Here is a 228,276-nt window from a genome sequence, read left to right as displayed (position 1 = left end):
GGGCCCTTAGCAAGATTGACAAAAAAGAAGAAGAGAGAGGATGCAAATAAATAAGATCAGAAATGGAAGAGGAGACATAACCACTGACCCCACAGAAATAAAGGAGGTAATAACAGGATACTATGAACAACTTTATGCTAATAAATACAACAATGTAGATGAAATGGACAACTTCCTAGAAAGGAATGAACAACCAACTTTGACTCGAGAAGAAACAGATGACCTCAACAAACCAATCACAGGTAAAGAAATTGAATCAGTCATTAAAAAGCTTCCCAAAAAGAAAAGTCCAGGACCAGATGGCTTCACATGTGAATTCTACCAAATATTCCAGAAAGAATTAGCACCAATCCTGCTCAAACTCTTCAAAAAAATTGAAGAGGAGGGAAAGCTACCTAACTCATTCTACGAAGCCAACATCAACCTCATACCAAAACCAGACAAAGACATTACAAAAAAAGAAAACTACAGACCAATCTCTCTAATGAATATAGATGCAAAAATCCTCAACAAAACTCTAGCAGATCGAATCCAGCAACATATTAAAAGAATTATACATCATGACCAAGTAGGATTCATCCCAAGTATGCAAGGATGGTTCAACATAAGAAAATCAATTAATGTAATACACCATATCAACAAATCAAAGCAGAAAAATCACATGATCATCTCAATTGATGCAGAGAAGGCATTTGACAAGATTCAACATCCTTTCCTGTTGAAAACACTTCAAAGGATAGGAATACAAGGGAACTTCCTTAAAATGATAAAGGGAATATATGAAAAACCCACAGCTAATATCATCCTCAATGGGGAAAAACTGAAAAATTTCCCCCTAAGATCAGAAACATGCCAAGGATGTCCACTATCACCACTGTTATTCAACATTGTGTTGGAAGTTCTAGCCAGAGCAATTAGACAAGAAAAAGAAATACAAGGCATCAAAATTGGAAAGGAAGAAGTAAAACTCCCACTGTTTGCAGATGATATGATACTATACATCAAAAACCCTGAAAAATCCACAGCAAAACTACTAGAGCTAATAAACAAGTACAGCAAAGTGGCAGGTTACAAGATCAACATTCAAAAATCTGTAGTGTTTCTATACACTAGTAATGAAAAATCTGAGGGGGAAATCAAGAAACGAATTCCATTTACAATTGCAACTAGAAGAATAAAATACTTAGGAATAAATTTAACTAAAGAGACAGATAACCTATACAAAGAAAACTACAAGAAATTGTTTAAAAAAATCACAGAAGACCTAAATAGATGGAAGGGCATACCATGTTCATGGATTGGAAGATTAAATATAGTTAAGATGTCCATTCTACCTAAATCGATTTACAGATTCAATGCAATACCAATCAAAATCCCAACATCTTACTTTTCAGAAATAGAAAAACCAATAAGCAAATTTCTCTGGAAAGGCAGGGTGCCCCGAATTGCTAAAAGTATCTTGAGGGAAAAAAACGAAGCTGGAGGTTCCACACTGTCTGACTTTAAGGCATATTATGAAGTCACAGTGGTCAAAACAGCATGGTACTGGCATAAAGATAGATATATTGACCAATGGAATCTAATAGAGTGTTTAGATATATGCCCTCTCATCTATGGACATTTGGTCTTTGATAAAGCCATCAAGTCACTCACCTGGGACAGAACAGTCTCTTCAATAAATGGTGCCTAGAGAACTGGATATCCATATGCAGGGGAATGAAAGAGGACCCGTATCTCGCACCCTATACAAAAGCTAACTCAAAATGGATCAAAGATCTAAACACTAGGTCTAAGACCATAAAACAGTTGGAGGAAAATGTAGGGAAATATCTTATAAATCTTATAGTTGGAGGTGGTTTTATAGACTTTACACCCAAAGCAAGAGAATTGAAGAAAGAAAGAAAGAAATGGGAACCACTCAAAATTAAACACTTTTGCACATCAAAGAACTTCATCAAGAAAGTAAAAAGACAGCCTACACAATGGGAGACAATATTTGGAAATGACATGTCAGATAAAGATCTGGTACCCAGAATTTATGGAGAGATTGTTCAACTCAACAACGGGGGACAGCCAATCCAATTGCAAAATGGGAAAAGGACTTGAGCAGACACTTCTCAGAAGAGGAAATACAGATGGCCAAGGGGCACATGAAGAGATGCTCAATGTCCCTGGCTATTAGAGAAATGCAAATCAAAACCACAATGATATGTCATCTCACACCCACCAGAATGGCCATTATCAATAAAACAGAGAATGATGTGCTGGAGAGGATGTGGAGAGAGGCACACTTGTTCACTGTTGGTGGGAATGTCTAGTGGTGCAGCCGCTGTGGAGGGCAGTTTGGCGGTTCCTCAAAAAGTTGAATATAGAATTGCCATATGACTCAGCAATGCCCTGCTAGGTGTCTACTCAGAGGACATGGGGGCAAAGACACAAACAGACATTTGCACACCAATGTTTATAGCAGCGTTATTTACAGTTGCAGAGAGATGGAGGCAGCCAAAATACCCATCAACAGACGAGTGGCTAAACAAACTGTGGTATACACATACGATGGAATATTATGCAGCTTTAGGACAGAATGGAGTTGTGAAGTATGTAACAACATGGATGGACCTTGAGAACATTGTGCTGAGTGAGACTAGCCAAAAACAAGGGGACAGGTAGTGTATGTTCTCACTGATATGAACTAACATTAGTGAATAAGCTTGGAATATTTCGTTGGCAACAGAGACCATCAGGAGATAGACATAGGGTAAGATATTGGGTGGTTGGAGCTGGGGGGATACAGACTGTGCAACAGGACTGAATACAAAAACTCAGAAATGGACGGCACGGTACTGTCTAACTGTGGTACAGTTATGTTAGAACACTGAATGAAGCTGCATGTGAGAGTGGTGGAGGGAGGAGGGCTGGGGACATAAATGAAATCAGAAGGAAAGATAGATGTTAAGGATTGGGATGGTGTGATCTAGGAATGCCTAGTGTGTATAATAGTGGTGACTAAATGTACCAATTCTAAAAATGTTTTTGCATGAGGAAGAACAAAGGAATGTCATTATTGCAGGGTGCTGAAAATAGATGGTAATTAATATTTTAGAATTTCAACTTATGTGTGAGATTAAAGCAAAAAAGGTTTATTTGTTACAAAGTTTGTATTTTGACTGGTGCATTTCCTAATATAACTTATGTAGATAGTTTGATTGAACACCATAAGTACTTGGAATCTCAGGTAGGACATGAGATTTTGTTGGTTTGTCCAGAGTGATGCCCCAATGAATCCCAGAGTGATTCAATCAGTGAGTGGAAAAGTATTTGCAAAGCCCCATTCAGGGAATGGTGAGAACGGGGAGAAATTCAACTTCCCCAAGTTGAATTCTTGATATTCTCACAAGCAGTGTGGACAACCAAAGCTATAGGCTGAGCCCCTAGTCTTGGAGTTTGTTCATATGAAACTTAACCCCACAGAGGATAGGTCAAGTCTACTTAAAATTTAGGCCTAGGAGTCACCCCCAAGAGAGCCTCTTTTGTTGCTCAGATGTGGCCTCTCTCTCCAGCCAACGCAGCAAGCAGTCTCACCGCCCTCCCCGTCTGCGTGGGACATGACTCCCAGGGATGTGGCCCTTCCTGGCAGCATGGGACGGAAATCCTAGAATGAGCTGAGGCTCAGCACCAAGGGATTGAGAAAAACCCTAGAATGAGCTGGGACTCAGCATCAAGGGATTGAGGAAGGCTTCTCAACCGGGGGTTGGGTAGGGGGGGAGAGTGAAATGAGACAGGGTGTCAGTGGTTGAGAGATTCCAAACAGAGTCGAGAGGCTATCCTGGAGGTTATTCTTATGCATTAAGTAGATATCATCTTGTTATTCAAGATGTAATGGAGAGGCTGGAGGAAACTGCCTGAAAATGTACCAGCTGTGTTCCAGTAGCCATGTTTTTTGAGGATGATTGAATAATGATATAGCTTTCACAGTGTGACTGTGTGATTGTGAAAACCTTGTGTCTGATGCTCCTTTTATCTACCTTGTCAACAGATGAGTAGAACATATGGAATAAAAATAAATAATAGGGGGAACAAATGCTAAAATAAATTTAGTTTGAAATGCTAGTGATAAATGAAAGTGAGGGGTAAGGGGTATGGTAGGTATAATCTTTTTTTTTCTTTTCTGTGTTTGTTTTATTTCTTTTTATATTGTCTTTTTATTTCTTTTTCTGAATTAATGCAAATGTTCTAAGAAATGATGAATATGCAACTAAGTGATGATATTGTGAATTACTGATTATATATGTTGATGTTTTATTTGGTTTGTTAATTTTTTTAATTAATAAATAAATTCAAAAAAAAATCTAAACTCCCTGACATATGTAAACCAGTGATTTTCAAAGTGCAGTCCCTGGACCAGGAGCAATATCACCTGGAAATGTCTTTAGAAGGCAAATTCTCAGGCCTCACTCCAGACCTACCAAACCATCTAAACTCTGGGGTAGTCCAACAATGTGTTTTAACAAGCGCTTGCGTGATTCTAATACACTCAAGTTAGAACCACTGCTGTAGAGCTATAATCTGAAGGGTCAGAGAAGTGGGCATGTTGCAAATGCAACTTGCTCAGCCACCCCTAAGCACAATGCCTAGAAAGGCCTAGATGACATGCCATTCTCTTTCCCAAACATTCAGAAATGCATTGGCAAAGGAAGTATCAGCAACATTGAAGAGCTCTGGGGGATGGCAGTACAAGTGTTGCAGTGGATTTGCATTCTCTGATAAGCTAGGGAGGAGCTGGAGGCACTAATGGACCCCTGCCTGGTAAAGGCCAGGTGTCAGTACTCAACCTTCAGAACCAAGGTAGGCACAATTGCCAAATTAAGCCACAGGGATAAAATGGTCAACTACAGTGCTTTGACCTGCAGAGAGTTATGGTAATACCTAATAGCACATAGGTCCCTAGACAGAGACCCTGAAATAAGAAAAAGGCTGGCCTCTTTTGAGGAAGGAGCCTGCAGTATGGCCACAGATACATACCATGAAACCCCCCAAGCCTTCCCTGGAGAGACCACAGCTATATCAAGGTGTTGTACAGTAAGAAAGAGAAAACTCAGACTTTCCAGGAGGTTTTAGATCAGGCTTGCACTGATCCATTGAGAACCACAAAGCCATTGTGGACCCACTCATCAGTGTGAGCTTGTGGGAGTGAGTGTCCACCCAAAAGGTAGGGTTGTCAGATTTGGCAAACAAAAATATAGAAAGCCCAGTTAAATTTGAATTTCATATAAATGATAATGTTTTAGTGTAAGTATATCCCATGAAATACTTAGAACATACTTATACTAAAAATATCATTCATTATTTATCTGAAATTCAAATTTAATTGGGCATCTTGTATTTTATCTGACAGTCCTATGAACAGTGAGCATAGTAAACTGGTTCTGTGGTGTTTACTCAGTTCCAGAATGTATGGAGGGAATAGACATACTTGCTAACTGCCAGAATTCCGAGAGGGGTTCCTTGACCCATGGAATAGGGCTATTAGGATAGAAAGAGGCAAGAGGAAGCCCCCTGAACTGCCTTCCCCTCACCTCTACCAAGAAGGAACCAGAAGCAATCCTGTTCTCCTGAAGAAATTGCAGAGATTGGTAACACCAACTTCACACCCATTTTACTCACCCATTTGACAGATGGAAACGCCAGACATGCCATGGAGTTCATTGATAGATTATCACAATGGGAAGCAATGCCAATGCCATTATTTTTTAATGCTAGGTCTCTTGACTAAGCTTTGATCTCTTGACCAAGTCATAGCTCATGCTATGCAGAGAGTTATTTACCCCAGAAAAAAACATATTCTTAATCTTAATCCATTTCCATGTGTATGAACCTATTATAAATAGGACCTTTGGATGACATTCTTTTAGGTAAGGCATGGCAAACTGAATCAAGATTGGTCTTAATCCTTTCACTGAAGGTCTTTAAAGAAGGTGCATGGAAAAGGCCACAGGGGGAGAAGCTGGAAGGCAACAGAACCCAGAGAAAGGAGAAGATATCACCAGGTGACGGAAATCCAGGGTCCAAAGATTGCTTGCAGCCAGCCACAGTACACCACATCTTCAGGCAGAAAGTATTGCCTTGCTGATGCCTGCATTTTGGACTTCCCCCAACCTCAAAACCAAGAGCCAAAAAGTTCCTGTTGTTAAGCCAACCCACAGTATGTTTTAGTAGCCAGTAAACTAAAATGGCTCCTTTTCAGGCAGCTTCCTCCAGATGCTGATGCTAGCCCTGCTTCTTTGCGGTTCCCCCACACCCTCGTCAATAGCCCCTCTGTAAATGTGGTAGATTGAATCATGTGCCCCACAAAAGGTATGTTCAAGCCCTAAACCCCAGTTCTGAGGGTGTAAACCCAGTTGCAAATAAGAACTTTGAAGATGTATTATTAATTAAGGTGTGGACTCATTTGTGAATAAAATCTTGGAAGATCCTATTCAGATGAGGCCAAACTGAACGAGGGTGGGCCTTGCTCCAGCATGGCTAAAATCCTTATGAGCAGAGGAAGCTGGGACACATTTAGTCAGTAGAAACCAGAAGTCAGCAGAAACCAGAGGAGACACAGAGAGAAAGAGATCGCCGTGGGACAGAGGACTGCCAGAACACTGTGGGTTCTGGGAGAAAGTAAGCCCCGCCATCACCTTGATTTGGGACTTGTAGCCTCCAAATCCGAGGCAATAAATTCCTGTTGTTTAAGTCAACCGGTTCATGGTATTCGCCCTGGCAAACTGAGACTATAAAAAACCCCTCCTGAAATCTCCTACTTGGCATGAGTCCTCTGTTTCCTACTGGGGCTCTGACCAATATGCTGCTTGTGCCATCTCCCAGCCCACCTCCTTTAACCTTTTCCCCCCGAAATTCTCACCCAGCAGACCCCCAGCATCACGGAGAAATACTGTCCCCAAATAACACAATGTTTTCAGAAAAGCTGGCCTCCCGGAGGATTGACACTTCCAAAGTTACATGTTCTGGAGAATTTGTTTTTCTTTTAATGAATTAATTCTTTGTAAACTACAGCAGCACGATGTGAATTGGCAGTCTGGGTTAAAACAGTAGGCAGAAAGATGAGATTTTACCCAGGATTGCATCTTACCTGTGGCCTAAGTGGAAACCAGCTGCAATCGCTGATAGACAAAGCATTCCGTTAATGCCTCTCTGTTCAAGGTGCTGTGCCTTGGAAGAGAGCCCACAAAGGGGCATAAACTAGAACCTCAGTAGGGGGCCTTCTGGGTTGTGTTTTTTTCTAATTAATTATTATTTTTTTAATACTAAAAAGGGGGGGTAATTATTGCCAAAATTCTCTAAACTTCGTTAACTTTTTAAAGGAATACACCTTTTGCTTTGCTTGGCTTCAAGTATAGCAGGTGCAGCTACTGTCAGGTAGCAATTACATGTTAAGTGCTTAGGATATGATAAATGCTGAGACCTAAAAATGAGACGAAAAAGCACAAACCCATGAGCAAGTTGTGCCAGGTGAAATTACAATGTGCTGCCCAGCTGCTGGTGCCACAGCAGCCTTTGGACAGGAACACTTCCCTTTGCCAAGGAACGTTTTCCCCTTGCTAAATGGCTAAGTCACAGGTGGGGCTGCACATTAAGACTATGATTTCCCTTTGGTGTCTGACAACCTGCCTCCCAAAGGTTTTATCGCTGGATTTCGACTTCTTGGCCATGCTGCGAGAAAAGAATTCAAGGGCACAGCGCAGCATAGAGTAAGCAGGTAGAAAATTTAGTAGGTACACATGTGAAAGGAAATGCAGTCACTCTGACAAAGACAGAGGTGAGGGAGACAAGATGCCCAGCCATGCGGGAGCATTTGCTTTCACAGATTACCTTTATTTCCTCCCCCTCCCCCTCACCTGTTTGGGACTCTTCCTCCTACCCTCCCTTCTTTGCAGGGTGGTGCCATTCTGGTGGTAGACAGTCCATTTGGGTAGGTGGGTTGGCTCCACCCTTCTCCTTAGATGACTCACTAAGGTGGGGGTCATTTGGCCCCCAGGTGCTGTTTGTTGCTGTTCTTCTCAGAGATATTTTTCTCCTAAAGAACTTACCGCTTTTTGGAGTTTGCCCTTATCTTAGCTAGGCGCCATCCTAATTCTAACCTGCATCAGTTTGGGCACCCATTAGTAATTGGTCCTCAGTCATTGCTTTAGAGGTTATTATTATCATCATCATTATTATCAATATGGCTTAGGGGGCTATTAATGGTTAATGGTCTAAATTGGTTATGTTAATGGTCTAAATTGGTTATGACATATTTTTAGCATCTACACATTGCACAAAGGAACAATAAAACCATAAGAAAACATGAGAAAGACAAGTGTTTTATGCACGTTTCCACAAAGTGGGACACATTTAAAAGTACTCCAGGGTCATTTGAATACAGGACGCCCTTTACACTAGAGCAGTTTAATCCACTTCTGGTAACCTGAGTTTTGCATCCCTGCCTCCTTCTTTTCATTTTACATTTAATCCATTTCAAAACCATTAAGAGCTGGGAAGAACGCCCAAATATAATCAAACACAAAATCCACATAAAAAGCACTTTTAGATGAGATTATCCAGGTCTCATGAAAACCAAGTGGGACCTTAGTTTGCCTTCCTGCATCAGCATCTGGGAGTCTGTCCATTCATTTGTCTGCTGAGACTGACTGGCCAGCAGGAAGTGCCTACACCCTCCCTGAAAGGCAAGCTCACCCAGAACGAGGCGAGAATGGATTTCAGACAAAGGTTTTATTTCAGGAAGAAATAGAACTGCCCCAGCTGTGCTCAGGAGGGGTGGGGGAGACAGATTTTTTATGGCTTGGGTGCAGGGAGTTGGTGCAAAGAAAAACTTGGCGGGGTAAATTCCAATTCTGCTCTGTGAAATTGTTTTCAGGGCAGGCTGACCGTGTATCGTCACGGAGGGTGGTCTTAGAGCTACGGGTTTCAAGTTCACATTGTTTTCAGGGCAGGCTGACCGTGTATCGTCACGGAGGGTGGTCTTAGAGCTACAGGTTTCAAGTTCACATTGTTTTCAGGGCAGGCTGACCGTTTGTGGTGCAGGGGTGGACCTAGGTACGAAGGGTTTTGATCCTGCTGGGTGACATGGCCTCGGAGAAGTGGGGAAGATTTTTCGGTCTTCCACGCCTAACACTCCCATCGGCAATTTATTGATAACACTAGAATGGCATAGATTACAGGGCTTGTTTCACTTGGGGAGAGTAAGGGAGCGGGAACAGGACCTCTGCCTCCCTCATTGTACTCGGCACAGAATAGCTGATCGGTAAATATTTGTTGAGTTTGATCAGAAAGAGAAAAACTGGGACACAAAATAATTCTAAGTCATCGCTGTGTCTAAAAGTCTAAAATCAGACTTATCTTAACCCAACATGGTTTCCAGTAAATGCAACACAATTATCTTGTCTTGTGTATGGTGAGCAAGGTCGACTAAGTCACCCAGAATTCAATGAATGATCGCTTAAATGCCTGTCTTCCTTTGTTGTTGGGGACAGGTATAATTCTTTGTTGTATTTCCAGGCTCGGGCTTGAGGAAGTTGTTTACCTGGGTTTTCATTGTCCATGCTCCACCCTTCCCTCAATTTAGAAAACAGGACCCAGAGTGAACATGTCTATCTGCCAGATAGAGAAGATTTAGTCAAAAGGAAACCAGCACGGGTCAGACAATGCACTTGAGGTTGGGGGAGCAGAGATTTCCAGAAGATTTCTGGATTTCCTGGTCCAGGGAATGGGAACAGGGAAAAGGTTGTTGAAAAGCAAGAAAGCAAGCAGTTTACAATGGAGCATTGTCAGGGTAAAGTAAACTCGGCGGGCAGTGGGAGCAAAGGTGAGCGCTCTCAGCATATCCGGAGGCAACAAGAGACAATGGGGTCAGGAAGGGCTGCCCAGAGCAAAAGATGGGGCTGAGTCTCATAGAAGCCATTCAAAGATCCCCACCAAGTAACTGCTGATGAGGAGGGCATCAAAGTTCCTATAGCAGTTGATCATAGAAAAAGAAATACAAATAAACACAGGAATCAATGCAAATCCAAACAATAAAGAGATACCATTTTTCACAGATGGAATCAGCAAACATTAAAATGCTTGTTGCAGCCTGAGCTGTCAGGGACTTGCAGACAGGCTATCGACCTAAGGAGGGGGAGGGGGTGTGCTTGTGCAGCCTTCTTGAAGACTAATTTGGCAACAACCCCCCTTTAACCAAGTACTAGAAATTTACTGGATACATCCTCAGGAGTTCATCCAAATATATCTACAAAGGAGTTCAAGGCAGAACAGAAACACGCCTGGTGCCCACTCATTGATAAAATAATTTATGGAATATCTGTTTAGGAAGAATTACGATATACCCCCACAAAAAGTGGAAACAGAAGGTGTCTTTCACACACTGGGGATCACAAGTAAGCACAGTGAGTTAGAGAAACAGCCAGGCAAATACTTCCTGTTAGCATAAGTATAAGCAAAGAAGGTACCCCCACCCTGACCCTCTTTCATGTAATCACGGATCAAGTGGGGTGCAGGGGGAAAGGCCCAGACCTAAGTAGGGAAGCCTCCTCCTCCACCTCGAGGGTCCTCTCATAAACCCTTTTTGGTCTTTGTGCACCTCTGCCTGAGGGTGCGGTTTTTCGTTTGTTTTGGATGGGCGGGCACTGGGAATCGAACCCGGAACCGGATCTCTGGGATGACATGGATGGCAAGCAAGAGCTCTGCCACTGAGCCACCATGGCCTCCCCAAGGGTGTAGATTTTGAGAGCAGGAATCTAATCTTTAACTCCTACGCAGAGACCTGTGACTAAGAGAGAATAGGTTTCCAGATGCTATCTCTGTTAGTTCACCAGTAAAAACATACAGCCATTAACTTGTTAATGAATGGGCCCGGCACACTGCAGTGGGTAACAGCTCAGCAAGGGATGAGAGAAGCCCCACCATTCCCCTCCAGAGGGTACAGCAGTCTGCCACACTCACCCAGCTATTGGCCTGCTAGACTGCTTGGGGAACACTTCTTAAGGTGTCTCAGAATCCTAAGATAAAAATATGCTTCTATCTTAAAACCTTGTGCTGCAGAAAACGATTATTTATTTAATTAACTCCTTGGCCAAGGTTTAATTCTCTAGGTTTCCAACAATTGAAACACGGTTACATTGACTCCTTACACCTAAGATCTATCCCATTCTCCAAATTTGTTTTCTTCTTTGAATTTTAGACAGCCTCTGGAAGTCTGTCCTTCGATTACAATGCTTTTGCTCCTACTAATTTTTGTTGACTGATTACTTGGATGGTTTTAAGTCAAATGCTTATTTGTGTTGTGATTATTAAGCACACAATTCTGTCCCCCATGGCCCAGTTTTCAATAGACAATAGTGCAAAGAGCAGCATGGAAGGGTACCACCGAAGCCGAGAGGTGAACTAATGGGTGAACCCCCATTTCCATAGCCCAGGGATGGAAGTAGATGCCCCGAGGTTGGGTTCTGCCACAGATCTGCCTGACCCCGTAACAATTTTAAAAAGAAAAATTTTAAATCCCCAATGGAATCAGTTGTTTCTTCCTTAAAATGGGCCTATAATGCCGACCCTACATATCTATTTAGCACATTGAATTGTGATGCAAAAAGTGCCATGGAAATGCACGATACTGTCTTTGAGCTTTCTTCTTGCAGCTGGGGGGGGTCGTAGGCTAACCTTCAGCCCCCGGGGCTCTCCCCCACTTCCGGGATCCTAGAGCTTCACCTCAAGTTTCCCAGAACTGGAAGAATCTTGAAGAAACTGAAAAGCCACACAAGCAGTTGTTTCGCAGGAGGAATTAAATAGCTGATTACTGCCCAGTTGGAAATGCTGGTTATAGACAAAAGGGCTGCATCCCACGTTTGCTCGGATGATGCCCTATTCCCCAATAAAAATAAGTTTTAATGGAATTCTCTCGAGACGCAATGTAAAAGGAAATAACGGCTCTAGGCAGCACCCGTGAGCCCTTCGCACTCGCAGGCACTGAAGCTGAGTGGCCTGGCATCTGCCACCGCAGACACCCAGCAAACTGAGACCGGTGAACACTGACACGAAAGCTTCAGATTCGTGGGCCTAGCAATATGGGTAAATTTGAGGCTTTTACTTTAAAATTAGAATTACATGAGATTTCTCAACTTTTCATGCCTTTGGACGTATTTACCAACGCCCTGAATAACCTGGAGGATTGAGACATCAGGTGACAGGATTTCGCCTCTGGTCTCGGGCTTCACGCGGAAACAAGTGACGTGGCTAACTCTGGGGGTCATTCCCAGTGCCTGGGCGTGGGGGGTGCGGCGGGAGGGACGGCAGAGTCTGAAATAAAGACGAAGCAGAGTCCAGTGGCAAGGCTGAAGTGGCCTCCCGGCGGGATTGCAGTTAACAAAAGTCTTCCCTGGTGCACAGGTTGGAGATTACAGGCGGCCTCCCCCGCTCCCCGCTGCAGACCCCCGGCGGTCGCGCCCCCACCCCCAGCCTCCCCGCACCTTCGCCGCTCCGGCTCGGCCAGTCCTCGGCGCGTGCACCCGGCGCCCGCTGCCGCCGGCTTCCAGCCTTGGCATGCAGCTCAGGTCCGCCTGGAACTGACGCACTCCCACGAGGTCTGCAACCCCGGGGGCGCCCCTGAACTTCGCGACCCAGCGCCGCCCAGGCTGCAGCTCCATTGCAAGCTTCCTGGTCTTTCTCTCCACGAACCTAATTTCCCGCTTACCTTTCTTGGCTACCTGGGTACCCCCAGGACCAAGCGTAGGGCCCGACACACTTTTCTTGGAAAAACAAAGAGGAAAGCAAATTTCAAGAAATGAAACCTGGAAATAAAATACCAAACGCCCCGAGAGACCCATCTTTCCACCACTTTCTCTAACTTGGTAGAGTAAATTGATTTCCCTTTTCTGCAAAGACTAAATCAGATTTTTAACCATCAAATATCGATAGAGACACTCGGGACTAGTTAACCACAGTTTTGCAAGGCTCGGCCTTTTCCTTATCTGGCATTCTTTCAGCCGTTTGGCCGCCGCTCACCTCGGGCCCTGGGGCGTTTGGGCTTTGTCCTGGGCGCCGGCCTGGCCCCACCCACACCTGAGAGTTTTCCCCGCCGCCCTGGAGGTTTGTTGTTGAGGAAAGAGATTCCCCGGAAAGACCAAATTCCGGGCTTAAGGTCAAAGCATTCATTACGGCTGAAGAGTGTTTTGAAGCCCGGCTTCTTGCCCATCCGAATTCCGGCTTCTCCTAATTCCTTCTGGGAAAAGCGCATTTTTTATTCGGAATATTTCTCTTTTAAAATTCCCGTTTCACTTCGGGAAAGTAGTGTTTTTCTTTGAGGGTTTTGGCGATGCCCCGGGTCCGTTAAAGCCATGCTATCATTTTTTCCCTTAAATTGAGAGCTGTGGACGGCAGGAAGATGGAGTGCTTTTTTTCCAGGTAAGAACCAATCTTGAATATTTGGTGATTAGAGGCTGCTAGGTTAGGAATTAATGTTCTGCGGCAGTCTTTTGTTTGATTTTGTCTTGCTTAGACCTCTAAAGAGCTAGTGGTGCAGCTGTTTTTCTTGGCAGACAGGGAAGCTCACACTTAAAGTTACATCTAACTTTACTATTTATTGGCTCTGAACATTGTTAATCCCGTTTCTGGCTTTGCCTATGAAATGGTTGGCGTTTTCCTGCGCTTTGTGTGTGAAACGGCCAATCTCGCAACCAAATTAAAACTTTCTGAAAAGGTTAAAAGTAGAGATAGAGTCAATATCTGCGAAACCATTCAGTTTAATAGAAAAAAAATTTAACCTTCAACCTTTTAAACAACTGATTCAAGTGAAAAAGTTTGTAAAAAGTGATTCATCGATAAGGTGAAACATGCAGCCATTTTAAAATTCTTATGAGAAAAGTGTGTTATGTGAAATAGAAGATAAAGGATTTATGTCTACTTAGAATAATATGAACACAGGGCTACGTAATAATGCATCGGGAAAAGAGTTGGATTTTTTTCTTTATGTGGTTGCATGAATTAGTCAACCATTAAAATAAGAAAGGGAAAAGAAAATGAAAGAGGTGGAGCTTACAAAAATCCCCTTTGTCTTCTGTGGTCCTGGTGTTAGAGTGGACCCAGGTGTTAAACTGCAAGGGTTTGCTTTGCTTTGTTTTGCTAACAGATGTCTGATTTCCTCCTCCTAGTGTGATTTTTATCATGGCCATTTCCAAAGTATTTGAGCTGGGATTAGTTGCTGGTGAGAGACTTTTATTTTTCTTCTGATCACTAACAATTTTTAGGTGGCCTGAAACACAGACTGCATGGGTTGATTTTGTCTTTAAGCATTGGGCCACGGTGAACTTGCACGTCCATCACAGGGAGACCCGGACTTAAGAGGTGGCGACGCTCGGTCCCAGGAGAAGCCTGCAACTCATGATCAGTATCTCCAGTTGGTGCCATTCCCGGGAATCCAGAAGAGTAAGTTGTACCTGCCTTAAATCTATGGCGTGAGATCTTGGTTACCGTCCTTCATTTGACTCTTGAGTTCTTCTTTGACTTTTTCCCTAAGAGTGACTCATTTCACCTGATTCTGGTGAGCTGGGCAGGGGGTTGGACTGGTTTGGGTTGTGGAGATGAGACTGGGATTTTGTAGTTCACCTCGGTGGAACTCTGTCTCCCTCTTCTGATTCCACTTCTGCCCCTTGGGATTCGGGCACCCACCACTGGGCCTGCAAATGGGCATAGGTATAAAAGGCATAGTCTTACTGTGAGGATCACACTTTGGGGACATCTGTAAACACTTTGGGGAAGATTAAGTCCTAAACCAATTAGCCTTTGCTCACAGGAATTGCCCTCCGGGCTTTTCAATCCCTTCACCCTTTCCAACTCTGCTCACATTTCAGCTCAAGAACTCAACAAAACCTGCTGTCTGAATGGGGGAACCTGCATGCTGGGGTCCTTTTGTGCCTGCACCCCGTACTTCTATGGACGGAACTGTGAGCATGACAGGCGCAGGAAGTAAGCCATTTAAGGGGAGAAGGGGAGAGAATGGAGAGTAATGGAAAGGAGCAGTTGGAATTTAAAATGTATATGTATTGCCTTGTCTGTTCATTCTCAGGAACTGTGACTCTGTGAGCCATGGCACCTGGCTCCCCAGGAAGTGTTCCCTGTGCAAATGCTGGGAAGGCTGGCTTCACTGCTTCTCCCAGACATTTCTACCTGGTTGTGGTGAGTAGGTGTGCCTCTCTTATGCCCTCTCAGGTTAGTTGCCTGTTGGCACTGAGTTAACAGGGTATCCCTTCATACCTCATGGCTCCCTAGACCCTCCTGTCAGAAAAGACCAAAGTTCTGTTTGTAAAAGCATCAGTGAAACTCCAGAGAAGATAATCACATCGGCAACCTTGGTGTTTGCTCCCTCAGACATGTAGCTGGTCTTGTTACCTTTCGGATAGAGAGCCGTTTCCAGTCTATTTGACATCCTTTTATATTCTTTGAGCCTTTGCTGAAGAAATAAACAAGCACTTAGTCTGTTATAACACTAAGAGGTGCTCTCTGATGTTACTTTTCTTTGGGGAGGAGACCCCAAATTATTTCCAGGATGGACCACTCAATTGGTAGCTGTTTTGGTTTGCTGAAGCTGCTAGAATGCAATGTACTAGAAATGGGTTGGCTTTTTCAAAGAGGATTTATTACATTACAGATGTACTGTCCTCAGGCCATGAAAATGTCTGAATTAAGGCATCCAAAGAAAGATACTTTGACTCTGAAGAAAGGCATGGGAAGGCACATGGTGATAACTGCTGTCCTCTACCAGCTTCTGGTTTCAAACAGCTCTCTCAGCTCCTGTTTCCAGTGGCTTTCTTTCTAAGTGTCTGTGGGTCCTCACTTAGCTTCTCAGGGGCAGACTTTGGGTTTCATCTCTTAGCATCTCCAAACATCTATGTCTGGTTTCATCTCTCTGCTCTCTATGTCAGCTCTGAGCTCTCTCTGTTTTCTGCTTTGTAGTCTCTTCATAGAGGACTCTAGTAAAAGGATTAAGCCCTCCTTGAGTGGGTGGGTCTCATCTCCATGAAAGCCGCCTAATCTCACCCATAAGATTGGATTAGAAGAACATGGCTTTTCTGGGGTTCATAATAGTTTCAAACCAGCACAGCAGTGAACAGCAGTGTCAGGGCACCGAAATCCAATGAGCACCCCTAAATTTGCACCAAAGGCTTGACCCCACTTTCATCCTTTAGGAACTTCTTCCTACATGGCCCCTTTAGTAATTGGTCTCAGAACACTTTCACCTTTTTGGTTCACATTAGTTTGAGAAAAGCAATGAAAAGAAAGGCAGGGTCCGGGAGGACACAAGATAGGGTCTTCTTCCCACCCCAACTGGGCCAGACTTCTAGGACCAGTCCAGTTCGGATGCCCTTCATGGTCCTGACCCAGAAAGGACTTCGATGGGACCTTCAACCCAGACAAGGATTATGTCTTTTCCATGCATTCCCCAGTGTCAGGCACAAGGAAGGCAGGTTTAACAGACCGTTGGGTACCATGTTTTCTTCCTGGAATTGGAGGCCCAAAGCATGCCATCCCCTTATCAGAGCCTAACTAAATTCTGTCCCGCCCCTGCAATTAAAGGTATCACCCTTGGGGGCAGGTTACAAAGCATGAAAGCATGTGTCCAGGGAAGAGTGAGCCAACAATAGGCCCATGGCAACTTTTGTTGAAAGTCTTTTTCTGGGAAGTCTTTTACCTGTACTGTTGATCCCCTGCTTAGGGGGTCACTGTACTCAAACTGTTGGACTCCAGAGTTTTTGGCTTGCATAGATAGGCCATGTGTGTGGGCAGCAGGATAAATTGCTGGAGAGATTTTCTTCAATGACCAAGTATCCCTACCTTCCAGACGGCCATGTGATGGACGAGCCCCTCATGGCTTCCAGGACTCCAAAATTGGCACCATCTGCATGTACCACTCTACTGCTGGCTGGCTTCTACCTTTCTACCCAAAGTTATTAATCAACGTTTGCCTTTCTCTGGAATGAGATTAGATGCTGTGAAAATTTCATGGCAGCCTCTGAAGTTGCCACTCTAATATCATAACTGAAAGATGATCGTTTGTTAATTACCTTGAAATAATGAGTATAGTTCCATGATAGTCCCTAATACTTCCTTAAAGTACTAGTACTACTTTCACAACTCCACCCCCAGCCCTCTCTCCACACACACAATAAAAAGACTTTAAAAAAAAAAAAAGCCGGTCATATCTATATTGTGCCCTTATCCTGTGTTTCTCAAATCATTAGTGCTAACTAATAATAATGAGTTAATATTTTCTTTCAAGCAATTCAGTTCTGTCTCCAGGTTACTAAAGTCTAATCCTAATGTGGAACAGAAGATAAAGTTTTGAGTAGAGTCGATTAAAATCTAAGACAGTATCTTTAAAAGAAATGGAAGGATGCCTTTGTACCAGAGAGCCAGGGAAGAAAAGAGGAAGCAAACGGAGAGAGAGTGGAGAAGAGAAAATTAATTATTTGCTGTTTAGATTGATGTAGAGAAGCAAGTTAGAAAACTAAATTGAAGAGCAATTTTCTCTCACCTCTGGGAAGTCACATAAGACAAGAATGCCCCCTTTTCCCAAGGCATTGTAAGGAGGAGAAAGTCTCCTGGAGAAAAAATTATATCTGAATTTCTCCCAGTAAGATTGGTTAATAAATTGTTTTCTTTCAGGCTATACAATTATTTTAACTGTTGTAGATGACAAGGGAAAACGTTTACAATATGTTTAGTTAAAAACCAGCTGATCAAACTAGATATTGTAAATCCCATTTTTTAAATATGTGGTGTGTTTTTGTATGCACAAAAAAATGGGGACTATATTAGCCAAAAAGTAAACAAGTTATTTCTAGGTGTTAAAGTGAACATGCTGTGTGGTGGTGGGTTTTTTCCTTGATGCACTTTTGTAGTTTCCATGGCGAGGATATATTGTGTTTGTTTTCATAGGGAACATGAAGACTACATCTGCCTTAAAAATAAGAGACCATAAAAACCAAGAGCTTAGGGTAGTTGCCCAGTTTTGTTTTTTAAAAGCAGTTTTATTGAGATATATTCACATACCATGCAATCCAAAGTATACAATCAGTAGCTTTTAGTGTAATCACAGTTGTACATGCTTCACCACAATCAATATTAGAACATTTTTATTTCTTCAAAAAGAAAACCCCATCCCCCTTAGCAGTTACCTCTCATTCCTTCTATGGTTCACCAGCCCTACAAAAGCACTGATCTAATTCAATCTCTATAGATGTGTTTATATTTACATTTTATGTAAAACTTTGTATCTGGTTGCTTTCACTTAGCATAATGGTTTTTTGTGTGTGGCTGTTAATTAGCTTTTTTAAAATAGAAATTTTAGGTCTGCAGAAAAGTCATGTAAAAAATGCAATGTTCCCATATGCCCTGCTATTGACACTTTGCATTAGTATGGTACTTTGTTCTTTTGAGGGAAGTATTAAAATATTACTGTTAACCATAGTCCATAGTTTACATTAGGTGTATTTTTCCCATATTCCACCTTATTATGAACATCTTGTAATAGTGTTATACATTTGTTATAATTCGTAAAAGAACATTCTTGTACTTGTACCCACAGTGCATTGTCCACAACAGGGCTCACTGTGGCACAGCCCAGTGTCTTCTGACTTTCCTTCTAATAACATGCATGACCTAAAACTTCCCTTTCAATCACATTCACAAACATAATACTGTTAATTACATTCATGGTAATGTGCTACCATCACTACTATCCATTTCCAAACATGTACAATCAACCTAAATAGAAATTCTGTACAAATTCTCCCCATTCTATCTCCTGGTAATCGATTTTCTAGACACTAATATTATAAATTTGCTTATTATATTAGTTCATATCAGTGACATCATACAGTATTTTCCCTTTTGTGTCTGACTTATTTCGGTCAACATAATGTCCTCAAGGTTCATCCATCTAGTCACATGCTTCAGGACTTCATTCCTTCATACTGCTGAATAATAATCCGTCATACATAGATCCGCTCATTGGTCGTTGATCTTTGGGTGGCTTCCTTTATTTGGCAATTGTGAGTAATGCTGCTTTGACCCTCAATGTGCAAATGTCTGGTTCTAGCCCTGCTTTCACTACTTCTGGGAATATACCTAGCAGCAGGATTGATAGATCATATGGTAATTCTATACTTAGTTTCCTAAGGAACCACCAAGTCCTTCCAAAGTGGGTGCACCTTCTTACATTTGCATAAGCCAATCTCTGATTGGTTTATTGAGGTCTTCTAGTCTAGAGTCAGTGTAGGTTGTTCGTGTGCTTCTAGGAACTTAAACATTTCATCTACGTTGTCTAGTTTGTTGGCATACAGTTGATCATAGTATCCTCTTATGACCATGGACCTGCTCTCTCATTTCTGATTTTATTTATCAGAATAAATTTATCTTCTCTCCTTTCGTCTTTATCAATCTAGCTAAGGGGTTGTGAATTTCGTTGATCTTCTCAAAGAACCAACTTTTGGTTTTATTGCTTCTCTTAATTATTTTTGTTCTGAATTTTATTTATTTATGCTCTAATCTCTGTTATTTCTTTCCTTCTGCTTGCTTTGGGATTAGTTGCTGTTCTTTTTTTCTAGTTCTTCGAGATGTGCAGTTAGGTCTTTAATTTTAGCTCTTCCTTTTTAATGTAGGTGTTTAGGGCTATAAATTTCCCTCTCAGCACTTCCTTTGCTGAATCCCATAGGTTTTGATATGTGTGCTCTCATTTTCATTCATCTTGAGATATTGACTGATTTCCTCTGAAATTTCTTCTTTGACCCACTGATTAATAGTGTGTTGTTTAACCTCCATCTGTTTGTGAGTTTTCCAGTTCTCTGCCTGTTACTGATTTCTAGCTTCATTCCATTATGTTAAGAGAATGGGCTTTGTATAATTTCAATCTTTATAAATGTATTGAGATCTGTTTTGGGACTCAGCCTTGGAGTGCAGTGTTCTGTATATGTTTGTTAGGTCTGGTTCATTCATCATATTATTCACATTCTTTTTGTCCATATTGATTCTTGGTCTAGAGAGTCCTACCCCATACTTTCTCTGCAGGACCTGACACACATAGGTGTCAGCTCATGTCCAGTCCCTTCCCTCTGCTGGGTGGTAATCAGGGCAGCAGGAACGTGGCCATGATCAGCCTCTACAAAGGCTGCCAGCCTATGGAGTCTAGTGGAGGCTTTCGAGATTCCTTGTATGAGCAAGAAGGAAGAATGCAGTTAGAGTGTGAACTCACTGTTTTGACTTTGAGCTGCTTTTTTTTTAAAGCTCATTAAAAAAATAATAATTCCAAAGTCCACAAGATCATTTGACTGTACATTATTTGTACCAGCGTCAAGAGTACTCAGCTTGGTAAACTAGGTACCTACACTCCTTTGATAAGAAAACCAAAAACAATGAAAGAAGTAGACTAAATTGCAGTAAAGAAGGTGGCAGGAAATACAGAGGGAGGCCAGCACTGGGATGCAGTGCTAAGGACTCGGACAAGGTCACCCCTAACAAGCATCAGAGGAGCAGGTGGAAGAAGAAGGCACAACCCATGGAGAGAACGTAAAGGTAGAGGGAATTCCCAGAAGTGTACTGACCACAGTAAATGTGCAGAGAAGTCAGAAAGGAAACTGATTTCAACCCTGTTTTAGATTCCTAATGCTGCCAAAATGTGTTATTAGTATAATAATGGGTTGGCTTTTATGAAGGGGATTTATTAAGTTACAAGATCACAGTTCTAAGGCCATAAAAATGACCAAACTAAGGCATCCAGGGAAAGATACCTTGACTCAAGAAAGGCCGATGGCATCTGGAACACCTGTCAGCCAGGAAGGCATGTGGCTGGCATCTGCTGGTCCTTTGGCTTTTGGTTTCAAACAGCTTCCCTGGTGCCTAGAGTGTACAGTGATAGTGACTAAATGTACAAATTAAAAAGGGTTTTTACATGAGGAAGAACAAAGGAATGTCAAAATTGCAGGGTCTTGAAAATAGATGGTCATTCATATTTTAAAACTTCAACTTCTGTGTGAGACTAAAGCAAGAAATACTTGGTATGAAATTTATTCTTTGACTAGTGCATTTCCTAATTTAACTTATATGGACAGTTTAATTGAACACCTTAAATACATGGAACCTCATGGAACCATGAGACTTAGTAGGTTTGTCCAGGTTAGTGTGATGTCCCAATAAATCCCAGAGTGATTTGAACAGTGAATAAAGAAGTATTTGCAAAGCCCCCTTGGGGGAATGGTGAGAAAGGGGGAAAAATTCAACTTCCGCATTTGGAGAATTCATGATATTCTTGTCAGCAGAGGGACAACCAAATCAACAGGCCAAGCCCTCAATCCTGGGGTTTGTCCCTATGAAACTTATCCCCACAAAGGATAGGCTAAGCCTACTTACAATTAGGCCTAAGAGTCACACCCAGAGAATCTCTTCTGTTGCTCAGATGTGGCCTGTCTCTCTCAACCAACATGGCAAGCAAACTCGCTGCTCTCCCCTACTCTACGTGGGGCATGACTCCCAGGGGTGTGGACCTTCCTGGCAGTGTGGGACAGAAATCCTAGAATGAGCTGGGACTTGGCATCAAGGGATTGAGAAAACCTCAACTGAAAGGGGGAAAAGAGAAATGAGACAAAATAAACTGTCATTGGCTGAGAGATATCAAACTGAATCAAGAGGTTATCCTGACGCTTGTTCTTACACATTATACAGATACCCCTTTTTAGTTATGGTGTATTAGAGTGGCTAGAGGGAATTACCTAAAACTGTAGAGCTGTGTTCTAGTAGCCATATTTCTTGAAGATAATTGTATAATGATGTAGCTTTCACAATGTGACTGTGTGATTGTGAAAACCTTGTGTCTGATGTTCCTTTTATCTACGGTATGGACAGATGAGTAAAAAATATGGATAAGAAATAAAGAATGGGGGAACCAAGGTTAAAATAAATTGAGTAGATTGAAATACTGGTGATCAATGAGAGGGAATGGTAAAGGGTATGGCATGTATGATTTTTTCTTTCTTTTGCTGAAGAGATGCAAATGTTCAAAAAAAATGAACATGGCGATGAATATACAACTATGTGATATTGTGAGCCATTGATTGTAACCATGTCAAGAATGTTTGTATGTCAAGACTGCATCTTTGTTCGTTGTTTATAATAAACATTTTTTTTTAATTAAAAAAAAAACAGCTTCCTTGGGTGTGTTTTCTTTCTACATCTCCAAATATCTCTCTGCGTGGGCTCTGAAGCTTTTTCCGAAATGGTTCCCTCTTAAAAGACCCCAGGAAGGGACCAAACCTGAATGGGTGGAGATGCATTTCTAGGGAAACAACCTAATCAAAAGGTTTCATCCAAAATTGGGTGGATCACACCTCCATGGAAACAACTTCATCAAAAAGTTCTCACCCACTTCCTCAAGTTGAATTCTTGATATTCTCACAAGCAGTGTGGGCAACCAAAGCTATAGGCTGAGCCCCAAGTCTTGGGGTTTGTTCATATGAAACTTAACCCCATGAAGGATAGGTCAAGCCTACTTAAAATTAGGCCTAAGAGTCACCCCCAAGAGAACCTCTTTTGTTGCTCAGATGTGGCCTCTCTCCAGCCAACACAACAAGCAAACTCACTGCCCTCTCCCTGTCTACATGGGACATGACTCCCAGGGGTGTGGACCTTCCTGGCAACGTAGGACAGAAATCCTGGAATGAGCTGGGACTCAGCATCAAGGGATTGAGAAAATCTTGACCAAAAGGGGGAAGACCAAAATGAGACAAAATAAAGTGTCAGTGGCTGAAGAGGTTCCAAACAGAGTAGAGAGGTTATCCTGGAGGTTATTTGTACGCATTAAATAGATATCACCATGTTACTCAAGATGTAATGGAGAGGCTGGAGGGAACTGCCTGAAAATGTGGAGCGTGTTCCAGTAGCCATGTTTCTTGAAAATGATTTAATAATGATAGCAGCTTTCACAATGTGAATGTGTGATTGTGAAAACCTTGTGTCTGATGCTCCTTTTACCTACCTTATCAACAGACAAGTAAAGCATATGGAATAAAAATAAATAATAGGGGAAACAAATGTTAAAATAAATTTAGATTGAAATGCTAGTGATTGATGAAAGGGAGGGGTAAGGGGTATGGTATGTATGAATTTTTTTCTGTTGTCTTATTTCTTTTTCTGAATTGATGCAAATGTTCTAAGAAATGATCACGATGATGAATATGCAACTATGTGATGATATTGTGAATTGCTTGTTATATATGTAGAACGAAATGATTAAAAGTTAAAAAACAAAAAGTTCTCACCCAACAATATTGAACCAGGATTAAAGAACATGGTTTTTCTGGGTACACACAGTAGCTTCAAACCAGAACAAACCCCAGGGACATGCACCCCAGGCCCTGCTGACCACACACTGGCCACCCCAGGAGCCTGACCTCACAAGCTGGTCCAGGAGCACAGCAAGGACAAACACCAAATTTTAAAAGCTGGCAGAGCTTTCTGTGGGCCTTAAGAAGGGGTTATGAATTTTTCCAATATGAATATGCAGAAGGTTTTAATTGTTAACAGCATTATGAAAATTGGCTGCAAAAAATTACAAAAGATTAAAGGCTGGTTTGTCAAATTAATAAATTTAGAGTTGCTTTTCAATTTATACAATAGCCCTTTGAATTTGATGTTAACAATGAGATGATGCAAGAGTTGGTGAATTAACTTGGACAGATGTAGTTTTGAAACTAATATGCTTTTGCTTCAAAGTCAAATAAATTCTTCTAAAATAGCTGAAGCAGTTTTGTAAATATGGATGCGAATATTAAAGTAAAGTGAGTGATGTTTTTGGTATTTGATGCAGTTATTGGAAAACTATAAAGTATGCTTGGAATAACAAGTATGTGAACCTACTTCTTCACCTGTGAATTTTATGACGTCTAAATACTGATCAAGTATTCCTGATGAAAATTTAAGCATCCAAACTGAGCTAGTCTATAAGAGTAAAAGACATACTAGATTTCAAAGATATAGTACAAAATATCTCATTAATAATTTTTATATTGATAACACATTGAGAAGGAAATATTTTGGTCATATTGGGTTCAGTAAAATATAGTATTAAAATTTTTGAATGCATCCATACTAAAGAGCTTTACCCATTATTCAAGAATACATACAAACTGGGCAGGCCACGGTGGCTCAGCAGGCAAGAATGCTTGCCTGCCATACCAGAGGACCCGGGTTCATTTCCCGGTGCCTGCCCATGTAAAAAATAAAAAAAGAAAAAGAAAAGAAAATAATACATACTAACAAAAAATATACATTTGAAATATACATATATATATATATATATATATATAAAGGGGTTATGAGCCTTAAACTGCAATGTTCTTAATATTTTCTATTTGCAAGGTAACTTTCAGCAAATATCTCTGAGCTGTCACTCATCATCACAGAGCCAAGATTTGGCGGCTGCAGCTTTCATTTGGCAAAACACATAGAGAAATAAAAGAGTCACAGGATCAGAAAACGAGTTTGAGATTTAGTCTGCTAAAGCCAAGATCTGGGGGTGGGGGGTTGGGCACTGGGGTGGTGACCCAAGACCAACACCCTGACTGCATGAGGTGGTCACACACATGTCAGGGTAGGGGTGGCCAGCCATGTTTGTCTGGGGAGGGTCAAGAACGTTATTATAATCATCAAGTTGCACAAAACTCTCACCCCCAAACATGACCTCATGATGCAAAGCCCCCTCCTGCCAGGGCAACCACCAAAATCAGGCTGAGCCTCAGGTTAGCCAGCCTCAGGCTTCTGTTGCCTACTGGATATCATTGCTCTTAGGCAAAATAAGCCAGGAACAAAAGAGCAAATATTGTATGATCTCATTTAGAAAATAATAAGAAAACAGGCCTAGATTGTAAACTCTTATACAGTCACATCTAGTCTGGAGGGGTAATTGTTCTCTCTGGATTTTGACAGGCTGTTTTGTATATGTATAAAACATACATATTACAGATAAGGAAGCCAATCAAGTTGGGATTAAGGTAATTCAGTATTTCAGTTTGCTAGCTGCCGGAATGTAATATGCCAGAAATGGAATGGCTTTTAAAAAGCAGAATTTAATAAGTTGCTAATTTACAGTTTTAAGGCTGAGAAATGGTCCCAATTGAAACAAGTCCATAGAAATGTCCAATTTAAGGCATCCAGAGACAAGATACCTTAGTTCAAGAAGGCCAATGAAGTTCAATGTTTCTCTCTCAGCGGGAAAGGCACTTGGCAAATTTAGCAGTGTCTTCTGGCTTTCTCGTGGCTCTACAAAAGGAACTCTCTCCAAAATGTTTCCTCTTTTAAAGGATTCCAGGAAGCAACTCCACCTTCAGTGGGTGAAGACACACCTCCATGGAAATCATCTAATCAAAAGTTACTACCCACAATTGGGCGGGTCACATCTCCATGGGAACATCAATATGCTCCCACCCAGCAATATTGAATGAGGATTAAAGGACATGGCTTTTCTGGGGTCCACCACAGATTCAAACCAGCACATTCAGAATACAGGGGTAAGGAAGACATTGTCTGTATTTTAGAACCTCATCTATTCTTTGAGACCAAAGGAAGAAAGGTTTATTTTGTCCAGGATCTAAATTTTCTGTAGCACATAATCTAACTCAACCTGTCTGGATAGATCATTTAAATAATCCAAACGCACAAAGCCCAGAGTAAGAATGGGGGTCTTTAATCCTGTATAGCTTAATGTAATGCCTGGATACATCCCAGCGTATATTAAGCAGATAGTCAAAAAGTATTGGCAAAGTCCCTTGAGGTATGGGAGAAGAAAAAATGAAACTATTAAAAGTTACCACCAGGGAAACCCCTAGTGCTTTTTCAAACATTAGGGACACCCAAATCAATAGACCAAGCCCTTGATCTTGTGAAGGTTTGTGAAGCTTATGCAATGAAGAAGCTTGGCCTCCCTATAGGTATGCCTAAGAGTTACTTCTAGAGAACCTCTTTTGTTGCTCTGATGTGGCCTCTCTCTCTTTAAGACCAACTCTGCAAGTGAAATCATTGCCCTCCCCTCTATGTGGAACATGACAACCAGGGGTGAAAGTCTCCCTGGCGATGTGGGAGATGACTCCCAGGGACAAGACTGACCCTGGCACTGTGCAATCAACAATGCCATCCTTATCAAAAGGGAGGAAAGAAGTGTAACAAATAAGGTATCAGTGGCTGAGACAGTTCAGATAGAGTCAGGAGGCTACTCTGAAGGTCACTCTTATGCAACTTCAGTTAGATATTGCTACCTATCATAACTTGCCAAACCCAACCAAAATCATTCCTGCCAATCCTAAAGAACACCTAGGACATTATATAAGATTCTACAAAGATTCCATGCACTAGGGTAACTTTCCAAAAGCCTAAAACCTCCAGATGGGTCCTGGACCAGGTAAGTCCTGAAACACAGAGGGGCTAGATTCTTCAGAACATCAGCTAGTTCCATCCCCCATCCCATATTATCGACAGCCCCTTCCAACAGGAAAAAGTTCGAGTGGGCACAGCCCAAATGCCCCTAAAGAGTGGAAGAAAGATCAAAGGTGATGGTGGAGTTAAATAGAGAAGGTAGGGTTTAACAAATGAGTGTGATTGCTGAATCATATATTGATATTTCTCTAACTCTCCAGTATCTTAGAGCAGCTAGAAGTAAAAACCTAGAATTATGGAGTTGGAACCCATGCCAAACTCTGAAATCTGTTCTACAACTAACTGTTGCAATGTGCTTTCAAATTTATTGTTTTTTTTCTGTATATGCTATTTTTAACAAAAAATGAAAAGTCTATTGTAATGATGAATGCAGTTATATGATGATGTGAATCATTGATAGTTCACTTTGGATGTTTACATGAACTGTGAATAGAAAATATGTATCAATAAAATAAATAAATTTTTAAAAAGAGATCAAAGGAGAAGGTAGGGTTATAAAAGGGGAGATAGGATTTAACAAATGAGTATGATTCCTGAATCATCGTATTGATCTTTCTTTTAGTCTCCAGTGTCTTGGAGCAGCCAGAAGGAAAAACCTAAAATTGAGGAACTGTAACCCATACTAAACTCTGAAATCTGTTCTATAGGTAATTGTTGAGGTGTGCTTTGAAATGTATTGCTTTTTTGTATATATGTTATTTTTCAAAATAAAATAAAATAATAAATAACAATGAGTTTGGGACATGACTCCCAGGGGTATAATTCTTCCTGGTAAACTGGGAGAGGACTCCCGTGATAAGCTGAGACCCAGTAAGTAGGGATTGAGAAAGCCTTCTCGACCAAAAGGGGAAAGAGATAAATGAGCAAATAAAGTTTCAGTGGCTAAGAGATCTCAAACAGAGTTGAGAGGTTATCCTTGGAGGTTATTCTTATGCACTATATAGATACACCTTTTTAGTTTATGGTGTACTGGAGTGGCTGGAGGGAAGTTGAGCTGTGTTCTAGTAGCCTTGATTCTTTTTTTTAAATTTTTTTAAATTAATTTTTAAATTAAAAAATACATATGAGAAGAAAGAAACACAAACATTCTTAACATACGATCATTCCGTTCTACATATATAATCAGTAATTCAAATATCATCACATAGTTGCATATTCATTATCATGATCATTTCTTAGAACATTTGCATCTATTCAGAAAAAGACAACAGAGAAAGAAATAAAACAAAAACAGAAAAAAAAAATTATACATACCATACCCCTTACCCCTCCCTTTCATTGATCACTAGCATTTCAATCTAAATTTATTTTAACATTTGTTCCCCCATTATTCATTTTTATTCCATATGTTCAACTCATCTGTTGACAAGGTAGATAAAAGGAGCATCAGACACAAGGTTTTCACAATCACACAGTCACATTGTGAAAGCTTTATCATTATACAATCATCATCAAGAAACATGGCTACTGGAACACAGCTCCACGTTTTCAGGCAGTTCCCTCCAGCCTCTCCATTACATCTTGAATAACAAGGTGATATCTATTTAATGCGTAAGAATAACCTCCAGGATAACCTCTCGACTCTGTTTGGAATCTCTCAGCCATTGGCATTTTGTCTCATTTCACTCTTCCCCCTTTTGGTCCAGAAGGTTTTCTCAATCCCTTGATGCTGAGTCTCAGCTCATTCTAAGTAGCCTTGATTCTTGAAGACAATTGTATAAAGCTATAACTTTTACAATGTGACTGTGATTGTGGAAACCTTGTGTCTGATGCTCCTTTTATCCAGGGTGTGGACAGATGAGTGAAAAAATATGGATAAAAAATAAATAAATAATAAGGGGGATAAGGGGTAAAAACAAATCGGGTAGATGGAAATACTGATAGTCAATGAGAGGGGGGTAAGGGGTATGGGATGTGTGAGTTTTTTCTTTTGATTTCTTTTTCTGGAGTGATACAAATGTTCTAAAAAATTGATCATGGTGAAGAATATACAACTATGTGATGATATTGTGAGCTATTGATTGTACACCATGTATGGGCTGTATGTGTGTGAAGATTTGTCAATAAAAATATTTTCTAAAAAATGAGTTCACTTGGATCTGATTTTAACCCAAACCACATGGTTACTTCTAACCTCCCTCTTTCCATTTGTAACTTTTCCAACAGAGAGTTGGAAGCCTCTGGCTCTCATTTTCAAAATATTTATTCATTTGCTCAAACCAAGAATTCATGGCAGTGGTTTCAGATTAGCTATCCCATATAACCACAAAAGACGAACCTACCAACTAGAGTTTCATATTCATTTAAATATTTGGAGTTGGAATTTACATACAGTAAACTGCACAGCTCTTAAGGATATAATGTTAATGACTTTTATCAAATGTGTACACCCATGAAACCCACACTACTATCAAAATATAGAAATTGTCCATCTCGGAAGGTTCTTTGTGTCCCTGCCAGAGGCGATCATTCTAACGCTTTTCACCATGTATCAGCTTTGCCTGTTCCTGAACTTCATATAAATGAAATTTTAAAATCATATACTCTCTTGCATCTGGCATCTTTCCTTCAGCACAGTGTTCATGAGATAAACCATGGTTCTGTGTGTTACAGTAGTTTGTTCCTTTCTATTGCTGAGTATTACATTTATGGCTCTATTATAATTTGTTTACCCATTCCCCTATTGATGGGCCCTTTTTTATGTTTTTTTTTTTTTTTTTTACAGTTTGGGGCTATCATGAATGAAATGAACAATCATCTTTTTCTTTTTGTCCCAGCTGACTGCCACACTCTGAACTTGCAACAGTGACTCAGCGTATCGACACTATCAAACACGGCAGATCAAGCGTGAAGGAGGCAGTTAGGTACGTATGAAGTGATATTTTCCTGAAACTCAGTTCAATAGAAATCAACTCACCAAGGAGTGTCTTTCAAAATGGTGAGGTTTTGCAGGTGTGTTTGTGGGTAGCCCAGAAAGATGTCTTCCAAGGCCAGGCAGGTAATGGGACAGCAGGAGGTAGCCAGGCTGCCACTGAAGGCATCACAGCCAATCTGTCAGGGTTTTTTTCTGCAGGGCAACCCAGCTGTGCCTGTGCTCCTGATTTTCCCTGGGGGATGCTGGTTTGTGACCCGTGGGTCCTCTCTGAACCACCCAGGAGCCCCCAGGGACTGCCCCCCCTTCCCCTCTGATGCTATTTAACTAAGTATCTTGGCAGAAAGGAAAGGTGCTGCGTGGGCTCTGAAAACAGACTTTTCAGAATGTCTATGCCTTTGGCAGTTGTGTGTATTCTGAGCCTTCCTCAGCTTGAATTTGCTGTTTTCCATTTTGATTTTCTGCTGAGATCAACAGTCCCAGACTTTTTTGACCACTCATCCCATTGGGAGATGCTGCTGTAGCATATAATACCCCAATGTATATTCTACATATGTATTACTTGCTAATATAATACATACACTATAAAAATATGCAAGACCAAAAAAATCAGCAATCAGGGCACATCAGTAAACATGACATTATTAATGACATTAATAATTCCAGAGCAAAGCCTACTGTGGCCCCAGGGACAGCTGGCCCCGTATAATGCAAGCACCTTGCATCCAGGAGAGTGAAACACAACCTGGGCTCCCTTCACCCCACCACCCCTCTGGTGGGGAAAGCACCTCTCCTTTGAGCTGCCACTGAATCTCTTCCCACACCTCTTAGAGATTCCATAACACTTTATCACACTGATTTGTTTTCACATCTGCCCCCCTCCAGGGGTCTGGAAGCATCCTCAGCACCTGTGTGCCAGATGCCTGGGACCCAGGAGATTTTTCAGTCATGCTTGATAGATGGAAGAAAGAAGGAATAAAAGGAGGAGAAGGGAGAGAAGAGAAGGGGAGGGAGGCAGAGAGACTGACAAGAGGCCCGTTGCCTTATCTTCTCCTTTTTCATTATCAGCAAACTTTCTTTCTTTTTTTCACAATTAGCACTTCTTGAGATTGTTACACCCCTACCAAGAGGGAAGATGATAAAGGAGATTGCATTTTTAGGGCAGTGTGGCACCCCTTCTAAGGAGTGAGTTCTCTCTACACCCCCAGGGGTGGTCATCCAACAGCTAGGGAGCAAAGCACCCTCCAGGGTCCCTGTGCAGAATCAGCCCTTCTCCCCGCCCCAGCCCCTGTCCCCCTGTCTGCACAGAGGGTTCAACCCTGACCAGGAAAAAAAAAAAAAAAGGAGAGGAGATGAACGTACAGGGAGCTCCTGGTACTTCTAAACTGCACAATTATTTCTTGTGCTGAATATATGATATAAATTCATTCTTCACAGATAAGCCACAGTTTAGTAGAGGAAGAAATCCACGTCAGATTCCAACGTGAGAAAGCAAAAGAAAAGTGGGAAATTATATAATCCCAAATCTCTCAGAGTGTGTTTTTATTGGAAAACTAAAAGACTAAGGACTAGGTAAATCAGCCCATAATGTCAATCTGAAATATTAATGCTGGTTATTGTAGGATTCAATCTTCAAAAAAGTCAACGCAGTTTAGTTTTACCAGACCGAGCCCATCAAATAAAAAAACACATGCTATGAAAAGAACACAGCATCTCATACAGTGCTGTGAAAAGCAAGAGGTCGCTTTTTCTGCAGTAACTGAAGATACTTGAATAATAGGTGTTTCCCTCAGAAGGGCGTCCATAAATAAACAACCGGGTGTGTGCATGCATCAGTCAAAACGTACAAATGTCGAAAGTCCCATCAGACAAAGAATTCGCTCAGGGGATCCTTTGCATAAGACCCTCCCTTGAAGCTTAAAGGCTCTCTCCATTCAGAGCTCTTGATTGGAACACGCCCTACTGCTTGACTTGGCTCCCACTGGGCAGATTCGGCCAAGTAGCTCCAAGTCCAAGAAAACTCTGTGGTCAGAGGAAGGAGGAGGGAAGGTCACAGAGGGAAATAATGAGCAGTTGCTTCGCACCTCCAGAGCCATTAAAAAAACAGAGAGAGAACCATTAGGTGAGAACAACTGGTAATACGCCCTTCTGTTCCTTTCAGCTCAGTCTTCCTGGAAACACAGGGAAGCCCAGCCTCTTCTGAGCTGGAGTCTCAGAGAGCAGCTCTTTGGAGCTGGTTCTCAATTGAACTATCCCCTCTTCTTGCTTATTAGAAGAGGGGACAGCAGCCTGGTGTGCATTGGTCTCCTGAGCCAGCAAACCACCCAGGGCGCAGATTTGGAAAGATTTATTCACACACACCCCAAAATATCCACGTCCCACCCACACCCCCACTGCCCCGAAAACTGCTGGGTATGTAAAGCTGGTGTTCTCTGAAATGCATATGGTTTCTGTTAATCATTGGGGAAGATGCTCTCACTAGGACATGAGTTGTCTTAACTGCCCATTTTACAAATGGCCAAAAGAAGGCCCAGAGCCATAAATCAAGAGATAAATGGATGCGTACACACAAACGTACACACATGCAGACGGCAGTGGAAAATCGTATATCATCGTAGGCGATTTCTGCCTCTTTATCAACCCACCAGTTTCCCCCTTTGAACCTGAGAAAGAAAGTCAAAAGAACCCTTCCCAGGCACTCAGGGAAAGAAACCTTCCTTCTCAGGTTGCCCTCCTCTGGGAAGAGGTGTGGTGAGAAAGAAACACCTTTAAAGAGGATATGGGAGAGCAGGGGACCACAGAAATACTTCTCAAGCTGTCAAGAGCTGGTCCCATCCAAACCTTGGTCTCCCTTCCAGCAGAGAGATTTGGACTTGACAGCCTACGAGCCAAGCTCAGCTCCATTAAGTTCTAGAAAGTAGTTAAACCGCTCCTGAGCAAAACAAGGGCTAGTCCAGGCCTGGCAGATAAACAACACCCAACAAATGTTTTGAAAACAAATGGAAGGAAGATCCTATGGTTGGATTTCCAGTAATTGCTAGCTCTTCCTGTAAGTCTCTTCCAACCGTTTTCCAGCTGTGCAGCCATAATCTAGAGCATCTGTGCTAAACACCCCTAACCAAACCACCCGACAGAGATGAGCATGGAGCAGCCTGGTTCAGTGGTTTCTGAAAATATAAAAATTTCATTTTAATTGGCTTACCAAGGGGGCTGTGTTGTTTTCCTTTTCTCCTTCCCTTTGTGCATTTAATCTTTCACAGTTGTTTTTGCAGAACGCTTTGTAGTTGGCCACACGCACACACCCTCAGTGTTCAGTGTTCAGTAAGTTGCGGTCAGCCTTCCTGAGTGGGACCATGGCCTGGCTGGAGAGGGCCAGCCCCGGGCTCATCCCTGCCCAGCCTCCATCTCAGGAGCTACATCGACTAAAACCCAAAAGATGATTTCTCTGAATATACTTTGCTGATTTTTTTCTGAAAACAATGTTTCCACCGGCCCAGGCCCCCAGACCCACATGCAAGTGGGTTTGTTCTTCCCCAGACGGGGGGTGACTGAGTGGTTTGTGCAGAGCAGGCTCCCACTGGCCGGGTTAGTCTCCAGGGGCTCCTATGGGTCTCTTCGCACTGCTGGAGCGAGGCAGAATGGCCCACCTTGTCCCGAGTCCCACCAGCCTCCCCGGACCTGCCAGCAGAGCAGCCCCGCGTCCTGGAGGCAGAAAGCACAGATGCTCCTTCCCCTGACTGTGGGCTCTGCCCACTGGGTATTTGGGGCTCCCCCCAGAAGGGCTCTTCCTCATCATTTGATGCACCCCCGACGTGTCACCTTTTCAGGGACCCCTGGCTGCTCTCAGATCACCCCTCCCAGGCAGCTGCCATCACAAGATCTCGTTTTCCTTCGTATCATCACTCACCAGGTGAAATTGTCTCTCTTGTTTATTGTCATCGTATTCCTCCACCAGGATTTTTTTTTATTAATTAAAAAAATTTTTTTAAATACTAAAAAACACCAAACAAATGCAAACATTCGTAATTTTTGATCATTCTGTTCTACATATATAACCAGTAATTCACAATATCATTACATAGTTGCATATTCATCATCATGATAATTTCTTGGAACATTTGCATCTATTCAGAAAAAGAAATAAAAGAAAACAGAAAAAAAATCATACATACCATACCGATCACCAGCATTTTACTCTAAATTTATTTTAACATTTGTTCCCCCTATTATTCACCTTCATTCCATATATTTTACTCATCTGTTGATAAGGTAGATAAAAGGAGCATCAGACAAAAGCTTTTCACAATCACACAGTCACATTGTGAAAGCTGTATCATTATTCAATCATCTTCAAGAAACATGGCTACTGGAACACAGCTCCACATTTTCAGGCAGTTCCCTCCAGCCTCTCCATTACATCTTGACTAACAAGGTGATATCTATTTAATGCACAAGAATAACCGCTGGGATAACCTCTGGACTCTATTTGGAATCTCTCAGCCATTGATACTTTATTTTGTCTTATTTTTATTCTTCCCCCTTTCAGTGGAGAAGGTTTTCTCAGGAGGAAGGGCCAAGATGGCGGCTTAGCAATGTGCGTGTTTTAGTTCGTCCTCCAGAACAACTACTAAATAACCAGAAACAGTACAGAACAGCTCCCGGAGCCACGTCAGTGACCAGACACACAGCGTACCCCAGTCTGGACCAGCTGGACCAGCTGCAAGCCTCCCCAGAACCGTGAGTTCCCCAAGTCGTGGCAGCCGGTGGCCGGTGTCCCTCCTCCACAGGCGGCTTCCCAGAGGGAAAGGAAAGAGACTCTAAACCTGGTCAAGACTGAGGTTGCTCATTGGGCTAACGGAAAAAGAGGAAAGGGGAGGAAACGGAGGTTTTAGTGGTTGTGTTTCTATGGAGACTTGGCAGACTCTGGATTCAGTGGCGGGACTTCTCGGCTGCAACTGCCCCAGGCATAGGCAGAAACGGGCTGCTTTCAGGGCTGTCTCCCACCTGTGCCTTCCCCATGGGAGGGGCGAAGCCCAGCTCAGGTGGAATCCCTCCCTCAAGGAATTCAGACACCAGGGCTTGGCAATTTGAAGCCATTAAAACCAGTCTACAACCTCTCCTCTGTCTCCACCAAGCCCCCAGCAGGGAGAGTCTTCCAAAGTTAAAGGAGCCTTAACATCTTTTGCTTGTATGACCCACAGACAGACAAGCGCCACATACTGGGCAGGATAAGAAAAACAGAGCCCAGAGACTTCACAGGAAAGTCTTTTAACTTGCTGGGTCTCACCCTCAGCGAAAACTAATGCAGGTGACTCCTTTGCCCTGATAGGAGGCCAATTTAGTCTGGGAAAACATGGCTGGAGTCTATAATACCTAAGTAGACCCTCCTAAGGGTGGGGAGGGAAAAGGCACCATACAAGCAGGGCAAGAAACAAGAAAACAAGAACTGAAAAATTCTCCTCTGTTAAACAAAACCTAAGCTAGAGGTCCAGAAAAAGCTGAACTGAAGGTCAAAGAACAGATAAACAACAAACTCATCTAGCAAGAAAACCCTAGGTAAGAGAAGTGAAAGAATCTCCAGAATAAACTAATTAAAGTAATTAAATGTCTAGATGCCAGCAAAAAATAACAAATCACACCAGGAAAATTGAAGATATGGCCCAGTCAAAGGAACAAACCAACAATTCAAATGACATACAGGAACTGAAACAATTAATTCAGAATATACGAACAGACATGGAAAACCTCATCAAAAACCAAATCAATGAATTGAGGGAGGATATGAAGAAGGCAAGGAATGAACAAAAAGAAAAAATGGAAAGTCTGAAAAAACAAATCACAGAACTTATGGGAATGAAAGACACAGTAGAAGAGATAAAAAAAAACAATGGAAACCTACAATGGTAGATTTCAGGAGACAGAGGTTAGGATTAGTGAACTGGAGGATGGAACATCTGAAATCCAAAAAGAAATAGAAACTATAGGGAAAAAAATGGAAAAATATGAGCAGGGACTCAGGGAACTGAATGATAATATGAAGCGCACAAATATACGTGTTGTGGGTGTCCCAGAAGGAGAAGAGAAGGGAAAAGGAGGAGAAAAACTAATGAAAGAAATTATCACTGAAAATTTCCCAACTCTTATGAAAGACCTAACATTACAGATCCAAGAAGTACAGCACACCCCAAAGAGAATAGATCCAAATAGACGTTCTCTAAGACACTTACTAGTCAGAATGTCAGAAGTCAAAGAGAAAGAGAGGATCTTGAAAGCAGCAAGAGAAAAGCAATCCATCACATACAAGGGAAACCCAATAAGACTATGTGTAAATTTCTCAGCAGAAACCATGGAGGTGAGAAGACAGTGGGATGATATATTTAAATTACTAAAAGAGAAAAACTGCCAACCAAGTATTCTATACCCAGCAAAATTGTCCTTCAAAAATGAGGGAGAAATTAAAACATTTTCAGACAAAAAAATCACTGAGAGAATTTGTGACCAAGAGACCAGCTCTGCAAGAAATACTAAAGGGAGCACTAGAGAAAGATACGAAAAGACAGAAGAGAGAGGTGTGGAGAAGGGTGTAGAAAGAAGGGAAATTAGATATGACATATAAAATACAAAAGGCAAAATAGTAAAAGAAAGTACTACCCAAACAGTAATAACACTAAATGTTAATGGATTGAACTCCCCAATCAAAAGACATAGACTGGCAGAATGGATTAAAAAACAGGATCCTTCTATATGCTGTCTACAGGAAACACCTCTTAGACCCAAAGATAAACATAGGTTGAAAGTGAAAGGTTGGGAAAAGATATTTCATGCAAATAACAACCAGAAAAGAGCAGGAATAGCTATACTAATATTCAACAAATTAGACTTCAAATGTAAAACAGTTAAAAGAGACAAAGAAGGATACCATGTACTAATAAAAGGAACAATTCAACATGAAGACATAACAATCATAAATATTTATGCACCGAACCAGAATGCCCCAAACACTGCAAACACTGAAAAGGGAAATAGATACATCTACCATAATAATTGGAGACTTCAATTCCCCACTCTCATCAATGGACAGAACATCTAGACAGAGGATCAATAAAGAAACAGAGAATTTGAATAATACAATAAATGAGCTAGACTTAACAGACATTTATAGGACATTACACCCCACAACAGCAGGATACATCTTTTTCTCAAGTGCTGATGGATCATTCTCAAAGATAGACCATATGCTGGGTCACAAAGCAAGACTCAACAAATTTAAAAAGATTGAAATCATACAAAACACTTTCACAGATCATAAAGGAATGAAGTTGGAAATCAATAATAGGCAGAGTGCCAGAAAATTCACAAATATGTGGAGGCTCAACAACACACTCTTAAACAACCAGTGGGTGAAGGAAGAAATTACAAGAGAAATCAGTAAATATCTCGGGGCAAATGAAAATGAAAGCACAACATATCAAAACTTATGGGATGCTCCAAAGGCAGTGTTAAGAGGGAAGTTTATTGCCCTAAATGCCTATATCAAAAAAGAAGAAAGGGCAAAGATACAGGAATTAACTGTCCACTTGGAAGAACTGAAGAAAGAACAGCAAACTAACCCCAAAGCAAGCAAAAGGAAAGAAATAACAAGGATCAGAGTAGAAATAAATGAAATTGAGAACATGAAAACAATTGAGAAAAATCAATAAAACCAGAAGTTGCTTCTATGAGAAAATCAATAAGATTGATGGGCCCTGTCATGGTTAGGGACAGGTGTCAACTTGGCCAAGTTGTGGTACCTGTTCATCTGATTGGGCAAGCGCTGGCCTGTCTGTTGCAATGAGGACATTTCATAGGATTAGGTCATGATCACGTCAGCTACATCCACAGCTGATTCCATTTATAATCAGCCAAAGGGGAGTGTCTTCTGCAATTAGTGATGCTAAATCCAATCATGGGAAGCCTTTTAAGGAGGACTCAGAGGAGACAGGTTGCATTCCTGCTTTGGCTGGTGAGCTTCTCCTGTGGAGTTCATCCAGGCCATCCATTGGAGTCATCAGCTTTGCAGCCTGCCCTGTGGATTTTTTTTTTTATTAATTAAAAAAAGAATTAACAAAACAATTAGAAATCATTCCAATCTACATGTACAATCAGTAATTCTTAATAACATCACATAGTTGCATATTCATCATTTCTTAGTACATTTGCATCGATTTAGAAAAAGAAATAAAAAGACAACAGAATAAGAATTAAAACAATAATAGAAAGAAAAAAAAAAACAAAAACAAAAACAAAAAACCTATACCTCACATGCAGCTTCATTCAGTGTTTTAACATAATTGCATTACAATTGGGTAGTATTGTGCTGTCCATTTCTGAGTTTTTATATCCAGTCCCGTTGTACAGTCTGTATCCCTTCAGCTCCAATTATCCCTTCTCTTTTTTTTTTTTTTAATTAACGGAAAAAAAGAAATTAACCCAACATTTAGAGATCATAGCTTTCTACATATGCAATCATTAATTCTTTTTTTTTTAATTTTTTTTTTATTAATTAAAAAAAGAATTAACAAAACAATTAGAAATCATTCCAATCTACATGTACAATCAGTAATTCTTAATAACATCACATAGTTGCATATTCATCATTTCTTAGTACATTTGCATCAATTTAGAAAAAGAAATAAAAAGACAACAGAATAAGAATTAAAACAATAATAGAAAGAAAAAAAAAACAAAAAAAAACAAAAACAAAAAACCTATACCTCACATGCAGCTTCATTCAGTGTTTTAACATAATTGCATTACAATTGGGTAGTATTGTGCTGTCCATTTCTGAGTTTTTATATCCAGTCCCGTTGTACAGTCTGTATCCCTTCATCTCCAATTATCCCTTCTCTCTTTTTTTTTTTTAATTAACGGAAAAAAAGAAATTAACCCAACATTTAGAGATCATACCATTCTACACATGCAATCATTAATTCTTAACATCATCACATAGATGCATGATCATCATTTCTTAGTACATATGCATTGGTTTAGAAGAACTAGCAACATAACCGAAAAAGATATAGAATGTTAATATAGAGAAAAAAATAAAAGTAATAATAGTAAAATCAAAACAAAACAAAACAAAAACCTATAGCTCATATGCAGCTTCATTCAGTGTTTTAACATGATTACTTTACAATTAGGTATTATTGTGCTGTCCATTTTTGAGTTTTTGTATCTAGTCCTGTTACACCGTCTGTATCCCTTCAACTCCAATTGGCCATTATCTTACCCTGTTTCTACCTCCTGCTGGACTCTGTTATCAAGGACATATTCCAAATTTATTCTCGAATGTCTGTTCACATCAGTGGGACCATACAGTATTTGTCCTTTAGTTTTTGGCTAGACTCACTCAGCATAATGTTCTCTAGGTCCATCCATGTTATTACATGCTTCATAAGTTTATCCTGTCTTAAAGCTGCATAGTATTCCATCGTATGTATATACCACAGTTTGTTTAGCCACTCTTCTGTTGATGGAGATTTCGGCTGTTTCCATCTCTTTGCAATTGTAAATAACGCTGCTATAAACATTGGTGTGCAAATGTCCGTTTGTGTCTTTGCCCTTAAGTCCTTTGAGTATATTCCCAGCAATGGTATTGCTGGGTCGTATGGCAATTCTATATTCAGCTTTTTGAGGAACTGCCAAACTGCCTTCCACAGTGGTTGCACCATTTGACATTTCCACCAACAGTGGATAAGTGTGCCTCTTTCTCCGCATCCTCTCCAGCACTTGTCATTTTCTGTTTTGTTGATAATGGCCATTCTGGTGGGTGTGAGATGATATCTCATTGTGGTTTTGATTTGCATTTCTCTAATGGCCAGGGACATTGAGCATCTCTTCATGTGCCTTTTGGCCATTTGTATTTCCTCTTCTGATAGGTGTCTGTTCAAGTCTTTTTCCCATTTTGTAATTGGGTTGGCTGTCTTTTTGTTGTTGAGATGAACAATCTCTTTATAAATTCTGGATACTAGGCCTTTATCTGATATATCATTTCCAAATATTATCTCCCATTGTGAAGGCTGTCTTTCTACTTTCTTGATGAAGTTCTTTGATGCACAAAAGTGTTTAATTTTGAGGAGTTCCCATTTATTTATTTCCTTCTTCAGTGCTCTTGCTTTAGGTTTAAGGTCCATAAAACCGCCTCCAGTTGTAAGATCCATAAGATATTTCCCAACATTTTCCTCTAACTGTTTTATGGTCTTAGACCTAATGTTTAGATCTTTGATCCATTTTGAGTTAACTTTTGTATAGGGTGTGAGATACGGGTCCTCTTTCATTCTTTTGCATATGGATATCCAGTTCTCTAGGCACCATTTATTGAAGAGACTGCTCTGTCCCAGGTGAGTTGGCTTGACTGCCTTATCAAAGATCAAATGTCCATAGATGAGAGGGTCTATATCTGAGCACTCTATTCGATTCCATTGGTCGATATATCTATCTTTATGCCAATACCATGCTGTTTTGACCACTGTGGCTTCATAATATGCCTTAAAGTCAGGCAGCGCGAGACCTCCAGCTTCGTTTTTTTCCCTCAAGATGTTTTTAGCAATTCGGGGCACCCTGCCCTTCCAGATAAATTTGCTTATTGGTTTTTCTATTTCTGAAAAATAAGTTGTTTGGATTTTGATTGGTATTGCATTGAATCTGTAAATCAATTTAGGTAGGATTGACATCTTAACTATATTTAGTCTTCCAATCCATGAACACGGTATGCCCTTCCATCTATTTAGGTCTTCTGTGATTTCTTTTAGCAGTTTTTTGTAGTTTTCTTTATATAGGTTTTTTGTCTCTTTAGTTAAATTTATTCCTAGGTATTTTATTCTTTTAGTTGCAATTGTAAATGGGATTCATTTCTTGATTTCCCCCTCAGCTTGTTCATTACTAGTGTATAGAAATGCTACAGATTTTTGAATGTTGATCTTGTAACCTGCTACTTTGCTGTACTCATTTATTAGCTCTAGTAGTTTTGTTGTGGATTTTTCCGGGTTTTTGACGTATAGTATCATATCGTCTGCAAACAGTGATAGTTTTACTTCTTCCTTTCCAATTTTGATACCTTGTATTTCTTTTTCTTGTCTAATTGCTCTGGCTAGAACCTCCAACACAATGTTGAATAATAGTGGTGATAGTGGCCATCCTTGTCTTGTTCCTGATCGTAGGGGGAAAGTTTTCAATTTTTCCCCATTGAGGATGATATTAGCTGTGGGTTTTTCATATATTCCCTGTATCATTTTAAGGAAGTTCCCTTGTATTCCTATCTTTTGAAGTGTTTTCCACAGGAAAGGATGCCCTGTGGATTTTGGACTCTGCATTCCTACGGTCACATGGACTCTGCGTTCCTACGGTCACGTGAGACACTTTCATAAATTTTATATTTGCAAGTGTTCCCTGTTGATTCTGTTTCTCTAGAGAACCCTAACTAATACATCTTGGTACCAGGAGTGGTTCTTAAGGAACAGAATCTTAAAAATGGGTTTTTATGAATGGTTTTCTACTCTGACTGGGCTCAGAGGCACTAAGGACTCTGATTCCCGTAATCAGAATGACACTCCCAATCCATGGACTGAATTGGCAAAGGAGATAGTCAAAATATCATCATTCGATTCTCCTAATGTTTCGCTTGTACGAAGCCAGACTCTGGGGGATAATGTTTTTGACACCTTTACAGAGTTTTGTAGAAATAAGAGTTTTAGAGATGTTGGTTGGTTGTTGTTAGATACACTGTCTACATTAAAGGGTGAAAGGGATGGGCTTAAGGCTTCAAACAAGAAGCTTAAGTGCCGTCTGAAAGATGTAGAGGTTTCTATGAGTATCCTGAAGGAAAATTTTATTTCCTGTAGCCGTAGACTTGAGATCTCTGAAAATCAGACTCAGAATCTTATTGTTAGAGTAGCAACTTTACAATGTAAACTGAAATCTCAGTCTTGCACGGTGTCTGCCGTTAAAGTGAGGGCATTGATTGGAAAGGAGTGGGACCCTGAAAAATGGGATGGTGACATATGAATTGATAATGATGTTGGGGGTGAGGTTGAAACCCTAGACCATGCTGAGCCTTCTTTAGATAACCCTGTAATAGTCTGCCCTGAGGACATAGCCGCCCCACCTCCAGCCTGCCTTGAGGAATTGGCCACCCAACCTCCTCCTGAAGGGATTAGCCCTAGAGTTATTAATCCTGTTTCACCAGATGAAACTGCAAATGAAAGCCCTGAAGCAAATGGCTTGGAAGATATTTCTAATTCTTTTCATGACCCACCCCCACCACCCCTCATTTCTTCTAGACCTATAACTAGACTAAAGTCCCAACAGGCCCCTAAAGGTGAGGTACAAAGTATCACACATGAGGAGGTACATTATACTCTCCTCATAAGAAAAAAAAGAACTGTGTGAGTTTTCCAATTTATATAGACAGAAATCAGGGGAATATGTGTGGCAATGGATTTTAAGAGTGTGGGATAATGGTGGGAGGAATATAAGGCTGGATCAGGCTGAATTTATTGATATGGGCCCACTAAGCAGAGATTCTGCATTCAATGTTATAGCTAGAGCAGTTAGAAAAGGTGTTAACAGCTTGTTTGGGTGGTTGGTTGAAACATGGATCAAAAGGTGGCCAACATTACCTGAGGTTGAAATGCCAGAACTGCCCTGGTATAATGTAGATGAGGGGATCCAGAGGCTTAGAGAGATTGGGATGTTAGAGTGGATTTATCATGCAAAGCCTGCTCTTACACCCCAGGAATGTCCAGAGGATGCACCTTTTACCAGAACAGTGAGAAATAAATTTGTGAGACTAGCACCATCATCCCTGAAGAGCTCTGTGGTTGCACTTCTCTGTAGGTCAGATATTACTGTAGGAACTGCTGTCACTGAGCTGGAATCCTTAAACACAATGGGGATGACAGGATCCCGAGTTGGCAGAAGCCAGGTGGCAGCACTTAATCACCAAAGACAGGGTAGACGTGGGTATTATAATAGACAACAAACTCAAAGGAGGCATCAAAATTATATGACATGCAGAGATTTGTGGCATTGGCTAGTAAATCATGGGGTGCCTAGAAATACAATAGAAGGGCAGCCTACTAAATTCTTGTTGGAGCTGTATAAACAAAAGAGTTCTAGGTCAAGGGAACAGAAGTCTAACCTGAATTACAAAAACACAGAGTCACGGTCCCTTAACCAATTTCCAGACTTGAAACAGTTTACAGACCCTGAGCCCCTTGAATGAAGGGGAGGCCAGGTCCCTATGGGGAAGAAACCTGTTACACTGCCACAAATTTATACTGTTAACCTTCCTCTAAGTCTTCCCTAAGGAGACCGACGGCCTTTTACCAGGGTAACTGTGCATTGGGGAAAAGGAAATGATCAGATATTTCGGGGATTATTAGACACTGGTTCAGAAGTGACATTAATTCCAGGGGACCCAAAACATCACTCTGGACCACCAGTCAGAGTGGGGGCTTATGGAGGCCAGGTGATCAATGGAGTTTTAGCTCAGGTCCGTCTCACAGTGGGCCCAGTGGGCTCCCGGACCCATCCTGTAGTTATTTCCCCAGTTCTGGAATGTATAATTGGCATAGACATACTGAGCAACTGGCAGAATTCCCACGTTGGTTCTCTGACTCATGCAGTGAGGGCTATTATGGTGGGAAAGGCCAAGTGGAAGCCACTAGAACTGCCCCTACCAAGCAAAATAGTAAATCAAAAGCAATACCATATTCCTGGAGGGATTGCAGAGATTACTGCCACTCTGAAGGACTTGAAAGATGCAGGGGTGGTGATTCCCACCACATCCCCATTCAACTCTCCTATTTGGCCTGTGCAGAAAACAGATGGGTCTTGGAGAATGACAGTGGATTATCGTAAACTCAACCAGGTGGTAACTCCAATTGCAGCTGCTGTTCCAGATGTAGTATCATTGCTTGAGCAAATCAATACATCCCCTGGTACCTGGTATGCAGCTATTGATCTGGCAAATGCTTTTTTCTCAATAGCTATTAGTAAGGACCACCAGAAACAGTTTGCTTTCAGCTGGCAAGGTCAGCAATATACTTTCACTGTCCTACCTCAGGGGTATATCAACTCTCCAGCCTTATGTCATAATCTTGTTCGCAGAGACCTTGATCGTTTCTCCCTCCCACAAGACATCACACTGGTCCATTATATTGATGATATCATGTTGATTGGACCTAGTGAGCAAGAAGTAGCAACTACTCTAGATTTACTGGTAAGGCATTTGCGTGTCAGAGGATGGGAGATAAATCCAACAAAAATACAGGGGCCTTCCACCTCAGTAAAATTTCTAGGTGTCCAGTGGTGTGGGGCATGTCGAGATATCCCTTCTAAGGTGAAAGATAAATTGCTGCATCTGGCCCCTCCCACAACCAAAAAAGAGGCACAACGCCTAGTGGGTCTTTTTGGATTTTGGCGACAACATATTCCTCATTTGGGTGTGCTACTCCGGCCCATTTATCGAGTGACCAGAAAAGCTGCTAATTTTGAGTGGGGACCTGAACAAGAGGAGGCTCTGCGACAGGTCCAGGCTGCTGTGCAAGCTGCTCTGCCACTTGGGCCATATGATCCAGCAGATCCAATGGTGCTGGAAGTGTCAGTGGCAAATAGAGATGCTGTCTGGAGCCTTTGGCAGGCCCCTGTAGGAGAATCACAGCGCAGACCCTTAGGATTTTGGAGCAAAGCCTTACCATCTGCTGCGGATAACTACTCTCCTTTTGAGAAACAGCTTTTGGCCTGCTACTGGGCCTTAGTAGAGACTGAACGCTTAACCATGGGCCACCAAGTTACCATGAGACCTGAGTTGCCTATCATGAGTTGGGTGTTGTCTGACCCACCAAGCCATAAAGTTGGGCGTGCACAGCAGCACTCTATTGTAAAGTGGAAATGGTATATACGAGATAGAGCCAGAGCAGGTCCTGAAGGCACAAGTAAGTTACATGAAGAAGTGGCACAAATGCCCATGGTTTCCGCTCCTGCTGCCACATTACCTTCTCTTTCCCAGACCAGAGCTATGGCCTCTTGGGGAGTTCCTTACAGTGAATTGACTGAGGAAGAGAAAACTCGGGCCTGGTTTACAGATGGTTCAGCACGATATGCAGGTACCACCCGGAAGTGGACAGCTGCAGCATTACAACCCCTTTCTGGGGTGTCCTTGAAGGACAGTGGTGAGGGGAAATCCTCCCAGTGGGCAGAACTTCGAGCAGTGCACCTGGTTGTTCATTTTGCTTGGAAGGAAAACTGGCCAGAGGTGCATTTGTATACTGACTCATGGGCTGTTGCTAATGGTTTGGCTGGATGGTCAGGGACTTGGAAAGACCATAATTGGAAAATTGGTGACAAAGAAGTCTGGGGAAGAAGTATGTGGATAGACCTTTCTGAGTGGGCTAAAAACATGAAGATATTTGTGTCCCATGTGAATGCACACCAGAAGGTGACTTCAGCAGAGGAAGATTTTAATAATCAAGTGGATAAGATGACCCGTTCTATGGATACCAGTCAGCCTGTTTCCCCAGCAACTCCTGTTATTGCCCAATGGGCTCGTGAACAAAGTGGTCATTGTGGTAGGGATGGAGGTTATGCATGGGCTCAGCAACATGGACTTCCACTCACCAAGGCTGACCTGGCTACAGCCACTGCTGAGTGCCCAATCTGCCAGCAGCAGAGACCCACACTCAGCCCCCGATATGGCACCATTCCCCGAGGTGACCAGCCAGCTACATGGTGGCAGGTTGATTACATTGGACCACTCCCTTCATGGAAGGGGCAGCGATTTGTTCTAACTGGAATAGACACATACTCTGGATATGGGTTTGCTTTCCCTGCACGCAATGCTTCTGCCAAAACTACTATCCGTGGGCTTACAGAATGCCTTATCCATCGTCATGGTATTCCACATAGCATTGCTTCGGATCAAGGAACACACTTCACAGCAAATGAAGTGCGGGAATGGGCACATGCTCATGGAATTCTCTGGTCTTACCATGTTCCCCATCATCCAGAAGCTGCTGGATTGATAGAACGGTGGAATGGCCTTTTGAAAACTCAATTATGGTGCCAACTAGGTGGCAAAAACTTGAAACGCTGGGGTAATGTTCTCCAGGAAGCTGTGTATGCTCTGAATCAGCGTCCACTGTATGGTGCTGTTTCTCCCATAGCCAGGATCCTTGGGTCCAGGAACCAAGGGGTGGAAATGGGTGTGGTGCCATTCACTATTACTCCTAGTGATCCACTAGGAAAATTTTTGCTTCCTGTCCCTGCTACCCTGAGTTCTGCTGGTCTACAGGTTTTAGTTCCAAAACGGGGTATGCTTTCTCCAGGAGGAACAACAGTGATACCACTGAACTGGAAGTTAAGATTGCCACCTGGCCACTTTGGGCTACTTATGCCTCTGGATCAACACACCAAGAAGGGGATTACATTATTGTCTGGGGTAATTGACCCTGACTATCAGAAGGAAGTAGGACTGCAACTACATAATGGAGGTAAAGAAGAGTTTTCTTGGAATATAGGAGATCCCCTGGGGCGTCTATTAGTACTACCATGCCCTGTGATTAAAATCAATGGAAAACTGCAACAACACAATCCAGGCAAGACCACTAATGGCTCTGAGACTTCAGGAATGAAGGTTTGGGTCACCCCACCAGGCAAAGAACCATGGCCAGCTGAAGTGCTTGCTGAGGGGAAAGGGAACATGGAATGGGTAGTGGAAGAAGGTAGTGATAAATATGAACTTCGACCACGTGATCAGTTACAGAAACGAGGACTGTAATGCTGTTTTGTTTGTGTTATACTATTTAAGTTGTAAGATATCAAGTTTAAGAATGAATGTTGCCCAAGGATTTACATGCTATTCTGGAGAGATTTAATGTGTTTCCAGTTATATGCAGGACAGTTGAGTATTGTCAGGTAAAAGAAAAAATGTGTGCTTATTTGTTTTCATTTGGAAATTAAGTATGGTCTAAGGTGATATATATATATATATATATATATATGTGCCAAGTTGACAAGGGGTGGACTGTCATGGTTAGGGACAGGTGTCAACTTGGCCAAGTTGTGGTACCTGTTCATCTGATTGGGCAAGCGCTGGCCTGTCTGTTGCAATGAGGACATTTCATAGGATTAGGTCATGATCACGTCAGCTACATCCACAGCTGATTCCATTTATAATCAGCCAAAGGGGAGTGTCTTCTGCAATTAGTGATGCTAAATCCAATCATGGGAAGCCTTTTAAGGAGGACTCAGAGGAGACAGGTTGCATTCCTGCTTTGGCTGGTGAGCCTCTCCTGTGGAGTTCATCCAGGCCATCCATTGGAGTCATCGGCTTCGCAGCCTGCCCTGTGGATTTTGGACTCTGCATTCCTACGGTCACGTGGACTCTGCATTCCTACGGTCACGTGAGACACTTTCATAAATTTTATATTTGCAAGTGTTCCCTGTTGATTCTGTTTCTCTAGAGAACCCTAACTAATACAGGCCCTTAGCAAGATTGACAAAAAGAAGAAAGAGGATGCAAATAAATAAGATCAGAAATGGAAGAGGAGACATAACCACTGACCCCACAGAAATAAAGGAGGTAATAACAGGATACTATGAACAACTTTATGCTAATAAATACAACAATGTAGATGAAATGGACAACTTCCTAGAAAGGCATGAGAAGGTTTTCTCAATCCCTTGATACTGAGTCCCAGCTCATTCCAGGATTTCTGTTCCACGTTGCCAGGAAGGTCCACACCCCTGGGAGTCATGTTCCACGTAGACGTAGACGGGAGAGGGTGGTGAATTTGCTTGTTGTGTTGGCTGGAGAGAGAAGCCACATCTGAGTAACAAAAGAGGTTCTCTTTGGGGTGACTCTTAGGCCTAATTTTAAGTAGGCTTAGCCTATCTTTTGTGGGGTTAAGTTTCATATGAACAAACCCCAAGATTAGGGACTTAGCCTATAGCTTTGATTATCTGCACTGCTTGCCTCTACCAGGATTTAAGCTTCGTGAGGGCCAAGATATTTGTGCCTTGTTCACTGTGGCATCTAGAAAAATGCCTAGCACACAGTAGGTGATCAACAAAAGTTGTTACAAGAATAAGGGAAACCTTGTAAAGGTTTCATGTTTATAGCTCCTACCTCTTCAATGGGCCTTTCAGCAGAAGGTGGTTTATACATCTAAAGTATCAAACAGTGTTAGAGCTGTTGACCCCACTGGACCCCTAAGGGCGCTGAAGGAGATAAGCAGGTGGCCTACGGTCACACATAGGGTCACCACGTTATATGTCTTAATTGTCACCTTTACAACTGTACAGCCTCACAGAGCGTCCACCAAGTGCAGTTGTGCCCAGGCCCAGGAGAGGCCTCGAGTCCAGGCAAGTGATAAAGTCCACTCAGGCCCTGAGCTGTTCCTGGAGAGCAGCATGGGGAGGTCTGGCTCATCTCTGAGCCCGGCACACAGCAAGGGACAGCCACAGGAGACTGCCAGGGTGTTGTTTCACTGGGGCCACGTCAGGCCCTGCAAGATAGCGCCCCCCCAACGGCCCCGCCGTGGAACTCTGCACAGTTATTCTGACCTTCTGGCCACCTGTGAGATAAGGAACATAATGCTTCTTTCCTTGTCAGAGCACGCACAGGGCTGGCACACATGGTGTGAGGCACGGGCCACACTCTGCAATGTCCACACTCTTTTCTTTAGACCTTGAAAGGCTTGGGGAGTGGGGTGGGGAGGTGGGAAGCCCTCATTTGAAATGAGAAAACATTTCATTTTTTTCCTCTCTTTGTGTCCCCTCTTTGTCCCTCCCTGGCCATGAGGCTCCGGGCACGGCACGTCACGTCCCTTCTTGGTTTCTTATCGATGAGTCAAGAATAGCCAACGGGTTCCAAAGTCTCTGTGACACCGACTTTTCTCAAAACATTTGGAACCAAAGGCAAGATGGTTTCTGGGCTCCAGAGCCCAAGACCACAAAGCAGAGACTTATCCTTGAGTGACTACAGCCAACTTTTCTCCCTTTTCACCCAAATGGTGTTTTCCTCGAGTCTCACGGCTTTCTTTTCTCACTATTTCCATCTCCGCTTCTTAGGCTGTTAGCTGTTTCTACTTGATCTGCTTTTAGCAGACTCTGGTGGGATTATCTTCATGGCCCCAAATTCCCTCTCAGTGGAATTTTTCATTCATTTCACAGGTTTTCTTCCTCTTTGTTTAGAGTGAGTTCAAGATGGTGTAGTTCTCACCCTCAAAACACCGCATCTCTGTGTGTCCCCACCCCCACCCCACTGCCGCCCACTCAAAGCAGCTGGCATTTCAACAGTTTCCACCCACCTTCTAGGCTCATTTGGTTCCATGATGACTCCTTCCAAATGTATTGTGGACTAGAAGGGGGTCTCCTTGCAAGCAGGTTTTAAGAGTTTTTTTGTTTTTTTTTTTTTGCATGGGCAGGCACCAGGAATTGAACCCAGGTCTCCAGCATGACAGGTGAGAATTCTGCCACTGAGCCACCATCGCACTGCCCTGCACGTGGGTTTCAAGGTTTCTTCTTCCTTCCGTGGTCTGTAGTTCTCCCAGTCACATTTCTGCGTCCCGGGTCTTTGTTGCCCCTTTAGCTCCTTTCCATAGAGTGAGCAGGCAGCAAAAACCCAAAATGGTTGTCCACACCTGCGCCACAACTCAGTCACCCCCAAATCCTCCCCCGGGCTGCCTCTTTTACCCCTAGGGTGGGCTAGCCCTCCCACTCCTTGAACACCTATCATTTTTCCTCTTTCAAAAGATCATATAAGTGGAATCGTACAGTGTGTGTGGTCTTTGGAGTCTGATTGTTTTCACTTACATAATTATTCTGAGGTCCCTCCATGTGGCTGCTTGTGTCAACAGTCTGTTCCATTTTCCTATCCTGTATCATTCCACTGTCTGCCTGGCCCACAGTTTATCTGTTCCCTGACTGAAGGATATCTAGGTTGTTTCCAGTTTTTAGCAATTATGAGTAAAATTGCTGTAAATATATGTTATAGCAAGCTTTTGTGTGAACATAAGTTTTTGTTTCTTTTGGGTCGTGGGGTTGCTGGGTCACATAGCAGGTGCATGTTTGACTTCATAAGCAACTGGCTACGTTCTTCCAAAATGGATGCAACATTTTGCTTCCCCACCAGCAATGTGTGAGGGCCCCATGTCCTCACCGGCATTGGTCATACTGGTTATCTTTTGGCTTTGTTTTTGGTTTTGTTCAGCCATTCGATTGGTGTAGTGATATCTTGTGGTGTTTTTACCTTGTATTTCCCTCACGTGGGTCTCACGCCCTGGTAAGGAGAATAGACACTAAACAAGGACACTTGGTGATGAACAGGCTACCTCAGGAGAGCGACCAGCGCAGGGACAGCAAGCGAACAGAAATGTGCCATTCAAGGCAGGAGCTCTGAGCACAGGGAAGCCCTCTCTGAGGAGGGACATTTACTGAGATCTGGATGATAGAGAGGAGTAAGTTTTCAGAGGAGCTGCAGACAGCGTTCCAAGCAGCGAGGTGAAAAACATGGAGCTGGAAGGAGCTTGGCCCAGGAACAGGGAAGTCAGATCTGCGGAGCCTTGTAGGCTGTAGTAAAGGGAGTGTGGTTTACCCCCAGGGTTGTCAGCAGCCTGGTGACGGGTCTGGTATGGGTCAGGACTTGGCAGACTGACTGGTCCGGACCTGCGAGGGAGAGAGAGGAGGCAAGGATGCCCCAAGATAGTGGTATGGACCTGGGTTGGGTCTTGCAAGAAGAAAACTGGTTGGGACTGAGATGAACTGGTGACGTGGTACCTTTGGACTGGTGCACCTGAACGGAGCCTTATAAGCAAGCTGTCAGTCTTGGTGAGTGAGTGATGGTCCAGGCGCAGACATTTCCTGTGGCAATCAGCGAAATTATTTTTGTTTCGTCTCACCATTGTTTAAGGCAGGAACACTACCTTTAAGGCTAGGACTAAGCATTTTCCCCCCCAGGAACTTCAAGATCATTTTACTCAATCCCATCCCTCCCCCCAAATTAATAATCTATTTGGATTATAATTGGGATTGCATTTTATGTTGATTTAGGTTGGGTTGTAACTAAAGCAAATACCATGCAATGGGTTGGCTTAGACAGGAGGAATTTTTTGGCTCACGAGTTTGAGGCTAATTCATTTCCAAAATCAAGGTGTCAACAAGGCAATGCTTTCTTCCAGAAGACTGTGGTGTCCTGGGGCTGGCTGCTGGCAATCCTTGTCCCTGGCTTTTCTATCACCTGGTAATATACATGATGGCCTCCCCTGGCTTCTCCTTTTTCTCCTGGGTTCTGCTGCTGTTCAATCTCTGGCTGCTGCCTCTGTGGCTTTCCCTCTCTGTGATTGTCCCTAAAAAACCTTCAATAATAGGGTTAAGACCCATCTGCATTCTGTCGGGCCACACTTTAACTGTAGTAACCCCAGCCAAAGGCCCTATTTACGATGGGTTCACACCCACAGGAATGGGTTAAGTTTAAGAACATGTCTTTTGGGGTACATATAGCTCCTGGCCACCATAGTTTGTATGCATACTTTTATTCTTTAAAATCATTCCTTCCAGGCTTTGCTATGCCTCTCCTTTATGTCCTTCTGGAAAGAGCTACGGTTTTCTCACATAGGCCCTACACCTTTCTTTTTTTCTTAATTAGAGAAATGGTAGGTTTACAGAAAAATCATGTATAAAATACAGAGTTCCCATATACCACCCTATTATTAATACCTTGTATTCATGTGCCTGTACCTTTCTTAAATTCATTCCTGAGTATTTTAGAGTGTGTCTTGCTGTTTCGAATGGAATTTATTTTACCATTTCTGTTTCTATTTTCATTTTTAATTTAATATTACTGGTACAGAAAAAAAAGTTACTGGGTGGTTTTTTAAAATAATGAGAAATCTTCACACATATACAATCTGTCCACAGTATACAAAATCACTGGCTCACAGTATCATCACATAGTTGTGTGTTCATCATTATGATCATTTTTAGAACATTTGCATCACTCCAGAAAGAAAATAAAAAGGAAAACACAAACTCATACATTCCATACCCCTTGCCCCTCCCTCTCATTGACCACTAGTATTTCAATCTACCCAATTTTTTTATGCCTTACCTCACCTATTATTTATGTGTTTATTATTCCCTATTTCTTTACTCATCTGTCCATTCCCTGGGTAAAAGGAGCATCAGACAAGGTTTTCACAATCACACAGTCACATTGTAAAAGCTATATAGTTATACAATCGTCTTCAAGAATCAGGGCTACGGGAACACAGCTCAACAGTTTCAGGTCCTTCTCTCCAGCCACTGCAATGCGCCATAAACTGCAAAGGGATATCTATATAGTGCATAAGAATAACCTCCAGGATAACCTAACACCTCTGTTTGAAATCTCTCAGCCACTGAAACTTTATTTTGTACTGACTTGTTTTTATTTTTGTTTTATCTTGAATTCATAACCTTACTAACATCTCTTATTAGTTCTAATAGTTTGGGCTGAGGTGCTTAGGTTTTCTAGTTATATAGTCAGGTGATCAATATGCCCATTTTTCCCAAAAGTTTTGCTTAATATTTCATTTTTGCTTTCACTCCGTTAGCTGGAAGCTCTGAAACAGGTTGAACAATCATGGAAGCAGAAGGTATCACTGTCTCCTTCTAGCTTACACTGTTCAAATAGAGAGAGGCAACCCTACTTGTCGGTGCTATGTATGAAAATTCTTATAAGCAAAAACTAAACTATACAGTTTGGTATTTACAATAAAGTGTATTTATATGTGTAACTAACATCCTTCTAATTCTAGTTACTTGGAATTTTTTAACTAATAGTAAGTGCTGGATATTATTAAAAGATATTTTAGCACTATTGAGTCTCCTTTAAATGGCATACTTACATATATTTTTGCATATTTTCTGACTTGCCTTGCATTCTTGGAATTAACCTGATTTGGTCACAGGATATCTATTAGGGTCCCAACAGAAAGCAGCTACCTCTCTCAAAGTAGGGCTTATTTACAAAAGGTCTCTTTGCAGAGATGTTGGTTTGGAGCAGAGCTGCACAGCCCCCAACCCCGCCCCCCGCAGGACGACCCAGCCATCGGAACCCCAAAGGTGGCAGAGACCTTGTGAGGACAGCACAGGTCAGGAGAACCCACAAGAGGCGCCGAGCCAGGGAATAAGTGCCTTATTCTCCTACTTCCTGCAAGCCCGTTGCTGGGGCTCCTCGTTGGTCAAATCCACGCCAGCGGGGGGCCAGGACCCCATGGTGGGAAACCACACAGCTCGGCTCCCAGGGCCTCAGCTGGCCAAGATGGACAGCGGAGGGGAAAACGAAAGCCACATGACACAATAGTATTCTATGAATGTGCTGCTGGATTTAATTTGCCACTTTTCGTTTGAAATTTTTTCATTCCCCTTCTTGTTTAAAATTATAAAAATAATATGTACCTGCCCAAACTATTTGAGCTCTACAGGAATGTATGAGGCAGCACGTAAGCCAGAGGGCTGGGAGTGTTCCTAAGCTGCGCAGCCTTTTTCCTGGTGGATTTGGGGAGATTTTCACCCAAATTAACCTGTTACAGATGTCATCGCAGTAAAGCCCTAGGAAGGGCAGTAGAGCTAGGACAAGCAGTTCTCGTGCAGAGGGAATCAGAAATTTACTTTGTTCCTACATTGCAGGAGCCCTTTGCAGGACTGCAGATTCACAGTTTCCCAGGCCTGAGCCCATCCTACCCGGCAGGAGCTGTGCAAGGCTGAGGGCTGGCGTGGAATGCACATTGGAGCACCCCTGCCTCCATCTCATTACGGAGGGTGCTCGGCGTGCTTAGGGAGGGCAGAGGCATAAAGGCAGCTGGGATTCCAGGAGGTTGAGCACACCTGAGAGTAACAGGTGTGGGCTTTAACATCTTCTCAGGACCCTGAGACTCTTCTGACACATGGACTCATCCTCACCTGCACACAGTTCGAGACTCCAGGAATTCTCACCCAGTTATCTTTTGCTGGATGCATGGTCAGTTTTCAGCTCTTCGTTGTCTCTGCAATGATCATCCCTATTTATCTGTCCCTTTGTCCACCTGGGGGATTGTTTCAGTGTGATGGTAAAATTTTGATACAAATTAACAGATTGTGTTCAAAAATCTTTTTCTTTTTTTAATTATAAAAGCAGATTTTCATGTAAATTCCTGGTAAGAAGGCAAGTTTCTAGAGCCTTCGTCAGGACCACCATGGGATTGTCACGTTAAACATATTAGACATTGAACCTACCTCACCAAAAGAACTGCACCTGTGCATAAAGAAGTCCATATGTCAGTGACATAACTCCTAAGGGCAAAATTCCTGAGAACAACCTAAATGTTTATGTTCAGGTTTGAAGCTGTGATGTACCCCAGAAAAGCCATGTCATTTTCCCTGATCCAATCTTGTGGGGGCAGTCATGTTTCTTTTAATCCTGATTCAATATTGTAGGGTGGAAACCCTTTGATTGGACTGTTTCCATGGAGATGTGACACACCCAATTGTGGAGTGACCTTTTGATTAGATGGAGATGTGAAAGTTTACTGGGTTCCTTTAAAAGGGGAAACATTTGGGAAAAAAAACTCAGATGAAGATACAATCACAGATCTTTGGAAATGCAGAAACCCCAGGAGATGTCAGGAGCCCAGAGAGCCAACATTTGCCTCAGAGCTGACAGAGGCACAGACATTTGGAGATGCTTGGAGTGCTGACAGAGACAGCAGATACTAAGTCACTGACATTTGGAGATGCAGAGCCCAGCAGACATCATGGTGTCCCTTCCCATGAGATGGTAAGCAAGCCAGAATGCAGAGTTGTGTCCCAGAGAACTAAGTGAAGTCCCGTAGGTGCTTAGAAAGGAAACCACTGGAATCAGAAGCTGGAAGCAATGGAACCAGGCACAAGGACCAGCAGACACCAGCCACATGCCTTCGCATGTGATAGACCTCAGTCTTTCTTGAGTCAAGGTATCTGTCTCTAGATGCCTTAATTTGGACATTTTATGGCCCCAACTGTAAACTTATAACTTAATAAATTCCGTTTTTAGAAGCTGTTCATTTCTGTTATATTGCATTCTGGCAGCATTTAGCAAACCAAAACAGCTTATAAGTAAAGCAATGGTTAAACAAAGTATGGGATATCCCTACTGTGGAAACTATACAAATATTTAAAAGGAGAACAAAACCTATATGCACAAAACATGGAAAGAATTTGAAGTTGAAGCATGTGTTTACTTCATTTATATTTAAAAAGTCACATATCTTGTTTCTTCCTATATTTGTGCATATGCCTAGAAAAAGGACTAGGACTCACTCCAAACTTGGGAGTGGTTGCACCCAAAAAAGTAAATGGGATTAGGTTGGGTGAGATGATACAGCAATGAAGGCAAGCATTGTTTCTAATTCTGTGTATCTCTGTGTTCTTTGAACCTTTTACACCAAGTAAAAGCATTCACCTATTATTATAAAAATAAAACAACTCAATACCTCAAATAAATTAGCATAATAGTACATGTTTTAAAAATTTACATTCCCACCAAAAGACTCTGAGAGTGCCTGTTTTCCTGCACCATCTCAATATTGGTTATTAGCCCGTTTTTAATCTTCAGCAAACGTGTCAACCTAATATTTCATTGTTATTTTCATTAGTATTTTTTGAAATAGAGCATCTTTTCATTTGCTTATTAACCAGAATAGCCTCAAATCCGGCTGCAGGGATAACCCGTTCTACAGCAGCAGCCCTGGCTGGGAGCACTGGTCACCCACAGATGCCCAGCCATGGGGTGCAACCCTCACCACCTCCACCTCATATTGCTCACCCTCCCAAGTCCCCCTTATTGTCACCTCAGTCCCCACCCCATCTCCATGGAGCTGCCCTCAAGGGCTGCCCTGAGAGCAGCTCTGTGTGGGCAGCCCAGCCCTTCCCCAGCTATATCCCTGGAAGCCTAAGGACGTGCCTGGCCAGACACCACTGGACTCAGCAGCCTTGGTCTCAGTGTGTCTGGAAGGACCCCAAAAAGTCCCCTGCCCGAAAGCATCTTCCCCTTTGGCACCACCAGAGAATCTCCCTGTTCTCATTTTTCTTCAGAGAATGACAGGGAAGACTCCAGTGAAAATGCCCATGTAATCCAGGGTGGCTGATAAACTAGAATCCACCTTAACAGCCAGGCAGGGACTGCTTACCAGAAGGTAATGGAACATGGATCAGATTCATAACGTGGTTGCAAAAGTCAGGCTAAGAAAGATACAAACTCAAACACTGCCAATTTCTCAACTCTTATCTTTTACAATGCATGATTTTAAATGAGATACCCGAAGATAAATGGTCAATGGGAAAGACTTCCAACTCACTTCAGATTTGTGCATCACAAGTTGGTCCTGTCTTCCAGGCTCACTGGAAGCCTCTGGGAGACGCAGGGAGGCTTCAGTCAGAGTTTGCAGGGGATGCTTCTTGGAGAAACTCCAGATCTAGGTGCTGAGGCAAGCCAGGGACTGGGCCACTTGAGAAGAGGGATTAGTGGGTGAGCCCATGCAGCCAGGCACCCGCAGGCCCACTCACCTACAGACTCCACTCCCTGCAGCAGGGAGCATGTTTCAGGGAACTTTCCACACTTGTCTTATGACTTGTGTTATACTGATTACACTTAACACTTTCCTTATCCTTGTTGATAGCTCATTAAATTCAATAATGTAATTAAAAGTGCTTCCTAAACTAAGAGTATCCTACAAAATCAGTATTGAATTTTAGCTTTGCAGGATCAGAGTGGTCACTCAGGCCCTTGACTTCTCCGTTGGTCAAGAGGAGGCTGGAAGGGGTGGGCCGCGGTGGCTCAGCGGGCAAAGTGCTTGCCTGCTATGCCGGAGGACCTCGGTTCGATTCCCGGCCCCAGCCCATGTAACAAAAAACGGAAAAACAAAATACAATAAAACAAGAAAATGTTTAAAGATGTTTCCCTTTCTTCCTTCCTTCTATCCTTCCTTCCTTCTATCTGTCTATGTTTCCCTTTCTTCCTTCCTTCCTTCCTTCTCTCTGTCTTTCCTTTAAAAAAAAAAAAAAAAAAGAGGAGGCTGGAAGTAAGGAATCAAGGTAAAGGAACTGCTGAGAGGGGACAGGGGAAACAGTGATGCTCAACTGCTGCCTGTTTGACAGTCTCTGGTGGGCCCTAGTAAAGAAGCGCAGGTTTTGAAATCTCTAAATTATAATTCAGCTGCCTTGATTGCTCATAATGATTGTATAGCCATTACCTTCTGCTCTTGCGATTGTAAAGTCCTTGTGACTAACCTTCATTGGTATCCAGTTTTTCAACTTTGGAGTCTTGTAATCACTAAAGACAGCCCCTAATGTTTATTAATGAAGTGCCTTGGGTCAGCCCAGAACTAACCCACCCCAAATCTAAAGTTATCTTCAGGATCAAGACTGGATCTAACCAAACTGGGCCTGCTGACATGTACCATAGCTTAGACTTTAACCTACAAGTCATTTGTACCTCTCCCCCATTTTCTTACACACATCATGTAACTAAGCACGGAATCAATCTGCACATGCTCAATAATTAAATCACCTCTAATTACATCATCTGGGGCTACTGTGCTCATTATCCTAAATCCTGCTCATCTTTTTCTCTGATAAAACTATCAGAATTACTAGAGTCCAAGGAGACAGATTTTGGGCCGCTAGGCCATCTGCTCTCTTACTACACGCCTAGTAATAAACTCTTCCGCTCTGAAAAAAAAAAAAAAGTGCAGGTTTGCCCAAGGTTGAATCCACCCAGAGATACAGCAGGCTACTGATCCACTTGAGACTTCCTCTCAGGTTTCTCCCAGCCACCCAGAGCCCTCCTTACTTGCAACGGCCATAATTTACAAATCAAAGAGATAACACACTCTTCAAGCTCTGGTGGGGTTCAGGGATCATAGGTAGAAATGTTTGAAGTCTGGACTGTCCTCGAAACTCGGGGTGGACTGGTTACTGTCTGAGCAATCTCGACCACATGCACCTTTTAACTGTCTGCCTTGGTGACACAGTCCTTTTGGGCTGCACGTTCATGAGTGTTTCTTGCTTTCCATTCAATGGTTGGCCATGTCACAACAGAGGGGAAAGCCCAGGCCGTGCGTGGAGTGAGTTGGATTTCAGACCCTGCCTCCTTAGACTCCACCCCAACTGTCATCCTCACTTTCAAAAGGTCAAACCATTCATTTATTTTGGTCATTCATTTTGGTCATTTATTTTATCTATTTTTTTCCCTTTTTTCATCTGTTTTTTAATTTACTGCACATGCTAGTAGCTGTTTGCTATTTAAGCATTGAATTTTTGACTTTGAATTCCCTTACCTCTTCCCAATTAAAATGATGAAATGTTGACATATTTTAGAGTCGTGTGACTCAAATTAAACAACGGAAGCCTTGCTTTATATGGACATTTGCAATTTATATTTAATGCACCTAAATAAACGGGCCAGTTTCAACTGGACATAAGCACACCAGCTCCAAGAGCAGTCACTTGCTTCCAGGTCAGACAGACATAGGTTGGAATTCCAGCTCTGCCATTTACACTCATGGGAGCTCAAGCACGTTATTCAGTCTTTCTCGGTGTCAGTTTTCATGTCCATCAAACAGGGATGATGACGGCTTGTGAGGGCTTCAGTGAAGATCCATAGCATAGCGTAAAACACAATGTAACCTACATAAATATTTGTTTCATCTTCCCCATTCTTTCTCCTTCTCTCAGGAAATTATGCTTAAATGTTAGCATCCCCTCTTTTTGTTATTTTTGCACTCCTGACTATGAAAAAATGAGATACTAATATGTCATATGTAAAGCACTGCAAGGCCCTGGAGGGAATGGGTCTTGCCCCAGTGAGGCTCTAGAAGGAAGGCCATCACTCTGCTCACAGAAAGGCTTGGGGCTAGCAAACTAGAACAATCTGTAAGAGCTGGGACCAGCTAAAGAAATGGATGGTCCTAATTGGCTCCCTGATTTTTGCTTTGTTTACCTTGAACTTGCCTATGAAAGGCTGAAGCACTGTTGAGAGGCAGTACTTGCATCTCAAGGGTGAATGAAAGCATCTCCCTCCGACAAGGGCTTCCAGGAGCCTTGTCATAAAGGCAGGACCACAGCACAGACATGGCCCTTTCCCGGGGGCTCTGCCAAGTCCACCGACTCAGCTCAATCTCGTTTCCTGCCAGCTCTCTTCTGACCAGTGACTCTGGTTTCAGAATTTCTGCTTCCACTCAGCCCCCAAACTCCATAAGTAGCCCCACTTCCTTAGGAATGGTATGTCTTCCAAATATTTGAATTTGCTTGTTAGACTGGCTTGCTATTTACCTGGAGCTGAATCATCTCTCAATGGTTAGGATTCATGGTTTGCAGGCTGGTCTCACTGGCTGGGTTTTTCTTCTCCATCTGGCTGAGGATTTTTTTTAAAAAGGAGGCCAAAAATCTCTGGAATCAAGATAAATCATATTTTCATGCAACATTTTAAAACACAAAGTCAATGCAAAAATCCATGACAGACAAAATATCTATATATCTATATCTATATCTATAAATATAGATATAGATATAGATAGATAGATATATTTTTTGCTTGGGCAGGCACCAGGAACTACCAATATTTTAAATGAAGACAGACTCTTACCCTGCCCTTGCAAAGCTCACCTCACTTGCCCCCACCCCGCCCCAACTTGACTGACGGTTTTTAAACCTGGGTGTGCCCTTCCACAGGACTGTTCCCTTGTCATGCTCTTTATTTCAGTCCCAGACCCTCCTCCCCTCACCATATCTGATAACTCAGTTCTCAGAGCCAAGAGTATGCTATACTGAATGTGAATGTCTTAAGATCCTGTTGGACCTTGGCACCCTCTGGTATCTTCCTTCACCATTTTGGGACAACCCATAGTCAAAAATTAAAGTAGCATAACACTCCCATTTCCAAGAAAGGAGAAAGAAGAAGGGTTCTGTTTGGGTGACACCAGGTAACAATGATAATAGAAGCACCAACTTCTCCCATCTACTAGGGCCTCCTCTGAGCCAGGAGCTACATAGAAGGCAAAGCAGGTTTATTTTCCCAACACTCTGCCCTGTTGGTATTTCACGAGGCTTCTCCTGGGGCTGCAGCCCCTGCTTCTCTCCTGCCCTCTGAGAACCGCTTCTGCCACACAGCTCAGGCTGCTGCCCCACTGGGCCAGGGCAAGCGTGAGGAGGGAGTCACTGAAACCCCTGCCTGGGAAAATGCACCATGTTGACCCTAGTGGCTGTCTCAGGAGCCAACGTGGCCAGAAACCAACCAAGCCGACGAAGCTCTGCCCCATTCCCATAACTCACTGCAGCCTCTGAGTGGGCCTGGAAGCAACACCAGCCCCACTGCCATGAGCACACCCAGCACCCAGATGTGTCCCCAACAAAAGGAACCAAGGATACATGGAGGAAAGAGCCGATGGCGGGACTGGCGGAGGGGAAGGACGAGCTGTGCCTGGAGCATCTTGTGCCAAAAAGTGAAGAGGTGCTCAAAGAATGACGGGGATATGTCAGAAGACACAGCAACAAGCTTGAAGAGGTCCCTGCACCAGATCTGGGAGAATTTGGTCATCAAAATTAAAAATAAGAGTAATGGGTTATAATTCATTGAATAAAATAAGAATCCATGTGTCCATTCTGATAGATATTGAGATAACTAGATTTACTGCTGGATGAGAAAACTCTTCTCTACTTATAGAATGCCAAGTAATGAATGTAGAAGGAAAGATAGAATTAGAAAATCACACTTGCAACCATCATAATAAAAATTGTTCCAAGCAGGAAGCACCAGGGGACGCTAAAACTACAATCTGAAAATTTAATGAGCAGCAGGATATTTTCATAGTCTCAAAGTATCTCCTAATATGCATTGATTATAAAAGGACAAGTGGAAAAAGTGTCAAATACAATCTTAAGTGATCAAACTTGACATTACCAGTGTTGGAACAAATGGCCATCCTGTACCTCCTGAGACGTCGCCCTAAGCAGGAAACAGTATCACAGTAATGGTGTTTGCGCCCAAAATCCATAATCTGATTTTAATCATGAAGAAACATCAAACAAAGCAAAATTGAGAGACATGCCACAAAATGCTGGTCTTCAAAAACGTCAGTGTCATGAAAGACTGTAAAGAACAAAACCCAAAAGGACTGAGGAAATGTTGCAGATTTAAGGAGACTAATGAGACGCAGTAAATAAATGTAATGTGTGACCTGTAACTGGACCATGGACTAGAAAAAATGTTTACTGTAAACTGCATTAGCAAAATTTGTAAAACATTTGTATTTGAGATAAAAATTATTAAATTTCCTAAATTTAATAATTTTGATGGTGGTGTAAGTCAATATCCTTGTTCTTAGAAAATGTGCACTGAAGCATTTAGGAGTGTGATGTCTATAACTTAATTTCAAATGGTTCAGAAAAGAGACAGAAGGAATGCTGAAGGAAATGGGAAAAAATTAGCATTTGGTTAATCTTGGTGAAGAGCGTATGTGAATTCTTGGTACTGTCTCACCTTTCTGTTAAGTGTGAAATTATTTCAAAATAAGAAAATTTAAAAACAAAGCAGAACATGACAAGTAAAAAGGGCAGATATTAAATTAAAAACACACAGGGTGGGAATGTAGCATTGTACAGGCACTTTGGAAATAATGTAGTGGGGTCTTTAAAAACTAAGTAGACATTTACTATACAAGCCCAGCAATTGCATTCTTGGGCATTTATACCAGAGAAATGAACTTTACGTTCATAGCAGCTTTATTTGTTTTTATTTTTTATTTATTTATTTTTTTTGCACGGGCACGCACCAGGAATCAAAGCCGAGTCTCCAGCATAGCAGGTGAGAACTCTGCCTGCTGAGCCACCGTGGCCCATTCAGCAGCTTTATTTGTAATATCCAAAAACGAAACAACCAAAGCGTCCTTCAGTGGATGAAGAGTTAAAAACCTGTGCCACATTCATACCACGAATGATTCCTCAGCCCTAATAACAAGGAACGGACTTTTGATACACACAACAATTTGGATGGATCGCAAGGAAAATTTACTGAACAAAAAAAGCCAGTCACACATCAGTTGTGAGCCCAAGGCAGGTAGCAACACCTGAGAAATTTTTCTTGGAGGATTTGCTAATGGCTGCGACAGTTTGAGAATTCTTACGCAACCAGAGGGCCTTCCCAGCATGTAGAGTGGCAGCGAAAAGGAAAGAATCTCATCTACTAAATATTCAGTTCCCTGTGGATTTAATTTTAAAGGGGAAAACGGTGTTTATAAAGATGACAGAAAATATTTTACTACTATTTGTATCCTATCCTCTCTGCTTGCATATAACATCTATCCACAGAAAAACACTAAAGCAAAGGGGGCACCTTTACCTTTAAAATGCACTGATATCAGTGCTCCCCTTGGTATCATTTTAGCGACTTCATTTCTTTTGAACACGTGGCCTTTGGGTAGGTGGTGCTGTGAGGAGAGGCTTCCCAATCTCTCCATGGAAAAACCTCACCTGCCGGATCTGGTTTCTGAGGTTTCACTGGGCATTTGCATTCAGAGGAGGAGGCCACCAGATCCCTGGAGAGAGATCCCTGTGATTCTGCTGCTAATTGGTTTATTAACCCCCCACCCATCAGACTGATGTCAGTCATTCCATCAGATGTTCCCCCCTGCTGTCCTGCCCTCAGCTTTTGCCCTGAGGTTCGAGGGCTGAGCCCACTTTTTGTGCAACCCAAGTTGTCGGTCTGCTTAAGAGCGGCATAGCAGGGTGTCACGGCAGCCTGAGCTGTGTCTGTTCTCAGACAAGAAACCCGTCCAGATTTTAACTTAAGAATGGCCACTCCTCCGAATAGCTGAAGGGCCCCCTTTCAACTGAGCAGCCCTTCTCGCTTTGGTGTCTGCTGCTGGAAAACCATCACTGTGGCGGCTTCCTACCTCCCCTGGGAGCACGGCTCGGCAGATTGTGAAATATCACCAAACTCCATCACGGATTAGTGGCCCCAAAGCACAACACGACTCTCTAATAAGTCATCCTGTAAGGTGACCCCCAAGTGTGACTTGTCACACCGTCCCGGGCTCCTTTACCTTCCCCAGGGGTGGAGGGCAGCTTTGCACAAATAATCCAGAGCATGTTCTAAACAACACCTCTTGGTTCCAGCCAAGTCATGGCCCCTGCAGGGCCTGCCAGAGTAGGAGCTTGCCGGCCTTGGGGTGGGTAATGGGTGCAGGGGATGGCGCTAGCTCTCCCTAGGCCGAAGGCTGCCAGGTCCCTGGAATGAGATCCCTATGATTCTGCTACTAACTTGGCAAGTCTGCACCTCTGCCTCTGTGCATATAAAAAGGCTGAGAGCCTGAGGTTTCAGGGCCAGGCCGTGGCCTTGGTAAACCCCGGATAGAGCCGAGGAAAGGAGACCTGGCACACCGGCCCTCTTGCACAGCGGACAGTAGCAGATTCATCACAAAGGTAAAGAATGCTGACCTTCAGTGCACCTGGGATGGAAGCTGATCTTACATTTCTGGAGGGTAGGGAAATGGGATAATCCTGTAAATCTGTCTTTTTTCAGCCGCAGGATTCATTGTTCCCTCTGAGCTTCCTACCTTGCATCTGCTTGGGAAGGACTTAGAATCTTAGTGGACATTTTCATGTCCAATTTATACACTTCAATGACACATTAGGGTACGCGGGTGGCTCAGCGGTAGAATGCTCGCCTTTCATGCAGGAGACCCAGGTTCGATTCTCGGACCATGCACTTCCCCCTCAAAAAAGAGAAGTTCAACTGTGTGAGAAAGCCAGAAATCAGTGCCAGTTTCCACTTAACAAGGCTGTGAAAGGGTAAAATGCAGTAAAGTAAATCAATTCGTATCAACTGGGGGATGTCACAGCCGAGTGGAACAGACATCTCCAAGGAATGTTCAAGTAGAGATGCTCAATCAGGTTTTGCAGATGACTGATGCAAAACCTTAGTTCTGGGCTTTGTAATTCTGAAGCAGAGTTTTTAAAAAATTTGGTGTGTACAAGAATCACCCTGGGATCTGATTAAAAAGCAGATTTTTTATTCAGATTTTGGTCTTGGATAAATTCTGCATCTGGAACAAGCTCCCAGGTGACACAATGTCACTGGTTCATGGCCAATTGAGTAGAAGTTTCCGTGGTATATCAGGGGCAGTAAATAATGTTTGAGGCTTCTGTGATTTAAATCTTTTGGGAGCAGCAACAATTCAAAATATGTTTTTCCTAAAAAAGTTTATGCTGTTATTTTAAATTTCTTTTTTAAAATCAACATGCAAGAAAAAAAGATTATTTTGTGTGTATCCAGGTTTAGAATTTTAGTACACATATGGACTCATGTAATGACCATCACAGTTAGAATACAGAGAACATTTCTATCGCGCCCCCACCCCAAATTCCCTCATGCTGTGCTTAAGTAGGCATCCCCTTCCCTAATCCTAACCCCAGGCATTCACTATAATTTTTCCTTTCAAGAATGCCATATAGGACAGGCCATGGTGGCCTAGTGGCAGAATTCTCGCCTGCCATTACGGAGACCCGGGTTCGATTCCTAGTGCCTGCCCATGCAAAAAAAAAAAAAGAATGCCATAAAAATGGAGCTATATGGAGTATATAATCTTTTTGACATTGACTTCTACTTAGTGTGATGACTTTGAGATTCAACCAAGTTGTCACATGTATCAATCGTTTGTTCCTTTTTTTATTGCTGAATGGTATTCCGTTGTAAGAATAGTCTACCATTTGCTTATTCATTTATCCATTGAAGGATCATTGTACTGTTTCTAGTTTCAGGCAATTGTGAATAGAGCTGTGTACAGATAAACAGGTGTTTGCGTGAACATAAATTTATGTTTCTCTAGGCTAAATACCTCTAGGAGTGAGATTGTTGGGTCATATGGTAAGTATAGGTTTAATTTTGAAAGGAAGTGCCGAGCTGTTTTCCAGAGCACCTGTACCATTTTGCATTCTCATCAGCAAAGTATGAGGGCTGCAGTCGCTCTGCATCCGTCAGCTCCAGCTGGCATTGCCAGTGTTTTTTTTTTTTTTAGTTTGTTAATGCTGTTGGAAAGCAATATATCAGAAATGGACATTTTAAATGGCTTTTTTTTTTTGTAACAATGTTTGGTTTATTAAATTTTCTTTCTTTGTAGAATGTTTCCATTGATCTCTTTTTATCCTCACAACACAATTGAAATGAGGCCATTTGCACCCAGTTAAATGACTTGGCTGAAGTCTACAGAGCAAAACAGTTAACAAAATGGATTAAATGGCTTTATTATTATTTTTAATGACTTTTAAAAAGGAATTATTAAGTTGCAAATTAACAGTTCTAAGGCCATAGAAATGTCCAAACCAAGACATGCAGAGAAAGATACCTAACTCAAAGAAAGGGCTGATGAAGTTCATTTTTTCCTTCAGCTGAGAAGGGACATGGTGATATCTGCTAGCTTTCTCCACCAGTTTCTTCAAATGGCTTCCCCGGAGGTGTTTTCATTCCATATCTCCTAAAGTCAAAAGTGTGGACTCCAAAGCTTTTTCCACATGGTTCCCTTTTAAAGGGCTCCAGTAAGCAACCCCACCTTTCCAGGTAGAGACACATCTCCATGGAAACCATCTAATCAAAATGTTCCATCCACAATTGGATGGGTCACATTTCCATGGAAACAACCAAAAAATCCCACCTGGCAATATTGAATAAGGTAAGAACATGACTTTTCTGGGGTACACAACAGTTTCAACCCAGCACAGTCAGTATTTTTTATTTGCCACTATCATAGGCACAAGGTAGTATCTCATCAGGGTTTAGCTGTATTTCTGAAAGGGCATTCCGTGGTTCTTTGGCCAGACACCGTTACCTCACTCTTCCAAACTCTTACCTTAGCTGCACTCCCATCTACATTCAAGTGTCAGAAGGGCTGAGAGAAGGGAAAAAGCAGCAATGGCCCCACTACCCTAGTAGGGCCACAGCAACTCCAACTGGAGAGAGAGAGCAAGTTTCAGAGTTTTGTCTCTGCAGACCCTGCTGCCTCTCACTGTCTCATCAGAGGCACGAGAAGAGAAAATAAAAACAAGCAACTCCCTCTTTCCCTCTAAGTGTTAGGGGTCCCTTTTCTGGCTCCTCAATCAGAACCAGAAGCTTCTGAAGCCCCCTCTGTCCATCCATATGCCCATTTCTGGGTCTCATGTTGCCTTGAGTCTAAACTGGGGATCCAGCATGAAAATGGAGAACTCACCACCAGCTCAATGGTACTTTGAATTCTGGTCTTCCTCAACCACCTGCCACTATTTGCTTTTCCAAGTCCTCAAATAGTTGCTCCGTACAATCTGTCCAGGTTTTGAGTGGCATTCTTGGGGAGAGTGGAATGTGCTTAGCCCACCGTATCTGGAACCAGAACCCTTCTGTTCTGTTTCAAGTTATGACTATAAAGAAAATGTTTAAAAGAGATCCAAAATGTATTTTGTGAAAAAAAATCACAAAACCGTTGCTTTCATGAGGTGTTGGATATGCACCACGGACACTGGCCACAATCACTGTCCAGCTCACATACGCGTCACTGTAGCCAGGAGCCAGGAGAATGACCAGTTTTAAGCCAAAACTGTAAAAAACTCTCACATTCCTCATCTTGGGGATGACAACCCAAGGCTTGGGAAATTAAATTGTTGGCACAGCATCAGAGCTCATGATGGACAGGTGTTCCTTTGTTTTAGTTGGCTCATGGGACATTGGTGGGTCTCCCTGCCATGTGACTACCTCACAGATGGCAGAAGTTCAACAAATGTAGAGCTGAATTAATGCAAAAATGCTACACACTATAGTTCTCTCTGAGCATTAGTTAATCATGTGAACTAAAGCCTATAATTGTCAACGGAATTATGGTTTTCCCAAATTGGTGATTGTCTAGAAGTGGCTGCACGTGTTCTTTCTATAGAGATGCAATCTGGCAGACAGAGTTCTTGGCCAAAGGATATGCAGGAGAATCAAGCTCTTTATTTATCAAGGATAGCCCCTGCACGCCCCAAGGGCTTCCCACCTATCGATACTCTTCACCTCTCTGCAAGGTTGAGCAGGTATCTGCATTTTAGAAGTCAGAAAACAGGAACACAAATACAGAAACACGTGTCCCTGAAAAGGGAGGGCCACAAACCCTAACAGATGTAATTCTGACAGTCTCCCAGTGGATTAGAGCCAGAAAGACCCCAAATGAATCTCTAGTCCAAAAACAGGAGAAAGTTTTTTCCAGCCTTTATGGAGGTGTAATTTATGTGTAATAAAATTCATCCATTTGAAGTGTACAGTTTTTGATGAGTTTGGCAATTGGATATGACTGTACTACCTCCCACTGTAAACACGATATAGATCATTTCCATAATCCTAAAAAGTCCCCCTTGCCCCTTTGCTGCCAGCCCCCTGCCCCGATCTCTGCTTTCTGTCACTCTGTTCTGCAGGGCCGTCTCACTTCGGATCTCTTCCCGTGCTCCAGTCTCTCCTTCCCCCAGGAGGCCCTCAGACCAGGTCAGGGACTCTCGGTGCACTGAAGCGCTGGTGCCTGGGGCGGGGCTGCATCTACACACTCCAGGCGGAACCCTGACGTTCATGTCCTTGGGCTGCAAAGTGGGGCAGGATAGGGGATGGGACATCTTTTATTCCCTCTTTCCTGCCTTAAAAAGCATTTTTCTAATGTCATCATCAATTTTGCTTCCTTGAGGCTACAAAACTGGTGATAGACGCTGCTACAGTTTTTCTCAAGTCAGGGACAATGATTAAAATAAGAAGGCAAGATGGTCTATCTAAAAACAAAATACATGTTTCCTTAGAGAAGTTCTTACTTGTTTTCACCATTGTGCCACAAGCAATTTCTAGCACTACAGCCAGTTAGGTTGTAAAGCAACACGGTGGAGATGGAAGCGAATCTTCAGCCAGGGAGATCTCTGGTTTTTCTGGAAAATGCAGGCATCTTCCTTCTTACACGTGCCACACACCTCCCAGTGAAGGGGCGTGGTGAGGCTTGGCTCTGAAGTACCACCAGAGGCAAAAGGACATAAGAAAGAAGACAATCAGAAGCTCTCACAAATGTTCCTCTGGGTACAGTCCCACGTGGGACATCGTACAACCTGAGAACAGACTTATGTTCTGTCATTTAAGTAATCCAAGTGGTGGTTGATAGACCAAGGCAGAGGTAAATAAATTTCAGCCACACACCCAAGAGGCCAAACATTTACTATTATCAACAAAGAAAATTTACACCTACTTTGGAGTTGTCAGTGACATTCTACTAGCTTTGGCTGGTGGCCTCGCTCATGCCTGACAGCAGTCTAGGAAAACCAGATGGCTGGGCCTAAGCTCACTGGAGCCAGGCGGCCAGGATGATGCTTCACACACTTGTGCATTAGGCAGTCTTATGGATGCGATTTTATTTCATCTGCACAGCAATCCCATTTCACAGATGGCAAAACTGAGGTGAAGAACACGTAAAGAATGTACTTGCCCAGATTCCTGAGGCTCTGAGGTGACGACACGTGGCACACTCTGATGCTCGCCCTCTTGGCTTGTCACACTGTGATTCTGGGCCCAGAGTGAGCAAGAAACAGAGAGCGTTGGCAGGCAGGGCAGGTACATCTGCACAGGTGAGAAGCAAGGTGAGATTCCATGAAGAACATTAGATTGCAGGTGCTGCTTAAATGACAGGAAAATCAGCAAACCAGGGTGACCCTTTGCATTCCAGGCAAGATAGCTTGGGGAGGGCCAAAAGGACCCTGAGTCTCTAGCAGAGAGATCGTGAGAGCATGTAGACCCTGTCAGAAGCAGGGGTAGACATCTCCAGACAATTCTGGGAGGCCAAGACTGGGGGACAGGGCTGGGAATTCATCCTCATCAGCAGCATATGATGCTGTTAAATTTGTCACTACAGACTGGTGGCTGACTCTGGCCCCAACTCATCTTTCCTTTGGCCAGCAGCGTCTTAGAAAAGATGCCCTTAGTTGGGCATGGATGGACTCTCTGGCTATCTACATCCCTTGACTCCCTGCAGCTGTGTCCAGGGATGCAGGACACAGCTGCTTCATTCCCATATGATGCTCCTCTGGCCCCAGGAGTGCTTAGTCTGTGATTCTGGCTTAATGTTCTCTGTGCTCAGTGACTCCACTAGCCTGGACCCCAGAAAACTTGGTAGAAAAGGGGATGGCTGCAGATACAGAGTGAGAGGTTTCACAGCTCACCACCTGCATTCTCCTGGGCCCACCCTGGTGTGATTTTCTCCTTAATAGTGGAAGCCTCCCTTGTTCTCAGCTGTTCTCTGAACCTGGCTCTGAAGTCTATAGCTTTGGCACCATCCGGACCCCAACACATGCAGTATTTCTAGAGGGCCACTTGGGAAGTTCCCAGACAATGTGAACACTCTATATACAAACTGAGCCTTCTAATTTCTTCTTAAATAAATGCTTCAAGAGTAAAATGAACTCTCTAAACTTTGTGCAAGAAAGTCTACTAAGCACTTATTTCTTTAAAATATTTCTTCTCTGAATGCCAGAAAACTTCCTATGAAGTTGAAATCATCAGGATCATTCTGAGTTCCTTCCTTAGCCTTCCCTGAGAGCCATGTGCCTCTCTGACCACACCTGCCAAGTCCAAGGGGGCTCTGGCATTCTTCTATATTTGCACAGGGAGAGGTGGCATGCAGGAAAATGTTGAGTATAGCTACATTGGGAGCTGCAGGGAACACACATGGAACCGTAACTGCTACAGAAGAGCCCACATGCCATTTAAGCTCTGCAGGTAGAGACATTTACATTTGTCACTGTTTTGTAAACACCACTTCATTTTTATGGACTGCGAGGACAGGCAGAATAAGGATGCTGGAGCTTCCCTTTGATTTTGCAGGCACATGTCACTGCCAAGCATGCCTCCCAGGGAGGTCAAAGGAAAGGACTGCCATTTGCATGGTTGTGGCTCCACTTTCAGGGCTGGAGAGTGAAGGAATGGCTGCCCAGTGCCCTGGCGTGGTCCTGGGTCAGCAGCGTGGGCACTCCTGGGCGCATGTTAGAAATGCTTGTTAGGTTTGGCCCCACCCAAACCTACTGCCTCAGAATCAGCATCTCAATGAGATCCCCAGGAGATTCCTGCGCTTTTAAAGTTGAGAAGCCTAGGGCCAGAGAAGGGTCTAGCTCTCTAACACTAAAGGTGAGAATGCCGAGGTGACTTAGGGGGCCCTCATACTGTCCCTGCAGAATTTTCCTCCATGCTCGAAGCACCACCAAAGGGACCGTCGCCACTTCCAGGCAGCTGTTTAGGATAAAACCTTGGGGAGAGGAGAGTCAATTAATTCAATATGACAAATATTTATTGACCATTCACTGCATGCTTTAAGGTATTTAAATAAAACATAGGGTAGTCACCTTCCCCAAAGAACTCTGCTCTGGGGGGAGGGAGGAGGAGGCATCTGAGAAGTCAGGAACACCTCTGTTATTTTACCAGGGAAGTGGGTGACCACTGACCACCTTCAGGGGATAAAAAGGTCACTTTCCTCCTCCCTGGGAGGTGGCTGGAGGCAGTGGACAGAGCCCCCCACAGCCACTCCACTTATCAGCTGTATGACATTGATAAGGTCAATTACCATCTAGCTTCCTTATCAGCAAAGTGGGAAAAAGAGGGCCTACCCAGGAAGATGGCGCCTTGGGGCCAGCTGGGCTGGGCTGGGAGGACGTGACCAGGGACTGCAGCTCTCAACCTCGGCCCCACGGGAGAACCACGTGGCAGCTTTCCCCAATCCTGACACGCAGGCCACAGCCCAGCCACCCCTGCTCGGTCGAGCTCCTGGAGTATATTCCAATGAGCAGCCAAGATCTTTCCAAACCAAAAGAGAAGGGGAGTGGGTTTGGTTTGGTCTGGTTTTCATCTCTACAGACGAGAAAGCTGGGGCAGGTTAGTAGGGGTGTTTGTTAACTATAGTTACATGCCCTGTACAATGTAGAGTTCAAGACCACAAAAGTTACATTCATTCAGAACTCTGTAAATTGCAGAACACTCACATTCATGATTGAATTCGAGCTACAGACAAAGGAGACTGAGGCCCGGAGAATTGATGTGACAGCAGAAGGCACACCAAATTCGTGAGAAAATGAGTCTAGAAACAATGTCTGGCTCCACATGGGGAGTATCTGTGTCCGCCTTCCACGGGCAGGGGGCAGGGGGCAGGGGGGCACCCCCCTGGGCAGACAAGGAAATCATCCTGCAGAGGCTCACGGCCGGCCCGGGGCCTCCCTCGCGTGGATGGAAGGTCCAGAGTCCAAGGGGTCGTGCTCTAGGGTTCTGGCTGTGGTCTTCTCTTTCAGGGGATGAACAATCAGTACATCCGCCGGGAGGTCTTCTGCCGGGACACCTGTCTGGAGCTCAAACGCTTCTGGGAAAAGGAAATTGGCAAGCAGACTTGCTACCGAGAATGGGAGGAGCATCGCCTGGGGAGAAGTGCCCTGAGAAGGTAGGTGGCCTGTTTCTCTACGGTTTTAAAGCAACCTTTATTTCCCCAGAAAAATGCCAGATGGGGCATCTTTGGGGACTAAATTATCTTACCATTCCACGCAAACAGTCCTGCCACCCTCTATAGTCGTGGGCAGTAATTTTAAAAACTCTTTTAATTTAACAAATGTGCCCTCTAATTCTTATCTTTATAAACTGGAAAAATCTCTCTTTCTTGCCCCTCTGCCACAGTTGCTAGCACATGAGGGTTACACCAAATTTGGGGAGTAGGTCGATGCATCTGTGAAATGCATTTGAGCAGAGGAAGCGGTTGCCAGCCCTCAGCGCTCGCTGGGTGAGCAGGAGAATGCCCTGCGTGCTCCCTGGTGGGGGCCCATGGGCTCTCCTCCCTTCTCGTGTGCACCCTGATGTTCTGGCCAAGCCACCTGCCTAGAGGACAGCAGCGACTCTCGTGAGCAGACAAGGGCCAGTGTCACTGTGGGAGACAATCCAGCTCACCGCCCCCACCACCATCACCACTACCCCTGCCTGCTGCCAGAGCCCACCCGCCAGCTGGCATGAGGACAGGCCTGTCTGGGTTCTCTGTCCCCTGAAAGAGCAGCTCAGCCAGCTGAGGGCTCACTAAAGCCCAGCTGGTACATGGCGGGGTGCTGGCGTGGCAGGTGTGAGCTGGCCAGACAGCAGGGCCCCGGACCCCGTGTTGTCTGCCCAGTGATTGCTGGGCTAACATGCATTTGTTCACCTGTGTCATACTCACCGTTGTCTTGCAAAACCTTGTCCTGAGTCCTGGGGCTTATCAGCATCCTCCACAGTTAAGAGACTCACTCAGCCACATTCACAGCCGCTGGTAAACAAAAGTAGATAGCTCCTCTTGCTGAAGCACCCTGTTAGGGTGCCCCATTCAGGGATGCACAGAGAAGCTGAGGCAGAGGTCAGCCATCTCTGCAGCCTCTGCCATCTCGCTCCCCTCCAGCCCAGACCACTGGGCATGCTGCAGTGAGTCTCATACCCTGTGTCCCTGGGAGCACACGAACGCCCTCAGGTGGAGTGAAACTGGCCTGAGGAAGATGCAGAATCCAAAGCCTCCAGGAGAGTAGCCAGCCAGGGAGGAACAAAACAGGCGCATAAACAAACTGTGCAGTTTGTTAAAACATTAAAATGCATCTGTGCGTATAAAAAAAGACTGCAAGAAAATAAGCTTTCTAGTTGGTGAGATGGCAGGAGACTTTGAAAGTATTCCTTATCTGTCTCCCCCTTTTTCAATGTGACCCCATGTAGTCTGAGCAGAGGGTCTCTGCTCTTGATCACCCCTCTATATTGTCCCTTCCCAAAAGGGAGAAGACAGTTCCCAACTTATTAGGCTGTTATGAGGTTTAAATTTTAAAAATGCACCAGAAGTGCCAGCACAGCACTGGGCCCCAGCACAGGGCTCAGAAACGTTAGCCCCCCTTCCGCTATAGCACGTCCACTTAATACAGGGTTGAATATAGTGGTTGTGAAATGCCAAAGGAAGACATCACCTGCACGAGAGCAAACAAGAGGAAAAGAAAGTGGCAGAGGGGGGCAATGGTGAGAGCGGGCACAGAGCAGTTAAGGGCAGACACCCCCTGCAGCCCAGCTACCTGGATTTAAACCTCAGCCCTGCCCCTTGGGGCTGCAGAGATTTGAGTTACCAAATCTCTCTGTGCGTCAACTTCCTCTTCATTATTTTTATCATAGAGAAACAGATACTAAGAGAAGTAAGGGAAAAGTTGAGGACTTACTATCCTTTTTTCAGTGGCAAATAGAGTAGGTGTGCCCTTGATCTTTCTCCTTCATTAACAGAGGAAGTCTGCCAGCACCTGATGCGACCATTCTCTTTTTGGGCAAGGGCTATGGAATTGGTCTGAGGGCTGACACAGATGTTGCAGTCTCCCATCTGCCACCTGCAGGGCCCAAGAGTTCCTTTCCGTTGCCTTGTAGGAGTCTTGGCTGTGGGGCTCGCTCACCTTGGCCCTCGGTGTACAGTGGCTTGTAGAGCTGGTGCGTGGACATGCTGGAATGTTAGGGTCACCAGCCCTAGCTGATACCCTTGCTCTGAGGTTTGGCTCCCTATCTTTCTGGCATCCACCACTCTCAACATCTGTAGGAAAGGGTGAGCTAGGCAAAGATGGAGGGTGGAGAAGAGCATTCCAGGGAGACAAAATGGCACGTGCAAATGACAGAAGTCAGGGGAAGAGCTTGCCACATTTGCAGAATGGAAGCACAACCATTTATATATATTTCTTCTTATTCCCTGTGCTGGTCTGAAAGGAAGCATGCCCCCTAAGAAAAGCCATGTTTTCTTTTTTTTTTTATTTTTTTTTAAGGAAAGACAGAGAGAAGGAAGGAAGGATAGAAGGAAGGAAGGAAGGAAGAAAGGGAAACATCTCCAAACATTTTCTTGCTTTATTGTATTTTGTTTTTCCGTTTTTGTTACATGGGCTGGGGCCGGGAATCGAACCGAGGTCCTCCGGCATAGCAGGCAAGCACTTTGCCCGCTGAGCCACCGCGGCCCGCCCGCCATGTTTTAATATAAATCCCATTTCATAAAGGTAGAATGATCTCTATTCAATACTGTATGTTTGAAACTGTAATGAGATCATCTCCCTGATTGATGAGATTTAGTTAAGAATGGTTGTTAAACTGGATTAGGGGATGACATGTCTCCACCCATTTGAGTGGGTCTTGATTAGTTTTAAAAATTAAAAAATTCCCCTTTTTAAAAGCCATTCCGTTTCTGGTATATTGCATTCCAGCAGCTAGCAAACTAGAACATTCCCCTAACTCCCTACTGCAGCACTGAACATGTAATAGGTGCTCAAGAAATACTTGACTGACTAGATTCAAGAGAACCAAGGAATTGTCTCTTGTATGGGTCATTTCTGTCTCAGTCTCAGCCAGAACCCTTTCCCCCCATTGTTAGCTTCACTGCCAGACTGGATAATCTCTTTTAGTCCTCTCATCCTCATAAATTCTCCCTTCTCTGCTGACCCTTTTTCCCATGCTAACACCTGGATCACCCCGTCCTCTGGCTTTTTGTGGGGTTTTAGTCAACAGGAGATGGGGAGATGAGATGTCAAACTAATCCTTCTCTGTACCCTTCTGACCTCTGTGGATCTTCTGGCAGTAACTTCATCCCTTTCAGACTGTAGTTCTTGCTGAAGGCCCCTGCTGCCTGACTTTAGGCTCCAGCAAGTACATGGAAAAGGATGGATGGAATCAAAATATTGACAAGTGGCAATACTGAAAGAAAATAAATAGGATCTAAACAATGGTCATCAATCTAACATCAAAAAGAAATTGCATCAAGGGACCTTTTCAAGAAAGTGAAAAGACAACCAACAGAATGGGAGAATATATTTGGAAACCATAATCTGACAAGGGTTTATTATCTAGAATATATAAAGAATTCCTTCATTCAAAAACAAAAAGACCATCCAATTTAAAAAAGGACTTGAATAGACATTTCTCCAAAGAAGATATACAAATAGCCAAAAAGCATATGAGAAGATGCTGAACATCATTAGCCATTAGGGAAATGCAAATCAAAACCACCCGACACCAACAAGGATGGCTATTATTTGAAAACTAAATAAGTGCTGGCAAGGATGTAGAGAAATAGAAACCCTAGTACATTGTTGGTGGGAATGTAAAACATAAACCTAAACTGCCATATGAACTGGCATCCCACTTCTAGGTGCATTCCACCTAGGAAAAAAAATCAAAAGAATCAAAACAGAGTCTTGGACAGATATTTGAACACCAGTGTTCACCACAGGATTATTTATAATAGCCAAAAAGTGGAAGCAACCCAAGTCTCCAGCAACAGATGAATGGATAAATAAAATGTGGCATATACATACAATAGAATATTATCTGGCTGTAAAAAAGAATGAAGCTCTGATAAATGCTACAACGTAGATGAATTGTGAAGCCATCATGTTGAGTGAAATAAGTCAGACACAAAGGTACAGATATTGTATGGTTCCATTTACATGAAATATCTAGAGTAAGCAAATTCATAAGAGACAGAATGTAGAGGACAGGTTGTCAGGGGGGTGGGGGGAGAGAAGGTGGGAATGGGGAATGGAGAGTTAATATAAAATGATTGATGGGCTTCTGATTGGGATGAAGGGAGAGTTCCCATAATGGATAGTGGTGAAGATAGGACAACTCTGTGAATGTGATTGATTCCACTCAATTGTATGCCTCGGAGTGGTTGAGATGGGAAAGTTTATGTTGTATATAAGTGTCCACAATTTTTTTTTAAAGTGAGACTAAAGAGACAATGACAACTAAATGACAGACATGATCCTGGATTGGATCTAATAATGAAGGAGAAAATGTCCAAACGGATATTATTGGGACATATGAAAAATTGGAATATAAACTGTAAGCTTATTTTAAATTTGATAACTGTACTTAAAATGGTCACATAAGCACCTAAGTTGAATATCCTTGTTCTTAAGAAATGCGCATGGAAGTTTTAAGTGTTTAAGAGTATGATGTGAACAATCTATGTTCAAATGCTTAGAAAATAGATAGACAGACAGATGAATGTATAGACAGAATGACTGGCAAACGTGGCAAAATGTTAGAAATTGGTGAGTCTGGGTTTCTGGGGTGGAGTATGTTGGAGTTCTCTGTTGGTTTTGTATTATTTTTGCAACTGTCCTGTAAGTTTGAAATTATTTCAAAATAAAACATTAAAGAGAGAGAGAGAACCACAGATGATGGAAGTCCACTATATCCCCTATGAAGTAGTCTTTTCATATGAAATCAGACCTGAATCGGATCAAGCCTCTAGCTCTGCCAGCCAATTGACAGTACATACAGGAAACATAAGAACAGGTTAAGTCACCCTAGAATTTGGTTAGCAAAATCCAGACTGTGCAAGTTCTACAGAAAACAATGTTTCCAAAAAACTGCAAGGGTGAGGGTTAAAAGAAGTGCAAAAGATATAGGAAGATACTTAGAATTGCCATAGCCCAAACACGCCTAAAGAGAGGGATGGAAAGATCAAAGGTGGTGGTGGAGTTATACAGAGAAGGTAGGATCTAATGAATGACTCTGAATGCTAAATCATTAAATTGATATCTCTTTTAGTCTCCAGTATTTAAGGACAGCTAGAAGTAAAAAACTAAAATTGTGGAATTGTAACCCATTTCAAACTCTGAAATGTGTTCTACAACTAATTGTGGTGCTGGGCTTTGAAATTCATAGCTTTTTTGTATATATGTTATTTTTCCCCCCAAAAAAAGAAGGAAAAAAAGTCGATTGTGATGATAAAAAAATATTTAAGCCCTCTAGTTTCCTATATTCTGGAGCAGCTAGAAGGGAAAATATGAGAACATCGTACGGTAGCCCTTGACAAACTGGGATCTGTCCTGTAACTACTTGTTGAAGAGTGCTTTGAAAACTACTGCCTTTTTTATTTATTTGCTTTGTATATATGTTATACTATATGCTAAAATACTTAAAATAAATAAATAATGGGGGAGCAAAGGTTAAAATATATTGGGTAGATGGAAATACTAGTGGTCAATGAGAAGGAGGAGTAGGGAGTATGGTATGTATGAGTTTTTTCTTTTTTCTTTTTCTGGAGTGATGCAAATGTTCTGAAAAATGATCATGGTGATAAATACACAACCATGTGATAATATTGTGAGCCATTGATTGTACACCATGTATAGAATGTTTGTATGTTAAGAATGTTTGTGTTTGTAAGTTGTTTATCAATAAAAATATATATTTTTAAATCTTCAGAAACAAAAAAATAGAAAAAAGATATAGGAACATCGTGGAATATATGACTTTATTTGGATCCTAATTAAGCCAACCAAACCATTAGAAATTATAAGACAATCAGGGAATTGTGATTACATATAGATATAGAGCTAGCTCTATAATCAGAGCTAACTGGTTATAGATGATATTGAGCATCACTGGTTAAATTTTTAAAGTGTGATGACATGATAGTTCCTTTTTAAAGAGCTCTTATCTTTTAAGGATGAAATAGATGAAATAACAATATAATTAGCATTCTGAGTTCTTTGCAATATGCTGATTATATATGTGTGTATTCATGATGATGAACACACTACTATGTGATGATATTGTGAGCCATTGATAGTAACCATATCAAGAATGTTTGTATGTCAAGAATGTTTGTATGTTCGTTTGCTGTTTATAATAAAAAAACATTTTTTTTTAGTAAATTGTATTATCTTCAGGGTGAGGTAAACTTTTTTATTATTAGGCAATTACTCTATCATTACTGATACTTTTCATCTAAGTCTATTAATATAACCGGCAACATTCTTTTGACTACTATTTGCTTATATATCTTTTCCCATGTCTTTATTTTCAACTTATCTCCATCCTTATAATTTTGGACTACTGTTTTAAGCAGTATATAGTTGGATTGGATTTTTTTTCTATCTGATATATTTTGTCATTAACTAGTGAGTTTAATCCTTTTACATTTATTATAATGGACTTATTTCTACTCTCTTAGTTTCTTACAGTGTTTCATTTTTGCCCCTCTATGACTATTCTTTTATATTCTTTTCTTAGTCTTTGAATTGATCTCTGAATCTTCTTAACAAAATAAGAATTGCTTCACTAGTTTCTGCTCTTATCTTTATTATCATCTTCTTTCCGTTTTCTTTGCATCTATTCTGTTGCATTTTTTTCCCCAACTTTTTGAATTGTGTGCATACTTCATTGCTTTTCAGTACTTTTAATGGAATCACGCAAGGATATAATCTCTCTCTAAATACAGCTTTAGATGTAGCCCACATATTGAAAGCTAATTTTCAATTTTTTTTAGTATATCTCTTTAAATTTTTCCATTTTTAAAACAGATTTATTGAGGCATAATTGACATACAATAACATCCATATATTTAGAGTGTAGAATTTGATAAGTTTGACACATACGTATGCTCATGAGACCATCACTACAATCAAAATGATGACCATACACATCACTCCCAGATGTTCCCCTGCGGCCCCCTATAAGCTCTTCCTACGGCTTTCCTTACCCGCTCCCATCTGCAGCCACTACTGATCTGCTTTCTGCCTCCTGAAAATTAGTTTTCAGTTTTTAGAATTTTGTGTAAATGGAATCACACAGTATGTGCTTTCTGTCTGATCCTTTTTCGGTCAGACTGATCCATGTTGTCCAACATATCAGTAATTCATACCTTTTCGTTGCTGAGTAGCATTTCACTGTATACATATACCACATTATGTTTATTCATTCACCCATTGATGTGCATTTGAGTTGCTTCCTTTTTTAGACTAATACAAATGAAGCGACTACAAACATTTGTATACAAGTCTTTGTATAGACATATGCTTCCATTCATCTTAAATAAAACCCCTAGGAGTGGAATGGCTAGGTCATATGGTAGGTAGATGTTTAACTTTTTAAGAAACCGCCAGACTGTTTTTTTCCAAAGTCATTGGACCATTTTTATTTTCCCACCATCAGTTTATAAGGTGGGAACATATTTGTTGCACATATTTGTCAACAGTTGGTCTGGTCAGTCATTTTAATCGTATTCACTTTCATATATGTGCAGTGGTATAACTTTTTAGTTTGATTTGAATATCCCTAATGATTAGTGATGTTGAACATGATTTCATGTGCTTATTTGCCACCCATTACAGTTCAAATCATCTCCTCTCCCTCACTTTTTTATTCAGTTGTTTATATTCTAGGTACAAGTCCTTTATCTGCTAAGTGATACGCAAATAGTCTCTATCAGTCTGTGACTTGTCTTTTCATTCTTTTAACAGCTCTTTTGCAAAAAAGTTCTCAGTTTTGAAGAAGTCCAATTTAGCAAGTTTTTTCTTTTAGGATTATGCTTTTGGTGTTGTATCTAAAAAATCTTTGCATAACCCAAGTTCTCAAAGATTATCTTCTATCTTTTTTCTAGTGAGTTTTACAGTTTTAAGTTTTATATTTAGGCCAATAATCCACTTTGGTCTAAATGTTTAATATGATGTAAAGTACAGATTGAAGTTCACTTTTTGGCATAAGGATACCCAATTATTCTAGACCATTTGATGAAAAGACTATCCTTTCTCCACTGCACTGTCCTGTGCCTTTGACGAAAAACACTTTCTCACATATATAAACCTATTTGGGGACTCTATTTCCGCTGATTTATTTGTCTGTCTTGGTGCCAATATCATCCTGTCTTATTGACTTAGCCTTATCATTATTCTTGATCAGGCAGTGTAAGTCTTCCAATTTTTTTTCAAAGTTGTTTTGGCTATTCTAGGTCCTTTGCACTGTGAATTTTAGAATCAGCTTATCCATTTCTACTTTTTAAAAAACTTAGCCTGCTGGGTTTGACTGGGGTGGAGTTGAATCTATAGATCAATTTGGAGAGAAATGACATCCTAGTAATCTTCTTCATTTCTGATACATAAACACAGTATATATCTCCTTTTACTTAGTCTACTTTTTCTCAAGAATGGTTTGTAGTTTTCAGCATATAGCTCTTTGCACATCTTCTGTCAGATTTATATCTATTTCAGATTTTTATGATATTATAAATTGTATTTTTATTTCAATTTCCAATAGTCACTAGTATAATGAAATACAATTTTTTGATCCACAGGTATTTCGAATTGTGTTATTTTCCAAATTTGGGGAGACTTTCCAGATATCTTTCTCTATTGATTCTAAGTAAATCCCAGCATGGTCAGAGAACATACTTTATATGACTTGAATCTTTTAAAATATGTTGAGGCTTGTTTTATGACCCAGAATATTTTCTATCTTGGTAAATGTCCCATGTGCTTAAAAAGAGCATGCATTCTGCTGGTGTTGAGTGGAGAGTTCTATAAATGTCAATTATGTCAAGTTGTTTGATAGTGTTGTTCAAGTCTTCTTTTTTTGCATGGGCAGGCACCGGGAATCGAACCCAGGTCTCCAGCCTGGCAGGCGAAAACTCTGCCTGCTGAGCCACCGTGACCTGCCCTGTTCAAATCTTTTATATTCTCATTTCTTGTGAGTTTTATCAACTCTTGAAAGATGAGAATCGAAATATTGGCTATAATTGTGGATTTGTCTATATCTCTTTGCAGTTCTTTCACATTTTGCCTCAAGTATTTTGAATCTCTATTAGATGCATAATTTGTTTATGATGATCATATCCTTTTGATGAATAAATACTGATCCCTTTATTTTGTGACAACTTTCTCTCTGGTAATATTCTTTGCTATGAAATCTACTTTATCCAATACTAACATAACCATTCCAGCTGTCTTTGATTAGGATTAACATGGAATATCTTTTTAATATCTTAATCTATTTGTGTTTCCATTTAAAGTGGGTTTCTTTTAGGCAGCATATATTTGAGTATTGCTTCTTAAATCAAATTTGACAATCTTTGTATTTCAGTTGGAACATTTTGATCATTAATTGTGGATTGGGCTTTAACTCAACTATATATATATTTTTTAATTGTGAAAAATAACACATATATAACCTGTGCTAGTTTGAAAGGATTTATGTACCCTAGAAAAGCCAGGTTTTAATCCTAATCAATCTTGTGGGAACAACCATTTTTCTTAATCCTTATTCAATAATATAGGTTGGAAACTTAATTAGGTTATCTCCAAGGAAATGTGAGTCACCCGATTGTGGGTATGAACTTTTGAGTAGAGGGAGATGTGACTCTACCCATTCCAGGGGGGGTCTTGATTATTTTACTGGAATCCATTAAAAGAGGAAGCATTTTGGAAAAGTCTTGAGATTCTGAGAGAGCAGAGAATGATGATAGAATGACAAGAGTCATGAAGCAGAGAGCCCTGCCACCAGAGACCTTGGGAGCTGAAGAAGGAATACGTTCCCGGGGAGCTTCTTGAAACAAGAAGCCTGGAGAGAAAGCTAGCAGACCTCGCCATGTTCGTCACATACCTTTCCAGTTGAGAAAGAAACAAGACGCAAATGCAATCAGCTATGAATGCCACCAAAGTAGTTATGATTTAAGTCCATGAAATGTCCTCATACCAACAGACAGGCCAGCGCTTGCCTGACCAGACAACTGGACACCACCACCTGGCCAAGCTGACACATGAAGCTGACCATGACAGTTATCTTTATCTGGATGCCTTAATATGGACATTTTCATGGCCTTAGAACTGTAAACTTGCAACTTAATAAATTCCCTTTTTAAAAGCCTTTCTATTACTGGTATATTGCATTCTGGCAGCTTACAAACTAAAACAGAACCCATCCGGAGGTTGTACGTTTCTGCAAAGTAATCACAGTGCATGAAATCTTTGCAGAATCTCAGATAAAGTTCTAGGTTCTTTAGGGTTGGCAGGAATGGTTTTGGTTGGGAGTCAGCAAACCATGGTACACAGAAATATCTCGCTGAAGCTTGCTTAAGAGTAGCCTTTAGAGTATCTTCTTGACTCTATTTGAATTCTCTCAGCCACTGACACCTTATTTACTACAATTCTTTTACTTTTTTTGGTCAAGAAGACGTTGTCAATCCCATGGTGCCAGGGCCAGGAGTCATATCCCACTTTGCCAGGGAAACGTTCACCCCTGGATGTCATGTCCCACATAGTGGAGATGGTAATGATTTTACTTGCAGACTTGGGTTTAGAGACTACATCTGAGTAACAAAAGAGGTCCTCTGGAAGTAACTCTTAGGCATAACCATAGGTAGGCTAAGCTTCTCTACTACATACATAAGCTTCACAAGAGCAAGACTTAAGATCAAGGGTTTGGCTTTTTGACTTGGGAGTCCCTAATGTTTGAGACAGTATTAGGGGTTTCCCGGGTGATAAAGTTTAATAGTTTCATGTTTTTTCTCCCATCCCTCAAGGAACTTTGCCAATAGTTTAAAATTATCTGCTCATATACCTGGGATATATCCAGGCCTTAGATTAAGCTATACAGAGTTACAAGCCCTTATTCCCATTCTGGGTTCCATGTGTTTGGGTGGTTTAATGATCTATTCAAACAGTTTGTGATTCTACTATCTTGCTGTTTGTCTTCTATTTGTCTCGTGTGTTCTTTGTTCCCTTTCGCCTCTTTTTCTGCCTTCTTTTGGATTCACTGAATTTTTTTTATTCCATGTTATCTCCTCTATTAGCTTTTAGCTATAATCATGTTACTTTAGCACCTGCTTTAGGATTTAAACATCCTTATCACAGTCTATCTTCAAGTGACATTATATCATTTTCCAGATGTGTGATGCCCTTAAAACATGATCCTACCATTTCCCTACCTCTCTTCCCACCTTTGTGCTTACTGGAAAAAGTTTAATTTTTGTGATTAGTGCATTTCACATTCTCTTATATTCCAAACCCCACAATATATCAACAATATTTTTGCTTTCAACCACTGATTTTTAAAGAGATTTAAATAGTAAGGAAAAAAAATATGAACACTTGCTTTTTCAGGCTCTTCATTCTTTTTCTAGATTCAGGTTTCCATCAGGGTTTATTTTCCTTCTGCTTGAAAGGGTTTCCTTTAACATGCCCTATAGTGACAGCCTGTTGATGGCAATTTCATTATATGTCCGAAAATGTCTTTATTTCACCTCTGTTTTTGAAAAATAGTTTTGCTAGGTAAGGAATTCTAGAGGTTTTTTCCCAGAACTTTAAAGATAATGTACTTTCAAAAGAAAGTTCAGAGGATTAAAAGTAGGATACTTTAAACCGAACTGAGTCAAACTACGGATATTTAAATTTGCAAATCTCTGCATATCTTTTAAAACCTGAACACACAAACAAGCACACAACCTTCAGGGAAGAAAAAGGAAGTGTCCCTGGGCCAACAGCCTTGGAGAGGGATGCTCCTTCTGTGCGTATTCTGTTCTATTTTCAGACTCAGAGAAGAATGGAAGCAGAAGGTGGAAACAAGGCTGAGGCTGCGTAACAATCCAGATGAGACTGAAAAGCGTGCAAATGTTGGCTGAGAGCTTCCTGCTTCATTCACATGAGGACACAAAGCATACAAGCCACTCTGCTAGGAAAAGCCAATGCAAATCCCTGAGTCTCTGCTTTTTCAAAACAGATTTCATGCTATTGTTTCCCTACCTACAGGATTTACCTGTAAATCCCTTCCCAATGCTAAATGGGAGTTTTCCAAATCTGTCTTCTCCTTATGGATATACAAATATAATCCAAACTATCTCTAAAGATGAGGTTATCGAATATCAAAGCTCTAAGCAATATAATTTCTATATAATTTTCTTCTAACTTTAAAATCCAAATGTTTTCAATTCTAATGCACCAAAGGAAATGATCTTGATGGTAATAATTTAGACACTGCACAGTCATTTTGCTTCGCATATGTTTCCTAGAAAATAATTTGTTTTCTTTTTCTGAGACAAAAAAAAGCACCTACATGTAGAAATACAAATATTGTAAATAAATCATTAAAATAAGGTTTGAGAATCAATTGATCTAATAATTTTTTCTTCACGCGAATATACTTAGCTTTTTCAATAAAAAAAATTTAGCTAGAATCATTCAATAAAATCAGGAAATTCTAATAAACCTGATTGTCCCGCCATCACTTCTTTGCATTGTTTTAAATCTCTGAATGCTTGCACTGGCTCGCTAGCTCTCCATCAGCTCAGCTTAGGTACATCTGGCCATCTCAAACAAAATCCACTTACCAGATAGATTCCAGATTTTGAAATGTCACTGTCACTCCCCAGCCCTCTCTCAGGTCCAGAAAAACAGTGTTGCTTCTAAGAGTAGAACGGGACTGAGCCTGGGGCAATAGCTTTGTTTTTAAATATTTGTAAAAATTTTAATTAAAAAAAAAAAGAAAAATGCATAACCATGCTGAAACATATTAAGGAGATTGCTTCTTCCACTGTAATTTAATGTACAAAAAGAACCACAGATTAGAAACATCTACCCAGTAATTTTTTCTTGCATTGCTTGTGTATAGCAGCCACTATTAAGTAGTGAAGTATAGATTGTAACATTCAGAGGTAGTATTGAGTAGTAGGGATATATTTAATCTTTGGCTAAAAGTGCAGTTTGAATGAAGAGATAAAGCAAAAATAAAGCACTTCGGTTAATCATACTATGTCAAAACATATTGAGGTAACAAGTAAGCTTAGTTTGAAGTAAGTGGCATTTAGGTCTTTCATGGAAACTGATACTCAATGAAAAGAGAGAAACTACTTTTTTTTAAACTGTGGTATGACAATAGCAAAAGAAATTTAGATTTCACTCCTCACACCTCTCAATTCAGTTGAGTTCCCCATGCATTATTCTCTTTTGTATCTTCCCATTAAATATAAAGAGGATCATTTTACTTGTCTAGGTTTTCTATTACTTTGAGGCTAAATATCATTTATTGCTAAATGGTGTTTGGCACTGTAGGAAGTAGATTCTACCTGGATGATTTTTTTCTTCTGAAAACAACTGCTACAAATACAATTTTTACTCCAGCTGGTATGTGGGAGATCCCTAAATAGAGGAGTTGCTGATATTCATCTACTTACTTCCCTTTCTGCAAAATAACATTTTCTGGTTTTGCTAGCTGAATGAAAGGATGCATCATTCATTCCATTTAGAAGTAAAAGTTATCGTCAAGTACATGTCTATGAAATGATACGAAGGAGAGAATCATCTGTCCCTTATCTTAGGTGTTCTAAACAGAATTCACTACAGGAGCGGGTCAGGCACGGGGTCAGAGAGGTTCACAGCGTGACATACCACACTGTGCCTTTCCTATATGGACGCCCCAGGTCACCAACGTGACACGTTTTTGTCTGTGTGAAGTGCAGTGACTGACTAAACCCAATGTGAAGTTTGTCTCACCGTCCCCCACCCCACTCCACCTCTTGCTTATCAGATCAACAAATAATTCATAGGCTAAGCAAAAAGAAAACAGCAATTAAAATTTGCATTGTTAAACTGCGTCCCCTGGGCTACAGCAGTTTTTCACTAACCCTGGGGCCACGCAGGGATTGCAAAGAAGGTGATTAAGAGAGTCCTTTCTCCGGTTATGTAATTTCGCCCCCTCACCCCTCCCAACCCCACCCACCCCAGATGAAAGTGGAGTGACCGTGACAACAGGGATTAATAGTGGTCGCTGTAGAGTCTTCTTTCTAAAGATCCAGCTGCTGCTGAGGTAGAACTCGAACAGTCACGTCCCTAATCTTCTTGCGCAGACCCACGCGAGCAGGGCTCTTCAGGCTCCTTCTGAGCTGGGTGCTTCTGGACCACCCGTTGCGTCTATTTCCTAGGCCTGCCGCTGGGCTTTCTCCAGTGACTCCTGCTTTCTTTGGAGCGGCTTTCGAGGGCCTCTTGTTCTTGCGGCCTTTAGGTCTTCCCCTGGGTCTCTTAGGGGAGGGCTCACCCGTTGGCTCTCGCCGCTGCTTCCTGGGCCGGCCACGTCCTCTCTTCTGCGGCGCCGGGGTGGCCCGCTGTCCCTCGTCCGACGCGGACCGTTGCGCGGCGCCTTCACTTCGGGCGCTCATCCTGCCCCCCACCGCTGCAGCCGCCGCGAATCTGCCCAGCGCCTTTGGGCAGATGGGGTGATAGGGGCTAGAGAATGAGGCAGGGTGAAGCGAGAGCTGGGGCGCTGCGAGGTGTTGATGCTTATGCTGCCGCTGCTGCCACCATCGACACCGGACGTCCAACGGCTGTCCGCGCCTGGGCGATGCGGAGCCAGCACGTCACAGGGAACGTCCAGCGGCACCGCGGCCGCGTTCTAGCTCCTTTGCAGCCGCGAGCTGTGCGCGCGGAGCCGGGCAACAGCTTTTAACCCGGGGAAGGGAGCAGAGAGATGCATGGTGGAAAGCCCTGGTGGCCACCTGCAAGGCCACAAATACACGGAGACAGTGTTTTCAGGGGACTCAGAGAGCAAGGTGGGGGCGATTTGGGCACAGCGGTCGGCATGGGGTTCCAGACCTTCCAATGCCCTGATATGGCATGAAGCGCTTCCATCCACAGCCCTGGGAACCGACTAGCCTCCCACGGGGGCGATGGGAGCCACAGGAGACAGGAGGGGTTGGGGGAGCATTTCCCCAGATTCCATAGTTACACAGTCCAGAAATCGGGATTCAGAACCCTCCCTCCCCCTAAGGTCTCTCACTCAGTTGGAGATTGAATCCAACTAATAAACCATGATTCCAGCTGGGGAAATTTGAGAATGTTTCAATGAAGGACACTTTGTTGGCTGTAGGAGGAAAATAGGAACAGAGGGAGAAGAGAAGACGGGCTTGCCGGGCTGAGAGGCTCTCAGGAGTAAAGACCTGCCAGCATGAACTACAGAACGCTGCTGGAATCTAAATGAGGTAGAGTGAGGCAGAAAAATGTAGGTGAAGAGTCACTGAGGAGGGGAAATCAAGAGGAAGTTCTGACTAGCCACTCCATCTGTTCATTTACTTATTCCACATGCCAGGACTGTGCTAGGCAACCAGGATATGGCAAAGAAAAATCAGAGGTGCCAGCTCAAGAGGTCCCCTAAGGTACTGCCTAGGGAAGAGAGCAGATAAGTCAAGGCAAAGAAGCGTGCTGGACATGAGCACAGAAGGGCCCCCAGTAGCAGCACCTACACCCTAGAGGGCCCAGCCTGGCTGAAGAAGGGCTTTGTAAGAACAGGTTAGTTAAGTCCAAGCAAGCATGTATGATTCAGAGGCTTACATGTCCCCAGTGCCTTGGGGGGACACATTTAGCAAAGCCAGAGCAGAGCAAGAAGAACATAGCTTTGCTGACAAGTTTGAGCTTCTCTTAAAAATCACGGGAAGCCACTGAACAGTGCTAGCCAGGGGAAGGCCACAGTGGCCATGGCTCTAGAGGGTTATCCAGCACCAAGAGGCAGGAGGACAGAGGAGGGAAGGCCAGCTGGAGATGCTCTAGGATGGCACAAGATAATCATCTAGGGATGAATCCAGCCAAATGATATGGGTTAGAAATGGTGAGAATTTTTTAAAGGGTTAAGTGGTTACTGCGGGGTCAGTTCTACAAGCTTGTAGCTCTGAAAAAGAGAGTATTCTAGTTCACTAGCTGCTGGAATGCAATATACCAAAAACAGAATGGCTTTTCAAAAGGTGAATTTATTAAGTTGCAAGTTTACAATTCTAAAGCTGTGAAAATGTCCAAATTAAAACAAGCCTATAGAAATGTACAATTTAAGGCTTTCAGGGAAAGGTACCTTGGTTCAAGAAGGCCAGCGACATTCAGGGTTTCTCTCTCAACTGGGAAGGCACATGGCAAATACGATGATGTCTGCTAGCTTTCTCTCCAGGCTTCTTGCTTCATGAAGCTCCTCCAAATGTCTCTGGTTAGGTGGACTCCCATAGTTCTTGTGGCTTTCTCCAAAATGTTCCCTCTTCTAAAGGATTCCAGTAAACTAATCAAGACCCACTTGGAATTGGGTGGAGTCACATCTCCATCTAATCAAAGGTTAATACCCACAATTGGGCAAGTCACATCTCCCTGGAAATAATCTGATCGAGTTTCCAATCAAATATGCTGAATAGGGATTAAAAGAAAGGCTGCCTCCACTAGATGATCAGGATTAAAACATGGCTTTTCTAAGGTACATAATCCTCTCAAGCTGGCACAGAGAGCAACAACTCTCCTGCTAGGGAAGGGACACCTTGGACCCTGGAGGTCCATGGTGGGGATGCAGAAGGGAACTGGGAAGACCATTAACTTCTCTTGGCTCTCATCTGTGGGACACCTGACCCAGCCTATCCTCTCAGAAGGCTTTGGTAACCTCCTGCAGACTATGACCATTGCCCTCAATCCAACCACTGGACACTCATTCTCTCCAGAGACCTTAGACTGAGGACTTTGGTGGAGGCAGGATGGCCTCCAACAAATCAACAGAATCAGATGAATTTTCTGGATACTGATATGGTCCCCCTTAGCCTTGTTTTATTATTGTTGGAACCCTGTGGTCTCCCTCTACTGCTAAAAATACAAAAGCAAAAAACCTCTTTTATATATTTTTTCCAGAGCACAGCAACTGCTCTAAATTTAACTGATTGCAGGATCTGTCATCTCCCACCTGACTATGCTGCCAAAATCTTAATAGCTGTTCCTTCAAACATTTCAAAGGTAGAAGTATTTTTTTTAAGTCCTTTCTGGTATTGCAGGTTCCCTCACCATATTAATCGCAACCTTTAGGCTTGGGTCTTGTCCCTTAGCATACTGCTGCAGGGGTTGTTACAAATCCAAAACCATCTAAACTCTCTCCTGCAAATGACAATGGACAATTGCATTGTTCTGGGCTTCCTCCTGGCCAGTCCCACTGGAGGGTATGCTGTTGCCAACACCTCTTGCTGCTCCTGGATTAATGACATATTTAATTGGCTTGGTCCTGAATGGGGGTCCAGTCTACATACAGTGGAATCCAAGTGAGCCTGATCGTGAGTCATAGCCATGAACACTCATATCCAGTGTCGCCTAAGACAAATAGAATGGATTTGGTCCATGGCCATATCAGTACAACCAGTTAGAGTATCTAATGGGATGGTCTAGCCTTAAAAAAAAAAATTCTTAGAGGATTCAAATATATTATATGATCCATTTAGGAGTTCAGGGATAGGAGGTCCCACATCTGCTATGCAGAAGGGAATCACGTCACACCTATAGAAAGACAGGGGTGGAGTCATAGGCCATGTAGGCAAGGCCCTACCACAGCATGATGGAATTCCAAGGTTCTTCCTAGAGGGGATAAGCCTGGCGAGGAGCAGCCCCCCGCCTCCACCCCAGGCAGTTTCTCATCCATATCTTGCAGGAGACCGCCACAAGGTCCTTTTTCATCCCCATCTCTAGTTTCAGTAACAAATAGCTACAGGCTTCCATCTATAAAATGCATGACTGTCCTTTAGAGGATGCTCCTCCACCCACAGAGCAGCCTACTGCCTGGGCCACCCATTCTCTGGCTCCTCTGGCTCAGTGTTGACCTGTGGGACTGGGGACAAAGGGAGCTGACACTGCTGACACTGCTTATGCTAACTAGGTGAGTGTAAACTGTTTGAATTCATGTGGGCTCACTAACTCTTTACCAGCCAAATCTAACAGCATGTGGCAAAGCAAAAAATAGCTGCAGGGGTGCCAGCCACCCAGCTACTGTTTAGGGATTGCTTGACAGCTTGGAAGAGACCCCAGGAGGTAGTGACTCCCGGGAGCCACCATCCTAATTTCTTCACAGCCAACCTTGGACCTAAGGGGGCTGGATCTCTGCCAAGGGACATATCTAGATTTTGCTTTGGGAGAGACTTGGCAACCTTGAGGCAACTTCTGTAGGAGAGAGAGGAGGTAGAGGGAGCAGGCTGTCTGGACACTTGGGTTCCTGGCTCACCTCACCTCCTCCTCCCACCCTTGAGGAAGTGGAAACACTGAGGCCCTGCAATTGAGCAACTGGCCCTTGGGCTCTAGAGATCCTTTGGTCCCAGTTGGATCTCACCACTCATTCCACAGTTTATCAAGGAGCAGAACAGGTGTTCCTTCTTCCCCTGAGGGCCTCAGTTTCCTGGGGCTGTGGTTAGGAAGAAATTGAGATAAAGGATGTTAAGTGCTTAGCCTGGAGCCTGGCACACCAGGAATGTCCGTCAGTGTCAGAGAACGCCTTCTCCAAAGCACCCAGAGCCCAAACTGCAACTATTGCCTGGCTTTACCTGTAGAGAGTGCTGGGTGTCATCTTCTTCTTCCTACTCTCCCTGATGTCAGAACAGCGGTGCCTCGCATCTCCTCTTGCAGACAACAAGCAGGACCCAGTTAAAGGAAAGACTTGTCCAAGGTCAGGAAGCGATCAAGGCCCTGGCAGCCTGGCCCCCAACCCAGTTTTTCCCCAAGACAAGAGTAAAAGACTCAGCTCACGTCAGTACAATCCTCAACAAAACTGACCAGGAAAAGCCATAACTAATGGGATCAAGATCTTGACCTGATCTGAATCTGAACTTAACCCTCACCCTAATCCCTTACTCTAAACTCTCATGTAAACTTAACCCCAATCTTAACCTCTAACCTTGACCTTAACCTAATCCCTAACCCTGACCCTGACCCTAACCTTATCCTTGCCCGGTTTCCAGGGGAGGTTAGGTTCCCACCTCCTTCTGTTACCAGATTTCGCTTTTCCAGGTTTTTGGCTGCGCTGCAACGAAAGAATTCAGAAGGACAGCACAGATAGAGTGAGTAGGTAGGAAATTTATTAAGTACACACGTTAAGAAGATATGCGAGCCCTCTAGCAAGAAAGCTGGATGGCCAGAGGCCCCTAACATTGGGGCCATCTGCTCTTACTGGTTTGCTTCACTTACTTCCCTCCCCCACCACCTCTCCAGGGCGGTGCTTGATGGTAGATAGTCCATATGATGGGTCAGTTGTTTCCACCCTTCTCCATGGATGGCTCATTCAGCTGGGAGTCCTTTGTTTCCAGGTGGGTGGGCTGTCGCTGGGTGTTTCCTGTTACCCGGGTAGCCCCCTGGGCAGGGTGTCTGTGCCCGACACAGGGCCTGCTGATTTTGATTAACCAGCCTTGCTCAAGGGATCCTTCATGGTTCTCTCTCCTCTCTCTCCCTGTTCTAGTGTGCCTCACTTCACCGATCCCTTCTTCCTCAGATCCCATCCCTCTGAGGAAGCCCACAGCTGAGGCCAAGGAGCCCTATCTCAGGTCCCTGCTCAAGGGACATTTGCATCATTCACTCACTGTTGCTAAGGACCTCTCCAGGATCACCCCTCTAACTGTCCCCTAGCACTCCCACGACCTCCAGCCTTTCCTGGGGCAGCAGTGGGAAGGGGTCACATACAATGGGGCTACCCCAAATGTGCTGGCTCCCAGCACCCTCAGAGGTGATCTGGATAAGCAGAGGCTGGTCAGCAGTTCTCACCTTGTCTGCCAGCTCTCACTTGGGGTTAGCAGCAGCCTCAATTTATTCCACTCTGTTTCCTCCTCTCTGCCTAGTAAGCACAGATAGTCTTTTTTTGGAGAGCCCTTCCCTATTGAGAAGGGCTGGAACTATGTCCACCCTGTTCTACCCAAGACCCCAAAGAGGTTAATGCTTCCTGAGGGCAGGAGGCGGTCCCTGCAGTGGGCTTCATGGGGTCACCCTATGCTCTTGTTCCTTTCAGAAAGACATCATCTCCATCAACCACAGCTGGGGCAATGGCTGTAACCTGGCTACCACGTGGCATGTTCTGCAGCCAGAGACCAATGAAGGAAGAGATGCTGGACTGTCATCATCGTTGCCAGGGATGGACACAGCCCTGGGCTAGGAGGACCAAGCCCGAGCTGCTGGTGCCCAGGTGAGTTCAGCCTGGGCCCTAGAAATAGGCAGATCGAATGTCTGTCTTCTCCTCCCCCTCTCCTGCAGTTTTGTTGTCAATGTCCTGTCTTCTTTCAGCCTGAGTTTCCCCACGTTTCCATTTCCCTATGGGTCCCATTTGTCCTAGCCACACCCAAGGAACAAAATTCTATTTGTTTAGATGCAGCTCCAGCCAATCTTAAAGGTAGACCAGGACTTGGAATTCAGAGTCTTTCACAGTCTAACCTTCCCCTTGCCAAGCTGTGTGTCTACCCTTGTCTCCTATTGCCCCTGAAGCACCAGCTCAAGGTAAAGCAGAGTAGTGTGTATGGAGAGGAAGGGAAGCAGGCACCCACTTGGCATCAGATGGCTTGCTGAACTGTGTGTACCAATAAGAGGACCCCACGATAGAATGGAATGGGGCTGGGGAAGGGGACCCTGGAAGAGGGCTGTGGAGTAGAGGAGGGCCCTTTCTTGGGGACAGGTGGTTTACATGAACTGGGCCTGCAAGACTGTAATCAGCCTGGGACCTGGTGGGACTAGAGGAGGGCATTTCTGGTGGATAGAATGATACAGCTGGGGAGCAGGGTGGTGGTGGTAGTGGTTTAACTGAAGGATAGTAGTTGGTGTGGAGAAAGCAGGAGTTGAGAGAGTGAATGTGCAGGTGGCTTGATCACCAGGATCAGGGCTGAAGTTGTGAGGGGAGGTAGGTTATCAGGGATGCAGTCTGGGGAAAGCATGTCACTTAAGGGCCAGGCTGCAGGACTTGGACACGTCCGCTCACTGATGACCTCTTGGGTGTCTGATTCTCAGCTCCAATTGGTCCTTAAGGGTGTTTGGGTCCCATCATAGCCCAGAACTCTGCCCTTGGCTATTAGAAGGTCTCCAGGGGTCTGTAAACGAGCAGTGTCTGTGGCCCAAGTGATCCCGAAGTCTCATTCAGGATTGATAATGAAGAATTCTACCACCTCCTGAAGATCATTGCTGAAAAGAGCCTTCATCCTGGAGAACAAGATGGGGACTGGAAAGGTGGAGGGCAGAAAGGACCCCACCAGATGGCTAAGGTGCTGGGGTCTTTGATTAACAATCCCAACTTCCAGAGGGACCACCAGTCCATCATCCCTGCAGCCTAAGGAGCTCCTGCAGCAGCCTCACTCTCATTCCTTGAGCTCTGTGCCAGGGAGGAGTCGGCATATAGACTTGCCCTGACCATAGGGGGCCCATCTCCATCAGGCGTCCCAGCTCCAGATGTCCCTCCCATAAATGAAGCACTGTCCTCAGCTGTTAATTTCCTCAACTGTCTAAAGCGAGCAGCCCCTACTCTACAGGTTTTCTCGTAAGGGTCTGATACAGCCCTGGTTTCTGTTGGAACCTCCCAAAGCCCTGTCTAGTTGGTCTTGGGTGAAGCCTGGTGAAAGGGCAAGTGAGAAGAGTCTTGGTAGATATGAACTGCAGCAAGGATTCCTGAAAGAGGCTGGAAAGCGTGTCAGGATCTCCAGAGTGGGGCCGCAGCACTGCAAGAACTCAGGGCTGCCTCTGAGTCAGGCGTACACGTTGTTCTCAACTGCGAAGGGGCAAGATCTAGGCGGTAACCGTTGGGAGGACTGAAATACTGCTGAGCTGCCATAGTCACAGGTGAGTGGGAATGCCTGTGGCACCCTGTATAGCATTGCTCTTCATCAGTTTAGCCATCTCCTGGGGATCTGCGGTAGTTAGAGTCAGTTGTCAACTTGGCCAGGTGAAGGTGCCTAGATCTATTGCTGTAGACATGAGCCAATTGTGTGTAAACCTCATCTGTTGCTGATTACATCTGCAGTCGGCTAGGAGGCGTGTCTGCTGCAATGAATGATGTTTGATTTAATTGGCTGGTGCTTAAATGAGAGAGCTCAACATAGCACAGCCCAAGCAGCTCAGCATACCTCATCTCAGCAATCACAGCTCAGCCCAGGCCTTTGGAGATGCAGAAAGAAATCACCCTGGGGAAAGTTGTTGGAACCCAGAAGCCTGGAGAGAAGGCCAGCAGAGACCATCCTGTGCTTTTCCACATAAGGAAGAACCTCAGTTGAAAGTTAGCTGCCTTTCCTCTGAAGAACTAACAAAACAAATCCCTTTTTATTAAAAGCCAATCTATCTCTGGTGTGTTGCATTCCGGCAGCTAGCAAACTAGAAGAGGACCTTTGTGCAAAACCACAGGTGCTAGGAGAACCAGAGCCAGAGCCCTTCATTCAAGCCACTACATATGTTGGAACCAGCCAGAGAAAGCCTTGCCCCTCCCTGGGTCTCTGCAACCCCTGCACTGCCCAATCTCTGTGGCTCAGTGGGTGTCCCTGAGGCTCTACAGTCTGGGACTCAGGTGTGATTGGGCTTTTTCGGAGCTTCCTTCAGCCCAAGGAGCCAGAGCTGCATTTATGGAAGGGACACCAGGAGCCAAGAACAATGACCTGATTAGCTTACAGTTCAAGGCATGATGGTGGCAGGAGCAGGTCCAAAATCCGGGCCCAGCTTGCCCACGAATGCCTTATACCCCTGCATCAACCCACCCTCTCCCCAGGCTTCCTGCCCTGGATCATTTCAGAACATGGTCATACTGCCCACTGTCACATCTCTAGTTTGGGCAGGGGAGTCCCTGCAAGTCGCCTGGCCCAAACCCCTCCATGTCAGGAGAGAAACTGAGGCCCAGCAGGAATGAAGCTATACCAAGACCCAGCTCCTGCATCTCTGGGTCCCACATTAGAACCACTATTTAAATATAACCCTCCCCTCCCAAAGGCAACTGAGCTCCCTCTGGCATTTGCCTCTAACTGGAATGGTCCTGAAGCAAAGAGCTTAGTGGTCAGTGGCCCAGGCCAGCCTCATATGTACAGAGCTGCACAGCAGTCAAAGGTATGTAATTCACATGCCACTTGGGGCCTGCTGGTACTCAGTCAAGCAAAGCAAATTTATTCCGTCCCGCTTGCTCCAGCACTGCCGTTTATATTATATAAGAGTGGACTGTAGTTCAGAGACTCCCAAGCCCACCACCTCTCAACTGCACACCCAGTGAGTGAAAAGGCCTTGCCTGAGTCACCCAGCAGGCAGGAGCTCTTCCTGCCTTGCAGCCCTGGGAGGCTGGTTCAGAGCTGGGAGGAAGCCAGGTCCCCAGGAGATCACCCAGGGGAGACAGACCCAATAAATAGGGTGGTCACTTACAGCTTGGAGAAACAGGGATTGAGGCCAACAGTGACATGAGAATTTCAGTTACAGCCCAACAGACTGAAGTCAGACTTCCAGAAGGACTCCAGAATTCAGTAGGATTCAACCAGAAAGGCTCAGTGATTTGGGAGCAAAGTTCGGGTTAGGAGGAGCCAGGGACTGCTTGCTCCCTGCCTGTTAGCTGCTGAAGGTCAGTGGGGTCATTCAGGACTGGACCAGGGCCTAGAGAGTGGTGGCAGGGGTCACAGTCCTCCTTCCCCTCATTCCCAGGCAGGGTAGCAGCAGCATCTTCCTGCAAAAAATAAAACGTCTACCCTTCCCACAAGCTGCCTCCACGGATCCATCCTGTCCTCTGCCCCTTGGGCAGTGAAGGGCCTGGCAGGCTATGCTTGTTCCCACAGGAAGTCCATGTGGTTCCTCTCAGTTCTGCTGTCTGTAAGGTAGAGCCTGGGCTACCAGGCCTCCCGGCTCCCAGCAGCCGGGCAAGTGGTGCAGTCTCATATCTTCCTTCTGGATGTGCTCGTAACAGGACTGGTGAAGAGAGGAGAGGCTGAAGCTGCCGGCCATGGCATGCATGGGCTCTGGGGCCAATACCCAGGTGTGCCTGCCTTCCCAACCATGTCTCCAATTCTTCCCTCAGCCACAGTCTGCAAGGGAAGTAGGGCTTTCTCTCTCCTACTGGGCCCAAAGACGTGGTTACCACAGTCCCCAGGACTGAGATGCACCACAAGGCCTTAGTGAGTCCCTGCCCCTAGTCTTTCTTACTGTGGGGGGGTGGGGGGCGGGAGGCAGGGCAGTGCATGGGCCTGGAATAGAACCCAGGTCCCCCGCATGGCAGGTGAGCATTCTAACACTGAACTACGCCTTTGTTCTTTTAACAAGAGGACCAGTGTGAGGACCCTCTCGTAGAGACTACATGAGCCTGTCAATGTGAGCTCCTCCCCACCATGAGGGCTGGGGCAGGGAGAGGGTCTTTCAGTGGCCGGGGCATCGCTGCCCAGCCTGCCAGCCTCCGCTTCTCACCTCCAGGGCTGTGAGCAGGAAGTCATACAGGCCTCCTGTGTGGATGGGGTCCATCATGTCACGGATCAGATGGATCTCGGCTCCCAGGTGCTGGATTCTGGGGAATAACCCCTCCAAGAGAGGGAGGGAGAGAAGAAGCAGGGGGCGGGGGCGGTCGTCAGAGCCAGGCACCGAATGGTTGGGGAACAAAGCCCTAGCCTGGGTGGCTGGTTGCCTGGGGGGTGGTCCCTGATCTGTCTCTTGCACCCACAGGACCCTGGGTGGGACCCTCTCCTCCCTGGGCCTCAGCTTCCCCATCTGCACCATAAAAGGCTATATTCATAAATCCTCATGTCCAAGGACTTGGGCACATATCGTGGTTGGGGATGGGGAGGATGGGAGCTCACTGGGCACGTGCTGCCACGTAGATGAGCAGTGGCAACAGGTCATCCATGGGCAGCTTGTACTCCCGGCCCAGCACCCGGGACACGGTGGCCTCAATTTCCCCATATGTCTTCTCCAGCACTTCCAGTTTCTCCCGTGGGTCCATTGTGGTGCTGCAGAAGAGGAGCTGGCTCTGGGTCAAGGCCCTCAGGTTCAAGGCCAACTGGGAGCCCCCAATACCCCTGCCTTCTGCACCCTCCCCAGGGCAGGAGGACTCACATGATCTTCTGCAGGCACTCGGTGGCCGACAGGAAGCACTTGTCCCTGACCAGAGAGTATCTCTACATGGTGGAGGAAGCCAGGTTGGACAGGGCGTGATGGTCATAGCTGTAGCCCTCTGGCTCTGTCAACCCCCACTTCCTGGGACCGGGTTGACCCTGAGCCCCTTGCCACCCACTCCTTCAGCACAGTCCTGGCCCTGAGGGCCGAGTGAACAAGGACAAGTCACAGCTCCACTGTGGGCCTCAGTTTATCCAACTGTAAAACAGGGGAAATGGTCTCCAGAAGTTGGGAGGCTCAAAATAGGCAAGGGAGATCATCATAATGGCTGATGGTCACTACGTATCTCCCAGTTCTGAGGGCCCATGTCAGTACTTCTCAATCTCCTGGAGGAATCACCGATTCCTGGGCCCACCCCCTGGGTTTCTGATTTAAGAAGGTCTGGCATGGGCCCAAGAATCTTTTTTTTCTAACAGATTCCCAGAAGATACTGGTGCTGCTGGTCAGGTCAGCACACTTGGAGAACCCTCGCTTCATTGTACTGGCCCTCTTCACCCTCACAGCAAACCCATGAACTAGTGCTAGTATTACCTCTCTCTTACCAAAGAGGAAACTGAGACATGGAGATCAAGTACCTTGCCCAAGGTGAACAGCCAATAAAGGGGTGGAGCCTGTGCTTGAGCCTGGCCTAGCCACACAGGGAGGTTAGAATAATGCAGAAAGCCTAGAGCCTCCTCCTCACCTCTGCCCCTGCCCAGCTCCTCTGCAGCTTCCAACCAATGATGTTAAGTGAGGGCGCTCCTTGGAGGCCCTAGGCCATCTCTAGGCTGTAGACCCAGCTCTGAGCTCAGGCCCTCCCAAACTCCCACCTTCTTGGGGCAAGTAATGGACCCAACCCCTCACCTGATTGGTTGTTAGAGTGAGGTCCTTGAGGGGCCACAGGTGCCTGAAATTAAGAGTAGGAAAAGGAGGCTTTGACAGACAGCGAGCAGGGTCTGTGCCACCAGGACCCCCAGCAGTGCTCTGTGCTAGTACAGGGAAGGGGAAGGGGATGGTCCGCAAGGCCTCCCTGAGCCAGGCTGTGAAATGTGGAGCCTGAGAAAAAGGAAGCCAGAGAGATTCCTGGAGAAGGCAATGCTTCTCCTGGACCCTGAAAGAGGAGTTGAACCTGGAGAGGATGAGGAGAGGGAAGGGCTGGCCATGGGCCAGAGAGTAAGAGCTGAGAATGAACTCTGTTCTGGAGGTGGGAGGGAGCCAGCACAGGCGGATGTATAGGAAAGGATACAGAAACTATCGCAGTGGCTGCAGTGTGGGGCAGGGGCTGGGAGAGAGAGGAGCTGAGAGGTCAGTGTGGAGGAGGTGGCACCATGTGGAGGAGGCAGCAGGAAGGTGAGAGGAGGAAGAAAGCTTGGGAGGCTGTTGGCAGCCAGGTCTCTGTCCTGGTGACTAGGCAGATACAGGAAACATTTACCAAGACAGAAGAAGAAACAGGGTTTGAGGGTGTATGTGGGAAGCACCATCCTGTGACAAAGGAGACCCAGGTATGGGAGATGGGAGAGTGGGCACCCATGCCCTCCATGGGGGTAGGGAGTAACTTGTGGCATCAATGGATCAGACCACTGAGGAGAAAGGCTGTTTTGGTAGCTGAGGATGGAAGGGAGGCCTTAGGGGAGGTCCTGCTCCTAGGATGTGGTAAACACCCCCTGACCTTCTCTGGAACTAGCCCTTGCTTTTCCCTTTGGGGTTCTCCCCTTCCACACTCTCAGTCTAAGAGCCCAGAGCCCTAGAGGTAGAAACTGAGGCCAACCTAGTTAATGGGAACCACAGTCAGTGTTCAGAGGTGGACTCAGGACCCAAGCCAAGCTAGTGAGAGACTCCAGCGACTTTGCTGGAGCTGTTGGGAAGGAGGCACCAGCTCACTGCAAAGAAAGGCTGAGCTGGAAGAGTACAATCCTCAACTGAATGATGCCATGTTTGTCACCACAAAGGGGAGCCAGAGAAATACAGAAACAGAAGGTGCTTCCCTTTGTCATGTGTTTGAGCATGTAGATACAGCCACACCTGAACGCACAACCCCCTGGAACTTCTCAAGTTCATGAGCACATTAAACGCCACCCCCCCTTTTTTTTTTTACTGAGAATAGTTTGAGTTCGCATCCTCTGCTACTCCAAGAACCCTGGTTAATGTGGTATGGCAGTGGAGGGGGCTTACTTCTGTACTTCCAGGAATTCAAGCAGCTTGATGTCAGGGAAGAGGCTCAAGTTGGTGATGCCCTGGCTGTAGAGACTGTCCTCCTTCTCATGAAGAAGCAGGTACAGAGTGAAGAGCTCTGGGTGGAAGCTCGGCAGCATGAGGGGCAGCACCAATCCATGTACCTGCAGGTCCCTGGGTGACAGAGACCAGGACAGGCATTGGGGCTAGCAGGGTATTGGTGCAAGGGATGGAGACCACTACATGGGGCTACTTCTCAAAAAGCCCGGGGAGCCCCTACTCCCACAAACAAACAGTCCCTGCTTTCAGCCTCCTCCACTCCACTGCCTAGAAAACCCATTCTGAAGCCTGTTTTAATTCACTCATTCAACTGATAACTGTCAATCACCTCATTCTCTCATTTGACTTTCAGAACCAGTAAACCAGGGTGGAACACGATTTTGTTCCCCATTTGACTGAAAGCAAACCCAGGGCCCTTAATGGGCAAGTGACTTGCAGCAAAGTTCTCAGCAGCCATCCTAGTTTGCTGTGCCTCCTAGGATTCCAGGGGAAAGTTCTCCCTAATGTCTAAACTCATTCTCCCCTCTGCGGTGCAGTGACAAAAGGTTTCTCTGATCAGGAACATCTCTGGGCCTGGAATTTGGAGGCAAATTATAGGGTTCTGTGTCCAGGGAATGGATTTAATGACCCACCCAACTCCTGCTATCACTGCATGACTTCTAAAACACCCACTTCCGAGCCTCAGTTTTCCCATCTGCGCACAAGGCGAAAGAGGGGGCCTTGGAAAGCTCTCTCTGCACACCCAAGAGATGAGGCTGGGATAATGCATTTAAAATAAAGATGCTTTTGATGTACTGTGGCAGTGCCCCTTCTCTAGTTGCTCATGGGACAGGGGTCATGAGTCATTCTGACCCACAAATGGTCTGGAACAAGACTTGGCCGATAGGATGAATCCCCCAAAACTTCCTCAGAAGCGCCTCTTTCCCCCAAGGGGGGCCCCAAGAGCAGAAGCACAAGGCCTCCCTGAAACTGAGGGAGCCTTGGAAAGCTCTCTCTGCACACCTTGTCTCCACATCTTCATCCTCCAGAACTTGGCCCTTCTGCTGTAAGGCAACCTGCAGCAGACCCCTGCAAAACAGTGAGAGAGAGATGGTGTGGCTGCCATGTGCCAAGGAAGCAGGAGGTCCACCCTCTTAGTTACCAGAACTGTGGAACAAGGGCCTGCAGAGTCTAGCCTCTCAAACTACGGGGGTTAAAAAGCTGGGACAACAGAATGTCAGCACAGAGAATTCTCGAATTCCAGCAACAGAAGAAACTGTGGCAGGTAGGGTTCCTATTTGCAATATGTTTGATGAGGTCACAGCTCAGCCTGGGACTGGAGATGGGATCTGAGGAGCCCATCTGAGGATCAGGGCTCAGCCTGCAGGGGGTATAGAATTCCTGAGGATCAGGGCTCAGCCTGCAATGGGGGTAGAGTTTTTTGAGGATCAGGGCTCAGCCTGCAGGGCGGGTAGAGTTCCTTGAGGATCAGGAGTTAGCCCAGAGCCTGACTGGAGATTGGATTTGGCATAAGGGCTGAAGTTGGGTCCTTGCTCTCATCTCCCCACCCTCTAATCCCTTTGTTTACCAGCCCCACATTGACCAACCCTCTGGCTCTTTGTCAGCCCAGACCTGAGGTAGAAGTACCACTTGGAAAGGGCAGACCCCTGTACCCTGGGTTGCAGGGTGGTGGCTGTTCCCACGTGCCACTGTGCTCACCTGTAGGAGGCCCACAGTTCCTGGGCATGCTGCTTCACCTCCTCCTGGGCCATCCCCTGCAGGTGCTTGTTGGCCCCGACACCTGAATAGGTGGCCTGGAAGGTCAGCATCAGTGTCCTGAGCAGCTTTCCCAGGGGGTGCAGCGAGTTGCTCAGAGCCTGGGCCAGGGCATTGACAATGAAAAGAAGCTTGACACAAGGGGCTAGAGCAAAGTATGCCCAGGCAAGACTCCCACAACTGCCCCCAGTTCACAGACAGGAACACTGAGGTCTTCTGAAGAGAAGGTGACCACAGGCCTGTCACCTCCAGTCGGCATTGCGTCCCCTCCCCACAAGACTCTCACCTTCCCAAGGTACTGCTGTAGGGCTCTGGGCTCCTGGTGCTGCAGCAGCTCCTCCAGGATGTCTTCAATACTGCTTGCACCATCCTCAGGGTGGGTCCTGGAACATCACACACGCGTCCCTCACCCATGCCTGGGCCCAGGCCCTCCCCTCTGAAAAGTCTTCCTCCCCAGCCCACTCTGAGCCACAGCAGCCCTGACACCAGCCCACTGGTTGTCCACATGATGCCTGGGCCTCACCTCTCACAGCATAGGTACTCCTGAGACTTGCGCAGCTCCCTTGAGCTTTGCACGTGGAAGCCCAGCAGCGCCTCCTGCAGGTCCCCAGGGCAACCAGCACGCACGAAGTCCCGGAATGGGCTATAAACGCCCTGCCAGCGGCTCTCCACAGGGAAGGCACCCAGACCGAGCTGACTGCAAAGGAGAAGAAGATGGAGTGATGGGGCCAGGACCCAACCCTTGGAGGGGTGGAGGTACCCAGCTCAGCCCAGAGTCAGAGCCAGGGAAGGGTGGATGGATCAGGGGATGCAGATTGGGCTGACCTCAAAGGCTGCAGGAGGAGAAAGGAGAGACTGAGAAAGGGAGAGAAGCTACCCATGATGGAGAAGAGAGACCGGGACACAGAACCCTGGAGAGATGGAGACAGAAAGGTGAGCAGACTTGGAGAGTTGGTGCCCAAAGTTCAGAGTGGAGTTTTAACTCAAGAGACCGTACCCAAGTTTGAGATTTCCCTGTCATGAGACCCCAGTCTGCCTTTCCACCAGAACTGGTTCCTTCTTTTTATCTTTATCTCTATGAATATTTTATTGGGACAAAACAATACATTTTCATGGGATGATTCTTAAGGCATCTCAAGTACTTTCCCTTCAGTTTTTTAACATGCACTCTCAAAACTGGTATACTTACCCCAATCCACTATTAATAGTTTCAGTCATCCAACAAAGTAAGAAAAAAAAATCATGCTGCAAACAGGGATGGGGAATAAGAGAAAAAGTGACTTAACCTAAAACATTACTGGATTTAAAATTTTTATTTACATATCCTCTCCTCTCACTTTCTCAGATTATAGAAACAGAAAAGGGTTATCCAACACCCCTTTTAAACTCCAGTTTACAGGTAACTTGGTCAATAGAAAAAATGGCCCAAGAAAATAAAAATCTCAGTTCTCCAACAAGCTACTTCTCTAGTCTTAGTCAATCTCTTTCCCCCTTCTTTTAGTGCTAGCTGCCCTTATACAAAATGGGATCATCAAGATTACGTGAGTGATTTCATCAGTATGGTGTAAAGAACCAGGAAAGCTTTTTTATCTTTCCAACCATTAGTTTAACATCACTGAGGTAACAAGAACTAATAGTAAAGGTGAACACAGATTACCACCCCACTTTAGTTTCTGATGCATTCTTCCCTCTCTTGAAAGGTCTGGGCCAAGTACCCAAACTTTGTCCTAGGAACCTAGGAACTGTGTTGGAAAAGGCAGATTCTGAGTTGGCTCAGGGCTCCTTGTGCATGGAAGGATTCACTTATCCATACAGATGGGAACAAGGCAGTCCCCTTTGAAAGCACAACTTCTCTTGTTTTTATCTTTCATTCAACCCCACGACTGCTCCAAAAGAATAGAATTTGGGATACTGCTTCATGAAGAACACAGTAACTGCAGTTTAAAAGCCACTGTATTCTTTAAACCTGGTTCCTTCTTGAGGTCGATCCCCACCTTGACCAACAGGCCCAGGGATCTGAGTTGGGGCGGGGGGGGGGTCGCACTGTCTAATGGATGGCTGACCCTCCCTTGTCTCACACACTGGTCACCCTAAGCCTGTACCCCACCAAGGTTGTTGTACCCCCCAAATTTGCCATCCACTCCCAGTTCCTGCTGTCAGGGAGAGAAAGCACATAGGAAGGATGGATCAAGTAGTCAGCCTGACCCCTCCCTACATCTGAGATGCACCTAAGGGTTCGGTGAATGTTAGGTCTATACTCCATTAGCACCCGCCACCCACACAGATTCCCTCATTGGTGTAATCTGCCAAGTCTTCCTCAATAGACATGGTAAAAGTCAACACCTGAACTACAGTTTTCCAAGGAAGAACTCTATCCCCATAGGAAAAGAAGTCTATCCCCCTTTCAAATATCCCATGATAGTAACACTGATGCCACTTAACAAGTTTCCTTCTTCACCCTGGCTGGCAGGGAACTCAGCCAGGCAAATGCTCAATCAAAACTGATGAGAAAAAGGTGGTCTCTCCAATATACCCCAAGGTTGCATTCAGAGAGGCAGGCCGCTGTGTAGGCCCTTAGAAAGGGTGGGACTGCCACTTTCTAAAGCCCCAAAGATAAATCACTCTTAGACTTTGAAATCTAATGGAATTTGCCCTTCAGGTTTTCGAGACTGCTTGGGTCTGGTACCCCTTGTATTCCTTCCAATTTCTCCCTATGGAAATGGGAATATGTATCTTATGACTGTTCCTCCTTAGTATGTTGGCAGCAAATAACTTGTTCTGAGTTTACAGGTCCAGAGCCAGAAGAGAATTTTCTTAGGACAGACCATGCTGGAAGCTGACTTTCATGAGATTTTTGTACTATTTCTAACTTTATGTTGCATTTGTATTGTTACTGAAATGGTTTAAGGCTTTCTGATATTGTTATGGAATAAATGTATTTTGCACTTGAAAGGAACATGTCTTTTTAGGGTCCGAAGTGTGGAATGTGCCGGTTTGAATCTGTTCTGAATCCCAGAAAAACCATGTCCTTTAATCCTCATTCAATATTGCTCGGTGGGAGCTTTCTGACTGCTTCCATGGAGATGTGACCCACCCAGTTGTGGGTGTAACTTCTGATTAGATGGTTTCCATGGAGATGCATCTCAATCCATTCAAGGTGGGGTTGTTTACTGGAGCTCTTTAAGAGGGAATCATTTTGGAAAAAGCTTTAGAGCCTACGCAGCCAGAGACCTTTGGAGATGAAGAAGGAAAACGCCCCTAAGGGAGCTTCATGAAACAAGAAGCCAGAAGATAAAGCTAGCAGACTTTGCCATGTGCCCTTCCAGTTGAGAGAGAAACTCTGAAATTCATCAGCCTTTCTTGAGTGACAGTAACCTCCTGTTGGTGCCTTAATTTGGGCATTCCATTTCTGGTATATCACATTCCGGCAACTTGCAAACTAGAACAATCCCCCTCTCAAATCCCCCATGAAAGTGACAGTGATGCCACTTAGCAAGCTTCCTTCTTCACTCTGGCTGGCAGGGAACTTGACCAGGCAAATGCTCAATCAAAATTGCTTCCTCCCTTTCTTTTAAGCTTGAATCATAATTTTATTTCCTATGTTATTGTTTGTTTGTTTTGTAAAATGTCTTATACTCTTCCTAGAAAAAAGCAGCCTAAAAAAAGCTAACACACAATATTTTTCTCCAGTTCTGTGGCATGCAGAGTTATCACCACTTAGCCCTTGAGTCAAACAGTCTCTGACTGGAGGGTTGTTTATCCTTCTGTGTACCCTCTGAACTTGCTAACATGCCAAGAGGAATCTCAGAGAAGACTCTCTGATGATACCTGATTCCTTTGGGGTGGAAAAGACACCCTGAAACAAACTCCAAGATGCTCAGCCAAAGAAGCCAGGCTCTCACCGCTTGCAGGTGCTGTTCGGCTCTGGTGGGAAGGCAGCTGTATCCAGCATGCCCTGCATCTGCAGTCCTCTCTCTATCCCGCTGCCAAAAGAGCCCTCCAGGGTGAAGCCATTGGGGAAGGTGATCTTGCCCTGGAAGCCAAGATGGGGTCAAGGACATCCATCTTTCAACTTGTCTGTCTGCCCAGCTGCCCTTCCATCCAATCACAATAGGCCTTAGGGCCTCACATCCATCCTGGGTCATAAAGGTGAGGGGCTGATGGGTGGGTTTCATACCTGCCCCACCCTGAGGGGCTCATAATCCTCTACTCCTGCAGGAGTCCCTCCACCAACAGCTGTGCCCACCACCCAAGGGCTACTGTCTGAGATGGGAGGGAGAAGAGTGGGAGAAGGCAAAGGGGAGGTGCGTCATGGAACTGAATGGGAAGAACGACCACTGTGGGGCTGGAGGAGAGGAGTCTAGAGGCAGGTAGAGGCCTGGGGAAGGGACGGGGCACCATCAGCATTGAGGGAGAGACAATCCTTTGCTGCATGGGTTTTCCCAAGCATAGCACCCTTGGTCCACCCATTAGACACCAGTAGTATAGTGCCCCCTATCCACCTCCACTGTCATATTAAACCAAAACAGCTTCCAAATTTCAAAGGGCCACAGGAAGGGCATACTTCTTCCTACAGGGTGAGCTCAGGCAGGAACATACCAAAAGGCAGTGACTCTAGGGACACCTGCTGAGGGACTGGGTGTGGGTGGGTGGGTGGGAGGTATTCTAAACGACAGGACCGATGGAGAGACAGCAGGGAGGAGACCACCAGCATCAGCTGGACCCGGGGCAAGCCAGTCTGTTCCCTCTTGGCTTGGGGAACAGCTGCTGTGCCTGTCCCTAGGAGGTGATGCAGGCTGGAGAGGACCATCTCTACATCCTCCTTGCCTGTACCCTCAGCCCTGGGTCCAAGAGGCATGATTACAGACCCCAGCCAAGGTCTTGGCAGATGGAGAGGGGTGTCAGTGACCCTCACCTTTCCCATGAGGGTTAAGTCCCTGGTGAAGGTGCCCTCGTACAGGGAGTCATCTTCAGAGAGGAGGATCCCTGAACCCTGGGAAAGGAAGCCGGAGAGAGTAGGAGCATTTAGGAAGGGCCAGGACCCTGGGGACAGGGTAGAAAAGGAGAGGTGGCCATCAACCCATGAACCAAGAGGCCTGAGCCCCGTCACAGCACTCCTCGGGTCTATACCAAGGTGGGAGATCAGCCCTCAGTCTGCTAAGCACCAACTCTATGACCTCATCCCTGGGTTCTCCTAAACTATACCCTTGGACCTGGCTCCTCACCACCAGAGAGCCTCTGGGACACCCATCCTTCCCACCCAAGGCTGAGGAAGTTCTGGGTTTCTCCTGAACCTTCCCTGCTTTTATCTTGCTGGCCCTGGGGATAGTAGAGCTCATCAAGCTCCCTCACTGCATTGGTTACCAGGAAGCTCAGAGCGAAACAGGATGCAATTTGTATTCAACTTATTTCTGAATCTACTTTATGTGCCCAGTCTTGCCTTTTTTCCCCCTTTTCCCTTATAGTCCTCCTTCAATCCTTTATAGAACAAAGTAGAGCAGAAAGAAATAAGCCATAATAACAATAATAGGCCATCGGGGCAGAACCCTCCTATGTGCCAAGCACCTGGCAGGTACGGGTGAGAAAGAAGGCAAGTGCTGGGGTGCCCAGGTTCAGGACCCTTGGGTGTCCTGCAGGTTCTCTGACTGATCTGAGCCTTGCATTTGTAAAGCAGACATTAGGAACGTTGATGTTGACCTGCAGGGCTACCAGGTGATCACAGGAGATTACACTGGAGTCTCAGTCCAGAGCCAGCCAATGAGTCAGGGGATAATAAGTGTTAGCTGCAGTGGCTCCTGGCATCATCATGACCATGCACCTTATCCTCGCTAGTTTGTTGAGCCTTTATGATAAGTACTATTAATCTGAGTTACCAAGAGGGAAACTGAAGCTTGGAAGGGCAGGAACTTGGCCAAAGCCAAGATAGGGGGAGTGGCAGAGCTGGCTTCCTGACTTGTTCCAGCTGCCCCCAGTACCCAGGAACCCAGCTTCCTGCCCTGTCTGCTCTTGACCAGCCTCTGCTTGGCTTCAGGGATGGGAGAAGGGAGGCTTCAGAATTTCAGCCCAGCTTTGGGTACAAGGGAAGGGACAGCTCAGGACACATAAAAGTCAACCCACTCACCACGATCTTGTCCACCTGGAAGATGCCTTGGTAGCAGACACCTGCCTGTGTGACCACGACCCCCGGGCCATGACGCTGGTCAGCCTGCCACATGCCGATAAAGCGCTCGCCCCTGCAGGAGGAGGGGGTGGGGTGGGAGGGATAAGGAGCAGTGACACATCGCCTGAACCTACTCAACTCAGACACAGGGCAGGTGAAGTTGGGACTCCAAAGAGGAAAGGGGCAGGAAGGAGGGACTGTGCCTGGGGGAGGGCAACCAGGAAGGCTTCCCAAGGGAGGTGGCAGGAAGGACAGATGGAGTGGGAGTATGATTCACACACATGCAAACCCATGAAGACAGGAGTGTATGATGCTGGGAATGTTGATTGGTCCAGAAAGGCACATGGAAAGCATGACAGAGGTGAGGTCAAAAGAACACGTAAGGCCTCAAATGCCAGGCCAAGGACCAGACTGAGCGGAAGGGCTGTAATCCTTACATGGAATCAGATCAGGAAGTCGGAATTACCTCTCCAACAGCACATAGAGGGGGTTGGCAGAGAGGGGGAGGCCTGCAGTCAGGGAGGTCCCAGCTCCCTCGCAGAGCCTCAGCAATGACTCGGAGAGTGGAAAGAAAGTGAGAAAGACTGGGTAACAGTTACTAAGAGAAACTCTGGGTAACAAACAGAATTGACCTACTGACCACAGGGAGCCTGTGGCTCCCTGAGATCATTTGGTCTGTGTGCTGGTTTGAAATGATGTATGTCCCCTAGAAAAGCCATGTTTTAACCTTAATCCCATTTCGTAAAGGCAGCCGTTTCTTCTAATCCCTATTCAGTATTGCACGTTTGAAACTGTAATCAGATCATCTCCCTGGAGATGTGATTTAATCAAGAGTGGTTATTAAACTGGATTAGGCAGAGGCGTGTTTCCACCCATTTAGGTGGGTCTTGATTAGTTTCTGGAGTCCTATAAAAAAAAGAAACATTTTGGAGAATGAGAGATTCTGAGAGTGCAGAGAATGCTGCAGCACCACAAAGCAGAGAGTCCACGAGTCAGCGACCTTTGGAGATGAAGGAAAATGCCTCCCGGGGAGCTTCATGAAACCGGAAGCCAGGAGAGAAGCTAGCAGATGATGCTGTGTTCACCGTGTGCCCTTCCAGCTGAGAGAGGAACCCTTACCGTGTTCACCATGTGCCTTTCAACTTGAGAGAGAAACCCTGAACTTCATCGGCCTCTCTGAACCAAGGTATCTTTCCCTGGATGCCTTTGATTGGACATTTCTATAGACTTGTTTTAATTGGGACATTTTCTCGGCCTTAGAATTGTAAACTAGCAACTTATTAAATTCCCCTTTTACAAAGCCATTCTGTTTCTGGTATATTGCATTCCGGCAGCTAGCAAACTAGAACAGTCTGTGAGAATCCTGTCTGCTCTTCAGATCCCCAGGGTGGGACTGTGCTGCCTTGGTCCTTGGGTGGTTGAGGGTGCTGCAGAGTGCTCACCTATCTCTGTCCTCCTGGATACCATAGCCACTTCTTTGGCCCCGCTCCCAGTGGCCTGTGTATTTGCAGGGCTGGGGGGCCTGTGGGGTGCTCTCAAGGACCCCAAATCCATGCCGCAGACCCGCCTGGAAGTAGCCCTTGTACACCTCATCAGTGCTGTACCTGGAGAGTCAGGAAAGGTCAGCCCTGCTCCAGAGCGCTTGGCCCAGAGGACCTGCCCATCCCATGAACACCCCCACCCCCTTCAGGCCAAGGGGTCACTTACTCACAGATGCCGTAGCCATTCATGCTGCCTTCCTGCCAGTGGCACTTGTAACAGTCAAACTTGTCTTCAGAGGCCTGGGGCACCAGGTGGATGCCAAAGCTGAACAGGCATGATTGGGCAGGATGAGAAGCAAGCATGGGCAGCTATCTGGGAAGCCCTGACCTGAGGCACCCCACTGTACCCCCTCCATGCCATCCAAGGAGACTTCTCAGATGGCGGGGAAAATCTCAAAGGTGCTCTACTCCCTCTCTTCCTCCCAAGGGCCCCTCTCCGGACACCCCCTCCCTCCTTCCTGCTCCTGTGTTCCCTCCGAGCACCTTCTGGCCCTGTAACCACCTTCTTCCTTGACCTCGGAACCTAGGTTTCCCCTTTTGCGCAATGAGAGGGTGCTTAACCAGATGGTTTCTACGTCCCTGATTGAGGTTTGGGAATTCTGGATGGCAGCAGACTGGTAACTACAGCAGGAGAGAAAACCACTCCCCTGCCCACAACCCGCCAGCATCGGCCACAGCCAGCCTTACCCATGCTCCAGGCCTTGGTAGAAATCCCCCACATGATTCCTCCCATCTGGCCACTTCAGGGTCCCCCTGGAACACAGTCATGGTCCACAGGCATCAGGCCCACCAGATCCACCCTGAGCACACCCAAGGGCCCCCAGCTGGCCTCATCTGCAGACTTTTATTGGCGGTCTTCCCTTCCCTAACCCCCAGATTCACCCCTGGACTGGAATACCTGCCCAGTGCCCAGCTTTCCTGCCTGAGCTCTAAGCCACAGAAAGCCCTTTAGCCCTTTACTCCTGGAACAACTGCCCCACAGCCACATGGGGCATAGCAACCATGCCATAGGGAGAGCCTGGCTCCCTTTCACCCTTGGCCAACAGAAGCTTTGAGTTTAACTTCAAGCTCAAGCCAAATGTTAGTCAGTGGAGTTTCTACCATCTGCCTTCCCTCTTCTGCATGGCATTGTTTTTCTCTGTCTTTGTTCCTAAGCCTCCTCAAGTCCTTTCTGGAAATAGGTGGGTAAAAGAAACTAATGAATATGCTTAAGAGTGTAACCTCAGTAATGCATTCTGTTCTCTGGTTTTCCTAGCTGCTCTGGGGGGAGGTGGGCAGAGGCATATTCTTTAAAGGTCTTGTTGCTTTGTAGTGTCATCTAGACTTGCCCTCAGGTCATGCCAGCCTCCCAGTCTCATTTCTGCAATTATAAAATGGGGTGACAATGACACATCCCAGATTGTCCTTGTGAAGACCAACAGAGACAAAGGGTGCAAACCATATTCACCACCACCACACAATGTTGTGCAAGGGTGAGAAGAACTCCTTCATCCTCCTAAGAATGGAATGGCAACTGCAGGCCCACCACCTAAGGTTGGCTCCATGCCCCCAAGTGTCAACAACATCAAGAGGAATATTAGGCACAGACCTAGTATGGCCAGTCCATCCAAGTGAACTTAAGAGAGACTCTGGGGACAGACAGCTGACCCACCAACCACAGGGAGAACAGCAGGCCCTGAGGTAATTAGGTCTGTGTGGATCCCATCTGCCCCTCAGGCCCGCGGGGTCTATATTTAATCTTCACGATGCCCCATGAGGTCACCCCTATTACTGCTCCTGTTCTAGGGAGCAGGCAACTGACGGGCAGGGCCTTGCCAGGGGTATGCAGCTGAGGTGGAGAATCAGGGTCTCAACAACTCCAGAAAGGGGTGGATCATCCCCATTGGTGGAGAGGAAACCACAGGCCAGGAGAAGCCCACCTTGCCCAGCGCAGAGTCCCAGCCACTCACCTGCCATGCGGCCTGCCCCGGCACCACTCTCCCTCATAGGTGGCCTGGCAGAGACGGCCCTCCCCACAGAAGGTGTATGCTCCACAGCGGCAGGAGGGGAGCTCAGGGGGCTCCAGGCCTGCCCCCAGCACCAGGAAGTCCTTTTTCCCACGCAGGGCCTGGCACACCGCCTGGGTCACCTTCCTCTGCCAGACTGCCTGGTAGGGACAGGGAAACACAGGTCACTGCTGCTGGGTACATCCCTCCAGGAAGGCTTCCTGGATCAGGCACAGGCTATTAAGGGCCACAGGTACCACCCCTCCCAGTGTCTCACTCCCACTCTGTCTCTTCAGGTAACCTCCAATGGCTTCCCACTGCTGCCCAAGGCCTTCCAGCCAGATGTGAAATGCTCCCCTGATGTTACAGGGCCTGCCCAGAGGGACCAGACAAGACCATGGGGCAGGAATCAACACAGGCCCCGATCCTGGCTTCACAGAGTAAAAACTCCGTTCTCTATGGCATTGTGATGTCTGGCTCCAGGCTGACCTCAAGCTGACCTGAAGGCCAACCACAAACCCCAGGCTGACACCCACTCACCCTGTCCATGACCCTAGAATCCTGACAGCCCCTTGTCCTGCACTACTGTGGAGCCCTCCAAGGTTGAACATTTCTGTGCTCCCCTTACCCAGTTGTCCCCTTCCCTCACTTCCCCAACCCCTCTCCTCCAATTCATAGCTCACCCTCACTCACCTGGCTCTGGGGGTCCTTGGTGCAAAAGGAGAAGTCTTCTTCAGGTGTGATGAGGTGAAATGTGTACCTATATAGACAGAGGCGACAACTTTGTCCAATATTGGGGGTGGGGGGTGGAGTAAATCTAAGCCTTGGATGTGGGCAGTTTTCACAGGGGTGGAAGGAGGTAAGGCTTGGGGTGTCCATGGAGGGGGCTGCTCACCCATCCTGCCCAGGATCCACCCATACCAGCTTCAGGTCAAAAGTGCGGACATTGTGGCCCTGGGAGAAGACAAGCACAATTGTCAGTGGGAACCCGAGCCAGACACTCACGGCACCTCTGGTTCAGGCTTAACCCAATCGCCAGCCCTGTCAGCACCAACCCAGGAGACCCCAGGCAGCTCAGGCCAGCATGCCAGCACCAAGGCCCTCACCATCCCTGCTTGTTCCCATCCCAGGAGCAGTACTTCTATTTCCCTCCCCACAAAGGGCCTGGCCAGGAAGCTTGAATCAGCCTTTCCCTCCTGCATCCATCTCCGTTTGATCACCAGGTCTCCTGGAAACACAGCCCTGATCCTATAAGTCCTTGCTGGATACCTTGCCAAGGCTCCTACTCCTGGAAGGATGGAGACCTCAGTGCTGAGTTTAACATTCAAGCCCTACATGGACCACTCTGGGCTCCTGTGCCTCTACCCCACTGCTCTTCACACCCCTGTGTCGTGGCCTCTCCACACTCAGACCTTCACAGGCTTGTCCCAAACTTTCCTCACTCTGAACCTTTGTTTGTGCTGTTTCTTCTGCTTGGAGTGCCACCCCCACTCTCCCTCTGGGGAGAGTTTATACAGCTACCTCCCACCTTGCCCAGGCAGACCAGTTCCTGCTCCACTGCCTTAGAAGGCTCCTTGGAGGAGAAGGCATTAGGCCTAGATGCAGGCCAGGAACAAGAGTAAATGAGGCAGAAGAAAAAGCAAGTGCAAAGGTCTGGAGGTGGGAAAGGCTTGCTGCATTCAAGTGAAAAAATCTCTTTATCTGGAGCACAGAGTGTGAAGCCAGGAGTAGAGGGGAACTCAAACTATATCAGAACGAACACCAAAACCAGGCATCAGGAGACATGGGATTAGACTGGGTCTCTTCTGGGCCTCTGCCTCCCTGTCTGCAATAATCAGAGACTTCCAGACTGATATTCTAGCAGGTAGAGAAGATATCATAAGGATGTCACAAGAGCAATATGAGTGCAGGAGGGACTAAGCATAGTCAAGGTTACTGGCCAAGTAATGATTCCCAAAGCCCAGGCCTAGCTCCCTCCTGATTTCTGTAATGCTAAGAGCCCAGGCACTGCCTTTAGGTGATCCTCTTCTGCACAAGCCTTGTACATGCCCTACATGGGTCATCTAGCCTCCTCGGCCACCACAGGCTACCCATGACCTCCCACTGGTTCTCTCGTTTTTGAGGAAGAAGGGATCTAACAGTTTTCTGGCACTAGCTATAGGACAAACTCACTAATAATTATACCCTGGTAACTACTTTTTGTGCATTCCTGAATACAACAATTTTCAGATAAGGAAAATGAAGTGAAGATATTTAACCAAGGATGCCAGCTGGGAAGGGTTGTACCTTGAGCAGCCTTTCACCACTGCCCTTGCTCCTTCCAGAATTGCACACTGCTCCTAGCTGGCAGTCCCCAGCCCAGCACTCCATCTATCTGTCCCCAATAAGTTCTCCAAGCCCAAGTTTCACTCCCAGGGTCATGTCCCTTTCCCATGCCTCCTTTAACCAGAAACCCAGGAACCCACTGTGGCCCAAGACCCCGAGTCAGCCCCACTCCAACCTGCAGCAGGACGAGAGCATCATCAAAGAGTAGCACACGCTCAGCCCGCAGTGGGGCCACTGTCACAGGCATGTCCTTGCTATCTTCTAAGAGTCGGTGGGCAGGGGTGCAGAGCACATCCTAGGGGTGGGGGTGGGGGGGAAGAAGGGAGGCTCAAGGCTCAGGAACCCCTGTCCTGACTGCCCCAACACTGCCTTGCCCTCTGCATCCAGACACCTTCTGAGGGCCTTCTCCAGAGGCAGTAGGGTGACTCCCGGGACCCTCACTGGATGAGCACATGGGATCCAAGATTGGGGGGTCATTCCTGGCCACTCCCACAGGGCAGCACAATTTCTCTCTCTTGGAGCTTTGCTTTGTCCCCCAAAACACTCCACCCCTGTGCATGGCCCCAGTTGAGCCCCCATCAACTCTCACCCTGTCTCCCTCTGGCAATCTTGTTCACTCTACCTGTTCTCCTAATTCTCTACACTGGTCCTCAAGCCCAATCCTCTCAGGCGATCGGGCACTCTCCTCACTACAGGGCAGCACACACCACGGTAGGCAGTAATGCAGGGGTGCGAGTGTTTGGTGACATCCCATCCCCACACTGGACGGGCTAGGAAAGAAGGGGTCCTTGGAAAGAAGGTACAGAGCCAGCCAGGAGGTACTCAGCAAATGGATGATGACGGCTCTACAGAGGGGCCTTACAGCCACTTGGTTCAACCACCCACTCCTTTCCCTAATGGGGAAGCTGAGCATAGAGAATAATGCAAGCAACTTGAGCCACCCAGCAGACCCATGCCCAATGGGGAAACCCCTTCCCTAACCAGTCCTCAGGCCCCAAACTCACTCTTAGCCGACTGCCCAGGCTATGCCAGAGGGCCTGCGTGGCCACAGCCTCGTCTAATGCCTGCTTCATGAATGACTGTAGGTTCCCAAACAGGGTGGCTGCATGCACTACCAGCTCCTGGGCAGGATGATGCTGTAGGGCGAATGGGCAGCCAGTGAGATTTGCAGGACCCTTCCCCCACCCAGGAATGACTTTCCCTGCCCTGGCCTGGTCTGAGTGGTCAGGAGGCCTGAGACTAGGCCACAGCTGCTCCTGCTCCTCCTCCTTGGGGCTGGGCACCGAGGTGGGTGCTCCCAAGGGAGTCAAGACCATTCCTCACATCCAGTCCTTGCTTGTACATCATCTCTGGGTCTCTGATGGCTCTACCATGGCAGAGCTGGGTACCCTCAGACACTCCAGGGCAGGGCTGTGACCCACTAAGACCTCCAGGGCAGAGCCATGCCCTCAGGCCCCAGGCAGGGGCATGCCCCCTTAAACACCCCAGGGCAGCGTTATGACCCCTGCAGACCCCCAAGGCGTGGCTGGCCCTCCTCAGACCAGGCCTCCTGAAGGGTGGGCTCCATTTCTCCACTCTACCCTCAACTCCCACTCCCCACAGACTGCAGGCCCAGTGAGAAACGCTCGCCCTCTTGCACCCCTGGTACCCACCTCCCCGATGGTGTCCACGAGGCTCAGCAGGAGGAGCACGCACTGCTGCAGGTGATGGGCGAGTGGCTGGCAGAGGACCTGGCCCAGCGCCATGCCCACAGAGCCCTCGGAGCCCACGCTCGCCAGGAGCTGCCTCAGCGTCTTCCGCTGGCCTCGCCAGTACTCGCTGAGGGAGGGCCACACACACCTTTGCTCTCCTCACCTCCATTTCAGCCACTGTCTCCCACCACCACTGCCTCCCTGCCTGGCTAGTCCCTCAGAACCCAGGACCCAAGACCAGCCCCTGATGGCAAATCTCTCCTCTATCAGACAAACACTGCACCTGAGTTGCCCCCACTGGGGATTTAGTAGGAATATCTGAGTTTGACAGGATTACTAGTTACCACCATTCACTCTGAGCAGGAACTGCCCAGCCCTTTCCTGCCTCAGGGTCATCCCTGGCTAAACAACATCTGGATTCCGCTCCCAGCCTTAGCAGGCCTTTCCTCCCTCTTCCGTTGTGGATCCTTGCAGAACTGTTAGAACCAGAGTGCTCCAGGATGAGCCACTGGCTATGGCGCCACTGCTCTGGGGACCAGGCTTCCCCAATCTCACCCTCCACCAGACGCCCCACCCACCCAGAGGCCCAGTGCAGCACACCCGAGCTCACCTCCTCCTGGCTGCCTTCTGAAAGGCCTGCACCACCACACAGCTTGTATAGGACTCGATGTACCTTTAGGCAGCACACAGGACACCCTGCAAGCCCAGCCCCGGCTCCGGACCCATGCCCCTGCCCTTCTGGGCTCCCAGGATCCCACCCACTGGGCAGCTACAGTCCTAAGGGTCCAGACTGTAGCCAGTTCTGGGCACTGGTGACCTTAAGTCCTGATCCAACTAAACAGTTATAACTCACAAAGGGTTTCCTCCTTGGGAGGCCCCAAAGTTTGAGGATCTAGAGTGCTTGAACCTGCCTTCCGGTTGACCTCCAAGCCCAGGTGAGCCCTCCCTGTACCGCAGGTCAGCAGCAGGTGAGCCCCAACCCTGCCCGGTCTATCTTACTCCATATGGACCTGAAGGACGTGGTCAGCACTACGCAGCAGCAGCAGAGATTCCAGACCGACAGAATCCGGGTGGCGGAGCCTCTCCCGCAGTGAGTGCAGGCTCTGCTCTGTCACCTCCCAGAGCTGCTGGGAGCTCCTGTGTAGCTGCTGCAAAAGTCGCAGGCACTCTCTGCCCTGGAAGTCTGAGGGCTCTGGGCCTGGGGCAGGAGCACAGCCATATTGTGAGATGGGACATTGCTCCATCTCCCAGGGACCACACAGAGGCCCCAGGGGTCACACGAAGGCCAGCAGCAGCCCAGAGCCCTGGAGCTGCAGGCAGGTCCCTGCAACCCTGAGGTCCTCATGACAGGATTGGAAATGGATGTGTCCCCTTGAGCTTAGTGGAGGAAGAACAGGCTAGAAGAGTAGGCAGTGACCTGGAGGAGTAAATAGGAGCAGTGTCCACCTCCTCACTTAAAAGAGATAATACTGAGAACCTAGGGGAATTCAGTACACTAATTCCCCCTGTGTCTCTGGGTTTTCTTGTCCCTGGACTCCCAGGATCCAGGGAGTGGAGTTCATATGGTCATCTGGTGCTCTGCCATTTCATAGACGCACAGGGGTCCCAGGAGGCCACAACCTGCTCAAAGTCTCTTCACAAGTGAGACCCAAAACTGAATATTAAACTCAGACATCCTGTCCTCAGTCAGGGCCTTTCCTGGTACTACCAGATGCTCTGGGTGGGAGCAAGATGAGAAAGCAGGCAGAGGGCTGCTACCAGTCCTGTGCCCTATGAGGGGTGGAACTTGACATGCATGTACAGCCAGGCTTGGACTAGGACATGGGTTCATGGTACAGCCCCTCCGGTCCCTTTGAGATGGGAATAGCCAGCAACTGGGGGCCAGGGCCCCAGTACCCATCAGGAGATACCATATCAAGTACCACCACCCTATTTGAGGTTGAGAAAGCCATGGTTTCAGAGGGCCTAGCAAGGTAGAATTCCTGACCTTGGGTATGTTCCCACTTTCCCCACCACTGAGACCTAGACTCACCGGTCAAGAGCAGGGGCTGGAGGACAAGGCTGTTGATGCGGGCAAGGGTGGCTGAGAAGACCTCCTCTTGCCGCAGCAGGGCTGACTCCTCAGGACTGCACATGGCCAGGGGCTCCTGGACAAGGCACAGGTTAGAGTCAGGCAGTGCTATTGGGAGCAGGGTCAGTACCTATCACTGTCAGGACAGGTGCCTGGAAACAAGGCTCACAATCACTTCTCATCAGAACTGAACAGTGAGCCCCAGTAGCCTTAAAGGGAGCCCCTGGATTGACTGTTGATCTCTTATCCTCCTGTTTGCCTAGGCCCAACTAAGGAAGGCTGACGGAGTGAGCAAGAAGGGTTAGAACTGCCAAGGAAAGCAACTCTTTTTTTTCAAAGTGCAGACACTCCTCAAACTCAGTTCTGACCTGCTCCCTCTCCTGCTCCAAAATATACCATGGCTCCCTAGTGCTTCAGGTAACATCTAGTGATACTCTGATTACTCCAGTGGTACTCTTCTCTGCTGAGCCTCTGGAGACAGGGAAATGCTGTCAGAGGGGTCCAGCCTTGACCTTGAGACTGTGGCTCAGGGCTCCCTGTCACTTAACAGGGCTGTATAAACAAGGAGAGGCCTGTAGAAGGAAGGGGAGTTTGGAGGCTTCCTGCTACAAACAAGATGGGCAGAAACAAAGGCAGACAGGAGGAAGTGGTACGCAGGTAGGTTCATGGGTGTGAGAGCCCAGCCTTTGGGATAGGTCCACCATGCAGCACACTATTTGGCTAGTCAAGGAACTTGGCTTTGCCTCAGTCAAGAATGAAGAGCCACAGAGGACTTCAGAGCAAGGTAGTGGCAGGACCCAAAGTCAGACTTGGGGAGAAAGACTTCGTGACAATGCAGAGGAGATGGTACAGAACAGTAAGAGGGAAAAGATACATAGGCAGAATCCTTGATCCTCTGTGCCCCCTAATCTAGATAAGCCCGCCAGATGTGTCCTACTCAAGGTAGGTGCCACTGTGGCTAGGCAGGTGGCTTGAGCCTTTGAATCCCTGCTCTAGGATGAGGGAACCTGTGAGAAGGTAGAGATCACCTGAGAATCCAGACTTCTGACTGAAGAGAGGGGGCAGCAAAGGGCCTGGGCTCAAATCTATCCCCCACCAACATGCAGGCTGCAGCCTCCATTTGGATAGAACCCTCCCCTGCCAAACTTTGGTGCCATCTCTTGGCCCAGGAGGTTTCCTGCCCAGGTGATCTGATCAGACCTCTGAGGGGTGGGAGTCAGAGGATCTTTTAGTCCAAAGGCCCTCAGGTTAGGCCTCTCCCTGGCCTTGACACTCTGAGCTTCTGGAGTTAGCACACTTGGGTGAGACAGGGGACATAATCAATTGGCTGCTGTTGATAGGCAGCCGGTGATGGGCAGGAGACACAGGCAGGGTCCAAAAAGCAAACCGGAAGGGGTCTCAGCCTCCCCATCCTGCCAAAGATCACTTCACCTCACAGGGAATTCCAGGCTCCTGGAAGAGTTCAAAACTCCCAGGGAATTAGCTCTGGGGTGGAGTGGGGCAGGCACCTCAGACTCTGGCCAAGGCCTGACCCAGGCATTCCTGCCCCACCTTTCCTGCTGTTGCTTGGGAGGTGGGAGGCGAGGCCAGGGCAGGAGGGAGAGGCAGGAAGAGGAAGCAGCTGGATGCCCTGCTGCAGCCATCTTCTCTCTGTGGCCCCTGATGCAGCTCCTGCCCCCAGGGAGGCAGGAGGTTCCAGGTGAACTCAGGCAGGCCAGGAGAGTCTAGCCAAGGGGCCAAGGGTACACAAGTGAGGCCTGGGTCAACGTGACCCTCACCCAGTCTCCAGAAACTGGTGGAACAGAAAGGCCCTTTGGAAGATGACCTTTCCATCCTCAGCAGGCAGTCAACTCTGAGTCTGGGCCAAGAGGAAAATCCCAGGGCTGGCCAAGTGGGGGTGAGATAGGGTGGGGAGCAGAACGGGAGGTGTGGACTAGGAATCATCAGATCAGGGCAAGGAGAAAAGAAACAGCAGTAATTAATTCACTGGCTGGGATGTCTTGACACCAGCACCACACATTCAACTTGGGGTCGTGTACCCCAACCCCACCCAATGCTACACCCTGGGCAGGGAGCTCTCCACCTCAGACATTCCCCGCCTCTCTCCTGTGGGGCTGGTCACTGCCCAGTTCTGCCTACAGGGCCATGAATAGCTGTTCCCCTACCCGGGATCCATGGCTCATTCACATTCCTGCTTCTCTCTGGGCTTCAGTTATTTCCTTTATAAAATGAGGATCCGACAAGATACAAGCTTTCCAAACTATTTTAGTTACCCCTCAAAAGAACAAACTGCTTCAGGGGAGCTGCTCTGGGTGTGAGAACTTGTCTTCAGCCTTCCTCACCCCCACAGTGGTCCTGGAGTTACTTGGAGTGAGTCTTATATACTCAGGCTGGCAGCCAATCACTGGGGACCCTTTCAGGACTGTGGCCTTGAGGGATCTCTAACCCCAGGAAACTGAGTCACACCATCTTGAGGAAAGGCCAGAGGTTAGGCATGGCTGGCTGGTGGGGTGGAGGGTAAGGGAAAGGGTGCAGCTGAGGCTGGGGGATTGGTTTGATGGTGTCAAGGGGCCCTGCTCCCTGACTAGGAAGTTTTGGACTTCATTCTGGAGACAGTGGGGAAAGTGTGAGGGTGGGGACCAGGCCAGGCACAAATGCGCATGAGTGTGTGCCTCTGGAGGGAAGGAGGGAGGAGGTGCTGAACCTTACGATGAAGGGGACCCAGCAGGAGTACTCCCCTCCCAAACCCCCAGTCCCACTCACAACCCACCTTCTTTTGGTCAAGGGCATCAAGGGCATGGCCTACTCACCCACTCCCTCCCTTCATAATACCTTAGCGGCAGGCTGCACACAATGTATAGATGGAGAAACTGAAGTCCAGAATGACAGGAGGGCTTGAAGACACTACCTGTAAGAGCATGGGCAGGGCTCAGACCCAGGCCTCTGGCTCCCAGCCCTACCAGTCTCACCTCAGCTAGATGATTCAGAGAGGGTGACTGACTCAGCTGGGGACACGCAGCAAGTTCCTGGCAGAGCCCAGCCTCCTCCCTTGCCCCCAGGCAGCCTTGATGCTCACCAAGGGGTGGGGTGAGAACAGAAATGGCCAGCCTTGGAGGGTCCAGGTGAGTCAGCTGCCTGTCCCCATGGCGATCTACCCAGCAGCCAGACCTGCTCTCCCTCCTGAACTCCTGGCCTCTTTCCCCTCCTGGATCCCTCCTGGCAGGGTCACTGGGACCTCCCCTTGCCTCCTCTCAGGACTGGCCCCCACGCACCTCAGCCGCACCCTGTCATGGCACCTACTCTGGTATTTCCTGGTCTGGACAGGCAGGGAAGTTCTACTTGCCAGTGAAGCTTTCTCTGGGCTGCTCTAGAGGCCCCTTGATCAACCTGCCGGACCAGAGGTGGACAACTGGAGGAGGGGGACTCCCCGGGGGAGTGGATCTGAACTGTCTCAGCCCTCCCCTCAGTCTCCACCTCTGTTTCTTTCCTCAGCACCCTTGCCTGCCTCTCCATGGCTTCTTGCCCTAGAGAAGGCACCTTCTCGCCCAAATCTACCCGGTAGCGTATTTCACCGCTCCCCGTGCTCTCCTGCCCAGGCACACGCAGTCACTGGAGTTTTCCAACTCGTGACCCTGTCCCAGCCTCCTGGCATTGGCCGGCGCGGTCCTCACCGCGGGCCACACCACCTTCTGGGCTTCTCGGTTCTAGCCTTTCCGCCCCGACCAGCCCGGCGTCACCTCCTCCTGGCAGCCCCTCAGACCGGCTGACGCCCCGCGGCCCAGGCCAGACCCCGGGCTGCCGTCCCACGTCGCCCCTCAGCGCGAGGCCGGTGAGCACGGGGCAGGAAGGGCGGAGCGCGAACCGGGGCAGCCCGGGAGTGAGTCCCGCGGAGGACTGAGGAGCCGCGGGCCGTCGGCGGCGCAGCAGTCCGAGGGGGCGCCAAGGCGAACGCCGCGACCCGGCGTGGGGAGGGCGCGGGACGAGGACCCCGCCCACGGTCGCGCGACCTCCCACCCGCCCTTACCTGAGCCGCGCCAGCGCTCGGCGCGGGGGAGCACCCGGGAGGCGCCCCACTCGGCCCCGCCCCCGGCCTCGGCGCAGGCCCGCCCCCGCCCCGCCCCTCCTCGGGAGTTGCCGCGCTAGAAGGAGGGGGAGGGGCGGGAGGAGGGCGGGGAGGGGCGGGAGGAGGGTGGGGAGGCCCCGGCCCCGCCTTGGACGCGGCGGGACACCGCGTTGGTTCCAGCCCACGCGGGAGGTCTTTCCTGACATCTCCCTACGTTGTATTCCAGGGTCCAAAGGATCGAAGTCCCCTGGGGCCTATCGGGGACAGAGAGGGTGGGGGTGCAGAGTACTTGACTCCTCCGCACCCCGAAACAGACACCTCTCCCTCTTCACTTCCCCCACAAGGGCTCTGAGACAGAGCAGTGTTCCAGAGGCAACTTCAGTTTCCTGGTCCGGGAGCCCCCACCCTACCCCCTACACCCTGTCTGTCTTGTCCACTGATCCTGAACCTCTGCAGGTACATGACCTCCACGGCCTGTACCAAGTCACAGAGGCCGGCACAAGTGGGGTTCTGGGTGATTAATGAAACTTGCAGTTGATAGAGGGGTAAACCAAGGTGTCCCCGCGACCCCCTAGGCCAAGCGTCCATGGCCGGCCTCCACTCCTCTCTGTGTGACCTTGGGGGAGCCTCCGTCACTCTTGGGTCTCCAAGCGGCCTGGTAGAGCATGAAGCCAGAGGCTCTGTGCCAGGACCTGTGACCTTGGAGAAGGTGGCTGAAGACTATTTCCTGAGGGGGAGGGACCTTAGTGCAAGCCTGTAACAAAGAAGTCTACCGTCTGCCACCCCATCCCCCTTGGTGGTCCCCTGTCTCACAGCACCCAGGAACTGGCCCGTATCACTGGGAGTCATCTGCCCCTTTGACACGTAGGCCAAGGGGCCCTAGGTTCAGAGAGAGCAGAAAGGGAGACCCACTAGACCCTTGCTCAGTCTGAGAGTGCCTAGGCATCCCCATCCCACCAGCCTGAGGAAATGATTCCCAGAAGAGGTCACTGTGGGCCTGGCACCTGTCATTCCCAGGTCCCCACCTTGCGTTGCCAAGATATGAGAGTTTGAGTTCTGTTAAACTGCCCTCCCCAACCTCAACCAGGTTTGAAGCCCTGGACCCCTCTCCTGATGACCCACAGGCCCCGGGTGACATAACCCTCCTGCTCCACATTGCCCTCCTCCTGGGTCCTCATCCTGGAGTGCCCTCCCCTTCCTTCCTCGGCCTCTCTGGATTAGCTCCCCCCACCCCCAGCATCTGGACTTGTTTCCTCATCTGGATGTGGAGATGAGGGAAGGCAGCTGGGCTCAGGCAGGAAGGAAAGGCCCCCCTCAGCTTCTCCCCAGAGCTCAGACTTCCTGCTCAGTCACATCTAAGGGAATTAGAAGGCTGGCTGAGCTCCGAGTTGGGGACCAGTCTCCTCCCACCCACTCCCTATTCACTGGGTGCCCTCACAGGCATTGCCAAGTCCCAGTTTTATCATCTGCCAATGGGGCAAGACCTGCCCAGCCTCTCTCACAGCTTGTCCTTGGCTTGGGGCCACATGGGGCACCTATACCCTGGGTAGTGCTTCCACTGGGTCCGCTGCTCTTGACCCCCTGCTACACAGCCAAGGGCCCAACCCAGTTCCCCCTGGATGTGCACACACTCCCCCGCACCATCCCATACCTCCTGCATCCCTAGTCACATGAATAGGTACACATACATTTGTGCTACTTAAACCCATCCATCTAGTATTGAACTCACTTTCAGGGCTCCTTGTTGCACAACTCTAGACTCTAGTGGGGTGTCCTGTACATGGATACACATGTGCAGATCATGTGTATGTGCACATGGACCCAGACTTATATACTACTCCAGGGAGCGTATACATGTATGTCGGTGGTTCCTGTGACTCACACCTAGATACACAGCCATGTTTAGAAACGCACATGCACTCAGTGTACATGAATATACAAGCATTTGCTCATGCACACACAAGAACTGACACAGGCTGGGCCCAGTCCCAGAGCTATTCTGGGCCAGGCTTGGGGCCAGCAAGGTCAGGGACAGCCAGCTCCCAGCAGGCCCCAGCTGCTATGTCACAGGCTTGGGCTGCCCAGTCCCTAACTCACTGTAGGCTGAGTCCTTGGTACCTCAAATCCAGCCTGGCTCTGTGTCTGAGGGTCCCCGTTCCTTCTGCCTGCCTTCTCCACATCTGGAGTGAGAGCCCTGGGGTTTCAGGTTCCAGGAGAAAAAGCTGCCCACAGCATCCTGTGACCCCCACACACTGCCTCTGCCATGGCTTCTAACCCAGCAGCCCTGGGGGCTAGACTGCTTCCTACAGGAAACTCATAGGAGCTAAAAATAGCACACATGGGAGGAGCAGGGTTCTGCAGAACATATCCATGCCACCATGCCTGAAGGGAACACTGTCTACCAAGCAGCCAAACTGGGGAGCCATAGTGGTCCAGAGCTCTCCCTCCTTCATGACCCGATGAACCCAACTGGGAGGAGCGGTAGGGGGGATGTAGGGATTTTCCAGGTAGCAAAAACAGTACTGGGCAGTGGGCAAAGACCTGGGCTGGGGACAGAAGACTGAGATTCAGGCTCCAGTTGCTGTGTGACTTTAAGCAGGACACAACTCCTGTCTGGGTCTTCATTCCTCGTGAGCAAATAGAGGAGAGAAGGAGTCATGCCAAACGCTGAAAAGCTCCCCCAGATGGAAAAGGCTTTAGCTTCCAGGATGTTCATTCCACCGTGGTGTTTAATGCTGGAGAACTGGAAACAACCTAAATGTCCATTAACTGTGCAAGGCGTTGTTGGATTTTTATACAGTGAAGTATTACACAGTAAACAAAATGCCATAATGGCTGGCATTTTCTGAAGGCCTGATGTGCAGGTGTCATAATACCGTAGTTTTATGCATTTTACAGATCAGTGGCTAAAGTTCAGAGAAGTATCCTGCCTGAGGTCTCACAGCTGTCAAAATGAGCATGTCCCCAAATTCTTGGTGCAATTTTAAGCTTTAACAACTTCAGAGAGATAAGGCTCACATTTACAAGGAGCATAATTTGAAAGTTTAATTATTTAAATTCTCTTTCCACTTGTTTAGTTTTGTGAATATTGAATAATAACTTTCTAATTCTTTTCAGTCAACATTGCCATCTTCAGAGAGCAGAAAATGAAAGTTTAAATAATTAAATTTACAAATGATTTTTCATTTAAATCAGTAGCCCGATACTTCTGAGGTTATAAAAGTTTAAAATTGCACTAAGACTTTCGGGGCAGCCTGCTATTCTAAACCTGAATCAGTTTGATCTTGAAGCCTGTGTGATAATATATGATAGTGTGCTGGTTTGAAAGGACGTATGCCCCCTAGAAAAGCCATGTTTTAATCATAATCCCATTTCATAAAGGCAGAATAATCCCTATTCAATACTGTATGTTTGAAGCTGTAATCAGATCATCTCCCTGGATGATGTGATTTAGTCAAGAGTGGCTGCTAAACTGGATTAGGTGATGACATGTCTCCACCCATTTGGGTGGATCTTGATTGGTTTAGTGGAGTCCTATAAAAGAGGAAACATTTTGGAGAATGGGAGATTCAGAGAGAGCAGAGAATGCTGCAGCACCACAAAGCGGAGTCCACCAGCCAGCGACTTTTGGAGATAAACAAGGAAAACGCCTCCCGGGGAGCCTCACGGAAACCGGAAGCCAGGATGCCACGTGCCCTTCCAGACGAGAGAAAAGCCCTGACTGTGTTTGCCATGTGCCTTCTCCCTTGAGAGAGAAACCCTGAACTTTATCGGCCTTCTTGAACCAAGGTATCTTTCCCTTGGATGGATGCCTTAGATTGGACATTTCTATAGACTTGTTTTAATTGGGACATTTTCTCGGCCTTAGAACTGTAAACCAGCAACTCATTAAATTCCCCTTGTTAGAAGCCATTCCGTTTCTGGTATAGCTTTCCGGCAGCCAGCAAACTAGAACAGAGAGTGTGGAAGGGGACCTAGGATGCTCGTGTTAGGTGAGAAGCTCTGGATACAAAGGCCTATGATAAATGGTACCTTGTAAAATCTCAGCCTGTTCAGCAAGTGGAGCTACATGGAACAGTGGCTGTTTGGGGTTTGGGGTGGGGGTGGGGAGCACATATGATTGTTTTCCCTTTCAGATTTCTTCTTCGAGCTTGTCCTACCTCTCAATGGATGGAAAGACAACGAACTTTACAGGAATAACACCCCTCCCCTCCCAGGCTGAGCCACTCAACACTCCCATATTCGTTGTTTCACATAATCCTCACATCACCTCATATCAACCCTGGGGTGGGAGTGCTTCCCTCCCCATTACACAGATGAGGAAAACGAGGCAGAAAGGGGTAAGGGTTTTCCAGAGCCCCTCGAAGCTCTGGATCTACAGGCTCCCAGTTTGGAGAGTAGGCCCACAGAGGAGCGCAGGAAGCCTTGCCAGAGGCAGCCCAGCAACCCCCAGCTTAAGCAGGACTCCACTGAGTGGAAGATGGAGGCTGGAGGTTCTAGGTCCTCTCCTAGAACTCAGCAGGCAGGAGATAAACTGTAGAAGGAAGGAAGGAAACAAGGCAGGAGAGGGTGGACCAGAGGAGTCACCCAGGCCTCCTCACTCCTCTTCCAAAGCCTTCAGCTCCTCCGGCAGGTCTCTGCAGCTCCTCAGATCCCCCCTCCACTCCTGAGTTTTCAAGGCTTACCCCCGGGTCAGGAACAGAAGCAGTGCGCAGGCTCAGAGTGAGGTCGCGCAGTGACTCACACTGGGGTCAGTGCTCAGGTAGGGGCAGAAGTTGAGGGTCAGCCAGAGTCAGAAAATGGTCCTCCAACGTCTCCCTTGGGAGCCTGCTCTGTTCAATGGGCAGGGGATGTGGCTCCTTCAGGAACCTTCCGTAGCACCCGTAGCTGGTTGGTCTAACCATATCAGTCTCCTGCTGCTCCACCCCCACCCCCACCCCACCCCACCCCAGCCCACCCCCATCTGGCTCTGGTGTCCAGAGCGACCAGAGCTGTCTCTGGGCAGGAAGCCAGCCCAGAAAAGCCTAGGACATCCTTGAGCGACAGTCACCATAGCAACCTGCTCTTGTCATGCACACACCCCCCACCTGGGTCCACTAGAACGTCAGAATGGGGAGGGCCTCCTAGATAAGCAGATTCCAGCCCCTCCCCTTATCCTAGACGAAGAAACTGAGGCCCAGTTGGGCACCGGAGAGAGGGAATGTTGTCCAAGGACCCCTCCTCCCAGCCTGCCCTCACAGCCCCCCCTCCCATTCCTCCCGCCAGGCGGGCGGGGGAGGGGGAGGGGGAGAGTCTGCAGTCCGCACTGCCCGGGCCCCTCCCCACAGCACTGATGGTGGGGGCAGGCGGCTCAGGAACCGGACACCGACGTTGAATAAGTGATGCCTGCTCACCCGCCGGCGACTAGAGCTCCCGGCTGAACGCCGGCTGCCCAGGGGGCGGTCGCTGGGCCCATCGGCGCGGCCGGGCGGGTCCCTCCCTCGGCTCCCCGGGCCTGCAGCCGGCGCGCGGATGGCGGGGCAGCGGCGAGGCGCGGGGCCCCTCTGGGCGCTTGGAGGCGCCGCGCTGGGGGTTGGTCTCGCGGGGGTCGCCGGGCAGCTGGTGGAGGTGAGGTGGGCGGCGCGGAGGGTTCGGGGTGGGGGACGCCCTTCTGACCCCAAGCTCTGCCTTATTCCCTTCTCCTCTTGCCCTAGGAGACCCCGTTTAGTTGGGGTAGGGGGGTGGGGGTGGGTGGTCGGGAGTGGGGGAGGGAGCTGGGGTCTGGACACAGCCCTGCCCCAAGTGTTCCCAAGCCATCAGAGAGATTCAGCCCAGGCCGTGACATTGGGGTCCCTGGTACAATGGAAGGGCATAGCCTCTGATTTCAGGACCCTTAGTCCATGAGAGAGACTCACCCTGATCTGAGGGATCCCCAATCTGAGAAACAGCTTTGCCTAGTCTAATGAGGGAGACTCAGTCCCGATCCTCAAATCCTTCTCCTGTTGAATGTCCTCCAGGATCCTCCGGGGACCCCTGTCTAATAGCCTGGGGAAAGAGGTGAGGGCATTCCAGGAGGGAGGGTAGGGGGCTGGAATTATGACGAGACCCATTGTGAGACAGCAGCTATTGAGCTTGAGGTGAGGAAAGGCAGGGCAGGACCCAGGCGCTGGAGATCGGAGCTGGTCCTCGTGAGAAAAGGGAGCAAGGGAAGTTTTCTGAGCAGGGGAGAGCCAGGATGAGTCTTGTGGTTCGTTAGGAGGAGAATAAACTGCATGTAGGGAGGAGAATTGAGAGGGGCTGTGGAGATGGCCTAGAAAGGTGAGGAGGGTGGCTGGGGATGGTCAGTCAGGAGCCTGGCTGGAGTTAGTAAAGATTGGGGCAGGGGTGGGAGGCAGGTTTGGGTGAGGGTGGTGGAATTTTTAGTGTCCCTGGTCCCCTTTCCACCTCAATCCCGCTGAGTCTGGAAGGGGAGCCAAAGGGAGGTGGCAGACCAGACCAAGAATTCTGGGGCAGGCCAGAGGAAGCAGGAAAGAGTAGGGGATGATGTCTGTGAGAGGAGGGAACATGCAGTGCATAGAAACAGAACTGTGAGAGACAGCCAGACATGGCCAGATGTGCCCAGATGAGCCTACAAGGGGCAGGTGCTAGGGAACAGTTTGGGGTAGAAAGGACAGAGCCCACTCCAGATGGGGAAGCCCCAAGGGGACAGCAGTTCTGATTTGGAAAGTCCAAGTGGGACTTGGGGACGGAGGCCTGAACCCTAATGCTAGCCTGTCCCTGATGCTGACCAGAGGGGCGTGACTAGGAGGCTGGGCTGGAGTCAGGTGTCAGCTCCAGTGTCCCTGTAAAAGGAGTAGGCTGGGTTGAGCCCTGACGCCTTGGGTGCAGCAACTGAACTGGCCAGGGTGCAGTCAGAAGGCTGGGGACAGGGGACAGGGTCAATTAAATTCTGAGTCAAGGACTCTCTTAGGAACACATCTGCTCATAGTTCTTCAAGGGAAACTGCCTCTGGAGGCTATCTGCCTGGCATCTGCCTGCAGCTTGGGCAAGAGCCTGGCCCATCCAAGGATTTAGTCGGGACACCAGAGATATGGGCAGGGCTGGGCTCTGTGGCACCACCCACCCCAGCCCTGCAAACGTTACCCTCTCCATCAGGTTGTGAGGCTCTGATGGAGATGGGGGCCTACAAGCTTCGGAATTCAGACCCCCAACAGAACCCATCACGAGGAGAGGCCAAGCCCTTCCCTTGTCATTACTTTCCACCCAGACCCCATCAGTGGGTAGAGTACAGGCTCAGCTCCACCCAGAACAAGGCTAGTACAAGAACCATCAGAAGTGAACTCCTGAATTCCTAGGCTTGGAATCTGAGAACATTATTATGATCTTCAGAATCTCCCTCCCACACAGGGAACCCTGCCACTGCCCAGACTCTGGCCCCAATGCCACAGACATGTGCTTGGCCATGCACACATGTGTCTCAACAACATGTGTGCTTATATCCTACATAAATACACCTGGTCCCCCACATGTGACCCAACCACTTATATGTGCTCCATATCCAAAACATGTGTCCAACCCCACATATATGTGCACCAAACCCATACATAACCCCGAACCTTCACACGTGCCTGATCCCAACATGTGTTCCTTTACACTACACAAAACATGTGTCTGACCCTAATCACATGTACAGGTCCCTAGAATGATGCTATGGTTGGGTGGAGAGAGGCTGCCAGAAAACCTGGGACAACCCACTCAATGGAGATGGAATAATTAAGGTCCCGAGAGAAAAAGGCTGCCACCCCAGTTCACCCTGGTGAGAAGAGAGCCAGAGAACAGTTTCTTAAACTCCAGCACAGAATTCTCTGGGTTACCTGGGACAGGTCATTGATTCCTGCCAAATGTTTTCAACCCGTGCTAAGGGTGGTGTTCATTAGATGAGGAAGTAACTGGCTTATGATTGGTGCCCAATCCCATGTTTAAGGACCTGAGAAATGAATGGGTTGCCTTTCCTTCCCAGAGAACTAGAAGAGATTCCTCATGCTCAACCTTATTTGACTAACCATCAGGGAATGGTGTGTTGCGCAGGTGCCCCAGGGTCTCTTAAGACCCATAGGGTAGGGCCATGTGCTCTTGACTGCCATAGTAGTCAGGTCCCACTCTTGCGCTCTACTCAGGCTCGCTTTAGCTGCGCATACATTGTTTGGCCTCCAGGTGTCGCTGACACACTGTGGCCCATTTCTTTCATTATTTATCTAGTCCTGGCCTGTGAGGACTTTGGTCCAGCCTTCTGATCAGAGGAGAGTGACTCCCGAGTAAGGCAGGCAACTGTATGGGGTCACCCAGTGAGGGTCCTGCTCAGGTGGCAGAGACAGCTCAACACTTAAACCCCATGCTACGGTAATAGGAAGGCAAAGTCAGTCCACCAGCACTACACAGGCCTTGCCTTGTCTCTGGCCTTGGTCCTGAGACCCCATTTGTCTATACAGGGCCCGGAACTGGAGTTTAAGAAGTGAGGCACAAAGCCTGCCCAAAGGAGCCCTGAACCTGTCTAGGACAGGCTGTTCGTATTTCCCTTCCGGACCTTGGTTTCCTGAAGCATCAACCACCCTGGCACTCCCAATCCCTTATTCAATGCTTCTGGGGCTCTGCTCAGTTCTCTTGTTCTAAACCTGGAACTTCCCAAGGTCTAGAGTGTTGGTTTTAATGTCTAAGGCGCTTGATTCTAGGAGATTCTGAAATGCCTGGGTTGAGGCAGTGTTGGGACCTGGACCTCTCAGGCGGACCTCTGCCTCACTCGCCCCCTCTCTCCCGACCCGCAGCCCAGCACGGCCCCGCCCAAGCCGAAGCCGCCCCCTCTGACCAAGGAGACGGTGGTGTTCTGGGACATGCGCCTATGGCACGTGGTGGGCATCTTCTCCCTCTTCGTGCTGTCCATCAGTGAGTAGCTGCTCCCTGCCCTCTCCACCATAGCACAGTGGGAGCGCAGTTCCTCCCAGAAACACCCGCCCCCCGCCCCCAGCACCACCCCCGCGGGCTCAGAGCAGCAATTCCGGGCAGTGCAAGCGGGCCAGGCGCCCACAGGAGGCCCGCCGTGGTTCCTGGCACCTCCCAGTCCACACAAATCCCCCGTGGAGGGCTGATGGGTCCATGGTGACCTGAAATATTCTGCCGGACCCAGGGAGGTGGCCACACAGCAATTATGGTAATTACAGGGGACTCCACTGAAAGATGAGGACAAGGCGGAGGACGTGTCATTTTCCCCTATCACTGGCCCCCTGATGCTTTTCCTGCAGTCTGGCCAGCCTAAAATGGGCCCACACCCGGTGTCCCAGCAAGGTCACCCTTGGCCACTGCTCAACCCAGAGGCTCCCCAGACGCCTGGCAGATGTGGTTCCCAGGCTGCGAACTCTGCCTTGTCAAATACCATTTCCCAAGAATGACTCACACCCGCCTCAATTAAAAGCAGGAGAGCCTCTCCTGGGGACTAGGACTAGTCCCTCTCCTGGGGACTAGGAGCTGCTTGATGCAAAGCTGCCGCTAAAGCAGGCTTGGCATGCTCCCCTGAGCCCTCCTTCCAGAGTGGGGGTCTGGAATCTGGGAAGGGGGGTGGAGAGCCACATGAAATACAGGTCTGTGGGGGAGGCTGCCATGGCACAAAGCAGATTCTCACAAAGTACAGAGAGAGAGAGAGAGTGTTTGTGTGTGTGTTTGGGGTGATGGGGGAGAAAACTCACTTCCTCTGCAAATGCTTCAGAGAGGAGGAGTCCTCTGAGCTGCATCTGGGAAATTGATAGAGTTTTGTCAGGTGAGACAAATGGAAAGGCATTCAAGGAAGATGGAATGGCGTGAGTAAAGACCAGGAGGAAATATGTCCTCCTCCCAAGGTCACAGACAACCTCTAAAGTCTAAAGGACATTTGTTGGGTTCACCCTGGGTGGGAAGACTGATGCTGCATTTAAGTTCCTGCCAGAGCTGTCCCAGGATGAGTTTCCTGGGAGGACAGGGCGGACCATGGACAGCCCGTCCAGATGTGGGGCCTCCAAAGGAGAAACGGACATCTGATTTGCATGTGTGTCTCCTGGCACCAGAATTGCCCTCCCTGCAAGAAAATGCCCCCCTTCCCCTAACTTTCTGCCATTTCTTCACAACTGGGGTGAAAGGCAGGGCGCAGGAGGCTGTATTTTTTTCCCAGCCAAGGCTGAGAAGCAGTCAGGACTCTCAGTGGAGGCCCCACAAACATTAAGTTTCAGCCCAGGTACCCAGAGTTGGGAACAATCTCCAGCACCAAGCAGAGTTGAGGGATGCATCTGCCCTGTTGGGACCACTGAAACAGTCTAGAGCGCAAGTTCAGTGAATATATCTGGGGCACCTGAGGGAGCAAAGGTGAGGGCATAGTAGGACCTCAAGATACACTGTGACCTCTCTGGGGCTCTGCCTGGCCCCACATGTTAGAGGTGTCGGGGCCATACAAGGAAGTCACACAGGGCCAGACCTGAGGAGGCACCTGGCTATCAATCACACAGACCAGCCCCTACACTCAGCTCCATCTGCTGGAAAGGGAAAGGGATGGTCCTCCAACCCCCTAGCAGCAAGTCAGCAGCATCACCCACCATTGCTTGTCTTAGGGAGTGTAGGCAACATGGCCCATCTCTTGGGAAGGAAACAGGTCTTTCCTGCTTCCCAGACTGCTTGGGCCCCAGCAGTAGTGGCTGTTAGGAGTGTGTTAGCATCACTCCTAGAAGCCCATGGAGATGGGATGTCTTGGGAGGAGGTAGTCTCCTTCAGCCTGGGGACTCACATCTCAAGTCCCTTGCCTGGACCCTGGAACTCATTCCAAGGCACTTTGCTTCTCCACTTCTCTTGAGGAGAAGTAACCAGATTAGGCTGGGTGGGGCAGGCCTGGAATAAGGGACAGATTTGGGCCCTACTCTGGCTGCCAACAATTGCCTGCTAAGCAACTTTGGAGCTCCACCTCCCAGGGCCTGAGTGGGCATGGTCCCAAGGAGGCTTCTGGCTGAGTGCAGACCCCGCCAGAGCATGCCTGGATGCTTTCATCTCCCCCTATTCTTCCAGGAATCCAGCAGCAAAGATTCTAAGACCATCCCATTTTTTCATTCATTAATTTTTACTTCTTTTTGTCAGTCCAGAGGGGCTACCATATTTAGTTGAAGGAGCATTGCTTTGCTTTGAGGCTGGGAGCTGCACAAAATGATCCCAGAGGGTGCTCCAACCTGGGCTACATCGTCCCCAAAATAGGCTTGCCTTGTCCTGCCTGGGGCCCTCCTGCCCCCAGAAGCCTGCCAGGAAGTTATGTGTGGTCATCTGATTTATAATAGGAACCAGCTCCGTCCCATCCCCCGAGGCTGGGGCCAAGGTGAGGACCTTAGACAAATAAACTCAGCCCTGCCGGGTCCTGGCAGGCCAGCTCGGTGCCCCAGCCCAGCTGGTGTGGGCGCATCTGCCATCGGGCCGGAAAACCGCTCCTGGAATAACTCTGAGGTGAACGCCCAGGGTCTGTGCCCTCTCATGAGCTCCCTCCCCAGGCCTGTGTCCTCAGGGAGGCTGAGGCGGCTGCAGCCACATCTTTGGTATTCGCGGTACAGAGGGCCCTGCTCTCAGGAGTCTGGGGAAGAAAAACTAGGGTTCACTGGGAGCCCAGAGGCCTGAGCTCAAAGTGCAGGGCAGCCTCCAGGAACCCTAATTAGAACTCTCAGTCTAATCAGAAAGACCCTCAGAACCGGGAGTGGTTACTTAAGTTGCAAGGCCCAGTGCAAAATGAAAATGCATTTTTTAAAAATTATTAAGAATTTTTAGATAGCAGTAGCACATTAAACCAAACATATAGGTGCTATGCGATTGCATGAAGCCAGTCCTGCTCAGGAAAGATACTGGAAACCGCAGGGACCCCAGGGACCCCAGGGACCCCACGGGTTTTGTCAAGATGCTGAGCCTCCTGTCAGAGTCTCTTGAATGAGACACATAAGTGGATAGAGGCAGGTCTGACGCTTGGGTGCCATTCCTAGGGAGCCTGAGGTCTGGTCCCTGGCCAAGCCTGCTCGGTTCCTCCCAACAGTTATCACCCTGTGCTGTGTCTTCAACTGTCGTGTGCCACGGACCCGGAAGGAGATCGAAGCCCGATACTTGCAGCGGAAGGCAGCCAAGATGTACACAGACAAGCTAGAGACTGTGCCTCCCCTCAATGAGCTCACAGAAATTCCCGGAGGTGAGTAGGCACCGGCCCCCTGCCACCATCCAACCCTGCTGAATCCGCCAGGTCATCAGTTCTTCTGCCAGGTGTCGCCTGCCCTGTTCCTTCCCTCCACCCACAGCAGGTTCAGGGAAGGGACCCGGGAGACCAGAGCACAGAGATTAGTCAGAGTGAGGCAGGTTAAACGAGGAGCCTATTCTGCAGGCAGGAGAGGTTTGTTTGAAGGAAGTTAAGGGTAGGAGGTGGGTGGTTCTGGTGCCCTTCCCCTCCTGAGGCCCCTGGGCCCCAGGACCATGTCTCATTCCTGCTACACAGCTTCTCTCCCCTCCCCCACAGAGGATAAGAAGAAGAAAAAGAAGGGCAGCGTGGACACAGTGGCCATCAAGGTGGAGGAGGATGAGAAGAATGAGGCCAAGAAGAAGAAAGGGGAGAAATGAGGAGGGCTTTCTGGAGGTGGCAGCTAGGGCTGGCAGGCCCTCAGACCCAAGCCCTTGCCAAGGTCCAGGCGTCATGGATTCCCAGTTCATGCATGGATGAGAGGTTGGAGAATATCCCCTCCCTGCTCAAAGGGTAAGCTGAGGCCCAAGAAGGGTTCTCATGGCCCATCAGGGGCAGGGAAAAGACTGTATCCAGCATCCTGCCTCCCGGCCTGGACTCCACTTCTTTCACCCATCCTTGTGGCCTTGCTTTCCTGAACAAAGTTGGTCTTGGACCACCATCCCTTCGTAGATGCAGAGAAACCTCATACTGGTCTACGCACCCAGAAGTGCCTCTGTTCCACTACTTCTGCAAGGAAAAGCAGTGGCTATGGAAGAGTAAACAGATATGAGGTTTGCTCTCTGGAATAGGATGGCTAAACTGGATTGGTTGGGGTGTGAGAAGGGAAGAGGGTCACTAGGGGAAGTTGTGCAGCAGGAGGTTCTCTGACTCAGCCAGATAGCAGTCCTGGTGGCAAGGGGACTTCCCTGAGCCTGGCAGGTGCTCTGGCCCAGGGGAATGAGCAGAGGTGGCCCCAGAAATAAGAGAAACCCCAGCCCAGCAGACTCCAAGCTCAAGGCAATGGGATCTACTTCTATTCTACACATTGTGATAGAACAGAGGCAACTGAGAGCTTGCTGTGAGGGGCTTGGGATGCTGTAGGGGTGTGTCAGGTCCAGAGAACTGAGGTCCGTGGCCAGAGGGAGCAGGAAAGAAAATGGCCCTGGGGCCTCTTCTTGGGAATCCAGGGGATATCTGAGAAGTCAAAGGGGACCCTTAGGCTGTTCTGGGTTCCCTTACTATACCCAGATCTAGTGGGAGGTTTCAGGGCTCTAGGGAATCACAGCAGTGGGCAGGTTGGGGATGAGGCAGCAACCAGCCTTCCACCTGCTGAATATGACAGCACACAGCTTCCTTTTCTACTGTATTAATGGTGGGTGCCTAAAAGAAGCATACTGACCACAAGACAGAGGTCTAAATAACCACCTGGGGGCTGAAATCCTTGAGGAGGAGAGACGAAGAGCGGCTCCCAGACAGCATAAAATTTCAGGCTGTGGTGCTCAGACCAAGGCCTAGAGACAAAGGAGACATCCAGGAAGGTTTACAAGCCAGGGGTAGCCTGCTGGAAAAGTTCACACTGCCTCTGCGGCGTGCAGACATTTGTCAATAAAGCTGGGTGCCTTCTCAAATGCAAGCATACAAAGCTGCTTCCTGAAGTGACCCACTCAGGATGCTCTGTCCCTGGCGCATTTACGTGGGAGTGATGCAGCTATCAGGTGAAAGGTGACACAGGCCAGGCTGAAATTCCCTCTTCCAACTCTTTTCCCAGTCTGGTTTAGTATGAGATAGACAGACAATGACTCCGAGGCTGAGGGGTTCATGCTGCCACCTGTCCATCCCCAGGGGTGGAACATCACAGTTGGAGAAAAAGTTGCCTGCTCTGCTGGGTGCTGAGTTGACAAGGCTGCTCTCAACTCTCCTCTACTCCACCCTTTGGCTCTCAACAGGCCTTTGATGGGCAGGGCCTAGTGTTGGGGACACACAGGAGCCACACCTGGAGCATTATGATACAAGGAGAAGAGTAATCCAAGCTGGCATGAGGAGGAGTGCAGACTCTTGGGATCAGGGAGGGGACAGATTGCAGAAGGCCCTGCTATGGAAGTTGACCTCTGCCATCAGGGCCCAGCCTTTGGGCTTCTCATGTGTAGGATGTGGCAAAGGTCATTCCACCTAGACCAGCCAGAGCCCTTCTGTGTGGCCAGGCATCAGAAACCCAGAAGGTCAGGGGCCACTTATGGTAACACAGGAAGATAGCAGTGGAGCTTGGAGGAAGTCCAAGTTTGGACTCCATCTGCCCCATCCTGCCTATGGCCTCCCTGACCTCTAACTTGGAGCCTCCACTAGCCCTTTATGGGTAGGCATAGCTGCTGATGGTGGAGATAATATCTGATATCATTGGACACCTGCTCCACTTCAGGCTGGAGGGTCAAAGCTGTGGTCCTCTATGGTGCTTCTGGGGCAATGGTAGGGTGTGTTTCAGCCACTGGTCAGGAGGTATGCCAAAGTCAAGGACAGCCCAGTTCCCACTAAAGTATAACAGAAAGGAATACACTCACCCTTCAGGCCCAGGCAGAGCCACACCCTCACCTAAGCCTCAAGCTGCATCCTGGCAGCCCGAGCTTAGTCTGAGCAATAAGTTCTGGGCCCTCTATCTAAATAAAACCCTTGCACATTCCCTCCACCTTCCCTGTTAGCCACTCTGAACCTTTGGAGCAAGGCAGAGACAGAAGAGCTCTGCACATTTCAAGTATAAACTGGATAGAATCTCCCATTCTATACCTGTCCAGTTCACACGTCTCCCACAGGGAGTAAGGGGCCTCCAAGGCCCAGGAAAAAGAAAGCATGAAGAAAAGTATTTAATTGAGCACCTAGTTTCTCCCCTGCCTTGTGGGACTGTGAAGGCTGCACCTTATGGCATTCCAGCGTGGAGGGCACAGAGGGGCCTGAGGGAAGGAGGGCATTCCAGGGATGACGTGCAGAGTGTCAGAGTGAGGCAAGGTGGCTGAGGGGCAGTAGGAGTGCTAAGAGCAAGGCCCCAGATGGGGCTGTTAGGGCCACAGGCTGCCCATTGATGCGATTCCAGATCCACTCTTGGTAGGAGGAGACTTGCAGGTAGATGGGCGGGGCCTCACCATTCTTGCAGCCTGGACCCCAGCTCACCATTCCCACCAGGTACCATGTGTCCGCCACTGAGCAGGCCAAGGGCTCACCAGTCATCTCCTGCACGAGAGGTGGGGGTAGGGATGGGGGAGTAAAAAGGGTCAAGCAGGTCAGACATGGCTTAGGGAAACATGACCCAGTCAGGGACACAAAATCTTCTCCATTGTCCTCAGTGTTAATGAAGTTGAGATGTAGCTAAGAGGTTCAGACTTAGAAGAGCTTTCTCATAGAGCTTCATCTCTCATTTTCTCCCTTCTTTCTCATTTCCATCTCCCCATCTCTCTCACTTTATCCTCCAGCCTTCATTTCCCCACTATTGCCCTACCCCCATCTAACTGCCATCTCCTATCCCCATCTCTCACCCTCACCTTTCACTCCTAATCTCCACCTCTCTCAGCTCCTATCTATCTTCCCCCGACTTTCTAGGTCCCCCCTCACTCATCCCTGCTCATGCCCCGCCCACTCTCTTATCTCTTCTCCTCCCCCATCCCTCTGGCCCTGCCTCCCCTGTGCCCTTGGTGCTCTTGGAGGTGAGTGAGCAATGGAGACAGGTGCTCACATAGCAGAAATTTTCCCTGTTGTTGTCTTCTGCACAAACCATCTTGGAAGTGATGATCCGGACCAAAGAGGGAACTTTGGAGAATCTGTAGTAGAAGTTGTCACACTTCTTATTGTTCATGATGGTGACGTCCTTCTCCTGAATGGACCGGAACTGGGGCCACATACCTGTGGGACAGGGAACCCCAACAGGATTGGCCACTTCTCTCCCACACCTGGCACAGACCTTCTCTCTATCCTCCATTAGTTCTTCTTGACTCCCCTGTCTCTTCTACAGTGGTCATGGAGACCTCCCCAAGCCCAGCCCACCACCCATTCTAGCTGACACTTTCCAAAGGTCCCTAAATACGAAGACCCTGGAGAAGTCTTCCTCCACAGTCTGGCCTTGCTGGCTCTGGTCTTGTTTCCTTCAGACTCCAACCCATTGAGATCACCAGTCTTCCCCTTAATGTCCTCTCCGTTCCTACACCTCACCCTGCATCTTTGTTTTTGCAGTTCATTCTATCCTGAATGCCTGCCAAACCTCTCTCGGGTGGAAACTCTGCCTTTTCTTCAAGCCATTCCTGAAGTCCATTTCCTTCTCAGCATTTTCCCAGGCCCAATCCATAAGGCCTAGGCACTGCTCATTCCCCTCTCCTTCCCAGTTGTTTGTCTCTGTCCCTGGCCAGCTCCTAGGGACAGGAGATTGTGGATTGTTCCCAGCCATTTCCCTGTGGGCTGTTCCTGGTTTAATTGGCTCCCTGAGGCCACAGAGAAAAGCTCTTCTTTTGTGGAAAAGGGACAGGACCTCCCTAAAGAGAGCAGACATTCTTGGGGCACACCAGGTAATGGACCCTCAAACTGGTCTGCTCTGTGGGCCTTGCTCCTTAACTGGGATGAAGAGGGACCGAGGGCCATGGGGGAAGGGAGGAGTAGCCATGAGTGGACCCTGAGTTTCCAACCTGGGGTTGCACTCTGCCCCTAGCTGGCCTTGTGGAGTCTTTAACAGAGAACTTGTTTGCATGCCCTAGCCTGGGCCTGAATGGCTGTGACTTGGTCATCACTGAGACCTTCAAGGCCAGGAAGACTGGGGAAATGAGAGCCCAACAAGGAGGTCCAGGGGGCAGGAAGCTCCCCAGGGAAGGGGACTCAGAAATGTTTGTCTATGTAACTTTCCAGCCTGCACCCAGATCCATCTTCGACCCTGGTTTGGAGAGGATCTCAACTCACCATTAGCCTTGGGGAGTCCCCAGCCCGTCACAGTACAGATGGTACCATCCTTCACCTCCAGGTCCAAGCCAGGCAAGCAGATGGGCCAGACATAATTACTGTACTTGAGCCCCAATTGGAGCTTGAGGAGGCCAATGTCGTTGGCCCGGCCAATCCACGACCAGTACTTCTGAGCCCGGTACTGACTATGTACGATGACCTGGAGCACTGTGATATTGGAGGCATACTGTGATGTCTTGTCCAGGACCGGGCTCCCCACCTGCACTGAATAGTAAACGTTGCGCCTAGGGGAACCGTGAGGGAGTTTGCAATCAGCTCCAGGCATCCCCCCCAGCCTCCAATCCCTGCCCTCCAACCCACTGAGCAAATTCAGGCAGCACCCCCACCTGCTTCAAGCACTGAATTGCCTCCTCACAAGAGTGCTCTGCACGCAGACTGTGTGGCTCAGTCCTCACGATGACCCTTTGTTTTGTGGAGGGGGTAACCAAGGCTCAGAGAAGCCCAGTGACCTGCTCAAGGCTGCACAGCTAGGAAGTGGTAGAATCAGGAGGTGGACCCAGTTTTCCCTGGTTCCAAATTCTAGACTCTAGTGCCCCATGCTGTCCTCTGGCAGGTGACAGAGGCTTGGTGGATTTGGCCCATGTCCTCGCTCTCCGGCTCCCCTCCCCACATGACCTCTGAATCTCTGTGCTGGGCCCTGGTTCAGCCTTCATGGGTAACACAGATGTTATCCCCTGTCTACCCACCTGGCCCCAGAACATGGGCACATCCATTTCTTTGTCCCTACACTGACAAGACTTCCCTGTGATATCTACCTTCTTATCTGTCTCCCCAACCAACTGACAAGGAATGATTCATCCCCTCTCTAAGGGCTTACAATGTCAAAGACTGTTGATTGAATGAATGAGTGAATGAATAATGGGGAGGAAGAGTATGGAATGAAAGAATTAGGGCCTTCTTCCTGAGAAGAGGAGTAGGAGGGCTGGACAAATGGCTCTCAAGCATCCATTTCCTATCTGAAGAATGACTACACAGGACAGAAGGGTGGGGCAGGGGAACAAGGTGTGGGTATGCTCAAAGAAACCGGCTCCCAGGCAGGATTGTGCAGGCTCAGACCCCCATGCTTGGGGCTGGGATGAACCTGGGGCTGGGACTGTGGTGCCCCACAGAAGGCTGAGCCAGGTGAGATGACTATGCCCTCAGCAGTTCCAACCCCCTTTTCACCCTTCCCACCTGGGGCCCAACTCACTGGTTCAGGCAGTGGGCCACAGTCAGCACCCACTGGGAAGTAATGAGGGTGCCTGCACAGATGTGTGTGCCATTGGCCCGCACACTGACCATCCACGGCCACCTCCGAGCCATGGCCTCTGGGTCCCTGAGGGTGAGGTCTTTCTCGAAGGAGCTACCGCAGGCTGAGGAGGAAGGCAAGAGCTTGATGGGGGATGGGTCCTTCCAGCCACATCCCATGGCACCCTCCACACCTCTCCCCTCAGCCCTGACTTCCCACGTCTCTGAACCACTGGCCGGCACCCAGCCAATCTTCCCATGGAACGATGCTGTCCATATGCAGACTCGGGTCTCCAGCCTCAGAAGGCTTTCGGTGCTCCCAGGAATCCTGTTCCCCTTTCCCACGGCCTAGACCCCAGAGCACCCCCAGCCAACCAGCCCGGTACAAGACTGGCCTCTCCATCCTGGCTGAGCACCCCCTCAGCTCCTGCCAGACCCTTCACAAACTGGGCTACCTGGTTCCACCCTCCCCTTCCTCCGCCTTCTCAGGGATCAGATGCTCCCTACTTTGGCTAAGGCAGACCCTTTCCCGCCTCTGGGAACCCCCTGCTGTGATTTAGCGAAAGAAAGACAGATGACCCAACAGAATAATGGGCAGTGTACACTAACAGACACATCCCAAGGAGGAAACCCCAGGGGCAAATTACCATAGAAGCTGCCCAGCCCCATCAGAGCAAATCACAGTGCAGTTCAGCTCCACACCACCTGACTGGCGAAATCTAAAGGTCTGTGATGCTGAGTGCTGATTTGCATGTCACCTCCCCTCCCCGGATACCCACTGCTGGAAAACAATTTTTAAAACTGAAGATCCAAACAGCCTCACCCCTAGGTCCTTTCCAAATGGATTACTGGGTATGAAATCTCTGTAGGTGGACCAGAACCAGCGTTTTTGAAGGATAACACGAGGAAGAATCAGTGTGCACAGCAAGAGCATGGGTAAATCTTATTTGTCAGATTTTTCTGTGGCATTGAACTTGTGTACGCTGAGTCCATGGACAAGAAACATTTCTTACCATAATAAGTCTCAGTAAAACATGCTTGAAAGCCACTTCTCAAGAGAACGTGTTGTCATGTGCCACTTACACCCACGGGAAGGCCCACACAGCAGTGGCCCTGAAAGCCCAGGAGACCTGGGACTGTGGCCTGGACCAGGCACAGGGCAGGAACTGGGGGGAGCGCTCTGCCTCTGCAGAGGCCACCTGCCCCACAGCCAGCTCAGGAGGTGGGGACCGGCATCCTGACTTGGACTTTCCCTGCCTCCCACCTGCCTCACCAGGTTTGACCCAGAAAGTCTGCCCCTTCAGGAGGGAACCAGGCAGGGCCCATCATAAATACTCAACAAATGACTGGAGAAGGAAGCACTCCTCTACTCGGCCTCGGCGCCATCCCCTTTCCTCTCCTATCCCTTTTCTCCCCAGGGATCAAAGGCCCTTCAGACTCCTCTGAAACCCTCCCCCCTAGTCCACGGAACTCACAGGGTTGAAAGTTTGTCTTCCTGCCAGAGGGAAAGATCTGCTCGGTCTCCGGCAGCAAGGGAGTGGGAGTCCCGCCCAAAGAACAGGTGGTCCCGGGGGCGCAAGGGGCGCGGGGACCGGCAGTAGGGGGCACAGACAGTGCCTCCGGGGCTTCGCTTGCACCCAAGCAACCTGAGGAAGGACACAGAGCACGTCAGGCATGAACCGGCCGGCCCGCGGGCCTGAGGGGGAGCACGGGCAGGGGCGGGGCTCACCCGCAGGCCTCAGCAGCATCAGCAGCAGGAGAACAACTCGGGCACGGGAAGGGGCAGAAGGCCAGGAGGGGCCCTGAGGGTACCGCCGGCTCCGCCTGCGCCAGGGCTCCATCCCGCAAGAGCAGTGACTCGGCTGCGATGCTCTTTTCGCGAGGGCACTCCTGGTGCCCCGCCGGCGACGGCGCCCCCCAGCGGCTGCCCGCGAAGGCGCCCCCCAGTGGCCGCCAGCGTTCCGGGTGTTCGGTCTGCAATGACGCCCCCCGTTGGCCGCAGGCGAAGCGCTCCTGGTGTCTGGCGCCCCTAGTTACTCCCTTCTCTTATGCTTCCTTTATGCTCCCAGACTGGTGCCTGACCTTGAGGGCGCTTCTGACCACAGCTCACCACTCCACCCCACCCCACTCCCCACATATCCCTTCTTTCTCATTCCTCTTGACCTAGCTATTTCCTTCCCGGAGTCGTTCAACCTAACCTTGGCCAGTTCCTGTCTTCTGCAGCCCACTGCCCTTCCCATGCCCTCGCCCTTGCCACGATGAGATGAAGGTCAAATCCCTGGGGCCGGTATCCGAGATCCTGAAGAAGCCCTACCTTTCCTCCGTCCTGGTAACTACTGTTAGGTCAGGGGGAACAGGAAAGGTCACCATGACTCGAGCTGTATAAAATGTGCCGCCCCTTCTAGACGTCACATAACCCCCTTGCTTAAAACCCGCCCGCACCAGGACCCAGCGGCGAGCTCGCAACTCCCTACCTGGAGTTCTGTGAGCTCTGCCCCGGAGCGCAGGAATAAACTCGCTCACTCTAAGGTTTTTTGGTCTGCCTCTTCTCTCTTTCGCCCCTAAACCTTACAACTACAGTGGAGCTTTGCCCCAGGGCATGAAAAGTAAGCAGATTAAAATGCTTTAAATAATGAATTTTAAAGATTGCACATTTTAAACAACTCCCCCACTCAGCAAATGCCCCTCTTTCACAGACCCATCTGCTGGGGAAAGAAAGCACAAGGTGAGGTTTCCATCCAGAGAAAGGGTGACGGTAACCATCGTGCCATTCTGGAAGCAGGAGACTGCTTTATATGGTGAAATTTGTGGGATATTTCAATGGTTTAGTGATGATTGGATAATATATTTTAAAAATAGTGTGAGAAAAAAAAGAAAAAAAAAAACCTTTGGTTAAGAGCTGTTGGGAAATTCTAGCCTAATAAAAGATAAGGTGAAAGTTAAATCAAACCAGGACACTAACTTTTGCCTGCGGTATTGGGAGGCACACTTGGGCTGGCCATTCAGTGTTCCAGGGATTCCTGGCATGGAGGATGAGTAAGTAGAGACTGGGGACCACTGAGTCCAACCTCCTATTTAGCAGAGGAAGAAACTACAGCCTGGAGAGAGGGGAACAATCTCCCAAGGTCACACCACAAACACAGGACAGATAGAGGATTATAATCTAGGTCTCAAGGCCCAGTGTGGGAGGACAGGGAGAGCTGATGGGAGAGAGGAGGAGGAGGACAGGAGATGGGGTGCCTGAAGGGCTCCAGGGACTTAGTCATTTAAGTTGAGAAGAAATGTGATGACTTCAGCGGCTTGAAGTTCAAGAGGATCTTCATTGAACAACAGAAAACACAGTGGCTCTGGGACCCTCCCCAAGGATGACCTGCCCTGATGTCCTGTGTTCCTCCTGTCTCCACATCTCCTGAGGGCAGAGCAGAGGGGAGGGAGAAGCAGCCTCCAGAAGTGACCACTACAGGACCACCACTCACAGGAGCCACAGGGAACCCAAGGAAACCAACAGGATGTAGCCAATAAGGAAGACAGGACTCAGAAAGGTGGGTCCGGCTCTACTGATGAAGTCCGTGTTGGAGATGTGCTTCTTGATCCACTGGGAGAAGTAGGAGGTACTGGTGTAGATACTTGGGTACTGGTGCTGCCTGCAGCTGGAGCTCCAGCTGACCACCCCCATCTGGATCCAGGTCTTGTTCACTTGGCAAAGGAGGGGACTGCCAGATTCACCCTGTGGAGGGGAGGAAGGGAGGCATTAGGGTGGCAACGGGAGGGTCTTGCTGCAGATACAGATAAAACTCATACTTTTCTGGGCCACATCCTCCATGTGAGCTATATTAGGCCTGTGCTGCCCATGGAAGGATGGGACAGGCTGTGGCTACAAACTTTTTCTCTGTGGTGTGTCAGCTCTGCACTGGGGCCTGAGGTCAGAACCTTGCTGCTCTCTTTATTCTCCTTCTAACTCTGTGGCTTTAACTCCCTGGTCTTGTCCTCTGAACCTACCCTTACATCCCAGTGGACCTCCAAGGAGTTGTTGTCGACTCTCTTCTTCCCTACAGTCCTGCCTGGAGAGAGAGCTATTGAAATGCAAACCAACCTGCTCACTTTTGGTGCAAAAATGTGTTCATGTCTAAGAGCAATGTTTACAACGATATGCATTAAAAGATAATAGCAGTTATTTCTTGCAACTGTGGGTTTCTTACTATTTTTTTCAACTTTCTTTACACTCTTCTGTATTGTTGAAAAAGTTTTACAAATCAGAAAAACACCTGATTATATTTATTTTTTAAGGTAATGCAAAAAAAAACAATAACAAAAAACTAAAGTAATGCAAATCAGGATTTTCAGGATATAATCTAATGAAGAGTACATAAGACCTTTGATAAAAATCATAATAAAGTTATTCCTAAGAACATAAGAGAAGACTTTCATTAATGTACGAATGTACCATTGTTCACAGATAAGATAATTTAGGAAAATGTGTAAATATCAATTCTCAACATTTGGCTTCCTGCAGTATAGGAAGCTAGATAGCCTAACCACCCTTCTTGCTGAAGATAACTAGAATTGATTTATCATTTTCAATGTATGGGAGAATTGGCAAAGAAAGACAGAAAGAAGGAATCCTCAGAGTCCAAACTAAGTGAGAGTTGGAATCCGGAGAAGTCAGCAGAGCCCAAGCCATTTGCCAAACCCAGAGAAACTGAGCTTCAGTTTTCACAGCTTTGTCCATGGGAACAGAGGACAAAAGGCAAAACTCAAGAGAAGAGCCTGTCCAAAGGGAAGAGCCTAGCAAGAGACCTGCGAGAAGTTTTGTCTCTTAAACAGGACCACACCGATGGTGTGAAGACAAACTGCAAGCACTTGCCCTCATGACCTTAAGACTTGAATTCATACCATCTGAGTGGTTCACAACACCTAAACCAGAAACGCCATATGGAGTAGGCCTCAGGTGGTTGTATCCCCAGGCACCTGGCAGAAGCAAACAGAGATTCTCTTTGGAGAAGTTCGCCTTGAAACCATGTCTCCGAGAATTCCTACAGATAACCCTCTAAAAAAACATGTCTTCACCTTCAAAACATCACCCAATACACAAAGTAGTTTGAGGCATCACAAGCAAAACCAAGCCAACAGGAAAAAAAAAAAAAGATAGAGAGGAATCAGGAGCCTTCAAGCCTTGAGATAGTGGAATTATTATATAGAAGTTTCAAAGTTTCCAGTAATGTGCTATTTCTTATGCTTGGTGGTGGGTACATGGGTGTTGGTTGTATTATTCTTTATTTTCCATATATCTTTCAAAAAATTTGTCTTGTGGTAACATATATACATGAAATTTCCCATTTTACTGCTTTTAAGCATACAATTCAGTGTTATTAATTACATTCACAATATTGTACTTCTATCACCACCACCCATCAACAAAACTTTTTCACCCCCCTAAACAGAATCTCTGTACCCACTGAGCAGTAACTCTACATCCCCACCCCCTCAGCCCCTGGTAAAACCTGTAAAACATCTGTCTCTATGAATTTGCTTATCATAGGTCCTTCATATAAGTGGAATCATATGATATTTGTCCTTTTGTGTCTGACATTTCACTCAGCATGATGTCTTCAAAGTTCACCCCTGTTATCATAGAATCCATATGTTTTATAAATTTTCTCTTGTATCTATTCTATAGACAGTAAAAACAATAAATACTATAACAATGTCAAGTCTCCTGAAATCAATTCCTAAAATTCAAGCAATTCTAGTTAAATTGCCAGCAGGATTTTTTGCAGAATTTGACACCCTGACTCCAAAATGGATAATAGTTTTATTTTTTCCTTTTCACTGAGACATATTAGATATTCACATACCATATAATCATTGAAAGTGTACAATCAGTGCTTCACAGTATCATCATATAGCTGTGCATTCATCATCACAATCTACTTTTGAACATTTTCATTACTCCAAAGTTTTTAAAAACAAGAAAGAAATAAAAATAAAAGTAAAAAAGAACACCCAAAATACCCCATACCCCTATACTGTTTATTTATTTTTTTTTTGCCTTTTTTTTTCTTACTCTTCTGTTCATATACTGGATAAAGGGGTGTCAGTTACAAGGTTTTCACAATCAAATGAACACACCTTAAAAGCTCTATTGCTGTATCCCTTCAGCTCCAATTTTGCAACAGGACTGAATGTAAAAACTCAGAAATGGACAGCACAACACTACCTAACTGTAATACAATTATGTTAAAACACTGAATGAAGCTGAATGTGAGAATGATAGAGGGAGGAGGGGTGGGGGCACAAATGAAATTAGAAAGAAAGATAGACGATAAAGATTGAGATGGTATAATCTAGGAATGCCTAGAGTGTATAATGATAGTGACTAAATGTACAAATTTTTAAAATGTTTTTGCATAAGGAAGAACAAAAGAATGTCATTACTGCAGGGTGCTGAAAATAGATAGTAATTAATATTTTACAATTTCAACTTATGTGTGAGACTAAAGCAAAAAATGTTTATTTGGTACAAAATTTATATTTTGACTAGTGTATTTCCTAATATAACTTATGTAGATAGCTTAATTGAACACCATAAGTACATGGAACCTTGAATAGGACATGAGATTTTGTTGGTTTGTCCAGAGTGATGCTCTGATAAATCCCAGAGTGATTTGATCAGTGAATAAAAAAGTATTTGCAAAGTCCCCTTCGGGGAATGGTGAGAACGGGGGAAAATTCAACCTCCCCAAGTTGAATTCTTGATATCCTCACAAGCAGTGTGGACAACCAAAGCTATAGGCTGAGCCTCCAGTCTTGGGGTTTGTTCATATGAAACTTAACCCCACAAAAGCTAGGTCAAGCCTACTTAAAATTAGGCCTAAGAGTCACCCCCAAGAGAACCTCTTTTGTTACTCAGATGTGGCCTCTTTCTCCAGCCAGCAAAACAAGCAAACTCACCACCCTCCCCCTGTCTACTTGGGACATGACTCCCAGGGGTGTGGACCTTCCTGGCAATGTGGGACAGAAATCCTAGAATGAGCTGAGACTCAGCATCAAGGGATTGAGAAAAACCCTAGAATGAGCTGAGACTCAGCATCAAGGGATTGAGAAAACCTTCTCGACCAAAAAGGGGAAGAGTGAAATGAGACAGAGTGTCAATGGCTGAGAGATTCCAAACAGAGTCGAGAAGTTATCCTGGAGGTTATTCTTACGCATTAAGTAGATATCACCCTGTTATTCAAGATGTAATGGAGAGGCTGGAGGGAACTGCCTGAAAATGTAGAGCTGTGTTCCAATAGCCACGTTTCTTGATGATGATTGAACAATGATATAGCTTTCACAATGTGACTGTGTGATTGTGAAAACCTTGTGTCTGATGCTCCTTTTATCTACCTTGTCAACAGATGAGTAGAACATATGGAATAAAAATAAATAATAGGGGGAACAAAAAAAGCTCTATTGCTATTCAGTCATCTTCAAGAATCAAAGCTATTGATCCAACATCATTCTCAATGGTGAGAGATTGAAAGCATTCCCCCTAAGATCGGGAATGAGACCAGCATACCCATTGTCACCATTATTATTCAACATTGTACTGGAAATTCTAGCTAGAGCAATAAGGAAGAGATAGCAATAAAATACATCCAAATTGGAAAGGAAGAAGTAAAATTTTCATTATTTGCAATGACATAATCCTATACTTGGAAAATCCTGAGAAATCTAAGACAAAACTACTTGAGCAAATAAACAAATTCAGAAAATTTGTGTGATACAAGATTAATATACCAAAATAAGTAATGTTTCTATAATACAAGTAATGACCTCACTGAGGAGACAATTAAGGAAAAATTCCACTCAAAATAGCCACTGAATGAATCAAGTATTTAGGAATAAATTTAACCAGGGATGTAAAAGATCAGTACACAAAAATTACAAAACATTGATAAAAGAAATCAAAGGAGATCTTAATAGATGGAAAAATATTCCATACTCATGAATAAGAAGGTTGAATGTTGTTAAGATGTCAATTCTATTCAAATTGATCTACAGATTCAATGCAATATCAATTAAAATTCCAACAACCTATTTTGAAGACTTGGCAAAGCTAGTTATCAAATTTATTTGGAAGGGAAAGAAGCCTCAAGTAGCTAAAGATACCCTGAGAAAACAAAAGCAAAGTGAGAGGATTAACACTTCCCAACTTTAAAGCTTACTTTAAAGCCACAGTAGTCAAAATAGCTTGGTACTGGCACAGAGATAGACGTATTAGAAAATGGAACCAAACTGAAAACGTGGAGATTGACCATCAAATTTATGGTTCATTAATCTTCAACAAGGCCCCCAAATCCACTGAATTGGGGCAGCAAAGCCTTTTCAATAAATGGGCTTGGGAGAACTGGATATCAATAGCCAAAAGAATGAAAAAGGACCCTTAACTTCCACCCTATACAAAAATTAACTCAAAGTGGATTAAAGACATAAATATAAGAGCCAGTATCATAAAACCCCCGGAAAAATATATAGTGGAACATTTATAAGACCTAGTGATAGGAGCTTTATACCCAAACACAAGTCAGAAAAGAAAAAAGAGACAAATGAGAACTCCTCAGAATCAAAAGTTTCTTTGCCTCAAAAGAGTTTGTCAAAAATATGGAGAGACTTCCGGGTCAAGATGGTGGCTTAACAACATGCACATTTTAGTTCGTCCTCCAGAACAACTACTAAATAATCAGAAACAGTACAGAACAGCTCCCGGAGCCACGATAGTGACCAGACACACAGCGTACCCCAGTCTGGACCAGTTGGACCAGCTGCGAGCACCCCCTAGAACCGTGAGTTCCCAAAGCTGCGGCGGCCAGCGTCCCTCCCCCACAGGCCACTTCCCAGAGGGGAAAGGAAAGGACTTTACTAGCAGCAGGGACTGGGCACAATCAAATGCCAATTGTGGAACTAATTAACAAATTCTGACTACTAAAAATAGGCCCCCAACTTAGGTGAACCTGATCAAAGCAGAGGCTGCTCATTTTTGCCCCAGCACCAAGGGGGCAGGACTGACAGAAAAAGGGGGGAAAAAAAAGAAGGAAACAGAGATTTTTGTGGCTGTGTATCTACAAAGGCTTGGCTGCCTCTGGATACAGTGGCAGGACTTTTCAGGCTGCAACTGCCCCAGGTATAGGCAGAAGTGAGCTCTTTTGGAGGCTTATCTTGAGCTTGTGCCTTCCCCAGGGGAGGGGTGAAGCCCCACCCAGGTGGAATCCCTCCATCAAGGAATTCAGACACCAAGGCTTGGTAATTTGAAGCCATTAAAACCAGCCTACAACCTCTCCTCTGTCTCCACCACACCCCCAGCAGGGAGAGTCTGCCAAAGTTAAAGGTACTGCATCATCTTATATTGGTGGGACCTGCAGCCAGACTAGCACCACACACAGGGCAGGATAAGAAAAACAGAGTCCAGAGACTTCACAGGAAAGTCTTTCAACCTGCTGGGTCTCACCCTCAGGGAAAACCAACACAGGTGACTCTTTCCTCCTGATAGGAGGCCAGTTTGGTCTGGGAAAATCTGACTGGGGTCTATAATATCTAAGTTGACCCTCCTAAGTGTGCATGGGGGAAAGGCACCACACAAGCAGGGCAAGAAACAAGAAAACAAGAACTGAAAAATTATCCTCTGTTAAACAAAACTTAAGCTAAAGGTCCAGATAGCTGAACAGAATGTCAAAGAACAGATAGACAACAAATTCATCCAGCAAGAAAACCCTAGATAAAAGAAGTGAAAGCAATCTCCAGAATAAACTAATTAAGGTAATTAAATGCCTAGACACCAGCAAAAAATAACAAATCACACTAGGAAAATTGAAGATATGGCCCAGTCAAAGGAACAAACCAACAATTCAAATGACATACAGGAGCTGAAACAATTAATTCAGAATGTACGAACAGACATGGAAAACCTCATCAAAAACCAAATCAATGAATTGAGGGAGGATATAAAGAAGGCAAGGAAAGAACAAAAAGAAGAAATTGAAAAGTCTGAAAAAACAAATCACAGAACTTATGGGAATGAAAGACAGTAGAAGAGATGAAAAAAACAATGGAAACCTGCAATGGTAGATTTCGAGAGACAGAACATAGGATTTCTGAACTGGAGGATGGAACATCTGAAATCCGACAAGAAACAGAAACTATAGGGAAAAAAAATGGAAAAATATGAGCAGGGACTCAGGGAATTGAAAGACAATATGAAGCACATGAATATACGTGTTGTGGGTGTCCCAGAAGGAGAAGAGAAGGGAAAAGGAGGAGAAAAACTAATGGAGGAAATTATCACTGAAAATTTCCCAACTCTTATGAAAGACTTAAAATTACAGATCCAAGGAGTGCAGCGTACTCCAAAGAGAATAGATCCAAATAGAAATACTCCAAGATATTTACTAATCAGAATTTCAGAGGTCAAAGAGAAAGAGAGGATCTTGAAAGCAGCAAGAGAAAAGCAATCCATCACATACGAGGGAAGCCCAATAAGACTATGTGCAGATCTCTCAGCAGAAACCATGGAGGCGAGAAGACAGTGGGATAATATATTTAAATTATTAAAAGAGAAAAACTGCCAACCAAGAATTCTATATCCAGCAAAATTGTCCTTCAAAAATGAGGGAGAAATTAAAACATTTTCAGACAAAAAATCACTGAGAGAATTTGTGACCAAGAGACCAGCTCTGCAAGAAATACTAAAGGGAACACTAGAGACAGATACGAAGACAGAAGAGAGAGGTGTGGAGAAGAGTGTAGAAAGGAAGACTATGAGTAAAGGTAAAAAGAAGGAAAATTAGATATGACATATAAAATCAGGAAGGCAAAATAGTAGAAGAAAGTACTGTTCATGCAGTAATAGCACTGAATGTTAATGAATTAAACTCTCCAATCAAAAGACATAGTCTGGCAGAATGGATTAAAAAACAGGACCCATCTATATGCTGTCTCTACTCAAAGGACACGAGGTCAAGGACACAAATGGACATTTACACACCAATGTTTATAGTAGCATTTTTACAATTACCAAGAGATGGAAACAGCCAAAATGACCATCAACAGACAGTTGGCTAAACAAACTGTGACATTTACATAAGATGGAATATTATGCAGCTTTGAGACAGAATAAAGTTATGAAGTATGTAACAACATGAATAGACCTTAAGGACATTATGCTGAGTGTGATTAGCCAGAAACAAAAGGACAAATATCATATGGTCTCACTGATATGAACTGACATTAGTGAATAAACTTGGAATATTTCCTTCGTAACAGAGACCATCAGAAGATAGAAATAGGGTAAGATATTGGGTAATTGGAGCTGAAGGGATACAGATTGTGCAACAGGGCTGAATATAAAAACTCAGAAATGGACAGCACAATATTACCTAACTGTAATACAATTATGTTAAAACACTGAATGAAGCTGCATCTGAGAATGACAGAGGGAGGAGGGCTGGGGCTTAAATGAAATCACAAAGAAAGATAGACGAAAAAGATTGAGATGGTATAATCTAGGAATGCCTAGAGTGTATAATGATAGTGACTAAATGTACAAATTTAAAAAATGTTTTTGCATGAGGAAGAACAAAAGAATGTCATTACTGCAGTGTGCTGAAAATAGATGGTACTTAATATTTAAAAAAAAAATGTGGAGAGGCAGCCAACTCAATGGGAGAAGATATTTGGTAACCATATATTGGATGAAGGTTTGGTATCCTGTATATATAAAGAAATCATACAATGCAACAACAAAAGAACAAACAATTCAATTATAAAATGAGCTAAAGATATGAATAGATTTTTTTTTCTGCAGAACAAATACAAATGGTCAAAAAGCACGTGAAGAGATGTTCATTTTTTTCTTTTTTTCTTTTTTTATTATTTTTTATTTTTTTCTATTATTGTTTTATTTCTTTTTCTGTTGTCTTTCTATTTCTTTTTCTAAATCGATGCAAATGTACTAAGAAACGATGAATATGCATCTATGTGATGATATTAAGAATTACTGATTGTATATGTAGAATGGAATGATTTCAAGATGTTCATTTTTATTAGCTATAAGGGAAATGCAAATCAAAACTTTAAGGGGATATCATCTCATACCTATAAGAATGGCTGCTATTAAACAAGCAGGAAACTACAAATGTTGGAGAGGATGTGAAGAAACTGGAACACTTATTCACTGCTGGTGGGAGTGCATAATGGTAATGCTGCTATGGAAGACAGTTTGCATTTCTTTAGAAAACTAAATATCAAGTTGCCCTACAACCCAGCTTTACCAATATTAGGAATATACCCAGAATTGCTGAAAGCAGTGACATGAACAGACAGACATGTATACAAAAATTCATAGCAGCACTATTCATAATTGCCAAAAGACATAAACAATCCAAGTGTCCATCAACTAATGAGTGGATAAACAAATGTGGGGTATATCCAAAATGGAATATTATGCAGCAGTAAGATGAAATGAGGTCCTGAAGCATATGACAACATGGATGGACCCAAAAAATAAAATGCTCAGTGAAATAAACCAGGCATAAAAGGATAGATAAAGTATGATTTCACTATTAAGACTCTGATAAAGACAGCAAACTCAAATCATATAGCTCAGGAAAAAGATCTGTACTTAAACATAGCAATGAAGTAGATATTGCATCTCTGTAGTGAGGGTACGTAAATGACCTCACAAGCAACAACTTCTATATGTTTCACATTTTTAACATTGACCATTTATAATAAAGATTCTATAAGACAAAAAAAAATCCCCCGATTGCACACTTCCCACCCAATGCACGTCAATACCTCCCCAACACACACACACAGACACAGCCAAACACCCTGATATCAATGCAAATATGTCACCTCCAAATAAAAAGAAGTAGTTAAACAAAGGTTACTGGATTACAGTTCATAGTTTCAGGTATTTCCCTCTAGCTCCTCCAACACATGAAAAAACTGAGAAGAGGTATCTATGCATTGCATAAGAATAAACTCCAGAGTGACCTCAAGACTCTATTTGAAATCTCTCAGCCACTGAAACTTTATTTTGATTCATTTCTCTTCCCCCTTTTGGTCAAGAAGTCTTTCTTACTTCCACATTGCCTGGGCCAGGCTCATCCCTGGGAGTCATGTGCCACATTGCCAGGGAGATTTACAGCCCTGGGAGTCTTGTACCATGTAGGAGGGAGGGCAGTGGGTTCACCTGCAGAATTAGCTTAGAGAGAGAGGCCACATCTGAGCAATGCAAGAGATTCTCCGGGGGTGACTCTAAGACATAATTATAAGTAGGCTTAGCTTCTCCTATGCAGGAATAGGTTTCATAAGAGCAAGTCCAAAGATCAAGGGCCTGGTCCATCAAATTGGCCATCCCCAATGCTTGTGAGAATATCAAGTCTTCCCAAGGTGGGGAAGTTGAATATTTCCACCTTTTTCCCCAGTCTCTCAAGGGGACTTTGCAAATATTTTTTAATCTTCTGCTCAGATTATTCTGGGATGTATCGGCGCATCACACCAACCCCGTGCAAATCAACAAGTTCTCACTCCCTATTCAACATTCCATGTAATTATGGTGTTCAAATAAGTTGGCCATACAAATTAAATAACATAATATGCTACTGAAAATGTAAATTTTGACCCAATTGAACATCTCTTCCTTTGGTCTCGCATAGAAGTTGAAGTTTAAAATACAGTCAATATAAAAAAATGGATATATTTTTTATAATAGCCCATGGATAGAATGACAATTTCAAAAAGAAGAGCAAAGAATGGAGAGTCAGGTGGTGAAGTGCGGATTTGAACTTTGAGATACATACATGTCAAAGCTATAGTCATAAAAATAGTGTGGTGCTGACAAAGAAACAGAAATATAGACTGACAGGACAATGAGAGTCTGGAACCTGCTGCCTGCACCTATGGGGACTCGGCACCTGCTAAAAAAGTGTCAAGTTTGTGAGAGAAGAGGACTCTGCAGTAGATGGTGAGAAAATTGGCTTACCAGATGGAGAGAAATGAAGTTGGAGCCTACCATAACACAGCTCCAGAGGAATTAAAACCCTAAATATGAAAAGTAAAAAGATAAAGCTAATTTAAAACATGTGAAACTATGTTTTTAATGACCTAGGAAGGGGTATATTTTTAAAAATAAGACTAAAAATTCACAAGGAGGAATTTAAGAAGAAAAATGCATTAGATTCAGTTACATCAAATCTCATTGAAGGTAGGTGATGGAATTAGAGATGGTATTTGCTTTCTCTAAAAGAAACAAAAGGTCCATTTTTAGCATATCTAATTCCTGAAAATTAGAACGTAGGAAGACAGCTGGAGGGAGATGGGAAAACATCCATGTCCACCATGCTTCACAGTCCACAGCTGCCTGACCCCCACAGGAGAGTCTCCTAGTAGAGGAGGGAGGCAGCGTGGAATGTGAGGTGAAGTTCAAATTGAATCTGTTCTGAAATGGGGACTTTTAATAACTGAAAGTGACTGAAAATTATGGGCTGTTCAAATTGATGTTGGGTTGGGGGAAGACTGGAAATGGGCATTCGGGGGCAAGTACGTGAAAGAATAAAACCATTTAACATGGATACCCTAACAAATTGAGACTCCTCAGCCAACAATCACAGAAAGAAATAGGTGGTGTCAAATCAGTTATGCAAAATAAAATACACACACCAACTTAATACATTTTCAAAGATACAGACATCTATAAGTACAAGTATTAAAGAGATTTGAATAGGTAACTTTTTGGTGGAGAAGAAATGGAAGATGAAGGGGAGAATCAAGCCAGTGATGATAGTATAAGGGCCATTCCCTGAGCTATGTAGTTGACTGGACTGCGGGAACCTAAAGGAAGAGAGAACTCAAAAAAGAGATAACAAAAGAAAGAAAGACATTGTATTTGGACGTAATCTTACCAGAGTGAAATAAGTAACAAAAAGTGAACCACCCTCTCAATGTAAAAAAATTGTAACCTTCAAATATTTTAAAGTAAAAGCAGAATTAAAATCTACAATTAGAGTGTAGAAACATAAGAGCACCATATATTGTAAAGCCCATGTGATGTGGGCTTGAAGGGTATGCTGAGAAGTCCTGGTCTAAAATACTTTTAATATCAACCAAGAACAAATGAAAACAAATTATTCATTATCATTAGTTACTCATTATTAATTACTCAAGCTCAAACCCTTGAAAAGGAATTAATAAAGACAAAAGAAGATATTTATGCATGTGCCGGTTTGAAAGGATTTTTGTACCCTAGAAAAGCCATATTTTAATCCTAATCAATCTTATGAGGGTAAAGGTTTCTTCTAATCCTTATTCAGTACCATAGGTTGGAAAGTTGATTAGGTTATCTTCACAGAGGCGTGACCCAATCAATTTTGGGTATTAAACTTGATTAGATGGAGATGTGTCTCCACCCATTCTACTTGGGTCTTGATTAGTTTACTGGAATCCTATAAAAGGGAGATATTTCAGAGAAAGACACTTTTGAGAACAAGGAGAGAGCCATAGAACCACAATAGAAGGACGAAAGAATCAGAGAGTCCACCAGCCACCGATATTTGGAGATGAAGAAGGAAAATGCCTCCCGGGGCATTACAAATTCCTCATGGTTTGAGTTGGAAAGGGACAAGAACCACATCCAGGGAAAATATCATTTCTCACAATCTGAAGACTGTTTACAACTTCTTGTTTATGAATTTGCATTCTGGTTGAAATGAACAATTTCTAAAAAAAATACATGGCATTCAACCTAATTTAAAGAGCATAGAAAGGGGTGGAATGACCAAGATGGCAGCATGAGATGCTCTAGAGAACTGTATCCCCAAAGGATTTTTGAGCAACTATCAAAAACTGACAGACCCATCTTCCCCAAAACTCTGGAAACCAGTTAAAGGGTCACAGTAACTGGGTGAGTGCTGAATCAAGAAACCACAGCTTTAAAAACTGTAAGAATAGGCTCAGTTCACCCCTGCTCCAAGAAACAACTAGAAGAGTGATGGAAAAATGATCAGGATAGCAGTTCCAGGGTGCGAGTGATCTGAGAGAGTCTTCCACACTATACAGGGAGGTCCTGGATGAAAAAGCTGAGGAATGGGGATGCAGAGAATGGGGTGAGTGGGCTCGACTGGGACTCCACTGAGGATATGAGACCACACCCAGGCAAATGCACAAAAGAATAAATGGCAAAAAAGAGATGGAAAAATTTGAATTGGATCTCAGGGAAATGATGGGCAACATGAAGCACGCAAATAGAAGAATCATTGGCATCCCACAAGGAGAGGAGAAGAGTAAAGGGCTAAGAAGGTTCGTTGAGGAGATATTGGGGGAAAACTTCCCAACCCTGACAAAATGCATAAGTATGCAAATCGAAGAAGCCCAGTGAACCCCCAATAGAATAAATCCAAATAGGACTACTCCAAGACACAAAGTAATGAGTCTGTCAAATGTTGAAGAGAAGCAGAAAGTCCTGAAAGTGGCAAGAGAAAAGCTACTCACCACATACAAGACAGAGGATCAACAAGGAAATAGAGAACTTAAAAAATCTGATAAATGAGTTAGACCTAACAGACATACATAGATCATTATACCCCCCAAACACCAAGATATACATTCTTCTCTAGACCTCATGAAACATTCTCCAGGATAAATCATATGCTGGGGTACAAAACAGGTCTTTATAAATGTAAAAATATTAAAACTATTCAAAGCACTTTCTCTGATCACAACAGAATGTAGTTGGAAATCAATAACCACCAAAGAACCAGAACTTTCACAAATACATGGAGGTTAAATAACACACTATTAAACAACCAGTGGGTCAAAGAAGAAATTGCTAGAGAAATCAGTAACTATCTGGAGACAAATGAAAATGAAAATACAACATATCAGAACTTATGGGATGTGGCAAAGGGAAAATTTATTGCCCTAAATGCCTATATTAAAAAAGAAGAAAGAGCAAAATTGAGGACTTAAGTGCTCACCTGGAGGAACTAACCCAAAGCAAATAAAAGAAGAGAAATAACAAAGATTAAAGCTGAATTAAATGAATTGGAGAACACAACCACAAAAACAATAGAAGGAAAAGTTGTGTTTTTGTTTTTTTTGAGAAAATCAGTAAATCAATGGACCCATAGCTAAACTGACGAAGTGAAAAAGAGAGGATGCAAAGAAACAAAACCAGAAATGAGAGGGAGATCATTACCACAGACCCTGAAGAAATATATATAAGGATACTATGAACAACTATACACCAAAAACAACAAGAAACAACTTAGAAGAAATGGATAAATTCCAAGGAACACACTAACTAACTATGCTGACTTAAGAAGAAATAAAAGACCTCATCAAACCAATCACAAGTAAAGAGATTCAATTAGTCATCAAAAATCTTCCTATAAAGAAAAGCCCAGGGCCAGATGGCTTCACAGGGAAATTTTTTTTTAACAGATATTTGTACAACTTTATTCACAATAGCCAAAAGGTAGAAGCAGCCCAAGTGTCCATCAGTAGATGATTGGATAAACAAAATATTGTTGATACATGCCATGGATTATTCAACCATAAAAAGGAATGAAGTTCTGATTCATGCTGCAACATGGCTGAGTCTTGGAGCTGTCATTTTGAATGAAATAAGCCAGACACAGAAAGACAAATATTGTATGACTGTATGATCTCATTTATATGAAATGCACATAAACAAATTTCATAGACAGATAGATTACAGGTTACCAGCTGCCACAGTGGTGGAGAGTGGGGAGTGGGTGTGGCAAAGGGGGAGTTATTGCTTAATAGATACAGAGTTTCTGTTTGAGAGGATGAAAAAGATGAGGTATGGATGTTAGTGATGGTAGCACAATCCTGTGAATAGAATTAATGTCACTGAATTATGCAGTTCAAAGTGGTAAAAATGAGAAATTTTGAGTTGTATATTTGGTACTACAACAAACATGTATATATAAAAAAAAGGTTAAAGTTCTATCTTCAATTTTCCACCTCTATTCCCAAGAGGTAACTAGTGTGAAATGGAGGAAATACAACTGAGAAATTAGGACTTAACAAATGACTTTCACAGGGGAATTTTATCAAACATTCAAAAAAAAAAAAAAAACTAACCCCAATTCTCTTCAAACTCTTCCAAAAATTTGAGGAAAAAGGAACACTACCTAACTCATTTTATGACACTAACATCATTCTAATATCAAAACCAGGTAAAGATGCCACAAGAAAGGAAAATTACAGGCCAATCTCCCTAATGAATACAGATACAAAAATTCTCAACAAAATATTAGCAGATCAAGTCCAATGACACATTAAAAGAATTATACACCACACCAAGTGGAGTTTATATCCGGAATGTAAGGGTGGTTCAATAAAAGAAAATCCATCAATGTAATACAGCACACCAATACACTGAAAGGGAAAAATCACATGACATCCCAATTGATGCTGAAAAGGCATTCAACAAAATTCAGCATTCTTTTCTGATAAAAACACTTCAAAAGGTAAGAATAGAAGGAAACTTTCTCAATATGATAAAGGGCATATACGAAAAAATCCATAGCAGTATCATACTCAACAGGGAGAGACTGAAAGCCTTCCCCCTAAGATTGGGAATGAGACAAGGATGCCCTCTGTCACATATTATTCAACAACCAGTGGGTCATTGTACTGGAAGTTCTAGCTATGTGGATAAACAAAGTAGTATATATATACAATGGAATATTATGCAGCAGTAAGACAAAATGAAGTTCTGAAACATATGTCAACATAGATGAATCTATGAGGATGTAAGCCAAACAGAAAAGGATAGATACTGTATGATTTTGCTATAATGACCTTGGTAAAGGCAAGCTCAGAGGTTTATAGTACAGAATATAGGGGATCTAGAGATATCCAGAAGTTAGGGATGCGTAAACAGTTAGCTAATAGGTTGAACTTAAATGTAAGGGAATGGATAGAAGTGAAGGCAGTTCATTAGTAGCTTTCCCTCCTCTTCAATTTTTTTGAAGAATTTGAGTAGGATTGGTACTAATTCTTTTGGAATGTTTGGTAGAATTTACATGTGAAGCCATCTGGTCCTGGACTTTTCTTTTGGGGGAGCTTCTTAACGACTGATTCAATTTCTTTACTTGTGTTTGGTTTGTTGAGGTCATCTATTCCTTCTCAGGTCAATGTTGGTTTTTCATGCCTTTCTAGAAAGTTGTTCATTTCATCTACATTGTTGAGTTTATGAGCATAAAGTTGTTCATACTATCCTGTCATTACTTCCTTTATTTCTGTGGGGTCAGTGGTTATGTCTCCTCTTCCATTTCTGATTTTATTTATTTACATCCTCTGTCTTCTTCTTTTTGTCCACCTCGTTAAGGGTCCATCAATCTTATTGATTTTCTCATGGAATCAACTTCTGGTTTTGTTGATTTTCTCAATTATTTTCATGTTCTCAATTTCATTTGTTTCTGCTCTAATCTTCATTATATCTTTCCTTTTGGTTGCTTTGGGGTTAGTTTGCTGTTCTTTCTCTACTTCTTCCAAGTGGACAGTTAATTCCTTGATTTTTGCCCTTTCTTCTTTTTTGATATAGGCATTTAGGGCAATAAATTTCCTTCTTAGTACTGCCTTTGCTGCATTCCATAAATTTTGATATACTGTATTTTCACTTTCATTTGCCTCAAGATATTTACTGATTTCTCTTGTAATTTCTTCCTCGACCCACTGGTTGTTTAAGAGTGTGTTGTAGAGCCTCCACATATTTGTGAATTTTCTGGCACTGTGCCTATTATTGATTTCCAACTTCATTCCTTTATGATCTGAGAAAGTGTTTTGTATGATTTCAATCTTTTTAAATTTGTTGGAGACTTGCTTTGTGACCCAGCATATGGTCTATCCTTGAGAATGATCCATGAGCACTTGAGAAAAAGGTGTATCCTGCTGTTGTGGGGTGTAATGTTCTATAAATTTCTGTTAAGTCTAGCTCATTTATTGTATTATTCAAATCCTCTATTTCTTTATTGAGCCTCTGTCTAGATGTTCTGTCCATTGATGAGAGGGTGGAATTGAAGTCTCCAACTATTATGGTAGATGTGTCTATTTCTCTTTTCAGTGTTTGCCTCATATATTTTGGAGCATTCTGGCTTGGTGCATAAATATTTATGATTGTTATGTCTTCTTGTTTAATTGTTCCTTTTATTAATATATAGTGTCCTTCTTTATCTCTTTAAACTGTTTTACATTTGAAGTCTAATTTGTTAGATTTTAGTATAGCTACTCCTGCTCTTTTCTGATTGTTATTTGCATGAAATATCTTTTCCCAACCTTTCACTTTCAACCTACATTTGTCCTTGGGTCTAAGATGCATTTCCTGTACACAGCATATAGATGGGTCCTGTTTTTTAATCCATTCTCCCAGTCTATGTCTTTTGATTGGAGAGTTTAATCCATTAACATTTAGTGTTAATACAGTATGGGTAGTACTTTCTTCTACCATTTTGCCTTTTGGATTTTATATGTCATATCTAATTTTCCTTCTTTTTACTTTTACTGATAGTCTTCATTTCTACTCTCTTCTCCACAACTCTCTCTCTTGTCTTTTTGTATCTGCCTCTAGTGCTGTCTTTAGTATTTCTTGCAGAGCCGGTCTCTTGGTCACAAATTTCCTTAGTGATTTTTTGTCTGAAAATATTTTAATTTCTCCCTCATTTTTTAAGGACAATTTTGCTAAATATAGAATTCTTGGTTGGAAGTTTTTCTCTTTTAGTAATTTAAATATATCATCCCACTGTCTTCTCACCTCCATGGTTTCTGTTGAGAAATCTACACATAGTCTTATTGGGCTTCCCTTGTATGTGATGGATTGCTTTTTCTCTTGCTGCTTTCAAGATTCTCTCTTTCTCTTTGACCTCTGACATTCTGATTAGTAAGTGTCTTGGAGTATGTCTATTTGGATCTATTCTGTTTGGGGTATGCTTCACTACTTGGATCTGTAATTTTAAGTCTTTCTTAAGAGTTGGGAAATTTTCAGTGATAATTTCCTCCATTAGTTTTTTTCCACCTTTTCCCTTCTCTTCTCCTTCTGGGGCACCCACAACATGTATATTTGTGCACTTCATATTGTCATTCAATTCCCTGAGTCCCTGCTCATATTTTTCCATTTTTTCCCCTATATTTTCTTTTGCTTGTCTGATTTCAGATCTTTCATCCTTCAGTTCACTAATCCTATCTTCTGCCGTTTGAAATCTGACATCATAGGTTTCCAATGTTTTTTTCATCTCTTGTACTGTGCCTTTCATTCCCATATGTTCTGTGATTTGTTTTTTCAGACTTTCAATTTCTTGTTTTTGTTCATTCCTTGCCTTCTTTATATCCTCCCTCAATTCATTGATTTGGTTTCTGATGAGGTTTTCCATGTCTGTTTGTTTCTGAACTAATTGTTTCAATTCTTGTATCTCATTTGAATTGTTGGTTTGTTCTTTTGACTGGGCCATATCTTCAATTTTCTTAGTGTGATTTGTTATTTTTTGCTGGCATCTAGGCATTTAATTACCTTAATTAGTTTATTCTGGAGATTGTTTTCACTTCTCTACCTAGGATTTTCTTGCTGGATGACTTTGTTGTCTATCTGTTTTTGACATTCAGTTCAGCTTGTTCCAGACGTCTAGCTTAGGTTTTGTTTAACAGAGGAGAATTTTTCAGTTCTTGTTTTTTTGTTTCTTGCCCTGCCCATATGATACCTTTTTTCCTCCAACCTTAGGTGGGTCTACTTAGGTGTTATAGACCCCAGCCAGATTTTCCCAGACCAAACTGGTCTCCTGTCAGGAGGAAAGAGTCACCTTCATCAGTTTTCCCTGAGGGTGAGACCCAGCAGGTTGAAAGACTTTCCTATGAAGTCTCTGGACTCTGTGTCCTGCTCAGTATGTGGCACTTTTCTGCCTGTAAGTCCCACCAACATAAGGTGATGCAGTACCTTTAATTTCAGCAGACTCTTCCTGCTGGGAGCGTGGTAGAGACAGAGGATAGGTTGTAGGCTGGCTTTAATCACTTCAATTTTCCAAACCCTGGGGTCTGAATTCCTTGATGGAGGGAGTCCACCTGAGCTGTGGCCCACCCCTCTCCTGGGGAAAGCACAGGTTCCAGACAAGCTCTCAAACAAGCTTGTTTCTCTGCCTATGCCTGGGGCAGTTGCAGCCTGAGAAGCCTGCCATTGTATCCAAAGGCAGTCAAGCCTTTGTAGAAACAGAGCCACAAAAAAGAAAGAGAAAAATCCTTCTCAGAGCAGGACCCCTACTCCTCAAGTTTGCCAATCAAGAGCATAAGTTGGTATGTTTCTTTGTGTACTTTCATATCCTATGTGCCCCCTCCTTTCCTTCAGGGCCCAGACCCTTTCAAGTATTATGTGCTATCTGATCCAAAAAACCTCTGTTTCTTTTTATCTTTTTTTTTTTTCCATCAGCCCTGCCCCCTTAGCACCAGGGCAAAAATCAGCAACCTCCGCTTTGAGGAGGTTCAGCTGAGCTGGGGGCCTATTTTTAGTAGTCAGAATTTGTGAATTAATTACACAATTGAAGCTTAGTTGTACTCAGCCCCTGCTACTGGTAAACTCTCTTTCCTTTCCCCTCTGGGAAGCAGCTTGTTGGGGAGTGGCACCAGCTGCCGCGGCTTGGGGAACTCACGGTTCTGGGTGGGCTCACAGCCGGTCCCACTGGTCCAGACTAGGGTATGCTGTGTGTCCAGTCACTGACGTGGCTCCAGGAGCTGTTCTGTACAGTTCCTGGCTATTTAGTAGCTGTTCTGGAGGATGAACTAAATCCCACACCTTGCTAAGCTGCCATCTTGGCCTCAGTTACCAGCAGTCCAATAGTGGGTGCATAAGTAATACTGCTATATTAAAGATGAACATGATTGAAAGGGGTTGTACAGAGTCATGTTTTAATACTGATCCAACCTATGCTATAGGTTTGAAGTTTGATTAGATTATCTCCACAGAGATGTGACACACCAAATTGTGGATATTAACCTTTGTTAAGAGGAAGATGTGACTTCATACATTCCAGGTGGGTCTTGATCAGTTTACTGTAATCCTTTTAAAGAAGAAACATTTTCGGAGAGAGCTACAAGATCCATGAGAACCAAGAGAGCCCACAAGGCCAGAGACCTTTGGAGATGAAGAAGGAAAACATCCCTAGGGGAGCTTCATGAAACAAGAAGCGTGGAGAGAAAGCTAGCAGATGTTGCTATGTTTGCCATGTGTCTTTCCAGTTGAGAAAGAAACCCTGAACTTCACCAGCCTTCTTGAACTAAGGTATCCCCAAGATGCCTTAATTTGAACATTTTTATAGACTTGCTTTAATTGAGACATTTTCATGGTCTTAGAACTCTAAACTTGCAACTTAATAAATGCCCTCTTTTAAAAGCCACTCTGTTTCTGGTATTTTGCATTCCAGCAGCTAGCAAATTAGAACAATACATATGGGAGTTCAGAAGGAGAAGAAAGAGATAAAGGGGCAGGAAGAATAAAGAAACAAAGGTAGAAAACTTCCTCAATTTAACAAAAGATATAAATATGCACATTTAAGAAGCCTGTGAACCCCAAACAGGATAAACTAAAAGGGAAACACACCCAAACACATAGTAGTCAATTGTCAGATGGCAAGGACAAAGAGAGAGTTCTGAAAGTTGCAAGATAAAAGTTTCATGTTATGTACAAGGGAGTACCAATGAGATTAAATGCCAATTTCTCATCAGAAACCATGGAAACATGGAAGCAAGAATGTAGTTGGACAAAATATTTAAAGTGCTGAAAGAAAACCAAGAATTTTATACCTGGCAAGATTGTCTTCAAAAATGAGGGAAAGATTAAGACATTCCCAGATAAACAAAAGCTGAGGGAGGTAGTCACCAGTAGGCCTAGCCCACAAGCAGTGCTAAAGGAAATTCTTCAGACTGAAAGGAAAGGACACTAGACAGTGGATCAAAGCAACATAAGAAATGAAGATCTCCGATAAAGGTAACGATAACTATGGGTAACTATAAATGCCAGTTCTATTATATTGTATTTTGGTATATAACTCCACTTTTTACATCTTATGGGTTCTAAAATACAAATGCATAAACAGTACCAATAAATCTATGGTTTTGGACATATAATGAATTAAGATATAACTTGTAATAAGAAAAACAAAGTGTAGTGTCTGAAGGGCTTAAGGAACAGTATATATGAGGCTATTGAAGTTAAGTTGGTACTAAATCAAACATGATTGTTATAGACTTAGGATGTTAAATTTTAGCTTCATGGTAACCACAAAGAAAATATATGAACTATATATACACAAACATGTGAATAAGGACTCAGAACTTCACAATACAAAAAATCAAATTAATATGAAAGTTGGCATTCACAGAAGATGTGAGAGACAAAAAAGGTAAAAGACTTACAAAAACCATGTAGCAAAATGGTCAAAGAAAGTCCTGCATTATCCAAAGTTACATATATGTAACTGGAGATCAGCAGAATGGACAAAAAACATAACCAAACTATATGCTGTTTACAAAGATTCACCTTAATTTCAAAGACACAAATAGGCTGAAAGTGAAAGGATGAGGAAAATATATATATCATGAAAGCAGTAAGTGAAAGAAAGCTGGGATAGCTATACTAATATCAGATAAAATAGACTTTAAGTCAAAAACTGTTTTGAGAGACAAAGAAGGTCACTATATACTGATAAGGTACTGATAAAGGGGAAATTTCAAGAACACATACAATTTCAAATATATATGCACTTAATAGCAGAGGCCCAAAATATATGAAGCAAACATTGACAGAACTGAAGAGAGAAATAGATGGTTCTACATAATAGAAGAAGACTTCAACACACCACTTTCAATAATAGACAGAACATCTAGACAGAAGGTCAATAAGGAAATAGAAGACTTGAATGATATATAACCAACCAGACCTAATAGACATATAGAATACTGCATCCAATATCAGTAGAATACACATTTTTCTCTAGTGCACATGGATCATTCTATAGGATAAACCATATATGAGGTCACAAAAATATCAGTAAATTAAAAAACTTTGAAGTCATACCACATATCTTCACCAAACATAATGGAATTAATCTAGAAATCAATAATAGATGGAGAATTAGAAAATTTATAAATATGTGAAAATTAAACAATGCATTCTTTTTAATTTTTTATTAATTAAAAAAATTAACAACAAAATATTAACAAATCATTCCATTCTACATATACAATCAGCAATTCTCAATATCATCACATAGTTGCATATTCATCATTTCTTAGAACATTTGCATCGATTTAGAAAAAGAAATAAAAAAACAGAAAAAGAAATAAAACGGTAACAGAAAAAAAAAGATTATACATACCATACCCCTTACCCCTCGCTTTCATTTATCACTAGCATTTCAAACTAAATTTATTTTAACATTTCCCCCCTATTATTTATTTTTATTCCATCTGTTCTACTCGTCTGTTGATATGGTAGATAAAAGGAGCATCAGACATAAGGTTTTCACAATCACACAGTCACATTGTGAAAGCTATATCATTGTTCAATCATCATCAAGAAACATGACTACTGGAACACAGCTCTACATTTTCAGGTAGTTCCCCCCAGCCTCTCCACTACATCTTGAACAACAAGGTGATATCTACTTAATGCATAAGAATAACCTCTAGGGTAACCTCTCGACTCTGTTTGGAATCTCTCAGCCATTGACACTTTGTCTCATTTTACTCTTCCCCCTTTTGGTCGAGAAGGTTCTCTCAATCCCTTGGTGTTAATTCTCAGCTCATTCTAGGTTTTTTCTCAATCCCTTGATGCTGAGTCTCAGTTCATTCCAGGATCTCTGTCCCACATTGCCAGGAAGGTCCACACCCCTGGGAGTCATGTCCCAAGTAGACAGGGGGAGGGTGGTGAGTTTGCTTGTTTTGCTGGCTGGAGAGAGAGGTCACATCTGAGCAACAAAAGAGGCTCTCTTGGGGGTGACTCTTAGGCCTAGATTTTAAGTAGAATTGACCTATCCTTTGTGGGGTTAAGTTTCATATGAACAAACCCCAAGACTGGGGGCTCACCCTATAGCTTTGGTTGTCCACACTGCTTGTGAGAATATCAAGATAAACAATGCATTCTTAAACAACCAGTGGGTCAAAGAAGAAATCTCAAAGGAAATGAGGGAATATTTTGAGGTAAATGAAAATGAAAATACAACATACCAAAGCTTATGGAATGCACCAAAGGCAGTGATAAGAAGGAAACCTGCAGCTCTCAATGCCTACATTAAAAAAGAAGAGGGCAGTGCAATGGTGGCTCAGTGGCAGAATTCTTGCCTGCCATGCCAGAGACCCAGGTTTGATTTCCAGAGCCTGCCCATGTGAAAAAAGAAGGAGGAGGAGGAGGAGGAGGAGAGGAGGAAGAAGAAAGGTCTCAAATCAGAGACCTAACCTCACAACTGTAGGATCTAGAAAAAGAAAAGCAAACTAAACCAAGAATGAGCAGAAGGAAGGAAGTAACAAACATTAGAATGGAGATAAATGAAATTTATATAAGTGAATTTATAAATGAGAATTTAAAAGAATATTGAGAATCAACAAAACCAAAAGTTGGTTCTTTGAAATGATCAATAAAATTGACAAACCTGTAGATAGAATTACAAAGAAAGAAAGAGAGGACCCAAATAACTAAAATCAGAAATGAAAAAAGAGACATTACTACTGACCCCACAGAAATAAAAAGGGCTATCAGAGGATACTATATAAAACAGTATACCAATGAATTAGATAACTTCTATGAAATGGATAAATTCCTAAAAACACACAAACTACCTACACAGTCTCAAAAAGAAATAAAAGATTGTAACAAACATTAAGAAATTGAATCAGTAATAAAAAACCTCCCAACTGATAAAAGCCCAGGATGAGATGGCATCACTGGTGAATTATTCCAAACATTCCAAGAAGAATTGACATCAATCCTACTCAAACTTTCCCTCAAAAAATGAAGAGGAGGGAACACTTCCTAACTTATTTTATGAGGCCAGTATCACCCACATACCAAAGCCAGAAAATGATACTACAAGAAAAGAAAATTAAAGATCAATTTCTCTTATGAATATAGATGTTAACATCCTCAACAAAATACTAGCAAACTAAATAAAACAGTACATTGAAAGAACTAAATGCCATGATTGGTGGAATTTTCCCAGGTATGCAAGGCTGATTCAACATAAGAAAATCAATGAATTTAATATACCACATTAACAAAAGGAAGGGAAAAAAACATTATTATCTTAGTTGATGCAGAAAAGGCTTTTAACAAAATACACCACCCCTTTTGTTTAAAAAAAATACTTTGAAAAGTAGGAATAAAGGAAACTTCCTCAACATGATAAAGGACATATATGAAAAACTCACTAATTACATAATAGTGAAAGTCTGACAGCTTTTCCTCTGAGATAAGGAAGAAGACAAGGATGCCCACTGTCACCACTGTCTTCAACACTGTCCTAGAACACAGGCCTATGGTTTTAGAGGCGACTTCTATCCAAAATTCAAGGAAGAGGTAATTTATGTTTTTCAAATGTTTCAGAACTCAGACTAATATTTTTCAAGTGAAGCATAATCTTGATACTTTAACTTCATAAAGAAGTGCCTTCCTCTACCCACCTTAAAATGGAGGACAGCTTCAATGGAAAACGATGGCCAAATGGAAAGCTTCAATGGAAAGCATGGCCAATGGAAAGCTGGCCAAACAACAAAAAAAGCTGTGTGGACAGTGTTGCCTATGACGTTCTGCTCCCCAAGACCAGCACCTTTCCTGGGCCGTGCACCATCACCCCATACCTGGCCCAGTACTTAATACATGGAGTCCGTGGGATGAACAAATGGATAAATGTGTTATAAAATATATATTTACATAAAATCTGAACCCCGCAGATTAATGAAACAAAAGCACACCATGTCCAGGGAGGAATTATTTCTGGAATGCTAGGTGGATGGACATGAGGAAATCTGTTCACAGAACTGACTCAGCACATTAAGAGTTAAAGAATAGAGTCATCTTGATAGATGCATGAAAGACATTTTATAAAGGAGTGCATTCATTCCTGAAATAAAATGCCATGGTAAAATAGAAAGTAACCAAGGGGTGCATGGGTAGTTCAGTGGTAGAATTGTTACCTGTTATGCAGGAGACCCAAGTTTGATAACTGGCCAATGCACACACACCTGCCCCTCCCCACCACCCCCACAAATAAAAGAAAGGAACAACGTTCCTCAAAAGATTATATACTGAGTTAGCTCCATGCTTCATGATGAAATCTTAGAAGCACTTCCATGAAGGTGTCAACAAGAAAAAGCACATCTAGGATTCAAGGTTATGTTGGGGAGTGGTATTCAAAACAATGAAAAAAGAGGTAAAAATCCTTGAAATAAAGCAGTGAAATCATTACTAATTACAGCTCATGTGAGTGTAGTCCTAGAAAACCCAAAACAGGCAACCGGAAACTCTTAGAAATAATTGAGTTCAGTTTGCTGAAGTCCCAGATGTTTTCAGAATGAGTATGGGGAGGGAAAGGAAGAAAGGGAAAATGAAGGAAGTAAGTGACTATAGGTGTTAATTTGAGTCTAAATATATGTGTGGAAAATATAAGGTGACCAGTAGCACGGTGAAATTGAGACATTTTTCTTCTATACCACTAAAAGGGCAAAGTGAAAAAAAAAATCAAACCCAAATGGAAGGTGAGGGGGACAAAAAGAAGCAATGTTCTTGGTAAATGGATTAAAGGACAGATTCTCAGAAGTGTTGTAAAAATAGTATCTAGTTTAATGATATTTACAAGAGACACAACTAAAACTAAACAACAGTGTCTCCTGGAAGACAGAGCAATATTCTGGAACATAGTTCTTGCTAGCAGACAAGAAGAAAGAAGAGGCATACATATTGAAAAGAAGGAGGCAAATCTATCATCCTTTGCAGATGATGTTTCTGGGCCTAGAAAGTGGAAGAAAATCTAGGAAGGTTACTGATTTCAAAGTAAACACATAAAAAATTCAACATATAATATAAACAGAAAATACAGTGAAAGAAAATATACCATTCACAATAGGTACAAAACATATAACACCCAGAAATAAATATAAGAAGCCACATGCAGGAACTATGTGGAGAAAGCTACAAACTCCTGCTGGGGACAACAGAAATAGAGCAAAAATAAAAAGATGCTTATTTTCCCTAAATTAGTCTATTAATTTCCACACGATTTTCTTCTCAACATTCTCTAAGGCTGTTCAATTACAATGAATATGAGTGAACTCCAGGTGAATTCTTTAAAAGAAAAAGGACTTGCTTTACCACATATAAAAATTAATACTAAAACTACAATAATTTTTAAAGAATGGTGGTGGTATAAGAATGAGACTGCAAAGGGCAGAAAAAGACAAAAATAAGATGGAATTTAGAAGTTAATAAGGGGGACATTTCTAATTTATCATACACACAAAAAAGAAAAGACCCCAGCATACCTATTCAATAAAAGACCTATTCATAACTGGCTATCCTTTGGAGAAAAATAAAACTGAATTCCTTCACTCAACCTTCTAAATGAGTCAAAATTAAATTATTTAAGGAAAATAATTAGAAAACATACAAGTAAATAATTTATAATCTTAGAGTGGGAAAGGTATTTCTAAGGGTGGCATAAAACCAAAAGTCATTAAGGGAAATAATGATAAATGTGAACACATAAAATGTTTAAGTAGATGTATAAAGAAGGAATGCACCTATGCATTAAAAAGGGTAAATGATGGACAAATGAAGTAAAATTATCATAAAGCTTTTTACAAAAGTCTAAAACTTCTAGTAACCAAAGTTTTTTGATAACATTTTATTTTGAAATAATATCGGACTTACAGGAAAGTTGTAAGACTGATATTCTTTATCCAGGATTACATATTTGTTTTATTCTCTCTTTAAATATGTGTGCGTGTGAATATCAATATGAAGTTTTGTGAACCATCTGATAACAATTTGGAAAAGACATGATGCTCTTGTACCATGACTTGGTGTAGGGTTTAATATCCACAGCTTTTATAAATTATAAAACAAATATATTATTATTTTGATAATAGAAAAATAAAAACAGTGTAATAAAAAAAATGGGCAAAGGACAAGAAAAACGTAAACGAACCCGGACTTTTTGCCCACTCTTGGGAAATAAAAATCACAATGATTACAGAAGCATCACAGAAACATCTCAATTCAGAAATCAGAATATTCATTTCCATGTAATAATCACATTATTAGACTTGAGTTAAAGTAAAACTTCTGCCCACCACCATCTGGAGCTTCTGGCAAGCAGAGAGCCTGGGATGGGGGAAACGAGGTGCGTCTTCCCCCCCTCTGCCCCTTAGCTTCCATTCCTCCTACTCCATCTAGCTAAGCTTGGTGTCTTCTGAATGTGCCACGATTAAAGAAGGAAAGTAAGGGGAGCAGGAACTGTCTGACCTCACAGGCACTTGCTGCTCTCTGGGCCTAGGGGGATGTACAGAGACTTCAGGAGCATACTTCTCACTCTCAGAGTGGTCCTATTGCAACTCCTCCCAGTAGAGTTGACGTGCGGGCAGATAGCCTCCACCCTGGTAAAGGGGAAGGGGTGAGACTCAGCACAGGAGCAGCTCTGTCCCAAGAAATCCTCACAAAATCACCTTCTGATCTACACTCTAGACCCTTTAATACACCCATGTAGGGAAATTTGAACCACACAATTCTCTTTGGGTCCTGATATGTATTGTATTTTGGTATGAAACTTCCTATTTCATATCCAGTTATACAAGCTGTTTACAGAATTGCTTAATTTCATGAAATGAAAACAAAAGTAAGATGTATATTTTAGTTTACCAAAAAGGCAAAATTCAAAATAAGGATAATGCCTGCTGCTGGTGATTATGTGGAGAAAGGGCACTCACATGCCACTGGGGTTAACATATAACTCTCTAAGGAGGTAAATTTAACAGTATCTCTTTAAATGTATAATGTACATACAACTGATCTTGTAATTACATTCCCAAAAAATTTATTCTAGAGAAATACTTGAACAAATGTGCAAAGATACAGGAATAAAGAGTTTTACTCTAGTATAGTAGAAAAATATTGAAATAAAGCTTAAATGTCTATCAATAGAATGGTTAAATAGATTACGGCATAGACATATGAAAGAATTATTACTCAGTAGTTAAGAAGAATGAAATACATTTATATATATGGATATCAAAAGTTGTCCAAGATCTATTTTAAGTGAAAGTTAAAGTTGGGGACTGAAATTATAACTGTCTTTTCATTAAAAATAAAAAACACACTTCAAAAAGCCTAAAACATAGGGTCATATGTGTAAGGAAACAAGTAGTAGGAATATAAACAGAACTACTAAAAGTGAAAATGTCCAGGGCAGTGTGATTACAGGAAACTCTTTTTCTAGTTTTTACATTTATGTATTAATTACTTTTATTTTAATGAGCATGTGCATTTCCTTCCAAACCATAAAACATAATATTTAAAAATAAAGTAGTGATGAAATTGCAATACCAAATTTGAGATAAATCAAAATTTCAACTAAAATGTGATTTCATGGTTTTAAATGTTTAAACAAAGAACTAGAGAGAGTAAAACTTTCTGCTCAAAAAGACAGAAAAAGAAAACATAATCAAACCCAAGGAAAGCCAAAGAAGAATTAATAGAAATAGAAAAAATGAAATAAACATTAAAAAAATTTTACCACATATTAGGCCACCAAAAAAGTTTCCGGTATCCACAGAACTGGGACCAATGTGAACTAGTTTTATGATTGTAGAGCTGCTGAGTTGGAAATCAAAATCAACAAGAAGAGACATTAATTTGGAAATATAAAATATGTACTTCTAAATAAGTCATGGGTCAAAAAGAAATTGCAATGGAAAGCATAAAATATTTAGAACCGGATGGCAATCAAAGTTTGTGACATGAAGCTAAAGCAGTATCTAGAGGGAAATTTATAGCTTTAATTACTTGTATTAGATAAAGAGGAAAGATCAAATATAAATTATCTAGGTATACAACTCAAGAAGTTAGAAAAAGAATAAAATAATCAAAAGAAGAAAGGAAATAATAAAGAGTGGGGTAGAAATAATGTACATGAAAAACAAAGATATAATATTAAGAATTACAAAACTAAAAGGTGTTTCTTTGAAGACAAATGCAAATTAGCAAGTCTCTGACAAGATAAATTAAGAAAAAAGAAGGCACAAATAAATAATGTTAAGGACAAAAACAAAAAGCAATACAGAGCTACACAAATAGAAAATATTTTAAAATAATTTTAAATTGATGAACAATTTATTTTATGCTGATAAATTTGAAAACTTAGATGAAGCAAACCATCCAGATATGGTCTATGTATAGTACACATTTATCTTGTCAAGGCTGACTCAAGAAGAGGCATACTTGAATACACTTGAATGAACAGACCCACCATTTAAAAACTTGAATCAGGAATTTAAAACCTGCCACTCCCCCCAACCCCCAAAGAAAACAGTTTTATGGGAGAATTCTCCTAAACATTCAAGGAACAATCCCAATCTCAAGGAACAATCCCAATCTCATAGAACCTGTTCTAGAGAATTAAAAATAGAGAATGCATCTAATTAATTGTATACAGCTAATACAATCTTGACATAAACATTGGTCAAAAGCAGTTCAAAAATGGAAAATTAAGTCAATTTCATTTGTGCACAGAAATGTTAAATCCTCACTTCAAAAAGAAGCAAAACCAAACACAGCAGCAAACATTTAAAAGAAAAATTGTTCATGGCCAAGTTGGGTGTTTCCAGAAATGAAAAAGACAGCTATTCAGGTACTCATCCTGTTTACAGGCAGAAGGAGAAGCATAGCTGTAATCATTTTAGATGATATGGGAAAGTATTTGACAGAATTTAATTTCCATTTATGATTTAAAAAAAGAAAACGCATTGTTGACACACCTAGAATAGAAGTAAATTGGCCTCACTGGACGGAGCAAATATTCCACTTAGCCAAGAAAGGCTAGGTGCCTTCCCTTAAAATCAGGAACAAGAACAAGAACAACCTGTCCCTGCACCTCTTCAAGATTGCACAATGAGAAAAAAAAATTTAACAAGCCCAGGGTTTGATTAGAAGAAACAAAACTGTTACATTGGCAGATGGTGCAATTGCCTACATAGAACATCAAGAGAATCAACAAAAATTAGAAATAGGGGGAGTTCAACAAGATCAATACACGAAACTATTTGTGTTTCTCTATTCCAGCAACAGTTAGAAAAATAATATTTAAAAATACCATGTATACTTGTCATGAAAGCATTAAGTGCACAGAGATACATCTCAAAAAAAAAAAAGAGAGAGAGAGAGAGCAAAATGCTTCTGAGGAAAGTTTTAAAGTTTTATTGAATGATACCACAGAAGGCCTAAATGAATGGAGGCAGACATTATATTTATGGATGAAAAGCTTGAATTGTCGGGATGATGTCAATTCTCCCCAACTTAATCTATATATTAAAATCAATTCAAATAAAAACATCAATATTCATTGGGGTTGGGGTAGAATTTAAATTGAATCCAAAATTAATGTTGGAAAGAATAGCCAAGAAATTTCTGAAGAAAAATAAATGAGAGGGCTTGACCTATGAGGTATCCAGACTTAGTAAGAGCATAAAAAGTAAGACAGCATGATGTTAGTGCTACAATAGACAGACCAAGGAAACAAAATGAATATCCCAGAAACAGACCCTTGTGTATATAGGAACCTGATTTATAAGAGAAGTGGTGACAGTCAATACAGGAAATTGGTTTTTAAGTGAATGGCACTGAGACAACAGGTATTCCACATGAGAATTAAATAAAAATAGGTCCTTATTGTATACCAATCATAAACTGAATGCCATGTAGATTCAAGAGCTAAATGTGGAAACCAAAACTTTCAAACTTTTAGGGAAAAATAGTGTAGGAAATTGTCTTTATGACCTTGGGTAACAAAGATCTTATGCCAGTTTGAATTTATTATGTGCCCCAGAAAAACCATGTCCTCTAATCCTCATTCAATATTGCTGGGTGGGGTCTTTTTTATTGCTTCCATGGAGATGTAACCCACCCAATTGTTGGTGGTAAGTTTTGATTAGATAGTTACTATAGAGATATGTCTCCACCCATTCAAGGTGGGGTTGCTTACTGGAGCCCTCTTTAAGAGGGAGCCATTTTGGAAAAAGCTTATGAGCCGAGAAAACCAACAGAGCCCATACAGCCAGAGAACTTTGGACATCCAGAAGGAAAACACCTGGAGAAGACTTATGAAATGAGGAGAGAAAGCTAGCAGACATTGCCATATCTCTTCCAGCTGAAAGAGAAACCCCAAACTTCATTGACCCTTTCTTTGGAGTTAAGGTATCTTTCTCTGGATGCCTTAATTTGGACATTTACACAGCCTTAGAATTGTAAACTTTTAACTTAATAAATTCCTTTTTTTATTATTAATTAAAGAAAAGAAAGAAATTAACACAACATTTAGAAATCGTTCCATTCTACATATGCAATCAGTAATTCTTAACATTATCACATAGATGCATGATCATCATTTCTTAGTACATTTGCATCGATTTAGGAAAAGAACTAGCAAAACAACAGAAAAAGATATAGAATGTTAATATAGAGAAAAAAATAAAAATAATAATAATAGTAAAAAAATAAAAAAAGAAAAGGAAAAAGAAAAAAAAGACAAACAAACAGACAGACAAAAAAAAACCTATAGCTCAGATGCAGCTTCATTCAGTGTTTTAACATGATTACTTTACAATTAGGTATTATTGTGCTGTCCATTTTTGAGTTTTTGTATCTAGTCCTGTTGCACAGTCTGTATCCCTTCAGCTCCAATTACCCATTATCTTACCCTGTTTCTAACTCCTGCTGGACTCTGTTACCAATGACATATTCCAAGTTTATTCTCGAATGTCGGTTCACATCAGTGGGACCATACAGTATTTGTCCTTTAGTTTTTGGCTAGACTCACTCAGCATAATGTTCTCTAGGTCCATCCATGTTATTACATGCTTCATAAGTTTATCCTGTCTTAAAGCTGCATAATATTCCATCGTATGTATATACCACAGTTTGTTTAGCCACTTGTCTCTTGATGGACATTTTGGCTGTTTCCATCTCTTTGCAATTGTAAATAACGCTGCTATAAACATTGGTGTGCAAATGTCCGTTTGTGTCTCTGTCCTTAAGTCCTTTGAGTAGATACCTAGCAATGGTATTGCTGGGTCGTATGGCAATTCTATATTCAGCTTTTTGAGGAACCGCCAAACTGCCTTCCACAGTGGTTGCACCATTTGACATTCCCACCAACAGTGGATAAGTGTGCCTCTTTCTCCGCATCCTCTCCAGCACTTGTCATTTTTGGTTTTGTTGATAATGGCCATTCTGGTGGGTGTGAGATGATATCTCATTGTGGTTTTGATTTGCATTTCTCTAATGGCCAGGGACATTGAGCATCTCTTCATGTGCCTTTTGGCCATTTGTATTTCCTCTTCTGAGAGGTGTCTGTTCAAGTCTTTTTCCCATTTTGTAATTGGGTTGGCTGTCTTTTTGTTGTTGAGTTGAACAATCTCTTTATAAATTCTGGATACTAAACCTTTATCTGATATGTCATTTCCAAATATTGTCTCCCATTGTGTAGGCTGTCTTTCTACTTTCTTGATGAAGTTCTTTGATGCACAAAAGTGTTTAATTTTGAGGAGCTCCCATTTATTTATTTCCTTCTTCAGTGCTCTTGCTTTAGGTTTAAAGTCCATAAAACCACCTCCAATTGTAAGTTTCATAAGATATCTCCCTACATTTTCCTCTAACTGTTTTATGGTCTTAGACCTAATGTTTAGATCTTTGATCCATTTGGAGTTGACTTTTATATAGGGTGTGAGATACGGGTCTACTTTCATTCTTTTGCATATGGATATCCAGTTCTCTAGGCACCATTTATTGAAGAGACTGTTCTGTCCCAGGTGAGTTGGCTTGACTGCCTTATCAAAGATCAAATGTCCATAGATGAGAGGGTCTATATCTGAGCACTCTATTCGATTCCATTGGTCGATATATCTATCTTTATGCCAATACCATGCTGTTTTGACCACTGTGGCTTCATAATATGCCTTAAAGTCAGGCAGCGCGAGACCTCCAGCTTCGGTTTTTTTTCCTCAAGATGTTTTTAGCAATTCGGGGCACCCTGCCCTTCCAGATAAATTTGCTTATTGGTTTTTCTATTTCTGAAAAATAAGTTGTTGGGATTTTGATTGGTATTGCATTGAATCTGTAAATCAATTTAGGTAGGACTGACATCTTAACTATATTTAGTCTTCCAATCCATGAACACGGTATGCCCTTCCATCTATTTAGGTCTTCTGTGATTTCTTTTAACAGTTTTTTGTAGTTTTCTTTATATAGGTTTTTTGTCTCTTTAGTTAAATTTATTCCTAGGTATTTTATTCTTTTAGTTGCAATTGTAAATGGGATTCGTTTCTTGATTTCCCCCTCGGCTTGTTCATTACTAGTGTATAGAGATGCTACAGATTTTTGAATGTTGATCTTGTAACCTGCTGCTTTGCTGTACTCATTTATTAGCTCTAGTAGTTTTGTTGTGGATTTTTCCGGGTTTTCAACGTATAGTATCATATCGTCTGCAAACAGTGATAGTTTTACTTCTTCCTTTCCAATTTTGATGCCTTGTATTTCTTTTTCTTGTTTAATTGCTCTGGCTAGAACCTCCAACACAATGTTGAATAATAGTGGTGATAATGGACATCCTTGTCTTGTTCCTGATCTTAGGGGGAAAGTTTTCAATTTTTCCCCATTGAGGATGATATTAGCTGTGGGTTTTTCATATATTCCCTCTATCATTTTAAGGAAGTTTCCTTGTATTCCTATCCTTTGAAGTGTTTTCAACAGGAAAGGATGTTGAATCTTGTCAAATGCCTTCTCTGCATCAATTGAGATGATCATGTGATTTTTCTACTTTGATTTGTTGATATGGTGTATTACATTAATTGATTTTCTTATGTTGAACCATCCTTGCATACCTGGGATGAATCCTACTTGGTCATGATGTATAATTCTTTTAATGTGTTGTTGGATACGATTTGCTAGAATTTTATTGAGGATTTTTGCATCTATATTCATTAGAGAGATTGGTCTGTAGTTTTCTTTTTTTGTAATATCTTTGCCTGGTTTTGGTATGAGGGTGATGTTGGCTTCGTAAAATGAATTATGTAGTTTTCCCTCCACTTCGATTTTTTTGAAGAGTTTGAGGAGAGTTGGTACTAATTCTTTCTGGAATGTTTGATAGAATTCACATGTGAAGCCATCTGGTCTTGGACTTTTCTTTTTAGGAAGCTTTTGAATGACTAATTCAATTTCTTTACTTGTGATTGGTTTGTTGAGGTCATCTATTTCTTCTTGAGTCAAAGTTGGTTCTTCATGTCTTTCCAGGAACCCGTCCATTTCATCTAAATTGTTGTATTTATTAGCGTAAAGTTGTTCATAGTATCCTGTTATTACCTCCTTTATTTCTGTGAGGTCAGTAGTTATGTCTCCTCTTCCATTTCTGATCTTATTTATTTGCATCCTCTCTCTTCTTCTTTTTGTCAATCTTGCTAAGGGCCCATCAATCTTATTGATTTTCTCATAGTACCAACTTCTGGCCTTATTGATTTTCTCTATTGTTTTCATGTTTTCAATTTCATTTATTTCTGCTCTAATCTTTGTTATTTCTTTCCTTTTGCTTGCTTTGGGATTAGTTTGCTGTTCTTTCTCCAGTTCTTCCAAGTGGACAGTTAATTCCTGAATTTTTGCCTTTTCTTCTTTTCTGATTTAGGCATTTAGGGCAATAAATTTCCCTCTTAGCACTGCCTTTGCTGCGTCCCATAAGTTTTGATATGTTGTGTTTTCATTTTCATTCGCCTCGAGGTATTTACTAATTTCTCTTGCAATTTCTTCTTTGACCCACTCGTTGTTTAAGAGTGTGTTGTTGAGCCTCCACGTATTTGTGAATTTTCTGGCACTCCACCTATTATTGATTTCCAACTTCATTCCTTTATGATCCGAGAAAGTGTTGTGTATGATTTCAATCTTTTTAAATTTGTTAAGACTTGCTTTGTGACCCAGCATATGGTCTATCTTTGAGAATGATCCATGAGCACTTGAGAAGAAGGTGTATCCTGCTGTTGTGGGATGTAATGTCCTATAAATGTCTGTTAAGTCTAGCTCATTTATAGTAATATTCAGATTCTCTATTTCTTTATTGATCCTCTGTCTAGATGTTCTGTCCATTGATGAGAGTGGTGAATTGAAGTCTCCAACTATTATGGTATATGTGTCTATTTCCCTTTTCAGTGTTTGCAGTGTATTCCTCATGTATTTAGGGGCATTCCGGTTCGGTGCATAAATATTTATGATTGTTTTGTCTTATTGTTTAATTGTTCCTTTTATTAGTATATAGTGTCCTTCTTTGTCTCTTTTAACTGTTTTACATTTGAAGTCTAATTTGTTGGATATTAGTATAGCCACTCCTGCTCTTTTCTGGTTCTTATTTGCATGAAATATCTTTTCCCAACCTTTCACTTTCAACCTATGTTTATCTTTGGGTCTAAGATGTGTTTCCTGTAGACAGCATATAGAAGGATCCTGTTTTTTAATCCATTCTGCCAGTCTATGTCTTTTGATTGGGGAATTAAGTCCATTAACATTTAGTGTTATTACTGTTTGGATAGTATTTTCCTCTACCATTTTGCCTTTTGTATTATGTACATCATATTTGATTTTCCTTCTTTCTACACTCTTCTCCATACCTCTCTCTTCTGTCTTTTCGTATCTGACTCTAGTGCTCCCTTTGGTATTTCTTGCAGAGCTGGTCTCTTGGTCACAAATTCTCTCAGTGACTTTTTGTCTGAGAATGTTTTAATTTCTCCCTCATTTTTGAAGGACAATTTTGCTGGATATAGAAGTCTTGGTTGGCAGTTTTTCTCTTTTAGTAATTTAAATATATCATCCCACTGTCTTCTAGCTTCCATGGTTTCTGCTGAGAAATCTACACATAGTCTTATTGGGTTTCCCTTGTATGTGATGGATTGTTTTTCTCTTGCTGCTTTCAAGATCCTCTCTTTCTCTTTGACCTCTGACATTCTAACTAGTAAGTGTCTTGGAGAACGCCTATTTGGGTCTAATCTCTTTGGGGTGCGCTGCACTTCTTGGATCTGTAATTTTAGGTCTTTCATAAGAGTTGGGAAATTTTCAGTGATAATTTCTTCCATTAGTTTTTCTCCTCCTTTTCCCTTCTCTTCTCCTTCTGGGACACCCACAACACGTATATTTGTGTGCTTCATATTGTCCTTCAGTTCCCTGATACCCTGTTCAAATTTTTCCATTCTTTTCCCGATAGTTTCTGTTTCTTTTTGGAATTCAGATGTTCCATCCTCCAAATCACTAATTCTATCTTCTGTCTCTTTAAATCTATCATTGTAGGTATCCATTGTTTTTTCCATCTTTTCTACTTTGTCCTTCACTTCCATAAGTTCTGTGATTTGTTTTTTCAGTTTTTCTATTTCTTCTTTTTGTTCAGCCCATGTCTTCTTCATGTCCTCCCTCAATTTATCGATTTCGCTTTTGAAGAGGTTTTCCATTTCTGTTCGTATATTCAGCATTAGTTGTCTCAGCTCCTGTATCTCATTTGAACTATTGGTTTGTTCCTTTGACTGGGCCATATTTTCAATTTTCTGAGCGTGATCCATTATCTTCTGCTGACTTCTGGGCATTTAGTCAGATTTCCCTGGGTGTTGGACCCAACAGGTTGAAAGATTTTTCTGTGAAATCTCTGAGTTCTGTTTTTCTTATCCTGCCCAGTAGGTGGCGCTCGTAGCACTCGTTTGTCTGCGGGTCCCACCAGTAAAAGGTGCTGTGGGTCCTTTAACTTTGGAAAACTCTCGCTGTGGGGGAGGTTCACCAGCCGAAGCAGCTTGGAAGAGTGCCAATCCGAATCTCCCAGCCGGCCCGGGGATCCTAACGCAGGGAGGGTCGCCAGCCGCCGCAGCCCGGGAGAGCGCCCGTCCGAATCTCCTAGCCGGCCCGGGGCACCAAGCGTGGCGGGAGGGCACCAACCGCCATGGCCCGGGGGAGTGCACCGTTCCCAGCCGGACCGGGAAGCCACGTGTTTGGAAGAGACCCTGGTCACCGTTCTCCGCGGCCTGGGGATCTCCGATCCAATTCTCCCAGTGGGTCTGGGGGGCCGTGCATTGAGGGGGCGCCAGCCGCCGCAGCTTTAGGGGACCGCCTGCCCAATTCTCCCACCCGGCCCGGGAAGGAGGGAGGGAGGGGCTCCGGCCGCCTGTCGCCCCGGCCCGGGGAAGCCCGCGCCCCTTGGCGATCTCACCGGAGCATATTCTCCCAGCCAGTCAGCCGTTCCAGAATGGGGTACGCTGTCTTCTTGATCTCTGTCGTGGCTCTGGGAGCTGTTCTGTATCGTTCCTACTCCCCTAGTAGCTGTTCTGGAGGAGGAACTAAGACCCGTGCGTCTTACTAAGCCGCCATCTTCTCCGGAAGTCCAATAAATTCCTTTTTTAAAAGCCGTTCTGTTTCTGGTATATTGCATTTTGGCAGATTACAAACTAAAGCAGATGTCTTTAAAAGGATGCCAAAAATATGATTTCCAGAAAGGAAAACACAGATATACATCACTAAGATAAGATCTAAAAATCACTTCGGCAAAAGACATTTAAACAAAGCAAAAAATCAAACGAAAACTAGGAGAAGTTATTTGCAACTCATACCATGGACATAAACTTAGTATCTGGAATGCAAAAATATATTATATGAAGAAAAGTAAACCATGGAAAAAATGGGCAAAGATGTGACTAAGTGATTCACAGAAGAGAAATCATAACTGGTGAATAAAATATGAAAAGCTGCACAAGTGTGCTAGTAATCAGGGACAGGCACATTTGCAACTGCGAAAAAAACTGGTTCTGTTTTTCATCCATCAGATTGGAAAAGATTTTATAGTCTGACAATACCAAAAGTCAGCAAGGATATGGGGTATCAGAACTCTCGAATGCTGCTGTAACTGTATAATTGACTAGAACCACTTTGAAAACAATTTGGCGAGAAGGATGAAGATAACGGTATGCACAGCCCATGACCTGCCAATTCCTTGCATGAGAAATCCTCGAACATGTAAATGGAGAGAAGTGTGTGAGAATAATCAGAGCAGCAGTGTGTGATGTGGAAAAATTGGAAACGACCTCAATGTTTATACACAGGAAAATGGATAAATTGTGGTATATTCACAAAAGGGAACATCATAGAGCTGTTAGAGACTTAGAGCTATATGTATAAATATGGATACATCTCAAAAACATAATGCTGAGTGGAAGATGTAAGTGGCAGAAGCATGACTGGTGCCAATTATGTCCAGACCTGGGCGTATGGCTAATGTTTAGCAGTGCCAAATAACCCGAGAAGTACTGATATTATTACCATCATCATGGGGAGGAGCAAAAAAAGCATTTTCAGTATTTACAGACTGGGATACTGATGCCCAGAGAAGATTTTCACAGGGACCCCCAGTGCCTTGGAAAAAGGAAGGCATGTCCCCTGAAAGCCCCTTCCCTCTCCTGGTCCACACACTCCTCACCTTACAAGAGTCTGTGCCCCATTCTGAGCTGGCACACAGCATGTCCTTTCTGATGAACTTCTGGCTCTTCGAGAGAAGGAATTGGTACTGACGATTGCAGAACTCATTGCTTTTTATCTTGACAGCCACCTCCTGAAGACTTTGGGGGGCCTTTGGGGTCTCTAAAGGGATAGAGATCCTGCCTGGTCATCACCGCAACGTTTCAGCGTGTCTCCATCTGGGAGCTGTCCACATTTACTAATGTGGAGGCAGGGCTATTTCCTGGGCTGGTGATTAATAAAAGCCCCACTCCATAGCCTGACTTTTGTAAAAGCCCCAAGTCATTAAAGACACTAAGCCAAAGTCTTCCAGGAAGCTCAGAGAGATAGCCAGGCCCTGAGTGAAGACAAGGAAAGATTTCTCCAAACTTTCAATGTTCTATTAGGGTGCATGGTCCCCGGTCGCCCAGTAAGGTGGCAAAACCCCAGAGAGGCTGGCTGCGTGGCACCCCCCTAAAAGACAGGACCCTACAAGGGCTCCTAGATTGTGGGACCCCAGGGGGGCATCAATAGGGGTCAGACTCTAAGAATTATGGGTGCCTTAAGGTAACCAGTGTAACAATGGCTAAAGAACCCTCCTTAGTGCCTTAATACTTCTTGAGATCATGGCCTTCGTGCAACCTGCAGACAGGGAATCCTAGTAATAGCTGAGGATTAGTTGTCCGCCAGTCCTGCTGCAGGGTGGGGACTTGGCATTGGATTTAACTTGACTTTGGGAACCGAGGTCTTTTTGTACTACAACACTGTGTATATCTTCATATCAACAGAGGTCAGGACAGTATGGGGCATGTGCAGGTGCTCAGGACATGTTTGTTGACTGAGTGAACAAGTGAATAATAGAATGAAGGGATGAGCTTACGGTGGACCAGAGGGAATGTGTTCTGAGAAAGCAAGGATCTCGGGACCTTTGCCTGCCTTCACTCACCTTGACTCGTTGGTTGGTCCCACCCAGTTACCCAACATAGGGTGCCGGCAGATAGCTTGAACTTGGCGTCAGGGAGGCAGACAGGCTTGAGATGGGAAGACCAGGTGATGGGATACTGGAGTTTCAGGAGGGCAATGTCCTCGGATATGAAATTGTTGAATTTCTCATGGATCTTGATGTGACTGAGCAGGAGCTGAGTGCCGTTTTCTGAGAGGCGGCGGATTCCCATCTTCACGGAATACTCACTGGTGTTTTTGGATCTTCAGGGCCATGGGTGGAAAGCAGAATTTCAGCAGGGAGACCAGGAGTGGTCGGAGAGACCTGGGCTGAGCACGGGGCTGCCCAGCCAGGCCCTCTCCACCCGGACCCCCAGATTCATCAGGGCAAAGCTTCGGGCACTGAGCAGCCACCCCAACTGACCTTTGAAAGCAGTGCGCAGCCGTGAGGACCCACTGCCGGTTGACGAGGGTGCCGCTGCAGATGTGCATGCCCAGGAACAGGATGCTCACCTGCCATGGCCACTTGCCTTCCTCCACCAGCTTCCCCCTCACCTTCCTGCAGGCAACACTGGTCCGCCCGCAGTGTTGGAACAAGGGCTCTGGGAAAAGAGGGGGAGCGGTGCTCTGTGCTAGCAAAGGGTAGCTCCTTCTTAGAGCCCTGTATACAGAGAGATCTGCCTTCCAGCCCCATCACAAGCTGACATTACAGATTACAGAGAGTCCGTTTCATTTAGCAGCTCAGTGTGCAGTGCCAAGCAGAGCACGGAAGCATCAAGGACTCACCAGCAGAGACTCTCTATCACTTATAGTCCCCAACTTTTTTCCTTCAAAGGTCTACTCAAAACTGATACTACCTCCTGGCTCCACCACTTGTAAGCAGCTTATAAGCTGCTTAAACTCGTTGGGTTTGTGCTTTCCACTGTGAAATGGGGACATTGGTAAGTTCGCCTTACAGGGTGTCGAGATGTAAAGCCGTCTGTGCAGCACCTGACACGGGGTGCACGGCCACTCAGACAGTAGCAGCAGCAGGATCTCAAGTTCTGGCTCTCCTAAGATTTTGCCTCTCAAACAAGCTCATCTTTCAATGGATAGTTTGTTCCTCCATTTTTTTTTACAGCTCCATTTTTAATAAGGCTCTTCCCTCATGTGGTCATAGTCATCCTGCAAATGGGAACTGCCCCCACACTGCCTGGCTCCTGAAGCTTGGCACACCGTGGAGTTTGGTGAGGACATCCCCAACAGATACAGACAACTGGAGGCCCTTCAAGCATGGAGACAGCTGACATAGAAAGCCATGCAAACAGACCCCTCCTGCCTCTCTCCCATGTCCCAGAAGCCCTACCTGCAATATAACGCAGCTCTCCAAATCTCAGAGTAGTAAATGGAGATGGGACAAGGCCTTGCAGACTCCCTGGCCCACTTGCCATTGCAAGCAGATGCCCGGCCCCCACTGGTTCTCATAATGGAATGTGAGGGCAGGGCAGGATGGGGCATCTCTGCTGTGTGAGGATTCTAGAACTCATGGTTTGTTCATTCAGGGTAGTAAAGAGTGGGCCTCCACTGAGAAGGAGGAGGTGAGACCATGGTGAGGTTCTGCCAGGACCATGAGGTGATGCTGCTGCCAGACACCTCCCTGAACAGGGCTCCTGGTACCCAGCCCTGGGGGCCTGGGACAACCTGTGGTTTCTGGCCTGTGACAATGGCCCCTGAACCCAGCCTTTGGCAGCATACCTGATGCTTAGCCTTGGCCCTTGATGACACTCCTTTGCCTAGTCCTGAGCCCATGATGGTACGTGGGGTTTAACCCATGAAGCACCCCAGTGTCCAGCTCAGGCTCCTCTACGAAGACCTCTTGAAGGCCCCCCTGGAAATGGAGTCACTAGCAGAAGGATGATTAGTTCCCACAGTGTATGATTGAGCTGGGACTAGAGTTTTCCTTCTTCCGACAGGGTCTGTATTTTTAAGAAAGCAGCTCCTGAATAGAGAGGGTGATCAGGTATGTTTTTGGCTTGGGAAGGTGGCATCTCAAGAGGAAGGTGATGCTCTCAGCACCTTGCAGGCCTGGGTCTTCATGAATCAGTAGGAAAAAATAACATCTTAGGACCCCTCCCCATCACTCCAATGAGATCCATTTTTCAAGGACCCTGGGCTTCCCACACTACCCAAGAGAACAGCTGAGTCTCACTCCATCTCATTTTCAGTATTGAAGACATGCAGTAATGGGGTCGCTCCCCCACTACTAATGGAAAGGAACTGGTGCAACCACTGTGGAAAACTGGAAAGCAGAACGTGTGCCTATCCAGCAACCTATCCTCTTCTGGTTGTATGCTCTGGAAACCCATGTACACTTAGAGAAGAAAATGACAGGCAGGACTGTCACAGCAGTGCCATTACAAAAAGCCCCAACTGGAAAACTACCCAACTACCATTGAAGGCAGAACAGATACACAGAATATTTGACAGCAATAAAGGATGGATAATCTACTGCTACACGCAACTACAAGAGGTGAAACTTGAAAACATACTGTTGAGTGAAAGAAATCAAATACGGAAGTGTTCATACCGTATGAAATTCAAAAACAGGTAAAACAATTTATTTTTACAAGATACATTGCTGATGGCGGAAAAGGAAGAAAATGATAACTCTACAATCAGATTTCTTCTAGGGGAAAAGAAGAAAAAGAAGAGAGAGAGAGAGAATCTCCCACAATTTAAATTTATGTGTATATGTGTGTGTGTGTGTCTCCAACAATTAAATACATACATACATATATATATACATGCACATACATATATACCCCACAATTAAAACATACTCCAGAGAAGAGAGATCTTATCTCTTCTTCCTTTGTGGAAAAGAATCCATTGGATATTATAAGTAAACAGAGATAACTGAATAAAGACCAAGCATATATTATCACAACCAATGTGAACACATAAGATTCTACTTTTAAAAGACAAAAATTCTTATATTGGATAGGAAAAAATCTCCACTCACTTATTAGACACACTTATTAGAGACACAACTAAAAGTAACACAAAGCAGTTGAGAATAAACAGATGGACAAAAATATATTAAGCAGGAAGAGTAAAGAGGGGGCATCAGGGGCCCATCCGAGGCTGCAGCAGCTGGGACAGGAGGAGGAGCCAGATGGAAGACTGGGGGCCTGAGAGACCCCCATTGTCCATCTGCTTCTTGATCCATTTGGTATATTTGGTGATGCGGCTGTACACACCAGGATTCTGTGCTTTGGTGCAGGCTTTTTCCCAGGAAAACACCCCAGCCAGAATCCATTTGCCCTCCACTTCACAAGCCAGGGGCCCCCCAGAGTCCCCCTGGAAAAAGAGAGAGGAATGATGGGACTCTGGGCCAACTGGGCTCCAGGCGCCTCACTCTGACCACTCTGAGTTCTGCTTGGAAGATTTTCTTTGATTCCTGGAGACTCAGAATGGAGGATCTCACTACCTAGGGCTCCTCCTTGGGTCCCTGGGAACCCCACCCCAGACACTGACTGGTAACTCTCACCCCAGAGTGTAAAGCAAAATCAAAGTCAAAGGGGAAGAAAGGTTGGAGTAGTGAGCTGCCTGGTGATATGACAAGGAGAGAGGTCAAGTGAACCCCACCCCAGGGAACTGCCCCCCATTCTGGAGTCATTCCTGGCAGAAGGAAAGCTGCTGGAACCTCCCAGAAACTCACATAGCACTTATTTTCTCCATAATTGGTGGCACAGATCATTTCGCCCATGACAAGGGGCACAATGCGGGGGAAAAGAGACAACTTGTGGTAAATCCGGTCACACCTCTTGTTGTCCATTATAAACACCTCGGCCTCCTGAAGCTCTGGGCTCAATGTCGAGTTGGCTGCAGAGGAACCCCAGCGAGAATGAGCACCAACACTTCATTCCCACTCAGCTCTGGCCTCTATCCAGTGTCTGACTCACCTCCATCCTCCAAACCTCACCCTTTCACACCTCCATACCGTCCTTCATTTGGTGCTTTCCCCTGCAGCATGGACCATGTCTGGCAAGCCCCTTGCCCTCTAAGGATTTATTTCTGGATCCCCTTCTCTGAGAAGCTTTCGCTTTTCATGAACCAACTAGGTCATGATCCAAATGCCAATGCAGGCATGCAAAATGCCAAATTTAAGACAATTTGAGTTGAGACCCAAGCCTTACAAGTTGAAACCCAAGCCAAGTGCTATGTCTCTCCAGCCTCTGAGCTTTGCACTGTCTGTTCCTGCTGCCACCTAACACTGACTCCTTCTTCAGGCATCTCAGGCAGTCCCTCCGTCCAGAGCTCATCCCAGATCCCTCCCAGCTTGATCTCAAGATCACCTGACCAGGTCTTTGCCTCTTTCCTCATCAGTCTGTGCCCCACCTACAGCTCAATTATGAAGTCTGTGCAGGCAGGGTGTGTATTGCCAACAAAGACGCAACCTGTTGGAGATGCTCCAAGTTTTCACTCACTATGAAACTATGAATGAATCCCCATCTCTGAGCTTCTGTAAGAGGCACATGATTATGCCCAGCCCAGGCATTGATAGGCCCTGAAAGAGTAGTCCATATCAAGCCCACAAATGTAAACCATGACAAAACTTCCCACATGAACAGCAGTTCTTACACACCCAGAGAACCCAGGGCCAGAGGTACCAGCCACAAGCTTCCCAAGACACACTATGAGGGGTTCCAGCAGGGAAGGGCCCTAGAAAGGGAGAAATGCATTCTCTGTGGTACTGTGGACCTCCTCTCCCCTCCCCCCATCTCATCCTGCTCACCTGAGAAGCGCTGTTTACTCTGGCCCCAGCCGGTCACCCAGCACTGAGTCCCAACCTTCAGGTAGAAGTTGGGCTCTGGGAGGCAGATGGGTTGCACGTACTCACTTAAGGTGGCAGGAGTGTGAAGCTGGAGAAGGGCAATATCATTCATAATGAAGGTCCGGCCCCAGTACTTGGGGTGCAAAATGATGTCACTCACAGAGATCAAGAGGGTACCGGTGAAGTCCAGAGGCTTCAGCTTGGAGGTGCCAAGCATCACTGAGTACTCCTTGGTGCTGCAGGAGACACAGCCCACCTGGAAGATGTCAGGCTCCCAAGTAAACACGGGCTCCTACTTCCCCCTTAAGGAACCTCTCCCTTAGCAGAAGCCCTGCTGGATTGGCCCTGCCTGCCCCATCCTTCCTAATCCATCCTGGAGGCCTTCAGGGTCAAAGATCCAACTGCCTCCTAATTCACAGTTCAGATCGACTCAGGGTGGTCTGGTCTGTGTGCAGATGTGTAGGTGTGGATGTATATACATGTTCTCATGTAGTGGTGAGGGGTGGGTAGGAGATGTGTGCTGGGTTTTCCTCATTGCCCTGCTTAGGAAACAGGCTTTGTTGCGTGGGTGCTCCTTCCCCAGCTAAGTCCCTGACACCCTGTGATATTGTAAGCATGACTCTTTCCTGTTTTGGGGCTCCCATCCACCCCCACCTCCACTAGTCACAGAGGAAACCAGGAGGATGGGTTGGGCCTATTGTAGCTTTGAGTCTCCAAGTTCTAGGCACATGGCCAACACTCACCCTTGGATGCAGTGGGCAGCAGTCACCACCCAGCTGGGATCAATGAGGGCTCCTCCACAGACGTGCTCATTTTCCACCCGGAGGCTCACCTCCCAGGGCCAATGGCGGACAGATTTCAAATTCTGCAACCACCAGGGTCTGCCACAAACTTCAGAAAAAAGTGTACAGGAAGACACAGTGAGCCCTTAGAAGAGAACAAGATGCCCCACCCCCACTCCCAGGGTTAATTTGCACAAGGCTGTAAACTCAGGGGCTTGTTCCCACTTGAAGGAAGGGGAGACCAAGGGTGACAGAAGGGCAGCGGCTTGCCCAAAGGCACAAGGCTAGACAGAAAGTGAAAATGACAAAGATGCAAAGCTTCAAGGCAGAAGTAGAGATATTGCAGCAGGAGAGAGAGATACTGAGATATATAGGGAACAATCAACACAGAATCTCAAAACAAGGGTGATGCAGAGAAGGAGCCTCAAAACTGAGAAATGCATTTTCTATATCCGGGGTACATGTCCAGGCCATTCTCCTAAAAAGCTACAATTTTTCCACATCCCTTAGATGCAAAATGCCTTGTGCTGGTTTGAAAGGATGTATGCCCCCTAGAAAAGGCAAGTTTTAATCAAAATCCCATTTCATAAAGGTAGAAATAATCCCTATTCAATACTGTATGTTTGAAACTGTAATCAGATTATCTCCCTGGATGATGTGATTTAGTCAAGAGTGGTTGTTAAACTGGATTAGGTGATGACATGTCTTCACCATTTGGGTGGGTCTTGATTGGTTTATTGGAGTCCTATAAAAGAGGAAACATTTTGGAGAATGGGAGATGCGGAGAGAGCAGAGAATGCTGCAGCACCATGAAACAGAGAATCCATCAGCAAGTGACCTTCGGAGATGAAAAAGGAAAATGCCTCCCGGGGAGCTTCATGAAACCGGAAGTCAGGAGAGAAAGTTAGCAGATGATGCCGTGTTCACCATGTGCCCTTTCAGCTGAGAAAGAAGCCCTGACTGTGTTTGCCATGTGCCTTCCCACTTGAGAGAGAAACCCTGAACTTCATCGACCTTCCTGAACCAAGGTATCTTTCCCTGGATGAATGCCTTTGATTGGACATTTCTATAGACTTGTTTTAATAGGGACATTTTCTCGGCCTTAGAACTTATTAAATTCCCCTTTTTAAAAGCCATTCTGTTTCTGGCAAACTAGAACACTCCTGCTGTACAATCTGTATCCCTTCAGCTCCAATTACCCAATATCTACCCTATTGTTTTAGTTTTAGGCAGCCTTTCCTCCTCTTTAATCTTTTTTGAAGAGTTTGTGTAGGATTGGTACTAATTCTTTCTTGTTGTTTGGTAGAATTCACATGTGAAGCCATCTGGTCCTGATCTTTTCTTTTGGGGGAGTTTTTTAATGACTAATTCATTTTTTTTTTTTTTACTTGTGTTTGGTTTGGTAAGGTCATCTATTTCTTCTCAAGTCACTGTTGGTTGTTCATGCCTTTCTAAGAAGTTGTCCATTTAATCTATGTTGTCTACTTTATTAGCATAAAGTTGTTCATAGTATCCTCTCATTTCCTCTCATTATCTCCTTTATTTCTGCAGGGTCAGTGGTTATGTCTCCTCTTCCATTTCTGATTTTATTTATTTGCATCTTCTCTCTTCTTCTTTTTGTTTGGGGGGAGATATTCATGGTCCAGGAATCAAACCCAGGTCTCCTACATGGAAGGCGGGCATTCTACCATTGGATCGCCCATGCACCCTCTCTTCTTTTCGTCAACTTTGCTAAGGTTCCATCAATCTTACTAATTTTCTCAAAGAACCAACTTCTGGTTTTATTGATTTTCTCAATTGATTTCATGTGCTCAATTTCATCGATTTCTGCTCTAATCTTTATTTCTTTCATTTTGCTTGCATTGGGCTTAATTCACTGCTCTTTCTCTAGTTCTTCCAAGTGAACAGTTAATTCCTCGATTTTTGCTCTTTCTTCTTTTTTTATATAAGCATTTAAAGTAATAAATTTCCCCCTTAGCACTGCCTTTGCTGCATCTTTTGATATGTTGTATTTTCATTTTCATTTGCCTTGAGATATTTACTGATTTCTCCTGTAAATTCTTTCTTGACCCACTGATTGTTTAAGAGTGTGTTGTTTAGCTTCCATATATTTTTTCTGGCACTCTGCCTGTTATTGCTTTCTAACTCCATTCCTTCATGATCCAACAAAGCGGTTTGTATGATTTCAATCTTTTTAAATGTATTGAGACTCGCTTTGTGACCCAGCATATGGTCTATCTTTGAGAATAATCCATGCACACTTGAGTAAAAGGTGTGTCCTGCTGTTCTGTGGTGAATGTGCCATAAATGTTTGTTAAGTCTAGTTCATTTATTGTATTATTCAAATTCTCTGTTTCTTTATTGATCCTCTGTCTAGATATTCTATCCATTGATGAGAGCAGGGAATTGAAGTTGCCAACTATTATGGTAGAGGTATCTATTTCTCCTTTCAGTGTTTTCAGTGTTTGCTCCATGTATTTTGGAGCACTCTGGCTTGGTGCATAAATATTTATGACTGTTATGTCTTCTTGCTGAGTTGTTCCTTTTATTAATACAGTGTCCTTCTTTGTCTCTTTGAACTGATTGATATTTGAAGTCTAATTTGTTGGATATTAGTATAGCTACTCCTGTTCATTTCTGATTGTTGTTTATAAGAAATATATTTTCCCAACCTTTCACTTTCAACCTATTTTTGTCCTTGGGTCTAAAATGAATCTCCTGTAGCCAGCATATAGATGGGTCTTGTTTTTTAATCCATTCTGCCACTCTGTCTTTTGATGGGGGAATTTAATCCATTAACATTTAGTGCTATTACTATAAAGGCAGCATTTTCTTCTACCATTTTGCCTTTTGGATTTTATATGTTATATCTATTTTTTTTCTTTTTTTACCTTTATTGATAGTCTTCATTTCTACACTCTTCTCCACACCTCTCTCTCCTGCCTTTTCTTATCTTCCTCTAGTGCTCCCTTTAGCATTACTTGCAGAGCTGGTCTCTTGGTCACAAATTCTCTCAGTGATTTTTTTGTCTGAAAATGTTTTAATTTCTCCCTCATTTTTGAAGGACAATTTTTCCAGATATAGAATTCTTGGTTGGCAGTTTTTCTCCTTTAATAATTTAAACATATCATCCCACTGTCTTCTTGCTTCCATGGTTTCTGCAGAGAGATCTGTGCATGTCTTATTGGGCTTCCCTTGTATGTGATGGACTGCTTTGCTCTTTCTGCTTTCAAAATTCTCTCTTTCTCTTTGACATCTGACATACTGATTAGTAAGTGTCTTGGAGTATGTCTAGTTGGATCTATTCTGTTTGGGGTATGCTGTACTTCTTGGATCTGTAATCTTAAGTCTTTCATAAGAGTTGGGAAATTTTCAGTGATAATTTCCTGTATTAGTTTTTCTCCTCCTTTTCCCTTCTTTTCTCCTCCCGGAACACCCACAACACGTATATTCATGCAATTCACGTTGTCATTTGATTCCCTGAGTCCCTGCTCATATTTTTCCATTCTTTTCCCTATATTTTCTTTTGCTTGTCAGTTTTCAGATGTCCCATCCTCCAGTTCACTAATCCTATCTTCTGCCTCTTGAAATTTAACATTGTAGGTTTCCATTGTTTTATCCCTCTCTTCTACTGTGCCTTTCATTCCCATAGGTTCTGTGATTTGTTTTTTCAGACTTTCAATTTCTTCTTTCTGTTCATCCCTTGCCTTCTTTATATCCTCCCTCAATTCATTGATTTGATTTTTGATGAGGTTTTTCATATCTGTTCGAACATTCTGAATTAATTGTTTCAACTTCCTTATCTCATTTGAATTGTTGGTTTGTTCCTTTGACTGGGCCATATCTTCAATTTTCCTAGTATGATTTGTTATTTTTTGCTGGTGTCTAGACATATAATTTCCTTAATTAATTTATTCTGGAGATTGTTTTCATCTTTTTTACCTAGGATTTTCTTGCTGGATGATTTTGGGGTCTATCTGTTTTCTGACATTCAATTCAGCTTACTCTAGACCTCTAGCTTAAGTTTTGTTTAACAGATCAGAATTATTCACTTCTTGTTTTCTTGCTTCTTGCCCTACCTGTATGGTGCCCTTTTTTTCCCCTTTAGGATGGTCTACTTAAGTATTATATACCCCAGTTAGATTTTCCCAGACCAAACTGGCCTTCTCTCAGGAGCAAAGAGTCACCTGCATCAGTTTTCCCTGAGGGTGAGACCCAGCAGGTTGAAAGACTTTCCTATGAAAGTCTAAACTCTGTGTTTTTCCTATCTTGCCCAGTATGTGGCATTTGTCTGCCTGCAGTTCCCACCAGCATAAAGTGATGCAGTACCTTTAACTTCAACAGATTCTTCCTGCTGGGGGTGTGGTTGAGACAGAGGAGAGGTTGCAGACTGACTTTAATGCTTCAGTTTTCCAGACCCTGGGGTATGAATTCCTTGAGGGAGGGATTCCACCTGAGCTGGGCCCCAGCCTCTCCTGGGGAAGGAATAGCCTCCAGACAAGCTCTCAGACAAGCTTAATTGCCCCCCTTGCCTGGGGCAGTTGGAGCCTGAGAAGCCTTGCAGCTGTTTTCAAAGAGCAGTCAAGCCATAGATATACAGCCACAAAAAAGAAACGAAAAAAAAAAATCCTTTTCAGAGCAGAACCCCCAATCCTCCAGTTTGCCAATCAAGAGCTTAAGTTGTTATGTTGCTCTGTGTATCTCCAGGTCCTATGTGCCCCCTCCTTTCCTTCAGGGCCCAGACCCTTTCAAATATTTTGTGCTGTCTGATCAAAAAATACCTCTGTGTTGCTTTGTTTTTCTTTCTCCATCATCCCTGCCCTCTCTGTGCCAGGGCAAAACCCAGGAACCTCAGCTTTTACTCAAGGTTCAGCTGAACTGGGGGCCTATTTTTAGCAGTCAGAATTTGTTAATTAAATCCACAATTGGAACTTGGTTGCACTCAGCCCCTGCTGCTAGTAAAGTCTCTTTCCCCTCTCTTTCATGAGCCTGCGGTGGAGGGGTGCCAGCTTCCACAGCTTGGGGAACTCACAGTTCTGGGTGGGATTGCAGCTGGTCCAGCTTGTCCAGACTGGTGTACACTGCGTGTCCAGTCACTGACGTGGCCCCAGCAGTTGTTCTGTACTTTTCCTGGCTATTTATTAGCTGCTCTGAAAGACAAACTAAATCCCATACCTCACTAAGCTGCCATCTTGGACCAAAAATCACTGCTGTTAACTCTTTTTTTTTTTTTTTAAATTTCCCCTTTTTCTTTTTATTAATATATATATATATTTTTCCCCATGGGTAGCCACCAGAAACCGAACCCGGGTCTCCAGCATGGCAGGCGAGAACTCTGCCTGCTGAGCCACCATGGCCCACCCCCTGTTAACTCTTAAGAATATCTAGGGCTTAAAAAAAAAACACCTCAGGTTTGAACTGAGAATCTACGGAACATTCACGTACTAAATTTGCTTTCCTGGAACCAATAATTTCCAAAGGGTTCCTACGCCAGGTAAATATTGAAACCCAGAGGGATCAGCCTCTCCAAGATTATCAACCAATTACATCCCCTATCCTTTAATGTCAACACCCTATCTCAACATGAAAACGTCAGAAAGGGCATTGCTTAAAGATCCCTATAGACTGGGAGAAGGATCAAAGGAGAAGGATGAGTTATAACAGAGAAAATAAAATTTAACAAATGAGTATGACTCCTGGAAACATTAATATTTCTTTTAGCCTCCAGTATTTTGGAGCAGCTAGAAGGAAAAATCTGAAATAGTGGAATGGTAACCCATAACAAACTCTGAAATCTATTCTGTAACTACTTGTTGAAGTATGCCTTGAAATCATTGCTTATCCTTTCTTTTCTCTGTGTATATGTTATGTTTCACAATAAAAATGTTTAAAAAAACAAACAACAAACAAACTTAAATAAACAATGCCTTGTGACCATGTAGAAATTATCCCAGGCATGCACTATTAAAAGAGACCTTGGTGTATTCTTCATATAAACAGGCTAGAGAAATAGCATGTGCTTTCCTCAACAGGTACAGAAAATGTCAACACATATATATGACTAAAAATCTCAAACTCTTAAAACACTAAGAAGAGAAGGGAAATCCTTAACTTTATGAAAGCTATATGCCAAAATATATGGCAAACATCACATAATATTAAGGAATAGACAAAACAAATCTAGACTTTCAGAAGTCAGAAATAATAATGCTTTGCAGTAGGAGGGCAGAGGAAGTAATCAGGAGGGCATGAGGGGCGGGCCACGGTGGCTCAGCAGGCAAGAATGCTTGCCTGCCATGCCAGAGGACCCGGGTTTGATTCCCGGTGCCTGCCCATGTAAAAAAATAAAAGAGGGCATGAGGGAGTTTTAGGGCATTATTCTATTTTCTGACCTCGATGTGGTTGTATCAGGTGTGCTTGCTTTGCAGTAATTCCTTAAGCTGGACACTTAGGATTATACTTTTTTTTTTTAATGCATGTAATACTTCAATAAAACAACTTACTTAAAAAAATTTACTTTTTAAATCAATAATTTTCTACACCAGTACAACCAACTAGAAAATATATTTAAAATAAGACATATTCTTAGTAACAAAAAATTATAATGTACCTAGAAATTAACTTACCCACTACCACCCAAGTTTTCTGTGGTAACCAATTTAAAACTCTAATAAAGGCCACTGAAAATGTTCAGCATAGAGAGACATTTCTTGCTTTTAAGTAAAATTTAGTATTTTACATGTCATTTTTCCCAAAATTAATATATAAATTCATCTTCCAATAGGAAGAAGTTTTGAGAAATGTTAAATTTACTCTAAAATTGAAGTAGAAAAATTAAAGTCTATGAATAGCTCAATCTGAAAAAACAGAGCAAAGGAGGGACACTTGTCCTAGCACATGCTAATGTCCTACCAGACATTAAGACACGCATTAAAGCTGTAGTAACAAAAACAGTGTGGTATTGACACAAGGACAGACAGTGGGGAAAATGGAAAAGAATACAGAGCTTGAGGTTGCCCCATGTAATATAGGACCTTGATGTAAATAAAGGAGCCACCACAATCAGTGGTAAAAGACAGATTGGTGAGTAGATGGTGTTAGGAAAACTCAATCACCCCAAAAGAAATAAGGAAGAAAAACTAAACCGGATTCCTTTCTTATTGCACATCAAGACCTAAAAGTGAAGGTTTTATCTTTCACTTTTTTCTCTAAACCTTAAAATTAACAGACCATGTGACATGGGATGGGAAAGGACTCCTTAAACAAACCTTCCGCACAAAGCCATAAAGCATAAAACAGGTTAATCTGATTACATCAAAATCAAGGATTTTGATCCTGTGAACAAAGTTAATAGACAGATGACAGATTGGGAGATACTATTTGCAATATCTGAAATCAACAAAAGACTCTTTTTAGCATATACAAGGAGGTCTAGGAAATCAGCAAGAGAAAGGAACATCAATAGACAATATGCAAAGGATAAGAACAGGCAATTTATTAAAAGAGGAAACTCTAGTGCCAATAGCGCATTGTTAGCATGTGCTTTAGATCACTTTTTATTTCTTACTCTTTTCATTCAGCCCATCTTAAAAAACTTTTATTTGGAAATAATTTTAAACTTACAAAACATTGCAAAGATAAAAATAGTAGAAGAAACGCACGCCCACATAATCTTTTTAGAATCACTGAGAGATGCTCAAACTCATTAGTAATCAGAAAAAGCAGATTAAATTAAGATGTCAATTTTTTAATCTGATTGGCAAAAACCGTAAAGGCTAGATTATGCCAAGAGTTGGTAGGACTGTGACAATATATACAACCTTCATGCACTGCTAGTAGGAGTACAGAGGGCTGATCAAGCTGGAATACAAGCAGTAGATGAGAGTTTGGTAGCAATGCCAATTTATGAAGTTGATAATTTTACAGGGATTGTGTAAAAGAATATTCTTAGAAAATACACACTGAAGTGTTTAGGGATAAAGCGTCATGCTGTATGTTACCCCCAAATGATTCCCCCCAAATTACATGGGAGTGTGTTCCTTGTACTATTTCTATTTTTGGAATGTTTTGTAAGTTTAAAATTATTTCCAAATAAAAGTTTTTAAAAATGAGGCTAAATGAAAAGAGTAGGAAATAAAAAGAGATCTAAAGCACACGCTATTTATGCAAATTTAAAATAGATGAAATAAATGCACACAAAATACCAACATACATTTTTACAAGAACACACAGAAACAGAAAGTGGCACATTGAATATATAAGAAGGGTGGTTGAAGGAGAATGGGGTGGGGCATGGGCATAAGCAGCAATAGCTAACTTAATCAACCCAACAATACCTTAACCTACCAAATTGGATTCTTGGCAAGGCCAGTGACAATGGAGGCCCATGAACCAAACAGCAAGAGCAACCTGCTCCTGAGGTCTAAGGAAAAGGACAGGAAGATTCCAGAGGAGTCAGCTCTATGGGGCCCTGGAAGCTACCTTGGCAAAGAGAACAATTTAGAGTTCCTAAAAGGTTTATGTATGTAAAATGGTCAGTGAAAGCTTCCTGGCTTGGGACTCACACCCTGATAAGACACAGTCTGGACTGAATTCAAAGAGACTCTGCATTTCTATGAGACGCCCAGATAGTCTTACCTCTAAAATGTGAGGTCTGTATGTCCTGGAAGTTACAGGCTATTCTTCAGAAAGTAGGATTAAATTGGACTGAATTCCTGTTTTCTGAAGAACCAGAAACACTATCTATGTGACCCCCTTCAGAACAAATGTCCTCTATATCTGGGCCATATCCTCTTAGAACCTGGAGCTTTTCCTGCAATAGGGGTTCACCTTACCCACCTTGTTTGGTTTTGTCCTCTTTGTAACCTGGAAGAGAGAAAGGGAACAAAGATGAAGTGAGGGGCCATGGCAGGATGAGACGGAAAAGGTGTATGTTTTATTCATTCATTCCCAAAATATTTTCTGAGCTCCCCTGTTTCTAGTCTGGAGCCAGAGCCTGAGGTGACAGCGGCATATCAGACAGAGCCAGCCCTCAAGGAACACTTCATTTAATGGGCAGTAGAAGGGGTGGAGTGAACACACTATCACCTGGCAAGATCGATGCAGGGACAGGGTCACAGGTATCAAGTGAGCCCAGAAGCAGAGGTAGACTGGAGAAGCTTCTGGGAGGAGGGGTTATCTTTAAAATGAGAAGGTAAACTGGAAATGAAAGGCAATAATGACATTCCTCGCAGAAGAATCAGAGTGTCATTGACTCCAGAAGTTGCAGGGTAATGCCTGTGATGGAAGAGATGATGGTGGGAAAGGAGAGCCAAGGGTCAATCATGGAGGATCTTGTAAACTACGCCAAGAAACCTGGATGAGATCCTGTTGGGGGAGGGAAGCCAACAGAGGCATGACATGGTCAGACTTATATTGTGAAGACAGTATGGAAAACAAACTGGCAGGTGATACAACTGAGGGCAGTTAGATCCCACCGGAGGCCCTGCAGAACGTAGGCAAGTAATGAGGTCTGAAATGAGAAAGTAGCAACAAGAACAGACATGGTGGGTTGGAAGGGAGTTTGATTTAAGGATATACACAAGTCTAGGATAACACCTTAGTTTCTGGTTTTGGAGAAGAGTTCCTGCCATTCACTTAAAGAATAGAGTAAGAAGAGAAGAAAGGCCAGTCTCAATTTTGGATTCCAAGACGTTCAGATGTGTTTAGGTCATTCAGGTGGAGAGGTCCAGTGGCTGGCTGTACATCCAGACAGACACACTGTTTTGTGATGATGCAAGTGGCATATTTATGCCCAAGGCAAGTGAGCTCTACTCAGGGAGTAGTGAAGAGGGAGGGAGCAGAGAATCCACACAGGCCCTTAGGGAACACCCATACCTCAAGTTTGAACAGAGTATGGTGGTCTGGGAGGGACAAAGGAGAAAGGAGTTATCATTGCATTAGAAAAGAATCAGGAGACCATGGCCCAAGAGAAGCCAAGGAAATATAAAAGTGAAAAATGAGGGAGTGGCAGAAAGATCAGAGAAAACAAAGATCAAAAATATGTCAGGGATGGGCTGAAGAGTGTGGGAGGTGAGTAAGCATGGGCATGAAGTGAAAAGTATTCTTTTGAGAAGTCTGTTTGTGAAGAGGGAAGATATAGAGTGAGGAAATACAGCAAATGGAAAAAAAGACTAAAGATCTATAAGACAGATAATTGAGGGAGCATAGGACAAGGACCCTCAGTCAAGGGCATGGGTGAAGAGGCTGACATTTGAGCAGGAAGCACATTTCTCTGATTTCTTAAAAAAAAAATCCATGAGGATGGTGCTGATGTAGTCAAGTTTGGAGGGGCCCCTGGGGCTTACAGGGGAGTCAAAGGAGACAGCACTTGAGTGCCTCTATTTTCTCAGTGAACGAAGCAGCTGCTAGTGAGGCAGGCTGGGCTGGAACAGAGGCTTAGGGGGATGAATTTTGAAGTATTTGTTTAAGAGATGAAGAGAGAAAGATGGATGGACGAGCAGGGACAGGCCAACCCTAGGATAGATAGAGACCACCAATTTACCTGGCCAAGACTGAATGCCCGAGTGGGATGTCTAGTGGTCCCTAGCAGCCTAGGACAATCAGAGAGAGTCTGGGTAGAGGGGCACAGGGTAGGAAACCTGCAGAAACTACTCTGAGGGTGATTCCTGCATTAGCACCAATGCTCTGACTGGCTGGGGAAGGAAATGGTTGACAGACTAGGGAAAAATCCAAGGGTCCTACGGACTTCAGGTTCCCAGGAGGCTGATCCATGACCCACTGATATTTCAGGTGTGGACAGGTCCTGGAGAGGACCTGAAAGGAGGTGGCTAGAGAGGGGGCGGTGACAGTGGGATGGGGGGCCACAGGGACAACTGCTTGAAGGCAGTGGGAAGAAACAGCCCCGCCCAGGCGCCAGGACCCCGCCTCCAATACCAAGCAAGGAACTGGCAAAGGAGTAGTGCCCCAGGGGGCGGGGAGAGGAGCCGGCAGGGAGTTGGGGGCAGGGGTAGGGGCCGGATAAGGGATGGGGTGTAGCAGGGAGTGGGGCTGAGGAGGAGGGGTCGCCTCACCCGAGCTCAACCGCAGGAGCAGCAGCAATAGCAGGAGGCAGAGGCTCAGGACCGAGGGCTTTCGAGGTCCAGACTTAGCGCTGAGACGGCGGGACGTCGGGGCAGCCATTGAGGCCCGGGAGCTACCACCAGGAGGCTACCGGGATGGCGCTCACGAGCACGAACACGTAACGCCACCACCAACACGTGACAGTATGTAGGGCACGTGCAGGCACGCAGCACGTGACCACGACCCAGCACATGATGGCACCTCCTGCCCGTGAGGAGCCCTGGAGTCCTGAAAACTCTCCAGAACTTAATGGCGCCCACACCCCTTCCTCGTGCCTGGTCCTTGAAGGCGATCTCGGAGCCCTGGGTGTGTGATTGCTGGCACGGAGGCCGGGCCTCGATGGGCTCCCCCTGGTGCCCTGTCACCCTGGACCAGTGATGGCCTGGTTGTTGCTCAACCTTGGACCAGGCCATCAGTTATCTAGGCCTGGCACACGGGAGAGTTTCTGAGTTAATGTTGATTGGAGACTCTGGGAAGATGTGGAAAGTTCAAGAAAGGAAAAGAACAATAAGGCTAAGAAATCAGGGTAAATGTCATTGGGAAAGTGCCATTTGAGCGGGACCTAGCACTTGAACAGGAAACCTTGGGAAAAGAAAGAAGGCAGCAGAAAGAAAAGGCAGGTCCAGGGCTTCATACTCTTCCAGGGACCACCAATAGGGTCATTGCAACTGAAAGAGAGGGTGGCATATGCCAGGTCTTGGGCCCTGCCATGTGCTTTGTGGGTGCTTTTGCTTACAGGTGTTGCCTTTGGATCTCCTAGGTGAGGGAGATAATGGGAGGATACCAGATAAATTCTGCTTCCTTTGTCTAATGTGGGGTGTCCACTGGAAAGCAGCTGCACTCTGGAGACTACATTCCCTAGCCTGGCATCTAAAGGGTCCAACAGGGGTAGTAGAGGTGTTGGGTGCCACTTCTATGCCAAGGCAGTCCAGAGGAGGTTGCTTCCTGTACTCTTGTTAATGCATAGGACTGATATTCAATGTGAGCTCCCTGACCAGCAGCATCAGCATCCACAGGGAACTGGTTAGAAATGCACATTCTCAGGCTCCAACTCAGACTAGAGGATTGAAAGTTCCTGGGGGTGAAAAACAGTGAATCTATATTTCTAACAGCCGTCCAGGGGATTCTGATGCAGGTAAAGCCTGAACCACTGGACTAAGAGTGGAGCTACAAGACGGAGAATAGCTGTCTCCTAACCAAAAACAGCTGGTTGGGATGTTACAGATACAAAATGTTAAATTTATTTTGTTAATCCCTGAATAGTCAGTGGTTTCTTAAAGTATATTTAAAATATACTCATTAATAGGCTGGATGATGTAAGCAACAGTGCAAGGAAGAGCCTCTCTCAGCCACAGTCTGCCTCAGGCATCAGGGAGGACTGACAGAGACTGCCTACTGAGTCCCGTGATATCTGGAAACTCTAACATTGAACCTGGAAGGGCAGGGAGCAGGAGATGGGGAGGGTGAGAATTAGACAGACAGACGGTACTCTAGGACAGAAGGACCTGTGATAAGGGGGAAGAACCAATATAGAGAGAGTAAATCTCTCTGGCCTTCCTTCTTGTGGGAATTCAGATCTTTTGGCACAAAGTGGGAGAGGACAGCAAGAAGGAGTGGAGGTAGGAAGGAATATTTTCATGCCCCTATTTCACTCTTGCTCCCAGTCCCAATCTCTGTTGATCCCCTGTTCCAAGCTGCAGTGACTGTTAAACTTGGCTACAAAGCTCCCTGTAGAGATGCTGGTGGCTGAACAGGAGTAAAGATAGCACAGAAGGCTAAAAACTCCCTTTCGAATCATCTGAGTCAGCAGGCTCCTCAACTCTTGCTCTCCTAACGTTTAATGGAGACCATGAATAACTTCTTTAGCTAAATGGGAAATGAGTTCTCTCCAGAGTATGTTATATACAACCCATGTCCCAGGTGAGCAGAGCTTCAGAACACACAAGCAACTCTTAAGTATTTATTCAGTTGACATCTTAAATCTCGGCACTCCATAATGCCTTAACACAACTGGTGTCTCTGGATGTGATTAGGGCACTGAGGAAGGGGACTTGAAGACTGGGTTGCCTCAGGAGGGCCTGTGCGGCAGAGACTGTCCATTCACAGATGGATCCACACTGGGGTACGGGGGAACTTCTCCCAGCCCCAGACAGCTGAGTCCAATATGGAAACCTCAGTGGCGACATGGCGACACCTTTTTCACTTTCTCTTTTGGTAGATGTTCTTCAAAGTGTTGATGAATCATCAAGCTCCACCAGGCAGGTCAGCTGGACCTCTAGCTGGGATCTTTTGCCCCTTCCTTCCCAGCAGGCAGAGCACTGGTGAAGGCTCTGGTAGCACAGCCAAAGCTTTAGCGTGGCAGATATAGGTGACAGGTGCACTGGACCAGGACACTTCCCAAGCTCCAGCCTCAATGCCACGCTCTGTTGGGTAGATTTCCAGAAGGTCAGTGATCCCAGAATTTGAGAAAAGGGCAGTGAGAAAGAATGGGAGGTTGGAGGAGAGGCTTCGTACGTGAATCAGAAACAGGAGGGGAGTGGGCAGGGTGGTCACAGGGTCACCAGAATGCCCAGGGACAGCACCAGAGACAGGCATGTGATGCAAAGCCCTCCAGAATCAAGATAGGAAGCCTGATTCATGACATCATTGACCCAATCTCTATATTCAGCAACCTCCGTGTAAACTCCAGGATAGCGTTTATAACCACAGCCAATGCTCCAGCTCACAATCCCCACCTGGATCCATGTCTTGTTAAATTCACAGACCATGGGGCCCCCAGAATCTCCCTGGAGAAAGAGAAAGAAACAAACCACAGAAATGGAAAAGGGTCCCATCAGAACAGGCTGTTTGCACTTCAAGATGCTGGGAGAAAGGCATGCATGGGGCGTCCCTAGACACCCCAAAGGCCCTACTAGATTAGGTTTCTGTGAATCTGAATCTGGGAATTGTAAAATTTTGAAATTCTCTCTGAGTGCTCCTATTCCTCCACTTCCCCCAGCCCCTTCCCCATGACCTTCTCTGAACCCACATGGCCTAGTCACTAACAAGGTATCACAGTAGGCAGCCTCTAGAGCCCCACTTCAGCTGTAAGACCAGGTTCTATGCTGATTGGTCGGTCCTGGGCATCCATAGTTGCTAAATATTTTGAATATCACCTCTGCAGGGAGGGTCCCTAAATCCTTTCAACCTGAAATTTCTTCCTATCTCCAAATCCACGCATCCACCACCTTACACTTGCCAGCCACCTACTCCCACACATCCCCACCCCCACTTCAAACAACCCCACATGCCCTTTCCCATACCTGCTCCTGTGGGCTTCACTACCAACCACCTCAGGCAGAAACTCAGGGTCCTCATCCCCACCCCCACATGCTGTCACTCAAGGAACTGATGATTCAACCTGACCCCCACCTTCTTCACCCATCTCACTGCCCCAGGCTCTGCTTGAGACTGTGGATGAAAACAAGCTCCTAGCCTACAGTCTACTCACCACATAGCCCAGAGAGCCATTTATCTAAAAGGCAAATCTGACTGTGCCCCCCTCCCCCTATGTCCTGCCTGGATGGAAGCCTAGAAACTTGGCACGGCATGCCAGGCCATACATCCTCCAACTCTAATCCACAATGGCACGGCATGCCAGGCCATACATGCTCCAACTCTAATCCACAACTTTGGCCACATTTGCTACCTCACTGCTCCAGACGTGTACAACATTCCCTAAATGTGACAGGCCCCCACAGACCTCTAAGCCACTGCACATGTTGTTCCCTCTCTCTGTAATGCTATTCTGTTTCCAAAAACTCGAAATACTCATCCTCTGGGGCCTTGCTCAAATGCTCCCTCTCAGGAAGGTAGTTTGGTGCAGAGGGTGGAGCATGGGCCCCAGTGGCATACAGGCAGTCACGGGGGACCTTGAACTAATTAATGTCTGTGGACCTCGCCTTCCATTCTGAGATAATGTGGTAAATGCTCACACTGGCACAGTGAGTACCACATAGTAGAAACTTAATTAATGGCACTTATTAGGGTTATCCACCCTCAAATTCCCCATGCCCTGGCAGCACCCTGAGCAGCAAAGACTGCTCCCTTTTAAAGGAACAGGCTAGGCCAGCTCAGGAGAGCCATGGGGCACTTCTCCCCACAATCTCCTTAACTCAACTAAGAGGCGAATGGAGGGGCTGATTAGAAACTCAGGCCTTGCTGCCTGCAAATGAGGAAATTTTTAGGGGACTACTGAAATGCAAAGGTGGTCAGGGGCCCAAGAACTGACCCGGCAGGGGTTTTTTCCTTCTTTGTGATAGCCACAGATCATCCCTTTGTGCACCATGGTTCTATATGTTTTTAACTTTGTCTGCATCATCTCATTACATTTCTCAAAGCGAACAATGTTTTGCTGAGCCTCTTGAAGGTCAACTGGCGCTGGTGCTGAGGAGAGACAACTTAGGAGTGAGTGGCTCTGTATAAGTGGGTCATGAGAGGGATACCCATACCCACTCTGCATCGCAGCACAGTGTTTTCACACACAGAAGCCCCCCACCCACACCCCGAGAGGAAGGCAGGGCAGTGAGTTTTGTTCCCATCTGACACAGGAGGAAATGAGGCCCAAAGTTGACATGGGGAAAGGAGGAGGGAAGAAGCAAAACCAAAATAGAAGAAGGAAGAACAGATCACAAGAGAAGAGGCAAGGCCTTACCAGCCTGAGAAATGACAACCAGGCATTTGTCACTCTGAGTATCAGTAAGAATAGTGACAGGATGGCCTGGGCATCAGTAAAGCATCTTTACCTTCCTGAGCAGGACAGATAATACCCCAAATGTGCCAAATCAACCTCCTCCCCAGGGATAGGAGGCCCTACAACCTCACTGATGGGGTCCTCTGGCTCTGTCTAAAAGCCAGGGGACAGAAAACTCACTACCCACTAAGGCAGGTACTTTCTGTGAGAGGCAGTTCTGGCTGGCAGACGGCTCATCACCTCTCTGGGCTGCAATCTGCCTTGGAGACAGCCCCACCAAGGCCCCAGGACGTGCCATACCAATAGGAATTCAAAACACAGTTGTTAAATTATTACATTTTCTCCACCCTCCACCCTTATCCACCTGCTACAAACTCTGCCACCCTGTGCCTCCCTTTAGCCTTCATGCCAACTCTAGAGCACCCAGGCCGCCTCCCCTCTGTCCAGAGTTTGCTTCCTGCCTCACTATCTCACCTTCTTCTCCCAGTCGGCCCCATCCAGTCACCCAGCACTCCTTATCATTTTCCACCCGGAAAGACTTTTCAGGAAGGCACACAGGCTGGATGTGCGAGGTGTAGTTCACAGGGAATTCGAGCAGAATGAGAGCAATGTCATTACTCAAAGCTCTAGCATTAAAGTACTGATAGGAAACGATGTCTAGAACCGGAACGACGACCGCTGTACTGGATGTATGACGCACATTTGTGTCTCCCAGCTTCACCGTATAGTCCAAATGGCTGTAGGCAGAAGGCATCCCTAGAGAGTCTACACTCCCCTGTCACACCTTCCAGGTGCTTTCCAGTCTGACCCCATTCTTCCGTGCCAGCCACCAGCATCCCCACTCCCTACGAGCCACCTGTCCTCTCCAGAATCCCCTGATCACTCCAACCCAGTGGTTCTCAAAGGGTAGTCCCCAGACCAACAGCATCAACAGCACCTGGAAACTTGTTAGAAATCAAATTCTCTGGCCTCTCCCCAAACTGAATAAAAAACCATGGGGTGGCAAACCCCTTTTTCAGATGAGGAAAAGGTAGCTCAGGAAAAGGGACAGATCACACAGCCCAAAACCCTGAGCCCCGAACACTCACCCAAATATGCAGTGGGCCGCTGTCAGCACCCACTGAGGGGCAATGAGGGTTCCTCCACATAGGTGCACATCCCCAGTCTGCAGGCTCACCTGCCAGGGCCACTTCCCCTCTGCCGCCGGCATTCCAGCAACCACCCTCGGAATCGGATGGCCACATCCTTGTTTTGCTCAATAAAGAAAGAGACTGAAAGTAAAGCTGCTGCCCCTATCACCACCACCATCAGGGCTGCCCCAGACAAAGCCCTCAGGGAGGGTCTGGCCTCTCAAACCCTCCAGGGCCGAGTTCACCTGTCATACTCCCCAGGCAGGCTGTGCTCGCCTTTCTCTTCCCCAGCAGGACCGTACAGACCTGGTCCGGGAAACAGTACCTTGAGGAGCTTTCCCTCCAAAGACAGGGGTCCTGCCCCATTCTGAAAGCTGACATCACCCAGAGTCCTGCTAGTGATGGAAACGCTGGAGCTACAGAGAGTACTGGAAGCTTGGGAAATTCCAGGGGCCCTGGAGGTCACTCTGGAATCCTCCTTGGGTCTGCAGCTCCCACCTGGTGAAGAAGAGAGACTGGTGAGAACCGGGGCTGAACGGACTGCTCACCTCTCAGGGGGCCACGCCCGGCCACGCCCTCTCCCCGCGGCGCGGGCCTCGCGGAGCCAGGGCTGAAGGAGCAGCAGGCAGAGCAGGAGGCCCACGGAGCCGCCCGGGAACGCCATGGGCACCGCCGCCCCTCTCGTGGCGCCCCCTCGCGGCATCTGCCCCGGGTTCTGACGGGAGACAGGGTGTGCTGGGCAGAATTTGAAAGCTGACCGCGCCCCCCCCCCCCCCACCGCCGAGATTCCCGTCCCCCGGTTATTCAAGCCAACACTAATCCAGATAGGACAATGAAGGGACTTTACAGGCGGAAGTAGTGCAATGTTTAAAGTAGGGAGATTATCCTGGATTATCCGGTTGACCCAAACTAATCAGGAGCCTTTAAAAGCAGAGAAATGTCTTCTGCTGGGGTCAGAGAGATGCAACGGAAAAACAAGGGAGAGGAGTAACTGAAGAGATGAGATAGAAGGGAAGATCAGAGACATTTAAAATCTGAGAAAGACTCAACCTGCTTTTGCTAACTCTGAAGAGGAAGGAAGGTGACCACAAGCCAAGGAATGCAGGTAGCCTCTAGAAGCTGAGAATGACTCCCTACTGACAGCCAGTAAGGAAATGGGGCTCTCAGTCCTACAACCACATGTAACTGCATTATACTACAACTTCTGTGAGCTTGGAAGAAGAGTCATCCCCAGGCTTCCAGAAAGGAACACAGCCCTGCTGACACCTTAATTTCGACCTTAGAGACTCAGAGCAGAAAACGGGCCAAGCCAACCTCTACTTCTGGTTTACAGAACTGTAAGATAATAAATTTGTGCTGTTTTAAGTCTCTAAATTTGTGGCAGTTATTTTGTTTGTTTGCTTTTTTAACAGCAGCAGTAGAAAACCAATACACTGAGGGCCCTTTCGGGAGGAGGAGAGGGTGTACATGGGAGGTTCCAGGGCTTCCTGCAGCACCTCCTGCGTCCTGGATTCAGCTCGACCCCTGCCCAGAACCATGGCCATCTGAGACAGTTGTCTTGAGAGGATAGTAACACCCTTGATGCTACCTTTCCAGTAGATTCATCGTCAGTGAACAGTGGGGCATCAGATCCACCTCCTGCTACAGCTGCTACTTAGCAATCCCTGTTTATTACCACTTCCATTTAGAGATTAAAACAGATATTTTGACCCTGGAAGTCACCAAATTATGGAATTCTTAGTCAATTTATATTGCACGCTGTGACCCAAGAGTGACTACCTTAGCAAAGCAACATTTCCCTTCATATTTGCTTGCAGACCAGCCAAGTACAGCCTGAACTTTACTCTCTCTCTCTCCCTCTTGCTCTCTCTCTCAGCGTTTGCTAAGTACTGCAAGGAGGACCCAGCAGTCATCAATTATTCTAAGTTTTCCCTTTATTTGTACTAATAGTACAGCTTTGATCAGCACATGGGCATCCTTCTAAGGTAAAACATGTAATGGTTTAACCAAAGGTGTTGCTAGTAATGAGGGTCATTGGCTTTCCAGCTGCAATCTCTGAGTCCTTAAAATATGCCTCCCCACTCCCTCACATGAACCAGTACTGCACGTTTAGATTATTTTACATGCAGCTCCTCACTTCCAGGTGCCAAATTCTTAATTAGGATTAGTTTATTTGGCAGCAAGTGATAGCAATCCCAGAAAAACAACGCTTAAGCAAGGAAAAATAAGTTCAGAGGTGGGCAGTTCATGACTGGTAGGATAGTTTCACAGATTTGAAATGAAAACTACAATGTGTGAGATAAAAAATACGCTGGATGGAATTAACAGCATATTAACATTGAAGAAAAAAGATTAGTGAGCTTGAGGACATAACAATAAAAACTATCCAAAAAGAAATACACAGAGAAGAGAGAGTATAAAAGTAAATAAATAAATAAAGCAAGCACTACTGAGTGGTAGATCTAATATAGCATGTAATTAAAGTCCCCAAGGGGTTGGGGACAAAATTATTTAAAGAAATGATGGCCAAACATTTTCCAAATTTTATGAAAACTACAAACACATACATCCCATAAGTTCAATGAACACCAAACAAAAGATAACTAAACCAAAACACAACCAGATAAAATTGCACAAAACAGTGAAAATTAAGTACAGAGGAACAAAATAAGGGTGAGAGCAGATTTCTTATCAGAAACAGGGAAAGCTAGAAGACAGCTGAGCAACACTTTTAAGTACTGAAAGAAAAATAAGACTACCATCGTAAGATTGTATTCCAGAGAAAATGTCTTTAAAAATGAAGGTGACATAGACTTTTTCAGACATAAAAAATTGAAAATCTTAACTCTCGTTGCTGGTACTGGTTGCTCCAGTGTAAACACAGGTCCTGGCAGGTGGCACACCAAAGACCTTCCGCTTTTGCTGCCATAATAATTAAGATTCTCATGACTCTCTCATTTTCATGTTTCTTCCATGTGTCTTTTTTTTTTATTGTGAAGAATAACATATATACAAAAAAAAGCAATACATTTCAAAGCACACCACAAAAATTAGTTATAGAACAGGTTTCAGAGTTGGTATGGAATACAATTTTAGGTTTTTCCTTCTGGCTGTTCCAAGATACTGGAGACTAAAAGAAATATCAATATAATGATTCAGAAGTCATACTCATTTGTTAAATCTTTCTTCTCTTTTATAACTTCACCTTCTTCTTTGATTTTTTAATTATTTATTTTTTATTGATATACATTATATATTCACATACCACATAATCATCCAAAGTGTACAATGGTTCACAATATCATCATATAGCTGTGCATTAATCATCACAATCAACTTTTTTTTTCCTTTTTGTGAAAAAATAACATATATACAAAAAAAGCAATAAATTCCAAAGCACATAGCAACAATTAGTTGTAGAACAGATTTCAGAGTTTGGTATGGGTTACAATTGCACAGTTTTAGGTTTTCACTTCTAGCTGCTCTAAGATACTGAAGACTAAGATAGCAATATAATAATTCATGTTATACGGTTTTTATATGGGAGATGCCATAACATCATGTGAAGGTAGACAGTAATAAGTTAAAATATCTATTATAAACCCTAAAACAACCACTAAAATAACAGGAATTAAAGCTAGTAAGTCAACAAAGGAGACAAAATAAAATCATTAAAAAATTCAATCCAGGGTGCAAGGGTGACTCAGTGGTAGAATGATCACCTTCCATGCGAGAGGAGGCACGGGTTCAATTCCCAGACCATGCACCTAAAAAAAAAATTCAATCCAAAAGAAAAAATTAAAAGGAAAAGGAGAACAAACACAATGGAACAAATAGAAAATAAATAGCAAGTTGATAAGTTTACATTTAAATTTATCAACAAGTACATTAAATATAAATGGTCCAAATAGATAATTAAAAAGCACATACAGTCAGAACGGATGAAAAAGAAAGACCAACTACATACTAGCTACAAGAATCCCACTTCAAACATAAAGACACTAATAGGTTAAAAGCAAAGGGATGGAAAAAGACATGGTATGCTAACCCTAATGTAAAGAAAGCTAGAGTGGCTGTATTAATGTCAGATGAGTAGATTTCAGAGTAAAGAATGTTGAAAGTGGTAAAGAATATCATTTCAGAAATGACAAAGTGATCAGTTCATCAAAGAATGTGACAACCCTAAATGTTACATATCTATATATTCAAGGAATAAGCAATTCCAATTCTATAAATGTCTTCCAGAATATAAAGGAGAAGGGGGCACTTTACAACTCATATTTTGAAGCCAGCATTATCCTTGGTAATACCAAGGCCAGTCAAAGACATTACAAGAAAAATAAACTAAAGGCCAATAGGTCTCATGAACATAGATACAACAATTCTCAAACCACTAGCAAATCCAATCAAGCAATATATAAAAAGGACAGCCAAGGGATGCAAGAGTAGTTCAGTAGTAGAATTCTCATCGGCCATGCCGGAGACCCGAGCTGGATTCCCTGCCCATGTACTTCCAAAAACAAACAGCAAGTAAAACAAACAAACAAATAAAAATTCAACAAATAGTACTGCAATAATGGGATACTCACCTGGAAAATAATGAAATGCGACCCCGCCACACAGCATGCAAAAAAAAAAAGGACAGCAAATTATGAACAAGTATAATTGCAAGGCTGGTTCAACATTTGAAAATCAATGAATATAATATAATTTACCATATTAATGGATTAAATAAGAAAATCCATATGATCATATCAATAAGATGCAGGAAAAGTTTTTGACAAAATTCAGTATTATTCATGTTAAAAATTCTCACCAAACTAGGAATTTTTAAATCTGTACAATACTTAATGGGGTGAGACGGAATGGTTCCCCCCTAAAGCCAGGAACAAGAGAAGGATGTTCTTTCTCACCACTCTTATTAAAAATAGTACTGGAAATACTAGCAACAACCCTCATGACTGGGGGCTCAGCCTATAGCTTTGGTTGTCCACATTGCTTGTGAGAACCTTTTTTTTTAATGATCATTCCATTCTACATATATAATCAGTAATTCACAGAATCATCATATAGTTGCATAATTATCATCATGATCATTTCTTAGAACATTTGCATCTATTCAGAAAAAGACAACAGAGAAAGAAATAAAACGAAAACAGACAAAAATAAATTATACATACCATACCCCTTACCCCTCCCTTTCATTGATCACTAGCATTTCAAACTAAATTTATTTTAACACTTGTTCCCAATTATTTATTTTTATTCCATATGTTCTACTCATCTGTTGACAAGGTAGATAAAAGGAGCATCAGGCACAAGGTTTTCACAATCACACAGTCACATTGTGAAAGTTATATCATTATACAATCATCATCAAGAAACATGGCTACTGGAACACAGCTCTATTTTTTCAGGCAGTTCCCTCCAGCCTCTCCATTACATCTTCGATAACAAGGTGATATCTACATAATATGCAAGAATAATCTCCAGGATAACCTCTCAACTCTGTTTGGAATCTCTCAGCCATTGACACTTTGTCTCATTTTACTCTTCCCCCTTTTAGTCAAGAAGGTTTTCTCAATCCCTTGATGCTGAGTCTCAGCTCATTCCAGGGTTTTTCTCAATCGCTTGATGCTGAGTCTCACCTCATTCTAGGATTTCTGTCCCATGTTGCCAGGAAGGTCCACAACCCTGGGAGTCATGTCCCACGTAGTCAGGAGGAGGATGGTGAGTTTGCTTGTTGTGTTGACTGGAGAGAGAGGCCACATCTGAGTAACAAAAGAGGTTCTCTTGGGCATGACTCTTAGGCCTAATTTTAAGTATGCCTGACATATCCTTTGTGGGGTTAAGTTTCATATAAACAACCCTCATGACTTGGGGCTCAGCCTATAGCTTTGGTTGTCCACACTGCTTGTGAGAACATCAAGAATTCAACTTGGGGAGGTTGAATTTTCACCCGTTCCCACCACTCCCCAAAGGGGACCCTGCAAATACCTCTCCACTCACTGATCAAATCACTCTGGGATTCATCAGGGCATCACTCTGGACAAACCAACAAAATCCTATGTCCTACCCAAGGTTCCATGCACTTATGTTGTTCAACCAACTATCTACATAAGTTATATTAGGAGATGCACCAGTCAAAATATAAATTTTGTACCAAATAAACATTTTTTGCTTTAGTCTCACACATAAGTTGAAATTTTAAAATATTAATTACCATCTATTTTCAGCACCCTACAGTAATGACATTCCTTTGTTCTTCCTCATGCAAAAATTTTTTTAAAATTTGTACATTTAGTCACTATCATTATACACTCTAGGTATTCCTAGATTATACCATCTCAATCTCTATCGTCTATTTTTCTTTGTGATTTCATTTATGCCCCAGCCCCCCTCCCTCTAACATTCTCATATGCAGCTTCATTCAGTGTTTTAACATAATTGTATTACAGTTAGGTAGTATTGTGCTGTCCATTTCTGAGTTTTTATATTCAGTCCTGTTGCACAATCTGTATCCCTTCAGCTCCAATTACCCAATATCTTACCCTATTTCTATATCCTGATGGTCTCTGTTACCAACGAAATTTTCCAAGTTTATTCACTAATGTCAGTTCATATCAGTGAGACTATACAGTATTTGTCCTTTTGTTTTTTGGCTAATCTCACTCAGCATAATGTCCTTAAGCTCCATCCATGTTGTTACATACTTCATAACTTTACTCTGTCTTACAGCTGCATAATATTCCATTGTATGTATATACCACAGTTTGTTTAGCCACCCATCTGTTGATGGACATTTTGGCTGTTTCCGTCTCTTGGTAATTGTAAATAATGCTGCTATAAACATTGGTGTGCAAATGTGCATTTGTGTCCTTGCCCTCATGTTCTTTGAGTAGAGACAGCATATAGATGGGTCCTGTCTTTTAATCCATTCTGCCAGTCTATGTCTTTTGATCGGGAAGTTTAATCCATTAACATTCAGTGTTATTACTGCATGGGTAGTACTTTCTTCTACCATTTTGCCTTCTGGATTTTATATATCATATCTAATTTTCCTTCTTTTTACCTTTACTCATAGTCTTCCTTTCTATACTCTTCTCCACGCCTCTCTCTTCTGTCTTTGTATGTCTCTAGTGCTCCCTTTAGTATTTCTTGCAGAGCTGGTCTCTTGGTCACAAATTCTCTCAGTGATTTTTTTTGTCTGAAAATGTTTTAATTTCTCCCTCATTTTTGAAGGACAATTTTTCTGGGTATAGAATTCTTGGTTGGCAGCTTTTCTCCTTTAATAATTTAAATATATCATCCCACTGTCTTCTCGCCTCCATGGTTTCTGTTGAGAGATCTATGCATGGTCTTATTGGGCTTCCCTTGAATGTGATGCATTGCTTTTCTCTTGCTGCTTCCAAGAGTCTCTCTTTCTCTTTGACCTCCGACATTCTCATTAGTAAGTGTCTCAGGGTACATCTATTTGGATCTATTCTCTTTGGGGTATGCTGCACTTCTTGGATCTGCAATTTTAAGTCTTTCATAAGAATTGGGAAATTTTCAGTGATAATTTCCTCCATTAGTTTTTCTCCTCCTTTTCCCTTCTCTTCTCCTTCTGCAACACCCACAACACATATATTCATGCACTTCATATTGTCCTTCAATTCCCTGAGTCCCTGCTCACATTTTTCCATTTTTTCCCCTATATTTTCTTTTGCTTGTCTGATTTCAGATGTTTCATCCTTCAGTTCACTAATCCTATCTTCTGCCTCTTGAAATCTACCATTGTAGGTTTCCATTGCTTTTTTTTCATCTCTTGTACTGTGCATTTCATTCCCATAAGTTCGGTGATTTGTTTTTTCAGACTTTCAATTTCTTGTTTTTGTTCATTCCTTGTCTTCTTTATATCTTCTCTCAATTCATTGATTTGGTTTTTGATGAGGTTTTCCATGTCTGTTCGTATATTCTGAATTAATTGTTTCAGCTCCTGTATCTCATTTGAATTGTTGGTTTGTTCCTTTGACTGGGCCATATCTTCAGTTTTCCTAGTGTGATCTGTTATTTTTTTGCTGGCATCTAGGCATTTAATTACCTTAATTAGTTTATTCTGGAGATTGCTTTCACTTCTTTTACCTAGGGTTTTCTTGCTGGATGAATTTGTTGTCTATCTGTTCTTTTTTTTTTGAACATCTTAAATTTTTAATCCTTTCTTTACAGTTACCTAGACCACTTTTGATTAAGAAAACTATAGAAAGTAACTGCCACAAGCGGACACCAGGCGGTGGCATGTGTCAATTTTCCACAGAGTCCTGCTTTGTGGGGTGTCAATGCACTGCTCGGGGTCTCTGCTCACACTTGCTGGAATTGGTCATGGCAGATTTTAGTCCACAGGTCGCTTTTCCCCATATATCTTTGTAAACTCTTCAGCGTTCTTACAGAATTTTTTACAGTCCTTAGAGTATTCTTCAGCTAGGTCAGCCCAAAGCGGGTGCTCTGGCTGGGGGTCATTCACCAGGGCAATGAGGGACTGGATTACTTGGTCGGTTTTGGTGGCTGGCTTCCAGTTTTCAGCACTAATTACTGGGAGGCAGACTACCCCTTTTCATCGATGTTTGGGTGGTAGATCTTTGTTTGAAACGTGATCTTCGGTGGTTTGAATGGGTACTCTGCTGGAAAGTTGATTTCGATTCTGAAGGCCCCCTTATCATATGGAGGGTTGTCCTTCATCAGCCTCCTGCTGGCTGCCATCTTGGGTCTGGTGCTGCTGCTTCCCCAGAATGCATCGCGGTGGGCCGAGCCGCTAAGGCCCCTGCACTTCCTGGAGCGGGGGAGGGGCGGGCTGAGAGAGAGAGAGAGAGGAAGGGGAGGGAGAGAGAGAGAGAGAGAGAGGAGAGAGAGGAGAGAGAGGAGAGAGAGGAGAGAGAGAGAAAGAGAGAGAGAGCATATCTATCTGTTCTTTGACATTCAGTTCAGCTTTTTCTGGACCTATAGCTTAGGTTCTGTTTAACAGAGAAGAATTTTTCAGTTCTTGTTTTCTTGTTTCCTGCCCTGCTTGTATGGTGACTTTCCCTCCCCACCCTTAGGAGGGTCTACTTAGGTATTATAGACCCCAGTTGGATTTTCCCAGACCAAACTGGCCTCCTATCAGGAGGAAAGAGTCACCTGTATTGGTTTTCCCTGAGGGTGAGACCCAGCAGATTGAAAGTCTTTTCTGTGAAGTCTATGGACTCTGTTTTTCTTATCCTGCCCAATATGTGGCACTTGTCTGCCTGCAGGTCCCACCAGCATAAGATGATGCGGTACCTTTAACTTTGGCAGACACTCCCTGCTGGGGGCATGGTGGAGACAGAGGAGAGGTTGTAGGCTGGTTTTAATGGCTTCAAATGACCAAGCCCTGGTGTCTGAATTCCTTGAGGGAGGGATTCCACCTGAGTTGGGCTTCACCCCTTCCCTGGGGAAGTCATAGACTCCAGACAAGCCCCCCAAAGAGCTCACTTCTGCCTATGCGTGGGGCAGTTGCAGCCTGAGAAGCCCTGCCACTGTATCCAAAGGCAGTCAAGCCTTTGTAGAAACTCAGCCACAAAAACCCGTTACCTTTTTTTTTTTTCTTTTTCCATCAGCCCTGCCCCCTTGGTGCCAGGGCAAAAATGAGCGACCTCTGCTTTGACCAGGTTCACCTGAGCTGTGGGCCTATTTTTAGTAGTCAGAATTTGTTAATTAATTCCACAATTGGTTTTTGGTTGGGCTCAGCCCTGCTGCTGGTGAAGTCCCTTTCCTTTCCCCTCTGCGAAGCAGCCTGTGGGGGAGGGGTGCCAGCCACTGCGGCTTGGGGAACTCACGGTTCTGGGTTGGCTCGCAGCTGGTCCAGCTAGTCCAGACTGGGGTACACTGTGTGTCCAGTCACTGACGTGGCCCCAGGAGCTCTTCTGTACTGTTTCTGGTTATTTAGTAGTTGTTCTGGAGGATGAACTAAAACACACTCATTGCTAAGCTACCATCTTGATTCCATCTGAGAAAACCTTGACCAAAAGGGGGAAGAGAGAAATGAGACAAAACAAAGTGTCAGTGGCTGAGAGATTTCAGAGTTGAGAGGTCATCCTGGAGGTTATTCTCACACATTATATAGATATCCCTTTTTAGTTACTGGTATATTGGAGTGGCTAGAGGGAAGTAACTGAAACTGTTAAGCTGTGTTCTAGTAGCCTTGATTCTTGAAGATGATTCTATAAGGATATAACAACTACGGTGTGACTGTGATTGTGAAACCTTATGTCTAATGCTCCTTTTATCTACAGTATGGACAGATGAGTAAAAACTATGGATTAAAAAATAAACAAATAATAGGAGGGTCAAAGGTTAAAATAAATTGGGTAGATGGGAATACTAGTAGTCAATGAGAGGGAAGGGTAAATGATATGGTGTGCATGAGCTTTTTCTTTTATCTTTTGTTTTTTTTCTAGAATGAGGTAAATGTTCTAAAAAATGATCATGGTGATGAATATACATCTATATGATGATATCGTGAGCCATTGATTGTACATCATATATGAAATGTACGTATGTTAAGATTTATCAATAAAAATATATATAAAAAAAAGAACAGCAACAACAACAAAAATCTTTAGGAATGGGAAGAAACAACGCTGGAATGGCAGAGTAATGACCACCAAAAATCTGCTGCTGCATAAAAGTAATGAGAACACTGGCAAAAATTGTCAAAAGCAACTTTTTCAGAACTCTGGAAATTGACAAAAGGCTTCTAAAATTTCAAAGAGCATTTACTCAACAAATACAGTTGAATCTTCGTAAGAACTGTGATTTGGCAGTGTTTAAACTTGCCTTACTCCCATCACCTTCTCTGAGCTACATGATAGCCTTATAACCAAAGATCGTCCAGCTATAGTTTAGTAGCTATGAAAAAACAGCAGCCTAGAAGCCACTGATGGGGGCAGAACAGGTTTGTAGCACCTCAAAATCTTCATCCCCAGAGAATTATCACTATTTGACCTGTTTGGCAGCTCACTGGAAAACTCCATAATCAGTTTGTCTCTATTTGACTTAAGAGCTCTCTCTGTGCATATAATCCTAACCCTAGGTGTTTGTCCATAGCCTTGTTTCTTGCAGAACTATATAGCTTTTATAATGTGACCCTATGATTGTGAAACCCTTATGACTGATGCTCTCTTTATCCAGGCTAAGGACAGATGAGTAAAAAAATAAGGACAAATAAATAAGTATTTATTGTGGCTTAGGCAAGAATTTCTTAGATATGGCAACAAAAGCATGATCCATAAAAGATCACATTGATAAACTGGATTACATCACAATTAAAACTTCTGCTCTTCAAAAAAAATGCTGTTAAGGAATCAAAAAAGTAACAGACTGGGAAAAATCACTGCAATCATATATCTGGTAAAAGAGTTGTATCCAGAATATATAAGGAACTCTCAAAATTCAATAGAAAGAAAATTTTAAAACCCCAATTTAAAAAAATAGGCAACAGACCCTTCAGCAAATAAGATACTCAACGACAAATAAGCACATGAAATGATGTGCAATATTATTAGTGATTAGAAAAATGTAAATTAAAACCACAATAAAAACATACGTCCATGCAAAACTTGTATACAAATGAACATAGTGGCTTTATTAGTAGTAGTAAAAAACTGGAAACTCATGTGCCCATCAACAGATAAATAAATAAATAAATTGTGGTTTTTCCACTACTCATCAATAAAAGTGAACCATATATACACGCTACAATAAAGATGAAAAACAAAACAATTGCCATGGGTTTCCACTTGTAGAAATGCTAATGTATAATGACTGAAAGCAGATCAGTGGTTGTCTGGAGGTGGGAGAGGGGCCAAAAGGGGTGAGAAGAAAGGACTAGAAAGCGGCACAAGAAAACTTCTGGAGGGAACAGATATGTTAATTCTCTTGATTGTGGTGATTTCACAGGTGTATACACATATCAAAACTTCTCAAACTACTTAAATGTGTGCAGTTTGTTGTATGTAAATTATACATCAATAAACCTGTTTTCCAAAAACTGTATGCCAGGCTAAGCCCTTGATTTTAAGACTTGCCCTTACGAAACTTATTTCTGTAGTGGAGAAGCTAAGACTACCTAAAATGAGGCCTAGGAGTTGCTACCAGGAAAACTCTTATGTTGCTCAGATGTGACTTCTCTCTTTCTCTCTCTCTCTCTCTTCCTCTCTCTCTCTCTCTACCAAACCCTGCAAGGAAAATCATTACCCTTCTCCCTATATGGGACGTGACATTCAGGGGTGAACGTCTCCCTGACGATATGGGACACGATTCCCAGGAATGAGTCTGGTCTTGACACCATGGGATCAACAACAACTTCCTGACCAAAAGGAAGAAAAGTATAATAAACTATGACATCAGTGGCTGCAAGATTTCAAATAGAGTCAAGATTTCTAAGCCAAAACAGCAGATGAATGGAAGCACACCCAGGGATGAGCCTGGCGCTGGAATAGTGGGATCAACAATGCCATCCTGACCAAAATGGGGGAAAGAAATATAACAAATAAGATATCAGTGGCTGAGAGAGTTCAGATAGAGTTGAGAGGCTACACTGGAGGTTGCTCTTATGCAACTTCAGTTAGACATTGCTACCTATCACAACTTGCAAACCCTAACCAAAACCATTTCAGCTAATCCTAAAGAACACCTAGAGCAATATATAAGATTCTATAAAGGTTTCATGCACTAGAGCAACTTTCTAGAAACCTGCAACCTCCAGATGGGTCCCTGGACTAGATAAGTCCTGAAATGCAGAGGGGCCAGCTTCTCCAGAACATCAACTAATTCCAACCCTCATACCATATTATCAAAAGCCCCTTTCAACATGAAAAATTTAAAATACACACAGTCCAAATATCCCTAAAGAGTGGGAGAAAGATCAAAGGAGATGTGCTGGTTTGAAAGGATGTATGTCCCCCAGAAAAGCCATGTTTTAATCAAAATCCCATTTCATAAAGGTAGAATAATTCCTATTCAATACTGTATGCTTGAAGCTGTAATCAGATCATTTCCCTGGAGAGGTGATTTACTCAAGAGTGGCTGTTAAACTGGATTAGATGACGACATGTCTCCATCCATTTGGGTGGGTCTTGAACCAAGTTTCTGAAGTCCTATAAAACAGGAAACATTTGGGAGAATGAGAGATTTAGACAGAGCAGAGCAGACCAACACAGCCATGAGAAGCAGAGTCCACGAGCCAGCAACTTTTGGAGATGAAGAAGGAAAATGCCACCCAGGGAGCTTCATGAAACAAGAAGCTAGAAGAAGCCAGCAGATGACGCCGTATTTGCCATGTGCCCTTCCAGATGAGAGAAGAACCCTGACCGTGTTTATCATGTGCCTTTCCAGATGAGAGAGAAACTCTGACTGTGTTCACCACATGCCCTTCCACTTGAGAGGGAAACCTTGAACTTCATTGGCCTTCTTGAACCAAGGTATCTTTCCCTGGATGCTTTTTTTTTTCCAGAATGTAATATTGTAATGACAGTACTGAGGCTGTTACAGACATATTAAACTCTTTTGAGTTACATCTTAATTATTTATATAGAACATTGGTCCAATAACAAAAAACAGAGAACAGCAGCTGGAAATTCATCTCAGCAAATGTTCAGAGATAAAAGGGTTAACCACTCTTTCCATTATTTTCTGCATATAAGCCCCTTTTCATTTTGAAATCTGATGACAGTTAAATCCTGGCATTGTTCCAAGCTACTGCATGAACAGGATACTGAAGGCCATCACTATACAGCACACTGCAACATAAGGACTCTTTCGTTCACCAATTCTGGCACACTTCCAAAATATGCCCAACAGTCCAGTTTTATTTCTGCCCAGGAGGCTGGGTGCCAAGGATCGGATATAAGCACAGGTACATATAAGCAGCAAGATTACAGTCAACAAACTCTGAAAATTGAAAATGGCAGACACCCACGGAGCCGACAATCACTGCCCCATCTTCATACACGATGCAGATCTTCTGCCCGTCTGCGCTCCAGCTCATGCTGCGGACCACTGATTTATTTCTATTGTTGATCATCTCTTCATACCAAGAGCCTTTATATAACATCCACACAATGATAAGCCCATTTTGATCACTGGTAGTCAACTTCTGATATTGTTCATTCCATGTTACAACTTGAACAGAACCACTATGACCTTCAAGAGTCTGATTCATAGAAAGGTTACTAGGGGCTGCAAGACCCCTCAATTTTGCATCATCTGTCTGTGTCTCTAATTTCAGAACTTTCAGTAATCCATCTTCACCACCACATGCGATGAATCCCTGGTCCTTGTTCCAAGATATACATTTCAGCTTCACGTTATTCGAAATAGCAATTTTCTTGCTCAAGTAAAAGAACATCCTGGGAACCCCGAGACGGCGACCGCAGCCGTCAAAGACCCGCCACAGGTAACTTAGTTTGAGTCTCAAACCTAGAGTACCAGCGGCTCCGGGCGCTCCCGTCTCCCTCTCCCTGGATGCTTTTGATTGGACATTTGTATAGACTTGTTTTAATCGCATTTTCTCAGCCTAGAACTGTAAATTAGAAACTTATTAAATTCTTCTTTTTAAAATTTATTCTGTTTCTGGTATATTGCGTTCCAGCAGCTAGCAAACTAGAACAGGAGATAATGGAGTTATAGAGAGAAGGTTGGGTTCAACAAATGAGTATGACTACTGAATCATTATATTGATATTTCTTGTAGTCTCCACTATCTTAGAGCAGCTAGAAATAAAAACGTAAAATTTTGGAATTGTAACCCATACCAAATTCTGAAATCTGTTCTACAACTAATTGTTGCCATGTGCTTTGAAATTTATTGTTTTTTATGTTATTTTTCACAAAAAGTCAGCTGTGATGATAAATACACAGCTATATGATGCTATTGTGAACCATTAAAAAAATAATTAAAAAGTCATCAGAAAACAAACAGCAAAAAAAAAAACAGAGGGGCGGGGCCAAGATGGCGGCTTAGTAAGGTACGTGCGTCTTAGTTCCTCCTCCAAAACAACTACTAGGTGAACTGAAACAGTGCAGAACAGCTCCCGGGGCCACGATAGGGAATGGACACACAGCGTACCCCAGTCTGGACTGGCTAGTCTGACTGCGAGACTCGGCTGCGGTGAGATCCCCGAGCGGAGCGCGATTTCCCGAGCAGCGGCAGCTGTGGCAGCCGGAACTCCTCCCTCCCTCCTTCCCGGACCGGCTGAGAGTCTCGGAGAGGCAAGTTTCCCAAACCGAGGCGGCCAGTGCCCCTCTTTTGCAGGCGGTTTCCTGGTCCGGCTATGAGTCTCCAATCAGAGGGCTACCCAAGCCGCAGTGACCCTCCCCCACAGGCGGCTTCCTGGTCCGGTGGCGAATTCTCCGGGCCCGCTGCGGCCGGCAACCAGCCACAGGGTCCCCTCAAGCCGCGGCGGCTGACGCCCCCACAACGCGCGGCCCCCCGAACCAACGGAGAGAATTGGATCGGAAATCCCCAGGCCGCGGAGATCGGTGACTGGGGAGATCCCTTCCAAACACGTGAGACAAACGTGTGCCACGAGCATCACCTACTGGGCAGGATAAGAAAAACAGAACCCAGAGATTTCACAGAAAAATATTTCAACCTTGTTGGGTCCGACACCCAGGGAAATCTGACTAAATGCCCAGGCGCCAGCAGAAGATAACGGTCCACGCTCAGAAGATTGAGAATATGGCCCAGTCAAAGGAACAAACCAATAGCTCAAATGAGACACAAGAGCTGAGACAACAAATGCTGAATATATGAACAGAAATGGAAAACCTCTTCAAAAATGAAATCGATAAATTGAGGGAGGACATGAAGAAGACATGGGCTGAACATAAAGAAGAAGTAGAAAAACTGAAAAAACAAATCACAGAACTTATGGAAGTGAAGGATAAAGTAGAAAAGATGGAAAAAACAATGGATACCTACAATGATAGATTTAAAGAGACAGAAGATAGAATTAGTGATTTGGAGGATGGAACAACTGAATTCCAAAAAGAAACAGAAACTATCGGGAAAAGAATGGAAAAATTTGAACAGGGTATCAGGGAACTCAAGGACAATATGAACCACACAAATATACGTGTTGTGGGTGTCCCAGAAGGAGAAGAGAAGGGAAAAGGAGGAGAAAAACTAATGGAAGAAATTATCACTGAAAATTTCCCAACTCTTATGAAAGACCTAAAATTACAGATCCAAGAAGTGCAGCGCACCCCAAAGAGATTAGACACAAATAGGCGTTCTCCAAGACACTTACTAGTTAGAATGTCAGAGGTCAAAGAGAAAGAGAGGATCTTGAAAGCAGCAAGAGAAAAACAATCCATCACATATAAGGGAAACCCAATAAGACTATGTGTAGATTTCTCAGCAGAAACCATGGAAGCTAGAAGACAGTGGGATGATATATTTAAATTACTAAAAGAGAAAAACTGCCAACCAAGACTCCTATATCCAGCAAAATTGTCCTTCAAAAATGAGGGAGAAATTAAAACACTCTCAGACAAAAAGTCACTGAGAGAATTTGTGACCAAGAGACCAGCTCTGCAAGAAATATTAAAGGGAGCACTAGAGTCAGATACGAAAAGACAGAAGAGAGAGGTATGGAGTAAAGTGTAGAAAGAAGGAAAATCAGATATGATATATATAATACAAAAGGCAAAATGTTAGAGGAAAATATTATCCAAACAGTAATAATACTAAAAGTTAATGGACTGAATTCCCCAATCAAAAGACATAGATTGGCAGAATGGATTAAAAAACGGGATCCTTCTATATGCTGTCTACAGGAAACACATCTTAGACCCAAAGATAAATATAGGTTGAAAGTGAAAGGTTGGGAAAAGATATTTCATGCAAATAACAACCAGAAAAGAGCAGGAGTGGCTATACTAATATCCAACAAATTAGACTTCAAATGTAAAACAGTTAAAAGAGACAAAGAAGGACACTATATACTAATAAAAGGAACAATTAAACAAGAAGACATAACAATCATAAATATTTACGCACCAAACCAGAATGCCCCAAAATACGTGAGGAATACACTGCAAACACTGAAAAGGGAAATAGACTCATATACCATAATAGTTGGAGACTTCAATTCACCACTCTCATCAATGGACAGAACATCTAGACAGAGGATCAATAAAGAAATAGAGAATCTGAATATTACTATAAATGAGCTAGACTTAACAGACATTTATAGGACATTACATCCCACAACAGCAGGATATACCTTTTTCTCAAGTGCTCATGGATCATTCTCAAAGATAGACCATATGCTGGGTCACAAAGCAAGTCTTAACAAATTTAAAAAGATTGAAATCATACACAACACTTTCTCGGATCATAAAGGAATGAAGTTGGAAATCAATAATAGGCGGAGTTCCAGAAAATTCACAAATACGTGGAGGCTCAACAACACACTCCTAAACAACGAGTGGGTCAAAGAATAAATTGCTAGAGAAATTAGCAAATACCTCGAGGCGAATGAAAATGAAAACACAACATATCAAAACTTATGGGACGCAGCAAAGGCAGTGCTAAGAGGGAAATTTATTGCCCTAAATGTCTATATCAGAAAAGAAGAAAAGGCAAAAATGCAGGAATTAACTGTCCACTTGGAAAAACTGGAGAAAGAACAGCAAACTAATCCCAAAGCAAGTAAAAGGAAAGAAATAACAGAGATTAGAGCAGAAATAAATGAAATTGAAAACATGAAAACAATAGAGAAAATCAATAAGGCCAGAAGTTGGTTCTATGAGAAAATCAATAAGATTGATGGGCCCTTAGCAAGATTGACAAAAAGAAGAAGAGAGAGGATGCAAATAAATAAGATCAGAAATGGAAGAGGAGACATAACTACTGACCTCACAGAAATAAAGGAGGTAATAACAGGATACTATGAACAACTTTATGCTAATAAATACAACAATTTAGAGGAAATGGACGGGTTCCTGGAAAGACATGAACAACCAACTTTGACTCAAGAAGACATAGATGACCTCAACAAACCAATCACAAGTAAAGAAATTGAATTAGTCATTCAAAAGCTCCCTAAAAAGAAAAGTCCAGGACCAGACGGCTTCACATCTGAATTCTATCAAACATTCCAGAAAGAATTAGTACCAACTCTCCTCAAACTCTTCAAAAAAATCGAAGCGGAGGGAAAACTACCTAATTCATTCTATGAAGCCAACATCACCCTCATACCAAAACCAGGCAAAGAAATTACAAAAAAAGAAAACTACAGACCAATCTCTCTAATGAATATAGATGCAAAAATCCTCAATAAAATTCTAGCAAATCGTATCCAACAACACATTAAAAGAATTATACATCATGACCAAGTAGGATTCATCCCAGGTATGCAAGGATGGTTCAACATAAGAAAATCAATTAATGTAATACACCATATCAACAAATCAAAGTAGAAAAATCACATGATCATCTCAATTGATGCAGAGAAGGCATTTGACAAGATTCAACATCCTTTCCTGTTGAAAACACTTCAAAGGATAGGAATACAAGGGAACTTCCTTAAAATGATAAAGGGAATATATGAAAAACCCACAGCTAATATCATCCTCAATGGGGAAAAATTGAAAACTTTCCCCCCAAGATCAGGAACAAGACAAGGATGTCCACTATCACCGCTATTATTCAACATTGTGTTGGAGGTTCTAGCCAGAGCAATTAGACAAGAAAAAGAAATACAAGGCATCAAAATTGGAAAGGAAGAAGTAAAACTATCACTGTTTGCAGATGATATGATACTATACGTCGAAAACCCGGAAAAATCCACAACAAAACTACTAGAGCTAATAAATGAGTACAGCAAAGTAGCAGGTTACAAGATCAACATTCAAAAATCTGTAGCATTTCTATACACTAGCAATGAACAAGCGGAGGGGGAAATCAAGGAACGAATCCCATTTACAATTGCAACTAAAAGAATAAAATACCTAGGAATAAATTTAACTAAAGAGACAAAAAACCTATATAAAGAAAACTACAGTTTTTCTCCGCCGGCCCGCCGCGCGGCGCCCACGCCCCGCAGCAGCCGACTCCGCCCGCCCTCCTTCTCCCCTCCTTTTCTCCGCCGGCCCGCCGCGCGGCGCCCACGCCCCGCAGCAGCCGACCCGCCCGCCCTCCTTCTCCCCCCTCCTCCCCCTCCTGCTCCGGCCGCTCTCCAACCACCACGGTGCCCTCCTCCCCTGCCTTCACCGGCTCCTCCACCACCAGCCTCTACAGCCTTGCCGCCCTCACCTTTCCTCCTCCAGAACAGCTACTGGGGGAGTGGAGATAATACAGAGCAGCTCCCGGAGCCACGAGGGAGATCAAAGAGATGGCGTACCCCATCCTGGAACAGCTGACTATCTGGGAGAACCAGCTCCGGTGAGATCACCAAGGGGCACGGGCTTTCCTGGGTGGGACGGCAAGCGACCGGAGTCCCTCCCTTCCACCTTCCCAGGCCAGCTGGTAGAATTGGACAGGCGGTCCCCTTAGGCCGCGGCGGCTGGTGCCCCCACCACACGAGGCCCCCGGAACAACTGAGATAGTTGGGTCGGAAATCCCCAGACTGCGGAGAACAGTGACCGGGGGATCCCTTCCAAACACGTGACTCCCCCGTCGGCTGGGAATAGTGCACTCTCCCGGGCTGCGACAGCTGGCGCCCTCCCGCCACGCTTGGTGCCCCGGGCCGACTAGCTAATTCGGCCGGACGCTCTCCCGTGCTGCGGCGGCCGGCGACCCTCCCTGCATTCGGAACCCCAGGCCGGCTGGCATTCTTCCAAGATGCTTCGGCTGCCGAACCTCCCCTACGGCGAGAATTTTCCAGGTTAAAGGACCCACAGCAACTTTCACTGGTGGAACCCGCAGACAAACGTGTGCCACGAGCGCCACCTACTGGGCAGGATAAGAAAAACAGAACCCAGAGATTCCACAGAAAAATCTTTCAACCTGTGGGGTCGAACACCCAGGGAAATCTGACTAAATGCTCAGACGCGAGCAGAAGATAACGGATCACGCTCAGAAAATTGAACATATGGCCCAGTCAAACGAAGAAACCAATAGTTCAAATGAGATACAGGAGCTGAGACAACTAATGCTGAATATACGAACAGAAATGGAAAACCTCTTCAAAAACGAAATCGATAAATTGAGGGAGGACATGAAGAAGACATGGGCTGAACATAAAGAAGAAACAGAAAAACTGAAAAAACAAATCACAGAACTTATGGAAGTGAAAGATAAAGTAGAAAAGATGGAAAAAACAATGGATACCTACAACGACAGATTTAAAGAAACAGAAGATAGAATTAGTGATTTGGAGGATGAAACATCTGAATTCCAAAAAGAAACAGAAACTATCCGGAAAAGAATGGAAAAATTTGAACAAGGTATCAGGGAACTCAAGGACAATGTGAACCGTACAAATATACGTGTAGTGGGTATCCCAGAAGGAGAAGAGAAGGGAAAAGGAGGAGAAAAACTAATGGAAGAAATTATCACTGAAAATTTCCCAACTCTTATGAAAGACCTAAAATTACAGATCCAAGAAGTGCAGCGCACCCCAAAGAGATTAGACACAAATAGGCGTTCCCCAAGACACTTACTAGTTAGAATGTCAGAGGTCAAAGAGAAAGAGAGGATCTTGAAAGCAGCGAGAGAAAAACAATCCGTCACATACAAGGGAAACCCAATAAGACTATGTGTAGATTTCTCAGCAGAAATCATGGAAGCTAGAAGACAGTGGGATGATATATTTAAGTTACTAAAAGAGAAAAACTGCCAGCCAAGACTCCTATATCCAGCAAAATTGTCCTTCAAAAATGAGGGAGAAATTAAAACATTCTCAGACAAAAAGTCACTAAGAGAATTTGTGAACAAGAGACCAGCTCTGCAAGAAATACTAAAGGAAGCACTAGAGTCAGATACAAAAAGACAGAAGAGAGAGACATGGAGAAAAGTGTAGAAAGAAGGAAAGTCAGATATGATATATATAATACAAAAGGCAAAATGGTAGAGGAAAATATTATCCAAACAGTAATAACTCTAAATGTCAATGGACTGAATTCCCCAATTAAAAGACATAGACTGGCAGAATGGATTAAAAAACAGGATCCTTCTATATGCTGTCTACAGGAAACACATCTTAGACCCAAAGATAAATATAGGTTGAAAGTGAAAGGTTGGGAAAAGATATTTCATGCAAATAACAACCAGAAAAGAGCAGGAGTGGCTATACTAATATCCAACAAATTAGACTTCAAATGTAAAACAGTTAAAAGAGACAAAGAAGGACACTATATACTATTAAAAGGAACAATTAAGCAAGAAGACATAACAATCATAAATACTTACGCACCGAACCAGAATGCCCCAAAATACGTGAGGAATACACTGCAAACACTGAAAAGGGAAATAGACACATATACCATAATAGTTGGAGACTTCAATTCACCACTCTCATCAATGGACAGAACATCTACACAGAGGATCAATAAAGAAATAGAGAACCTGAATATTACTATAAATGAGCTTGACTTAACAGACATTTATAGGACATTACATCCCACAACAGCAGGATACACCTTTTTTTCAAGTGCTCATGGATCATTCTCAAAGATAGACCATATGCTGGGTCACAAAGCAAATCTTAACAAATTTAAAAATATTGAAATCATACACAACACTTTCTCGGATCATAAAGGAATGAAGTTGGAAATCAATAATAGGCGGAGTGCCAGAAAATTCATAAATACATGGAGGCTCAACAACACACTCTTAAACAACAAGTGGGTCAAAGAAGAAATTGCAAGAGAAATTAGTAAATACCTAGAGGCAAATGAAAATGAAGACACAACATATCAAAACTTATGGGACGCAGCAAAGGCAGTGCTAAGAGGGAAATTTATTGCCCTAAATGCCTTTATCAGAAAAGAAGAAAAGGCAAAAATGCAGGAATTAACTGTCCACTTGGAAGAACTGGAGAAAGAACAGCAAATTAATCCCAAAGCAAGCAAAAGGAAAGAAATAACAAAGATTAGAGCAGAAATAAATGAAATTGAAAACATGAAAACAATAGAGAAAATCAATAAGACCAGAAGTTGGTTCTATGAGAAAATCAACAAGATTGATGGGCCCTTAGCAAGATTGACAAAAAGAAGAAGAGAGAGGATGCAAATAAATAAGATTAGAAATGAAAGAGGAGACATAACTACTGACCTCACAGAAATAAAGGAGGTAATAACAGGATACTATGAACAACTTTATGCTAATAAATACAACAATTTAGAAGAAATGGACAGGTTCCTGGAAAGACATGAACAACCAACTTTGACTCAAGAAGAAATAGACGACCTCAACAAACCAATCACAAGTAAAGAGATTGAATTAGTTATTCAAAAGCTCCCTAAAAAGAAAAGTCCAGGACCAGACGGCTTCACATGTGAATTCTATCAAACATTCCAGAAAGAATTAGTACCTACTCTCCTCAAACTGTTCAACATAATCGAAGTGGAGGGAAAACTACCTAATTCATTCTATGAAGCCAACATCACCCTCATACCAAAACCAGGCAAAGATATTACAAAAAAAGAAAACTACAGACCAATCTCTCTAATGAATACAGATGCAAAAATTCTCAATAAAATTCTAGCAAATCGTATCCAACAACACATTAAAAGAATTATACATCATGACCAAGTAGGATTCATCCCAGGTATGCAAGGATGGTTCAACATAAGAAAATCAATTAATGTAATACACCATATCAACAAATCAAAGCAGAAAAATCACATGATCATCTCAATTGATGCAGAGAAGGCATTTGACAAGATTCAACATCCTTTCCTGCTGAAAACACTTCAAAAGATAGGAATACAAGGGAACTTCCTTAAAATGATAGAGGGAATATATGAAAAACCCACAGCTAATATCATCCTCAATGGGGAAAAATTGAAAACTTTCCCCCTAAGATCAGGAACAAGACAAGGATGTCCACTATCACCACTATTATTCAACATTGTGTTGGAAGTTCTAGCCAGAGCAATTAGGCAAGAAAAAGAAATACAAGGCATCAAAATTGGAAAGGAAGAAGTAAAACTATCACTGTTTGCAGACGATATGATACTATATGTAGAAACCCAGAAAAATCCACAACAAAATTACTAGAGCTAATAAATGAGTACAGCAAAGTAGCAGGCTACAAGATCAACATTCAAAAATCTGTAGCTTTTCTATACACTAGTAATGAACAAGCTGAGGCGGAAATCAAGAAACGAATCCCATTTACAATCGCAACTAAAAGAATAAAATACCTAGGAATAAATTTAACCAAAGAGACAAAAAACCTATATAAAGAAAACTACAAAAAAACTGTTAAAAGAAATCACAGAAGACCTAAATAGATGGAAGGGCATACCGTGTTCATGGATTGGAAGACTAAATATAGTTAAGATGTCAATCCTACCTAAATTGATTTACAGATTCAATGCAATACCAATCAAAATCCCAACAACTTATTTTTCAGAAATAGAAAAACCAATAAGCAAATTTATCTGGAAGGGCAGGGTGCCCCGAATTGCTAAAAACATCTTGAGGGGAAAAAACGAAGCTGGAGGTCTCGCGCTGCCTGACTTTAAGGCATATTATGAAGCCACAGTGGTCAAAACAGCATGGTATTGGCATAAAGATAGATATATCGACCAATGGAATCGAATAGAGTGCTCAGATATAGACCCTCTCATCTATGGACATTTGATCTTTGATAAGGCAGTCAAGCCAACTCTCCTGGGACAGAACAGTCTCTTCAATAAATGATGCCTAGAGAACTGGATATCCATATGCAAAAGAATGAAAGAAGACCCATCTCTCACACCCTATACAAAAGTTAACTCAAAATGGATCAAAGATTAAACATTAGGTCTAAGACCATAAAACAGTTAGAGGAAAATGTTGGGAGATATCTTATGGATCTTACAACTGGAGGTGGTTTTATGGACCTTAAACCTAAAGCAAGAACACTGAAGAAGGAAATAAATAAATGGGAGCTCCTCAAAATTAAACACTTTTGTGCATCAAAGAACTTCATCAAGAAAGTAGAAAGACAGCCTACACAATGGGAGACAATATTTGGAAACAACATATCAGATAAAGGTCTAATATCCAGAATTTATAAAGAGATTGTTCAACTCAACAACAAAAAGACAGCCAACCCAATTACAAAATGGGAAAAAGACTTAAACAGACACCTACCAGAAGAAGAAATACGGATGGCCAAGAGGCACATGAAGAGATGCTCAATGTCCCTGGCCATTAGAGAAATGCAAATCAAAACCACAATGAGATATCATCTCACACCCACCAGAATGGCCATTATCAACAAAACAGAAAATGACAAGTGCTGGAGAGGATGCGGAGAAAGAGGCACACTTATCCACTGTTGGTGGGAATGTCAAAGGGTGCAACCACTGTGGAAGGCAGTTTGGCGGTTCCTCAAAAAGCTGAATATAGAAT

General features: G+C 44.3%; 7 protein-coding genes and 2 pseudogenes across 32 annotated transcripts; 3 read left to right on the top strand and 6 right to left on the bottom strand.

Annotated features, from left to right (window-relative positions):
* Positions 1 to 13,141: 13,141 nt before the first annotated feature.
* On the top strand, positions 13,142 to 18,101 carry CRIPTO (cripto, EGF-CFC family member). Its single transcript, XM_077130376.1, has 6 exons — positions 13,142 to 13,455; positions 14,202 to 14,254; positions 14,341 to 14,475; positions 14,901 to 15,015; positions 15,116 to 15,225; positions 16,889 to 18,101. The coding sequence occupies exons 1-6, from the start codon at positions 13,436 to 13,438 to the stop codon at positions 16,999 to 17,001; spliced, it is 546 nt and encodes a 181-aa protein (XP_076986491.1). The 5' UTR covers positions 13,142 to 13,435; the 3' UTR covers positions 17,002 to 18,101.
* A 41,778-nt stretch (positions 18,102 to 59,879) lies between these two features.
* FAM240A (family with sequence similarity 240 member A) lies at positions 59,880 to 83,332 on the top strand. The gene is made up of 3 exons (XM_077128629.1): positions 59,880 to 59,945; positions 70,763 to 70,935; positions 82,821 to 83,332. The coding sequence occupies exons 1-3, from the start codon at positions 59,880 to 59,882 to the stop codon at positions 82,909 to 82,911; spliced, it is 330 nt and encodes a 109-aa protein (XP_076984744.1). The 3' UTR covers positions 82,912 to 83,332.
* An 11,107-nt stretch (positions 83,333 to 94,439) lies between these two features.
* Positions 94,440 to 125,976, bottom strand: ALS2CL (ALS2 C-terminal like). Of its 21 annotated transcripts, none has more exons than XM_077129524.1 (29): positions 125,833 to 125,976; positions 119,176 to 119,262; positions 118,708 to 118,783; positions 115,837 to 115,951; positions 114,804 to 115,002; positions 114,415 to 114,477; positions 113,766 to 113,931; positions 113,118 to 113,249; positions 112,736 to 112,900; positions 112,289 to 112,408; positions 110,684 to 110,742; positions 110,482 to 110,548; positions 109,753 to 109,949; positions 108,491 to 108,556; positions 107,970 to 108,068; positions 107,705 to 107,866; positions 106,224 to 106,335; positions 105,018 to 105,095; positions 104,005 to 104,135; positions 100,626 to 100,799; positions 100,389 to 100,485; positions 100,046 to 100,203; positions 99,350 to 99,415; positions 98,288 to 98,461; positions 96,980 to 97,022; positions 96,077 to 96,138; positions 95,821 to 95,970; positions 95,435 to 95,531; positions 94,440 to 94,942 (listed from the first exon to the last, which is right to left on the bottom strand). In XM_077129524.1, exons 4-29 carry the CDS (start codon positions 115,937 to 115,939, stop codon positions 94,832 to 94,834), a joined length of 3,051 nt encoding a protein of 1,016 aa, XP_076985639.1. In that variant the 5' UTR covers positions 115,940 to 115,951; positions 118,708 to 118,783; positions 119,176 to 119,262; positions 125,833 to 125,976; the 3' UTR covers positions 94,440 to 94,831. The 21 variants fall into 21 exon arrangements, 15 of the variants coding, with proteins under 15 accessions (XP_076985639.1, XP_076985646.1, XP_076985643.1 ...); XM_077129531.1 differs by lacking the exon at positions 125,833 to 125,976 and adding an exon at positions 124,624 to 124,869 and having other exon boundaries at positions 118,686 to 118,783; positions 119,148 to 119,262; XM_077129528.1 differs by lacking the exon at positions 125,833 to 125,976 and adding an exon at positions 124,624 to 124,869 and having other exon boundaries at positions 119,148 to 119,262.
* Positions 125,450 to 132,973, top strand: TMIE (transmembrane inner ear). Of its 3 annotated transcripts, none has more exons than XM_077129544.1 (4): positions 125,450 to 125,545; positions 128,740 to 128,857; positions 131,994 to 132,143; positions 132,465 to 132,973. In XM_077129544.1, exons 1-4 carry the CDS (start codon positions 125,450 to 125,452, stop codon positions 132,563 to 132,565), a joined length of 465 nt encoding a protein of 154 aa, XP_076985659.1. In that variant the 3' UTR covers positions 132,566 to 132,973. The 3 variants fall into 3 exon arrangements, with proteins under 3 accessions (XP_076985659.1, XP_076985661.1, XP_076985660.1); XM_077129546.1 differs by lacking the exon at positions 125,450 to 125,545 and adding an exon at positions 126,020 to 126,105; XM_077129545.1 differs by lacking the exon at positions 125,450 to 125,545 and adding an exon at positions 126,021 to 126,235.
* A 290-nt stretch (positions 132,974 to 133,263) lies between these two features.
* On the bottom strand, positions 133,264 to 140,313 carry LOC143657293 (putative threonine protease PRSS50). The gene is made up of 6 exons (XM_077129543.1): positions 140,110 to 140,313; positions 139,856 to 140,026; positions 138,343 to 138,505; positions 137,094 to 137,377; positions 135,886 to 136,052; positions 133,264 to 135,386 (listed from the first exon to the last, which is right to left on the bottom strand). The coding sequence occupies exons 1-6, from the start codon at positions 140,219 to 140,221 to the stop codon at positions 135,150 to 135,152; spliced, it is 1,134 nt and encodes a 377-aa protein (XP_076985658.1). The 5' UTR covers positions 140,222 to 140,313; the 3' UTR covers positions 133,264 to 135,149.
* A 1,367-nt stretch (positions 140,314 to 141,680) lies between these two features.
* On the bottom strand, positions 141,681 to 197,976 carry LOC143657292 (putative serine protease 45). 4 transcript variants are annotated; one of them, XM_077129538.1, is made up of 8 exons: positions 197,799 to 197,974; positions 195,565 to 195,591; positions 186,688 to 186,835; positions 185,906 to 186,180; positions 181,553 to 181,730; positions 181,133 to 181,392; positions 180,170 to 180,330; positions 141,681 to 142,107 (listed from the first exon to the last, which is right to left on the bottom strand). In XM_077129538.1, the coding sequence occupies exons 1-8, from the start codon at positions 197,905 to 197,907 to the stop codon at positions 141,853 to 141,855; spliced, it is 1,413 nt and encodes a 470-aa protein (XP_076985653.1). In that variant the 5' UTR covers positions 197,908 to 197,974; the 3' UTR covers positions 141,681 to 141,852. The 4 variants fall into 4 exon arrangements, with proteins under 4 accessions (XP_076985653.1, XP_076985656.1, XP_076985655.1 ...); XM_077129541.1 differs by lacking the exon at positions 180,170 to 180,330 and having other exon boundaries at positions 141,995 to 142,107; positions 197,799 to 197,976; XM_077129540.1 differs by lacking the exons at positions 141,681 to 142,107; positions 180,170 to 180,330 and adding an exon at positions 180,337 to 180,544 and having other exon boundaries at positions 197,799 to 197,976.
* Positions 197,977 to 199,820: 1,844 nt separating this feature from the next.
* On the bottom strand, positions 199,821 to 203,830 carry LOC143657933 (serine protease 44-like). Its single transcript, XM_077130375.1, has 4 exons — positions 203,668 to 203,830; positions 203,054 to 203,316; positions 202,118 to 202,272; positions 199,821 to 200,633 (listed from the first exon to the last, which is right to left on the bottom strand). Exons 1-4 carry the CDS (start codon positions 203,787 to 203,789, stop codon positions 200,397 to 200,399), a joined length of 777 nt encoding a protein of 258 aa, XP_076986490.1. The 5' UTR covers positions 203,790 to 203,830; the 3' UTR covers positions 199,821 to 200,396.
* Positions 203,831 to 211,496: 7,666 nt separating this feature from the next.
* LOC143657932 (ubiquitin-conjugating enzyme E2 L3 pseudogene) lies at positions 211,497 to 212,453 on the bottom strand (annotated as a pseudogene).
* Positions 212,454 to 217,264: 4,811 nt separating this feature from the next.
* Positions 217,265 to 217,674, bottom strand: LOC143656804 (protein kish-A pseudogene; annotated as a pseudogene).
* Positions 217,675 to 228,276: the final 10,602 nt, after the last annotated feature.

This window comes from Tamandua tetradactyla, chromosome 15 (genome assembly GCF_023851605.1).
Source record: "Tamandua tetradactyla isolate mTamTet1 chromosome 15, mTamTet1.pri, whole genome shotgun sequence".
In the NCBI taxonomy this organism is placed as follows: Eukaryota; Metazoa; Chordata; class Mammalia; order Pilosa; family Myrmecophagidae; genus Tamandua; species Tamandua tetradactyla.
Note: the sequence above shows the minus strand (reverse complement) of the source record. Positions and strands in the feature narration are given on the sequence as shown.

What these genes read in the sequence shown, in the direction of transcription:
- LOC143657933 (XM_077130375.1), bottom strand. Translation starts at nt 203,789, where the DNA reads ATGCCGGCGGCAGAGGGGAAGTGGCCCTGGCAGGTGAGCCTGCAGACT. An exon ending in GGGCCGACTGGGAGAAGAAG is followed by an intron (nt 202,273 to 203,053) that starts GTGAGATAGTGA and finishes GTCTCTCCTCAG; the next exon opens with CACCAGCGCCAGTTGACCTT. An exon ending in AAGGAAAAAACCCCTGCCGG is followed by an intron (nt 200,634 to 202,117) that starts GTCAGTTCTTGG and finishes CTCTTTCTCCAG; the next exon opens with GGAGATTCTGGGGGCCCCAT.
- CRIPTO (XM_077130376.1), top strand. Translation starts at nt 13,436, where the DNA reads ATGGAGTGCTTTTTTTCCAG. An exon ending in ATTCCCGGGAATCCAGAAGA is followed by an intron (nt 14,476 to 14,900) that starts GTAAGTTGTACC and finishes CTCACATTTCAG; the next exon opens with CTCAAGAACTCAACAAAACC. An exon ending in GACATTTCTACCTGGTTGTG is followed by an intron (nt 15,226 to 16,888) that starts GTGAGTAGGTGT and finishes CCTACCTTCCAG; the next exon opens with ACGGCCATGTGATGGACGAG.
- LOC143657292 (XM_077129538.1), bottom strand. Translation starts at nt 197,907, where the DNA reads ATGGCTGCCCCGACGTCCCGCCGTCTCAGCGCTAAGTCTGGACCTCGA. An exon ending in GAGTAAACAGCGCTTCTCAG is followed by an intron (nt 181,731 to 185,905) that starts GTGAGCAGGATG and finishes CTCTTTTCCCAG; the next exon opens with AGCCCTTGTTCCAACACTGC. An exon ending in GGACCAACCAACGAGTCAAG is followed by an intron (nt 180,331 to 181,132) that starts GTGAGTGAAGGC and finishes CTATCCCTTTAG; the next exon opens with AGACCCCAAAGGCCCCCCAA.
- FAM240A (XM_077128629.1), top strand. Translation starts at nt 59,880, where the DNA reads ATGGCGGGACTGGCGGAGGGGAAGGACGAGCTGTGCCTGGAGCATCTT. An exon ending in TTGTGCCAAAAAGTGAAGAG is followed by an intron (nt 59,946 to 70,762) that starts GTGCTCAAAGAA and finishes GTCGTGCTCTAG; the next exon opens with GGTTCTGGCTGTGGTCTTCT. An exon ending in GGGAGAAGTGCCCTGAGAAG is followed by an intron (nt 70,936 to 82,820) that starts GTAGGTGGCCTG and finishes TTCTATTTTCAG; the next exon opens with ACTCAGAGAAGAATGGAAGC.
- ALS2CL (XM_077129524.1), bottom strand. Translation starts at nt 115,939, where the DNA reads ATGTGCAGTCCTGAGGAGTCAGCCCTGCTGCGGCAAGAGGAGGTCTTC. An exon ending in ATGCTCTCGTCCTGCTGCAG is followed by an intron (nt 110,743 to 112,288) that starts GTTGGAGTGGGG and finishes GTCTTCTCCCAG; the next exon opens with GGCCACAATGTCCGCACTTT. An exon ending in TACGTGGCAGCACGTGCCCA is followed by an intron (nt 95,532 to 95,820) that starts GTGAGCTCCCAT and finishes GTTATTCCCCAG; the next exon opens with AATCCAGCACCTGGGAGCCG.
- LOC143657293 (XM_077129543.1), bottom strand. Translation starts at nt 140,221, where the DNA reads ATGGAGCCCTGGCGCAGGCGGAGCCGGCGGTACCCTCAGGGCCCCTCC. An exon ending in GATGCTGCTGAGGCCTGCGG is followed by an intron (nt 140,027 to 140,109) that starts GTGAGCCCCGCC and finishes GTCCTTCCTCAG; the next exon opens with GTTGCTTGGGTGCAAGCGAA. An exon ending in GTGGCCCACTGCCTGAACCA is followed by an intron (nt 137,378 to 138,342) that starts GTGAGTTGGGCC and finishes CGGTTCCCCTAG; the next exon opens with GCGCAACGTTTACTATTCAG.
- TMIE (XM_077129544.1), top strand. Translation starts at nt 125,450, where the DNA reads ATGGCGGGGCAGCGGCGAGGCGCGGGGCCCCTCTGGGCGCTTGGAGGC. An exon ending in TCGCCGGGCAGCTGGTGGAG is followed by an intron (nt 125,546 to 128,739) that starts GTGAGGTGGGCG and finishes CCCGACCCGCAG; the next exon opens with CCCAGCACGGCCCCGCCCAA. An exon ending in GCTCACAGAAATTCCCGGAG is followed by an intron (nt 132,144 to 132,464) that starts GTGAGTAGGCAC and finishes CCTCCCCCACAG; the next exon opens with AGGATAAGAAGAAGAAAAAG.